Source organism: Melitaea cinxia, chromosome 6 (assembly GCF_905220565.1).
Source record: "Melitaea cinxia chromosome 6, ilMelCinx1.1, whole genome shotgun sequence".
Lineage (NCBI taxonomy): Eukaryota > Metazoa > Arthropoda > Insecta > Lepidoptera > Nymphalidae > Melitaea > Melitaea cinxia.
Genome location: NC_059399.1, coordinates 4,644,818 through 4,919,811, shown reverse-complemented (window position 1 = coordinate 4,919,811; position 274,994 = coordinate 4,644,818). Strand labels below are relative to the sequence as shown.

General features: G+C 32.6%; 8 protein-coding genes and 2 long non-coding RNA genes across 11 annotated transcripts; 5 read left to right on the top strand and 5 right to left on the bottom strand.

The window, feature by feature from the left end:
* Positions 1–2,995: 2,995 nt before the first annotated feature.
* On the bottom strand, positions 2,996–37,524 carry LOC123654226 (bifunctional 3'-phosphoadenosine 5'-phosphosulfate synthase). Of its 2 annotated transcripts, none has more exons than XM_045590142.1 (15): positions 37,248–37,524; positions 23,387–23,561; positions 18,382–18,554; positions 16,886–17,023; positions 16,584–16,703; positions 15,895–16,035; positions 15,000–15,062; positions 13,962–14,094; positions 13,562–13,668; positions 12,507–12,662; positions 10,196–10,301; positions 6,946–7,088; positions 5,891–6,052; positions 4,321–4,429; positions 2,996–3,804 (listed from the first exon to the last, which is right to left on the bottom strand). In XM_045590142.1, exons 1-15 carry the CDS (start codon positions 37,284–37,286, stop codon positions 3,695–3,697), a joined length of 1,875 nt encoding a protein of 624 aa, XP_045446098.1. In that variant the 5' UTR covers positions 37,287–37,524; the 3' UTR covers positions 2,996–3,694. The 2 variants fall into 2 exon arrangements, with proteins under 2 accessions (XP_045446098.1, XP_045446097.1); XM_045590141.1 differs by lacking the exon at positions 37,248–37,524 and adding an exon at positions 29,820–29,906.
* Positions 37,525–40,764: 3,240 nt separating this feature from the next.
* On the top strand, positions 40,765–60,350 carry LOC123654229 (putative uncharacterized protein DDB_G0291608). Its single transcript, XM_045590145.1, has 10 exons — positions 40,765–40,922; positions 41,036–41,174; positions 41,254–41,331; positions 42,008–42,146; positions 42,896–43,031; positions 53,816–53,978; positions 55,040–55,093; positions 56,713–57,014; positions 58,998–59,126; positions 59,603–60,350. The coding sequence occupies exons 1-10, from the start codon at positions 40,914–40,916 to the stop codon at positions 59,699–59,701; spliced, it is 1,248 nt and encodes a 415-aa protein (XP_045446101.1). The 5' UTR covers positions 40,765–40,913; the 3' UTR covers positions 59,702–60,350.
* Positions 60,351–84,719: 24,369 nt separating this feature from the next.
* Positions 84,720–87,266, bottom strand: LOC123654224. Its single transcript, XR_006743213.1, has 3 exons — positions 87,157–87,266; positions 86,744–86,903; positions 84,720–85,035 (listed from the first exon to the last, which is right to left on the bottom strand). It is a non-coding gene; the product is annotated as an uncharacterized LOC123654224 (long non-coding RNA).
* Positions 85,897–97,653, top strand: LOC123654223 (protein FAM13A-like). The gene is made up of 9 exons (XM_045590138.1): positions 85,897–85,920; positions 86,482–86,676; positions 86,813–86,993; positions 87,194–87,327; positions 89,346–89,627; positions 91,814–92,041; positions 95,520–95,636; positions 96,981–97,166; positions 97,392–97,653. The coding sequence occupies exons 1-9, from the start codon at positions 85,897–85,899 to the stop codon at positions 97,599–97,601; spliced, it is 1,557 nt and encodes a 518-aa protein (XP_045446094.1). The 3' UTR covers positions 97,602–97,653.
* Positions 97,654–112,128: 14,475 nt separating this feature from the next.
* LOC123654222 (27 kDa hemolymph protein-like) lies at positions 112,129–119,666 on the top strand. The gene is made up of 7 exons (XM_045590137.1): positions 112,129–112,198; positions 114,702–114,811; positions 116,203–116,315; positions 116,948–117,111; positions 117,737–117,858; positions 119,043–119,171; positions 119,559–119,666. Exons 1-7 carry the CDS (start codon positions 112,159–112,161, stop codon positions 119,562–119,564), a joined length of 684 nt encoding a protein of 227 aa, XP_045446093.1. The 5' UTR covers positions 112,129–112,158; the 3' UTR covers positions 119,565–119,666.
* Positions 119,667–120,609: 943 nt separating this feature from the next.
* On the bottom strand, positions 120,610–157,814 carry LOC123654219 (27 kDa hemolymph protein-like). The gene is made up of 8 exons (XM_045590136.1): positions 157,621–157,814; positions 157,080–157,255; positions 133,997–134,109; positions 133,196–133,359; positions 129,357–129,499; positions 124,800–124,940; positions 123,167–123,230; positions 120,610–120,827 (listed from the first exon to the last, which is right to left on the bottom strand). The coding sequence occupies exons 1-8, from the start codon at positions 157,655–157,657 to the stop codon at positions 120,739–120,741; spliced, it is 927 nt and encodes a 308-aa protein (XP_045446092.1). The 5' UTR covers positions 157,658–157,814; the 3' UTR covers positions 120,610–120,738.
* LOC123654220 lies at positions 141,947–144,435 on the top strand. Its single transcript, XR_006743212.1, has 6 exons — positions 141,947–142,331; positions 142,417–142,625; positions 142,720–142,926; positions 143,101–143,567; positions 143,793–144,055; positions 144,216–144,435. It is a non-coding gene; the product is annotated as an uncharacterized LOC123654220 (long non-coding RNA).
* An 11,537-nt stretch (positions 157,815–169,351) lies between the features above and the next one.
* Positions 169,352–170,074, bottom strand: LOC123654497. Its single transcript, XM_045590397.1, has one exon. It carries the CDS (start codon positions 170,072–170,074, stop codon positions 169,352–169,354), a length of 723 nt encoding a protein of 240 aa, XP_045446353.1.
* A 2,986-nt stretch (positions 170,075–173,060) lies between these two features.
* On the bottom strand, positions 173,061–238,551 carry LOC123654217 (calcyphosin-like protein). The gene is made up of 8 exons (XM_045590134.1): positions 238,476–238,551; positions 187,811–187,891; positions 181,998–182,151; positions 176,898–176,994; positions 175,520–175,600; positions 174,703–174,827; positions 174,081–174,165; positions 173,061–173,349 (listed from the first exon to the last, which is right to left on the bottom strand). Exons 1-8 carry the CDS (start codon positions 238,540–238,542, stop codon positions 173,248–173,250), a joined length of 792 nt encoding a protein of 263 aa, XP_045446090.1. The 5' UTR covers positions 238,543–238,551; the 3' UTR covers positions 173,061–173,247.
* Positions 197,413–198,217, top strand: LOC123654218 (18S rRNA aminocarboxypropyltransferase). Its single transcript, XM_045590135.1, has one exon. The coding sequence runs from the start codon at positions 197,449–197,451 to the stop codon at positions 198,178–198,180; it is 732 nt and encodes a 243-aa protein (XP_045446091.1). The 5' UTR covers positions 197,413–197,448; the 3' UTR covers positions 198,181–198,217.
* Positions 238,552–274,994: the final 36,443 nt, after the last annotated feature.

Genomic DNA, 274,994 nt, shown 5'->3' with positions numbered 1-274,994 from the left:
GAGAGCGTTACGAAAAGTGTGACCGGGCAAGGCGAACGGAAGTTGAGAAACAGATTTAAGTTAGTGAAGATAGAAAGTAGAGAGATTTAGGTTTCGTAGTTTAGTCGTGTGGTCTAAGCAGCACTCATTTTTTTTTCTTAATAAACATTTATTTTCTGTGCTTTTTATAATTGCAATTCTTGATTAATTCGACTTGGGTCTGTAATATATTACAGGAAATCATTAAATTTCTTGTACTCTAGAATACATGAATATATTATACACAATATGTACCTACCGTATATATTATACCTGTATGTAACACATTTCCAACAAAGCGCAGTTCGCAGTGTGGCGGATTAAGCTACCCTTTAACATGGAACAGGCCTATGCCCGGCAGTGGGTTGTTACAGGCTGAATTAATCAATCATATAATTATTTTCAGAAAAAAGCTAGATTCGTACGATTTATTATAGTGTTTGTGTTGTGTAAAAATCGACCGTTCCAGCGGGGATCGAACCTGCATCTCCGACTTACCGTGTCGGTGCTTTAGCCAATGAAGCTATGGAACGATGTACCACTAGATCGAAATTTTTGATATTGATGATTTTATATTCGGTCTAACGCCAAGTTGCACGAAAAGAAATTAAAATTTAAGTAGTGCTTAAACTAATTTAATCGCAAGAATTGTATGAAATTCTTGTGATTAAATTAGTTTAATCTCTACTTAAATTTTAATTTTGTTTCGTGCACTGCTTGGGATGAAGGATGGGAGAAAGATCAAAGCCAAATCCGCCACGCTGCTCCTCTGCGTGTTGGCGGATATATACTACGAGTAACGGTCACTATCAAGTGTCTACGATAACAGGCGGGACCGACAGCTTAACGTGCTCTCAGAGGCACGGTGGGAAGAGCCACAAAGACAGACTGCAAACACACATTTCTACCGAAACGAACCCGCGACTTCTATTTTTTAGATGTCTACATGCACCACTACACCAGAGCAATCGTCCTTAATACGAGGCCCAAAATAAATATTTGTATAAAAGTAGATATTAACATTAACTCCGAGACGATAAACGTGAAAAAAATTTTTGCACCACTACACGAGAATGAGCGTTAACTGAGGAGCTATCGTAAAAAGAAAATAATACATTGTAATCAATATTTAATCAACTGTGAAACTGTCGGAGTCAATTTCACTTTTTACCTGGGAATAAACACTTTTGCCTTGTAATCAGGTGTTTATAAATTAATACTTACTTTTACAATACTAGTACTACATATGGTTCGCAAATCTGTTCGCGTGGTAATTTTAATACTGTGCTGTGCGTTACGCTATTCTATAAAAACTTATTATAACAGATTTTCTTACTTACCTAAGACAAAAATAGTAGGTACAAATTTTAGTAATGCATGAAACAAAGTCGACGAACTGTCTTTTGTGAATAACAAGTCACGTAGGTATGTAAATTTTATCAAACGCTTTAAAAATTTAATTGTTGTTTCGCATTATTTAAACTTTCAGCCCAAGTGTAACTTCATGTTTATGAAAGAATTCCTTTGACTTAGAGATTAGGTAATAGACTTGTTTAACATTATACTCTGTGCCCGGCGGTTTCACCTCCAGTAGTTTGACAGTTCGATGTACTGTACCAAAACTTTTTTGTTCCTGTATCCATTATTTAGTAAAAAAAAAAACATTTGTTATTAATTACCCCTCCTCTGATAAGACCATACGTACTCCTAAAATGTGTCACACTTCCCCTAAAGTTCATCTGTCAATCTTAAATAGTCGCTAATACAGGCGAAGTACCAGCGAATGCACTGTAATTTACCAACCCAACGCTATGAGCGTCAAACATCTTATTAAGTTAATAGGTTAATTTAAACTGTACATTGTAGACATATAATACAGTAATATTTTATAGGGTAACTGTTTCAACTTCTCAATATTTCTGCCATTACCAATATAATTTTCACTAAATCCCAATGATACACTGTATACCCCAGTGGTACGCGTTTTGCAGGATGGAAATCGCTGTACAATAATATAGATATAACGATTGATAAAGCAATTGTAAACAAAGTACTCTTAAGGCAAATTACAGTTATTATTAGATTATTACCGAATCCCCACTGCTATTAACTTTATTACCCTGTAACAAACGTGCTAAGTTTCGTTAAACTCTGCGTAATGAGTCGAAGCATACCTCCTGTTTGAGATTTATTTTTAAAATGAAATGTCCACCATTGACATTAGTGTTCCTAGTTAGATATAATTATATCAAAGGTGCCATCTTTAAATTACGTCACACGTTAAGAGGGGAGTTTAGTGGGTCGACGAAGTATGACACTGACCTCCCCACCACTAGTCAAAACTAGTGGTGGGGAAGGATCCAAAATGTTGTGATATCACATTTCAAAAGATAATAAATCTAATTGTATTGTTACACACGATATTTCAACTACAGACCTATTCACAATTAACTTAAAGAATTAAAGCTTAAATTGTTTTGTTGATGAATGGACATTGATTAAAAAGGAAATGAAAGTATAATGCCGAAACTGATGTTCAAAATTGCAAAATATGTGAACGTCACACTAGGGTGGGGGAACTCATAAATGTGACCATCTGTGACTAGAGGGCCAAAATGTGACGTAATTTATGGACGGTCCCAAAGTTGTAACACGCATTAGTAAGAGGAAAAATATATTTGCAGATGCAAATACTAAATTATCTAATCGCGCGCATGTTTGTGAGGCTTCTTTTCAAATAATGCTTATATGATTATTCATTACACTTTATAATGCAGGAGTTTTCTATCAAAGAAAGCATGTCATTTCAATGTTACATACATTAATAAAAAGATATACGTAACTAACCAACTCTAAACAAATATTTGTGCAAGCTTATGACAACTCCTTTTTTATTTGAGTACACACAAAATAATTAAAACTATTAGCTAAAACTAAAGGTAAGCTGGTGGTAAGAAAGAAGTCCAAAACACGAAAGTTTTCAAACATTATTGTATATTAAATAAATATGATATAGCTTTAAAAGCACCACAATCGTTTCATTGAATTGCAACAATCAAATTTAATTAAATCTCTTATAAATTAACAATACCTGCCTCTACGGCTCAAATTAATACTATTAGATGAAGGTCCGCTTACGTCATTAGTGATTTTGATATAATTTTATTTATTTTATTTAATTGTATATATTATTTGTATACATGTAATTTATTTTGTGCAATTGTATTAAACATTAACTTATACATAACAAACATTTTAAGGGTCAACACTGTATCAAAGTACACGTAAAATGATACATACTTATATTCAAGTAGTTGTTAAAAGCAATTAACTTTTATTTAAACAATATAAATAAATATAGTATATTATATCAGACGTTACGTAAAAATTAAAAAGTATAATTTAACACCGAAACATTTTAAATTAAAAAAATGTAAATTCCTGTACAAAACTATGTACTTATATCCTAGAGATACAAACGGACCTCAAATTGCTAAAAATAAATAAAAAATGTCAAAATTTAAAATTAATAAATACATTACGTATTGTTAAAAATTGGAATGTGTACCTACACGAAATAATTCTGTTCATTATTTAGGAATGTACGCCATCATTGTGCCAAGTTAATGGAATTTTTTGCAAAAATATTTTGATTTATTTTCAACTTTTTTGATTATTAGTTTGTGTCCATTTTCGATTTCAACGATTGGTAGTATTCTGAAAGTACTTTCCAAGCGCTTGGAGCCATGAAGCCTTTGGGTGGCTCTTTCCCAGATCTCGCCAAACCTATAATAATAAGTAATAATATTAATAATTTCTTCTGACAAAGTAAACAAAGTGAATCGCTTTTAATTCTTGATTTATGTAATAAGTTATAAATTAAGTGAGTGTTAGATATAAAAGAATAAAAACATTTTTTTCTGTGCCCATTCACCCGTTTTTTTTTTGTGTTGTCATCTATGGCGACTAAAGATGTCTGATAACTGCTGTGCTACATATTTAAGTCCGCGTGTACAGAATAAAGAATAGGGATAAGAAGAAAAGCTAAAATATAAATCCCTATTATTTACCCAAACCCAATAGTGACGTCCAGCAGTGGAATGCAATAGGCTAAAGAAAGCGAAAAGTTACAAAATGTTTCTATCTTTATTTTACCAAACTTATCTCTGAATTTATACATAAAAGAGATTCCAGGCTACCCAAGTTGTGTTATGGGCTTACTTATTTCTTTGTTTTTTTTTTTATTATTATTTTTAATACGAACTGTTTATTTCCTTTGAATAGTTTTGATGTTATATTTACCTCTCATTCTTGTACCGGAAATAAAATCGAAGTCTTCCTTGCGAGTCGGATCGAAGAAAGCCATTTTGCCCACTGAAGCGTCGTAAGCTGCCACACGGAATGGAATTATCTGAAAGCAAATTATAAAATAAATAAAAAGTTTGTTACATTGCTAAACAGGTTAAAATTAATGTACCTTTACGACGTGACGTAATATGAAACGTTAGATAGTTACTAAACAGATTTTAATAATAATTAGACTTTTTATACCGCGATTCTAATGAAATCGGGACTTAGTCACTATCCTATTGGAACCTACTCATGTCTAGTGTAGTGTACAATTATTACAGTTTCATTCGCACTAACACTTAGATTTATTAATACTTTTAGTTACTGCCCTATTCCTAGATGTGTTAGCCTGAATATATACAGCCTGTAACATTCTATAACTAGCATATCTTTACGCAGAAAATATCTTATAAAAAATTTAGATATGTCCATCTCAAAATAAGTTCATTTTAAAAACACTATTTAACTTTTTAAATTTAATAAAAAATAATAACAGTACAATATGATATTAAATTATTAAAACAAGAAGAGGAAATTAATATTGCATTATTGAAGCAAGTATGTTGATTTCTTTTACTTTATTTTATTGACGAACGAACCATAACGATTTCGCTCCAATTCAATAGATGTCGACCTTATTTCAAATGCTGCTACTAACGCATAATTCGTTCGTTAACTCGTTCGTTTTCACCTAGTTACAGAATTATTTTCAATTTTCGTCTAAATTTTCATTTTAATACATAAAGTCTTTTTTTCTTCTTTTCTTTCGTGGATAGTGCCGTGTATGATAGAACGACACGCACGTGACACATCGCCAATGGAGTTTTAGTCAGAACCAAGTTTTACCTTTACGCTTGACTTGAGGAGTAATCTAACGAGAGCGTTACGAAAAGTGTGATGGGGAACGAACGGAAGTTGTGAGGGCGAAATAAGTTAGTGAAGATAGAAAGAAAAAGAGTTACGTTTCGTATATTGTTTTAGGGCCAACTAAAGAAATTTTACTTCAGTTGTGTGGTCTAAAGCAAACTCCTTTTTTGTTGTTTATAATATAATAATGACAAACAGGCGTACGGTCCGCCTGATAGTTAGGAAATACCGTAGCCTATGGTCGCCTGCAACACTAGAACCATCGCAAGCGCGTTGCCGACGACCACCCCAACACCACCACGCCACGACCCTCCCAAACAGCTCAGGCCACCACAGGAACACTATTCTGCTTGAGAACAGTATTTTTTATTGTGTTTTTCTGTAAGGTTGAGGTGCTTCCCTGTACGAGTTGCTCCAGATTTTGAGCAGTATAATTCTAGCTGAGCCTACCTTAGTACCTTCCGTGTTTTACCGCAGTGATAAAATACACACAATATGATAATAAACACAATAACCTCAAGGTCAGATAGGTAAGGAGCGGCAACCAGTACCATGGCCACGTGTCGTAAAGGACCCCAGTGCCAGCGGGGTCTGTATTGACTACATACAACATTTATCATTGCATAATAATTAAAATACCTCAATAACAAACTACCTCAAGGTCAGAAAGGCCGGGAGCAGCAGCCAGTACCATGGCCCCGTGTCTGGGGTCATAAAGGTCCCCAGAGCCAGCAGGGTGAGGCATGCCAGCGGGGTCTCTACCGACAATGTAGTGGTTGGCCCCTGCGTTCATACGACACTTAGCGTGCCATTGCACCTGTAAAGTAAAACATGTAACTAATAACATGTCCCTATTAAAGAGAAATATGTTGGAATTCGATTTATAATAAGCGACATACGTACATCTATACTAATATTAAAAAGTCAAAGAGTTTGTTTGAACGCGCTAATATCAAGAACTTCTAGTTGGAACTTTTGGGTAACGGTGATTTTTGTGTCTGGATAATCCATTTACCGAGGAGAGCTATAGGCTGTATAATATTTTAGTATATATATTTTTATTTCAGTTGTAGCCGCCGGGCACAGCTAGTGTATATTTTATTTTACAATTAAACACAACAAAACGCAGCGAATACGTGTCGCCCTGACGACATTTATAGCGTCACTGCTACAGAAGTCAAAACTTATATTTATACTAACTGACCCCGCAAACGTTGTTTTGCCACAAATGTTATTAACCCGCTTAATCCCCCCCCCCCCTTATAACTTAGGGGTATGAAAAATGGATGTTGGCCGATTCTCAGATCTACCCGATATGCCCACAAAATTTTATTACAATCGGTCGAGCCGTTTCGGAGGAGTTCAATGTTTAACACCATGACACGAGAATTTTATATATTAGAAGTAAACCAATACATACTACAAAATGTTTTAAAATGTTTACAATTGGAGTTCACTCCTTTAGAAACTATTTAAGGCCGCAATATGTCAAAAACATGAGAGTAGTGAATTCATGTGAAACAGTAAAGCTAGGCAGTAACGCCGAGATATTGACGTATTACCGCGTCTCTTGTGATGCGGTGTGTGCGGATTTTTAAGTATTACGGTATTTATACTAAAGGAGTAAACTCCAGTCGTGTGTTGGAACGGACGCACACTTTTTTTTTTCTATATCTAAGTACGTGTTACTACTACTTATTGTTTATATACCTCAGTAGGTCCAGCGTACATCATAGGCGATGGGAAAATGGCTAGAACTGTAGACTTTGGATCCAAGACACCCTCGTTTAAGACCGCCTTGTGTTGGTTGATCCTCACTTCTAACGGGACGTCGTCGTCTTTGGTCCAACCACCTGAATTTAAATAATAATTTGTTATTACATAGTGTATTTAGTAAACAATTATTTAATATAGTATCTTTATCTCTATCTACATATTTCGATATCGTTTCTTGATAACTCAGTTCAAATTATTTATGACAATTATGTATCTATACATATAATAAAAAGGTAGAAAAGTCAAAACTGTACATTGAATATTTTTTTAAAGAATACTTGGGGTGTGATCTACAATCGATACCGAAGCCAAAAATATAGTTTTTAGAATTTTTGTCTGTTTGTCTGTATGTATGTCCGGGATAAACTCAAAAAGTACTGCATGGATTTACTTCAAATTTGGCACGAATATTATTAAGAAGTCGGGTCAACATATAGGCTACATAATATCACGCTATCACCTACGGGGAACGAGCAGTGAACCTTTATTTCTTCAACGCATTCTGTAACAACGTGTAATCTAACGACAAATATTTGAATGTTGTTATTATGTTAATAACCATGCTATAAGCTAGCTTCATACTATAAATAAAGACATTCTGTAGTATATTTAGTATCAGCATTGCACCCGTGCGAAGCCGGGGCGGGTCGCTAGTATTACATATAGCGAGATTTTTTTCAGTTAAAATTACCTTATACGTAATGAATAACTAATATTGCAAGAATTATTTAGATCGCTACAATAGTTGAAGAGTATATAATTTTTTAAAAAATATACAAAATAATAAAAAAAAAATTACAATATCTGTCTCATTTTTACGGTAACCCTATTCTAATATTCTAATGGCCTGTTTAAAATTTCATGTTTAATTCAAGAGTCAGCTCTTATCTTTTTAGGTAAAAACACACACACACACACACACACACACACACACACACACACACACACACACACACACTCGCACTCGCACTCGCACTCGCACTCGCACTCGCACTCGCACTCGCACTCGCACACGCACACGCACACGCACACGCACACGCACACGCACTCGCACTCGCACTCGCACTCGCACACGCACACGCACACGCACACGCTCACGCACACGCACACGCACACACGCACACACACACACGCACGCACACACACGCACGCACACATACGCACGCACACACGCACACGCACGCACGCACGCACACACACGCACACACACGAACGCACACACGCAAGCGCACGCACACACGCACACACACGCGCACACACACACACACACACACACAGAGACAACAGAAAAAAAGTTTTCGTTGTTGTCCTTATTTATTTCTGTTTTCCTTATTTTTATGTCATATTGTCATGGTGCTAATAGGGGATCGAACAAATTTTTTGAAAACATTTTAAATTAATCTTTATGGATACTTATTTCCATAAAAAGTAAAATTTAATTTATTTATAGCTTTTTAGTAGGTAGTGAAAATCTTATGATTTAATATTGTTTGTTTAAAAATCCCGCCACAACGCCATGTTATGTCATCTGTGAGCAAGTGACGTCATTTGGAGTAATAACAATGGGCGCGTTACACCTAAGGCCCACAACGCCATCGATCACGACCGATAAATTAGCCGTTCCACGAGCGTAAAAAACGCCTCAGGCTTTGTGGACGAATTTTATAAGTGGAACGCATATTTGGGCGCTGTCAAGTGTCAGGCGCAAAGAAGTTATACCCAACATGTTGGTTAACAGATTGGGTATAAGTTCCTTGGTCAGGCGTCAGCTGTATGTACGCAATATGGCGGCATGGTGAAAATATGATGCGGGCGTTGCGGACGCTTAGTGGAACGCGGATAATGCTTGATTCTACAAATGACATCACGTACTGTAGTTGGTGTTTAAGTACAGATTAAAAATACTGTTAATTACAACATTTTATTTGTTCATTTAAAAAGAATGAAATGAACTATATTAAATTATTATTCGATAAATAACGCTAAAACAATATATTTATTTTATCACATTTTATGCATATTATAGATTTTAATCTGATTACTGTCCGATCCCCTATTGTGTGCAGTGGCGTGCATAAAGTTTTTAGACAGGGTAGGCAGACAAAAAAATATGAACAGACACACTGCACCTAGTTTCTCGCAATTTCTTCCTAATTTATTTCAATTTTGTTGGGAATTGAGGCTTTTAGATAATTTCAAGAACAGACAAGTAAATTATTGGACACGTTAAGTGCATTTATACTTATAATAATGCAGGCATACAAATACACGTACAGCAATCAACTGATACTTATCAAACAAATCAGTCACTGGATAGACTGGTACCTCATAAGGCCGACACTCTGATAATTTCGTTGGTGTCAAACATAGGAAATCATTGATAACACTATTAATTAGACGAAATTGTATGCTTAATGAAAGTACTTGTTTATTTATTAATAAATGAAAAATTATAACGTCATTGTTATTTATATGTTAAATCGATACGCCTGAATTTTTTTTAATTTATCCGTAAAATCGAACGTGTTGAATTTGGATGCACTATTTACTTTTATCAAACACACATCTCCATTACAAATTTCGCAAGTAAACTTATTCGTCACTAATATTAAATAAAGTATTAAATAAGTAAACTTATTTCACTAATAACGCGTGCGCACGCACAAACGAAAAATTCAAAGCGAATTACTACTATTACGAAATTACTCTGTGGAATGTTGCGATTATGCGACCGTGTCAAAAATCATAATTACTGGTAAAAACGGTATCGAATTCAAGACAATTTGATTTGACAGGTTATTCTTAGGCTGTGCCTACTGTCATTGTTAAAGCGACCAATGTTAAAAACACAATACTTTGTTCGTATTCCATATGACGCGCGACATTATAAAATTGTAGGATTATATAATGTCCGACTGTCATTGCTAACATTTTGTTAGCGATTGTAGGAAGAAGTTTCTTAAAAGGCCCGTCGTCGATTCGCGCGAACCGCTGATGTCGCATATATAACGGCAGATTTTTCAATTGAAGCGGATTTAAATTAAATTATGGTTTATATCTTTTTCAAAAATATGTAATGTTCATGTTTTATATATCATTTTTAGTAACATGACAAGGTGGGCAGTGCCTTTCTGCCTTTATGGAATGCACGCTAAATACATAATAAATACATAATGTAACTTACCCAATGGATGTAACAGAAGGACAGGTTTCTTGAAACCTCTTTCAACTAGCTGTCGTTGTGTGTCCTGCATCAAAAGCGCGTGACCGTTGTGGATTGGGTTGCGAAGCTGAGGACAATTGGTAAGGAAATAAATAAATAAAAGGTAAAAGATAGTAAAAAGGCGTACAAGTAAGAGAAAGTAAAAGACATGAGACCTATTTAAATGTCACAAGTGTACTCGTGACTGTTTGAAGCGGTAATTTTAGTTTAATCACTGGTGACGTTAGATAAAAAATTAATGCTATAAAAGTATTTAAAGACAAAAAGTCCATCATGTTTTGCCTAATACAATTAACTAATAAGGTGAGTTGAAAATTACCAACAACTTCAGGCGCACTATTACGCCATCTATTGTCGATTGCTTGAAAATAATAATTACCAACATCGAGAAGGTTTTTATTTTTTGGTACAAATATTATTTTCACGGGCATTTTTAAATCATTCACCTAGCATAATTTTGGTCTTACAAACCAGACCACTTATAACTATAATTATAAGCCATTTAGTTTTGCCGATAAGTTTACGTGGCATATAGGCACATCCCAACAAACATTTACGACGTTGAGTAGACGTTTTGGTGACAACTTAATGTTATTTAGTATAATCGTATAAACGACATTAGAACGTTTACTCGACGGCATTAGGGCCCATTTTATTGAACTTAAGGCGCTAAGAGTTTCGTGTAACAGTCATATAAATACCTATATAGTCGCATAGGAGTCATATACACGTTGGCGATTTGACTACATGTCATGTAATGATAGCTGTCGCGGCGTGTATTCGACTTCGTGTCGAGTAATAGCACACAATATGACGTTTATCTAATGTATTCGTTGTATTATTGTCATTTAAAGATGATACTTTTATATTAAACGAATGAAAAATTGTAACAGATTATAAACATAACACACACTAATTGAATTTGGCAGTTTTTTTGACAGCTGAGTTAAAATATTGTATTTTTTACTTTGTTGAGGTGATAAAACCATTTCATCAGTTACAAACCATTGTGCAATCAAATTTACTGATTAATGTGAGGTAACTTTATAACAAATTTTTCATGCGCTTTTAAAATTTTAATGTTTTCGTATATTTTTATTAATAATTTATTAAGTGACTGCGTTATATGACAACTATATAACTTCCCGACGTATATACTGCGTACACATTGTAAATGTGTACGCCATGACAGTTGATTTAGGGATCAATAATAAAATAATAAAACGCCTAGCTAACTTATTTCAAATAATTTATATTTTTAGAACAGAAGAATTTACGAGACATATAACTTAGTTAAGTCTGAATAATACTTTTTTTTTAGGTAAACCCCACAATTATGATCCATATTTATGCGGATGTTGATAAGTTTTTATCGAAGATGGACTTTATCGAATTAACTCATTCAAGAAGTTCAACTTCGGCAAATGAACTGCGGGGTATACTCGTAGTATTTTGGTTAAATTTGCATTTACCTGTGATACGGAACCCTTCTTATTTGCCTCAGTCACAGCTTGAGCTTGAGTTCTATTACTTTGTATGAAAGTACGTGCTTGAAGCGAATGATAGTTGTTTTTAACTTTTCTTTTGAATGCACCACTTCTTTTAGTACTTTTCCAATTTTTTCGATTCATGTTGTACGAAACAAGTAAATAAATTTTAATATGACTTTGATTTCAAAATGGTGGAAGTTGTTTACAAGGTTATTATAACCCTTTAATATGAGTATTAATTAAATAACGGTTGTATTATCATTTTTGTAGTACTTTAGGATGTATACAAGTTACACTAGTGCACTTATTCGACTTATATATAATGGTTACAAGTACTACGTGTAAACAATTACTATTCGTTTAGCAGATGTTTAAAAGGTTATTATATGACAAAATTAATAGTATTATGACGTTTACACTACGAAAACGTTTACACGACGAAAAGTTGTATATGCAAGTTTTATAGATGTCTTCATAGACGCTATTATATGACGATTGTAAAGAAATGTCGAAATAACGTCTATACGACAATGTTATACGACAAAAAATCTATACGTCTATTTGGACACATAATGCACCATAACATGACGTAGAGTTAAAAAAAATACTGTAATATAACTTTAATAAGACTGAAAGTCATATAATTGTTTGATTATATGACAAAAATGTTTGTTGGGATGTCATATAGATACTGAACATGAGGACTTTACCTAAAGTAATTAGAATATTAAAGTGACGTTATGATGTAAACAATACAGTACAATATTAAAATCAGATCTTACTTGGAAAGCAAACACAGCATCCGCATCCAAGTCTTTAAACTTCTGCCGCAGTTCATTCGGTGTCAAGCGATAGGAGTCCAAGCCGTCGTCCCAACGAATACGCTCGAAAACTTCCAAATTACCTCCCACTAGCCAATCCCCTGATTCCTCGATCATCTGAAAAATTATTGATTGATTCAGCCTGTAACATCTCACTGCTAGGCACAGTCCTCTTCCTCCATGTAGTAGAAGAATCGGAGCTTAATCCACCACGCTGCTCCAATGCGGGTTGGCGGATATATTCCCTACTATCAGTAACAACCGCTATCAAGTATATATAATAACAACCGGGACTGACAACATCCAGACCGGAAAGAAATATTTGTACAAATACATATCTACCCCCCGAAAAATGATTATCGAAAGTATTTTAGTGTTCACAAATAAATAGCTTCAATTTACAATTTTACAAGTAATATAATGCAAAGAAATTTATTTTTAAAATTAATTAAAACTGCATCTCAAATAACAGGGTTAAAAGAAGTTGAAGGAAATTAGGAACTATATTGTAACTAATAAGATTTTTATGGGCTATTATACGCCGATATGAAAATTAATCTCATATCGGCGTTCTTTTGAATCCTACTTGAATAAAATATTTTTGTTTTGATTTTCTCTACTAATATAAGTGCAAAAGTTTGAAAAGGTATTTGTCAGAAAAAATATAACTGGGTAAACTTTGGAACATTGTTCGATAACACACACATATTTTTTTCTTGAGTCTGTAGAAGGTTTTTACGGTTCTACAAGGTGAAAAGTTGAGAAAATTGCGCAGAAATATTGATAATTCCCGAAAACTAACATTTTTAAAACTCATGCGCTAAGTAACATGATAAGACAATGTCTGTTGGGTCACTTACGCCGAGTTGCACGAACCAAAATTAAAATTTAAGTAGAGATTAAACTAATTTAATCACAAGAATTTCATACAATTCTTGTAATTAAATTAGTTTAATCACTACTTAAATTTTAATTTTTTTTCGTGCAACTCGGCGTAAGTTGGTAATAGTTCTTACCTTAATATATGGGTGTCCGGTATGGTAAAGACCGAATTGACGCGAACATCTCTCTTGTTTCCTGTGAGGGTAAAACTCAGGGGCTCTTAGTATCGCGACGGCTTTACCTGTTGGAAATATGTGTATATATATAAATATATAGCATTTTAATTATAACAACTTTTTTTGTTAATAACTCATTAGTTAGTTCGTGTATTAATTTCATAGTTTAATATTTGTTCTAACACTAGTGATTAAAATATTTTTACTAATATTGTAAAAGTGTAAGAATATATTTCTGTCGAACAATAAAACTGATTGTAATGGTATTTATAACAAAAATAGTTTTAAAAAAAATTACGAAAACACATACTATATTAATTTACGGTCGATGATAGTATATTATAATAGTAATAATAACCCGCATAAACTAAAGCTATCGCCGCGGCTCCAGTCAATCTCTCCTTATCCACAGTTTGCACCGGCAGTACTACTGGAACCGATTGGTTCACTAGAGAACCGTCGGCCTGAGTTATGCAGTTCGAGTGGAGCGTCTGAAAATTAAATTATTTTGTAATTATCTATGAATAGAAAGGTTAATAAATTATACTTTCTTATATTTTAGATGCCTTTTCATCTTTGGAGAGGAGCTAAATTGAATGATGTATTTCAACTACATTTTTTTTAAATAAACAGAACATGAAACAGGTTATAAGTCTGAAATCTATGCTAATATTATAAAGCTGAAGAGTTTATTTGTTTGTTTGAACGCGCTAACCTCAGGAACTTCTAGTCCGATTCGAAAAATTCTTTCGTGTTAGATAGCCTATTTATCGAGGAAGGCTATAGGCTTTTTTTTTCAAGTTATCGCGTGTGAAATCGCGGGTCACAACTGGTTTAAATAATATATTAATAATTTTATTAAAATAAACATACATTTTAATTGTAAAGTCTGTTCAACGAGATGAGATACCAAACGTAAACAAAGCCCATCATTTTTTCGTAGCGACGACGGTACAAACAAAATATAGTCTATCTCTTTCTATCTTGTTTGTTTGCTATCTGCTGCACGTCTCTCTGCAAGGTCGAACGATATTTTAACTAGCTTTGAAAACATTCGGATCGCGGCCCTTTGATTTTGTATTATTTATTTTTATTTCATTCCGTGTCCTGAAGCGCTCGGAGTGATATTTATATTTTGATATTATTATTTAAGAAGTATCAAGTCTTATACAAATAATTGTATTTAATTAATTAAATTAAGTAATTATCAAAATATAAATATATTTTAAATTTTAAAAATTTGTGTAAGTAAAAAAGGTTACAAAACCCTGCATAGTTGAATGACCTCGCATTTGGTTTGTTTACGTTTGGTATCTATCTCTTCTTGTTGAACAGACTTTAAATGATTTGATTTTATATCTAAGAATACAAATACAATACAGTGTTTGAAACTCACTTGTAAATATTCAATTTCCCTCATAAAACCTTTAAGCGGGTAGGCCCAGCCTTCAGATAGCACCTGAAATACAGTTTATTTTACTTAAACATTTTATTTATGATTAAACAATAACAAAACAATATTTCTGTCAGCTCTGACACGCGGCTAAAATTTACGCCTCAAGATTGATAACCACGACATTAAAAAAAACGAGTGTGGTTTAGACCACACGACTGAAGTAAAACTTCTTTAGATCCAACTAACTTATATTCTTCTGTCGCCTTCGGTGCGACAAAGCCAGTACTGTCACCAACCCGCCTGCCCAGCGTGGTGACTATGGGCAAAACACATGAGTTCACGTCATTTTTGGCGTAAACTTGTGGAGGCCTATGTCCAGCAGTGGACTGGATAGGCTGTAATGATGAACTTATATTCTCCCTCTCAACTTCCGTCCGCCTTATCCGATCAAACTTTTCGTAACGCTCCCGTCACGTATTAACCAGCTTATGTTGGGCGTAAAGAAGTTTTACTTCAAAAAAGTTCTATTAAATAAATCAAATTGTAATTAAACTGCTGACCATAAATAATGCATATCAGCCTTTGGAAATAGACACTCGGCTAATTTAAACTTCGTAGCGCATTGTCTCTGACTGATTACATAATTATGTGCCTTATCGAAGTCGGAAAGGTCGATATGCATTATTTATGGCCGGGTACTGTAAATAAAACAATAACTATAAAATAAAAACAAATTAAAACATGCTTATCGTTTTGGTAAATGTATCAGTAATCAGTAAATGCTGGTAAACTAGATAAGCATTACACAAATTACGCCATATTATTTCATACGATTAGCTCTCTATATATTGCTTATATGGAAGTAATTTTCAATTAAATTAATTTTTTTACTCACCTGAACCCACTGTAGGTCAAGTTTTGTAATTTCGATCTGAGGAAGTATGGCCGCCTCTTCGATAGCACTGCTCAATCTGTTGCCGTATATGAACAATTCTTCGATTCCCGAACTGTTTACTTCGTAACGAGGTATTATACCCTATAAATAAATATATAATATAAAATCTTATAATAGTAAATTAGTATTATACTTTGAGTAAGCTACCTAATAAATTCTTAAATGCTTCCAAAATTTGATAAAATGTATTTCTCTCTATATTATTATATTAAACGAAACTATCAAGATTCTGTATGTGCTTCGAGATAATGAAAATACTTTTTTTGTGTCACACAAAAAGTAACGATTTTTTTCGAGAATGATTCTTAGATTTTAATTAGGCTTAATTTAGTCATGTGAATTTTTAGATTTTAAAACCCCTTTCCAAGTGATTTTATTTTTTCGTCGTCTGATTGGGAGCAGCATATTTCACAAGTTTATATACGAAAATATTAATTATTATTATTAAACTAAAGCAATACGTTACAGCTACGAAATTATTCACATACTTAAACTTTAAAATTGCAATTTTTATTCATAGCATATGACGTCACAAAAATTTTATCATATCTTGTCGCACTGTCACACTTGTCACTTGTGACACAATTTATGGGTGTCACTTTTTTAATTAATTATGATGGTAAACTTACTTGTGACTCAAGAAGACGAACAACTTCCATCGTTGACTCTTCAACGGATCTTCCAACCGTTTGGATAACAAGCTCTGGAGCTTCGGGACGCTCATACTCTTGAGTGATGCCAGTGAAACCCTGGATAATAACGTATGGTTAATAATAAATACTGCAAAGCAAAAGGGAAGGGTGTGCTTTTATAAAATTCTACGTTTTAATACTACGTTATTATGAATCAGTTTAAATAGATTACGATGCAGTACTAAATGTCTAATATCTCTATGTAAAGATACTAAAAAAAGCGACAAAAAATGGCAAACCTTGATTTGTCCTTCACGGGCCTTCTTGTATAGACCTTTAGTGTCCCTCTGTTCGCATACTTCTAACGGCGTGTCGATGAAGACTTCGAAGAAAGGAAGATCGGAATCCGTATGAATCCTGCGAGCTAATTCTCTGTCCTGCAAAAAAGTGTGTGTTAACTCCCAACAGGCGAACGGTAGTTTACTCTCTAAGAACGTTTACCGCGATATTTAAAATATACATATATTTATCTCTTTTTCGCACAATACGTTGAAATAAATAAAACTCTCTATCCCTCCCCCCCTCTTCCTTTCTTGCAGGTCTCACTGTCAGCGTTTTACACGATTTCACTCCCACAAATTTTTCGTACCACGGGACTTACGAGTATATCATTTCTTAGGAGTAAATTAAAAAAAAACGGATTTCTCTTACCATTGCATATTATTTAATAAATGACAATAATCGATATTTTTATAATAAAAGTGATGTCATTAATTTAATCCAATTTTATCCAATCTCTACTCACTGATTTCAAAAATTATTATTATGGTGTAAATTCGAAGTTCCTTAAGGTGAAACTTGAGGACAGCATAACAAAGTTCTCACTTTATCCACATAAAAAAATAGTTATAATCATTTAATTAATTTAATTCTTACAGTTTTCACAAACACGAATAGAACAATGAGATAACTTCACGTAGTTTTCTAGAAAATCGTGAGTAAATTTTTTATTATTTTAAATACATGTTCTTTACGATAAAATTGACCATTGTATGATTCATTTAGGTTAATTTATGTCATTATCTTTAAGATAAAAAAAAATGGAGATATTCGTGAAAACCATTAAAACGATGCCAAGGATGCTTTCTCCAAATTAACAATAGTTAATTTTATAGTAATAAAATTGCAGTGTAAACTCATGATGTCAATTGTCATTAATGTAATTTTACCCACCAAATACTAAGTAGATTTTATTCAGTTATAAACTAATATTTTGTATAATTGTTAACCGGTTTGAGAAGTAATAAAGACTATCAGTAGAGACAGTATGCCACTTACTTATGGATAGGCTCACTCGTGGACTTGTAAGTTCCACATTTTTTAGGGGAACGTATTTGAAGAAATTAAAAGAGAAAATTTAGCAAAAAAAATTAAAATATTATTGTTTGGAATGAAGGGTTAAGGACGACAGTTTTGGAGTAGTTTTACAGAAACTATCAACGACGAACGACAACGACAGTCGCATGTTGAATTTTCATTCGAAGCAGATTTTTTCATTTATCCTAATATTTTTTCCCGGCCTGATTATTTTTAAGTAAGGGATCTCATTAACGTGTCTCGGAAAGTACATAAAGTCGTTGCTCTTTGTTTTTATCATTAGCACTTAACAGCAATTGTAATTCTGCGAGAGAGGGAGAAAGACAAAATGTGAAAGAGAGAGAAACTGGTTATTAATAATTAAATTGTTTGATAGGAATCACAACACGAATCGTTACTTACTCTTCTGGAAACTTACTTCTGCAAACGGAGAGACAAAACTGCACAAACAAACGACTCCGCTGTCAGCGAAGAGCTTAGCCACTTCCGCAACTCGCCGTATGTTCTCCTCTCGGTCTTCCTTGCTGAAGCCGAGGTTCTTGTTGAGACCTGTGCGGACGTTGTCGCCATCGAGACCGTACGCTGGTATACCTGGATTAAAATTATATCATTTTACTAATTGTGTTTTCTCGCAAAGAAAAAAAAACCGACTTATATTACATCGACAAATAATACAACGTAGGTAGACAAAATAAGAGTCAAGTAAATACGCATTAATAGTGATAACTCAGACTCGACAGATCTCGATCAAGTATAAATGGGACTACGTGAAAAGCACCAGCTTTCGTTTAAAAAAACAAATACTTTTAAGTATAATTCATTTGAAAATTATCTTTGTTGTGAATTACTGACAACTGGACAATACAATGAACACAGCTCTAGACAAATAATTGTCTAGACCACACCAATATAAATTCATATCATACATATAAATGCAACTTTATGTGTATAAACGTAACACTATTAGCTTTGATGCTTAGTTCCTATAAGAGAAATAGTAATAATTTCTGTGGTTCCTTTATTAAAAAAAAAGGTTGGTTTCACTTACGAACAGAAAAAAAATATTCAATTTAGAGCATGTCTTCTTCTAAATTTAACAGTTCGTAAACAAAACGAACGGTTTCCTGAATATAATAACCAGGCGTAAATGAGCTTAATTTACAAATAGTAATAGCAATAGGTATATGGCCCAAAAATATTTATTATAATCGAACCCACACTTCCTAAAATAAGCTTGGCAATACAAACAAACTTAGTTTTATGCATTACTATATACTTCTATATATTAAATTTTATTCTATAGGTACAAATTTCGATAATCATATAAATTATACACACAGTCCTATAAGAGCCATTAATTAATACATAAAAAAAATATCAATACATATTTAACTATCACTGTTTGAAATAGTTAATATAATTTAACTATAATATCAATTTAATGAAGCACGGCCCATAAAGTAATTTTAAAGTTTTTGATATTGAATAATTTGAAGTAATATTATTTATATTGTACAACTAGCTGACCCCGCAAACGTTGCTTTGCCATATATCTTATTAATCCGCTCAATCCCCCCCCCCCCACTTATAACTTAGAGGTATGAAAATAGACGTTGGCCGATTCTCAGACCTACCCGATATGCACACAAAATTTTATGAGAATCGGTCAAGCCGTTTCGGAGGAGTTTAACTACAAACACCGCGACACGAGAATTTTATATATTAGATATATAATCTAAATCTCGGAAATGGCTCCAACGATTTTCATGAAATTTAGAATGCAGGGGATTTCGGGGGAGTTAAATAAATTCATTCATTTTTTGAAAATATCGTTTTATCCCAGTTTTTCGGCAAAGAAAAAATGGCTACAATATCGTTAGAATACGAAGGTAAATGTGCCGGTAAATGTGGGAAATGGGCCGGTCGCGATCAACCGAAAAGACCACGGTTCAAACCCTCACATTTCCATATCGATTTTTTTTTTTTTATATTGCACCCGTGATTTTGTATGTAAGTAACCAGTTCATATTTTTTTTATTATTGTGTTGGTAAGATCGAAAAATATTATTCATATTGCATTAGTATGTAATACGTATTCACATAAAATTACCAAAAAACACGATTTACAAAATTACAATCCAGGTACTAAATAATTATAAGGTGCCAAATATTTTTTTTTTTGTAGTAACTTTTTCTGACACGACAGGGTTTGTATAAAAAAAAAAAATAGCAAAATAAATTAGGCATTTGATGCAATCGTTCGGAAGTTAAGCGCGTACAGACATTTAGGCGTTTCATTTCTGTAAATAGAAGATAACAGTCGGTTTAATACGATCGCATTGCACACCGACAATACAAACAACGTAACATACATATTTAATTAAAACAATCGTTTCGACGTCAAAGCTAAAAATACGCGACATGCGAATGTTATGTAATACAACAATTGCAATGCACGTGGAAATGAAATCTCGACTCAAGTACGTTCACCTATTGCGAATTTTGTTTGTGAATAAAACTGACTATAACTCAGTTCCTATATTGAAAACGGTTCGTTTTACTAACGTAAGTAAAACTAATTATAAAACTAATCGTTTTTTAAAAATAGGAACGGGTTTTAGGTATTTGTTTGTTTATGAATCAAGTCGTTAAGCATTTATCAAATTCTGTTCCCTAATCAATATCGTCCTATTTATTATGTGTAAATAAAGTCATCTTTTACTTTCTTTTTAATTTGTGTTTCATTTTATTATAATCAATTATTTAATGATCACTGTCTTACTTCGTCACTGAAAAGTTTTTATTTTAAATTAAATGTATTCTACAAAACGTCATCTAAGCTTTATATTAGAGAAAAAAAGCAGGCATAACGCAGCTGCATTTTCCACTAGTCAGCCTGAGTTTAGTAAGAAAAATAAACCAAATAGTGTAGGTGTATCTGTATTGTATTTTTTTTTTGATTTAAAATTAACATCCACGGGCTCAAAATGCCCCCATGCCTTTTGTTAAACGTGCATTATAATACCACAGGCAATTTATAATTAATACTACAAATCGACAGTCCTGTGAATGCCTAGTAAAACTAGAATGTGGCCGGACGCTGACGGTATTTTTTTCTGTATCTGTATTGTATTATAGCATAATATAATAAAAATATATGATACAGTGCAAAATAATAAATTAAACATGACAACATTTATTTACTTATCTCCTAAATAGAAATCCTCAGAAATAAGAAGAATCAAATACTTATCATATTTTTACTTTTATATCAACTAATAAGACAAATCCATCAGGCAAAGAAAATAAAGCTAAAATTTAAAACCAATTCAAAAATCAAAGTATCGTACTAAATGTTCGTCGATTCGAAATATTACATTTGCATTAGGACTGCTTATTCAAGGAGGTTATAGGCCAGACTTATACGAGTAAGAATGATCATTATTAATCGTAATAAAAAAATGTGAGCAATTCTTACGATGTAATAAAACTCAAATCGAGTGAAGCAACACGGGTTGATTAGTGTATTTATGAACGAGTTGACGTGTTCTCGACAGAACCTGGATCTGAAGCTATATACAATACAATTCATTTAAATGTATATTATTATTACTATGCTTAAGTAGCATACAGTAGCTTTCCCGCGTTTACAGAAAAAGGCGATATTTTAGCAATATCTGTACTTTTTACTTATATATTAGAGACACCAATATTAACACAAAATCTATCAGAACAGTGAAATGACCGCTTAAGCAGCTACATAATATAGAGAAAGTATTGTAGTATGTTATAGGAAAATTAAAATCTTAACAATTAAGCTAACTTTCAAGCTCTAATGCCTGGTTCTTATATTTTGATTAGACATAATAAAGTGTCATCTTCACAATTTAACTTTATTCGTATAAAAAAATCATTTTTATAACATAGTATAGTTCCTGAGTCAGACTTAAGTCATCCCACCAGAGAGCATTAGAGCGCTCAGGCTTAGTGTTAAAGATAAAATAGGTACATGTATAAATTGTACATAGTATAGGAAAGATTACCTCTTCCTATACCGGTTTGTAACTGTGTGTTTACAACTTTCGCAACTTTCGATAGTGTTCGAATGATAGTATAACATGAATTTATCATCGATTTTATATAGTGTGTTTTTTTTGTGTGTCCATTTGCCAATCCGAAACGAATAGTTCCCGTATTCTACCTATTACAGAGTTTATCTCTATATATATTTAAGGTCACTACTAAAATGCTCTCATTAATTTTTACTATTATTGTTTGAAAATTTTAATTATTACAGTTATCTGTAGTATTATACACATTACGATACCATTAATATTTAAATTGGTTGAGTATTAAAAATAACTAGCCTTAAATAACGTCGCCCATCAATCGACTGAATCGATGATCGATATTCGACCATAACAAATTGAATTGATAAGTGTAAACATTATTAGGGTTCCGTTGTCAAAACTATACTTCTATAATAGTAAACAAAAGGATATGATGAATGTAAGATGCGTGTTGTGTCAAATACATAGTAGTGTGTAGATTTTTTTTTTTGAATTAATGTGTTTTTATGCATAATTTTAAAAAAATATTAGCATTCTGCACTCTTTCTCTATATAAACTATAAATGTGCGAAATTTCATACCCCTGCGTCCGCGCATTTTTCTTAAAAAGGGATACAGTTTTTCTTCACATACTAATATAGATACTAGCTAACCTTGCAAACGTTGTTTTGCGATATATGTTATTAACCTTTTACTTAGGGATATAAAAAATAGATGTTGGCCGATTCTCAGATCTACTCTATATGCACACAAAATTTCATAAAAATTGGTTCAGCCGTTTCGGAGAATTATGGTAACTAACATTGTGACATGAGAATTTTATATATAAGAAGATTAGAAATCATACCCGTCAAACTAGCGTCGCAATGATATAGGTACTTGCACGTTTCATTAAAAACATTAAAAAAATATATTTCTAATTACCATTACAAAAAAAAAAGAAATAATATCTTTGCATGTCAAGAGTCAGAAAAAAATAAATTGTATTAAACAACTAGTCTTTTGAGGTAGTTTATAAAAACGTGTTATATACAATCAAATATATGTAATAAACGAGTATGAATGACTATAGAAAACAAAACTGCTACTCATTAGACCGCAATTAATTAAAAACGGAAATGAATCAGTCAATATCTAAATGTCGATGAAACTGAGGCATGTTCAGATTTTTTTTATCACAGTAGTGGCCAACTAGCGTACGAACCACCTGGTGGTAAGCAGAAGCTCTTGCTAATGGACACCTGTGTCTCCTGGATACCGTCTCCAGGATTACCGGCACTAACTTTACTCACTAGCTCACTACGGGAAGACAACACTTGATTCCAGTATTCGGTCGATATTTATAGTTCTTACCTTTAGAAACGAGATAGGCTTCAAGCGCGAACGCTATGCTGGTTTTCCCGGCACCGCTTAGTCCGGTAAACCAGACCGTGCTGCCACGAAACGCTCGGCTACCGAGAGCTCTGCTCCTTTTAGCTCTGGACACCTGGTGCTTCTGTTCGACCACGTTCGTTGCTACTTGAGCACACTGCGAAAGAAATCATTAAAATATTAACCAAAAAAAATTTCGGAGCGTTTTGAAAACTATTTATACTAACTTTTAACTAACTGAATTTAAATTAAAAATAAAATGAAAGACATGTAACCGATTTGGAGGCTTTAATATCTCAAACTTAACTGTTACAGTCTCGGCCCAGCGGATGTCAGGGGGCCGACCAAACGCTGAGTTTGCGTCTCTTGCTTATTCTATGTATCTTAATCTATGGCAGATGGACGAGTCGTAATTATAACTACATGCAAACGTGTTCAAGTTATTTTTTAATTAAATTAATCGTACTTAACTTACTAATATGATAAATGGGAAAGGTTGTGAGGATGGATGGGTATTTGATCCTCTTTTACGGGAATGCTAGTTAATTAATTTAAATTTCACTTGGTAGAATAATACAGACTTCTTACACTGAATTGGAAGCTACGGGTGAAATCGTGCAGCACAGCTAGGAACGAGATATTAGGTACGTTTTGTAACGATTTTTTTTTTGTAAATATAAATACATTTTACAAATAGTTGTTAGTTTATGATTACCTGTTCGCGACTGTAACATCATTATAACTATTTCGTTCATACCTAATTGTATCACTCAGTTATTCAAATATACATTAATTATTATTTTTTTAGTAGGTATTTTATAATCTGCAATTTTATGTAGGTAATGATAATATATCATTAATATATCATTATTGTGGATAACATAAAGAGTAGCAAGGTGTCATTTTAAATTGTGACCTATCTCTATACATAACATTGTTGAATAAATAACAATAAATTTTAATACGTAACCCATTACGGAAGATTAAACCAGTGACGGTAATTATTGTTATTCCCGTTTAAATAAATAAAAAATAAACAACAAATGATAACGGTGAAATTGAACTTCCGGATTTTAAGAAGAATATATCGTGATGTGCCCTACCTCAAAGTAATGTAAGCTTGTCAATCTTTTTAATAATGTCCGAGACTTGTTTTCTATTTGCCTCGTCTATTAGATTTAATATAAATAAATATTTTATGCCATTCTATAAAATAAATTCTACAAACAAGAAGTCTCTATCTAATCTATCAATAAAATCAATCGCAGAATTGTGTAACATCCTTATGAAATAAAACATAGATGTGGTAAGGTAGTAGACTCCGTAGCTAGACTAGACACGAATGTTTTAAAATTAATTTCAAGGTATATAATAATAAAAGTCATAAACAAGTTGAACGCGGAAAACTCTTTACAGTTCATTTATTTTAAAGGTTGTATATTACAATAGATACGAATTGCATTTTTATTAACAATCAAATAGTAATTGGAAAAAACTGGTGAATATGCATTAGAACGATCGGAAGTATTTAACAGTCAATTACAATTAACCTTTAACAGAAGTCGAGTTAAAATTACGTCTGTTATTATTTCACGACTACATAACTATGCATGGGTAAATGGCGTTGGCATAGCATATTATATCGCATATCATCACGTTCATTGTGACTTGTAATTCTGAAGTCTAATGTTAAATATATAATAGATACCTAATGTGTGATAATAACAAGTAAATGAAAAGTTTAGAAAAAAATGTTTTATCAGGTGTCTGCGATAACATCTGGGACCGACAGCTTTGCATTTTCTTCGAGGCTCGGAGGAGGACATGGAAATAAAACTAGACCGGAAACGATTTCATATTCAAACATAACTTAAGTATTACGGTCGTTTAAGAAATGGTTTTAATTAAGATATATTACTTTATAGGATATTGAAAATCATATTTAGATACGAATTACATATTTATAAAATTAATATGAATCAGATTTTTTTACCGACAAAATAAAAAATCGAAAACGATAAAAATTATTAAAGAATAATAATGATAAAATATGAATAATATTTTTCGATTTTATCAACATAATAATAAAAAATAAGAATTAGAAAAAAATAATAATACTCGATCTGGAAATTTGAGGATTTGAACCATGGTCTATTGACAATTGCGAAATTTACCTTCGTATTATAACGATATTGTAGCCATTTTTTCATTGTCTAAAAACTCGGAAAAACGACATTCCCTAAAAATGAATCCTAGCTAGATTGATTTATCTCCCCTCAAATTCCTTGCATATTAAATTTCATGAAAATCGTTGGAGCCGTTTCCGAGATTCAGATTCTATAGATATATATAGATAGATAGATATACAAGAATTGCTCGTTTAATAGTATAAGATATCACTGTTAACTTTTAAGAAACACGTTAAGGATTACTGTCTTAAGATGGAGACGATATGGTGTAATTACTTTTCTTTTTTTTCTTTTTATTTATATGTATATTTATCTTCAATTTACGTTCATTGCTTACATACTTTATTACTTTATCATAGAATATATTTATGTTATATAATGATATATATGATACGTTCATATTAAGTTCAATTTACGTTCATTGCTTACATACTTTATTACTTTATCATAGAATATATTTATGTTATATAATGATATATATGATAGCGATAACATAAACAGATATTTATTATGACGCGGACAATTTCAATAAGCATCAATAAATGCGGAAAAATCACCCAATTGCGAATTAGATCGAAGGTTTAATACGGTACCAACAATATTATTACTATGACATAATTTTATTTTACATTCGGTTACACATTACGGTTACGGTTACGGGTACGGTCACGGATACGGTTTTACATTAGGATAAACACTATACATTACACATAGAATATTAACGAATATGCTGGCCGCTTCTAGAGGAAAACGCGTGTTTTCGGTTATGTAATAGGTTTTATATATATATAGTGTTTATCCTATGTGCGATTTGCATAATTTTACACTCAATCAGAGAAAGCACAATACATATATAAGAAAAGTTTGACATCGAAACGATGTTGACGAATCGTGAAAAAAAAAAATTATAAAAATAAGTAACAAAGTAAACAAGTAAGTAGACAAAATATCATGGTATCAAGTCGGATAAAAGTAAAGTCAGTAAGTGTCTATCAAGTATTAAATGTTAAATCAGCAAGATATATTTTATCTGACGGAATAGGATGAAAGGTGGAGAAAGTAGCCACTTTACGTAAACAAAACCGCTTACCTAGTAAACGCGTTTGAAACTGCAGTTACGGCATGCGTGCAAGCAAATAAAATTTGCAAAAGTAATAAATTAAAATAACTAAAATATAATATTGAATTTTAAATTATACATGAAAAACTTGTTAATCCAAATTAATTAAAAAAAAATTAAAGAAGTAGAAAATAATGTAACTTAACGAGGGTAGTTTTATAAAACTACAATTTTTAATTTAAAAAAACATTTTTTTTAAGAGTAACTGCAGAGTTCCCTTTCGCTTTTTCTCTGCAGAATCTACAGGCCGAATCAGCTGTAGCTTCACTTTTGACTATAATTATTTTATTAATTAAAACAAATATAATTTGTCAATATAGGAATTATTATTGACATAAATAAATTAGAAAATTTTTAATTGATATATGTACGTACATAGAGTTAGCTAGTATGCGAACCGAATCGTTGATGTGTGCCACGGTCGGCAGCACATTCACATAGTATCAAGACTACGAAGAATCTATAGCCTAGAGGACAGAGATGGCGAACTTATTTGTTTACGCGCCATCTGCACTATCTGCTTAAATTATAAATAAAATAAATGTTTCAATGAAAATTCGACAAATTGTTTACTGCTGAAACGATTTGAACAATTCTTTTAATCAATACTCGAATTTCTCTTTCGAGAGACAGTAGAGAATGTTTTTTCGGCATACTGCTGATTTTGTTATTTATCCTACTTTTCCTATAAATGTCTACGCTTTCGATATTTCCCGACAATATTTACCATCAGTGTTAAAAATAAAATAATTGGTTCGTCTTTATAAAAAAAAACCTATAATAAGCTTTACATTTGTCATAAGATTTATTTTGAATAACGTAAACATGTACCGAAAATAAATAATATTTAGGTTTTTTTCTTTTTTTACATTCTTAAATTGCAATCAATATATTAGCCAAAATTATGAGACTTCTCCGAAGAAAATTTATTTAAAAACTTACCTAAAAATTAATTAAAATATTACCACGAACTACCAATTAAATTGGCTTGCTTGATCTTAGTTTTAAAAATAAATATATAATTTTAAATTTAAAAAAGGAACACTGAAAAAAAACCGTTTCTGAGGAGTATTTTAACTAACATTGTGACACGAGAATTTTATATATAAGATTATGTATGTGTATTTTTATATCAAAATCATCAACAACTTTATTTAAATAGGCCCCATGAGCACTTTCGAATCGTCATTTTACATATTAAAACTTTAAAATGTAAAAGAGTACCGAGTTTTTTCCTCCGGCTTTTTTTTCTCAGCCTACACTAGGGACATGATTTTATTTATATCGTAATATTTAATAAAGCCGAGGATATAAAAAGAAGGTAATGTCTACCGGGACATTAGTGTGAATTTACTTTACGGCGAAATAAAATATTTTCATTTCACATTGATAAAGATCGACTATGAGCGCTATATGAAATAATCAAATATTTGAAAAAATATGCATGATTATAATTACTAGTGTTCGCCCAGTGGTCGATATTCGATCATAATTAATTTAATTTATAAGTTTAAACATTATTAAGGTTTGCTGTCAAAGACTACGCTTCTATAATAATAAACAAAAGAGTATATATGAGGGTGTGTCAAATACATGACAGTGTGTTTATTTATTTTTTAAATTAATTTAACGTATTTTTATGCATAATTAAAAAAAATATTAGCATTCTGCATTCCTTCTTTATATAAACTATAAGTTTGCGAAATTTCAATCTCCTCCGTCCGCGCAATTGTCTTAAAAAGGGGTACAGCATTTTTGCTTCAGTGCTTTTTTAATATTTTTTTTTTTATAATTTTTAATGAGATATATAGTGTTCGACTCCAAACCGCGGAGTTACTGATCACGTTCAACGTGAAAAAAATGCTAGGCCTTTTTAAAATTTTACTTTGTCTTAATATACGAGCTACTCTGGCAACGTACTTCTGCATAACCTTCCAATACTATTTTTCTTAGCCCTAAAAAACTTGGTAAAGTGAAATGTCAATACTAACTGCCGCATACAACTAAAGAACCGCATAGGGAAACGAATCCTTATTCTATTCTAGTAAATGTTTTTTTTATTGTAAATTATATCCGTGCTTCCGCGCTCACGGAAGGCATCATGCGGAACGAGTCTATCAAAGTGACTCGTCTATTTAAGCTAAGTGAAATTTTAAAAAGGCCTAGGAATTCTATTTACATGCAGAACGTGTTCTATCACACTTACAGAAAGAACTCTTCATTTCAAGTAACGCAGTTAGGAGTCGAAAACCTTATATTTAAGTAAATTATAATTTACTAATCCCCCCTTTTTTGCTGTTGGTATTTCATAAACATTTTAGCATTTGACTGAAAAACTTCCGAATGCGGATCCGAATTGTATTTTAGCAGTTTTTGTTTTTTTCTTGTACAGTACACCACAATAGTTTATTTACCTAATGACTAATGACTATACACGATTCAAAATGCTCATCTGTATAAATAAATAATTATGATATTACATCAAATAATTTCTTTCTATATACTTTAATGTACATAATTTAAGATAAAACAACTTGTTTAAAACGAATGCAAAAAAAAAAAATTAGTCAATTAATGTTTCAAGCTCGTCTGTCAATTTTAATAAAAATAAAAATAAAATGTAATGTTTACGCGAATTTAACTCATTAATTATAATGAAACAACTTTTTCGGATTTTATCGCGATTTATTAAGTTTTTTAAATGCCCGACGTTTCGGATACTTTACAAGTTTACAGCAACCGTGGTCACGGGAGGACAAATTAATAAACGGCAATAAAATCCGAAAAAGTTGTATCATTATAATAAAAAAAAATTGTTCGAATAAAAATTAAATGTACATTTTAAAAAAGAAGAATGTGTATACAATTGTATATGACAATTTATAGAATAATTAAATAATATTAAAAACAGTATGTTAGTAAAAAGGAAAGTATACGATTCCATTTAACGATCAACCGCTATTCTTAGTAAGGAAATATAAACAAGTGAAAGTGAAATCTTTGATATGTTCTACATCACTGATAAAGTCGTTATATCTATGTTTATGTAATATTATATTAGTTAAAAGTTCTTAGTAAAAAAAACATATCAAATAGTAAAACAAACCGTTCTATTTACACCGTTTCCCCATTGTCCAATTTTGTACTTCTCGAACGTTTCCGCGACTTTTTTATTTCTGTTGTCCAAACTCATTTTTAAATGTTAAAAATAACAGTTATGTGCAAAATATACTTCCCGCCACAGGATAAGTTCGATGTTTAAACTGGTTATGAGAACGCGGCAGCACGCGCGCTGTTTCGTGGATCACTGGCACCAATGCTCGTACTCGCAGCGTTGTTAACTCGAATGCAATTTAATTGATAAAATGGACTGTACTGTAGTAGTAGCAAACAGGTGTCATTCGCTTTACGGTACCAAAATTGTAGTATACTTTATCTATGAATTTTCGTAACAAGGTCGAGTAGACTAATGTCAAAAAATAAAAGCGTTCGTTCATTCGGAGATAAATTTGATAGTTTTCCTCCATATTATTGGTTAAAAAAAGACGAAGGATTAATTTATTAATAAAAAAAAAAAAATTGAATATTGATAAAGATCCGAGTAGAGATGATAGCAGTTGATAGTTTTCCGTGCAGAAGAAGAAACAGAGCTTGATCCACTAACTCACACTTAAGCACTGCTCCATTGTTATTTAATTTCTGGTTCCTTTACTCAAAAAACTATTTGTTTTACTCACTAACTGTTAAATTTTTCGTTAACCGGCATTTCTTCTATTACAGGAACTAACTACAGGCCACATCTAGCTACATTATATTAAGGGCAAAAATCAATAAAACATAATACGCGTAAAAATAACCAGAACCTAATTCATTTTATTTAAATCCTGTTTGTTGTTCAAATAAGAACCTACATGAGTTTATCGTTTGTTCTACTTACGAGTATCTAAGAAAGATGAAATCACCGGCACATTTGCTACCAGTATCTGTTATTGTTTTGTTTTAAAGTAAATACGTCTATTGTATAATAATATAAAGTAAGTTTTTAATGATATCCAAGAACAATGATGATAAATCGTATCAAGGTAAAGTACAACAAGAAATATCCTGCTCAAAATCTGGAGAAGCTTGACTGGGAAAGTACCTCAGTCCTACGGAAGATCACAGCAAAAACATGTTGCTTTGAAGTAGCGTTGTATTATTTTGGTGAGTGAGCGATTTCTTCCAGACAACCTTTGGGTATAGGACAGGGCATAGAAAAGCATATTAGCTTAGTTTCTATAAACAACTTAGTTGCCATTACCATTGACTATGAGTGTGAAGTTGCTTCGACTTGTTATCTCTACATTCGGGAACATGCATGAAATATTAAAACTTTGTATTAATTGCAACAAACCCTTGGGGTTCTAGCAGAAATGGAACGCGCGGCCTTGGTGTCACATTTTAAAAACTGCGCCAAATGGACGAATTCTTCTGCAAAGGTTTCTTCTAAATCAGAATATACGCGAGCGCTTGATATGACGGACGAACGACGTTTTCGAACGAGATAAGACAAATGAATGAAGCACGGCAAAGTATACTAACTAATAACAACACCGAGGAGTACCCGCACATGGTTGATGTGTTTCATTGCACGAGGCAAGTTGCGTTGGCCACTGAGTGCCTAGTGGAGTTGTCTTCACAGAAATCGAACCGAAAAAAAAACCGACTTCAATTACATCGACAAGTAATACAACGTAGGTAGACGAAAAAATTGTCAAGTATGTGTATACTGTATGTATGTGTATACAAAATGTGTATTACATTATCAAAAATTACTCCAAAAGTTGTAATCAGATCTCGATTAAATTTAAATGTGACCACATGATAAACACCAACTTTCGATTAAATTAAAAATAATCAAAATCGATACACCCAGTAAAAAGTTATTAAGGATTTTCGAGGGTTTTTTTCAATTTCTCTGGGATCCCATCATCAGATCCTGGTTTTCTTATCATGGTACTACACTTAGGATATCTCCTTTCCAACAAAAATAGTTATGAAAAAAAAAAATATTTTTCTTTTCATTTTTGTTGTATTCTCTTTATTTTGCAATGGGTTTAATTCTACTATAATTCTTTTTTTTTTTTTGTTTCAAAAGCTAGCATCACTAGTCTACGACGCATTTAATTTTAGTGTTTTGTCTCAGTCTAGTTGAAATATATATGTATATAGGGTATAATATAGTAGGGTAAATGCAATGATGCTAGATTGGTGCATACGAAAACACGATTTCAGCGCGCCCCCCTAATCGCCCTAGGCTGCAGCCTAATTAGCCTAAGGGTTAATCAGGCTCTAGGTAAGGTGGACAGAGTTTCTAGGGAGGGTCGAAGGTAGGGTCAGACAAGCATTCGCGATGTTGTGTGCTGGTGGGCTGTACGCTTGTTTGCCGTCCTATCCATATAAAAAATACCATACACTAATCTAATCTGTATTGGCGAACGTGTAGAGGATACCTACATAACGTTAACAGACTTGACATAATGAGCTGTGAGGAATTTAGTATGGTACTCGTAGATAACAATATCAAAATTGCTATAATATTAACAATATGTACATTACAAACTTAGGTAATGTAACCAGTGTTATGCAATAAATAAAAACATTTTTATTGTACACTAATCTCTAGTGCCTTGGTAGACATTGCCTATCAATAATGTAATTATTTTTATTAAATAATAGCGGACCCGGCAGACGTTGTCCTGCCCGGAAAACTTTGATAGCTTACATACCGATAGCAGCGCCACCTAACGGGCCCAATTGAGAAAAAACTAACATATCTTAAAAATTAAGGTCGTTGTACAAAAAAGAATTAGAAATGAGACTATCCGCGGGAGAACGAAAGTAACCGACATAGCCCACAGAATTCGCAAGTTGGAGTAGCAGTGGGCTGGTCATGTGTGTCGCAGGACCGGTGGCCGTTGTAGCAAACGTGTTCTGGAGAGGAGACCGCGTCTTGGCAAACGCAGTGTGGGACGCCCTCCGGCCCGCTGGACCGACGATCTCGTCAGATCGCCGGTGTAAGTGTAGGCTGGATGAGGATTGCATAAAACCGGGATGTCTGGTGCGAACTTGGCTCCCCAAGTCATATGGTGGCCTATGTCCAGCAGTAACAGTCTTAACTCTAGAAAACTTGGGGCAATGTGTCATTATTTTTGACTGTGGTTCTAGAAATGTTATTTACGGTTCCAAAATTTAAATGAACAAAAATAATAAAAATTAACCACAATAACTGAAAAAATGGTTACAGTTTGACCAAATTTCTAAGTTTTTCTTAAATGCCCATAATTTTCAAACTGCATGGGATAGATTTTTTTTTTCTGATTTTTCTCATGATGGTTACAATCAATCCTGTGACCCCGTTTCGACTTGACGTTGAATTCTGGGACACCTGTATATCAAAATAAACATTCCTATAAAGAAATGACTTTTTTCTAGACCGGCATTTCGGATAGCCACGTACTAGGCTATACTGCTTTCAAGTAGTGTTGTGTTTCTGTTCGAAAGAGGTAAGGTTGAAAACGCATTTGTGATTCAATTCATAATGTAAGCCTCCACGGGCTATGGTAACATCAGACGGACCGTACACTTGTTTGCTACCACAGTTTTGTCACAATACATGACAGACAATTTTTTTTGCCTAGTTTCAAAAGTTTACGACAAATCACTCAGTCAGAATATGTTACTTAATAAATAAATGAATAGCTAGTATGCCTTTGAAACACGGAATGCCACTGAGAAAAAGATTGACGGTTTTGTGCAATTTACACTTTAAAGAGGAAAGGGTACCTGAGAGACTTGAAAAATAGGTATTTGAATAAAATGTTCCTATCTCGCTGTATGCCGCCGCTGCGCTCCGAGACTAGAAATGGACAACTGCAGCTCAGACCGTTTCAGGTAGATAATTATTGACCAAAACAACATTTCGTACTATTTTCTCCCCAAAACATGCCATTTTTTTTATGTAACTAAAAAAATTCAGCTATGCCTATGTTCTCATTTTTTTGTAAATATGCGTAATTTTTTTATGTTACAAAAATAATTCATATAGTGTCATCATCCAGAGAGGAAACAGTCGACTAAGTTTGTATGGAGAAAGAGCCGGTATCCTTTCTTCTTAAGTAACGAAAAAGATCACCATAGTTTTCTATGGTGATGTTGTATAATTAAATACCTAAATACAGTCGACTCTCGTTAATTAAAACTTGCGATAATTCGAACCTCTTTATAATTCAAAGTCATCACGAGTTTCCTACAAAATCTCTTCCATACTTCCTACAAAATCGTTCCATAGCTTAATTGGCTAGAGCGCCGACACGGTCGGTCAGAGACGCGGGTTCGAATCCCGCTGGAGCGGTCAATTTTTGATATGATATTCAAAAAATGTTTAGAATCCCTAATGTGTGGGTAAACACAAAAATAAAATCGTACATATTCTACTCACAGCTGCAAGTAGTCTTGGCATAAAGTTATGAAAGGCCAATTAAAACAGTTCAGTGTTAAAACTAGAAATCTGTGAGAATAAGACTTGGGAAAAATTTAATAACATAATAATAAGACAACTTTGTATTATATTGTTAATTACAATAAAAAGTGAAAAAAAAAACTTGGAATTTAATTTCAAAATAATTCTCCACTTTTTTTTTTTTTTGGTTATTGTACACCATATTGGGCAGTGTATGGAGTGTATGATAAAAGTGGAAGGTCACACACTCATTCACTAAATCGAGGGAAACCCTTGAAACTCCTAGGGACGACTAGTGTGTTTGTTAATTTTATTCGTCTACTTACGTTGTATTACTTTTTTTTTTTTTTTTTAATTTATTTATCAAATAAACAATATTGTACATATTTAATATAAATAGCATTAAAAACCACGCAGGTTTATGACAATGCTATTTAGTAACCAATGAACTAAATATATATATATAAAATAATTACATAATTATCCACCCTCCTATTAGAAGCAAGCTGGCAAACTCAAATAAAAAGATGCACACCACTAAATATGTCAAGTCACAATAGTATCAAGAAAGTAATTTTTAAGTTTATTTTTTAAGTTAATTGGTGTAATACTTTCAATCAATTTTGATGGTAAGTCATTTATTAGTCTAGGCACTAAATAAGCGGTAGTTCGCTCACCATATGTATTGTGTATGCGCCTAGTAGTCCATAATCGGTTTTTTGCGATAGCACGGGTGTAAGTAGGGTGTTTAATATGTTGCCAGAATTTTTGATTTGAATAATTTTCCTTTAAGATTATATACTTAAATTGAATATTAACTGGTAAGATATTACAATGTTTAAAAAAATTTAGGTCATCATCACAGTGTTTATGTCTATCCTTAAAATTTAAAATAGCTTTAATTATTTTTATTTGAAGTTTCAAGATTCTTTCAGTGTATGTTTTATAAGTCCGTCCGTAGCTACTTAGACCGTATCTAATGTGAGATCCAGCAATTGCGTTGTACAATAAAATTTTGATTTTAAGCGGTATTCTTTTTTTTAGTATCAAAATATTAGCTAAAAACTGGCGGAGTTTGTTGCAGACGTATTCAATGTGCCACTTCCAATTAAAGCTGTTATCTATTATCAATCCGAGGTACTTATAAGTGCTCACCTCTTCAACATTTGGGCAGTTGCAGTAGCTTTGACATGTGGTAGAGCTAGAAATATGTAGGCAGCTATGGGTGTGAGCGATGATATGTTTTATGGGAACTGGACGCAAATATGGAGATTTTATATGTAATAGTTTTGTTTTATTTGGATTTATTATAATACCAGAATCATGACACCACTTTGTTAAACAGTCGAAGTCCGATTGCAGTAAGCTAAGGGCAGTCTGAGGGTTTTTATCAGCAGCAATTAGACAAGTATCATCCGCAAATTGATAACAAATACAATTTTTTATGCTCTTGTGCATACCATTAACGTAGGATAAAAAGTGGAGCGGCCCCAACACAGATCCCTGGGCTGTACCTTCTGTAATATTTATAGTATCACTCAGGTCATTTCCAATTTTCACGTTGAAAGTGCGGTTACTAAGGTAATTTTCACACCATTTAAGAATTGGCCCTCGAATACCGCAGCTGTTAAGCCTGCTTATTAGTTTATTGTGATTTAGGGTGTCAAAAGCGCGAGAAAAATCAATAAATAAAACTAAAACGTGATATTTTTTGTCTAAATAACTATTTACTTCATCAGCAAAATTACTTAAAAGACTTTCTGCGCTTTTACCTTTTTGAAATCCATATTGAAATTCGTATATTACATTATGTTTATTGTAAAAGTCATATATTAGGTTACTAATATATTTCTCCACTATTTTATCCACCGACGATAGTAAAGTTATAGGGCGGTAGTTACAATAATTATTTTGTTTACCTTTTTTGTAAACTGGTCTCACAAATCCATTCTTTAAACTGTCCGGGTATGTTCCAGAAATAATGCTAAAATTAATAAGGTTAGCTAGAGTACCTGCCATTTCTTTGCCTATCATTTTAATATTACATACTTTAATACCGTCAGGTCCAGGAGCTTTCTTTGGATTTAATTTATTTATAATCTCTAGAACTTTTTCGCTAGTCGCTTTTTGAAATCTAATACTACAATTAACACCCATATTAGATGTATCGGTTCCTGTTAACTTAGTATTACAACTTGTTAAAATTGATTTGGATGAGTTTTCAAATTCCTTGGCGAAATTTTGAGCGATTGTTTTTAAATTAATTGATTGAACATCAAATGCCTTCATTATGGCATCATCTATAGATACATTAATACGACCTAGCATTTGGTTTAGGATTTGGTACACTTTTCTAATATTATTGTAATTTTCTCTTATTAATTTAGTAAAAAACATGTTTTTCTTATATTCTAAAACTTTATGTAGTTTGTTCCTTGTTTTGTTATATTGGAGTCTTATTTGGGGGTCATTTGAGTTGTTTTTCCATGAACGGAATAAGGAATCACATTTCTTACGCAGCTGAATAATATTTTCATCAATCCAAGGTACATTATTTACTTGCCAATGTAATTGAAGTCGGTTTTTTTTGTTTGCGAGCAAACACAAAATATACTTAAATTATATTTTCATACATATTAAACATATGTTTAATAATTTAGATAATCTTTATAATAGTAAACCAGATTTTACTTCAAAGTAATAAGTTCGAATGAAACCTTGAATGAAAATATACAGGTGTCATAACATTGAAAAAAAATCATATCTCCTAAACTATAAGAAATCGGATTATATACATAGGCGTGATTCGGAATCTCCAGGGAGTGTTTTAGCTCTGGACTTCTGCTTGACAGTCTTTCCTGGGACATACTGTATTTATTTTCCGTTACAATCATGTGAGAAGAAACACAGATGATACTGCAAAGTTCATCTACTATGAGATATTCATATATCGTTTGATTTGCAAACGTTTTAACAAAACTATAATATATTTATATATAAAGTTTTATATGTAAATATTGAGGCTTTACTAACCACTTTTAGCTTCTTTCTAGGCCTTGAAGGTCCATCCATGGTATCGATATTAGAAGTAAGATGATATGTCACGTCAAGTCGTGAATTATTGGCCCACTTAACTATTGAAACGTGGAATTTTCACACGTCAAAGGAGAGGTGTCACATAAATTAATAGTAACATGCTTTCATTACATTGAAGGTCCGATATTATCTTATCAACATATAAAAGTAGAACATAACAACAAATATCTTGATTTTGATAAAAATATTTATGGATTGTTATGACAGTGACGTTATTGATAACCGACCTAGGCAGGCTAGGCATAGCGTTGGGCGTTATTTAACGTAATCGGTTCCAGTAACTAGTTACGAAGCTAATAACCATGTACGTCGTTTCGCCGATACGAATGTAACGATTATTTTACGTACGCAGTTTTTTTGCGTACGCAGTTTTATCAAAAACTTGACACAACGACCGGCGCATAAGCGTTTAACCTAATAACGTAACAGTACGCGTAGGATAAAAAGAGATGGCTATAAGTACTATAGAAGCATCTTTGTTTTCGAATATGCTCATGGAATTTTGTACGCAATTGACTATGAGCTTAAGTTTATTTTAATACGCACCGTTTTTTTAAAGAAATTTTAATTTCGGTCGTGTTTCTTTTTAAATATTCTCGAATTTACTATTTAGTATTAAGATGTTATTGTCTCGTGTTGAAGTATATACTAAAAAGTGTGGGTTTTTTGTTGTATTTTTAATTATATGTATTATGTATTTCGAAAAATAATTAAAAACTGTACATAAAATCAAACGAACTTCTAAATACGCCTGCAACGATTATTATGTCTATACAAAAATAAAAAAAGTAATTTAAATAACATGTTTTGCAGCCAGTCGTAAGCCTGGATAAAATATGAAGGGAAGTTAATTTAATTATACTATCAATCAATATTAACGTACATATATAACATATAACTACTTCATAACCATAATACAAACAAAAGTAATATAACGTCGCCGTCCCGTACTGATGCTCTATACAGAAATAACTAGTTTCGAAAAATAAGCAGTTTCGAAACTAGTTACGCGTATCCACGAAACTACGTATAACCGATTACACATAAAAGACGTTACAACCCACGACTAGCTAGGTATGACGATCTTAAATCGATTAATGCAAAAATCGATTCCTCGGTCCAAATAAATTTCGATTTTTTAAATCGATATGTTGTACTGAATCGATTCAGTGAATCGATATCTCACTCTTGAAAATTGACATTCGATTTTTTCTGTTTTGGTAAAAACCATAAAATAATTTACAATTAGCTGAATGAACTCGTAATATTACGATGTTGCCAATTACGGGGTAAATTACTCAAAAACTTGCGAAATAGTATTCCTTGTATCCACTTTCTCAGTTCATTCACTATCTACTTTTCATGTTTTCTCTTTCTATTTGCTATCACTCACTTATCTCTTTCTCTATACACCCTCATCTTTAATGACAATGTACTCTCAATAAATAAAAAAAACAGAAATAGGTACCAATCAAAATTGTATTCACAAAACAGTCGGTAATTACTGAACTAATGATTAATTTCAATCGGCAGAACCTTAAACCCTTTGACTTCCTCCTTTGTATCTTCAACCGGGACCGCTAAAGTAAATAACTTCAATTCTTTCTGTGCCCGACTGGTTGTTGTATCTTTATTGTATACTAGCTGACCCGGCGAACTTCGTATCGCCTAACAGTCGATTCTTTAATTTTTTTATATATTTTTTTTTTTTTAGAATTTTTCTCTCCGTAAGAACCATCCTCGTACTTCAAGGAATATTTTAAAAAAAGAATTAGCGAAATCGGTCCAACCGTTCTCGAGTTTTGCGCTTAGCAACACATTCAGCGACTCATTTTTATATTATAGATTTATTGTATATGGAGTCGATGTTTTTTACTGGCATTATTATTTCTAATTCTTGTAAATATTCGAATGCTTTGAGTATAACCGGCCTTGGTACTGTTTAGTTTAATGAGTTTGTGTTCGAGAATTTTATATATCTGTAGATGAAGAAAAGAAATTAACTTCAAGTAGTGTTTGTTTTTTGTTCCTGTGGTAAGGCCGACTACGCCCTTGTCATCCTAATGTTGAAAGTTTTCATAGCTATAATATAACCACTTATCATGAAGACTATAAACTTACGTAGTATTTACGCTTCAGCCTGTAATATCTCACTACTTGGCATAGGCCTCTTTCCCCATGTAGGAGAAGGATCAGAGCTTAATCTACTACGTTGCTCCAATGCGGGTTGGCGGATATATTCCCTACTATGAGTAACGATCGCTATCAGGCGTAGATGATAACAACCGGGACCGACGGCTTAACGTGCTCTCCGAGGCACGGTGGGGAGACCCACAAGGACTGCACAAACACCCAGACCACGGCAAACACTTGTATGGCCAATACAAATGTTTGTCATGTGCTGGGATCGAACCCGCAACCGCCAGCGCAACAGGCACAATCCATAGCTGTGACCGTTGCGCCAACGCGGCGTCAATTGTATATATCAATGCAGTATTTAAAAAATTAGTAATACTCTACTATACTATAGTCGTCACAAAATAAGAGGCCCGTTTGACCATAATTATGTCATCGGGACGTAAAAAGCAAAGTAACGATACAACTCGGTATTCAATACTCATGATGAATCGATTCAAGTTTGTATAAGTATTTAATCCATTTGATTATGTAATGTAAAGTGCATTTGTTTGAAATTTTGATCAGAAATTTAACTTACACTTTAATATTGTAGGTAATTTGAAATAATACAATAGTACAAAAGGTCACAGCAACACACACACACACACACACACACACACACACACACACACACACACTTCACACTTCACTTCTTGCTTGACACTTAACTGACGAGACGATGGTGACCGATGGTGGAATAACAATTCCACGTCTTGTGGTTCTTGCTAATTGGTAGCAGCTCCTCTCCTTTTTTAGGAAAGACTGGCCTTGGTGAAGCCGATCTTTCCATAACTTCTCTCCATAATTTTTTGTTCTTTATTTAATGGGGAAACCAATATCCCATTAGCACTCTCTCGGTGCCAAGTTCTTAACATCTATATCACCCTTTCCGCTACTTTTCGCGCTCACCGATCCGTTAGTAGCCGTAACCAATACTAACGTGACTAAGGTTACTGGATTTATTCACAAGGAGATTACCTTTTTAGCAACCCTTTTAGGTTCTGTGATACCGAAACTATCAAAAATGTTCCAAAATAGTTTTATTAAAAAAAGAAATTACTCTTTCACCTTAAAATTTTTAAATATAAATAAAGGTTAGGAAGTTAGATGCAGTGACTGATTTATTTCTTTTTAACATCGGTTCATACCTTAGAAATATACAAATAAGAACAATGCTGCTACCTAACGTAAGCTATTTAACCACGACTTGTCTGGTGCATAGAGTAAAATAAGTACATTAATAAAATCTATATATTATAGTTATCTACTGTTTATACCATAGTACTCTGTGCAAGAAGCCCGGAGTCTGTGTCATATATTAATGTATTTTGACTGTATTATCTATGGTGTCAAAGTTGTGGATGTGATTGTGATTATTTACGGCAATTTATGCTCGAAATATATTACGAAGAAATCTAATGGAAGATGTTTAAAGTTAGTAAATAATTATTAAAAAATAAAAAACTAATTGACTATTAGTAATGATAATTGAAAACTTAGTTTCTCTCTAGAGCTTAAGCGCAAAAGAAATATAAAATATTTTTTAGTATTACCTACCGTACTATCAAAATAACAAAATGCCTGCCGTAACGTCCACAACAGCTGAAGATCAAAATGATGCTGATCAAAAAATGTGGAGTGCTCTTAAGAAGTATATTATACGCGAAAGACAAAGAAAAAAAGAAGGTAACATTTTTAACTATTCAATGTCATCTTCATTTGTTTTGTACTAGTATCTATTTTTGTATGATGTTTTAATTTTTAGAATATGAAGCGGAGGTCGAAGAGGAAAGAGCGAGGAAAGAACGAGAAGCTAGAGAAAGACAAGATGTGATGACGCTAGGTAAACGAATTTATTTATTACTGCCTAACCTGTGACATCTTGGTCCAATTAGTAACGTAAACCACATAGAAATAATAAATATATGCATCACGTCAAATGTCTTGACGCATGATGATGACATGCTATGTTTGTAATGCAGACACACAACACTAACACTAATAGATCTAGATCATGACATCAGTATTTCCTACACAAACATTGCTGTGTTGAACCCTTAACTTTTAGGGCAACAGTCAATACTGTCAAAAAAGGCGGTAAATGTTGAAATTCAAAGAAATTTGGGAAAAAGTATTGAATTTGTTTTAATTAAATAAATGGAGGTTGTATTTAGAATCGTTTGGCAGAAATTTAAGGGTGAAAAGGGGTGTGGAGAGATGGGGAAGTTCCCTCAATCCTTCCCATACCACTCGCAATACAAGGTAATGCACTATTCTTGAAAAAAAAAGAAATACCATAGACCTAACCTCAAAAACCCTTAACCCTTCAACCCTTGTAAACAAAATTTAAAATATTATGTAGGTAAGCATAGTTCTGAATTCTAGTTTTATATTTGAGGCAAAACAGATAATATATGAAAGTCCGTAAGTAAATAGTGTCTATTAGTGTACAAGATTTGGTTCTGTAGCATTGTTTTTATTGTTTTTCATTTTACAATACATATTTGAAAAAATTGTAGAAGAAACAAAAGAGCAAATTGAGCAATTAGAACAGAAGCTAAAACAGTTAGAGAAGGAAAAGCAGCAATTGTTCATGCAACTTAAAAGAGTACTTAATGAAGATGAAATCAGAAAGAGACAGCAACAAAAAGAAACAAAGTGAGTAAAATCATTAGAATGAAATTTTCATACTTAAATACATAATAACAATAGTTTATTGAAACTGAATACAGTTTACAGTTACAGTTTGATATAGATGTGGTTAATGTAATTAACTTAGTTGTTGTAAATTTTTGTTAATTTTTGTAAAACTTGACACTGGACTGTAATTTAATCAACAACTATCCTCCATTTCTTAAAGTTTTAGAGCAAAAACTTGTTATTTAACTGAGGTAGGATACGGCAGGAAAATTTGTGCTCAAAATATGGAGCAGCTCGACTGGGGTTGTACATTGACCTTACAGAAAATCAGAGCTAAATAATACTGTTTTTAAGCAGTGTTGTGTTCCTGTTGGTAGTTAAGTGACCAGAGCTCCTGGGGGAATTGGGGATAGGATCGGCAATGTGCTTGTGATGCTTTTGGTGTTGAAGACTATAGTCTATAAGCTACGGTAATTGCTTACCATCAAGTGAGCCGTATGCTTGTTTGCCAACCTAGTTATATATTTAATAAAAATTAGTCATGCATGATACTTCACTACATATTAATATTTTGTCTAGTGTACAATATTTTCAAGTTTAAAATATGATTAAACAAATACATGTAGATGTTGTTCAGAATGTACATTGTGTCACTGTGTTTAAGTGCATGTGGGTGTGTGTGTGGTAAATGGTTCAAATAAACACTTGATAAAAGAATTGTGTGACTTTATAGCTAAAGTAAATATTAAATTTCTTTTATTTTTCAGTGAAATGCAACCAATGAAGATGCCAATGGGTAACATCCAGATTCCCATGTTTTCCGTTCCAACGTCAATGGGTCAAGGAGAGCCACCTCCCTCACAAGGCAGAGCTCAACCATTATCAACACACATAATGAACAAAGTAAGTGTTTATTTTATATAGTAATATTATAAAGCAGAAGAGTTTATTCTTTCCTTCTTTGCTAATTTTTGTTAATCTATTTACCGGGGCTATAAAGCTATAAGTTTTGAAATGTCCTAAAAATTAGACAGTAAGCAAAAAGTTTATGTGGATTCTCTAGCTTATATAAAGAGTAATATAAAACATTGAATTGTTAGACATTAATATAAGTTTATTTATGCTTGTTTTCAGTTTAATTTTGAATAGTTAAAGTAAATTTTATTAAAGTTATTGTAGTATGAGCCAATATTATTGGAATAATAATTAGCTTAACTGCCATCAGTAATCACTTTAAAAATTTAATTTCTTCAAAGATAAATTAAAGGTATAGATAATAATTATAGAAAAAAATTGGTGGTCTGTAAAATTGGTTAACGGACGATAGTTTAACGTGACAACGTCATAACATAACATTAATAAAATGATTGCATACTTTTTAACCGACTTCAAAAAAAGAAGGAGGTTACTCAATTCGACCGTATATATATATATATTTTTTTTATGTATGTTCGGAGATAACTTCTTCGTTTATGAACCGATTTTGATAATTCTTTTTTTGTTTGAAAGGAGATATTCATAGTTTGGTACCATGATAAGGAAACCAAGATCTGATGATGGGATCCCAGAGAAATCGAGGGAAACTTTCAAAAATCGTAAGGGTGACTAGTAAATTTAATCATGTTTTCATTAAGTACTATAAAGCACTACTATTTAATAAAGGTCTGGAGTTGATCTGATGATGGAGAAGAAAGATAGTCGAGGGAACTCTTCAACAATTTATAGCAATTACCTGCTGTTTGAACTTAATTCGTTTCTATTGATGAGAACTTTGCATATGTATGAGTTATAAGTGCCATTACAGTCTGATGATGGAGACAAAAGATAGCCGAGGGAACTCTTTAACGATTTATAGCAATTACCTGCTGTTTGAACTTAATTCGTTTCTATTGATGAGAACTTTGCATATGTATGAGTTATAAGTGCCATTTCAGTCTGATGATGGAGACGAAAGATAGTTGAGGGAACTCTTCAATGACTTATAGCAATTACCTGCTGTTTGAACTTAATTCGTTTCTATTAATGAGAACTTTGCACTTATATGAGTTACAAGTGCCATAACAGTCTGATGATGGAGACGAAAGATAGTCGAGGGAACTTTTCAACGATTTATAGCAATTACCTGCTGTGTGATCATCTGTGTCGCAGGACCAGGTTTGATGATAGAGCCCATAAACACTCGAGGGAATTTCTCAACAATTTACAACAGCTACCTTTTGCTGTTTGACGACCGCTTCGATATAATGGTGCATGTGCCGTGTCGGCGGCGCCTAAACACCGACGGTCGCGGGTTCTATTCCCGCTCGGAGTGGATATTTATGTTTATACAAATATTTATTTTCGGTCTAGTTGTTAATCCTTGTGGTTCTCCCAACCTAACCTCAGAGAACACGCTAGGCTGTCAGTCCCGGTTGTTATTACGTACACCTGATAGCGAACTTTACTCATAGTATGTCGACGCGTTAGCGCAGCGGTCACAGCACCGGCTGTTGCGCTGGCGTTAGTGGGTTCAATCTCCGCGCACGACAGACATTTGTATTGGCCATATAGATGTTTGTCATGATCTGGGTGTTTGTGCTTGTGTATTGTGTATGTTTCCGAACCCCAGACATAAGAGAAAAAGCATCCTTGTTAGGTCTACCCATCACTAAAAATTATAAAATAAAATAATTTTTAACAAAAAAGAAACCGACTTCAAAAAGGAAACTAAAAAGTGAAAAATAAATTTACTTAGTACAAAGTAATTCGTATTTTGATTTAGTTAATCAGAAATGATTAAATAAATATTTTATAATTTTGAAGTTGGTGCCAAGTAAATACTACAACAACCTGGCTACAATACAAATACAAACAACACACACACAACAAACAAGTACAAAAAATATTATTAGATATGTCAAAACAATAATAGAATAATAACAGTATTCAACCTAATAGTCAATGAAACAAATTATGAAAGAACAGTCTCGATGCGGCACTCGTACGAGAAGGTGGCGTTCATATTTTTTATGTGTTTACATCGTCGGACGACCGATCGGCCTATATTGTTTACCAAGTTGCGGCGGTCGAGGTCATCCTCGACCGCTTTGCTTATAAACATCATTAGTGAATAATATGTCGATTATTGAATATTTAAGTGACAGTGAGATGTTTGAGGAGCAAGGAGATGTAGATAAAACGCAGAAAAGAATGAGAGAAGAAAGTGAAAGTGAGTGGACAGCCGTAGGACAGGGAAAAGAGAAAAAATTAAAAGAAAGCGAAAAAATTGAAGTTTACATTTCAAGTAAAGAAAAATTACCTAAACAGTTTTCTTTGGCTAGAATTCTTAAAGAACAAAACATTTCGGATATTATTAGGGTAAAATATTTAAATCCATTTAAAGTCAGAATAGATATAATTAGCGAAATAAGCGCACAAAAAATCGAAGAATGTCAGTATTTCAAAGATAAAAATTGGCGAATCCAGAAGGCGTTAGAAAGGAATTTTTCTTATGGAATTATAAGAGATGTAGACTTAGATTTATCGAATGAAAAAATTTTTGAAAAAATTAGATGTGACTTACCAGCTCAATTAATTTCCGCTTATCGTCTTAGTCGAAGGAATCTGACAGAACCGGGGTGGATACCCAGCGAAACTGTAAGGTTGTGCTTTAAAGGGGCTTTCATCCCTGCATATGTATATGTTGAAGAATTGAGAGTCAAAGTAGAAAATTACGAATTTCCAGTGACACAGTGCTCTCGTTGTTGGAAATTTGGACATCGTAAAGTTAGATGTCCTTCTTTGAAGATAGTGTGCCCGAAATGTTCAAAAAATCACGAAAATTGTGAAAATACAATATTTAAATGTGTCAACTGTTTCGGTAATCACATGGCATTGTCAAAAGTATGCCCTAAATTCTTAAAAGAGAAGAAAATAAGAAGTTTAATGTCTGAATTTAATTGTACCTACCGAAAAGCTCTTGAAACTTATGTACCACCCGAGGTATATGATCAAGAAGAGGAAAGAAAAGAAAACGAAGAAAGAAACGAAGAACAAGAAAGAAGTCGAGAAGGCGAACCTCTACTATCTCAAACGGAAAACTTAAATTGTCAAGATTATCCAACCCAAAATAGTAGCACATCAACCTATGCAGGCGTCACCAAAAAGAAAAAAATAATCAAAACGTCAAAACAATCTAAAAATATATATTCAAAAGACATACACCCACAATTTGTTTTTAATAATAACGCTCAGTCAGATAACGAAAGTATGGAAGGTAATCTTTGTCATGAAAAAATATCCCCAACGAGAAATCCAAATGATCACACAGCAAATGATTTTAATATTGGAGAATTATTAAGAAGATTGAAAGAAATTATATTCTTAAGAAGAGCAACGATGCAATCTAAGGTTGTAGCGGTATTTAAGTGTTGTATTGAATGGATTATAATTACGGTAGTAGAAAATGTATCAGAGTGGCCAATATTAAAACTGTTACTTGATTATTTACAACGTGAAAATGACTGAAATAAAAAATAAAAAAATTAAAATTAATTTGATGCAGTGGAATTGTCAAAGTCTCAAACCTAAGTTAGTTTTGTTAGAAAATCTTTTAGTTCAAGAAAATATCCACGTTGCGGTGTTGAGTGAAACATGGTTGGAACCGGAGAGTGCTCTGAAAATAAGCCATTATAACATATATCGGAAAGACAGGTATGATTCATATGGTGGGGTTGCAATTTTAACGCACAAATCAATAAAATCACAAGTACGTAATATTCATAACCGTAATACAGGTATAGAAATTTTATTAGTTAAACTATTTAATTGCGATGTAATAGAAAACATAATATCTCTTTATTGTCCACCTTCGGTCAACACCTGCCAACTTGACTGGGAGCATTTATTCGCGTCTTCAAGGAGTAAAACATTATTGCTTGGTGACTTTAATGGTCACCACACAAACTGGTCTAATAAAATTGATGCTAGAGGGAAGCAAATTATGGATGCGTTAATGTCCGATAATAGTTTTGTTACACTTAATAACGGGGATATAACGAGAATTAAACTTGTAAATGGTGTGATACAACAGTCATCACCTGATATTTCGTTTGCTTCAACGGATATCGCTCTCAGATTCGATTGGAGGGTGTTGAATGAAACCTTAGGAAGTGATCATTGTGTTATAAAAATTAATGCACATGTAAAAGCAGAACCGAAATGTATAGCTCGCAGGAATTTTAAGAAAGCGGATTGGAATTCTTATACCGAGTTACTTCAAACCTTATATTCTGACTTCATTATATCCAACGATTTACAACACGATTACAATAATTTTATAGACTACATGAACATTGCTGCTGATATTCATATTCCATTTGTTAAAATTTGTACAAATCCTACAAGTAATTTCTTGCCTCGCCCTTATTGGAATCAAATTCTTTCAAAATGTGTAGCAGAACGCCGTTTAGCACTGTCGCAATTTCGCCGTAATCCAACTCCCAATAATTTGACTTACTTACGGACTAAAATACGTACTTCTCAAAAGTTAATGCGCAAATTCAGATCACAGTCATGGCAGGCTATGTGTTCTTCTTTAAATGAGTCATCAACTCAAACAGAGATTTATAATAAACTGAAGTGGATAAAGGGCTACAAAGCATACGGTAATTATATTGATGTAGGAAAGGCCAATGAATTGTTAAAAAATTTAGCACCAGATTACGTACCCACTCACAAACAATCATTTTCATCCAGTAATATCAAATTAGAATCAGTTATAACTCTACATGAATTAGAAAAAAGCATTAAAGTGAAGGACACCTCTCCTGGATGTGACAACATATCGTATTCAATGATTAAGAATTTGCCGTTGAATGGTAAAGTTTTGTTGCTTTCTCTCTACAACAAGTTCCTCATTAAGTCATTTGTACCCATCCAATGGCAAGATATCAGTATAATACCAATACCAAAACCCGGACGTGATACACAAAATATTTCCTCGCTGAGACCAATTTCAATGATCTCATGCGTTTGTAAGGTTTTTCACACCGTTCTACTTAATAGATTAGAATGGTTCATTGAGAGAAACCATATTTTACCTGAGACTATTACAGGTTTCAGAAAATGCCATTCAACTCAACATAATCTTGCTTCTTTAGTCTCCAGAATACAGTTAGGGTTTACAGAAAAATATAGTACGGTATGCTGTTTCATCGATATAGACAACGCGTATAATAACGTTGATGTAAATAGTTTATTACATACTTTGGATAGACTAGGGGTAGGCACAAAAATCTGCAAATATTTAGAAAACTTTCTGAGAGATAGAATCCTTAAAATTCAAACAAATGAAAAACAAGTTTGTAGAAGTACTAGTCGTGGATTAGCACAGGGTGACCCTCTTTCGCCATTACTATTCAATATTGTAACTGCCTGTATATCTAAAAGCGCAAATAACGTGCATATTTCTCAATATGCTGATGATTTCCTTTTCTATACATCGCATGAAAATGTATTACAAGCTGCTGAAAGAATACAAATATCTCTAAATCTAGTTTCAGATACTATGTCAAAAATAGGCCTAGAAATTTCACCAATTAAAAGCAAAGTTATCATTTTTAAAACTAGTAACAAATCTTGCAATATCGAATTAAAAGTTAATGGAATATCATTAGAAATAGTAGATCATTACAAATATCTAGGACTTTGGCTTGATAAATCTTTAAGGTGGTCCAAGCACATAAACGAAATAAGTAGTAAAACTGTAAAATATATTAATATTTTTAAAATTCTAGCAGGTTCACAATGGGGCATACATCCACGTCATTTAAGACGACTTTATACATCTTTGGTCCGTAGTAAGTTAGATTATTGTTGTTTCCTATATGATAACAGCGCGCAGATACATTTAAAAAAATTAAATTTAATACAAAATCAGTTTTTACGTATCATAGGAGGGTTTATCAAAAGTACGGCAGTCCATGTCATGGAGTCTGAACTACACATTGAACCACTTTTATTTCGTAGATATTATTTGGCAGGTAAATTTTGGCTAAAATGTAAATCAACTGCAAATAGTGAAAGTATTAGGCTAGTAGAAGAATTAAAATATGCTTGCCAAAGTCTTTATTGGAGAAATAAGAAAAAGCCTTTATTAATAACAATCCACGAATGTCTTAAAGAAAATTATGTTAAAGCTAGTAGTAATTTAGATATGTTTAATTTACAAACATGGATGACAAGTTTTGACCTATGTAAAATAATACAACCAACCATAGAACAAATTAAAAAACCAAAAAAAATATATGACTTTGAAATATTAAGAACTATTTGTAATGATTCAATACAGCAAAACTTTCCAAATCACTATTATTTGTTTACTGATGGATCTAAAAACCAAAGCGATGTTGGAGCAGCAGTGTTTGATCCACAAAACGCATCCTCCGTTAAATTTAAAATAGATTGTAATATTTCCATTATGCATGTCGAATTAATTGCCATTGCGGAGGCTGTGTCATATATTAAGAGTGTTGATTATAGAGATTTTGTAGTTTTCACCGATTCGAGGAGTGCGCTTCAACATATTTCTCACTGTGGTTATCCTGGTTTCCGGGGTGTCCCAATTGCTTATGACATTATAGAGACTATAACCGAGCTCCACACAAACAATAAAAATGTTACGTTGCAGTGGATACCTTCTCATATTGGCATTGCGGGAAACGAAAAGGTTGATAAATTGGCTAGGGAAGCAGGGATTGATGGTATACCTTATCAGTGTTTACCTCTCTATTCCGATATTTTAATTAAGTTGAAAGCAATTGTAATAAAATTTTGGCAGGAATACTTCGACGAAAGATCAAAAAGTAAAGGTATATGGTATAGAACCATACAGCCAACTTTATGCAACCATCCTTGGTTTCTTGGTGCCAATATGAGCAGATCCGAAACTGTAACTGCCTTCAGGCTGCGATCCGGACATATTCCGTTAAACAGCTTTGCTGCATTAATGGGCAAATCTACATCACCAACTTGTTTAGAATGCGATAAAATAGAAGATGTGCTGCACATAATGGCTGAATGCGTCCGGAACGAAGCAGAAAGGGCAGAATTTCTTGTAAGAATTAATGTAAATACTTTTGATACTGGCATATGGAATAGTATTCTTGCCTTTCCAACGTCTGGAGAGGCAAGGATGCTATACAGATTAGTATTAATAGGTTTAAGACGTCGATATTTGTAGATTACTTTAGAAATTAATTATATAGTAGCTCACATAGGGGTGACATGATCACTTCGTGATCAAACTCCTTAAAAAAAAATAATAAAGATTTAAAAAAAAAAAAAATTATGAAAGAAAACTGAATACAACATACGAGTAGATACTAGAGTAGTTATTATTTTACTTGGCACCGACTTCAAAATTATAAAATATTTATTTAATCATTTCTGATTAACTAAATCAAAATACGAATTACTTTGTACTAAGTAAATTTATTTTTCACTTTTTAGTTTCCTTTTTGAAGTCGGTTTCTTTTTTGTTAAAAATTATTTTATATGAATAAAATTAAATCATTTTTATTGAATTACCACTATTTTGTATCAATTCAGCCTATGGCATTCTACTGCTGGACATAAGCCTCCCCAAGTTCGCGCCAGACATCCCAGTTTTCCGCAATCCTCATCCAGCCTACACCGGTAATCTTACGTAGATCGTCGGTCCAACAGGCCGGAGGACGTCCCACACTGCGTTTGCCAAGACGCGGTCTCCACTCCAGGACCCGTCTACTCCAACGGCCATCCGTCCTGCGACACAGATGACCCCCACTGCCACTTCAACTTGCTAATTCTGTGGGCTACGTCGGTTACTTTCGTTCTCTCGCGGATAGTCTCATTTCTAATCCTATCTTCGAGAGAGACCCCAAGCATAGCCCGTTCCATTGCACGTTGCGCGACTTTAAGTTTGTGGCCCAGTCCCTTCGTCAGTGTCCACGTCTCGGCTGCGTATGTTAACACAGGCAGGACGCATTGCTCGAAGACTTTTGTCTTCAAGCATTGCGGAATCTTCGAAGTGAAGACTCGACGAAGCCTGCCAAACGCCCAGCCCAACCGAATCCTTCTGTCGGGCTCCTTCTGGAAGTTGTTGCAGCCTAGTTGGATAGTATGGCCTAGGTAAATATAATCCTGAACAACTTCGAGAAGAGTACTATCGACCGATACCAGTCTCGGTATTTTGTTTTACTTTTGTTTTGTCCAAGTTCATACAGAGATCGACACGCTGGGAGGACTCGTTTAGGCCTGCCAGTATGTGGCCTAACTCATTCAACGTCTCTGCAAAGATGACAATATCGTCGGCGAAACGAAAGCGAGAGATGAATTCACCGTTGACGTTAATGCCTCGTTCTCCCCAATTTAGGGTCTTAAAGACATCCTCCAGCGCAGTGGTAAACAGTTTCGGTGATATTACATCTCCCTGTCTTACCCCACGCCGTAGGGAAATGGGTTCTGTTCTCTGGTCCTGGACATGAACGGACAGACTATTTTGTATGGATACCTTTTATTTGCACTCATTAATTCAAATATCTTTAATTCTTTAACGAACAGATTATTTTAACTATAACTTTTATACATGTTTGCTATTTAACTTCTCCAAACTGTGTTATTCTGTTAAGGATAAGACAATGATAGGAAAAGTAGGAAACGAATGGGAGTGTTTCAAGTTTAATGTACCTCGAAAAAGTCAAATCGATGGTTGTTCCTCTCAGCGTTGTTGACTTATCAACATCTGATGCGCGATCACGAGCGACGGTCAACGTTTGCAAGTGTTGCAAACCAGTTCATATTCTTCTCTGCAAAGTTGTCGATTTTCTTTGATAAAGCAATGCTCATCATCATCAGATCATCTTCAACTTTGCCGCAGTTATGGGCTTGAGATCATTCTTTAACCACAGTCTGTTGTCGCAAACCGAGCAAGTGTAGCCGTAGTGGTTGTCCAGAAAAGTCGATGTAAATCTCATGATCAAAGATTTCCATTTAGTGTTCCAGGAAGATTGTGGCTGTTGTACTTCAATTCGATTTGAAGAAGTGCCTAGTGCAGTGATTTGTGCTGTTTCTGCTGCTAAAGATTGACGTTGTTGGTTTGTTAGCTGTCGTTCAGTACTATTTTGGACATCGTTTAACCTTCCTGCGGAACGAGAAGAGGATGCAGTAGTTTATTCTAATGAACCACTGACGAGAGCCACGTTAGCAACTTTGCGTAGCCTGTAGTTATGTTTTCTTCCGGTATCTGATATCTTCGAAGCTATCGACTGTGCAGGAGTTCTGGATGCTGCAATGCGCTGTCTGTACTCACTTTATCTCTGTGCACTTGATTTTGGAGTAGCGATTGTTGGTGGCTCAACGAATGGGGTTGCAGATGTTGAAGCGGCAGCATTTTGCGTCTCAACGGGTGTATTACTTCTCGAAGGTAGTGGCAGATTTGTGAGATCCATATGCTCGTCAGGTTTACCAGCCATTGGATAAATTGTAGGCGGTTCTGCAAAGAAAATGTTGATAATGTATTGTAAAAATTTGTAAGAAATATTTTAAAATTATTTTTATAAAGGTAATATACTTCTTAAGAGATTGTTAATCTAAATTCAATAACTTGTAATTAATTTAAAAAACTGGCTTTTGGCTATAAACATATACATAATTATGAACAAGTTTTCATTGAAATAAACTATAATCAAATATCTATCATCAATTATATGAATCACTTTAATTTTTTAGTCAATTGTAACATAACCTATTATTACTGCCCTCACCGACAGTTGCTACTTTTTTTTTAATAATAAAAGATTAAATACTTAAAATTATACTATTAATCAGATTTTTTATATGAAATAATTAACCTTTATTGCCGAAATTGTTGTTATAATAAGCAATGAAAATCACACTTTTCACTTCACTTTATAAATAGTCGACGAAACAGCTCACGTGTAGATGTAAGTTGTGTGCTGCTGCCATTGATCTATAAAAAACCTATAGATCAATGGCTGCCGCTGTCTTACTTCTCCTCGGACGCATAGGCCAGTCGGGTTGAAGAGAGATAGATGCGGCGCAAGCGTACAATGAGCGTAACGGGACATTATTAGACGTTGTCACGTCAAAATCATATATTAATACGCTAAGGTTAAGATGTTTGCCATATCATTTTATATATAGTTGTTTGCTCTACAGGCATTCACAACAAAAAATAAATAAATTATTATAGCCTTTGTTATTAATTATTAAAATTATATATATGACGGCTTTAATTTTGAAACAACGTCAACATCATTGACCGTTGGTAAATTTTTTACTTATTTAGAATGAATTATTTGCACGGGTGTTGTTAGTTAGAAATAATATTTTAATTGACGGTTCAATTTTTGCAAAAATGCTGCTTAATGTTTCTGCTTGTATATTTTTTTATTTAAGTACCATACCTTGTCAAAGTTATTTTGCGATTATTTTTAAAACAAAAGATCCATAAGTTAGCTTATGTTATGTTTAGTCTATTTTTTAGTGATTATATAAGGTGTGTACAAATAATTTAATTTTAATTTTGCAATATATATATTTATCAAGCATTTATTTGCTTTATATAACAATTACGCTTTTTATAATTATTCATTCAAGCGAATGTTGTGTACACCTCATATAATGTGTTTTTCTCTTTGTTCAAGAGTAAGCACTCAAACTACATGTTGTTTTCACAACAGCAGAGCTTAGTGAGGCCGATACAGTCGAATGTAAAACGACCTAGAAGTCCGTCACCAACGTATGCTCTGTACGCACATAGATTACATCAACCTCCAATGAAACATCAAGCTGTATATTCTGATCACAGTAAGTTGAAAACTTAATATATTTATTAATATTTTTTATGAAAAAATACGAATATGTCTATTTCAAATTAGGGACATTAAATTTGGATTCTAATTATTTGAAACTTTCAAAAAAAGAATTGTTAAAATTGGTCCCGGCGTTGTTGAGTTATGCGCTTACTAACACATTTTGCGATTCATTTTTTATATTATAGATACATATATACAACAATTGTTCGTTTAATAGTATTAGATTTAACAACGTGTTTTAAAATGAAGTTAAAGCCTACTTTTATTAGTACTAATATAATCTAGTGATACGATAGGAGACAACACATTGTTATCTCAACCAACATTTTCTTTTTTATATTTTTACATTTCGTTATTAGAATAATGGATGATTGGGAATATTTGGCAAACGAAAAAATAAAACACCTTGACAGGTACAAAGTTTATTACCAAAATGTCAAACTCAGTCATTTTTAGTACAGTGAAACATCGATATAACAAATCGGAGGGGAGCAAGAAAATATTCGTTATATAAAGTAATTCGTTGAACTGAGGTTTGTTATGTTGAGCTTAGGTTGGTCTAAAATTCGTTATAAAGAGGTAAAAAAAAATAGTTTTATTTACCTCAACATTATGTACTCATCTTGTTATAGTGAACAACTTCTACTAATACATACTTATTTATTGTGTAATTGTTTTAATGTATCTACTTAAACACTTATTGTCTCAAATATAAGTAGACAGACAATTCACTTTTAAACATTATCCTTTTTGAGGTAGGGCACAGCAGGAATTATCCTGCTCAAAATTTGGCTCAGCCTGTCTTGGGTAGTATCTCGACCTTACAGAAGATCACAACAAAATTATACTGCTCTCAAGCAGTCTTGTGATTCTATGGTGAGTAAGAGTAGTCAAGAGTTCCTGGGGAGGTAGGGTCGACTACACGTGATGCTTCTAGTGTTGCAGGCGTGTATAGCCTACTGTAATCGCTTACCACAGGTGGGCCGTACAATTTTATTTTACCCCAGTAGTATAAAAAATATATAGGATAAGTAAATTATGAATCTTTTGCAGAAGTAGAGGATGGTCGTATGGGCCGCCAAATGGCGCGCGCAGTTCTTTGGACCAGTGAGTGTCATTAACGCTAGGTGGCAACACTGTCGCTTCTCCTTCCACACTTAAAACATTTTGCCATATCATTTGACAGCGATTAATGTAGCATTATAGGATTTATGTTATCTACAAAATTATAGTAATTAATTCGATTAATTTTATATAGAGAAAGAGTAGAGAGAAATTTCTATAGCAAATTTTTTTTAAATACTTTTAATTCAGAAGGAATTTAGTGTGTGCAAAATATTTCAAAATATATAAATTTTATTAAAATAATAATACCTTTTAAGAAATTGTTGTCTAAAATTAAGAATTTCCGAAAAATACGTTACTTACGTATTAGTAAAATTACTAATCTCACAATTTTTTACTTTGCGAATAAGATTTTAATTTTTTTGTAAGCCATATAGGCTTAAAATATTAACATTTTTTTTTATGTGCGTAGTGTAGTCAATTTGATTAAATCACGTTTTTTTTTTTATATAATAAAGATTAGGTTAGAACAAACGAACTTTTATTTTTGCACACATGTCGTCATTGAACGTTCATAACCAAAATAATCGTTGAATATATGGGGCGTAATTCCTAACTCTTACTAAAATCGCTGTCAAAATTAATGGCAATATGGCTACATGTTTCACAAATTAACAATTTTTTCTATTGACATTCTTTTTGTCGCTTTTTGAGTTTTCTACTCGTGCAATTTTCTGTTATACTTCATTATTTAAAATTTTGACCTTATAAAAATAAACTTAATACCATCTCATTAATTTTTAATCTTCAACACCTTTTTCATTTGTCTTTTTTTAATCTTTTCTCCATGTTTATTTTATTTGTGGTAAGGTACAGTGTGAATGGTTCATTATTTGTAAACTTAAATGTTTAAACCTTCAATAAATAGTAGTTGCTCAGATGATTTAATTGTTTTTGTACCTATTGATATCTCTTGAATTCAAATAGAATCTTCATTTATCATTATAGTTTTTTTTTAAATCATCTTTGTAACATAATATTTATTTTCATGTGATGTACAAAATGTGATCATCATACAACTACTAAAACTAGTATTACTTCTTATAACATCATTGACTAACTAAATATGGATTATATGTAGTAATTTTAATTGTAATAGAATATAGAACGTAAACGTTATGAACGTAAGTATTTTAAATCTTGTATCTAAAATTAGAAATTTAATTAAGATGAAAAAATCTTACCCTGTTAAAAATGATACATAGATCAATCTTAAGACGTCTTAGTAGCATAAAAATTGGCATCGAAATTATTTTTTTAATGGTAAGGTAATTCTGTACTTATAGTATGGTATCGTTAGGTGCACTTAATTCGATAAGCCTTTGACAGTTTAACCCCTTTCACTAATTCTTCTATAATAATATTGTAAAATAAAAGTTTCTTTTTCATTTCCATAATCTCATAATCATCTACTGATCCGATTTAAAAAATATTCTTCTTTAGAAGTCTGTTTATCGAAACAATTTGTAATATTGTATATTAAACAATTGTAATATTATAGGCAAAATTATATCTGATAGAAGTAAAAATTGAGATATTTGCATCACAAATTAATGAACATAATGTAAAGATTAATTTAAACGTTTAATACTAATATACAGAGTCACCACAATACGCGTCAAACGTCAGCGGATCGGGGGTGTCGTCGGGGTACTACGCGATGCCGACATCTGGTGTAGTGGGGGTAGTCGCAGAACGCCCCCCACCCCTTCTATACGCACACCATGGACATACGCCACACGCACACACCCCCCATACGCCACATACGCCCCACCAACCCCATCAACCACATCAACCCCACCATACTAACCTTATGTATGCCCCTGCTCAACCACAACTATATCTCGACATGTTGAAAAACAGAGATGGCCAGCAACATCCTGAACCGAAGAAAGAGGCGCAGGTATGTCTTTTATTTAATATATATGTTAAATCTGTTATTTAATATAAATAGCTGAAATAGCTGGTGTCCAGTCATCTGAGTACTAGGAGACTAGTGGTGTACAAGAGAGCAGTAGTTAAGAGCAGAGTTAGAGAGAGCAGTAGTTATGCGAACGACAGCACCGGGGACGCCTTATACACAGGCCATCCAGTCTAAAATCGAGTCTCTTTTACCCAAAGTCTCGCAATGGGGGCGACTTATTCTAGTCCAGTTTAACCCCAATAAGACTCAAAATTGCGCGTTTACCGCTAAAAAAATCACCCTTTGTCGTTCCTCTCAAATTTGAAGGCACTCCCCTAATCGCCTCGGTCGGTATTGAAAAACTTGGCGTCGACATATCGAGCAATGTGCAATTTCGTGGTCATCTGGAGGAAAAGGCTAAACTAGCCTCGAAGAAACTTGGTGTGCTCAGTAGAGCGAAGCAGTATTTTATGCCTTCCCACCGCCTATAATTATATAAGGCGCAGATCCGGCCCCACATGGAATACTGCTCTCACTTGTGGGCTGGGGCGCCCTAATATCAGCTCCTACTGTTTAACCGTGTTCAGCGCCGAGCGGCTCGAATCGTTGACGACAAGATTCTCTCCGATCGGCTCGATTCTTTGGCGCTTCGTAGAGATGTCGGGTCACTCTGCATCTTATACTGTATCTACCACGCTCTGATGAATTTTTCGGACTAATACTTACAGCAGAATTCCACCACCGGACATCGCGTCAAAATTTCAAATTTCACCCACATCACCTCGATGTTCGGAGGTCTACGATAGCTCGATTTTTGCGCCATTTTCTGACGCGCACGACCACTATGGAACCAGCTGCCACCTACGGTGTTTGCGAACCGATACGATTTAGGGACCTTCAAAAGAAGAGCATATTCCTATTTGAAAGGCCGGCAACGCGCCCGCTAATCCTCTGATGTAGCGGTGAGTCAACTGTCCGTTTACCCCCGTCTTCTATAAAAAAATAAAAATAAAGTTAAGTGTCTCTATGAGGGTTCCCAGAACCGGTCTGTATTTGATAATCGGTTTTTTTTATTACTTTGTCTCACCGGAACCGGGATTTCTCAGTTATTTCGTTATTTTCGGTTCTTTTTAATTTTTATTATGTAAAATAAGTGTTATTCTACAATTCACACAGTTATACGAGGATAGTGTAGCTTCCCAACAGTGAAAGAATTTTTCAAATCGGTTCAGTAGTTTCGGAGCCTATTCAATGCAAATAAACCTTTCTTCTTTATAATATGATTTATAAATTATGTGCCCAAAGTTACACTAAACACGATGTGTCTAGTTTCTGGCTACAATGACACGGGTGTCCAACATGTATGATGTTCAGTCACCTGGGTATCAGGAGACTAGTTGTTATCAATAGAGTAGTAGTTAAGTGTCTCTATCAATATCATCAATAATTACAATTATGTGTACGACGTTATGCCAACATAATGTTTCAAGTTTTTGGCTATACTGACACTACAGTCCCATATGTATAGTGTCTCATCGTCTGGATACCAGGAGACTAGCAGTGCAAGCAAGTGGGAAGTAGTTGTCTATCAATGTCTTCAGTAATATGAATTATGTGAAAGTAGACTGACACTAGATGTGACTTCTGGCTAGACTGTCACTGGTGTCCTAAATCTACGGTATCCAGTCGTCTGGATACTAGGAGATTAGCAGTGAACTAGTGATCGGTTAGTTTAGTTATAGGTGTCTTTGGTGTTCAGCCAGTGATAGCGTTCGGTGACTAGTCATGTTTAGTGTCCATATCATCAATAATATTACTTGTGTTCTTGAATTTACTATTTGTAACTAATATTTATTTATCATGCCAACACGATGTGTTAAGCTTCTGGTTACATATCTCATTAATATGGTATCCAGTCAGCTAGTTACTAGGAGATTAGTGCTAAGCAATACAGCAATAGTTAAGTGTCTCTTCGGTGTTCAGCCACAGGTTTTAATCGGTCTGAGTGAGGGTCACCACCCAGTGGTCAGCAGTGGGGTCGCTTATGCCCAACCACCACCATCCAGTCGCCACCTCGCCATACATCCAGCGCCTCAGCACGGAAATATGCAGGTATGACTTTAGAAATTTTATTTAGGTGGGGCACATCAGGACATATTTTGCTCAAATATTGGAGCAGCCAGATTGAGGAAGTAACTCAACCTTACAGAATATCACAGCTAGATAACACTGCTCTGTGTGTTGTGTTCCATACAAGAAACTGGGATATTAAATTGTAGAGTTTTTAGATAAATTGGTTTTAGCCAACCCGTAGTGGAGCAGTGTGGTGGATTAATGTCCGATCCATCTCCTACGTGGCGAAAGAGGCGTATACTCAGTAGTAGGATGTCAAAGCTAAAACAATCAATCAAACAAATTTCTAAAAATGCCTAAAAATATGTAACATTAATTTCATTGTATCAAAAACTTTTTTTATATGCTATTTACAAGTTTTACTAGTGTAATAACTTAAACATCTAACTTAAATTTTTAGGCACTAATAATTTTAGATAAGCTTTAGTAAATAAAATAACATTAAATTGTTTCAGAATACGAAGCCAGGCAGTATCACCCAAGGTTACCCCGTGCAACAGTCAAACCCCAATGTACAAAATCCCAATATATACCCCAACAGACACCGCTATTAGCTAATGATCTTACGGCGACACACCAGCGTACAGTCTCATCAGTCAAATGTTATCACACATACTCGATTATATAAAGCTTAGTTACGCAGAGACGAATTTTGGGTATCTTTGGTGGAAAGACTGGCATTTAGTTGGGTAATCATGTGGTCGTACAATGATTGGTCAGTCGTACTTCTTACTGTAACTCTACCTCTAAAGAAAGGGTATATATTTGTTGAAAATATCCTCAAGATTATTCGACGCTGTTGAAAAAAATTCTTAGGGGTTTTCTATATATCGCTTAGTGTTTCAAAGCACTATCAGATACAGAAAAACCTTACATTATACCTACACCTTAAATTAGACATATTCCACTTACGGCTTCATATAACTTATTCATCGAATTATAAAAGCACTAGCAGAGCCCTGAAGTATAAACGAATTCAAATATTTTTAAACCATTACAAGTTGCACAACTTAGGCGACTCATACCTACGCGCCGTGCGACGTGGCGCCGTTGCATTTGATTTTACACTATTTCCTAAATTATTTGTCCAAATTAAAAGCTTTAAAAGATAAAGTTTATCTTCACAAAATTGTTTTTTTAATAAAGTATTTTTCATTCGCAACGATTTATATGCTTGGCTATACTGCTGCAATAAAACCCATCTTTTATTTCTTTGTAATCTTTTATTCGTTGCGAAGTTATTTTAAAACTATGATATCTTCTAAGATATTCATTGAAATCAGACGATGTCAAGAAGTTATTTAAAAAATATATTTGTGATTAATAACGTATTTATTTCAATAAGAATTATCATGACTACTACCATAAAAAAAAAACGTGAAAATGAGTTAATATTAAAAGATAGATATTTTTTTGAACTTTTAATGGCGATCAATTCTGTCATATATATATATATATATATATATATATATATATTGGATAGCAAGGGAAGCTCTCAAAAAATAAAAAATCCCGTTTTCGTAACACTTCTTCTTAGTGCTCTACTCCTATTGGTCGTAGCGTGATGCTATATATATAGCCTTCCTTGCTAAATGGACTGTTCAACATAAAAAGAAAATTTTCATTTCGAACCAGTAGATCAAGTGGAACCAGAACGCGACATTAGCGCGTTTAAACATATAAACAAACAAACTATGCCACTTTGTAATATTAGTATAGATATAGGTGTTGAATTTTTTTTATAATTTTAAATTCTGTTAAAATTATATTTAAATGTAGTTTTGTGATTACATAAGAAACCGCAGTGTCAGTGGCTTACTAATAAATATCATTAAACATAGTTTTATGTAAAATATAAAGAACCTACTTAAGATTACAATAAATAGCATATAATGTAATAAAGTTTTAATTACTAATCACGAATTTTTTTTTATAATTTTTTTATATTGTGTTAAGTTATTATAAAATACAAATGCCAAATTGTTATCAATCATAACAATATAATTAAAAAAAAAATGTAAATACGGTGACTTGTCGGACAGTAAACCTGTTGATAAAATAGTGAACCAGTTTAAGTCTTTAACGTTATACTGTGATTATGTAAACCAAGAAATGAAATTAAAAAATAAATCGCAATATGACTATATGTGATATTGCTTTTTTGTTGTCTTATTTCCTTGGTTCACTACAAGAAACACTCAGTGAACAATCTTGTATTAAAAAAGAAACAGTGATTCGATGATAAGTGAAGATTTTATATTTTAAAAATTTATATGCATATAATAAAAATATATGCACAATTTATGGTAAAAAATCTGATGCTACAACGAGTTTTCTTTAAGATTTTATTTTAGGATTAAATAATCTTCTAAATTAGTCTTTAAAAAAATAATAGTGGTTCGCTGTTTGGCAGCTCACCCCACTTCGCTCGCTCACTCGCCTTCACTCCTATATTCAGAAAACGGGCGTTTTGATCATGAACCGTTTTCTGAATATAGGAATTCGGCTTAAATGAAAAACCTAAAATTTTGTTCTAAATTTTTATAACTCGGGAAGGATCCTTTATAATCAGGATTTGCGGTACGCAAATATATATTTAGGAATTATGATTTATACGTAAGTATGCTATGTACATGAAAAGTAATTTAATTTATAAGACATACTTGTATTGATCTTTCTAATGCAGTGAATATAAATAATAATAAGTGTTATATAATAACAATGTAAATTTATAAATAACATTTCGCTATCGGTACATAAGAAATAAAAATATATTAACTAAAGTTGTTTTTTCTTACGTAATATTATTAAGTGCATCCCTTAAAATAACTTAGTGTGTCTCACGTCTTAGTTCGCAATGTATGTTAATTTGGCAAGTATATTTTTTATAATTTTAGAAAGTACGAAAAATGAACCGTGAGAAAAAATATAGGTCCCAATTAGGTAGCGTAAGGTGGGGTACAGTGTTACATGGGGTACAATGTTACAATGCACATATCTCCGTCCCTGTCCTTTACTTTTATGATGCTTGTATAGACGTTTGTCAAGCTCACAAGCAGCCATCTTTAAACAATTTTCATCGCGGCAGTTTGTACCGTATTTAAAAAATAATAAACAAAAAAGGTTTTTATGTGATAAAAAGACGAAAAAATAATTTCAAAGTTTTTAATTTCTTTCCGGAGGTATTGTATTTAGGTAAGTGATGGTAATTTTCTTTTATTTAATGTATATTTAGCTAAAAATTACTTGTAAGTAGTTTGTTGTAAACATAACCTAAAATACGCTACGAATTTTTTTATTTGGTTTACCTCTCTGGGGCACTGTGTTACGGGGAACTGTGTAACACTGTAACAATTAACATTTTTATACTATTTCAAGGTATCAAAAGAAAATAGTGCGAAATCGTAAGAGGAAGACGGATTACGGTCTTCATAGTGAAAAAGATATGGCAGAAGCGATTATGATGGTTGAAAGTGGCGTGAGTCTTCGAAAGTGGCGTGAGTCTTCGAAAAGCAGCAAATGCAAAGCATATCAGACAGATGTCTATAAGTTCCCAAAGGATATTTTAAAGAAATTTAATATTTGTTAGAACTTTTTCTTTTATTGTTAGTTTTTCTATTACTTTTTTAAATGTTGTAACATTGAGCCCCTGACCCTGTAACAGACTACCCCAGATACGGGGCTAAGTGGTACAATCGACCGATTTAATTAATGTGCAATTTAAATTAAGTAGTTGCTAATAATGTTAATGTTTGAGTTATTTTAATCAAAGAGAGATTGTTAAAGTTTATTTCCTTGCCAAAAATATTCTGATTAATACAATATTTTTGACACTATATTCTAGTTTATTTTTTTTGTAACACTGTACCCCACCTTACCCTATAGTGTCAGGAATTCTCGAATTAATTGCGCAATCATATAAATTATCATGATGTAAAAAAATTGTCATAAAAAACCGCCTGCACCGACATCTTTTAAATCGCAGTTGGATTAGTGGCGTATGTATTTACCAAATTACAATGCTAATGAGATAAATGTATCATTATTTACTATCGAGCATTTCATTGTATATTTAAATGATGAGTCAATATAAAAAGCATGAATTTCAGTAATTTCTTCGGAATCGTGGACATGGTTGGGTAGTAGATAATAACGACAGGTTAATTCAGTCGAACCTACTGGTATGGTAGCGGGTTCATTTCTCACTTATGAAAAATGCTTTGACAATCAATAAAATAAATTATTTTTTCTTTTTTTTTCATTTGTTTCAAGATTTCCGATACAAGATTTCTACTTATTATTATTGCATAAGAGGCGTTTATTTAAAAGTTGCTAAATACGAATGTTCGTCTTATATCGAATTACAAATCGAGAGGAGAGAATGAGATGATATGGACGATAGAGGATAAGTCATATTTCGATACAGGTGGGGTGGAAGATAATTTTTAAATTAAGAAACGTGAAAGTTTTATGAAGTAGGTATATCGTCACACCTGAACCGAATAATACAAATGTCAAAAAAGGGTGTACTCTACATACATTACAAATATATTGAATATATGTACCTACAAAATGTTCTTGCAATTCTCTGAACATCATAAAACATTTTATCTATACATATAATAAAATGGTAGAAAAGTCAAAACTGTACATTGAATATTTTTTTTAAAAGAATACTTGGGGTGTGATCTACAATCGATACCGAAGCCAAAAATATAGTTTTTAGAGTTTTTGTCTGTTTGTCTATATGTATGTCCGGGATAAACTCAAAAAGTACTGCATGGATTTAATTCAAATTTGGCACGAATATTATTAAGAAGTCGGGTCAACATATAGGCTACAAATTATCAAGCTATCACCTAGGGGGAACGAGCAGTGAACCTTTATTTCTTCAACGCATTCTGTAACAACGTGTAATCTAACGACGCATATTTGAATGTTGTTGTTATTACATTACTAACCATGCTATAAGCTAGCTTAATATAGCTACACTATAAATAAAGACATTCTGTAGTATATTTAGTATCAGCATTGTTCCTGTGCGAAGTCGGGGCGGGCCGCTAGTTAATTATATGAGCCTCAATAAATTTGGAATAAATAAGTATCATTTATATAATATTGCTTTAGAAAAATTACAGAAAATTGTATACGCCTACATCTTGGTCCAGGCTATATGGGAATAAAAAATTTAAAAACGTACAAGTAAAATATAAGAACATGTAACAGATAATAATTATGAATAACATTTGTTTCCTGCATCGGACGGCGTCCAAATTGTATTAGGCAGTCGCAGAACTGGCGATTTGTAGTCATTTATGTAATTAAATTTCCCGTGGTATAAGCGTAATAAAAAGGTTTTTTAAGGCGCTCGTAAATACAGCTTATTTTAATTTAAAAAAAAATGGGCATAAGTTAGCATCCTAAAGTTTAAAATACGATTATGTCTAAAATAGGTTTTGAAATCATAGGCTTAGGATGGGGTTGCACCTTTGCACGGGAGGCAGTTTGACCTGCAAGTAGGTCGCTACGATCGATGCACTGCATCTTGCCACGAGGCTTTGAACGTTCTAGATGAATTGATGTTTAATTAACTTTTGTTAAAGCTACTTTATTTCACGTTCGTAGCTGACAAGTGCGTAGAACTAGATATTTCAGTGTTTTAATTACTATACGACTATTTTGAATTTTAATAAATTAAATTCATTTTCATTATTACGTTTAGATAATATATTTAAGATTGATTAAGAAATCATTCGTGTTTAAAAATAATTGAATAAATTTACTTTCAATGTACCTCATATATACTCATCGCTCTTGCTGCTGTATATCGATGCGCACTACGCTTCTAATAACTGACCTTGCTCAACAATATTGCGTAGTTTCTTCCTAGCGTTATTTTTTAGATACATCCAATATTAATATTTTATAGCAGATGATTGAAGCGAACCTATTTAAGTAAATAAAAACTTTTATAATAATACTCTGTACTTTACACCTTCCTAATTTGTCACTTTCAAATTGAATGAAATAAATCTACAAAAGATGTTTTCATCAAATTCTTAACATGTTGGACGAGTGAACCGAGGATTAAACAATCTACTACTAAAAAAAGACATTTAGGATATCGTTAGGCTTTGGCAGCAGGACTTCAAATTTTTGGCATCGAGTCCAAAATTTCGCAACTCCTTGTATACATAAAAAGTTACGAGTACACAATATTCATTTATTATACTATGTAGACCCGAAAATAATAAAATTTTAGTAAAATGTTGGTATCCATTTCTGTACGTATGTTAGGTATTATAATATTAAAAAGGTGCAGGTTTTTGTTTGTGTGGGTAGATAAACCCAAAAATTACTGCCGCATTCCGCCTGTAAAATCCCACTGCTATAGGCCTCTTTCTCCATGTTGGAGAAGGATTGGAGCTTAATCCCCACCACGCTCCATTGTGGGTTGGCGGATATGTTCCCTACTGTGAGTAACGATCGTTATCAGGTCTTTATGATAACAACTGGGACTGATAGCTTAACGTGCTCTCCGAGGCACGGTGGAGAGACCCACACATAGAAACAGGACAGAAAAAAGACATCAAACCGGAAAGAAATATTTGTACAGATGATGTTTTAGGTGACTACTCGCACCACTACACCAAATCGGTTATTGGACACTGGACATATTACAATTCTTTCGCCAGAAAAATCCACGCGTGAGAAAGCGCTAGCGCAAAACTTATTTGTAATACTTTTTTTTTTTTTCATTTAACCGCTTTTATCTACACTTATGACTATTATTGTTAAGTTAGTAAAGCTTTAGCAAAAAAAAAAAAACTATATTGTAAAATGTATATGAAATAATATAAATTTTATTTAAAAAATAATATCTATAGACAAACTATATTTTTTTATTATTTTCAAACTAAAATAGAAAAATAGGAACCTATAGGTACAGTTGTATATAATAGGTATATAATATAGGTAAACAATTATATTTGAATGTCAAAATATTCATGAGAAACTTCATTTTTTTGCTTCTATTTACTTATGTTCATTTAGGTACATTATAACTAAACCTTTTTTTTCTTTTTTCATTGGCACATTCAGTTTATATCGGTCATAAAAATAGTTATCCAAATTTTACGCGGTTACGATTAAGCAATAATTTTATTTCCCTTTTTGATAGCTTTGATGATTATGAGCCAAAAGTTGGCGCTTGGTTTCTGCATTTTCAGTCTATCTGGCGCAATTCCAGTTGCAGCTGTCGATAAAATTGGCATTGATCTTCGCTTATGGAAAACATAAACTGAAACATGAGCTAGATATATTTGTCTTGTAATAAAATATTGCGTCATGGGTCAATAATATTGCATAACTACTGCGTAGCGAATGAAATCAAGCATTTAGTTCTTTATACATATGTAAGATGTGAACATACATTACTTTATAAATATAATAAAATGTAAGAATGGAAATTTTAAAACTTTTTACTGACAGATGCATTGTAGACGATTAGAGAGCAACATTTTTTAGTTTAACACTTAATGGGAACGAATGGGGTTGGAAAATACCATAAAGGTGACAAAAACGATTTGTTAAAAAAGTACTTTAACTTCTTTAAACAGAAATAAATGTAAATTTGTTTACAAGTGCGCATTACACCTTTTTAGAGTTTGCCAAGGGTTAACGGTGGCGAAAATCCACGTTTCTGTTAGTCAAAAGTTAATTTATTTTGTCTACATCTCTACATATTTTTAGCTCCTATGATATGTTTTAAATTACGTGTAATAATTTATTCATTACCAATGTAGTATTTAGGATTAAGACCTAATTAATTAATTTTACTTGTTATAAAGTAAAACATGAAAAAAGTAGAGATCTTCCAAAAAGTAATTACATATTAATTTCACAATGCATTAGAACGAAACGGTAAAAAGTCGGATAATAGGTAGTACAAAGTATTTAAACAATCAATAGTTCTCGGTATAAAGACTCGTAGAGAGTAAAAGCCGTAAAAGTAGGTAGTAATCAATTGGAAAATACTTTATAGATCGACGTAAAATCGGCTATAACACCCTTTTTTCCTAAACCTAGTGTTTATATCCTTTGTCTCCATATCCTTCAGATAATATGAGCTTTACGTTGATGTAATAAAGGTCTTGTTGTCGAGTGCGTAATTGTGTATTATCTCATCTGATAGTCGCGTCTAGACGAAAGTTGTACGCATGCGCGGAGCTATCGACTTCCCCCTCTTGCCCCTCAGAAATCTGAATAGTAGTACTTGCAGGACTCGACTAAACGCAGGGGTGGGTATAGGTGGTACGGCCTATGCGTATTTACATCTACATACATATATCAGGAGTCCTAAACTAAAACATAAAAATATACCTTATTCCTATGTGTTGTATTCAGAAATCATCAACTATTTATTTTAGAATTTTCTTTAATATAATTAGAAAGTTACATGTTTAAATATTTACTTAAGTTTACATACATATTACCAATATGTGTGTAGGTATATACCTAAGCTTAATATTAACTGCTGCGCAACGTGCTACGTGACCAAAGACGTGTTTCACTTTTGTAAACGATAATGGAATTAACCATTCTACCTTTTCGATATGAAAACAAACAAGTATCATATGATTAAAATAAAATTTATCAAACAAAACATTCCTAAGTATTTGGAGTACATTGTTATTTTGTCATTTTCCAGCAAAACAATAAATGTAATTGTGCTTACTGCAGGCATTGTATGTTTTATTTCAGATTTTTATTTCTAGTGTACAAAAATATTCAAAAATTCAGTTTTCCAAGTTAGTTAAAGTAGGTAAAATTTTAAACAAAAATTTCTTTTGCTTGAGTATTATTATGTTTAAAAATTTAAAACCAGAATAGAAGTTATTCTTCAGCCAGTGTTTAATACTTATCAATTTTTAGAAAGAAATTATAATATTTTACTTTATATTTTTACTAACAAACTAACCATACTTTTGTTTTAATATTAATAAAAAAAAAATTAAATTTAATAAAATTTAACTAAGAATAAAACAAAAAATTAAGTATACATATATGAAATTAAAAATGGAATGGTAATTAAAATGTTAGAACCATTTTATTATGTATTACTTTAATATTTATTTAAATACTAGCTGCCCGGACATAGTTCGTTCTGTCAAAAGTTAAAACTAAAAATAAAATAAAAATAAGCAATTTTTGTTTTTAATTTTTTTTATCTTGTATTAAAACTTTCCACGGGCCTTAAGGAACATACAAAAAAAAATAGCCGAATTAGTCGAGCCATTTTCGAGTTACGCGCTTAGCAACATTCATTTTTATTTATATATTTCATAATTTTTAAACAAAAAAAAAAATACTAATAGTATTTGTCGAAAATTTAAAAAACTGAACATCGAGTAGCGGCATAATATTATCTATATCTATACATATAATAAAATGGTAGGAAAGTCAAAACTGTACATTAAATATTTTTTTTTTAAGAATACTTGGGGTGTGATCTACAATCGATACCGAAGTCAAAAATATAGTTTTTAGAATTTTTGTCTGTTTGTCTGTATGTATGTCCGGGATAAACTCAAAAAGTACTGCATGGATTTACTTCAAATTTGGCACGAATATTATTAAGAAGTCGGGTCAACATATAGGCTACATATTATCACGCTATCACCTACGGGGAACGAGCAGTGAACCTTTATTTCTTCAACGCATTCTGTAACATCGCGTAATCTAACGACGCATATTTCAATGTTGTTGTTATTATGTTAATAATAACCATGCTATAAGCTAGCTTCACACTATAAATAAAGACATTCTGTGATATATTTAGTATCAGCATTGCACCCGTGCAAAGCCGGGGCGGGTCGCTAGTATCCTATATAGTGCAATATGTTAACGACGCGTTGGCGCAACGGTCAGAGCACTGGTTTGTGGCTGTGGCGCTGGCGGTTGTGGGTTCGATTTCCGCACATGATAAACATTTGCATTAGTCATACAGATGTTTACCGAGGTCTGGGTGTTTGTGCAGTCCGTGTGGGTCTCCCCACCGTACCTCGGAGAGCACGTTAAGCCGTTGATCCGGTTGTTATCATGTACACTTGATAGCGATTGTTATTCATAGTAGAGAATATATCTGCCAACCATCATTGGAGATTAAGCTCTGATCTTTCTCTTACACGGGGAAAGAGGCCTATGCCTAGCAGCGGGTGGATATTACAGGCTGAAGCGTACGTTTATAAGCAACTTACAAAAAGAAGTGAAATCCCACCAAAAACATTTTCATGTAAAATGTTACCAAGACGAGATCATATGGCTCGCACTGTCAAAAAGTTATCAGATCTCATGTAGAGCCAAGCTTCTAACTCTACACGCCCTAAGTCTACAAGCCCTAACTTCACAAACTTTACACCTTAGAAAAAATTACCAATAGAGCGAAAATAATACGAATTAATTTTCCTCTGTAATTCATAAATCACGTGGTCATTAATTATCGACGTTTTAGTAATATATTTTTTCTTAAATTAGGTCCTAAAAAGTCTTTGGTCTGCACAATCAGACTGACATTGAAGTAAAATGAATTTAGACTTTTGTACAAAAATAATAAATGTATAAAAATAGTAGCTAGCTATCAAATTGTACTTTTTCTTCTATTTATTTTATAGTTTTTTAAAAAATCTGATAATAAGATATAATGTTCAAGCACGTCTATAGAGACCTGATGAAATCTTAAACATTCGGATAATTATATTACAATAACTAAATCTTATTAAAACTAACCATGACCTCGTAAATCTCTTCTTAAGTGAAAATCTTACCCGCGTAAATCGGGAAGTTAGGCTAAAACAAGTCTATTTAAGTAGGTAATAAGTGTCTTAACTACCCATAAGCTGAAATTTATTTCAAACGACAAACTAGTTTTAAGGGGAAAAAATTATCATTATTTACAAGCTTTAACTTACAAAAGCTACAGGAATATAGTGCGAAGCTCTATAATTTGTCATCTAATCAAAAAAGCGTCTGAGCATCACATCAAATTATAGGTATTAAGTAAATCGCCCCCCCAGCGCACTGCCAAGGTCACATCGATCGTGCGAGGGAGAGAGATATAGATAGCGTCTCCCTATCTAATGGAATACCGTTGAATTTCCGCTAGACTGTTGGTAAACAAAAGAAAATGCGTGTTAATGCGATATACGTATTATTGTTGCATTGTAGATGCTGAAGTTTGAGATTTAGTTAATGAAAATAACGTTTTAATTGTACAATTATGTCTTAAGCGTCGTATGTAAATTTTACGTGTATAAAAATGATTCTATAAAAAACAAATAAAGAAAATAAAAAAGTCATGTTTTGTCAATGTGGGACGTCCTCCGGCCCGCTGGATGACGATCTACGTGACATTGCCCGTAGAGGCTGGATGACGGATGCGGAAAACCGGGATGTTTGGCGCGAACTTGGGAAGGCCCATGTCCAGCCGTGGATTGCGAGAGAGATATCAAGTTTTACGCTTCCGCCTGTTATATCCCACTACTGGGCATAGGCCTCATTCCCCATGTAGGAGAAGGATCAGAGCTTAATCCACCACGCTGCTCCAATGCGGGTTGGCGGATATATTCCCTACTATGAGTAACGATCGCTATCAGGTGTACACGATAACAACAGGGACCGACGGCTTAACGTGCTCTCCGAGGCACGGTGGGGAGACCCACAAGGACTGCACAAACACCCAGACCACGGCAAACACCCGTATGGCCAATATAAATGTTTGTCATGTGCGGGGATCGAACCCGCAACCGCCAGCGCAACAGGTACAATCCATGGCAGTGACCGTTGCGCCAACGCGGCGTCATATCAAGTTTATATAGTAATATCAAGTTTTAATGTTAAAAAAAAATGTTAATAGTAATAACCAAAAATGGAATTTGTGCGCGAAATAAAAAGAAGAATAAAATTTATTGTAATTTTCATCATGATTTTAAAGTACTTATAATCTAGAAATTTATTAAAAACATTTGCTTAAAATGAAACCTTTGTTTACGAATTAGATAAACAGTCATTATGTAAATCACGTAACTTACCTATTTTTAAAATGTTATGAAAGTGAACACACAAAAGCGGTGCGAACAATCTACTGTGTACTGTGTTCCAAAACTCATGTTGCCTTTGTCACAATTCATTTCAAAATAAAAGAAATATTCTTTTAGACAATGTTAAAATAGAATTGAGGAATAGAACTACTTAATTCATTTATGCAGTTTTTATCAGTTTCCAGGCGGCTGAATTCTATCTACTACCTATTATATTATAAGCCCCGCCGTCCGTGGGTAGTACTAATATTACACAATTGCCTTATCCAAACGTGGGGTCGGTGAAATTAAATTCATTTCAAAATAGAATAATCAATACTTGTGTACAAACACCCCGAGTAGAAATTTTTTCGTCTTCCTTAGAAGGACCGGACCAGGCATGCCTGATCAGGACTAGATAAGGCATGTAACGCAGATGATTTGTCTGGACCTGATCAGGATGAGATGAGATTTCCTGATCAGGTCCAGATCAGGAAATCTCATCTCATCCTGACCAGCCGGTTCGGTTCGGTCCTTTTAAAAAACACGAATGTATATTCTTGAAAAAATAATTTTTAACAAAAAAAAAACCGACTTCAAAAAGGAAACTAAAAAGTGAAAAATAAATTTAATTAGTACAAAGTAATTCGTATTTTGATTTAGTTAATCAGAAATGATTAAATAAATATTTTATAATTTTGAAGTCGGTGCCAAGTAAAACCATAACTACTCTAGTATCTACTCATAAGTTGTATTCAGTTTTCTTTCATAATTTGTTTCATTGACTATTAGGTTGAATATTGTTATTATTCTGTTATTGTTTTGACATATCTAATAATATTTTTTGTACTTGTTTGTTGTGTGAGTGTTGTTTGTATTTGTTTTTGTAGCCAGGTTGTTGTAGTATTTACTTGGCACCAACTTCAAAATTATAAAATATTTATTTAATCATTTCTGATTAACTAAATCAAAATACGAATTACTTTGTACTAATTAAATTTATTTTTCACTTTTTAGTTTCCTTTTTGAAGTCGGTTTTTTTTTTGTTAAAAATTATTTTATTTTACAATTTTTAGTGATGGGTAGACCTAATAAGGATGCTTTTTCTCTTATGTCGGGGGTTCGGAAACATACACAATACACAAGCACAAACACCCAGATCATGACAAACATCTATATGGCCAATACAAAGGTCTGTCGTGCGCGGGGATTGAACCCACTAACGCCAGCGCAACAGCCGGTGCTGTGACCGCTGCGCTAACGCGTCGACATACTATGAGTAAAGTTCGCTATCAGGTGTACGTAATAACAACCGGGACTGACAGCCTAGCGTGTTCTCCGAGGCTAGTTTGGGGGAACCACAAGGATTAACAACTAGACCGAAAATAAATATTTGAATAAACACAAATATCCACTCCGAGCTGGAATAGAACCCGCGACCGTCGGTGTTTAGGCGCCGCCGACACGGCACATGCACCATTATATCAAAGCGGTCGTCAAACATCAAAAGGTAACTGCTGTAAATTGTTGAGAAATTCCCTCGAGTGTGTATGGGCTCCATCATCAAACCTGGTCCTGCGACACAGACGATCACACAGCAGGTAATTGCTATAAATCGTTGAAAAGTTCCCTCGACTATCTTTCGTCTCCATCATCAGACTTTAATGGCACTTGTAACTCATATAGGTGCAAAGTTCTCATCAATAGAAACGAATTAAGTTCAAACACCAGGTAATTGCTATAAGTCGTTGAAGAGTTCCCTCGACTATCTTTCGTCTCCATCATCAGACTGAAATGGCACTTATAACTCATATATATGCAAAGTTCTCATCAATAGAAACGAATTAAGGTCAAACAGCTGGTAATTGCTATAAATCGTTAAAGAATTCCCTCGACTAACTTTTGTCTCCATCATCAGACTGTAATGGCACTTGTAACTCATATAGGTGCAAAGTTCTCATCAATAGAAACGAATTAAGTTCAAACAGCGGGTAATTGCTATAAATTGTTGAAGAGTTCCCTCGACTATCTTTCTTCTCCATCATCAGATCGACTCCAGACCTTTATTAAATAGTAGTGCTTTATAGTAATTAATGAAAACATGATGAAATTTACTAGTCACCCTTACGATTTTTGAAAGTTTCCCTCGATTTCTCTGGGATCCCATCATCAGATCCTGGTTTCCTTATCATGGTACCAAACTATGAATATCTCCTTTCCAACAAAAAAAGGATTATCAAAATCGGTTCATAAACGAAGAAGTTATCTCCGAACATACATAAAAAAAAAATATATATATATGGTCGAATTGAGTAACCTCCTCCTTTTTTTTGAAGTCGGTTAAAAAATTGTTTAACAAAAAAAAAGCGAATTTTATTAGAAATATGTTACTTAACATAATCATTATGATATTTATGTCCGTTTATTTTTTCCAATGTATTATTTATTTATGTTTTTACTGTAAATATTAATTATTTTTATTTATTTTTATGTTATTAATTAATTATTATTATTAATTAAATTGTATTTATTAACTTCTAATAATTAACTACTAATTAACTATTTCCTATTACTTACGACTGCTCCACTGTGTAGAAATGGACTCCCTGCTAGACTGTCCTGATAACTGTATATATACGAAGTGCGCGCGATTCAGGCTCAGTTTGCGTAATTTTTTTCAGGCTATCCTGATCTGGACCGGACCCGGTCCTGATCCAGTATGCCTTACCATACACATACATACATTACAGCCTATGCAGTCCACTGCTGGACATAGGCCTCCACAAGTTTACGCCAAAAATAACGTGAACTCGTGTGTTTTGCCCATAGTCACCACGCTGGGCAGGCGGGTTGGTGACCGCAGTACTGGCTTTGTCGCACCAAAGACGCTGCTGCCCGTCTTCGGCCTGTGTATTTCAAAGCCAGCAGTTGGATGGTTATCCCGCCATCGGTCGGCTTCTTAAGTTCCAAGATGGTTGTGGAACCTTGTTATCCCTTAGTCGCCTCTTACGACACCCACGGGAAGAGAGGGGGTGGCTAAATTCTTTAGTGCCGTAGCCACACAGCATGCCTTACCATACTTGATTATATTTTACATCAGGCTATCCTGATCTGGACCGGACCGGGTCCTGATCCAGTCTGCCTTACCATACTTGATTATACTTTACATCAGGCTATCCTGATCTAGACCGGACCGGGTCCTGATCCAGTATGCCTTACCATACTTGATTATATTTTCCTCAGGCTATCCTGATCTGGACCAGACCGGCTCCTGATCCAGTATGCCTTACCATACTTGATTATATTTTACATCAGGCTATCCTTGTCTGGACCGGACCGGGTCCTGATTCAGTATGCCTTACCATACTTGATTATATTTTACATTAGGCTATCCTTGTCTGGACCAGACCTGGTCCTGATAGAGCTTGCCGAATCTGGCATGCCTCATTCTATCTTGATCCTTTCCAGATACATGATCTGGTTGAGCCTGACCTTTTTTCTAGTTGGGCCTACCCGAGTAGAAATTTTTTCGACTTCCTGAGAAGGACCGGACCAGGCATGCCTGATCAGGATTAGATAAGGCATATAACGCAGATGATTGGTCTGGACCCGATCATCTCATCCTGATCAGGTCCAGATCAGGAAATCTCATCTCATCCTGATCAGCCGGTTCGGTCCGGTCCTTTTAAAAAACACGAAACTTGAAAAAATTGTTTAACAAAAAAAAAACGACGATATTATAAATGCTACTTAACATAATTATTATGATATTTATTTCCGTTTATTTTTTCCAATGTATTATTTATTTATGTTTTTACTTTAGATATTAATTATTTTTATTTATTTTTATGTTATTAATTAATTAGTATTAATTAAATTTTATTTCTTAACTTCTAATATTTAACTACTAATTAACTATTTCTATTACTTACGACTGCTCCACTGTGTAGAAATGGACTCCTTGCTAGACTGTCCTAATAAATGTATATATACTAAGTGCGCTTAAAAACTTTAATAGCGCGATTCAGGCTCAGTTCGCGTAATTTCTTTCAGGCTATCCTGATCTGGACCGGACCGGGTCCTGATCCAGTATGCCTTACCATACTTGATTATATTTTACATCAGGCTATCCTGATCTGGACCGGACCGGGTCCTGATCCAGTATGCCTTACCATACTTGATTATATTTTACATCAGGCTATCCTGATCTGGACCGGACCGGGTCCTGATCCAGAATGCCTTACCCTACTTGATTATATTTTACATCAGGCTATCCTTGTCTGGACCAGACCTGGTCCTGATAGAGCTTGCCGGATCCGGCATGCCTCATTGTATCCTGATCCGGTCCAGATACATGATCTGGTTGAGCCTGACCTTTTTTCTAGTCGGGTACCTGACCGGAACGGGTCCGGTCAGGCAGGCCCGACCGCACCGAGCAACGATGCAGGTATATATACTAGCTGACTGAAGGTTGAAAATTTAGGGTTGTATGTATTATTCAACGCCAAATCATAATAAAATAAAAAAAAAATAATTCATCTAAAAACTAAAAAAAAAATAGCGGTGGACTACCCTTAACATTTAGGGGGATAAAAAATAGATGTTGTTCGATTCTCAGAACCAACATACATATAAAGAATTACACTGTTAAACTTTAGGTGCCTAGTTTTTGATGGTTAGGATATATTCTTATTTATGTATATATTATACCTATACTATATCCTATTTTCTAAATAAAAAACTTGACGTCAATAATTAAATTAAAAATAATGAGAAAAAATAAATAAATCATAAACAAAATTTTTATTAGAACATTTATTTATAGAACAAATACGTATTTACATTTTGTAAACACGTGTAATTAAATTAGACCTGACTTACAGCTTAGTATCTACTTATAGAACGGTGAGTGACCTCAACTTAATCTTGTACCTAATGAGATAAGAAGGTAAACTGGCCACTCCACGCTCACACATCACGTCTGAATATATATACATATTTATATAATAATCTAATTTTACACATGTTAAACATAAGTACATTGACAACCTTTCTGATCCAGTTGGGATATAAATAGCACCAACGCCGATGTTTTTACTTTCGACATCCACAAAAAACAGATATTTTTGTGCGACTAGGTCGGCAAACAAGCGTACTGGTCATCTGATGTCAAGTTGTTACTGTAGCCTATAGACGCCTGCAACACCTAAAGCAGGGGTTCTCAAATTATTTTATCTCCTGCCCACTAAGAGGATAAATTAGTTTATAGTGTGTATAAATTAGTTTTGAGCAATCTTTTGATGAATATTAGTTGATGTTCACAAGTTGTAGTCGAGAGTCCTTATAGGTTGAATGACAAATCGCCCCCCAAGACTCTACACAACGCCACAATTTTTTTTCTAGGTCTCTTACTGTACCCTTTAGTACTGCAGCACCCATAAGGGAGCGTTATCGCCCACTTTAGGAAACACTGACCTAAAGCATTACAAGCGCGTCGCTGACGCTCCCCCTGACTCTCACCAGGAGTTCTGGCCACCTTACGCACCACAGGAACACAATACTACTTGAAAGTAGTATTACTTACCTACCGTCTTCTGTAAGATTGAGGTACGTCCCCAGACAGGCTGCCCCAAATTTTGAGCAGGAAATTTTCTGCTGTGTCTGTTCAATATACATATACTCGTATAGTACGTAAAGTCATGGGCACCATATATAAACACCTAATTGTGACTGTAACGTGGCGAATTACGTTACAATATTTTTTTAATATGAAATTGATTAGATGGCTTTTCTTTCAGTTAGCCATATTCATAATCTGAAACTGTCAAAAGATTGATTTCTAACCTAACCCAAGATTAGATCATTTGTTGTATATATATTCATAGGTGATCTTTTGTATAGTTAAAATATTTCCCTAGTCAGACTGATCCCGATTTTTTTTTTTTTTTTTATATAAATAAAGTTATGTCCACAGGCTTAAAGTGCCCATGCTTTTGTTATTCCGATTTTTTGTTTTATTACTGATCGTTTACTTGTTACACTACTGCAGCTTACACTAAGAGACCTAATTATTCTATCTTAGTATCCCTAATGCAGACGTGAGTCCACCGACCAAAATTATTTTAACATACATTAATAATGTATGTTAAATGTTAATGTATGTTAATGTAATATTACATGCAAAAAGACACAGAATTATATTGCGCCTTACTTTAATTATTGTTGTCACTATTATAATAATTATTATTATCTATGTTTATATATACACTTACTTGCTATCTATAATATATGTACACTTATTGTCTAGCTAACGTATATGTACACTTATGGCCTACTTGGCCTACTTACAATATACACTTAACCTATGTTATTATTAGTATATATATATATATATTTTTTTCTTACTCTTAAGTTTTTTCCTTATACAATTTATTCCTACAAATAAGGTGTGCTACAATTTTAACATTTCGAGCACACCCTTAATGACGGCGGCATCCCTGTAGTGAATCGCCATCCTGAGGCTGTGCTCGAGGATGTCTTTTTCAGAAGTTTCCGCTGCCTTCGCCACAAAGCGACCAATTGCGTCGTCACGGTCGTCGGTGTAATAGACACAGGTGTTGGTGTGCCTAGTCACCGCGACTACAGCGTGCGAGACGCTGTCGTGAATCTTGAGCCTCCTTGTCTTCATCTGGAGGACAACGACGTCCTCGATCCCGATTTTGAGCAGGATATATCCTGGTGTGCCCTACCTAAAACTACATAATAAGAAAGAAAACTTTGTACAAAAAAGTAAAAGGAGCAATCTTTTTGATTTCGATGTTACTTATTTATTTTTCGTTCACTGCACGATTGTGTTAAATATTCAATATTCTAAGAAATCGATAGTACAAATGAACTTTTAACTGTTCATATTTAATGACAAACAGAAAAAAATCATCATCGTTAGGTCGATGAAACTCTTTTAATCACCTTTATAAAGTAGAGGTGCTTATTACAACGTAGTAGACGAAAAAATAGTCAAGTAAATATGCATTATCAAAGATTACTCCAAACGTTGTAATCAGATCTCGATGAAATTTAAATGTGACCACATGATAAACATCGGCTTTCGATTAAATTAAAAATCATTAAAATCGTACACCCAGTAAAAAGTTATGCGGGTTTTTGAGGGATTCCCTCGATTTCTCTAGGACCCCATCACCAGTTTTTTGAAGTCGGTTAAAATTACAATAAAAAGTTTATTTAATTTTTTAAAGATATTTTACTATCGCGGATTAACTCACAGATTGTTCTAAAGACAAAAGAAAAAGAACGGTTTTTATCTGCAGCTTCTGATAAAAACTAATAATAGAGCTTGTGATAACTATATCAAAACTTATGTCAGTATTTTTATTTCAGACTGCCTGTACTATATGTACTCGAATGTTCTATAAACAAGAACAATTATAATATACGAATAAATTAAATATATGCCTATAAAAGGTATACTGGATCAGAAATAAAAAGGTTCTTCTATAGTTAATGTTAAGTAAAAGTTAAGCTGTCTATGAGGCATATTAATACTGGAACACTACTATAGAGACTTCCCGAAGAGTACGCTCACTTTAGGTAGACAGTATGCTGTACTTTAGGTAGAGTTATTTCTTAGAGCAAAATATTCAGAGTATGTATATTAGTAGACCTTTAATTTTTCGACATAAATAAGAATAAGAATAATTTTTTTCAACATTACAGCATATATATACAGTCCACTGCTGGACATAGGCCTCCACAAGTTAACGCCAAAAATAACGTGAACTCATGTGTTTTGCTCATAGTCACCACGCTGGGCAGGCGGGTTTGGTGACCGCAGTACTGGCTTTGTCGCACCGAAGACGCTGCTGCCCGTCTTCGGCCTGTGTATTTCAAAACCAGCAGTTGGATGGTTATCCCGCCACCGGTCGGCTTTTTAAGTTCCAAGGTGGTAGCGGAACTGTGTTATCCCTTAGTCGCCTCTTACGACACCCACGGCCAGAGAGGGGGTGGCTATATTCTTCAATACTAGCCACACAGTACAATAATAATAAGAATAATAATAAATATAATTTATAACTTAATTTAATAATAATAATAATAAGTTAATTTAATAATAAGTTATTTTCGCTATATAATGTTTCATTAACATTGAACACGATATATATTATATATATATATATATATATAGGTTTTTAAAATCTTAATTGTGGCTCCGTGGGCGCTTTAATTCGGGAATATAGGTTAGCCTTAACATATCCAAAAGCAATCTCGGCTGGTAAAATATTACTTTAGACAACTTTTTACTATATTTTCACAGTGCTATAATTATTTATAACCGATAAAGAGGTTCTCAATTCAAATGTTTTTTATTTAATAAATATCAAGTTTTATAACTCAATATATAAAATGTGACGTAGGAGACGAATATGTTCATAAACTAGTGCCAATGTATAAAAATAACACATGACTATGTAAATAATTAAATACCAAAGCTATTTTCATATACGGTTAGTCTAGAATGCTGCATTCGTCAACTGCTACATAAAATTTAATATGTTTGGTAGATACTGATATGTATAAATAATGATTTGCTTCAGCCTGTAATATCCCACTACTGGACATAGGCCTCTTTCCCCACGTAGGAGAAGGATCAGAGCTTAATCTACCACGCTGCTCCAATGCGGGTTGGCGGATATATTATGAGTAACGATCGCTATCAGGTGTACATGATAACAACCAGGGGTGAATGTAAGTTTGTTTGTTACGCTTTAATGCAAAAACGACTTAACCGATCACGTAATAAGGTATTAGAAGTAACATAGAATACTTTTTATTTAAAAAAAATCAATGAGGGTGAAGCCGCGGGTAAAAGCTAGTTTTAAATAAATAAACAAGAGACACCGGTGTGATAAATCAGTATCATATATTATATGCAAGATTAAAATAATAATAAAATAAACAATATTTAAATTAACTGTCCGTAATGAAGTACCTAAACGTTTGAAAATATAATTTTGAAGGTAGAGATAAAAGAATTTATGATTAAATCAGTCTCCAATTCTTAGAGAAACCTTGAATAACCGTACAAGTAAGATTTAAATAAAGATTTCAGTTCACGACTCCATTTTTGTTTATTTTTAACACTATTCAAATATAAGACGATTTTGTAAATATCGGTCTGAACAATACATGAAAGAAGTCTGTACATCATGCTCTTTACTCAAGTTTTGGATCGCGCCGCACCGGCCGGCTCTCTGTGGGTTTACTTGGGTATACTTATCTACATTAGACCTGGTATTTGTACTTTATCGATATCGACAAAATTTTACTTTAAATGGCGTAATAGAAAGAACTTAAAATCATGCATATTTTTCTTAGAAATATACAATAAATTAGGGAATAAAACGGAATTAAAATACTTAAAAATATCGATATTTTTGCTAGGTCCGTGTCAGTATTTAAACAGTAATATATATACGACAGCTTGTGCTGTAGAGCAAGCTATAATTTTGTACGTGTATGCTTAAGTGCTTGCTGAGCAATCTTGATTTTGTGGCTCATCCTTACGTAAATGTCCATGTTTATAGGTAGTTGTTATATAGGTAGAACATTAAAACGTACGTAAGACGTATAACGACCAATTCCTTTTGGCCTTGTTTTTAGGTACAAAATATGCTTCTCATAAGTCGCCACTTCCAAACATGTTTAACGAGACGACTATTATTTCCACTAATTACATATTCAAGGCCTCCATAAAGTTGACGTTTCTCTGAAAGTGCGTTCAACCGAAATAATCTGTCGAACTCTCATAACTCTACGATGGGATAACACCACACTTCCTACTAGACTTTAAGTAAAGATCTAAGCATTATACATATAATTGCGACAAAAATTCCTGTACGTGTCGTCATCGTATTAGTTAAATTTAATTTATTAATAATACAAATAAAAAAATATATACTTCGAGAGGTTATCGATAATTTGCTCTTCCCTATCACACCCGCCCCAACCCAACCTCCCTTCAGTCACACTCGCCGACTGCTACCGTACGGACATTTCAGCGGTTTCAATTTTACGGCGCCATTTAAACTAATTTCACTTCCTTGTTTATTTTCTTGTGATTACACAACTATTCTTCTAGACTGTTTGATAAGGTAAGCCAATATTTTTTTTTACTTAATAATAATGTGGTACATGAGAATGCTGTTACGTTCAAGGACGTTATTCTCCTTGTGTACTAGTAATGTACGCATGTACATATATATACCGGCTTCCTCGTCGATTAATCTGATATATTCTTTTTTTGGTTATTTTAAAATTAATAAATAATTTTCTATAAACTATTATGCGTATGAATAAAATTTATTGTCTCAAATCATATCATTTTGTCAAAATAATCTTTTATTTTACCATTACATAATATTTATCCCACTTTAAGCATTATTTTTCAGAAGCTTGAGTATTTTTTTGCTGTACTGATTTACATAATGGCGTTAATCACTGTATTTTTTTTAATTAAGATGCGCTGCATTGTGACAAGACAAGCGAAGGCAAACAATGGTGTTTTAGATTTTTAATTTTTTTTTATAAACAAAAATGAATATGGCATTAATTTTAATACTAACATCGCCATGATTATTAAATTAAGATTCATATATTTATTGTGGAGCTTTTTATTTTTTTAAACTCTTTTGGTTTTCAATTAAATATAAATTGGAAAAAAATTAACTTTTTATACCAAAAACTATTATTTTCTGGTAAATTAGTAGTCATTGCAATTTTTTTTTAAATAATTTAAAAATATAATGAAACTTTCTTTCAAGAACGTACGGTTTATTATTATTTATTCGTAACATTTTGATAATTATCACGTTATTATTTTGATGTCAATAATGATAGGTACAATATCAGATAATTATTCTGTAATAATGTAAAGCCTCCATTGATGAAATAAGGCGTTTCGTCACTGACACGCCCACTCGCGATCATCGAACTCCGCTTAAATAGGTCACTCTTGCTGTTTATATTACTCTTAAAAAACAGTAAATAAGATAAGAAGTACTTCTTTTATTTTGATGTATCTATCATAAATTTACTCTACAGTAAAATTACGTTACAATTTTTGTGTTCCAGAATTCTACCCACAATGAATTGTTACAGATCCGCATCTATGTTTTACTAACATTTACCTGCGGCTTCGCTCGCGCCGAAGTAAATTGCAAAAATCATAGAACTATGTTACTTATTTGTTTATTAAATTTTTTTTTAAGTTACACTTTAGCTGTACAGTTTAAATAATTTGTATTAAAGACGTAGTAGTTACACAACATTTACAAATTGTCTTTTATAAAAGATACAACTTTTGTTTTTGTTTTATAAAACAAAAACTGTTTTTAAGCATATCGAACCAGTAAAAAAAAATAAAGCAATCATTTAAAATAAATTATTTCGATTTATTCAGCCAGTAACATCCCACTGCATAGGCATCTTTCTCCGTGTAGGAGAAAAGTCGGAGGTTAATCCACCATGCTGCTCCATTGCGGGCTGGCGGATGTATACTATAGTAACGATCTATCAGATGTCTATGATAACAATCGGGATCGACTGCCTAACGTGCTCTTCGAGGTACAGTGGGTCTTCCCACAAGGACAGACAACCAGATCAGGAAAAAATATTTATACAAATACAAATATCCATCAAGAGCGTGAATCAAAACCGTAATCGCCGATGTGCACCTACACGGTACACACACCACTACACAAGAGTGATGTTCTACAAAAGTACTTTATTAAAATAAAATATTTAATATTATCGCTAACAGTGCTCATGAAATTAATTTGTTCAAATAAAGTAAATTAAAACTTCCATTAATTTGAAACATTAAAAATTTTAGCCGCAGCCTTGGTTTGCTTCTAGGTACGGTTTCATTAAATTTAAAAATATTTTTAGAATTTTGAATTTAATCTAATCGAGCGCAATGTAAGGTTTCCCATCTTAAAAAAGACTTAACTTTCTTCTCATACTTAACTAATTTTTGAGCTTTTAACAAATTCATATAAAAATTCAAAAAAAATAAATAAATAATCAAGAACTAGAAAATATATATAAAATTCAACATCTTTTTTTTTCAAATTGTGCTGCTTCTATACTATACGAAGGCACTTCGTTCCTACCTGGTGTCCCATGACACCACATAATTTTCATTTTTTTTTTAATTTAATACTCAATAAACTGTAAATATATAAAAATAAAATATCTTTTTTTTTTTTCATATATACAAATGAATGTTTATCTGTATGTCCTTTATAGAATCGTAAACTATGCATTTGATCATGTCATGATCTTCAACAAAGTGTTGTGCATGAGCCCACAAAGGTTTCTGAGTTGGTACGACCAATAATTGTGTTTGCTCGCAAACGAAAAAAAAACCGACTTCAATTACATCGACAAGTAATACAACGCAGATCGACGAAAAAATAGTCAAGGAACTACGCGTTATCAAAGATTACTCAAAAAGTAGTTATCAGATCTTGATAAAATTTATATGTGACCACACGATAAACATCAGCTTTCGATTAAATTAAAAATTATCAAAATCGGTACACAGAGTAAAAAGTTAATGCGGATTTTCGAGAGTTTCGCTCGATTTCTCTGGGATCCCATCATCAGATCCTGGTTTCCTTATCACGGTACCAAACTAGGGATATCCCGTTTCCAACAAAAAAAGAATTATCAAAATCGGTACATCCAGTAGAAAGTTATGTGGTATAATACAACGTAGGTCGACGAAAAAAGCGTCGAGTAAAAACGCATTATTGGATATAACTCGAAAAGTAGTTGTTAGATCTCAAATAAATTTAAATGGGACCAATTGGCACACACCACCTTTCGATTAAAACAAAATTTGTCGAAATCGGTCTACCCGGTCAAAAGTTCTGATGTAACATACATAAAAAAAAAAAAAAAAAAAAAAAAAAAAAAAAAAAAAAAAAAATACAGTTGAATTGAGAACCTCCTCCTTTTTTGGAAGTCGGTTAAATAAATAAAGAATAAATAAAGAATTATTTGATTTAGTGACTGTATGTCGGAAGTTATAAGTGATTCATTTTTATTTTTATTTATAACGAGATATAGAATAAAAGTAAAGTATGATTCCTTTTTTTTGTCAAGTGTTAAAATACAGCTAGTTTTACTTACCCGTAAAATCGTAGTTCCGATTCGCGCAAAAAAATACCCAGCTCTTCTATCATTATTTGAGGCAATGAGACGAGGAATAATTTTCTAGATCCTTTGTACTGTCGTTGTGCTATAATTGTCTATGTTATATGTAACTGTAATACATATACATACAGACTTCCACCTCAATTGTATTTTTCTTTTTTTATTTAATTATTAAATGTAACTAGAGTTCTATGTTTATTGAAAACTTACACTTATTAAAAGCTAGTGTCACCCCTGTAGTGTATAAAAAAGCATGAAATTATACGTAACTTTTTTATTTAGTAGATAAATTATCTTACAACGTAGCATAAAGCCTAACAAGTTAGAGACAAAAATAAATAAATAACGTCAACCTAATTAGATTTGTTCATTCTTACTATTAGCGTCACAAATTCTATGCTATTAAAGTCAAGTAAAGACGATACATATTATTACAAGTATTAAAGCTATAAATATATTTTATAACCACTATTTTATACCTACGCTTTAATTATGAATAAAAGTATTGTTTTCTTGTTACAGGAGCACTACAGTTACGAATCAGCCCTTTCCTTTATCGGCCGCATTGTTGTGTTCTGTAAAAGTGACAAGATAAAATGATAGACGATAATTGAAATAATTTTTTAAAATCACAATTAATATAAAACTAAAATGTTTACGGACACAGAAATAAAAATTGCGCGTAAGCGTTGCTAGGAGCTAAAAGGCTCTAAACTTTAATTCTCAAATTTCAATGCTAAATTACAGACTCGTGTCAACGCATTTTTTGAAGCAACCGTGAATTTTCTACGGACAGTTGAATATATAAAGACTGTTTGTGTCGTACCAATATGTGCCGGGATCGAGATATGTCGGTGCAAAGGAGCGACATCATCAAATAAACATTTTTCGGCAACGTCGAGCGGCCTAGTGTAGTGTATAGTTCTCCGGCAAAACGGCGTTCGAATTCGCCATACCGTTTCGTTTTGTTTCTTTCATTTTGTTTTACATCAAAGGATAAGCAATAGCCCGGTTATTGGTGGTTGGTATTTGATTATCGGAGAGGGTCTCGGCCTGAATCGGGACCCAACGCGACCCTGGCCAGTCAGAGCCGGCACAACATTTCCAGGATATTTGACTCGATAGTGGGCGCTGCTAGATATTGCATCGTAAGTGTAACCAACTTATTTACTTATAAAAAATATCAGACTCCACGGAGCCAAGTCTTGACCTATATGTTTAATGTTATATTCTTGACTTAATTTCATATAATTCATTTGGAACACAGCCAACTGACTAATAAACAAAGGTAAACTTGTATCCATATATAAATACACATTGTATAATGAAGTGCTTGAGTGTCGGAAATAATTTAATTTCAGAACCACGTAACGGCCGATCCCTTTTGGAAATTCGGGAATTTAATTTCGAATTAAAGTTTATAATCTGAAGCGAACATGGTTCTATTGGAAATTCATCAGGTACAGGTCAAAAGCAGTGGGGTTTCATTTATTAGATTTTTTTTATAAAACGTAGTGTCCTTAACAATATATCGCCCCATCAAAATTTACTGTACAGTATTGTTATAGCTTTCCATTCGCTTCGCAATAATCAATTATTATGAGGTTACTGAAAAAAGTAGTCGAGAGTTTTTCTGATGAGATGTGATCTCGGTTTAGATTCGATATTTCAGTAGCCTTGCTTAATGTGTAGGTCGTTTTGTGAAATATGGGAAAAAGCTTAATATAACATAAAATAGATGGGCCACTTAGAAGTTTCGCTTTAGGCAAAGTTTACTGAATATGTACACTTGTACATTTAACATTAGAGCTATTACACTACCATCAAACCACATTCACAATTGGACATTCCATTAACCGCAAGGGGCTTTACAATCCACGTGTCGTGAATATCCGAAGGTGCCTTATTTGACCACACTAATACTTTCATCAATCACATCCACACGTTAGGGTTACGGGCACGATTCAGAGTGCGCAAGCGAACACCGGATTGTAATATCTGGGCTCGGGTGGCGTGCGCAGTGCTGCCAGCGGAACGAGGGAGAGAAGGAGAAGGAAGATATGGCTGCGCCGGAGTGCGAGCGAGAGGCGCGCAAGCGACGCGAGCGCCGTGACTCCGGTTGCGCACACGAGCGAAAAGAGCGCAGACCACACAGCGAGGAGCGAACACCACCGCCACCGCCTCCTCCCCCACTGCATGACTATAACCGACTTGAGGTGAGATTTTTATAGATTCTGTTTATGGAAAATTTTTATCAACAATTGTATTTCTTCTGTTATTAACCTAATTTGACAATTAGACGCATAGGTCTATTAGTGAGTAGTATTCTTATCCGTTTGAAATTGTTTGCAGTCGGAACGTCGAGCGGAACGCCTCTCCCGCGCTCGACGTCCACAGTATGGCGGCAAGCGACGCCGTGCACCAGCGCGCTTGCCACGACAGCCTAAGGAAAACGACTGCCTGAATCACTCAGAGGAGATTAGAAGTGGCACACCACCACATTTTGAATATGTTGTACAGCAAAAACCAGAAGGTAAGAAATATCTCTTTCAAAATTGATTAATAAACTTTACCTTGTGTACGCTGTGATAGATTTTTTTAGATTTCTGATATGCTAATTTAACTGGTGTTAGTCACAATGATAAATTTGTCGAAATCATAGGTAGTTTTTAATACAGTCCAATAAAAAAAATTACCAATAAATTTTTCCCAATGTAGTTCAATATGGTACAGTTTGTGAAGATAATGAGCGGTCGTACGTAACGGCTGGAGACGCAGTTGAGCATACACGGCGTGATGAACGCAGTGAAATGCCTCGTCGCGTGCAACCCAGTCCTGACAGACGCATCGAAAAGATCAGCAAGAAGGTAGATTTTGATCAATATCTGCTAACAAATTTAAAGTATAGTGTGTGGTAGAGTCAATTTGGGGGAAGTAATTACACCTGGATAAAACCAGATATTACCCCGTTTATAATGATATCATTTGCAAGATCGTGGGAACTAAGATCATATATTTCCTCTACAGTCTAGATCTTTCTGGTTTATTCTTCTTTTTAATTTTCGTTAGATCATTTTTGTGGCTCTTACTTAACCCTTTCACGCACATAAGGTTTAGAGATATAAAACAAAAATGTTTACTAGTCATAATGGTTTATTAGGAGCTAATTAAACATAAAATAATGAAAAAAATAATAGTTTATTATTTTTCATGTCTTTTTCAGGCTGGGACATATGTGTCCCAGTGTGCGTCAACGGTTGCAAAATGTACCAATTTCACACACGTTTTTCATATCGTTATTTCGCAAAAAAATTCACTAATAGAGTAGATATTAATGTTTTTATTATATCAACAGAAAATTATAAACTAAAACAAAAAAATGTTTAGTGGTATTCTGCAAAACCATTTCTTTCAGAAGTAAAACATAAATGTACATTGCACGTTGAACATGTATTGTTTGTTCAATTCTCAACATGAAATTTGGCACACTGGACACATCTCTTCCTTATATTTGCCTTCATCACTTCCTCACCTTCTCACTTCACCGTGAAGTGAGAAGGCGTTTCCCTTTTTGGCGTATGACTTATCCGCTTATTTGTGTTTACTGAAGATGGAAAACTTCTCTGACGAGACGAAAAATCAGCAATTAGGGAACATGGCATTATATTTGCAATATAAGAAACTCCTATATCAGGCTCTGTGGACCAATAAGAGCGAAAAGAAGATAAAATATGATATCCCATTACGTAGTCCATTCCGATATAAGCCTTGGCCTCAGCACTAGAGAGAGTTAAAGACCTTCCATTTTGCAATGCGTATTGTTCCGATTCAGGTACAATAATGTCGTCAATTAATTGATCGAAATTTGTAAATGTGTTGAAAATATTTATAGGAGAGAAATTTGAACTAGTAAGATTATCCAAAATATTTACTTCGCCATATTTGTAGCCTTCTTGATCATGAAATTGATGCGGTATGTAGGAGTTTTTTCTCCAGTTGAACAAGGGTACAGCTTCTGTGCTTGTTTGTGAAATTTCTTGTTGCAATTGGCTATTTTCTTCATTTTGTATTTTTTCGCTAATACTCGGAGGAATACTAAGTTCAATCAATGTCTTGCGCCAGAAATTGTTGATCTTCTTCGTCCAAAAGAAGTTCATCCTCATCGCCACTATTATCAGCTACTATATATTCCAAAATCTCACTGTCCGTTAACGCAAACTCCCTAGTCCTTCTAGTAGACATGTTTTCGAACTACTGAATCAAAATTTGCATTGACTTAGAAGAATAATGATTTAAATATAGTAAATTTAGAGGGTAGTCAAACATATGACAAAAGGCTCCGTTGACGCACACTGGGACACCCGTGTCCCTTTTCGATTTTTCGTAAAAAAACCATATTTAGTAATGAAAACATTAGAAAAACAGATAAAACTTGCAAAATACTAACCACAGAATAGAATTATTAAAAAAATAGCAACATAAAACTGAAGAAATATTATAAAAATTAAAATCTAAAACACAACTTCAGCTGACGAAAAACTCACAACTTTGGGCCTATTTATTTCTTTTCTAATCCGTCTTGTTCAGTGATCTCGGCTAAAATATCGTTAAACGTACTTTTAAATTTATAAATGCAAACTTTTTAATTCGATTTAAACTAATACGTAGTGCAGGAAACTGAAAAAACGTACGGGGACAAATGTGTCCCATATGCGTTAAAGGGTTAAGACTTTTATAGATTTAGCTACATTTAAGTAGATAGTTATTACATTACGTAGGTAAATTTTTCCATAATGAATATTAGGTTTATCGAGATATTCTATTACATAATATACAGACGTAAATTAGATTTATATTTTTATGCATCTAGAAACTATAATTTCAGATCAACTCCTTGAAGAAAAACATTGCTAAATATGAGAGCGATTTTGAGGCACGAAATGGCTACGTCATGACTCAGAGTGACCGTATGACCGATGTCCAACTGACTCGCATGTATGAAACATTAAGAAATTTGCAAGCAGAAAAGCGCTGTATCAAAACAGATCCCGTGGAATATGCGCTGAAAGTTCAGGCTGCAAAGTTGCAGAAAGAAAGGGACGATAAACTCGATGCAGCGCTTAAAAGCGATAAGCCTATGGCTGAAGTGGTACGAGATATTGAAGAGGTATGTACAAGTTTTCTCCTGAATCTATCTAAAGCTTATCTTTACTGAAATTTAAATATTTGACACTTCGTAATGATAATAACGAACACAGCTATGTATAAAGACTTTTTTTGGTAGTAGAAACGAAAACGTTGACGCTTATGAGTTATGTTAGGTTCTTCTTCGAAGTAGATTTTTGTACTGTATTAATATGTATCCTTTCTGCTATTTGTCATCGGTTCTCTTCGGGAATTCGAATCCAGTTGATCCTGATTGTTATCATAAGAAATCCTTTGACGATCCTTCCTTCCTCTTTCCTTATCATCAATATTCATAAAACGTACACACTTGCGCCTCTACACCCTACTTCGAATAACGTTTCATATACGTCTTCAGGCAGATTGGTAATAGTGCAAAAGGCGGGCTTTGAGTCCGCATTTTGCACAACGTTATTCTGTGCAGTTTACACAGCTGTAATAAAGTTAAATAACTATTTTTTTTATACAACTAGGTCGGCAAACAAGCATATGGTTCACCTGATGGTAAGCGATTACCGTAGCTTATAGACATCTGCAACACCAGAAGCATCGCAAGCGCGTTGCCGACCCTATCCCCAATACCCCCAGGTGCTCTGGTCACTTTACTCACCAACAGGAACACAACACTGCTTGAAAACAGTATTATTTTTAGTACAGATTATATAGTTAGTATTTAGTACAGATTATATATACCACAAGAAATATAAATTAGACATTATTGAGTAAATTTTAAAATATTGAAGAGGTTAGAAACATGTTTTATTTGATCAGCTTTTTAGTTCTGTGTTATATTTTCGCGTATTAACATGTGACTTACGAGTACATTGATTAGATTTATTTGATCAAAGGAGAAAATAAAATTTTCCGTAAATACGTTTTTTATCTTCGTTTATTCAGATTAACTTTTATACTTCTAAGTATATTTTTGTATTATAATAAGTACCTGGGTGACCGAGCTCAGCTTGGTATTTTTAGTAAATCGTGAAGGATTAGTAGAAGAGAGAGTTAAAATGATGCGCTGCCGGTTTGGATGTCCGGCCGGTTTGGAAGTCTTTTTTAACGGACTTCAAAAAAGGAGGAGGTTACTCAATTCGACCATATATATATTAATGTATGTTCGGGGATAACTTCGTTGTTTATGAAAAGATTTTGATAATTCTTTTTTTTGTTGGAAAGGAGATAGTGTGGTACCATGATAATGGTACCATGATAAGGAAACCAATTATTAATTATATTCAACACAATTATTAATAATGAATTAACGCACGATGTGTAACAAAGGCAATGTATAAAATAAAATAAAAATGACGATAAATTAAAAATTGATGCAAATCACACAATTACAAGATTGAGAGTAATTGCTCCTCAAAAACTGATAGGCGCTCCAACAAATCGTGTTTTTTGGAAATCATATTTAAATACAATTTATATATTTATAAAACATGAATAGTTTTTTTAACGACAGTAAAAAAAATATATAAATATAAAAAAATCAAAAATAAAAAATAATTAAAAAATAATAATGATAAAATATGAATAATATTTTTCGATTTTACCGACATAATAATAAAAAATAAGAACTGCTTATTTCAATAAAAAATAACGAGTGCAATTAGAAAAAAAAGGAAAAAAAACTTGATCAGGGACATGGGGATTTGAACCATGATCTTCTCAGTTTATCCCGACCAGCCGATTGCCCACCGAGCTATTACAACTTTTTTGACAATTGCAAAACTTACCTTCATATTCTAACGATATTTTTTCATTCCCTAAAAACAGGGATAAAACGACATTTTCTAAAAATGAACCCTAGATGAATTTATTTCCCCCAAAACCTCCTATACTAAATTTTATGAAAATCGTTGGAGCCGTTTCTGAGATTCAGATTCTATATAATATACATATATATATATATACAAGAATTGCTCGTTTAATAGTATTAGATACACCTCTAATGTTGCACAATACGTCAGCTGTATAAAATATACTAGTATAAGCATGTCGGTGACGCGAACGCACGAGATTTCACCCATCCAAAAAGCGTCTAACAGGCACAGCACACGGCCGTTGCACGTGCGCCAGTCACGCGAACCCATCAGATTTCCCCTAACAAAAAGTGCCCAACGCGGCTTAAAGAAGTTTTCACTTCAATAAGTGATGTCCTCGCAGTGGGTGGAATTCTGTCGCAAAGCGTCTGGACGCGCAAGCGTACCGGAGGCGAACTGGAGCCCAACACAACTGGCAGCGGAGAAGTCTTGCGTGCAGCGAGCGCTGCTCCGTCTAGAGGCGGCGCGCGGCCGGCCGCCCGCGCACTCGGCGGAGCGAGGCGCCGCGAGACACCTCTACGAGCGTTACCGCGCAGTCAAGCGGGCGCTTGCCGCTTTCCGACCCGATGCCGTGAGTACTCGCTACTTACATATCTACATTTTCTTTGAAGTGATACTTCTCATGGGAGGGTAAAACGTAAAGCGTTACGGCGCGAGTCTGTCCATCTTCCCTTTCTCTCACGCATACGGCAGCGATAGGCAGGCTCCTTCACTCTAACGGACAGTATTCGGATGGTAACGATATTTCAGAATATTTCAGAATTAAATATTTCAACTTAGATTCGTTTAAATTATCAATCTGTCGGGCGTCTTGTACATAGTTTAGTTAGTTCTGAAAGAGTATAAGCTAAAATTGAACTAGAACTTCTAAGTTCTTTAAAATTTTAGGTTATCTGCAGCATATTATTTCTAGTATCTTCATTTCGGACACATTTCACTATAATGTGAACTGCATCTTAAATGATGCCGCATTCGGTACACAACGGAGATGGTACCTTTTTCAACAGGTAACCAAACTTATTAAGTGGAATGTGACCGGAACGGATTCTAAATGCGTATTAACGTATTTCACTCAGTTTACATTCATCAAACCATGGTATCCTCCAAGGATCATTCTGCATAGTTCTGTACCATATGCCCTTCTCCATTGGTCGCTCATATAATTTTCCACATAATCAAAAATAACATATCAAAACAGCATATTCTTATGTTTATAAGAGACTATATGTACGCATTTTTATTGGTATCCTCCAAGGATCATTCTGCATAGTTCTGTACCATATGCCCTTCTCCATTGGTCGCTCATATAATTTTCCACATAATCAAAAATAACATATCAAAACATAGTCTCTTATGTTTATAAGAGACTATATGTACGCATTTTTATATTACAAGATTACACGTACGCTTAACTAACCCTTATGCACATTAATTTACGATAAGGTTACTTTTACGTTGTCTTTTATGGCTACCGTATGGAACATGATGTGTTTTTTGTATTAAAAACAGGGATTATAACAGAAAAAAAATTTAAATCTGTTTTATGTACTTCAGAACAGGTACAACTATATATTAAGCAACCGCAGTATTACTTTAAAATCTTCACCTAGAACATAAGATCAATAAAATGTAACTTCTTAATTTTGCAAACAGTACTTTAACGAATTCCATTAACTGTAATGTTATTGTTTTAACGGGATGCTGGTTATCGTGTACCAGTTATACTAAAATGCCTTTTTTAACAAATTATTCAGCAAATTGTACCAAAAATAATTATAATAATTGAATCAGAGTGATGGTGTAATCGTGTATATCAAAGACAACCTTGATGTCATGTACGGAGGTAGATTTGTGGCGCTATGGAACTACTACTGGAATTTCGGTTAATATTGGGACAGATATAGCTATACTATGCCCTTATCGATCACCTGCGATTGACAATATAGACCTATTTATCTCTACACTAACTAACATAAGATTTTAGATTAACATGGTTACTTCTATTACTAAAACTATTCATAAACGGGATATTTACCATGTTTTTTATTTTCACTTTGCGGAGCTCGATATTACGACATAAACTGCGAATATCTTGTTCACGAGACTTAAGTCTCGTGTTCAGTCGCTAAATATCCCGTTTATGAACAGTATTACTAACGAACATATTACCAATCTTCGCTAAGTTCAATTCAGTCGTTTTAACTGGTGACATAAATTTGGATATAAAGCCACATACCTTAACACACGCGCTCATGACTATCTCAACGCTTTGGCATTTCATGGCTTCATGCCCGCTCATACCATCCCCACTAGAGGTTTCGACTGTCTTGATCATTTCAGTTTAAACACTAAAATTCCTGCAATTTCTCTAATTCTTGAAACCACAGTAATCATTGACATAACATTTTTTTTCAATTTTGTGCATCTTTTGTAAAAAAAAATTAAATTCGAAACAACCTCTAATAATATTACAAAAGTAGATTTTTCAAAACTGTATAAAAAAATTAAAGAAATGGATTTTACCCCCATTTATTCTATTAAGGAATATTGCTGCTGAGACCCTGGTGAATATTCTAAATAGTACTATTTCTAATAGTGCCAATGTTATTAAATTACCTGCTAGGAAAAAAATCATAAAACCCTGGGTTACACCTAAGCTGATGCGGTGTATATGACACATTCACTACATAAAAAAATAAAAAAGTCGCCCAACAATAGTATTCTCAAAATTAGTTATTTAAACGGATATAGAAACTTTTGCCATAAAAGATCCTCTGGGACAAATTGAAAAAGAATACAAATACATCAAAATCAAAACATTCACCCAATCACCTACTATCTACCTAAACTCACAAACAATTTTTTTGTTGATATACCAAAAAATCTAGCTGATAAAATCACCTGCAAAGACCCATCGTCTCAACCTGTGTTTTAAATGAAAAGGAACCTAAAATAATCATAGCTGTAATTAACTCTCTAAGAACAAATGCAGCAACAGGATAGGATGGAATATCATCAGCCACTTTAAAGAGACACTCTTTATTACTTTCACCAGTATTATGTTATATTTTCAACTTGTGCTTTCAAACTGCTATTTTTCCGACAGCCTTCAAAAAGGCAATTATTCATCCAATTTTTAAGGGAGATGATGTTTACAAGTTATGATGTTTAATTTTTTTTTAATTTAATGACTAGTTTTTTCATAATTATCGCCCTATAGCGCCCTATTCTTACCTCTCTCTCGAAAGTTTTCGAACATTAAATAAATAATAGATTAGTAGAGTTCTTTGAAAAGTTTAATTTGATTTCTCCACAATAATTCGGTTTTAGAAGTAAGCAAATTAAATAACCGCAACTAAGTGACCATATTCCTTGACCTTGCTAAGGCTTTTGACACCATTCCTACGTCCAAACTGTTAATAAAACTAGACACCTTGGGAGTAAGAGGCTTACAATTGGACTTATTCCAATGGTACTTAACAAATCGGATACAACTGGTTAAACTCGGTAACTGGTTAAACTGGGTAACAAATGGTTAAACTGGATTATATTAGTAATGAAATTCCAATTACCTATGAAGTGCCACAGGGCAGTATTCTTGGACCTAAATTGTTTTTAGCCTACATAAATTATTTATGCAACTTATATACATCCCTATTTCAAAAACAGTATATTTTGCTGATGACAAAGCACTATGTTTTTATGGAAACTCGTGAGCTGAACTCCAGATTTTTGCTCAAAACGGTCTTAACTCTACGTTGGATTTGCTTCTTCCGCATACTCTAAAATTAAGTCCATCGAAAACAAAATTTATAACTTTCACTACTAATAGGGTCAGAAAACTTATTTATATTTTTAAAAATACCACTAACCAACCAACACTTAAATCCATTTTATGTAGCGAAGTTGATAATAACAGTATATACTATGCGAATTAAAATTTTGTTGGCAACATTTAAAGCCATTAAACGAAATGAATAAATAGTTTCATTTATTAAAGTAATATTAACAAATCTGACAATCGCAATCGCTAGTTACGAAATTTTCAGATCATCGGTACAACGAATGGCGAGTTGGCTACGATCCACGAACACGAGACTATGCTCTTCAACACCAGCGTGGACAGCTCGAGTGATTCACAGGAAAAGCCATCTGATTCATCTCAGGTTTGTGATATCAAATACAAAATGTTACAATACATCACATTATCGATCAATAGACTCACGCGACAGCTTATGAATTTTGAATAAAAATAAAACGGAAAAATATTATTTACCTGGTTTTTAAATAAAAATCATCTTCATAAATGTTTCCAAATAGTGTTGACATCTTATAAATGTATATATTCTTACTATATTTTTGCCCGGCTTGCAAAATAATGACCAATTTGAAACTTTTAATAATGGTCGACGGTTTTAATAAGTTCTTTTTAACCGACTTCAAAAAAGGGGGAAGGTTACTCAATTCAACCATATATGTATGTTCGGGGATAACTTCGTCGTTTATGAACCGATTTTAATAATTCATTTTTTGTTGGAAAGGAAATATCCCAAGAGTGGTACCATGATAAGGAAACCAGGATCTGATGATGGAATCCCAGAGAAATCGAGGGAAACCCTCGAAAATCGTAGTGAGAGTAACGTAAGAAAAGTGTAGTAGTGACGACTAGTGCGTTTGTTAATATGCAGTTACCTGCTTGATATTTTCTTTAATTTTAATCTACCTTCTTGTCAAAAGTGATTCTACTATTAATAGATCACAATAAAACATATGTATGTGTATTTATCTTCTCATATTTAGTATTTTATGCGGTTACGAGTAATAGTAAACTTTTTGTAAACTTTGATAGGTGATTGTTAGCCTCATAAAGCGTATGTAACGGTGATTTAAATGTTTGAGTTATATTGTTATACATTTATTGTGCTATTTTTTCGTTAAATAAAATAAATAAATTAAAAATAAATAACTTGTCGGTGTGATTAGTCGTTTTTTTTTTTTCATTTGCGAGCAAACACAATTAATTATAATGGGAAAAACATACGACTCGTAAAAATAAAACGTGTTTAAGAACTCAATTTTTTTCTTAATTATTCATTTAAATAGTGTGCTGTGTGGCTACGGCACTAAAGAATTTAGCCACCCCCTCTCTTCCCGTGGGTGTCGTAAGAGGCGACTAAGGGATAACAAGGTTCCACAACCACCTTGGAACTTAAGAAGCCGACCGATGGCGGGATAACCATCCAACTGCTGGCTTTGAAATACACAGGCCGAAGACGGGCAGCAGCGTCTTCGGTGCGACAAAGCCAGTACTGCGGTCACCAACCCGCCTGCCCAGCGTGGTGACTATGGGCAAAACACATGAGTTCACGTTATTTTTAGCGTAAACTTGTGGAGGCCTATGTCCAGCAGTGGACTGTATAGGCTGTAATGATGATTCATTTAAATAAATGTTATATTTAAGGCTCAATTTTTGTAAAGTTATTTTGACATTTTTCTCATATTTTTTTCAGGAAACTGTAGAAACACCACTCCAATCGCCCCCAACTCGTGAAACTGCAGAAGAGATGCCGTCGTCTACATCATCAGCCCAGTCAGCCACCACCAGCGAAGAGGCAACTCCATCCAACGAAGGACTGCATTGCCTTGGATTAGAGGATTTAGCCAGAGCCCTTGGTGAAGCTAAACTTCTTAAATTAGTGAGTACAAAATTTCAAAAGCAGCAGTTGGAAGAGTTAAATTATTATACGAATTATTTATATTTTTTTTTCCTTCTGAAAGTCTCAACAAATATTTTTCTGAGAAAGTAACGAATAAAAGGGAGTAAACCTTAAACATCGAAATATTGCATAGTCGTAGGAATATTCAAAAGTTGCTTTTGTAGAATTATGTAAATTTTGTAACATAAAATTATTTATGTTTAGGTACTCCGCCGAAGCATCAAAGAATACGAAGTTAACTTTGAAATTCAGAACAGCAGGAAAGTTCAAAATGACGATAGGAAGATTCGCGAAGGAGAATATCAACGGTACAGAGCTGTAAAGGCTAGGATAAAGTTACTCAATGCGCTGATAACTAAACAGAAAACTGCTGCTGGAAACAGTAATGAGGAGCTGGTTAGCAAAAAGAGGTAAATGCATTTTGTGTATTTCACGGTTAAAATCGAAAAAACTAAAATACTACGCTCTTGTAAGCGCTCTAGCTCTAGCTTTGAAATTAATGAAAAAGTAAAGTTCACCTTTTTGTTCATCAGCTTCAAAATTACACCAGGTATCCAGTGAAATTGCATAATCTTTTGAACTTTGAGTAAAGTATACCGTTAAGGTGTGCACTTTGTAACGTTTGCGTTTAGAAGTACATTTATACAGCTTTAGTCTAGGATTTAAAGGATTTTTAAAAGCAAAATCTTGCTTTAAACGTAAATATTTCAAGAATTGTGCTATGAAAGCTGTATTTATGAGAAGACAATACATATACTCTAAGGATTTAGAAAATTAACAAGAATTTCAAGAAATCATTTGGGCTGATGATAAATTTAATTCACAAAGTCGTAAATCTACGACTTTTTTATATATTAAACAAACAAGAAACGGTGGACAAACAAAGATTATAAATGTATTTTTGTCATATCCTGAATGTGGCAAAAATATTTTTGCTAAAGAGATTTAATGACTTTTAAAAACTATGTGCAAAACGCAGTGCAAAATCGCATAGTTTACAAAAGCTAGAAAACAAAACCTGAATTCGAAAACGCTCTAAAATTAATCTAATCTAAGTAAAAAGTGGTTAAAAGAACCGGTAAAAAAATAATACAAATACTTTAAATTTCGTGCAACGAAATCGTAAAAACAATCTAAGAACAGTTTTTTAATTAGTACCTATATTGAATAGGTTAATTATTCGTACTGAAGTTTCTAATAGCTTTTTAAGTAGTTCACATTGTCACACAAAAATCATTTTCTGTAAGTATATAAATTCGATTAAACTTGTTTAACTGGTTTCCACGAATATCTCTCGATTCAGCAGATTGTAGATAATTAATTAAATCGGGTTCTAACAACAAGGCTGAGATATCGCCATGACACTTATTATGTCGTGAAGTATAGTAATCAAATTATGGCATGCAGTATAGTATGAGTATAGTAGAATAAGTGACACTTGACATACTACCTATATGTTGTCGTAGAACACTTGGCACGACACATTCATAACATTCAACATTCGCTGTTTTCATTTGTGTCGTTTGCGTATTGTCTTACGCTTGGCCTAAGTGTTACTATTTTAACAACATATGCAAGAATAAAAATGGACTAAAATGATTTAAGACCCTGAGAGAAAAGAGCTGGTCTACTGGTATTTAAACACAAACGTTTTCGATGGTAAGCTGCCAAAGGGTCTTCAATAAATGCAGATTATATGTCAGTAATGGCAGCATCGTTTAGTATAAATAAAGTGTACAGTACGAAATATTATCATTTTGGTCCTAACAGCGTATTTGAAAATTGTATATTGCTAAATTATATGCTATACGAGTATGCCTACATTACCGAAAATCTGTTTCAATTCGGTATTATTTGGTAAAACTTGTATATTATATTATTAAAAATTTGTTGTGGATTTCATTTTTAAATACATATATCTATACTACACACAACCAAACATTATAGAGATAAGCTTAGATAACATTATACTTCATAAGTATTGCTTTAAAATGTACCTAAGGAAGGAAGCGATGCGAATTTTTAATGACGTGAAATCCGTAAAATATAAATGTTATAAAATATCTCTATACACTTTGTATGATAAGTTATTGTTAGCTTTGTACTTGTTAAGGATAACAAGAGAAAAAACTTAAATATTCATACGACATGTTATTATTTGGATCTGACAGATTTCTAATTAATCTTTAAGGGCTTGCTGTAGGGAAAATACTATCCCTTGATTTGAAATCAAGTCAGTGATGTCATGAAAAGCATGTGTATTGAGTGGCATACACAAATATAAAATGAATGTTTTTTGCCAGTTTGTGATTGATTGTGAATATATTATTAATTATCTAAAATTGATAAATTTGACACTGTTGGTTCAACTAATGTTCAATGTGCTATACGAACACCTATTTAGTATGAAAATGTGTTAAGATGCACATACTTGACGGATATTAGAACTTCAAATAGAAATTAATCTGTAAAATTTTACAGATGCATATATGATAATGTTATAACATTGAGAATGGAGTCTCTTCGAATAAATCTGCTGACCGCCTAAAGTGTATTTATAATATATATTTTCTAATGAACAAATTACTAGCATAAGACAATTGTAATTACTGATGATAGTCTGTCAAGAATCTATCATGTTTCTAGAGATATCTTTACTGTTGTCAAAGAATGAGTCCGGACTCAAGGAAATTGCCTCCTACAACGTCACTTTCGAACCTTAAAATGATTTGTCTAGATAGACGATTGCCAACAAAGGGGGAACTTGTTACCTGGTAAGATACTTTGTTGATTCCTCTAATATTCTACCGTGACGTTATCTAAGCCTCGAAATAATGTTACAAAAAAGAGTGGTATTTTAAATAATTTAAATAATAAATAAATAAATAATAATTTGACAAATGTCTAAATTGTGGAACATGATTGTAGGCGCAGTTGCTTACCTGACTTAAACATAAGAAGTACCAGTTTAATGATGTCCCATCAACCTCTTAAGGACTTTGTCCTGAAAACGTTGTGCACCTTTCTAAAGTAAGGAACATTATAATCATTATTCCTAGTATTTATTATGTTACTTTAAATGTATTTTTCCTTTGAATTTCATTAAATAAAACATTTATTTTTCTCTGAAAGAGAATGTAAATTTTAAATTTTTCTAGAAATAAGTAATTACCTGTGATTTATATTATCGTAATAAATCTTGTACGACAAGAATTTGTTTTTATTGATGTTGTAGTGAGATTTAATTATTTTAAAAATATTAATTTATTATACTTAAGTTTGTGATTATTATTAATACATATATTATTACATTATATTAACTGTTTAATATGTAACAGTATTTGTCTCTTATAAATCTTTAAAAGTTGATTTTAAATAAAAATTTTACCTTATTAAGTAAGCCGAACTTTCCAGTGTTTTGTAATTTAACCACACAATGTACTGTTTGTTGAAATTTTAAATACGACAAATACTTTTGTTGTTATATTCAAACGTTTCAATTAAGATATTTTTGTTACATTTATGTAAATTACTATACATTATTTATATTACGTTTACTAGATACTAATAAAAATATAATTTTTTTATAGCCTGGAATTGTAAAATAAATACGACAAATGAAAATGATGAAAATGAGTTTGTGTCTCAATTTAAAAACAAAAGTGTAAATACGTAGCGATTTTCATTTCACTCGCTTTTCAATAAAGTTATTATTAAGTAATAGTTGCATTAGAAATAAATAAATAAAAAATAGTATAAATAAATAATATCTTGTATTATTTTGCTTAGTTCGCTTAGATATATGAATTAGAACAAACGTTTCTAAGTATCTTCTACTACATTATTTTTTCACTTAATATACTATTTAGGATAAAAAAAAAAATCTATGATACTTATCAAGCGAATCGAAATGATAATCGTTACGTAGACTCACCTTACATTTTGGTCCATACTTTATATTATAAGAGAAATGAAAGTCAACTGTTTAGATAATGTTCGTTGAAATTGAACATATTGTAAAATTGTGTACCTTAATATATATTGCAATATAGTATATATAAATGGCATGTAGCGTTCCATCAATTTTATTATTGGATGTTCAAAATAAAACATTACAATGATATCGTATTTTTATATTTTTATTAAATTAATAAGTAATTTAACTATAGATATTTTATCTTATAAACAAATTATGATCGCTTATATATTATGTTATGATATAAAATCTAAGTGTCATTGATTGGATGGTTAGTCAAATTAGGACAATGCCGTCAATGACACTTTGTTTCATTCGTTTTCGGGCAATGCGTCATATATATGTCTGTACAGTTAAGTTTATATTGATACTTATTGATGATATTTGGTAGAAAGTCAGAACTTATTACAGTGTGTATTGTTATTGTAAAATATTCTAAATATTAATCCAAATACATACTAAATAATATCAAACTCATAGAAAGTACTTGTACAAAAAACAATGTTTCGTACTTATTTGAGTACTATGAAATTATGATTTGGACTCTCAATTTACGAAAAATCTACTGAAACAGTTTAAGTTTGAATGAAAATGTTCCTCTTAAGTCCTTAGACATTTTTTAACTATTCCCAATACTTTCGATTTGGACATTTACATACATTTGAAAGATTTTTTTTTCTATTGATACGTATTGACTTATTAGCAAAAATGTGTAATTGTGATAGAGTAACCATGATAGCTATCACTCCTCTAATAGATACTTTTTGTTATACATCACAAAACAATATTAATAAAATATTTTATGGTTTAATAGTCTTGCACAGTGCAGTTATTTTAGATCTGACGAAAAACAGGCAGAGTTTAGGTCTGTGCTAGTAAACTCTGCTATTAATATTTTCAATTTACGTCAATAATAATAATAATAGCTGTCATGTCAAACACAGAATTTTGCGTCTTAGATTAGCTTACTATATTAAGTACACGTTTGACATAAAATTATCTCATGATTATTGATCAGAATATTACTACTTAGAATGAATAAAACTAAAATTTTCCATCAAACATAAAATTATTTATTAGAAAATAAATAAAAATATTATTTTCCTTATTCCTTGATCGTTTAGTATTCCGGTGGAGGCGGAGGAGGTGATGACTTTAACTTGTCTATTAAGTATTCAGAAGGCAAGAGGAGTTGTTCGTACGCTGTGTGGATAGATTTTACTATAATCCTTTTTTCTATACCATTATTCTTAGTTATTTTTAAATTAACTTTATTCCTGTCATCATTGTTTAGATTTGAAATATTCGTTACCACATCTTCTTTTAACTCCTCGTGACTTGTAGGTCGGCCGTTGACGACGTAAAAGATCAGCACAATGACAGTCAGACAATACATCACTTTGTTGTATTTAAAAATATTTAAACTATTCAAAAACACAATTAATATTATATTAATCATTACAAGTGTGTTCTCGTCGGTTATTTTGCCACTTATCGCAGTTTTGTTGAAATTAATATTGGTCTTCGATTTGTATGTTAGTATGACCAATAAAACGTCGAAACTATATGTTGAATTGTTCTAATAGCGGGGATTGGTGGAAACGCAATGCAGTGTATGCCTTATCTATCTGTGGCGGCTATTTAATGATACATTAAGTCTAAACAATACGTTTCGTTTATTAAATACTTAATTGTTAAATAAAGTTTTATAATAAGTTTACTAATATATCAAGAATTTTTTGTCTACTCTCGATCAACGCGAATGAATCCTAATCTTCGTTTTTCTTATATATATTAATGTTATGACTATATACAAGTTAAACCCGCTACTAGACCCGCGCATCAGCGTTATTTTCATGTAAAATTAAGCGCTACCAAAGTCGTATAACTATCAAACAAACACACTTGTGAAGTAATAGTATTTCTCTTTATTGCGTTTTGAAAATAAGCAACGTAAGAAAAAAAAAAAGAAGAAAAAAACTCGAAATATAATAAAATAGACATTTGTGGTAGGTATACCTCTATATAATTAACATTTGTATCTCAGTTTTAAAAAGCGAACATAGCATAGTAAGTGAAACTTTGATTTAATTTGACATCATACACTACAATTCTTCTATCCGTACAATTTCGGCTTCAAAGCCGGTTTTCGAAAACAAAAAGAGATTTTTTTTAATACGTACAACTAGGTAGGCACACAAGCGTACGGCTCACCTGATGGTAAGCGAACACGTAACTTATAGACGCCTGCAACACCAGAAGCACCGCAAGCGCGTACCATATCCCCAATTCCCCCCAAGGAAGACAACACTGCTTGAAAACCTATTATTCTAACCTGTGATTTTCAGTAAGTCTGACTGCTCCAGATTTTGAGCTTGGAAGGATATATCTTGCTGTGCCATAACTCAGTTTAATTTTTCTATCCGTACAATTTTGGCTGTAAAGCGTACCTATTTCCTAAACCAAAAAATAATAATAATAATAATGTCTATTTTTAATACAGAGGTGAGATGTTTATTAAAATGAACAAACTAACTTTTTTCCTTTACGATATCAATTTAGATTTATAAGTAGACGATATGTTATGATAGGAAAAACCGTTATATCACAACCCGAGTTCGCGGTAAACGGTCAAAGATTATCACGACGTACACAAACTGCGTTATAATTTTAGTTGAGTTTATTCTACTGATTCAAACAATGAAATTTCTTTAAAATATCAAATTATTAGTTTGCCGCGAAAGAAACATATTTTTTTTAAGTCAAGGAAACTAAACTGAACGGAACTAAAACAGTAAAAAGATTTCCCACTGTTAAGTTTTTTTTTTTTCGCAAAGGTCTTTTCTACTACTCGTATTTAATGAAAGAAATTATATTGCCTACGATGAAAACTAGGATCGACGACTTGACCAATTTATTTTCTCCAAGGCACAGGGTGGAATCTGACCCATTTGCATAAAAATCTAAACAATATATTAGTAGGATATACATATAAACTTACATGTGAGCAGTTGCATGTTTCAAAATGAACACTAACATAGCATCTATGTCCGCGGCCATCTTGTAGAGGGCGGTTCCAGTGGGATCTGAAGCGAGTAAGAGCTAAGAGAAGTTACGCTAGTAACAACAAAACGTAGCTAGTTACTTATGAAAATTTTCACTTTCATTGCTAGAGGACAAGTCGTATCAATATTTGTATTCTTTTTGCAGATCCCCCAAGAGATAATAAAAACTACTGCAAAAACACTTCCTAGTAGTTATAAGTTACCAAAATTTACTAACCAAGGAAAATGGCTTGTTTATTACGGGCTATGCGTGTTGAAAAAATAATTAAAATAAATTTTTAAAGCGATATAATATTATAGGTATAATCCTACTAAAATTATAAACGCGAAAGTTTATATGTATGGATGTATCGATGTTTATTCCTCTTTCACACAAAAACTACTGAATGGATTTTAATGAAAGTTTACAATAATATAGCTTATATATCAGAATAACACATGGGCTATAATTTTTAAAGATAGTGTGTGAATTGTCCAAAATATAACGATAATTGTCAAGTAAGTCGGAAAAAAAAATCTGCGATGGAGTTTACGTGTATATAATGTATAGGAGAAATGCTTATCTTAATTAGTCCTACAAGTCCGCGACAGCATATATCTATCTTTTATGAGTAAGCCATTATCGCCAAAACAGTGAACCATAAATAAATTAAAAATTGATAATTCATTTCTAATGCACATTTGGTAGTAACAAATTGATTTTTATGTCACAGAACTAATTTTGATGAATTTTAGTATAAAGAAAGATATTGAGAAGATACCTAATAAGCTACTCGAAGTCCTTATTAATCCTGCGCAGACGAAGTCACAGGTACCAGCTAGTATAATATAGCTTCAAATATCTTTTTCATCCTCTTGGAACATTCTCAATGTTTACATGAAATCGTTTTCGATACAGATTAGGATAGTCGTATACAGTCCACTGTTAGAAAAGACCTCCACAAGTTCATGCCAAAAATGGCGTGAACTCATATGTGTTGCCCAAAGTCACTACGCTGGGAAGGCGGGTTGGTGACCGCAGTGCTGGCTTTGTCGCACGGAAGACGCTGCTGCCCGTCTTCAGCCTGTGTATTTCAAAGCCAACAGTTGGATGGTTGGATAATAACCATTGAAGGGATCTCCATCGGTCGGATTTTTAAGTTCCAAGGTGGTAGTGGAACTGTGGTATCCCTTAGTCGCCTCTTACGATACCCACGGCGGTGTGGCTATATTCTTTATTATTATTCGTAACCACACAGAACACATTTACACTACATTTACTATTTTCCTATAATCTCTTTTCATCTCTAAGTATTCACGAATTATGAAGTTTATATTTCGAAATGTTATAGGTACTTGTGTTGTAGCATTTTTGAACAATTATATTTTCAACATTGTAACTCAAATGAAAAAAAACCTATTAGTCGATGATAATAGGTTGTGGTTTCGATTCCCACCCCGAGTCTGGGTTTAATATATATATTTATTTATATGTGTATTATTTGTATGTAAGTTTATCGAAAAAAATAATAATAATATGTAGCTATACCAGTCGGCTGTTACCTGCAACACAAGCATTAACTTGCTTACCGTAGGAAAAAACTAAACTTTTTCTTAATTAAAGTTACAGCAAAAGAAGTGCTAATTGCTCTGGTGATAGAATATAGGAATGGAGTTTTTATGTTTATAATTACTCGTATGTTAGACTATATACTTTTAATATAGGTAGATCTTTATCTAGTTATAATAATATTTTAGAAACTAAGAAGATAACAGAAGTAACATTTAGTATCTTATAATGAAGTAGGTCTTTAATAAAATAAAAAAAAACTTACAAAACGTAACTCTCTCTCTCTTTTTAATTTCACTAACTTATATCTCCCTCTCAAATTCCGATCGCCTCGCTCGATCACACTATTTGTAACGCTCTCGTCACCCATAAACCAGCTTACTCCCCAAGTAAAACGTGCGTAAGGGAGTTTTACTTCAAAAATATTCACTTTACTAAAACATAACACATCGTTAACATGGATAACAAAAACATTTTATTTAATAAACGTTTGCGTTTAAATAAAGATACATAACTAATTGAGATCTAATACAATAAAAAGGTCGCGATAGGTCGTAGAATCTTATTGACATTCTTTAGTCCTTGAATTTATCAAACTTCTTTTTGTTTTTTTTTTAACTTATTTTATATACTTTTTACAAAAATCTTTACATAAATATAAAAAACGGGTTGAATGTAGGTTCAATTGCTATGTAGGGTATTTGTTGTTAAGTTGACTGGAAAGGAGTAAAACATTAATTATTCATTTTATCCTACTATAAAAACAAGTATTTTAAATAATTAAATAGATTTTGAATGAAATTTGCCTCTAATTTCGCCTATAATATATCGTATCGTAGTAATAAATATTAAAAGATTTCAATTATTTTTAAATCAAAGTAAACATCATCCACGGGCTATGAATTGTCTGTACCTTTTGTTCTAATTCTAACATGATGCAATGTTCTTATCCTATAGGCGATTAAATAAATAAATGACTCCTGTTCGACAGTCTAGTAACCGCCAATAGCTGTAATGTATTTTCTCATGTGTCTCTCTTTGTTTTGTTAGTTTTCATTGTCAAGTTTTTATTAGTCGTTGTATTATGAATGCAGTGTTGCTTGGAATGAGAGCAGCAATTACTCATGAACCAAATGTAAGTCTCTATATTATTGGATAATTTTTATTGCATGCTTTGTTATTTAATACTATTTAATTAAATAAACTTTATTGTAAAAATCTTCAGATCCTTAAAAAAATGAGTCGATTTTGGACCTAAAACATAGACGGCCGTCATCTTTAAAAAAAATCAACAGAATATACATATTATGCGGATCTATCGTAAAAAAAAAGATATACAGATAATAAAATATACAGATTTATTTATTTATTTGCTAATAGGACCAACTCGAGGTTAAGATTTTATTATATAGTAAAGTTGAAATGTCTGTTTGTAATATTAAAATAACCGCTTTTAACTAAATTAATATGGACGTATACAGGATTGAATATACCAAAATAATATTTTTTACAATTTTTGTCTGTCTGTCTGTCAGTTTGTTCTTGCTAATCTCTAAAACAGCTGGACCGATTTTGATGGGACTTTCACTGGCAGATAGCTGATGTAGTAAGGAGTAACTTAGGCTACTTTTATTTTAGAAATGTATTTATTTTATAGCACTTCGAACTAAAAAATAACTTTTTTATTAAATTCCACGCGGTTGAAGTCGCGGCCACAGCTAGTCTTAATATAAAATTTGAGAATTTTGACCAAGATCCTTTTTTATTTCTTTTTTTATGATTGGGTATCTTAGACTAATGGTTTTATCAACCTTTTTATAATATGGCTTGTATTCAGACTAGTGTTGCCCAAATTCAGTCTTGGTCTTGCAGTCTTGGTCTTGTTCTTGCGTTTTTGCAAGACCAAGACCAAGAACAAGACCGCGTATTTTTAGCAAGACCAAGACCAAGACTGACCGTGCAAGACTTGAGCAAGAACAAGACATAGCCTGCAAGACTCTTGCGTCTTGCAGCTAGGACTTAGCGCTATTTCACTGAGTAGTTAGGTGTAACAGTTCGGTGTATAGGTAGGTACGCTTAGGAATTCTATGAGACGCAAAAAACTGTATCAAAGAATATGAAAAACTGGACCTATGCGCATTACGACTAATACCATAAACATAGCGAATAAAAAAATATCTATTAAAATCAAACTGAGTGCATGCATAGTTATGTTTTAACCATCGGCACTTTGATAATGCGGCATCAAAGGTTTTGTACTTACTTCTCAAAGAAATTTGCCGCTTTTCGGAAGTACATGGTTATGATACACGCGCCGGCGGCTTCTTTTGAAATCTAAAACAATCGTTGCCGCCACGCAGAAATCATAACATTTGACACTATTTGATTGCCGCCATAGGGCGTAGGTATACTCATGCAAAATAATTTCGAATTTTAAGAGTACCTACAGGTGTTCCAAAGAATAAATAAGTTTCAGAGTGCTTAGAATGAAAATGAATACATTATACTGATCACGCAAGTAGTATTATGATTAGGATAAAATGGTAAGGATAGGTAGTAGATGTCATATTAATTCATTCTAGTAAGTATATATTATAATATTGATTACTTATATGGTTTTAAACTAATTACTTAGGTACTATTATTGTACATTTAGTCATTATATTTCTTAAGTTTTTACAAGAAAAAATAGCAAAAAGTGTTCAAATATCACCCGTTTAATAAATATTGTAGCCACTTTTAAATATACTTGAAACGTGTAAAAAAATTCTACAAAACTAATAAAATAATATAAAAAGCGTAGGTACTTACCTACTAATAAAATAAAAAGCCTGCGATAAGAGTTTTGTATTACTTACCAGCCCGAATATCTCTGAGAGAGATGATGAGAGTAAGTATTTACTAGCTGTGCAGTCAAGTTATTGTAATTAATTTGTTTTTTTACATGTTTTAGCAAATGTAAGCTTATAAATCATAAATATTTATTAAGAAACAGTTACTTCCATGGAAAACGACATATAGGTCAGTTGATTTTTCGAATTTCTTATCAAATCTTCAGTTATTTATTAATCTGCTTGATCTTTACTATGGCTATGTTAATTCAAGCTCACAATGTTCCAATTCTAATACGTTTTTCTAAGATTTAAAGTAAACTTTAATAAATAGTATTAGACTAATAGGTAATTGCAAGACTTGCAAGACTCTTGCTGCAAGACCAAGACCAAGACCAAGACTGGGAGCGCAAGACCAAGACCAAGACCAAGACCAGGTGTATTGGCGCAAGACCAAGACCAAGACTGGCTAAGTCTCGTCTTGTTCTTGCATTTGGGCAACACTAATTCAGACTCACAGGTAATATGTACTTGTACCATAAATGTTAAATAATCTATAGATATCTATACATATAATAAAATGGTAGGAAACTCAAAATTGTACATTGAATATTTTTTTAAAAGCATACTTGGGGTGTGGTGTGCAATCGATACCGAAGCCAAAAATATAGTTTTTAGAATTTTTGTCTGTTTGTCTGTATGTATGTCCGGGATAAACTCAAAAAGTACTGCATAGATTTACTTCAAATTTGGCACGAATATTATTAAGAAGTCGGGTCAACATATAGGCTACAAATTATCACGCTATCACCTACGGGGAACGAGCAGTGAACCTTTATTTCTTCAACGTATTCTGTAACAACGTGTAATCTAACGACGCATATTTGAATGTTGTTGTTATTATGTTAATAACCATACTATAAGCTAGCTTCACACTATAAATAAAGACATTCTGTAGTATATTTAGTATCAGCATTGTACCCGTGCGGAGCCGGGGCGAGTCGCTAGTTCTGATTAAAATTAAGTTTATTATTTAAACCAAATATTTTTGTAGGAAAATTGAAACACGTACAAGGGAATTCTATCATTAGTTTATTTTTGTCAAAAACATATTTTTTACTAAGTTTTGTCTGATAATTATACTTACGTATTGTTATGATTTGTGTTCTCGGAAATACAAAACAGTAAACAAAATAATATGTCCACTTCCCTGATAACTCCAATAATATAAATAAGTATATAACGAATGGACGCAATGACAAACAATATAAACAAAATATTTTTTTGGAGTTGTTAAATATAATTTCATATATCTCGTAAGCAACTTGTTTTAAATTTAAATTTTAAATATTAATAATTATACCAGAGTAACGTATGTAAAGTATAATTACTATTTCTTTTTCTTCTATTTTGCAATATGAGCAGTCATAGGAAAGGGCATGATTCCTACAATTAACGCTTCGCACTCAATGACCCCCAGTAGGTCAATATAGACAAGCATAAACGCCCAGACCACGAAAAACATCTATATGGCAATTACATATGTTTGTAGCAATCAATTATTTGATACAAAATATTATAAAAGTATCTACCAGTCTCCGACAAAACCGAAAAGATGATTAAAAGTATATTAATTAATTATTTCATTCGTTAAAAAAGATTAATCAGTGCAAGAAAAAAAAACATCCTGCAAGTTTGAGTCGAACCCGCGCACCAAGGGTTCCGTACAAACAGGCAGGCTTGACATATGGCTGGGCGACCAAACTGAAAAAAATATGATACTAAAACCGTAAGAAAAATATATAACGGAAGTGACGTTATATCAGTCACACGACTGTATAATATGACGTTTGTTTATTTATTTTACGGTATTTGTTATTTTCTATACCTAATACTAAATTTCCTAAATACTTTTATGTATTTAATTAAAACCCAATCAACAAAATTAAAAAAAAAACAATAACTAGAAAATATATGTAAAATCCAACATTTTTTTTCAAATTGTGTTGCTTCTATACTATCCGAAGCAACTTCGTTCCTACCTGGTTTCCCATGACACCACATAATTTTTAAAAATATTTTTATCATAGGATATAACTAGAAATTTATGCTTTTCACAATGTTTCCTTTATATGCTTTAAGACGTTGCTTCGTACCAAATTTCAAGATTCTGAGTTCACGGGAAGTCCTCTGTAGGTTTTGATTCCCTTGCGAATGTTGAAAATTTGCAGCATAAACGGCTGTATCTTTTGACTGTGTCGGCTAAGAAGTTTGACATTTTCACAGTTCCAAGGGACAGTAGACCTGAATATCTGATATGAATTTCAGCTTGATGCCTCCACATGTTCCTGAGAAAAGGGGTCTTGACAGACAGACGGACGTCGAAGTGATCCTATTAGGGTTCCCTTTTATCCTTTTGAGGTATGGAACCCTAAAAATACACATTTCTCTTATTTTGTTTGATACTTTTTTATCGATACATGATATAATTTTTAATCCTTTAGGCACGCTCTTGGCGCCAAATACCATTTAAGTTTTGACTTGTGTTACCAGGCTCACTAATATTTAATGGAGCTCGGAACTGACTACTAATGTTCAAGTATTTTGCTTATATTGATGTTATGATTTTTTTTTAAAACTGTTAACAGTTTATTGAGCACACTAAAATTTGGAAAATTCAGTAAGCTGTGTTTTATTCTTAAGGCTGAAATGTCTTGCGAGTACACAAAATTTAATAATTACTGTAATATCTATTACTTAACTAAAATATCTTACCCAAAACTACTAACTTAACTAAAGCTAGCAAAAACAGTCAAATATCTTTAAGTATTTGCTTTCAGTTGAATTTCATTTAACACTAGTAATGCAAGTAATATTATTCATAAATCGGTTCTGTGAGTGCAAAATACTGTGAAAGTGATAACCTGCAGATATATCGCTGCAGACATAACGCTGGGGGTCAACCCGCTCTACAATACAGTCGTTAATTCGTCATTTGTCGGTATGTATTCTGAAGTATACGATAAATAAAAAATACATAAATTTTTATTCATAATGTATAAATAGATACCATTTTTTTTTTTTAATTTGTATATAATCACAAATCCGTTTGTCGTAATGTACTCCTAATACAAGTTTAGCATTGTTGCTATTTTAAGCATCTTGTTAATGATTAAACTTCTGGTTCAATAATATGTTCGTTCAAACATTTGAGTACCTTACCTACGGACGAGTAAATTTTTAAATTTAAGCACGTGTTTAATTGTTTCTGAGTAAAAACTTAGATATATCGTTCGTTAAATGTTCACTATTTTTAGTAATAAAATATACAAATATAGTTAAAACTTATGTGTTTAATAAAGTGTCTGTTAAAATCATTTAAAATTATGAGTCTTTACTCAAGTCGCTCGATAACATATCGCACGAGTTAAGAATAGTGGTAGTTTATGTGTCAACTACTTGTTATTATTATATATTACGACTTAGGAGACATAGAGCTTCAGTTGAAGTACGACTTCAGGGCTGATTGGAGTTGGGAATAAAAATTAAAATGATCTGGAAAACAATTTTGCTGACCTTCCTCGCCGTCGGTAAGTTATATTTATATTGTAATCTTTTTATATAAACTTTGAGTAGTCATTTAATGTAACAAACTGTTATATTTATTTTATGAATCTCACGATTTAAAACGGTAGGTACCTACTTAGTTTAATTATTTTGGATTCCGACAAAATGTATCAAAAATGGATCAAATTTTAAAAATGATTATTTTTGGTTTACTTTGAATTTTATTTTATAAACAATTAAAGATAAAAACAGCTACCTCGGTATTTTTTAATAAATTAAGATGTTTTGTTATTAGATTATTTATTATAACACTAAATTTTAGTACTTTACGTACGTATAAATGTTAAAGAAATATAGATTTTTATGTGTTTTATCGCCTTATGTCTGGTGAAATTAAATTAAAATTAGCAATGAACATCGAATAAAAGATTTATGTTTAATAATTAAAGATTTGCACCATTTACATTTATTTTGAATAATTTTATATACAAAAGTAAAAAAAAAAAGTTTTACAGACTTTTTAATTGACTATAAGATAACTTGAAGCTAATAGACCTAATAGTTAGTTGTTTACTCTATTTGATAGGATAAGTCGTCGTTTTATCGTTATGAGGAAGTTTACTAATGTATGGCTTTGGGGTTAATGATCAATTAATTAAATGATTATAGATAACATAAATAACATCTTTTAATTTCCATGTATTGAAGGAAAGCATGTAAAAAGCATTAAATCGGTGTCTAATGGATATGTTAGCAAATTATTTAGTAAAATACTTTCTACCTATATTACGTACACATATATTGAATTGATTTTTACACGTTGTGATTTGAGTGATTTTCATCTTATATTTCACAGTAAATGGGTTAGATACATAGAAAAGCACTTGAACGTAAATACAGGTAGGTTAAATTAAGGTCGCTTTGTTCATTTATTAGGTACTGATAAATTAATTCAATAATCAGTTCAAATTTCAATAAAATAAATATACGTGAGTTAAATATCCTCTGCAGTATGAAAAGTAATAGACGTTGTAACTAAGCATTAATATTACGCGAAGACTTAGTGGTTATAGTCATAACAAAGTACATAAATCTGAAATAATCCTATAAAAAAGTCTGGATATATTTACGTTCAAGTTTACCTCGAACATGAACAATATTCGACTTTTTTGTATTGTATTAAAAAGGTAGTAAAGTCCCACACAGTAGGAAATTTCCTTCTCAAAATCTGGAGCAGCCCGACCGGAGTAGTACCTCTACCTTACAGATGATCAAAGCTAAATAATACTGCTTTCAAGCAGTAATTTGTTCCTGTTGGTGAGTAAGGTAACCAGAGCTCTTGGGTAGAATAGGGAATAGGATCAGCGACGCGCTTGCGACGCTTCTGGTATTGCAGGCGTCTATAAGCTACAGTAATTGCTTACCATCAGGTGCGCCGTACGCTTGTATGCCGACCTAGATTATAATAAAAAAGTCTTTAAGAGAAAAAATTTGTACCTATGCCACGTTTTTTAGTAACGTAGCAGATGAAAGCCCTAGTTTTTATTCATTATATAATAAGATGTAACATTAGAATAGATCAGAAGTTAGTAAACAAACCAAATTAGTAGCTCGTTTCGTCGGCTAAGCGACAGAACGTCTCTCACGGTGCATGTGGCCCGTCCCCTCTTCCTGTGCAATACATCATTCTATTTACCAATTCACCTCGTCAAAACGACCGCTAATAAGCTTCGAATAGGTTAAACGGGTACTTTTACGACTATTTCCTTGAGCATCTGTTCATTAACCTTTGTTGATCGTAACGTTGTTTTATACTGAAAATTTTAACATTATAGATATATTGTGTAAAGCAACCGAATCTACGGATAACGAATTTCATATACTTAGATTTAGGAAAACGTTAAAATCGAACGCAAAATATATTTTTAAAAATACATACTTTTGTAATTATATGCAGAATTTACAAAAGAGAGAGAGCTAATTGGCTCAACATGATTAGTGAAATTAACGAACAAATATTTTATTGATCGAGGAATGAAGCTTGTTTGTATTAGATAGTTCTAATTAAGGTTATAAGGTTATTATTGTTGTAATACACATACTTATAAATCATTGTTGCTACAAAGAATTATCGATAAGTGTCAAACGCGTATAGAAAGTTATCTGGTTGTGGTATATATGCATTGCGTAACAAAACGAAGATAATTATGTGAACATTCTTTTATTATAAGTAACTTACATCAAAATGATTTATACATATACTGTAATTGTCATAGTTGTTAATCTTTTTATGTATTACTTTAAATAACTAAATATTTATAACATACACACGCGATCATCTCCTACAAAGGTAAACAACTTAACAATACACATATTACACCCAGACTCGAGGTTGGGAATCGAACCCACAACCCCCGGAACAGAAAACAGGATAACTGCAAATTGTACCAACGAGCTAGTTAGAAGCGTAATTATTAATTAATTATTTTTATTTTAATAAGTGTTATTACTTTATTTTAATTATAGGTGTGTTAGCCGAATATCAGATAACAGATGAACAACGCGAACAGGTCAAAAATGCAATAAAGCACATGTGCAAAAAGAACGGCGCTGAGGACCAAGCAGATGCGGTAGAGGTATATATATTATACTAACATTTTTTACTAATTTTACCTGCGCGTTTTAATTTTATAGGAATAGTAGGTAGATTGTGTGCTAGCTGAGAGGACGCATTGTTAACTGTGAAACGCCTTATGTTGATAGATGTTTGGCGCCAGATATTCTTTTTACTATAGAACTTTCTAAATCATATTAGATAACTTAAATAAATATAAGTCAAATTGATCCATTCAACTTGACGTGACTGCAAATTCATCGTGGCGGCGATGTATGCGTTTTTCTCCGCAGCAGTATCCCTGCTATTGTTGTTTGTTACTCATCTTCACTTCTTCTCTTTGTCAGGTTCTCTCAAATATCTTTTTTTAGAAATTGCCATAAACCTTATTTCCAACTCTCTATTATTCCCCTATCAATCTGGTTTCCGTTTCTCCCATAGCACGGTTGGGGCGCTATTGAATGTAACGAAGGACATTCGGTGGGCTATGGATAACACCAAGCTCACTGCAATGATTTTGCTGTATTTTAGTAGCGCTTTCAACTCTGTAGACTATAACTTACTTCTTAGCACTCTTCGTGCAGTTAACATCTCACCTACTTGCATTGACTAGTTTCACTCATATCTTTTCAGTCAGTAACGACTGATAATAACTCATCGAATTGTTTGAGTCTTACTGCTGGTGTCCTACAAGGCGGCGTACTTTCTTCGCTACTTTCTTCTATTTCTACTTACAATATTTCAAACGCTATTATTGTATATTTCCCTTTCACCTGTATGCAGACGATTTAGAAGTGTACCGGCATTTAGGGCTGACTGAGTTGCATGAGACTACGATCACCTTAACAAAGACCTTGCTGCAATTTATCTATGGGCCAAATCGTTTGTAAGTACTCAATATAAATCCCATGAAATTTCAGGCAATAAGTATCGGTAGCAGCCGTCTAAGAAATCGTGTTGCCGAATCGTATTGAAGCAATACCTAGTATCTTGTACTGTGGCACACCGATATCCTATTGCGATAAAATTAAACACTTTGGCTTGATTTCGGATACAAACTTATCATGGATAGCTCATATCAGCGAAGTCAGCAAAAGGATACGACCGACAGTACAGGACCGAGAATTTGTACTCCATTAAATGTTTCGCTTTGCAAGGATTATTACACATTCCGAATGTTAGTCTAATTGATTAAATGTTTATTAAACATAAAAAAAAGGGCGTTGAACTTTGAAACGATCTTCGCTTAGTTTTGATACAATATTTAATTATCCTTTTGAATATAATAGTAAATTTCTTGGGTATACAGTTTTTTTTGTCTACCAAATACGATGTGATTAAAATGTACTTTACTTGTTTAAAATTTCTTACTTTATCTGAGCAAATTAATTAAGCTCTCCACTTCATTTTCAGACAGCGGGCAAGAACTTCGTAGAGTGCATGAAAGGTCTGTTCAATATCGACACTATTAAGAAAGAAATTGAAGAAGCTAAGCCCAATGGTGCTCTTGACGAAGTATTTAAGAAGTAAGTAAATTATTGAAAAAAAAATCACAAACAAAAATACTTGACTCAATTTTTTTTAACTAGAATTACATTTTTTTTTTGTAAGCGAACCCCTTTCAATTTTCTTTTTGTTTATATTATTACAAATAGTTACAGCTACACAAGTACCTACACACCTAATATACATAGATTTTCTATAAAAAAATTATCGTGTCAGTCGAACCAACACTGACTAACGGTCCAAGTGATTTAATGTAATTGTTATCTAATATTCATTGTGTTGTATTGCAGTGTGTTTCGCAAATAAAGCGCTTATTATTATTATTGTTATTAGGTGGTCGGAACTGTTATAAGTACGTTTTTTCCATGGTAGCTTAAAACCATTTGATAGGATAAAACTGTCGCAGACTGTTCGTTGGACTTTAAAGATCGACAATTCTTTAATCTGATACTTTAAAGTCCTTTCGGTGGTCATTGAGGAATTCCTGTTCTATTTTATATTTGTTTAAATTAATTCTACGTTTACTACTTACTTTGTATTATATATATCTGGGTTCTCCGTTTCTAAAATGTCCAACACCAAAATATCTCATGTACGAGTAACTTATTGCATTATTATAATTTTAAAAATATTGGGGTAAATTAATTTTCAGGTACTGCGCAAAGACTCCGGAACTGAAGACGTGTCTTCATACTTTCGTAACCGGCATGACTCCTTGCCTTGATGCCACTATTCGCGAACACATTAATACTGTCAGCAATGGAACCGACAAACTGATTGATTTCGTGTGCCACAAGGACGGTGACAGGATAGCTCGTGAGTATTAACATGCGTTTGGAACATGTATATGTATATAGTAATTCCTACCTAATTTCGCTTTTTCGAGTTATACGCTACGCTGAAAGTGTTCAATGTAAACTAACAATTCCTGTTTGAATCACTTAATTATCTCGGTTTTACACTCATTATGATAATAATAATAAATAAATATTTACAACACACACACGGTCATCTGTTCCTGAAGTAAGCAACTTAATGCTTGTGTTATAGGTAACAGCCGACTGGTATAGCTACATTTTTTTTCGATAAACATACACATAAATGATACGTATATAAATCAATATATATATTATACCCAGACTCAGGGTGGGAATCGAACCCACCACCCAAGGAGCAGAAAGCAGGGCGACTACAAACTGCGCCGACGGGCTAGTCAAGTGATAAAAAAATCGTAGTCTAGAAAGAATATTATCGTCTATTAAAATTTGATGGACATTATTTTTTATCATATAAAATGGTATAACTATGAAATTTTTGTTATCTCAAATTAACATCATTTTTGAATAATTTTCTTATATTACGAAAGTCGAAATCAATATTCCTATTAATAGCGGATATAACTATTACTTAACGAATAAATTATTTTTGTCATTTTATTTAGTGTTCATCGCAGAGAAAGGTCCTGAATGTTTTCAAGAGAAGGTCACCGAAATTCGCCAGTGCGCAGAACATAGCAGAGAAGGTATTAGCAGTGCTGATGATTTTAAGAAGTTGTCTGAAGATGTAAGTCAAAAAGTTATTACTTTATTTAATTTTACTCATTTGTAACTATATATAAGTAACAAAATTACACTACCACCTTGGAATTTATAAAGCCGACCGACGGCGGATAACCATCCAACTACTGGCTTTGAAATACACAGGCCGAAGACGGGCAGCAGCGTCTTCGGTGCAACAAAATGCCGCTGCGATCCCGCCTGCCGCCTGCGTGGTGACTATGGGCAAAACATATGAGTTCGCACTATAATGAGAGGCCTATGTCCAGCAATGCACTGCGATAGGCTTAAGTGATCCATTAGTAGCTAACCCCTATAATTTCGTCGGCAATTTGTGCCATAGTTCATAAATTTAGCTATATTAAGTAGTGATATGAGTCACATTAGAGCGCATTAGTGGACGAAACAGCTAGGGCCACAATTGGTGTGACACGTCACACGGCTGTTCAAGTAAACTGAGTGCTTGGTGCGAGTTTTATTCACAGAAACGCATTTATACGTGAAGATTATTTTGTATGGGAATTTAAACCAAGCAGGCTAGACGATAAAGAATAGAATACGACAGGCACTATGTTTTCGAAGTCGATATCTGCTAGCAGGCTAATAGTATTAGTAATGAGAATATCGAAACCTTCAGATTTAAAATCTCCTTTCCATTCCAGCCTATTGCAGTCCAATGCTGGATATAGGCCTCCACAAGTTCGCGCCAAAAATGCGTGAACTCATGTGTGTTTTGCCCATAGTCACCACGCTGGGCAGGCGGGTTGGTGACCGCAAGGCTGGCTTTGTCGCACCGAAAACGCTGCTGCCCGTCTTCGGCCTGTGTATTTCAAAGCCAGCAATTGGATGGTTATCCCGCCATCGGTCGGCTTTGTTAGTTCCAAGGTGGTAGTGGAACTGTGTTATCCCTTAGTCGCCTCTTACGACACTCACGGGAAGAGAGGGGGTGGCTATATTCTTTGGTGCCGTAGCCACACAGCACAAATCTCCTTTACAAAATTAAATTAAATGTAACATTTCACTCTATCAGGTTTTAGTTCATCCTTTCGGAAACTGAGGGCTTATTAAAGGTCCAATTTTATGTAGGTATATATTAGGTAATTAAAATTTAAGCTAAAAGTATATGATAAGTTACTAATAAGTATGATAGTGCCTAAGAATGATTTTTACATGTAAAATATTTCGTTTCAGCAAATGTGCAGTAAATTCGACGAGTTGTCTGCTTGTATTGTGAAGGCTTTGGAGGGATGCAACACACCTACCCCCGGCAACATGGCTGAGTCGTTGTTCAGATTCCTCCGCAAGAGCTCGACTTGCAAGGTACCTATCTATCTATGGTTATCGTTATATACCAAAATATTTATACGTATAAACATTTATAAATCATTTGGTCCACGTCATAAAAAGCATCATTTGAGACTGGCTCGATATTTGACTAGAATTATTCATATAGAATACGGTTGAAAAAAAAAATACAAAAAAACTCTTGAAAATCTCCTGAACTGCTCTTCAAGTAGTTTTGTATTACTGTGATAAATAAGGTAGTCAGAGCCCCTCGGTAGAGTCGAAGTTAGGATCGGTGTAAAATTAATACAAAACACGTAGTTTTTTAAAATGAAAAGATGCGATTATTGGTTACGTGTGACGCATTTAATAAAATGACTGTAGAATGTTTTATGCTGTATTATGTTTAATGTTTTTTTTCAGGAGTGATCATCCAGTTATTTATGGAATAGTTGAGAAGAATCCAGAACTGTCATTTATTAAGTGCCATTTAGATATCATGTATTAAATGAAAATGAAATAAGAAACTAAGATGTTTTTTTTTTATAAATCCATTATGTTAAGTAAGTTATTTTTATTCTGATTAATTAAGACCAGAGGCGACTCGTCTTAAAGAGCGCTGGTGCAATGCACTTCCACTCCAAATATAGGATTTTAAAATTATACAGGTAATTTTAAATCCTATATTTCTTTATATCAAATACTATACTACATTGAATTATTTCTATTCGACTATGCCTATATAATAGTATATATACATATATACAATAGTATATAATTATATTACGTACATTTAGCATTAAGATGTATGAGTGGAGCGCCAGTGATCCAATGAAACAAAGTTTAGTACGATTCCTAGCACAGCATTCAATGAGTGCGAAAGAGATGGGACGACGAGAAGTAAAAGATTTCATACGAGAAATTAGCCCAATCTGGTTTTTTTTAACGTGGGGAAACTCCATCCTGGATACCATAACCCTCCAGCGCGGGGGCGCCAGAGGGTTATGTCAGACTCCTACTGACTAAAAACCACCACGTGTGAGCAGTCATCCGCCTGGGTGGCGCGAGATGGGGTCGCGCTAGCATTCGCCACCTCGCCCCGGCGACGTTTCTATACCTACCGCAGGTTCTGCTATGCGGCGTGTGCCATAATTTGCCTAAAATGCGCTGTTGCCGTTGATATGTATACAAACAAACGTGTTGACTTCATCAGTTATTTAGCAGTTTTTCTTTTGAATAAGTAATAAGAATAGTTTGTGTGCGACATTTTTTGTTAAAAGTGGAAGAATACAGTGTATCATCATTATCATTACAGCCTAAACAGTCCACTGCTGGACATAGGCCTCCACAAGTTTACGCCATAAATAACGTGAACTCATGTGTTTTGCCCATAGTCACCACGCTGGGCAGGCGGGTTGGTGACCGCAGTACTGGCTTTGTCGCACCGAAGACGCTGCTGCCCGTCTTCGGCCTGTACAGTGTATATTTTATTAAAAAGTGTGAAAAGACTGTCAAAATGTGTCTCGAACTGAAATTGTACTTACTTAAAAATGTAGTACATAAACTAAATCTTTTACGCGTGTTTTTAAATCTGAACAATATTTCAAAATCCCTTGGTTGTGTGGATGTGAAGAAAGCAGTAAATGATTTTGATTTCCGTGTATGGGGCTGGCGCCTGCAGTGGTGTTGAATCTGAATGGACGGATGGATTTACTATACAAATAAATAAATGGTACGCTATAGCTTTTCATTTACTTTTTTGTGAACCCCCATCAGAACATGTCACGAGCCGCATCTGATCAAAACTTATTTTGTAGAAAGAAATAAGCTACTACGACTTATTACAACTTTTAAATTACTTTTATTTAAATGTCATTAGTAGAAATCATTTAAAAAAATACTGTTAAAAATTTACTGATTAAATAAACCACGTATAAGTTAGGTAATAGTATCATAAAACTTAAATCCTCTCTATCATAATACCTTAATAATACTTACTCGGGTGTAATTTATTAATAAATTAGTCATAATAATTCATAAAATAAAAATACAAATAACATTAAACCACCGTTTTAATGAAGCAACATACAGTATTCATCACAATGTCGCTAAAACTACACTGATTTCATACCTCGCTACTTTAGCACAGAACAGGAATTACGGGAAGTGGCTAGACACAATAGTAAAATATTACGGATCTATTTTTAATATTCCAAGTGAAAAATATTTTGAAATGGTATGTTTTTTTTTAGTCGCTCGTTGCCACTTCTAATATTTCTTGCGTTTAGTCTCACTATTAAAAAAAATCTAATTAATTAAAATTGTAAAAATTCATCAAAAATAATTGTAAGCAAATTTCATGTCCAATTAATTGTTGGAATGTATATAAAATTAGTTTATTTTTAAAATGTAAATTAAAACAATAAAAAACTATACACTCAGGCGAAATCTATAGGCCGGCTAATTTTACAACTTCGAAATATTTGTGAATTAATTAAAAATACCACATAATAGTGAAATCTTTAACTTAACTACACATTATTGGTTTTTCTACTCAATTCTAAGTCTTCTATGTTGATTACATAATTATAAGGAAACACAAAATGTAACTAGGAAAATAATTATAAGCCTTTTAGCCACTTTAACTCAACCCAAGAGCTGCCCGCGCCGTTAAGTTAAAATTGAAAGGAAGTGGCCCTTTTTAACTTATACTAATAAAACCTTAAAATGTACGTCCAAAAGGTTAAATTACATATGACTTAAAGTCTAAGATATATATAATGTTATAAAAATGCACCAAATTTGAGATAGCGATAACAGAGTAAACCACAAAATTGATAATTGAATGGTAACGGTTTTTTCTCTTTCATTTTGCGACCATTATGTTAACGGCCCATAATTACCATCCAGACACCCTATTACACATAGCTTCTATAAGTGACGAGATTCGAGTACAATTTTTAACGAATCGAATCGGTATACTACATGAATTTTAGTCGATATAATTATTACAAAGTATTGCGATTTAAATTTAGAAAAGTATTTATAGTGATGTCATTTTTGTCGATATTTATCGGTACAGCGCAGCGGTTTGACGATATTCCGGGTGAACTTGAATATTAATTTAATCGATTTATTAAAATTTTTTGAATTACACTCAAGTCTCATCACGCTTATATAAGTAAATAGCTAAAGTACTTATCTAATTCGGATGGAAGCGAAAATTTGGCGATTGTTGGCATATGAAAATAGAACATCTATTATGTATATAAATGTATTTTGGATATGTAATTTATAAACGCTTAAGCATTCTAATATAATTTAAGGTACGCGTCATATTACAATATTTGGTTTCGATTGAAACGAAAATAGCTACAAAAATAGTAATATTCTTAATTACTTTGTGGTATTAAGCTAACAGTTCATGCGGTTATTGAAGAATTTTGCCAAACATTGTTATTCACGTCGTGGAACTTTATGATACATAGACCACATCGAATACAATTTACAATTAGTCCTCAAAAATATTATAAAATAGTAACATTATGAAATTAAATATAATATCAAACGAAATTTTGTGTTATATAAAAATAAAATAAATATAATCTAACATTTTAACTGTACTTTACGCACATAATAAATCGAAAGTACTAGGACACCAGAGATGCAAAGCGGCAAAATAAAAAAATACAATAAAGAACTAACATAATTTACGTAATGGCAACAATCCACTGTTTTGTTTATGGTGTGTCGTGACCACACATGACCGGATTAACACCAGACTGAGATCAGACTGTAATCAAGTCTAAGACAAAATTATAATATAAATCGAGACTAGATCCCGATTCAATTGTATCAAATATGTGATCAAAATGTATAAAATATGTATATATTTTATCTGTAAGATTAGTTTTAGCAAAATCCTTCAATCAGACTTTGCCAATATGTAAATGATAAACTCAAGTACCAGGGCATCATATATTACAAGGCGGTTGCGTGTATTTAGAAAAGTAGGGCGAATATTAGTATACCCAAAGCTAAAGAGTTGAAAGTGATTCGGTCGGCCGAGTTCGGATTGTTCTTTTGTGTAGAGTCCTGAAATAACAACAATATAGTTATTTTAACAAGGAGTAAATGCACATATAAAATATAAAAAGGCACAAGAAAAAGTATTAAAAAAATGATTTAAATAGTTTTTAACACAAAAAAAAATGATTTGCTTAACAACGAACAAGAAACTATACTAAGCGATATTATAATAAGCTTACAACGAAATGATTTATAAAATATAAACTATATATGTATATAAGTAAACGAACACTATGACCATGCTATGCATTAGAAGATCAATATAAAATAGATAAGCAAAGCAGAAGTAAAAAAAAAAACGAAACTAAATTAGAAGAACGAATATCAGTTGTTGACGTTGTGCGCTCGTTGTTATTTTTCAATTATTTTGCCAATAAGTTGGATCCTTTTTGGCTACAAAGACACCGTGTGGACGCTTTAAGCTATGCCACCTACTTTTATGTCTATTATTATGGAATTCTTAATCACATAATAAAAGCGAAAATCCAGCAGTTGATCTGTGGGTCCGGAGGATCGAGTGTTTACTTAGTCCACGCATCTAAACTGTTGAATATAGACCAATACAATAATATTGATCTTTAATGAAGATACAAAACGTACACAAGCAAGCACTAAATTAACAAAAAAACAAAAAAAAAAGAATAGCTACAATACGATAGCTACTAAACTACGTATAACTGGTAAAACTGAAACAAAATCATACTACGAATTTTTTACAATATTTAGAACTCTAAAACGTAACTGTAGTAATAATGACAATTTATATAAATTATATATTTATAAATAAAATAAAAAATATTTTATGCAAAATATTGTTTACAAAGATCAGATAAATAACAGTAGTATGCTTGTATATAAAGCTTTGCCAAACAAATTATAAGAGTAAGCATATAGGAACAATACAAAATGCATCAAGGAACGTAGAGGCACATAAAAAAATAAACATAAGCAAGAAGAAATAATTGTCACAAAGAACATTCACGAAAGAAAACGACGACACTGAACACTAAACTTACTCCATTTTGATTGCTTCTGCCTTCCGCTTTTTCCTAATACAAATAATCATAAATCAATAACATACCTAATCATTATATTAGTCATTCGGACTCTTTTTATCAAAGTTAAGGAGAATTCAGAAATATTAGTACTCCGATTTCATATTCATTCTTGAATTAAGTAAGCATTTACCAAATAGAAGCATTAATTTTTTTATGTACAGATCAGTGTTTGTAATCCACAATTTTGCCAGCTTTACTTTCTCTCTTCATTTCTATTCTATTTAATGAGAATTCAAGGTTATTTGCTGGGATTTTTTACTATCAACATACACAGTTTTTTAGTACATGGCAAAATTGTTGTAACATAAAAATTTACTATCAATTAATTATCCTTACAAACAACCACATTCAAAAAAGTTAAAAATCATAATACCACGATATAACAATTTTTACGCTACATACCAAACAAATTAGTTGTTTGTTTTATTTACGCAAAACCATTTGTGGTATAATTTAATTCATCTCGCTTCCATTCATCCTGTACGGAGTATAAATATAAATATATAAAGAAACTTACGGGTAATTCCTTGCAAGGAGTAGATTTTCTGGCGAATTTGAACAGTGACTCTACAATGTTAGCCGAAGTAGGTGTAGAGCATGTTTCTAAGGCGCTCACAATGCAGATTTGTAGATCAGCAAACTTATCGCATTCCTTATCCTATAATATGACATGACATAGTATGAAAAAAAAATATTCTATTTGTTACTAAATTTTCAAAATAAAGAAAACAAGGACGATTTGTGCAGAACTACCTTGTCGGTGTAGCTCGTATATTAAGGACACAATAAAATTTAAAAAAAGGGCTAGAAATGTTTTTTCACGTGAAACGTGATCTATAACACCCCATAAAGGATCCTTTATTTGTAGGACGCAGATAGCAGTCGAACACCTATATATATGTCACCTATAATTATGTCAGTATAACACAACTACTACATATTACTAAAACAGCACGGGCTATCAATTGCCTACTTTAGGAACAGTCGATTAAGAGTATTTTTTTGCACATATTAATCGTGTTTGCTCGCAAACGAAAAAAAAAACCGATTTCAATTACATCGACAAGTAATACAACGTAGGTAGACGAAAAATTGTTAAGTAAATAAGCGTTATCAAAGATTACTTAAAAATAAGTCATCAGATCTGGAACAAATTTAAATGGGACCACAAGACAAGCATCAGTTTTCGATTAAAAAAAGTCATCGAAATCAGTCCACCCAGTCAAAAGTTCTGAGGTAACATAAAAAAAATGCATAACATTCTTATAAAAAAAGTGGTACCTAACATACATGAAAAAAAAATTTAGTCTAACTTCGACTATCATAAATTCATAATTATCCTTTTGGCAGCCGTATATTACGCCCCACTTTCACAGAAAATAGGCAAAATGTAGTGAAATAGTAGGAACCCGTTAGGGTACCATTAACCTTTTCCTCAGCCCTAAGTTTATTTTATTCCCCTTCATCTTTTATTTAGCGTCAAATGACCTGCATACATTCTTGTTTACTAGTTTCCATAAGGTAAAATTGTATAACATACCTACTGCATATATTTATTTCTAAATGTGACCTTTAGTTAAACATGTTTGACGTAAATAATAACGTCATCGCAAGTGGCAACAAACTATTTGAATTGAAACGTTCAAAAGCAATTATACGCATTGAGACTTAAAATAAGTTTTTAAAATTTTCTGCTATGGTCCAGTATATTACTTTCATTTTTGGTGTTAATTTATGAGCCCAAATATTTCTAAAGGAATGCTTACAGTGAATCGACTCGATATTTAATATTTGATATAAAAAATGCAAGAAATTTGAGAAAGCGGTAATACAAAATAACAAAAGTGAATGGTAACTTGTTATTTTTTTGCGACCATTATGTTGACGGCCTAAAAACTACCCATACCATATATATTACCATCCAGACACACCCTATTACACACAGCTTGTATCAGTGATGGACTCGAGTAAGATTTTTAACAAATCGGATTGGTATACTACATGAATTGTAGGCGAATTATTATTACAAAGTATTGCGATTTAAATTTAGAAAATTATTTTAGTGATGTAATCTTTATCGATATTTATCGCGACCGCGATTTCACGATATTCCGGGTGGACTTAAATGTGAAATCGATCGATTCATTGGAATTTTTCGAATCACGCTCGGGTCTCATCGCGCTCATATAAGTAAATAGCTAAAGTACTTATCTAATTTGGATGGAAGCAAAAATTTGATGATTGTTGGCATAGGAAAACAGAACATCTATTATGTACTAGTTGTGCCAATTAAAAAAATCATAAAATATCATAGAGCCTATAAACCTTCCTCGGTAAATAGACTATGCAACACATAAATTTCATTCGAAATTTCTCAATCCAAACCAGCAGTTCCTGAGATTAGCGCGTTCAAACGAACAAACAAACAAACTTTTCAGCTTTATAATATTAGTATAGTAGGCGTGCGAGTTCATGTCCATCGGGGCTTGAGGGGACGCGCGGGGGCAACGCGCCCCGCCTTCACCTAACTCGCCGCATTCGTCCGCAGTCAAATGTTGTCCTTGACGGTGACGCACGCTTGTCGATATTGTCGATACTAAAAACTATTGACCGCTATTTTATTGTTTGTTTTTGTGTATTAAGCCATGAGTACTTCGCCTTCAAGAAGTTCAGGTAGAAAAAAACCTTTTATAATGCATAAACAAGCACGAGAAATGGCGAGAAATGTCCTATGGATGTGCGTTGAAGAAAAAAAAGATAACAAATTGGCGTATCCCGTTATTAATGCTTTAGATCGAGCGGCCCGTTATACTGGGCTTACTAAAAGAACATTGAGTAGAATTCAGATAGAAGCAAAGATGGGGCCCTCTTTGTTCGCCTTCTAAAAAAGGAAAAATGTGTAATAAAAAGATGAACTTAAATGTGGATGATTTCGATAGAAGTGTAATACACAGATGTATTGAAGAATTTTATTTAACGAAAAAAATTGTTCCCACTTGCCCTAAACTCCTAACGGCCATCAGAGATAAAATAGATTTTCCATGGGAAGTTACAAGTTTACGAAAATTACTGAAGGCAATGGGCTATAAATGGCAAAAATGTCACAACAAGCGAAAAATTTTAGTAGAAAGACCAGCTGTTGTATTTGCGCGGTCAAATTATTTACGAAAAATTCGTCAATATAGAGAAAACGATTGCAATATTTTCTTTTTAGACGAAACATGGATCGATAATAACCTCACATTTAAAAAGTGTTGGAGAAATGATTACATAGACGCAGTATTAATCGACACCAGCTCCTCGAACAGACTGATTCTCGTCCATGCCGGATCCAGACGTGGTTTTTTGGATGGAGCGAAGTTGCTTTTTAAATCTGGGACTGCTACTGGCGATTACCACGGGCAAATGAACAGCACGAACTTTGAGAAATGGGCGACTGAAATGTTTATTCCCAATTTGCCACAAGCTAGCGTTGTTGTTATGGACAACGCACCATATCATAGTGTTCAAGAAAATAAAGTTCGTATAAAATCAAGCACTAAAACGGTTATGTTAGACTGGCTTAGCAGAAACAATATAGAGGTTTCGCTAAGTATGAGAAAAGTTGAGCTTTTTGAGCTGATAAAATTACATGCGCCTCAAGAGAAAAAATTTAAAATGGACCAGCTTATCCGTAGTCACGGACATGAGGTTTTAAGGTTACCGCCGTACATGTGTGACTTAAACCCAATTGAGTTGGCATGGGCAAAAATCAGGAAAGATGTGAGAGAGCATAACGTTAACTCTGATTTATTGCTGAAAAGATTGAAAGAAGTAACGGAGATGGCTATAAACCAGGTGACAGAGGAAGATTGGTCTGGATACGACGATCACGTCATAATTTTGGAAGAGCACTACTGGCAAAAAGATGGATTAATTGAAAATGCGATCGACAAATTCATAATTGAAGTCAGCGACGGCGAAGATGACTCCGATTCTGCTCTATCAGTTATCTTTGCATCTGATAGTGACTAATGCGTGTTTAGGGTTTTTGCATTTTATAAATTGTTTTTCTATTTTTGTAATAAAAAATTAACATGTATTGGGTGCATTTATTTCATAAGTTGCATAGTTATAGGTAACAGCCGGCTGACATAGCTAATTTTTTTTTTGGTACATGGAAATAATAAATATATAAATAGAAATATTACCCCCAGACTCAGGCGGGAATCGAACCCACAGCCCGCAGAGCAAAAAGCAGGGCAATTACAATCTACGTTAATGGGCTAGTCTATTTAAATTATAATTAGTTACTTACTTAAAGTTGCAATAAATATGGGATAGATATTATGGTTGACCAAATGAGATTATCGATATCGCCATTACCATAGGTCACAGAACTACCGCATTCCTCGCGATGGACATGAACTCGCGCGCTTACTGTATATATCTTGGATAAGTATTAAACGCTTAAGCCTTCGATGACATCGATTTGGTGTAGTGGTGCGTGCACCGTACTCGCCCACGCACATGCAATTGCAGGTTCGATTCCCGCTCAGGGTGGATATTTGTATTTGTATAAAAAAAAATCGGTCTGGTTATGTGTCTTTGTGGGTCTCCCCAGCGTGCCCTTGAGAGCACGTTAAGCTGTCAGTCCCGCTTGCTATCATAGACACCTGATAGCGATTGTTACTCATAGTAGGGAATATATCCGCCAACCCGCAGTGGATTAGCGTGGTGGATTAAGCTCCAATACTTCTCCCACACGGAGAAAACGGCCTATGCACAGCATTGGGTTGTTAAGGCTGTATCGTTTACAGAGAATATTTTTTTTATTAGTTATAATGAATTATAAGCCTGTAAATGAACCTAAGATTGATTGGCAAAGTCTGGTCGCCTATTAATATGATGCTTATTTAAGATTGAGGCTCAATTCTACACTTCAATTTAGATTAGCGGATTTACGTTGCAAATAATTTCAAATTTTTTGTATTTCAAATTTTGAACATTAAATTATATACAAGATCCACTTGATAACATTTCACTGTAGTTAATAACATAGTAATATTCATTATTATTTTATTTTAGACCTTACCCCAAACTTGACTTCTGGAATGTTTTCTATAGAGAAATTGTTCTGATCGTATTTGAAATCCGAACCGAGGGTTTTATTCAAACAAGCTTCGATCTCATTCTTTTTCTCGTTGAAGCATTCTGGACCATTTTCGGCGATGAAAACTGAAAACATAATGTAATTGTTTAGTAATTTTTAAGTTACCATGGACGTGTTAAGTACTGAAACGTACTGTTTATCATCACTTCATCATCATCATCACTTCAGCCTATTGCAGTCCACTGTTGGACATAGGCTTCCACAAGTTAGTTACTCTCTATCATACGGTGCCCTAATCTCACTCATAATAATGTCGACCAAGCATTTAACATCTATTGCAGAAAGCCGATGCAGCTCATGTCCCAACATCCGTCCAGCCACGAGCCGTCAACGCGACGCAGTGATTTCGTCAATTTTTAATTTAATTTTTTTATTATAATAATTATTATTATTTTGTATAAAATTTGTCATTCCTAACTCTCGCATCGAATAGGTTTCACATCATTTAATTGTAATTTCAATTTAGGCAATTAAAGTATTTTATAAGTCATTCTGGTTTTCTTTTTCGATCCTTCGGCTGCTGTAACGTAATTGGCGCGCAGAGTAATACAATCGTGTCATATTTGTATTATGCGTTATTACTTTACTTGCTCCACTAAATTATCATTTGTTCATCATATGTTTCATTCATCATATGTTTTTATTATTATCAATGTAAAAAGTTGATATAGATAGTGTTATATCGAGGTTGTGAATGCTAGCGCGACTCCATCTCGCCCCACCCTGGCGGACGACTGCTCACACATGGTGCTTTTTTTAGTCAGTAGGAGTCTCACATAACCCTCTGGCGCCCCCGCGCTGGATTTGGCGCTGGATTTTCCCCACGTAAAAAAAAGATAGTGTTATATAAACTGTTTCGTTACTAAAATAAACTTAAATAATATCTTATCAATGAAGATACAATTTAATTAATTCTGTTATTACGTAAGTATTACTCATTTATTCAGATCAAGAAGCTAAAGCAATGTCAGAATATTTTTTATGGTATCGATATGACATATTAATATGAATCTATACTAATATTATAAAGAGGTAAAGTTTATAACTTTGTTTATATGTAGGGGATAATCTTCGCAAATACTGATCCGATCATGAAAATTCTTTCACTAACAGAAAGCTACATTATTCAGGAGTGACATAGGCTATATTTTATTGTAATTGAACAAAAAATTCAATAAATAAGAAAAAGATTAAAATATAATATCAAAATGGTAAATAAACTAGCGCCATCTATCGCCACTTAGAAAACAATTTATTAGTCTTTCGACGTTATTAATTTAGTCTTATTTTAGTCTATCGACGACGTTTTCTCGATTTTTGATAGATGGCGTTGGAGCAACATATTATTTATTTAAGTGCTATAAAATTTGTTCTTTAAAGTATGTTATTTGGTTAATATAATAATAATAATTAACGCCCAACGAAGTGGGCACGGGTCGGCTAGTAGTAGATATATTGTTAAGTATCGTTCAGTAATAGAAATTAAAATGTGTATCAGAAATTGATCCAATGTATGTAACAACCTCTTTATTTTAATGGTTTATGGTAATCACTAACGATTACGAGCCGTAGCGCGTTATTTTATGACGCTTTCTCGATAAATATTTTTTACAAAAACATTATTATTAATTTGAACAGTAAATCCTGAGATTATTTATTTATTTGATGTAAACTCAACTAAGTGAAACAGTGAACTTTTAATTATGAGATTAGTTATGAATCAATGACAGAAAAAAAAACATTATTTCAAACTATTGTTATTTTTAAAGAATACATCGTAACATCGACTTTAGTCGTTTCTATTTAGGTGACCTCGTCTGACTTTTGCATGAACATGACACATAAAGGCAGAATAAGGGTAATGTGTAAATTGTAGTTCAGAGTAGGGTAGAGTCTATCCATATAATTCAATTCTATTTCCAGAACAGTCGATAGGGCTTACATTGTGGGTTTATCTACAAAATCAATTTGCATTATCCACGTAAAACAGTTTTTTTTTTTCTATGGATATTTTATGCATTTCTTACTCTTTTTGAATTTTTAATATAATGATGATAAAATAAAACTTGAAAGCAATTTAACTCCAGAGACATTATATTAATTACTCTCGTGTTTGGTGCAAGTAATTATCCGATTATTCTTTACTACTACTCACTTCTTAATATATTACAAATGCGGTTTTTATAAGAGTTCCAAGTATTTTTTTAACCGACTTTAAAAAACTTTTACCCGTGAGGTACTTTTTACTGGGTTTATCGATATTGATGGGTCTGAACCACGAATGGTTCGAAAGCTGATGCTGGTATTTTTTGGGACATATTTAATAATACGTATTTGATTGTCAATGTAAATTTTTTTTTTTTTATCTTTTGCGACCAAATACAAATAATTTTTACTTCTTCGCGTAAAAACCTACTAAACTAATTCTTATGCAAGTTGCTATATAGATAGATGGAGAATCTCAAAATTTCTAAGGGATTGGAAGTTTTTCTAAAGTTAGTTGGTTGGTTAGTCGATAGGGCTTTACATCGTGGGTTTATCTACAAAATGAATTTGCATTATTCACGTAAAATAGTTTTTTTTTTTTCTATAAATATTTTATGCATTTCGTACTCTTTTTGAATTTTTAATATAATGTTGATAAAATAAAAGTCTTAGTTAGTTAGTCTAGTCTTAGTTAATTGTTTATTATACTTCCCAGGGGTATTTATAGGTTTAATATGAAGTTTCTTTTTTTTTTGTTTTTCCTTTTTTTTCACGTTTGTTAATTTAAATTTTAAACGGATGGATGGTCGTAATAGGCCTTTTTGATTATATTTCATTCTCGTTTATTTTATAATTTTCTGTGCAGTGTACCATCCCTTATAAGTAAATAAGCACTAAAATTTAAGTTCAACAATCAAATCAAGATTTTACTTCGCTTTTTACACGAATATTCTAGTAAGTCATATTAATGAAAAACGGTTTAAGTTTCATTTGCAATTAAATATACGTCGATAATATCGTATCTCTGAATCTATCAACAAAATTGAATACTGCAACAAGTACGCGGTTATAAACGCGCTGACTAATATACTCAAAGACATTAAAATAATGTCTTTGAATATATGTATGCTGTTTATTTGATTATATTGATTTAATAACAACACATTTAATATTTTTAAGTGGTTATTATGTGTTAACTAATCAATGATGTTTTTTTTTTCTTTGGATAAAGAAATATTATTTTAGTACTGTCTCAATTACAAGCGTACGATCCGCCTTATAGTAAGCGGTTATAGTTATGATCACCGATATTGAGAGCAGCTTTAATATTTTATATTTGTATCTACAGAGATAGATATTTAATGGGCACTAATACTTTCATATTTTATTTATTTTTATTCTGAAAAAAATTATTTTGTTTGCGGCCCCTGATCGATACGCCAGGCTATCCCCAATTTGCTGCCGAACTCAACGAACCAAAGTTAAATAAATTACTAAAACTTACCGTTAAAAGATATATAACAAGCAAACAATAAGCGAAATTTAATGTGGCAGAAACCGTAGTTGACGTTAGTGGTTATGTATTACTTACTCAAGAAGTAAGGCGAAATATAATTTGCGGTCTACGAAATTCTATTGAGATTGTAGCCTCGACAACACCCATAAACCCCTTTGTGTCTTCTCCATTTTACGTGACATTGACGCGATTATCGGTGTTATCTTGGCAACCATAATTGTAATGAATGTATGATATCAATAGGGACTTTGGAACTTACGTGCGATTCTATCTCCTTCCTTGAAGCAGACGAACTCAGCTAGTTGTTCTGATATGTTGTAGACGGTTTTTAGGTTCTTTTGCTCCTCGACGGTAAAGCAAGGTTTTATCGACTCGGTCATGTTACGGAAGCATTTTTTGAAAGATGGTGTCTTCTCGCAATATCTGAAAAAGTTTTATTATTATTACTAAATACCTATATAATTATCAAGAGTACTATTTGTTTTTGTTTTTGATTCCGAAAGAATGCACCACTGTTTTTTTTTTGTGTATGTTATTGCCAGGAGTAGGTTTATATAAAAAGAAATTTAAAAAAAATACAATATATTCGCAACAAAAAAAAAAACAATATGGCGGTTAGGTCAAAAGCAGTAAAGTATTAATATCAAAATATGAGTTCAAAGTTTTGTATTTGTTTGAACTTACTAAATGGTATTATAATATTTATATAGGTTTAATAAAGCAGTTAAGTTGGTTAAGTGATACACTTTACACTTGAAAAAAGAAATGTAAAGTCGTCAAAATTTTCAAAAATAGTAAAAAACGATTACTGCCTTTTACCTAAGCATTAGTATTTAGCCCGCATTGGCGCAGCGTGGTGAATTAAGCTCTGATCCTTCTCCTACATGGGGAAAGAGGCCTATGCCCAGCAGTGGAATGTTACTTATTGTAGCTTATACAGTGATGTAAATAAACTTACACGTAAAATGCTTAAAAGATGTTTGTAATGCTTAAAAATGATCGTATTTTTTAGTATTTATAAAGCAGTACTATATAAAATTAATGAAACTGGTTTACTCACTTCTTGAAGACTTCGTCTACTTGACCGGTCGGTTTCGCATCTTCGATCTCTTGTTGTAACTTTGCAGGATCCACCAGCTCCTTCAGACATTCGGCGAAACCTAAAAATGCTTTCTGGAAAATAAATAAACATACAAACATCACATATTCATTTTTTTTTAAAAAGTGTGTGTATCGCCTTTGACACGTTACCGGGCTTTACTTCTTAAGACCATGTAATAAAAAATTAAATTGTTCGATGAAATAAATAAAATTATATTTAATTAATAGGTATATATACTATTATACCTATATCTTACACAAACTGCTTAAGTATTGTGTATTTTATTAAATTTCTCAATGGGGTTTGAACCTACTGCTTTGTTTTAGCTAATATATCGATTTATACATAAATATCAAATGTCGTCGATCGAATCGAAGAGATTGTTGTCAAGTGCAGCTTATAATAACAAACTGGGAACGGCTTTACGACTTATCTGTTTGTCTACAAAATTTATACCAAAACGAATTATGTAGCATGGGCAACATGTGCACCAGATTAAAGCATTCTCCATTAGAAGATAGAAGAATTGTTAATACTTGCATTATATTTTAAAATATATTCTTGAACTAAACGTAAAATATTTGTCATATTTTTTTTTCTGTCATGTCATTATTTTGGGTTTCCCCACTGTGCCTCAGAGAGCACGTAAAGCTGTCGGCCCCGGTTGTTATCATGTACACCTAATAGCGAACGTTCTTCATTGTAGGGAATATATCCACCAACCCGCACCGAGCAGCGTGGTAGATTAGGCTCTGATCCTTATCCTACTCGTCGTTTATGAACTGATTTTGATAATTTGTTTTTTGTTGGGAAGGAGATATCCCAGGGGTGGTACCGTGATAAAGAAACCAGGAACTGATGAGGGAATCCTCGGGAACCCTCGAAAATCGTAGTGAAGACTAGTGCGTTTGTTAAATTTTTCGACAAATTACGTTGTATTACTTTTCTATATAATTGTAGTCGGTTTTTTTTTCTTTTGCGAGCAAATACAATTATTTATTTACCGGAAGGGCTCTTAATGTTTTTATTGATTAGTCTGATAAATCAATAGTAAGTTAAACACAATTTAATAACAACATTACAACAAATAGTTTAAGAAAACTCCTTATATAAATATAGTTATAATAAAATTATTTACAAAGAGATAAACTAAGATAATGTGTGTGATAAGTATGTTTTTACGAAACAGTCAATAATGAGACATTTTTATTAATGGACGTTAAAAGCATTCACTAGTGGCGAGATATCATACAGGATTTGGCTAAAAGTAATGTTTTCAATTAGTAGTCGACATAACAATAGCAACTCTAGTGACGTACGACATATTAATTTTGGATTTAAGAATCACGTATCAAAAAACTAGTAGAATTAGTGGAACCGGCCTCTTGAGAGCCCTGTAAAAACACGGTTGTAATTCAGATCTGCAGGCTTACTCTTGAAACTCAATCCTATTTGAAATTTAGGATTGGGATCGAGATAACTTGTCAATCGGTACTCTTGAATACTACACTAGCGCACGATTTGACTCAATTACAGAGGAATTTTATGAAACTAATAGAAATTGAGATTTCTCGATCTTATACATTTTTTTCACTCTTGACAATATTTTGACGTTGAATATCGACTTGGAAATCGTGTTTGGGATCGAATTTACTCATTTCAATGTTAACTTTTTAACGTTCGATTGTTATCTTAAAAGGGTTTTTTATTAAGATAATGGCGCCACTGGCGCTTATTTTTAACATATTCGCTTAATTTTAACATATTAACTATGTATATTTTTATGTTATCAACAATATCACAATCACAGTATTTATTAAAATAGAACTAAATACTTAACAATTAGCCTTTTATCCTCTTTTAACCTAAGGTAGCAATTTTTAAATATAAATCACAGTATTTACCTATATCTCTAATATTTAAATATAAATCACAGTATTTATGTTTCTAATATTTAAATAAAAATCACAGTATTGAAGTCTCTAATATCTCTTGTTTTAACTATTATTAATAAACTTTTGTATTCACTAAATTAAGCCTAACCCTTAACTGGTACCGCGGGGGCCACGCGGACCCCACGCATGACATTTTCTTGGCTTTCTAATAAACTAAGCGTCGTGAGCAGCCGCCACTTTAAGTATTCTATTCGCGTTGAGTGCCAGATGTTCAGCGCTGTATCACTGGGACCAGGTACGTGTTGGGAGCCGCGCGGCCCCCACGATGCCAGTTACGTAAGTTTTTTTACATAGCAATTTTTAAATTTTTCTTATTATTGACTATTATTAATCCAAGATGTCGCAGCCTTTCAGTGATACAATTATAAAAGAACTCTTACACAAAGATTCTGATTCCGAATCAGTGATTGGTAGCAGGCCAGAAGAAGAATGTTGAAGTGATAGTCAAGTTATAAGTAATTGTGAAAATCCAGTAACGCTTTATTTGTTGAACACTAATAATCAGGACTTGGATTCTGATACGGAAGTGTCTTCTTCAGGAAGTGAAAATGAAAATGTTTCAGGACCTAGTCAGTTCAGCAGCTTATATGGGGAAAATAAATGCAAGTAAAGAAGTGATTTAATTCATTTCGTCAAATTTTAATTAGAGATTATAAAACGTTACTTGTTTTTTATTTTACGTATTATAGATTAAGTCAAATAATGTTAATTGTGATTTTAACTTTTTAAACTATAATTTTCTTGATATATATAATGTAGAAAAAAATATTACCAAAATGTTGATACTATTTTGTGATCTTTTCTAGTATTGAAGATTTATATTAATAAAAACTACTTGATTACATAAAACAAGCCTCTTATTTATTATTTATGACCATTTATTCAAGCACATAGTTGAAATTTACTTGCTAGGAGCAAACATACTATGGGGGCCGCACGGCCCCCACGATACCAGTAACGTATGTCAAATTTACGATACCAGTAGAAGTAAATACAGAAAGAAGATAAAAAAAATTTTTATTCGAACCAGCAGTTCCTGAGATTAGCGCGTTTAAATAAACAAACCAACTTTATAGGTTTTTAACGTTAGTATAGATTTATATTCGCAAAAATGAATCTAAAAGTTCTAGTTTTTTAATTGAGGCGAAACAAGACCTTATATGCTTCTACCCCCTGCTGTTATATTCTATTCGTAACTTATATACAGGATAAGTTCTATCCACAACCGGTTTGCAGGCCCTAATTATACTACCATGTTTCTGTCGCTAATAATAAGTAATACTGACTTTAGGTAACAATTTGTAGGGAAGTTTTAATAATTTCGTTAAAGACGATTACAAAGTCGAAACAGCTAATGGACGAAACGTGTGAATTTTAATCGGTCTCGGTTTAATATTTACATCTTGTTCGTTAACGGAAGACTGATACATTTGAGAAAATTCCTGCATATGTAGGAAGAACAGACAATGAAACATTTACATATTATTCGTATTTTTAGATGTAGCGAATTAACTTGGTAATTTCCTCTTTGAAATTCTCAATTTAAAAAAAAACCTCCTCGTGTAATGAATTTTTATTTTTCAAGTTTTTTTTTTTGTTGTCTAAGGTCTGCTTAATTCGATGATGTTTCTATGTTATTGCAGAAGTTGGTCGTAACCGTGACCCGTTTCAGGGTTCAATCCGCTGTCTCGAGCGTGCTTGAATGTTATATTTATATATGTATTTATTATGTAATTATTTAGCAAAACATATATCATAAATATCATAGTAGAGAATATATCCGCCAACCCACATTGGAGCAGTGTGGTGTATTAAGCTTTGACCCTTCTGACAGGCTGAAGAGTAAGAGTATAAGATAAATTTGTGTGTTAGTCTTTAACTTAATTACCTAAGTTGGACGTGTGAGTGGGTTAAAACACATTTTATTTTACAAGTTCTCTGTGAAACTTCTAATGATATAATATGTCACCAGCCTAAAACAAATGGTTAAAATTAAACTGAATATGAGTAATAACTAAAATGAGCACAATACTACATACACACAAAGAAACGTCGGAGCTTTACATATGACCTACATTACCTACTACAGATAAAAGCTATCAGTATTTACTGTGACTACCCAGGCCACATTTGCGCCAATTTCCCTCTTTTATGGACAAAAATACGCCACAATCACAGAATAATAAATTATTATTGCACGTATTGTTAGAAATTTCCTTTTTGGTTTTTTTAGGCAACATTTCCGTCCCAATTTTAATGGCTTGCAAAGGCAGTTCCGATGAGAGCATCTGGAATGATGCCAAGGTTCCATTGCACTAGGTTATCTAAGAACTACTTCCCGAACGCTGAAAACGTTACAAAACTTTTGTGCCTTCCCGTTGATATTCATACATGTTCCAATTACCTAGCACATACTCGAAAACAATAAATTTTACATATCAAAATTACTTTTTAACGTGAGCTTAATCAAATTACTAGCGATATAAGAACCTATACTAATATTATAATGAGGAAAGATTTGATATTTTTGTTTTGTTTTTAAATAATAAACTCAAAAACTTCTGATTCGTATGATTTATTTTTGTGTTACCCCATTTACCCACACATGAGAAAATTCTAAACAATTTTTATCATATTAAAAACACGTTCATCGTTCCATAGCTTAATTGGCTAAAGCACCGACACGGTAAGTCGGAGATGCAGGTTCGATCCCCGCTGGAACGGTCGATTTTTGATATGATAAAAATTGTTCAAAAACTACTGGACCGACATTGAGTAACATGTGTTATATTTTATAATTTTTAAAATGACACACGCAAGTGATCTGACAATGTCAAACGTGATTTCATATACATTTTGCAGCATCTATTTAAATGCATTAATAATCATTAATAATAATCTTATGGATCGAAGCATTTGTGTCTATATAAATTGTAAATATTTTTATATTTTTTTATATTGCATCCATTGAATAGGTATATTGTCCAAGGTACTATTAAAAAAAAATAATAATAATAAGGAGAGCAATTTTCTGTTTAACCCTTATGGCTTATCAGTCAGTTCAAATATTATACTGATTTTCTTTAATATTTATCTTTTGAAACTGTCGCAAAGTTATCTCGGTCATCGCTACTTTAAACAGACAATAGGTACTACAAATGTAAAGCCGTATTGTGTAAACTTGTAAATTAATATTACCTACTATTACACATTATCTATACATATTAATAAAATTGAAGTGTCTGTCTGTGATTGCAAAATAATTTTTTTTTCAAGTGTATATAGTTATTTACACATTGTGAAACACAAATAACGATTTTATAATTTGTCTCTCTGTCAGTCTGTCATTCTGTCATTCTGTTTGTCCGGGCTAGTCTTCGAAACAGCTGAATCGATTTTTATTGGGCCTATTACTAAAAGATAATCAAGGTTGTGGAGCAACATATAGGTCACTTTTTATTACAGAATTCCAGCGAAATAAGGATTTACACTGGAAAAATCGTATTTAACGTACCGTACCTACCGCCCAGATAAATATGAAATAACAAAATATTTTCTATCAAATACGACCATTTGTGAGCAAATCTACATCTTTACTACTAATATAATCTGAAAAGTTTGTTTGTTTATTTAAACGGGCTATTCTCAGGAACTACTGGTTCGGATTGAAAAATTGTTTTTGTGTTGTATATAGCCCTCAATTTACCGGGGAAGGCTTATAGACTATTTTCACCCCTCAAATTCTCGTGGTTGAAGCCGCGGGGCACAGCTAGTTTTATGTAAATTTGCTAAGATTATAAGTAATATTACTCATTTAAAAGTCATTGACCTCAACATCGTTCTATGAAATAAGATCAATAATAATTAATATTTAACATAAACAATTTAAACAACAAACGATAAAATAACAAGTTCATTGGCACAATTTGCAGTGAGCCTGTTTTTTGTTGCGACGGTTGTGAGTTCGACTCCCGCCTTCAGTCTAGGCGTAATAGTTATTTTTTATATATCTATAATTTATCGGCTATTATTTGTAATACAAGCATTAAGTTATTTATCTCATTAGCAAGCGTGTGTATCCCGAGTAGAAAAAAGGTCAGGCTCAACCAGATCATGTATCTGGACCGGATCAGGATAGGATAAGGTACGCCTGATCCGGCAAGCTCTATCAGGACCGGGTCCGGTCCAGACAAAGATAGCCTGATGTAAAATATAATCAAGTATGGTAAGGCATACTGGATCAGGACCAGGTCCGGTCCAGACAAGGATAGCCTGATGTAAAATATAATCAAGTATGGTAAGGCATACTGGATCAGGACCAGGTCCGGTCCAGACAAGGATAGACTGATGTAAAATATAACCAAGTATGGTAAGGCATACTTCATCAGGACCAGGTCCGGTCCAGACAAGGGTAGCCTGATGTAAAATATAACCAAGTATGGTAAGGCATACTGCATCAGGACCAGGTCTAGATCAAATAAGAACAGCCTAGGTAGTAAAGAATAAAGCCACTCCCTCTCTTCCCGTGGGTGTCGTAAGAGGCGACTAAGGGATAACACAGTTCCACTACCACCTTGGAACTTAAGAAGCCGACCGATGGCGGGATAACCATCTAACCGCTGGCTTTGAAACACACAGGCCGAAGATGGGCAGCAGCGTCTTCGGTGCTACAAAGCCAGCCCTGCGGTCACCAACCTGCCTGCCCAGCGTGGTGACTATGGACAAAACACACGAGTTTACGCCATTTTTGGCGTGAACTTATGGATGCCTATGTCCAGCAGTGGATCTGTGGTCGGCTGAAATGATGATGATGATTTAAGTTGTATTTGCATCAAATCAGATTAATCTGGTGTTAATTTTTTTCAAGTGAACTCAGCTAGCATAAAATTTATTTGTCAACAATGGAATAAATAACAATTTAATTCAATTCAAGATATTTTTGACCAAAAATTTTAATGAATCTAATCGTTTAATATTATTAGTCTAGTAAATACCATATAGCTGAGTACATAATAATAACTATTATAATCGTAATCTTCCACCCGCTTATATTTATATATTTAAGTATATCTAAATTTATTATATTTTTATATAAGTATTTATTATATTACTAGCTGGGGGCGCAACTTCGACCCCGTCAAAATCTGTCCAGCCAATTCAATTTTAAATAATAATCAGAAGAAATTTCCATCGATTTAATGAAATATTTTTAGATTAAAAATATTAATTATTTATTCGTTTATTACTTGTTTTGTTTCATTTGCATACCCAATTTCGTACCTAATTTGTTAACTCAGAATACAGAAAAAAACTGTCTTTGTTCTGTATTCTAAATTTGTTAGATAAATAAGTAGGTAGGTATGTGATTTTCCAAGTATTTTTGCTCCATAACTCTTGATTAGCCAGATTTAGACCTAGCCACATAATTAGGTATATACTAATCTGTTATTTAGACTTTATTAAATTTCACTAACGCGTGCATAGTTAAATTTTAAGATAGCCGTCAAAAAATAAATAAATCAATGAACAGAGTTATTTTTCTTTACTCTTGATTTGAAATTCAATTCCAAGATTTCGACTTAATTAGATACTATTTTTATTTCCGTTTTTCATTAAATTTATAGAAACAATAATTACATGACGTAAATTTATTTTTATCATTATTATGATCGATTTATTCATTTATTGTATTACAAGCACAATTTGATAGTCTTTAGTTGTTTGTTAATTTGTTATTCATAGGTCACTTCACTTCCAGTCAATTGAGTATATTATATATAAAAAACTGCCTTTAATTTCTATTAAATAACATGAATATAATAACGAATATAACATAATATAATCTTGTATTGAATTATATACAATAAATAAAAATTAACGAAAATATTAATATAAATACAACATATTAAGGAACGAAATAATAAGCGACAACGCGTGACGTCACGAAGCAACATGTCGAATCTTGTTAACAGTGTTCTTCGTTAAGACGCACATCACTCACATCAGTGTTTCAGTGTATTAATCTTTGTGTCTAATATAGTGTAATATATCTAATATAGTGTATATCAGTGTATAATTATATTTTTATATAACTTAAAAGTTATTTGTCGATTAGCATATTAATGTAAATAATATCAAGATTAAATAAGTTCAATACAAAAACTGAACCATATTAATATTGTGTTAAACAAAAAAAAAGTGTACTATAAACTTCTCTCTAGACGTTTACTCAGTGTGTATTGTGTACAAAATACGAACTTGTGGACTAATTTAGCTAGATAAAAATTTGTGTTGTGTGTAAAGCTTCGTTTTATGTTTAATTACGTAAAACATTTAAGGTTAGTAAAAATCATTGAAAAAATACATTACAATTCTTTACTATTTTTAAAATAATTTTTTATTTCAATAATCTGTTTTTTTCAGATGGCTTTTATGTATGCATTAGTTTTATTTTTAAATGATTCGTCCAATAAAGAAATTGATATATTGAATATCGTGGTACCGGATGTAAATAGCCTGAATCATTGTTAAAAAGTACTAAGTATTGTAAATTATTACAAACGATAGTTAAACATTGTGAAGGGTCTGACCGACATGGCCAACGTTTTATGTTCAAATAAGTGTCACAGCAGGTAAATTATTATTTAAATTATAGATTTTTAAGAATTGCTATTTCATTGTCATAATAATAAGAAAGTAATTCATAATTACAATTAATATTATCAGAAACAATGGAAGAGGCAGAGGAAAAATTAATAAGATTAAAAAGAACCCCTATTCTTCTCTACCAATAATGAGTAGTCTGGTAAAGCAAAAGCGGCTGCTGTTGAAAAACTTTCAAATTAAAAGCATTAGCAAAGGATTGATTAAAAATAGATAATATATTTAGCCAAATAGCTTTAGAGTTAACTGACGAACCCACTGAAATTGCAGGTAATATTTATTATTTAAAATGTAAATATTGTTGATTAATTTCTAATAGTTTTTTTACTAATGTTTTTTTTTACAAGGGATATATATTAATTGATATAAATTTATTTTTAATCGTTAATTTTTATACTAAGTTATAATACTGAAATTTTATTTCAAATTTTTTCATTCCACTAGAACCTAAGAAATAAAAGCCATAAAAATGTAACCAAAAAATTGTGAAGAAACAAGCCTAAAAACATAGTCTCGAATGGTCATCTACATCAATAGTGTCTTCGATATCTTCATCACCACCGTCATTGTTATGTAAACCTACGAAAATAAATAATGAAACTAAAAAAAACGTATTAATGACAGTACTAACTACATAGTTGGCTCAAAAAAAAGGAAAAAAATTAGTTCATAATCTACACCATACTACCTTGATCATCTTCATCATCACCATCAACTAAACGTAGAAAAATAAGAAAAATCAACTCAAATTTGAAGGACATAAATATGCGTATGGAAATAGCACATGAAGACAGTACATTAGCAACAATTGCTGATAATCCCTTTTCATCATCATCATAAATCTGAAACAGAAGCTGAAATGAATATATTAGCAGCTAGATCATCATCAACAAAAAATACTGTATCCAGTGGTAAGAAAAAAATATACATATATTGTTTTTAATTTATTAGGATATATCTATACTTATTATAATTATTTACAAAATCATAATATAGATTCCATTCTGAAATTGTGGAGTGTTGTAATCGTGATAATATTTATCTATCAATATTTATATTTACATCAGTGTCACAATTTTGAAATTTAAATCATTGTGTTAGTTAAAAAAAAATAATATATAATTTATTTTCAACAGATTCTTTGCTGGAATGTATCAAACATAATTATAACGGTCTATCAAAACAATTAGCAAATTTAAAAGGCCATATCTGCTGACGTTCCCAAATCCTATCTGAAATAAAAAAATAACAGTACTCAGCTGTTAGATTTCAGTTTATTAACAGATCCTGAAGGAAATCCAGTGGTCCAAAAATTAGAATTTCCGCTATCAACAATGGAAGATATTATTTTGATAAATTCAATGAAAAATTAAAAGGCCAAAAATATAAAAATAAAATGGTAATTTTTTAATAAACTATATTCTTATATATGTACAAATATATGAAAGATCTAATATAGTTGCTCTATCTGACAATATTGAAATTGTCATATTTGATATAATGCTAATCTTAATAATTAATTAATCATACAAATAATTATAATAAATTTTCTTTTCCAGAATAAACGTATATACTTTTCTCTTGATGGAAAAAATACTTTTACCCGTAATATGGGAAATATTACTCGTGTTTATATAACAAGAGATGACATATGTAGCAGTTAAAGCAACTTCAAAAAAAAGTTTTCAAAGATACGACTTTTTCACTTCTATAAAAAGTATGTTAATCATTATATAGTGCAGAATTACTATCATTGATACCTAATTAATTATTTCTTAATTATGTGTTATTATTTTATACCCAATAATAATTATTTTTTACTATTACTAATTTAATTACGTACATGATTAATTTAAATTTTGATTCGAAAAGAATCAAGAAAGTATTTTCGATAATAAATTCCATCAAGCATTGTCTGTAGTATTAAATAATGCTAATATAATAATAAAGATTGGGATGGGTACAGGGTATCCAGGATCAAAAACTACCATCTAATGAAGATAAATAAAAACAACTATTTTTTTTTGCTGTGTAAAATATTTTGCCAAGCAAACAAAAAGAAAAATTAATTCATAATATTTAATAACAATCATTATTATTTTTAACTATAACATAAAAATAATTGATATTTAAAGTAAAAACAAAAATAAATAATACATTTGAAAAAATTAATGGAAATAAATATGTTTTTTTTTCAATCGGATAAGTTTTATTTCTGTTTAATGGCCAGTTTCAATACTTTATCTATCTCTAAATTTGCTTACTAGCGATAGATTTTTGACACAATTTATATGGAGTTAACGTCAAAATTCTATCTCTAGTAAGCAAATTTAGAGATAGATAGAGTATTGAAACTGGCCATAAGTGCACAATAAAGTGTATTGTTATGTTATGTTAAGTTAAATATATATAATATGTTATTTTAAATATACATAGTATGTTAAGTAACATAATATCATTTCTTTTTTTTTTTTTTTTGACGTGACGTCTAATAAATCGATTAACGCCGGCTTCGTTATGATCATATGTATGCTTGTGCCGCATCTATCTGATCGGCCTATGCATCCGAGGAGATGTTTTGTTATGACGGTTGTCACGTTTAACTATCGTCTGTAAACCAACTTTGCAGACAACCAAGTTTTTTAATAAACAATTTTGTCAAGACTGTACATTCGTGTTTTATTTAAAAGGACCGCACTTTTTTTTTTTTTGATATCGCAGGGTAACCCATTTACGGGTGATATCCAGGATGCCAGGGTAGGCATTCCTAGACCGTATGTCGGCTTAGTACTTGGGGGTGCACTACCGACCGAAACCCCTGCGGGGGAGCCTTCAGCCGCTTTAATTGGAGGGTCCCGGATCTGCAGGCAACAGGATCCCTCCAGCGACAGGCTGGCCTCGGCGAAAAGACCAGACTTCTCCTCCATGGGACTGTCCGGCTCACCTCTGAACAATCCCGTCGACGCCATGTCTAGCAGGACCGGGTTCCCATCCCGGCCCGACATGGGCACAGGGGCGTTACTGGAAACGCATTAAGTAGCGCCTCCTACGCACCCCCGTTCGTCGCCTGCGGACGGAGGCCTCGTCGGCGGCCCCCTCTCATCCGCTCGTCGTTCTCCTTCTAGGACATTATTGTCTCGCAGAAGGGGAGACCATCGCCTTCCAAGACTCGTCGTCGCCGAGCATCGCGGTAAAAGGACCGCACTGGGCATACTCGATTTGGATCAAGCAACCAAGGACCGGACCGTGCATGCCTGATCAGGACTAGATAAGGCATGTAACGCAGATGATGTATCTGGACCTGACCAGGGAAACCTGATCAGGTCCAGATCAGGTATGACCTGAGATCAGGAAAACCTGATCAGGTCCAGATCAGGTGGTCCTGATCAGGTCCAGATACATCATCTGCGTTACATGCCTTATCTAGTCCTGATCAGGCATGCACGGTCCGGTCCTGATTAGGAAGACGAAAAAATTTCTACTCGGGATACTGTGTAGGTACTTTAAAGAAATTAAAACAATGGTCATATATTTGTAGAATACTGTATAATATTGAAACACAATTAGCCTTTGTTTTAATACACTACACATATCACAATTCTGAAAACCAAACCATTAAAAGATTTGAAACTACAATTGATTGAAAGAACACATAAACATGTCAAACTTGAAAAACACTCATTGTTTAGCAACTAAATATAAAAGTTTTGTAAAAGGGTCAAAGGCAATGCTTAGTTTTTATACGAGAACATTAACTAGTGGTTTCAAAGTTCAAGTGCCATAATGTAAGAATAACTCAATAAAGCGATTACGTTCGAAGACGCAGAGTATTTGTTATATTCAAATACGTACAAAAATAATTTATTCTCGATTGTTGTGATTACAATGTACATGTCTTAGGAGGAGGAGCTGTCTCGTTATTGTGGGCATACACTTGTTTAAATGGGTAAAACTACAAGTGTTACTAATAATAATTAGCCTTATTAGCTTTGCATAATCATTATATGTGTCATATAAAATTATAATCAATATATCTTGAATATTAGTAGAAATTGATAAAATAAGCAACCTTAACATTAATCTTTTATGTCAAATTGATAATAATAATAATCGTGGTTCGTTTAAAATGATTTACACAAAACTGGGTCGTGATTTTAAAATAAAATACTGAATTAAACTAAATCGGACAAAATAAGTAAGGCCCAAAGCGTATATGATGTATATAGAATCAATGACGATTGGATAACTGCTGTATCAAAATATATTATGCGTCACGTTGCAGTCGAGTGTTATCAGATGTTTATGATAACAACCGGAACCGTCTGCTATGTGTTCGAGGAACTCTGTGGAGACCCAAATATTTGTACAAAATATAAACATCAATGTATATAAATAAAAATCAATCGCTGAAATGTATGTAAGCAGTAAGCACATAAGTTCCGAACGATTGTAACTGATAATTATGTTTGTATGGTCGTTATTATCGGGATAAGATTTAGTTTAAAAGAGTACAAAAATTCGTTAAAAAAATATATAAAAAGATATTGACATATTTTAGATATATATTTAGGTGATCCTATGTTACATCATGACTTATGTAAATATGTACATGTAGGAGCTCCGCTAGGCATTACTAAAAGAAGAAATGCTTTTTCATAACATGTCGTTATTATATAATTAAGGTCATCAATCTGATTTATTTCTTTGATAGTTAGCAAATTTATCAAGGATATGATAACAATGGAAATATTTTATAATCGTTAAGATACAGAGATATATTACAAAATGAATACGTTTTGTACCTAAATGTCAATAGATTTATAATACTACACTAGTATTGAGTATTAAATAAAATATCTATACAAATAAATAAAATAGTAGTTTCTGTTTGTAATATTGAAATAACAGCTTTTTACTAAATGTATATGGATGTATACACGGTACATATAGCAAAATAACATTTTTTAATTTTTGTATGTCTGTATGTCTGTTTATTCCAGCCAATCTCTGAAACGGCTGGGCCGATTTTGACGGGACTTTCACTGGCAGATAGCCGATGTAATAAGGTGTAACTTAGACTACTTTATTTTTGAAATTTATTTATTTTATAATTCTGCGAACTGAACAATAACTTTTTTAAATTCCACGCGGACGAAGTCGCGGGCACAGCTAGTATAATAATATTTATAATCATAAATAGCGAAATACAATGTACAAGCCATAAGGATCAAAATGATTTTAAAAGCTCACAGGATCGACTAATTCTGAGGTGGACAACTTAAAAAGCCCATGTTTTAGTTAACGTCCGAGGTATGTACATATATTTAGTATTTACACCTAATATTATAAAGATGTATATAATATTAAGTAACCGACATAGCCCACAGAATTAGCAAGTTGAAGTAGCAGTGGGCTGGTCATCTGTGTCGCAGAACCCAATTTCCGTTGGAGCAGACGGGTCCTGGAGTGGAGACCGCGTCTTGGCAAACTCAGTGTGGGACGTCCTCCGGCCCGTTGGACCGACGATTTAGGTAAGATTGCCGGTGTAGGCTGGATGAGGATTGCGGAAAACCGGGATGTCTGGCGCGAACTTCTCTTCTTGGCTTCGAACGGGGAGGTCTTTGTGAGTGACTGACTATTATAAAGATGAAAAATGTATTCTAAGTCTTGATTTAAGCCACACTACATCGCTATTCGCTACAGATACTTTGACATTAATGTCTAAACTTTACAAATTTTCACCTTTTGACGAGCGTGTTCAACTTTTGTGTCATTGCAAATATCACAATACACGACACACATTTGCACGCACAGACATCGTACAGTGTAGTTGTAAAACGAGTGTGTGTCGTAGGACTACAGTTTCTCATATAAAGCTCAAGGCCAGAATTTTCTTACCAAATATTCAGTTTCAAAATTATGTTAAAGTAAACAACGCACGTTTTACGTAATACAATACTGTCTGTCGAGTCAAGATTTCTTACAAAACCGAAGCTTATAAGTATAACAAAATAGTATAAGTTGGTTTGTCCATTTATTAAACACATTAATATCAATTTACTAGTACTATTAAAAATAAAACCATTTAATTTGGTAGCACGACAGTTGAAGGTTTTATATGTACATTTACCTATTCTTTACCTTCCTTCGACCTATTTTAAAAACACTTCCACCAGGAGAATGCTACGTTACTGAGTGGCATGTGTTATATTATAAATGAAAACATCATAATCTTATAATCGACACAATTGAAACCGCAAGCGGAAAACTAGTTATAGTATAAGTTAATACGAAACAGAGTAATATGAGTTTAGTTTAACTCATAGAGTTCCGTAGGATTGCATTTTTATAATGCGAATGTTTGGTTAATTTTACTGTACAACAATGTACCAATGTACGTTGTTAATATTCGAAAAATCAGTGACAGTTTTACACCATTATTATAAGATGTAATAAATTGTAAAGAACTTTACTATTATCTACAACTAGCTTCTGCCCGCGACTTCGTCCGCGTGGAATAGGAACAAAAACTGCAGCGCACGAAGCGGAAGCTCTCAAAAGGAAAAAAAACCCATTTTGAAACATTCTACATTGCTGCTCCGCTTGTATTGGCCTTAGCGTGATGTTATATAGCCTAAAGGCTTTCTCGATAAATGGGGTATCAAAAACTGAAATAATTATTCAAATCGGACCAGTAGATCCTGAGATTAGCACGAACAAACAAACAAACAAACAAACTCTTCAGCTTAATAATATTAGTATAGATTGTAAGACTGATTTCAACGGCAGAATAAGTACTCTTATTTTCATAAATGCAAGTGAAACTGAGGGGGTAGTCTATATTAGCATACGTTACACAATTAGCTAACCCTAATTGCTTAGGTATGATAAATTGTAGCTGATGTGCAAATTTACATAATGGTTATAATTAATGTTCTAAATATAATTTGCATAAAAAGCCTAAAAATATTTAAAAGGATTTTAAGCGTTAATTAAATGGCTTTAGAAGAAAAATATGTAATTTATGTAAATACTAGCTGACTCCGCAAACGTTGTTTTGCCATATATGTTATTAACACCACTTAATCCCCTCCACAACCCCTCATAAATTAGGGGGATGAAAAATAGATATTGTTCGATTCTCAGCCCTACCCAATATGCAGACAAAATTTTATGAGAATCGGTCAAGCCGTTTCGGAGGAGTTAAACTACAAACAAAGCGACATGAGAATTTTATATATTAGATGACTTTTGGAGTGAAATCTATACCAATATTAGCTAACAACTTTGTTTGTTTGTTTATACGCGCTAGTCTTAGGAACTACTGGTTCTAATTGAATAATTCTAATGAATATTTTTGTTATAGATAGTCCATGCATTGAGGAAGGCATAAGCTATATAAAATTTAAGTACATTGTTTACTCAAATTAACGCGAGTAAACCGCGGAGACCACCTAGTACTAAATATATGCAGGCCTTTTAGAACATACTTATTAATTACATTAGAATATGTTAAAAACATTATTATTTAAATATAACAAGTTTTGAATATTAAAATATCGTCGACTTAAAACAATTAACGACACTTCTTTCAGGTGATAATGAGAGTATAAACAAATATAAAACATAATGTATGGACCATTTTCACAGCTTTCTGATAAAGTTTATCTTACAAATAAATTACTGATATACTATCAGAGAGCAGGAAGTAAAACTGACCCTTAAGACCCCAAGAGATAAACTACAACTTCTGGTTTCATAGATTGCGACTAGAAATACCTATATGGCTGATAAAGAGAAGTTTCGTGGTGAAATGGAAAATACCGTTATAAGCTAAAACACTAATGGCCGGTTTCAATACACTATGTACCTATATCAATAGAATTGACGTAAACTCCATACAAATTGTGCGAAAAACCTAGTGCTAGTAAGCAAAACCAGAGATAGATAAATTATCAAAGCAGGCCGTAAGTCTTGTTCTTAGATTAAATGTCAATATTATGTTTTGTTAACAAATTATATTTTGTATCTCTCTATCTGCTACAGAAATAAAACTATTCGATCATAACTTCCTAAGACATCAAGCGTCACAATCGTATTATATCATATACTTTGTTTAAAAGGGGACAGTCATTGAAATAGACACGTCTTTTCCTGTGACATCAGTCGGCATGACTTGTTCTCAGGGTTCGAGTATACCGAGTTTAATGGCTTGCGGTATGTATTTTGGAAGTGCTAATGTCAGAATTTGCAAATGATGATCATGATGATGAATAATCAATTGCTCTAATGAGTAACCGTTTCAGTTTAAGAGAGTTATCAATATATATACAAAAGCGAAAGGTCTTTTTTTTTATGTAACTAGGTCGACAAACAAGCGTACGGCTCACCTGATGGTAAGCGATTACCGTAGCTTATAGACACCTGCAACACCAGAAGCATCGCAAGCGCGTTGCCGACCCAATCCCCAATCCCCCAGGAGCTCTGCTCACCTTACTCACCAACAGGAACACAATACTGCTTGAAAACAGTATTATTTTGCTGTGATCTTCTGTAAGGTCGAGGTACTACCCCAGTCGGACTGCTCCATATTTTGAGCAGGAAATTCCTGCTGTGCCCTACCTCAGTTAAACTCACTCATCACGTAATCTCCGAAAATATAACACTTATAAACTTCAAATTTAGCAGGTAGGCTCGTTATAAGACGTAGACATCCGCTAAGAACGGATTTTACGAAACTCGACCCCTTAGGGGGTAAAACGGGGGTTGAAAGTTTGTATGAAAGTCCTATGTTTTTGAAGTATGAGACTTGAAATTTAAAATGTAGGCTCTATAGATAATGAAAAGGTGTCCAAATAATGTATCTTTAGAAATCAACTCCTTTTTGGGGTTAAAACGGAGCATCGTAGGTTGACTCACTGATCACGAAATCTCCGAAACTATAACACCTACAAACTTAAAATTTAGCAGGTAGGCTCCTTATAGGGCGTAAACTACCAACTAAGAATGGATTTTACGAAACTCAACCCCTAAGGGGGTAAAACAGGGGTTGGAAGTTTGTAAGAAAGTCCTATGTTTTTTAAGTAAGAGACTTGAAATTTGAAATGTGTGCTCTATAGATGGTGAGGAGGTGCCCAAATAATGTATCTTTAGAAACCGACTCCTTTTTGGGGTTAAAACGGGGGATGATAAGTTGACTCACTCATCACGAAATCTCCGAAACTATAAGAGCTACAAACTTGAAATTTGGCAGGTAGGTTTCTTATATGGCGTAGACATCTGCTAAGAACTGATTTTACGAAACGCGACCCCTAAAGGGATACAATGGGGGTTGGAAGTTTGTATGAAAGTTCTATGTTTTTGAGGTAAGAGACTTGAAATTTAAAACGTATGCTCTATAAATGGTGAGGAGCTGTCTAAATAATGCACCGTAATCTATATATATAAGAGAAAGGTCACTGACTCACTCATCACGAGAACTTAAAAACCGCTGGATGGTCCATCCATCCAGGATGGACAAGGATGAAATTTGGCAGGGAGGTAGATTATAGTTAGTCGACGTCCGCTAAGAACGGATTTTACGATATTCCACCGCTAAGGGGGTTTAATTAGGGTTGATAGTTTATATGAAACATATACAGTAGCTATAAGTTCGCCTGATAGGCTATTTATACTGCAGCAAGAAAATAAAACTAAAAATGTGGTGTATAGGGAGGTTTTATAAAAATAACTACTAAATTGTACTAAATTGTGCCTTTTAAAAAGTTACTCAGTGTGATAAGCATTTCAAGTGACTGAAATAAAAAAAATAATGTGCGTTAAATATCTTAATAGTAATGCATAATATCTTCATAACCACGCGGACGTAGTCGCGGTCAACAGTTAGTGTATTATGAAACAAAGTCCCCAAAAGTGTATGTGATCCATTCCCTCAAAATCTACTGAACGGATTTTCATGCGGTTTCATTATTGGAGAGACCACCACTGGCAAGAGGAAGGTTTACGGAAAGGCTAAGCCAATTTTGATGAGAGTTTCACTGGCAGTTTGCCGGGAAAACTTTGTGACACACTAATTTCAACGCGGGCGACGCCGCGGGCACAGCTAGTAACAATATAATTTTACAGCACATTAAATTAAAACATAATTAATTATATACAATATGAAACCTCCAAGAAATACTGCGTGGACTGAATATTATGTAGTTTTTTAAAGAGAAAATCACTCAAAAACGTCTCAATAAATTGTTACCAAAATTTAATTTAAAAATTGAGAAACAAACAATTTTTTTAATTAATAACGCCAAATGAATGTACTTCTAAAAATCGTGCGAAGTGTATATCGCTAATTAGGGTTATTTTTAAAACCTACGATTTACTTTTGGTCTAATATTCCATTGAATTATTATCGATGTAAAGATTATTGAATCGTGGCTTGCAGAAATTTCGTTACATATATCGCATAGGTACAGCAAATGCCGTGACATTTTGACCGTGAGCATGTTACGTTTTTAAAATTATAACGTATTTTAAAATATCATATTACCGTTTCCTGATGCGAACCGAGGTACAATTACACGCACAATTTCGCTGTACATCGAACACATGCTCTTAAAAGGCGAAGGTTCATGAAAACCAGTCCAATGACCTTTATGACTTTGTATAATAACTGTGAGAAGCAATGACTATTTTAATTCTTTAGTTTACGAAATTATATACCAACAATCGAATAATACAAAAAAAAACTACTTGTTAAAATTTATTTATTTTTGTTTTATATCTTGATACCTAACGGATTTTATAATACTTTTATTATTACCGTTATAAAGGTTATTATCTCGAAACAATATAGGATATAAAATATCATACTATGACCCACAGTAGTGGAGCTACATGTCAATGTTTATTACCTTCAGCCACCTAGGAAAATGATCACCAAGTTGAGATAAGGTTTTTTCTTACATTTTGTTACAAGTTAGTATTTAGTTTAGTATTACAAGTTAGTGAAGTACCTCAGTGGATTTCGATGCCATAGGTGAAAACTAAAACCTATGGTTATCACCAAAATGTATAGTAATATATATATATATATATATATATATATATATATATATATATATATATATATATATATATATATATATATAGCACATTCAGTCGTATTTCAACTGAGATAGGGAACAGCAGGAAATGTTCTGATCAACATCTGGAACAACCCGAGGAGGTAAGTACCTCGACCTTACCACTATGTGACCAGGGCTCCTGGGGGGGATTGAGGTCTACAACGCGCTTGCGATGCTTCTGGTGTTGTAAGCATCTTCTGGTGGTATAAGCTTCGATAATCTTTTAACTTCAGGTGAATCGTACGCTTGTCGCAACCAAGTTGTATGTTTTACTATTGTTTTTGATACATCTTGCGAGATTAGTAAATACAACTAATGAATGGATGTATAAGTGGTTAGTTTGGTACCCAAGTAGATAATTGGAGATTAGGAGTAATATAGAGGTTAGTGTTTATGGTCTGATTCCCACGAGATCAAAAGTTACCCACGCAAAACCGCTAGTACACATTTTATTTATCTCTTGAATATAATCTACAAATTATTTATAATATCGCATTATTAAGGATCTAATTATAAAAAACACCCATCATCATAATTATATATGTCATGAATAATAAAGCTTATTTCGCAAATTCTCGGCGATCATATCTATAGTAATCATATGTGTATATGTATGTATATGAGCGGAAAGAACTACTAAGAACTCAGCCTTTATTACAATAACAATCGTTTCTTTGAAAGCCGTTAACGGGGACTCCCCAAATATTTCTATATAGACATATCACATTTATTAATCATATTATCATAATTATGATATTAATGTGCAGTTTAAGAGTATATTATTCTTTCGTCGAATGCATTTTTATAGCTAGCTAAACAGATTTTGTACTAGGGGTTCATCCGGTGGAGCCGAAGTAATCATAATAATTTAAAGACTACCGTAACGGTGTTTACTCGTTATAAACCACACTCGTTATAAGCACCAGCGTTCGATAAAGAAAGTATCATCAAAATCGGTACATCCAGTAAAAAGTTATGAGGTATAAGATAACGTCGGTCGAAGAGAAAATAATCAAGTAAGTTGGTCATATACGCAATATTTGAGATAACTTAAAAAATACTTGTTAGATCTCGACCAAAATTAGAAGGGACACGACAAGCATCAGGTTTTGATTAAAAAATGACCATAAAAATGGGTAAATCTCTAAAGGGTCTCATTTCATACATAAATTAAAAAATGTAAAACATTATAACTACATTGAACCATTAATTTAAATAATTATTCTAGTAATTTAATAATTATGTTAGTAAATGTCATAAAACATTACAACATTATAATGTGAGTTATTAATATTTATTATATGCTAATAAGACAATAAATATAATTAAAACACAAACAGATTCTTGAAAATACGAAATCGATATTAATGCTACATTTGTCTTTATTTCTTTTGGACATGTAAGCAATACACTTTTTTATATTTAGCTAAGCCTACAAATAATTCACTACAAGTAATATTAAATTATCACGGAAAATTGTTAATCTGCTATTATTATATACTAGCGAACGGACCTGGCTTCGCACTGGTGCACTACAGAATGTCTTTGTTTATAATGTGAAGCTAGCTTATGACATGGTTATTAACATAATAACAACAACATTCAAATATGCGTCGTTAGATTACACGTTGTTACAGAATGCGTTGAAGAAATAAAGGTTCACTCTGCTCGTTCCCTGTAGGTGATAGCGTGATAATATGTAGCCTATATGTTGACCTGACTTTTTAATAATATTCGTGCCAAATTTGAAGTAAATCCATGCAGTACTTTTTGAGTTTATCCCGGACATAGATACAGACAAACAGACAAAAATTCTAAAAACTATATTTTTGGCTTCAGTATCGATTGTTGATCACATCCCAAGTATTCTTTTAAAAAAATATTCAATGTACAGTTTTGACTTTGCTACCATTTTATTATATGTATAGATTTTAACTACAAATCATAAAGTATGAGTACTGGAATACTGTATGTGTATAATGGTATTTACAATTTAAAGTAGTTAAAAATTATGTTGAACTAACAACCTACCCTGGCTTTGCACGGGTGCAAAAATTATCAGTGTTTTTCTACTATATTATTCATGTATTATACATATAAAACTTCCTCTGGAATCACTCTATGTACTAAAGAAAACCGCGTCAAAATCCGTTGCGTAGTTTTAAAGATCTAAGCATACAAACAGCGGGAAGTGACTTTGTTTTATACTATGTAATGATGTACAATTTAAACCAACACCATTTCTTATAGATGTTGTTTTTAATTCCATTTACACATAAAACTGTAACTTGTGGTTTAAACTGTTTATATTAATACCAAGAATTAACACTATTACATTAGTATGTTGAAAAGTTTAAACAAATATTTTTTATATACATACACTATTGTTTGTTCCTAAGATAGGCAACTTAACGCCTGTGTTATAGGTAACTGTCAACTTAACATACTTAGCTATATATTTTTCTTAAATACAATTGCACCTAAATAAATATGTAATGAGGATAAAGACACACGTTTCTTCTAATAACTTAGAAGAAACGTGTGTCTTTCATGGCCATTAGTTTTTTCTTAACAGAATAATATAACTACTTTAATACATCAAGTTGTTTACTAAACACTAGCTAGATAGACACAAGGATGTACAACTGAATTAGCTATTATGTTAATTTCTGTTTTTTTTTTCTTTTTGCCAGTACAAAAACAAAGTATTGTAATTATTTATAAATAATATCGACTAAAATCTTTTTTCAGTCAAATAATTAAATATATATTTATAAACAGAATTTTAAAATATTGTTGCAATTACAACCTTGGAGGTAGTGACTATTTGAACTTTGTACCTAGTCAACTTGTTAATGATTACATACCTAAGCAATGTTTTTATATTACTTTTTACTAAATACTTATTGTTATGTTCATTCCATACTATTAAATTAATTTAAGTTTGCATATACAGTTTATTTTTTCTTTTTTTAATAACAGCTGTAAGCAAGAAATTTTGTTTTAATTTGGGAGTTTAATTACAATTTAAAAAACTTTTTTTTTTTAAATATTTTACATTAATTTATATTACTAGTTTTTAGAATATATTTTTTTTTGCATTTAGTTATAATTCCAATAACTACTTTGCAAGATCTGAAATAGGAACTTTTTAAAAGTTAATATGTACAAACGTAGCACGCAAAAAGCCTTGAAATTTGTTTATATAAATCATTTTGAAAATAATTACTTGTATTAGAAATATTAGGAGAAAATGTTAATAGGAATTTACAGTAACAGTAATGTAAATATTTATATTCTTACCTCGCTTTGTGGGTAAGCATTGGGCCCTCCATTATCTTCACATTTTTTCTTAAAAGCTTGCATTGACTTGTTTTTTAGTTCATCAACTTGCTTCTCATCCACCTTTCCTTGTAATTCAGGAGGAAGTTTGTTGATAGCGTCAGAGATCGATGGTTCTGATTGGGCCCATACCGTACCTTAGAGAAAATAAAATTTGTTGAAACTAAGCTGTTTTATTCAAACTAAATAAGGTAAATTGTTGAAGGTACATTATAATTAAATAACTTAGGTAGTTCAATAATGATTTACACGTCAAATTAATCTATCATTAGATACGATGCATTAATTATAACTTTCAATCAGTTATAGGAAATTAAGTACCTACCTATATCGTTTTTTGAACTATGAACCTATGATAAAACCTCATCGAACCATTCCGTAGCAAAAAGTCTTAATAATATTTACAGGTTTTTATTATTTGTGGGAAAATATACAAGAATGTAACAAGACTAACAAATAGAAGATCATGCTAAAATCTAATCAGTAAAAATATAAAACTTACCGAGGCAAATTACGAATATTACATATTTCAATGCCATTTTAATAACTATAATTTACTTAAAATATATTTGATATAAACGGAAAAATCCCAATAAAGTCAATGTGCGATGAAATTAAACCGGTTTCTTTAAATTAATTTATCACATAAAGGAGTATACACGTCACACAAACTACCTAAACCGCACTTGGAACAAAACTGACATAAAATAAAAGTTAAAACTGAGCTAGCTGCTAGCCTGTGTTGCCAGCCACAAGAAACTAAAAAACAGCAGCTCACCAATAAAAAAACAGAAGAAAACAGAAGTAAAGTAAAAAAGACAGATTTCATACTTTCCTCGTATAATTCAAAGAAATACCCACTTTTATTAGTTATCTGGACTCACATACATTGTTAAAGTTACATTATTTTCCACTTTCATCCTCAATTGCCTCATCTTTAGTATTTTCAGACTCACCTTTCACACTTTCCTTCTTAAAATCATACATATTGTTGTTAAATCTCTTTATGTGCCTTTTTGTGCCTTCAAATGAGTAGCAATCAGTTATTTCGGATTTAACCGTTTGCTACTCATTTGAAGATTTAATGTGTATGTGTACGATAATATTTATAGCAGAAAATAATCCTTACATGGTGGCGCTGCAAGTAAGCACAAAAGTTTCTTCAGCAATTCACACAATACAGACAAAGGTTTAACATTTGTGAATGCTTGAAATGTTTTAAAATTAACGAAAAATACGTTTTGGAGAATTTTGTACGCGGTTAATTTTGTACAAAGTTTGTACATGATTTTCACGTGTATAAAATATGAATGTAAATCACATAAGACTGATCGGGGAATTCCCTCGAATCCCAACAAGAGTAATTACTGCCATCAGCAGGCCTAGCATGCGCGCCACGACAAAATTTTGTCTACCCCTTTTCTCGTATTATCTCTCTATGTCTACAGTAGCTAACATGCGTGCACGCGATACTCTTCTCGTTACGTCAATGAAGAGATAATCATTAAATTTTAGTGATCTGTGATATTTATCTCTACGGAAGCTAACATGACATCGTAATTTTGTCGAATTTTGTCGTTTTAGGAAGAGAAACTTCTCGTTTTCAATGTTATCGACGAGAAAGACGATAAATAAAAAATAAATAAAACCGGGTGCCTATTTTTTGTATACCATGGCGTTTCCCTATTATAATTATATAATTTCGGTATACGAAGAGCGGGAAATGCGAAAAGTCGAGTGAAGTGTGCCATATAATGACACAAAAAACGTATTTGCGCCCTGTTGCTTCTTATTCTAAATAATAATAATAATAATAATACTTTATTTCAGACCAAAGTATAAGTCCATATTGGGTTAGTACAACAAGACAAGACAACATTCAGAATAAAAAACAAAACAAAATTATATCAAAAAAATCAATAAGTAAAAATAAAATTAAATAGAATAAAAGTATAATCAATAATCAAAAAAAAAATTCAAAAATTCAAAAAATTTTAAAAATTAAAAAAAAAAAAAAACAATGCGTGATAGAATTACAATTATCTAATGTGCGACAAGATATAAATAAAGCACAACACGAGCATATTGTTTTACATATATAATTAAATTCATTTACTTACGCCGTTTTATTTTCCATATTAGATTTTTTAAATTAGATATACACTTTTTATCTTAGCCAAAAGGCCGAGAACATTGTTAAATAAAACATGTGTCACTCGTTTGAAATTATACAAACGTTGGCTCATCCCGGTTTGGCACGATTGTTCAATAACCTTGTAAATTCAACTTTACGACATAAGAAATAAGAATGATATTCAGTTGTGATTATGGTTGATAATGTTTCTCTACTCGACAAGGCGAAGTCTTCGGAAGAGAATTTTGTCTCTCGTAGTGCGCATGTTAGGGTAATCGAGAAAATACTCGATGTAGACATTATCTCTCTCTCTCGTCAAGAGATATCTCGTTGTATGCATGCTAGGCCGGCTGGTATCATTGTGTATTAGTATTTAGTGGTCATTAAAACATATTACATAGTATAATAAACAACGCTGAACACTAATTGAAAAAAAAGTAAAAATTAGGAATGAAACAGAAAACATCAATGCAAAAACAGCAAATCTACTGTTAGCTGTATTGTACAATACTATAACGTATATTTTTATTCATCGTTCATTCTCTTAACAATTATTTCGTTTCGTCGAATTGCTATTCTTCATTGCTGGGCGTTTCGCTATTAGCGTATTTCGTGTGACGTAGGGCTGCGATAGCAACCATTGGTGGGGTTCGTGGTGTACATTAGGCTCAGCCCTGTATAAGCGCTGGTGCTGTGTGGCTCCTTCCTTTTCCTTTGTCTTCAGCCTCGGTCAGGTTCAGGGTGCAATTTTGTTGTGGTCCTTGGCGTGGCGGACACGTGCGGTGCCGTTGTTACCACGTGGCAGGATTTTGTGGGTTGGCTGCTAGGACCCCAACATCTACGATAAAGAACTCTTCCACCTTTTCGATCCTTCTTGTGGCTCGTGCTGTGCTTGAACACGGATCAGCATCGGGATTCTTCCCTCTGGTCGAGCAAATATTTTTTACCCCGGCTGACATCGTAATGGAGATGGAGTTGTGGAGTTTGGACAACTGAACTCGAGAGACTGGCGGGCGATCATCCAGGGAGTTTCTGCGGAGCCACATGTCACGGAGATCCGCTATGACAAGTGACCACAGTTAACCTCCACCCACGTGTCAGAAATAATTCGAACCCTCAGTGTAGTTTTAATTAATATTGGATTAATCAAAAATATATTTCGGTTCATAGTGTAGATTTAAAATAATTTCGGGTTATGTTAAACTCGTTCGTTTAATCCATAAAAGGAAGATAAAGTTGTTTGTTCATTCAAATTTGTATTAAGCTTAAAATTGTGTTTCTTTGTAATAAATTACTTTCTACATTAGTCTAATTTAATTTTGTTCTCCCATCCAATCTGATCGCTAACTTTTTTTGAAATATATATTTACCTCTCCGTGATTTAGTTCGTCGCGTTAAGAAAAAAATAATATTCTCTTATTCTATGCTCTTTTAATTTAATTACATTTACATATATGTATTTATTGCATTTTTTTTTAACGCGCGACACTTAAAAGAGTATATAAAAATATCATTGAATTAATGAATGAATTTAGAAGAAATGGCTTTCACTAGTAATAATAATAATAAATAATAATAATATTAATAATAATTCTTTATTTCAGGTAACAATTTGACCCATAAAACAATTTGACTTTCTTCAATTCTTATAATACAATAAAACTAAAAAAAAAATTAATAAATGTTACGACAATTTGAAAAATACAATTACAATAATACAATACAACTAATTACAATCACACAATGTCCACAATGTGACACTGGCGGAATCAACCGTGCTTCTCTGGCACAATTGAAAGACATTACATCAATCAATCACACAATTTCCAATATGAATAATAATAATATTTTATACAGTAATACCCCGACTTACGCTACCTCGACTTACGCGAATTCGGAGTTACGCGATTTAATTTTCTCGTCTATTCGTTTTTTGTTTGACTCCCCCCACCCGCATTATTATTCGTTCAGTTTACAACAGGCACAGACGTGTAGTGCGGAATCGGCGCGTAGGTACATAAGTTACGATTTTGTGTTTTTTTGGGAATCGATAGTCAGATCAATTACGAAAAGTACCCCGCAAAACTGTACCCCGACTTACGCGAATTCGACTTACGCGGATAGCGCTCAGTCCCACCTATCGCGTAAGTCCGGGGTATTACTGTATTTAAAGCTTTCGCTCCGGCATTTGTATCGCAAGATGTCTATCGCAGCAATGCCGGAGGTAGAAGCAGTCAAAACGCTCCGCGATCATCTTCAGCACACTGTTTTGGCTGCTCCTTACTCTACGCACAAAAGATGCGCATCGCTTACGCATGGTGGTGTGGAAGCAGTCGGTTCTTGCGTCTGCAAACATGCCTGAGACACTGCAGCATCGGGGCAGCCCCAACGGTATCCTGAATGCATTATTGTAGAGCACACGGAGGTCACTGTATCTTTTCTTTGTGTAGTCAGACCATAAGCTACACGTATAAAACAAGGTACAATATGCTCTAAATAGTGTTATCTTTACTTGGGCTGAGCAACGAGCAAGCCTTCGAGCTAACATCTTCGCTCTAACTGACAGTGCCCTCCGCTCTCTCTCAATATCTGCATCATCCTTGAGACAAGTAGTAACTATATGCCCTAAATACTTAAATTGCTCCACCATTTTTAAGGGTACACCAGAGAGGAGCACGGGTGGGTAGCCATTCGGGGAGCATTTTGTTCCGATAGCCTCAAAGACCATGCATTGGCTTTTTAAAACGTTATATTTTAAGCCATGATAACACTCGTAATCCTCACATGTCTGTACCAGCTGTCTCATTCCACTGATTGACGCACTCAGCAGTACCATGTCGTCCGCATAACTTATATTATTTACGCATACTCCATCAACATAACAACCGACATGCTGTCTGCTGTGCGCGACGATCAGGTCATCCATGTAGAGGTTAAAAAGTATTGGAGATGCTAACCCCCTCTGCCTGACTCCACATTCGAGTCGATACGGATCGGACGTTGTCCCCGCCCATCGAACGCTATTGGTCTGGTTCGCGTACCAATATCGAAATATATTTATAATTCCCTGCGGTAACCCAACTCGCTCGAGTTTCTTCCAAAGTAAATCATATACCACCAAGTCAAAAGCTTTAGATAAATCGAGGAAGCACGCGTACACAAGTGTCTTGCGATTTGTGTAGTATTTGACGGTGTGCTTAAGGCACAGTATAGCACTCTCTGTAGACAGGTGAGGGCGAAAACAGAATTGATTATCGTGCAGCTTTATGTGTTTTCTCAACTGCGCGTTAAGCAATCCGTCAAACACCTTGGCCATGATAGTGGCAAGCGATATAGGCCTGTAGTTATGTTTGTCAGCAAGGTTACCAGTTTTATTTTTCACGACAGGAACTATTACTGTTTTCATGAGATCATCCGGCAAGTAGGAATGACTCACGCAGAGTGAATAAAACAGAGCCAATAGCTTAAAAATAAGAGGTCCAGTGTGCTGGAGATGCTCAATACTTAGTCCATCGTGGCCTGGAGACTTACCTCTGTCCATTTGCCGTATAAATTTATATGTATATCTTCGGGAAGGAATGAGATCTTATCACCTTTCTCATTCATGTCAGCGTTGTGCACCTCCATCATAGGACCTAGGTGTAGACTAGAGACCAGACTAGTGCCGAATAGCACAGATGATTTCGCCAATGTCGTGTAAGATGGAGAAGACACGACGGATATTGGTCGGTGAATTAGAGGTAACAACTTCAGTAGAATTTTGAAGACTGCCAAAATAGTAGGTAGTATAGATCAAACTATGAACCTAAAACAACACAAGCACTAAATATACTATATAGATAAACAAGAATCATCATTATCATCATTACAGCCTACACAGTCCACAGCTGGACATAGGCCTCCACAAGTTTACGCCAAAAATAATGTGAACTCATGTGTTACTCATGTAACAAGAATATTATTAATAATTTATTTACAACTACACTATGCTAGAACGATCACCTAATATATTTACAATTTAATTCTATTACGTTTATTATATCTACAAAAGAATGTACAATGAGGACTAAATACAAGCATTAATAAGCAAGCAATATTTACAGGACGGGGGATTTCAGGGGGAAGAACATCATAGATTGGGTAAGGAAGTTTGGGACAGTTGAACAGGACATGGGATGCTGAACCTTCGTCGAGGCCACATTCGCACAGTGAGTGATCACGCACCCTATAAATGCACTGGAGTACATGAGTGAACAAGGCGCAAGCGACAAATTGTTGATGTTACCCAGCGGTCGGCATGTCTATGAAGGAAAAACCAAGGGCGCCTTGGAATATTAGGCTGAATGTCAGAATAGTGTTTGCCATTAATCGATGTTGACTCAACTCGTGATGAAGCCCAGGATTTGTCCAGATGAGTTTTCGCCAGCGCTCGCAGGTCTTGACTTGAGTTAAAAAATTGTTCCGATGAGCCAAGTTAAACCGCTAACTGAGTCTGCAGTCTCATTACCTGGAATATCAGAATGGCCAGAAATCCATACCAGTATAACTTCTAAGCCTTTATGATAGCATGAAAGTAAAGCCTCCCTTATCTTTAAAATGATAGAAATTCTTAATTTACTACGAAACGGGTAAAAATATTATTGATAAAAGTGGTAAGTACCTAAGGTATCTAAACTTGCTTGTCGCGGTTGTCGCTACAGAGTATAATAAAAAGTTTAAAAATATTAGTAAAGTAGTATTTAATGTCAAAAGTGCTCCGTTATTGAACAAAAGTGAATGATTATTCGACTGCTGAATGACCATTATTTAGATTTTAAAACATCTGTTGGACTTTGAACACATCTTAAAAGTTCATTTTTAAACACAGATTGTTGGCAGCATCAAATTTTTAGCGGAAATTAAATGTTTTATTATAGTTTTTTTCCGATATTTGTTTCAAATCATCTCATTAGATGTTTCTTGATGTTTTTTGTAATTTGAACATTGCAGATTATAATTCATCATCTAGCGCTCTGATTAATTATTTTAGATGTATAACTTCTTAAATCTTATTTTGGTACCACCGATCTTAATTTGCATGATAATATTTTATTGTAATAGTTATGTGTAATTATTTAAAAAATAAACAATATTTTTAACTAATATTTAAATTAATTTTTATTTTGATGTTAACGATTTTTATTATCTTTATAGCATAGTAATGACATTTATTTAATAAATGAATTTTTATTCTCTCCGTGTAACTGTTGAAAATGTTATTTAAAATTACTAGTGATTGATTTATTATATTATGTTTACTACGATAATGTAAGACCAACAGGCCAAAAGTAATGTATTCCTCATTAGAGTCCAAATTTAAGGTTACTTTTAAAATAAAGTAACTAAAATTACACTTTTAATATTTATTTTGTTAAATAAATTTTCTTGAATATGGCAAAGAAAATAAAGAATCAGGGTACGCAAAAGGTAGTAAAACTCGTTGAAGCAAGTAATTTTTCGCCCCCATGTGAATTTGTATCAAGTATGTCTAATACAAATTATACTAAGAATAAAAAGAGACATAACATAATCGATCCTCATGTTTGCAAGTGTAATGATAAAACTCAAACCCCTAAACCAATAACTTGGGAATCTATCACTAAAATGTATGGCAGCACAGATACCACAGTAGTGTGGGATGGTCAAGTCCAGGACCAAAAGAGATTCTTGAATTCTAGAACACTAAAGAAAGAAAAACATAAATTAAGGCAATTACCTAAACAGTGTGATAAAGAGGGTGATAAAGATAAAAATCACACACAAATTACAGGAACAAAGTACACTGAAAAACAGAAATCAGCTAAAAAATCTGTTATAAGTTTCTATCATAAGCAAAATAAACACACTAAACCAAAGAATCAGAAATTAAATAAAGGTGAAGTGGAAAATATGAAGAAAGAATCTCCAATAATACGATTTGAAGTAAATAGAAAGCCAGCTAATCCGCACAATGGAACTGGTGATTCTTGTATAGATGGACCATGTACAAGAGGTCTTCAAAATATGAATAATCAACAGAGAAAAAATTATACTAGTAGGGACAAGCGTAAAGATAGTAACATTAGTCACAAAAATCAAGTTCTTAAAAAGGAAAATAGAACTAAAAATATTTTCTCAAAAAATAGTGGAACAATAATAAGAAACTTTCTAAGTAAATGTAGCTTCATTGGAAATTTTTCTAAACAATCTTGTCTAAATAAACGACAAATTATTGACGATAAAGCAAAAGGGGAGCCAATGTTTGAAATGAAGGTTGATTCTGTCGACATGCGCGTTTTAAATACCTCAGAAATTGAAGAAAAAGTTAAAACCCTTGGAAAAATTGATCAAAATCGTTCATGCATTTGCCCATCGCGACTTAAATCTATAAAAAACGGCAGACACAATGTATGTCCCAAAGGAGTCTGTGAAAGAGCCTTAGGAAATAAACAGTTACGCTTCAATTGTAAGTGTAAGGGAAAAAGTAATTTGGTTGTGTGTAAAGATACAACATGTGGCATGAGAGTTAAAAAGAATAAAAAGAGAAAGAAATGCAAATTATGTAAATCATCCAAGCGTTTAAGCGATTTCAACAAGGTAGCATTTGAGGTTATCCTGGATCGTACTAGTATGAATATTTTAAACACTCAAGAAGTTGGGAAAGTGCTTAGAAAGGAATCTAGCAATCAAATATGTCCTACCGGTATATGTAATGTTGCTTCAAGAGACCCAAATGTTCAACTAAGATGTAGTTGTATAGGAAAGAAAATTTTTCCTAGAACAACTGAATGTACTGACAAAACGTGCGCTAGAACAATGAAAAAACGTAAATTATCCGATATATGTTCACGACTTTTTTTTAGATCTGAAAACACGATTGACTCAAATAGAAAATATGAATGTGACCGCAAAAAGCAATATATTCACAATCAAAAACATAATAACCAAGACACAAAAAGACGAAATTTAAAAGCTAGGTCTGATACTTATAACAAGAGAGGTCGCGTACCAGAGAATACGATTGTAACGCAGCGAATTAAACGGCAAGGAGGTAAAATGTATTCTTCTATATGTTTTAATTTGATTATAACATTTAGGTAGACTCTTTCAATATAAAAAGTTTATACTCACAGTAACACAGACAATTAAAAGCTACATATATATGGCTTTAGTAGATAAAAGAAGAAATCTTTCTACAATATTTACTTGGTATGTAATATAATACATACGTATAAGTAAAGTATAGGATTTTAGATTTAGTAGTTTAAAACATTAAGTAGAGAATGTAATGGCTTTAAGTAATTAATAATTTGAATTCGTTAATAATTCCCTAATTATTATTTTTTATTTCATGAACATGACATTAATCTTTGAATTGCGTAGACGAATGGCATGAAACATTTTGTGAATGCGATGCAAATAGCAATAAAAAAAGAGAACTGAAAAAAGATATGAAAAAAACGAGTAACAAAAGTAGACGAAAGGGTAAAAGTATCATATCATCAAAAAGAAAATTCAAACGTAACAGACCATCTAATTTGAAAGAGTATATTATAATGTGCCTACAACGAAAACGTGTACGTTGTAAGAAGCAGTTGAAGAAAAAAGAAAAAGAATTTAAGAAAAATGAAAAAAAGGCGCAAAAAGGAAATTTAAAATTACGAAAAGTGATCGAAAAAAATAATAAAATCGAAGAACCACACTGGAATTGCTTGACAAAATTTATTTCTGGTATATTGAATCTTAGCATTAATTTAATAAAAGGAATATTCTCGGCGATTTTTACTTTAATAACCAATCCTATTGGAAGTTTTGTATATGTAAGGGAAAGAGCAAGAGACCCCCCTGGAACATTGAAGAAAATTAGTGACTGGTTCTATAGAACGTGGTCAAATAAGACTACCAACTTATCACAATCTGTAAAAGAATCAGATACTATGAATATAATTGCAGATCAAATTGAAGATTCAGCTTTTTACGATTCAATTTTTGCTAATAAAGGTAGAACTAAAGATGAAAAATTATTATATGAGAAGAAAAAAAGGATAAGAAAGCGGAGGATCAGGAAACGACATGACGAAGCTCTATATGGTTGCCGTCACATGCTTTTAACAACGATGCGTAAAACACCTCATTTGTGGTTTTATCATATTTGTCCCGATCTATACCCACAATGTCTTAGTTTGGCAACTTTCATGACAAATTTCTTTCACATAATAATTTATCTTCTTGCTTTCGTTTGTTGGACGCCATGTATTGTGTCTTTTGAACTATGTCGAGCGTTTTTGTGTTGTTTTTTGTGCACTGGTTAGTTTTTGTAAGCGTTCGTGAAAATAATATGAATGTAAAAAAAAATGTAATATGAAAAACAGTTCGTATTTTTAATAATATTTATTTAATATAAATAATTATAAAAAAGCAATCTAAACACATAAAAAAATTACATTGAGTATTAGTTTAAACTATTCGTTTATCTACTTTTGGTAAAATCAACTTCGTCTTTCTTCTAAGTATATTACCAGATTATTCATTTATATAATGCAAACAAACGCACGGTTCACCTGATGGTAAGTGATTACCGTAGCTTATAGACATCTGCAACATCAGAAGCAACGCAAGAGTGTTGCCCTATTTCCATTAACCCTACTTCCGATTTCCTCCAGGAACTCTGGTTACCTTACTCACAGACAGGAACGCAACACTGTTTGAAAGCAATATTATTTAGCTCAGTTCATTGGTTAGGTACTCAATTAAAGTAGATTATACAGTTGTTTTGAGAAATATAAAGTGTGTTTAGATATAATACAAATTAACATCCTTAATTGGCAACTGGTAGAGAGAAAGAGTTTTGAAGAAAACACTGTATCACTTTATAATCATAGTATTATTGATTAAATCAACCCCGGTTTCTTCTATATTTTCTAAGGGAACATTTTCAACTTGATGCGAATATATATTTGCATTTAAAAATCGTTCGGTTCCGTCATCATACATTGCACCAATATCTACTTCACTTTTATCTTTATTTATTTCTTTTAAATTGATGTCAAAATAGTCATCAAATTGTCTCGTATCTTTAGTACTATTTGTTGCATTTACATTTAAATGATCGTAAATATCATATTCGTTACCAGCTCTTTTTAGAGTTTTATTAGAAAATGAAATGCATGTATCAAATTTGAACTTATTTCGTAAATTATAAATCCCCTTTTTTAAATTATAATAAATGTTACAAGGAAATTTTATTCCGATAATTGGCAGGAAATCTTGTATTAAGTAAAAGTACAAAACTATAAGAAAAACAATAAAAATTGCAATAATTAAAAATGTGCAGCCACAAGAGTTGTAACCCATTTTTGGATAACAACCAGTGCTGCAAATATTTTTCTGATAGCATTGTTTTACACAGCAAAAAGCAAAACACATCGGAAGAATAGCAAGGCAATTAAAAATTATAGAAACATAACTATGAACGGTCTTTACGAATAGGCGTATTAGGTCTTCCACAGCAAGGAGTATCATGATGACTGTTCTGGAAATCATCTGTAAGGTGCAAATTATCGGAGTATATAACGTATAACACATTTTTTTAACTTTCACACTTTTTTATTTTTTATTTACATTTTTTTATTTTACAATTTTTATTCGGTTACATCAAGTCCAATTTTTATTTAATTTTATTTTTATAAATTATCGTATTTCACATTTTAATTTTGACATTAAGTCATAGAGTAAAGTAAATGGATATTGTCGAACCATACAAGACAGATTATAACAACTTGTATGGAGATAAATTGACTGTTTTTCTAGGACTCATATTTTCGTATATATTTTTTGGAATTATTGCACAACTACAACAATTTTCACTTTTTGTCTTATGATATGAATCATTACTTTGCCAAGTATAATAATCATAGTACATATTGCATTTGATTTTGTTTCAGATGGATGTATAAAAATAATGCACTGCGAAAGTTTACAAAGGTCGCTGACTTAAAATACAAAACAATGAAACAGCGACTTTCCTATTCATAACCTAAAATCATAACGCTTAAAATCGTTCATTGTTGTAACAAAAACATTAATACATATTATAAGACATTAGATTTGCTATTTTTTTCTTGTTTCGCAGTATATCAAATAGTCTTCGCCCCCCTCCACTTTCTGTCTCAGTTTTTACAATTTCAGTAGTATCATCAAGCTTACTATCAGTAGGACTTACTTTTTCAGTGATTAACTCAGAAGTTACTTTTTCAGTGACGGTATCATCGAGTTTTGCGGTAGAAGTTTCGAGGTAGGTCGATGAAGGTACGTAATCTGTAACGTAGTCGGTAAATCGATTGGCGTCGTTTAAGGTTGTTGATTCATCTGTATAGTCGGAGTCGTTTCTAGAACATTCGGTGATATCACCAGGCGTCGGGACGAATCTATATGTCGGTGCTCTTGCTTTAGCGTAACCTAAGCTGTAGAAGATCTTATCTAACACACCTGTCGCACGGAATATGAAAAATAGTATAATAATGGCTAGGCCTGACATGACGCAATCACAAGCTCCTCCTCTATTAACGGGACAAGGGCCTCCACCTCCACACATGAAACATTTCAGTCTCGCCGTCAGCAGAAATACTACACATATTGGTATTAAAGATAGCATTTGAAGAACGAACGACACGAAATTGTATAACGTTTGTAATATCATTCGTATAAGATTCTCTATCATGAGAATTATGGTCATAAACACTCGAACTAACATTTGTATACCACATATTGCAGTTTGAAGCACAGCGTGTAACGTTCTACACATGTTGGATTCTTATTTATGAGTTGCGTCCCAAATAAAGATAGTTCAAATAATAGATTCACTTGTATCGTAATTTGTATAATCGTACAACCACCGATTTGCACTTTTCATTTAAGTAAAATATAACAAAAATAATAAATTAGTCAGAAAAAATAATATATTAAGCAATCATGACGTTCATAGCTTTAACAACTATAGAGATGATATTTTTTTACTATAGATTAAATAAAAAAACTACGTTTAATAATCCGACTTCAAGAACTAAAAATCAAATAATAACTTAATAAAGATTTATTTTTAAACACGTATTCGGTTTACTGCCGTAGTAAGTATACTACCTTTAATTAAATACTTTTATTTGTATGTAATATCTACTGATAGGTTTGAAGTCGGTGTCAAATGGCAACTATTTCGCATCGAACAAAAAAAGAATCACGCAAATCGGATCAGAAATGTTTAAATAATCGTTGTACATACATTTAAAAAAAAATACCAATCGAATTCATAATCTCCGCTCTTTTGAAGTCTATTAAAAATTGCAATAAATATTTACTATCTGGGGCCCACGGTTTCACCCGCGTTTATTTAAGGAACAAATAGCTTGAAATTGAACAAAAAATTTGACGACCGTCCAACATCTTGACGTTGTTCCAAAATTAAAGCCGTCATATATATAATTTTAATAATTAATTTATTTACAGAAACAAAAGCAATAATAAATTTATTAGTCGTGGGTGCTGGTAGTTGGAGTAGACGGGTCCTGTAGTGGAGACCGCGTCTTGGCAAACGCAGTGTGGGACATCCTCCGGCCCGTTGGACCGACAATCTACGTAAGATTGCCGGTGTAGGCTGGATGAGGATTGTGGCAAACCGGGATATCTGGCGCGAACTTGGGGAGGCCTTTGTCCAGCAGTGGGCTGCCATAGGCTGATGTGATAATGATGATGATGGGTGCTAGTAGAGCAATCAATTAACTATAAAATGATACATAATTTATGTGGAGTAATTGTGAGGTTTTTACTAAAAAAGGAGGCAAACATCTTGATCTTAGCGTATTTATATATATTATAGACTAGCTGACCCCGCAAACGTTGTTTTGCCATGTATGTTATTAACCCCCTTAACCCCCCCCCCCCCCTATAACTAATGCGCATGAGAAAATAGATGTTGGTCGATTCTCCGAGAGAAATTTCATAAAAATCGGTTCAACCGTTTCGGAGGAGTATTGCACCTAATATTGTGACACGAGAATCTTATATATTACTAGCTGACCCCGCAAACGTTGTTTTGCCATATATGCTGTTAACCGCCCCCCCCCCCCCCCATAACTTAGGGGTATAAAAATAGATGTTGTTCGATTCTCAGACCTACCCAATATGCACGCAAAATTTCATGAGAATCGGTCAAGCCGTTTCGGAGGAGTTTAACTACAAACACCGCGACACGAGAATTTTATATCTTAATATATATAAATCTCGTGTCACAATGTTTGTCCTCAATGGACTCCTAAACCACTTAACCGATTATAATAAAATTCGCACACCATATGCAGTTCGATCCAACTTGAGAGATAGGATAGTTTAAATCTCAAATTATAGTCGCAATTTTAATTTATTGCTAATTATTTGTCTGTTATTATTTGACAGTCACAATTATCTGTTAACTCCAAATGATTCTAACAGATGTCGATACCTTTCGACTGGGTTGAGTAAGTAATCAATAGATGGCGCTGCTATGGTAAATCTACGAACGTGTCATATAAGCTACATTTTAACAGCATAATTACCACGTGTTGTTGACGTATTTTTTAACTAAACGAACAACATTTATTTTACCAACATTTATTTCAACATTCATTTATATTAACAGAACGAACAGCTACGACGAACGAACAGAACGGGCAGCTAGTATTAGATAAGATTATAGGCATGTGCCTACACTTACCGAAGGCAGTTAATTACAGCTATTTACAATTATTAAAAATTAAGTTAATTAATGGAAAGGCGAAAAATGTTACTAAGATAACAAAAAAAAAAAAACGATTTAGTTATCAATTATATTTTTTTATACGACTAGGTCGGCAAACAATCGTACAGCTCTCCTGATGGTAAGCGATTACCGTAGCATAAGCTTAGTGACATCTTTGTCTGCAACACCAGAAGCATTGCAAGCGCGTGGTCGACCCTACCCCCAATTTCCCCCCAGGAGCTCTGGTCACCTTACTCACCAATAGCCTCACCTGCTTGAAAACAGTATTATTTAGTCGTGATCTTCTGTAAGGTCGAGGTACGACACCAGTCGGACTGCTGCATATTTTGAGCAGGAAATTTCCTTCTGTGCCCTACTTCAGTTAAAAATATATCTTATCTTAAATAAGTTATAAGTTATAACATTCACACAGTCGTCTGTTCCTACGGTAAACAACTTAATGCTTGTGTCGCCGGCTGATATATCTATTTTTTCTATAAATAGACATGGAAATAATACATATATATATCCAAATCTTACACCAAAACTCAGTCGGGAATCGAACCCACAACCCGCAGAGCAGAAAGCAGAGCAGCATAATAAGTATTATAAAATGCACTAGAAGGAAGACAAGAATAAACTAAAACAGTTATATGGTTTAATACTATTAGTTTATTTAGGCAATATTTATAAACATTTCTCCATATCCGAAACAGCGAAGTCGTGAATAACTTTGTAGTTATACAATACAATTATAGACTTCCTTTTTGTGCCTTTATTTATTTTATTTATTTATACTTCTGCACACCAATACAAAAGCAAAACAAGTTCAATGAGGCAAAAAGAATAATAATAATAAATTTGCATTATATGCCATTATGGTTGCCTTGTTAATAAATAACAACATAAATGCCGGATTTTTCTAGACTTCTAGAGGCCTATGAGTAAATTTAAGTTTTTTTAAGGTTGTGATGTTGTTACTTTAAGAATGTGGAGAAAAAATAAAAAATCAAAACCCAAGTTAAAATAAGTTTTTATTAGATATAATAGTTGTCACACGATAATTTAAATAATATTATTAGTAATATTTATAACATCGATATTAGTAAAGTAAACACGGAATTGGTGCACTTGATATATATACTATCTTTTCGCTCTGTACGTATGTAATGTGTAAGAGAGCGAGAAAGAATGATATACACGTTGCCTTACAGCTTATAAGCCTTACGCATCATCAGGTCGAAATAGCAGTCATTGTCGATGGAAACGCTTATACCGCTGTAGTAATTCATAAACTCTTCGAGTGTTATCTGGAAAGAAAATATTTATTATATAGTATCTATCATTTTTTTTTAAGAAATAAGTGAAGCAGTGACCACCTGGTACTCTAGTCTTTTCTAAAACACTAATAAAAGCTACTTTTTAACTTAAAATAATCAAAGACATGATAAATATTCTTTAACTGATAAATATTTTACGTCTTGATAAACTAACACTTATTATTGACCATCGAAGCTTAATAGCTTTCGTTTAAGATTTGGCGTAATTAACTTATAATCAAGCAACCGTTGGTAACCCTGTAGTGGTACTAGATAACTGCTCGTGTTATATCTGTATCAAGATCATATATATATCCGGTTTAGATGCTATCCTCAGGGTCACGTAAAGGTGGAGCTGATAGCGTTACGGTTGCCATCAGAAACACCTGTAGCGATCTTGTAGAGCAGTAGAGACCTTTGCCCAACAGTAAAGTGCTTACAAAGTAATTTAGTTCAGTTAATAACTAACGTCAGACACGGAAAGATTGTATAAAAATATAGAATTACTTTATTGTTTTGTTCGTATGTTGTTGTGTATTGTTGCAAAGAAAAAAAAATTACAAGTATATATATACCGACACAAGACGCAGAGGAAGATACTACAGGGCAAGGCATAGGGCAAGGGCATAAGTCTGTAAGTGGTATGTATATTTTCCTTTTACCCAGCCGTGCTGCTGTCAGCGATTGTGTGGTAGGTGCTTATTTATTATTTATTTGTATACCTTTCCGTCGATGGACCCTTCAGTTTCAAAGTTAGCGAGGAACTTGTTCAGGATTGTATCAGCTGAATCCTCACCACTCATGTATCTATATGAAACAAATATACATTACTAGCTGACTCGGCAAACGTTGTCTGGCCACTAAACGCTATTTAAAAATAGGGATTGGTGGTAGAAGGGTGAAAATTTAGGGTTGTATCTATTTTTCAACGACAAATCATAGTAAAATAAAAAAATAATAATACATCTAAAAATTAAAAAAAAAATATATATTAAAGGGTGGACGTTTAGGGGGATGAAAAATAGATGTTGTTTGATTCTCAGACCTACCCAATATGCACACAAAATTTTATGAGAATCGCTCAAGCCGTTTCGGAGAAGTTAATTTGATAGATTTAACTTATAAGATTAAGGTGATACTGTACTATAGAAAATAGATCAAGGACGTAAGTTTGCATTTACTTTCTTTGTAATTATTTATTTTTCTATAAAACAAGTACATAAATGTATCAAAAAATCGAGAATTCCAAAAATTTGCCTTCGAAGTAATATATTCTGAACATAAGTACAATTAGAAGTTAGGATTTGATTGATAAACAATTTATATTCGTAACAGGTTTCTCACCTAGGATGTGCAGTAACAGAGTAAACTCCGCGGACGTCGTCGATGGTGATGACGCCGTCGCCTGACTTGTCGAGTTTCTTGAACGCTTGCTCGACGATAGCGCGACGAGATTCTGACATTGGTGGCTGGAAATTATATAAATACACGCATTTATTTATTGGTAGATTTTTGACTCTCGAATTTAAGGTCAGTTTACTCTATCTCTCCCCTTTGCACAATTAGAAACGTTCTATATTTTCTAAGTCCTAATTTTGGCTGGTAGAGAATGCTCTAAGCATTAGGCCCTCATTTTGTACAGTTTGTGTAAAATCTAACAAGGAGTTTGAATTAAACGAATAAATGTCAATTTTAAATCTATAATAATTTTGATTTTCTGGTTCGTTTGTTTTGAAAGTATTAATTTTAGAGCCTTCTCGGCTGGTGGGCTCATGTTCACTCGTTTTGTTCTCACTTTTTTCTTTCCACGCAATTCTCTTCCCGTCCTTTACCCAAAAATTGTCTGGAAGATAATCTTTTAACGTTTTAGTTTTCTTTCTTTTTTATGTATCATTTAGCGAACAACCAAAATATCTCTGTTTGTGTTTATATAAGTAGTGCTTAATTTTCAAATTAATTTCAAAACGACGTAAAGACGTCCTAGAAGTCCTATGACAACTAACTCCCGGTTCCTAAATTAAAATAATACGTTTTGTTTTGCTTACAACAGTTTCATTTCAAACATGTCATGCAAAACCAACCGTACTTTGATAAGAGGAACCAAGGTTAAGAGATCGTTTAAATAAAAGTCGATGAATAGTGTAAAGAAAAAAAAACTTACTCGTATCTGAATGAGAAACTCGTCGAGACTGATTGAGCCGCTCTTATCCGTGTCGAATTTTGCGAATAGTTCTTCAGCTTCCTGAAATTTTTTAACAATATAACAATTCTTTTAATTATCTATGCCCTAAAATAAAATATTTTGCTTTCATTTTTAACCGACTTCAAAAAAGGAGGAGGTTCTCAATTCGATTGTATTTTTTTATATGTATAATAGTGTCTTAATACTGCGTATTTAATTGACTATTATTTCGTCTACCAACGTTGTGTTACTTGTCGATGTAAATTGAAGTCTGAAGTTTGTTTGCGAGCAAACACATTATAACTACTTATATGAAATTACCTCGAAGACCACATATTACCATAATTATGTATATGTATATAGTAATTGTATTATTTTACATAAACTAGCTAGCATGGCGAACATACTTACCACCATATATTTTTTTCGCGAATATATTAAGTTATTTTAATATTCTTTTTTAAGGACCTCAACCTGACAGTAACAAACACAAAAAATAAGATATATCGAATTTGATAGTGTTTTTGAGTAATGTTATGAGGTTCATTTTTATTTATATAGGTTATAGAGTGACAAAACGTTAAATTAAATATTACGGTACGATTGCAATCATAACAAGTTTGAAATTGTTATTTACTTTTATGTATAGATTTTTATTTAAATAAAAGTATTAAATTTTAACTTGTTTTAAAAATGGTACTTAATTTTATTACACTTCACTTAACATAATTTCTTGTGTTTTAGAATAAGATCTTTGTATTTTATTACTAAAGATAACAAGAAAAGTATCTATGCAGAAAGCATTAATTAAATTTGCAATAATTTATGGCACAGGTGATTCTTTTATCCTGTAGATTTTTACGATTTTTACTTTGTCAATTGTGATATTTGGCATTAAAATTATTTCATTTTAATCTTCCTATCTTACATCAACATATTATTTTAATTTTATTTTTTCTCATCTACCAACGTTGATGTTGATCAATGTTGATCTAATAAATCAAAAATTATGCGAGTTTATATAGGATCTTAAAATTTTAAATTTATAATAATATAATGTATCCATGCACGGCTTCGTTTCGAAAGCTTCGAAATTAAAGTTAATTTAAAACCAAGCTAAAATACATTATGGAATAATAAACACACCACTAACGTGAAACAATAATGTGTTTGATAATTGGTGGTTTAATTTTCTAATTTTATATAATCTTTATTGTTAGTTGTTAAAAATACTAACAATAATGTGTATTTTGGAATTTAATTTAATTGCCTTCATATTTTGTGTCAAAGACATGAATTCGGAGAGCGGAATATAATCCTCCTAATCAAGAAACTCTATTAATAATGCAATATTTACCTCTTTGCTTATTTCCAATCCAGTTTCCTTGATGCCGTTGAGGAACTCCTCTTTGTTGAGTTGCTTGCTTCCATCATCGTCCATTCGTCGGAAAATTCTAAAATGAACATTAAAACTTTATTAATTATGGAAAAATCCATACAAAACTTAAAATATATGCAAATTTATAAAAGTGAATAAACATATTGTTAGTATTGAATATGATTATTCTTGATAAGGTTTACCACATTTTATCTAATATGTTATCATAAATATCATAGAACCTAAAACCTTTATTTAACAAACTTAGTAAATAGGTAATTCCAGTTAAATCTAGAAAGAAAACAAACCAAACTTTTACGTTTTACAAACCAAATACATAATTAGTTGTTCGGGAACAAAAGATTTGTCAGTAGGTACTTCATAACGTTTCCATAGCTTCATCTAACACTCGTATCAAAGAACTACTCTTTACAGTTTCTAAGAATAAATATTCTTAGAAACTGTAAAGAGTGTGAAGTTACGTCTTGACCTAATTAAATACCTAGAGCGTTAATGATATGTCTAAATGAACTGAACTGTTATTGACTAGAAGTTCAGTGAACACCAATAAAGATCCTAAGTCTAAGATTGTTACTTCAGAAAATTAATGAGAATTAAAAGAACAATCTTGTAGAGTCGGTACACATCCAGCCGTAGGGAAATACGTTTCTTAAATTTATATCATTAATCTATGTAAGTACTGTTGATATGTATTGTGTATTACGATAGTATTTCTTAATAGGTTTCTATCAAATAATCAGGACATACAACTCCTACAATTGGTTATTATTTGAAAATGACATCGATTGCGATTTGCAAGACAACTTAGTATGGAGGTTGTTGAAAACTTGAGACAAAACCAGCCCTGCTGTCACCAACCCGCCTGCCCAGCATGGTGACTATGGGCAAAACATATGAGTTCACGCCATTTTTAGCTCGAACTTGTGGAGGACTATGTCCAGTAGTGGACTGCGTTAGGCTGATGTGACTCTCAACGTTGGTAGCCTAAAACTTGATTAATTTGAGTTTAATAGTTATTTTTGCATTTTAAACAGTCAAAGGTATTTATAAGAGACACTAAAACGTAACATTTTTATTCATTGCAAGAACTAAATATGTGTGTAACGTAAAAAATAGGAAATCGATATTTATGAAAATGTGCCGCACTTCTGTACTGAATATATAAAATTTTCAACCAACTAAGTAAGATGTTTTACAATTAAATGTGAATTATGGGCGTAGCTAGCTACCAAGGGACACTGTAGATACATCTATCATTAGTCTATTAACCCCATTCAAATATTACAAACTTAATTTAAAAAAATTGCGTATAATTAACCTAACCTTTTTTTTTTTGTAATTTAACGTACATACGAGTAAATTAACTAAAAACTGTAAAACTTATGCTACATATTGCGCACACTATCCGTGTTAACCTATGTAAGAAAACAGATTCCACATCACTGACAGTCCTTCGTGCGTCTGCGACCCGAATTGTGAGGAGACAGTTCTGCATATTATACTGAGCTGCCCGAGGTTCAGTAAGGAAAGGCTGGATCTGGAATTCAAACTCCAGATTAAATTAGACCAGCCATCGCTCCATACCATCCTGGAGAGCGAGACTAGCAGAACGTCCTTCCTCACATTCGCGAGAAAGGCCGTCAATACAGCCGCAAAGAGGAACAACACGCTTTCTCCACCACTGGCTTTAACACCTACGCAGAATGCCAACACCGTCGTTCTTACAACACACACTCAGACACACAACACACAAACACAAATAGAACAAAACCGTGTCCAACAAGTAACTCAGCAGGACAACATCACGGCTCCGCGGATGTCTCCTGGCCGCAACCTTCTGGGCCAAATAACTAGGACCATGTCTTCCTCACTGCAGAACCTGTTCAGGAATAGAGCCAACCAAAACGCACCTCTGCAACCGACTCAGAGCAGGATGACACAATCCTCGCCCAGTGAAGTGAACGGAAGTGGAGAAGTTGGTATTAGGACCAGATGCGTGGCTCTATTCATGGACAGCGAAACGGAGAGGATGGGGATAAGCTTCTGTCGCTCTGAAGAACGCAATCAGCTGGCGATTTCGCCGGGGCTCGCTTTACTGATAAACGGTAGCACCCAAAAGACAAGCATAAAGCGCACAAAAATCACAGCGCTAGCGCAAGAGCAGGAGGGCGACCCGACCTATCGTTTATTGCGGTTGAAAAACAAAGAGATCGCACTTTTCGAATGGGGAGAGACGTCCGCCTTCGCGCAGTCCAGCTTGTGGCTACAGCGCATGGGCGAGATCCCCGGGGGAATCCCCGGAAGAATCAGTGTCGATTCGATGAGAGTCGGTTATGATAGAGGCAACGTATCGGATAGGTACGGTTGCCTAATGGCTTCTAAGAACAGTGAGGTCATTGTTTACGAAGACAGGGGGGAGGATCTTGGTTACTTAAGACCGAAATCCAAAACACCTTCATCCCCTGCATTGCCGACTGTCAGCGAACCCGCACCTAGTGGCTCGGAGCGCCTACAACAAAAGATCGAGAGCCAGAAGGTTGAACAACGCAAAGCAAGTGCCGCACCTGAGTCTAAGCCGAGGTCGATGTCATTGGCGACCTTTATCCAGGCAACCATCTCCCCGAAACAAGGTAAGCTCCCGCATCACCCCTCTCCCAAAAAGGCTGGACAGGGAGAGCGACTATCCGGGGCGCTGAGCGGGTTCACCAAAGACGACAGTCCGAGGCACCCGGAGGCGTCACTCGCCGCTCGAACTAGGGCCGATATGGGACAAGTAGAACCACCAAGACTTCGACCTGCGTCCACACCGTTTCAACATGCGGAGAACGCCCTAATCGAGTTCCTGGCCATAATAAAGGCAAACCGCGAGGTAAGCCTGGCCACCTGCAAAAAGATCATGCAGGCCTACCAGTACGATTACCAAAGGCTACTGGAGGTGGAACTCGAGGAAGCCGAAGCAGCCATATACAACAGCAAAACCCGACAAATACTCAAGGGCAAGATGTCGGGTAGGTATATGGCTGCATATAACATCACAGCAGGTTTCGTGAGCGCGGTCGAGTCTGAGGGGAGTGACGAGGAGTCTCAAACCTTCGACACACCTGAAGGGGACCCGGTGGTGGTAGTGGCCAGATGCACGAAAGTAATGCTGGGGGACCGATGCTGCGGATGGCGAAAACCATCTCGGGCGACCGGGAAGCCGGTTTACCGTCCGTGACCTGGGGGCTACCATCGCTGGAGTGGATAAACGGTGTACCGGGATGCGGTAAGACAACTCGCATAGTCAGGGACTTCGATGAGGACACGGAGGTCGTAATTACGACCACAGTCGAGGCGGCCAAAGACCTAAAGGAAAAACTGGCGCACCGCTATGGCAACAAGGCCAAGCAAAAGGTGCGCACTATGGCATCCGTGCTGGTAAATGGTTTCCGTGAGGGCTCAAAAATCAAACACCTAACGGTGGACGAAGCCCTCATGAACCATTTCGGAGCCATAATAATGGCCGCCCGACTATCGGGAGCAGAGAAGGTAGTCCTCATTGGAGATATAAATCAGCTGCCGTACATCGACAGGGACAACCTGTTCGAAATGCGATACCACAGACCAACCCTGTTAACAACCATCTCATGTGAGTTGTCATGCACGCATCGTAACCCCAAAGACGTCGCCTTTGCCATCAGTGAGGTTTACAAGACCGTGTACAGCTCAAGCACAAAGATCCGATCTTTGCGAGTGGAGAGCCTCACGGGCGCGCGCATTCCTGTAGGAAGGGACCGGACCTTGTACCTGGTCTTTACGCAAGAGGAGAAGAGATTGCTGACTGACCAGGGATACGGGTCCGGTGAGGGATCGCGCGTCTTAACCATCCATGAGGCGCAGGGCCAGACCTATGAGGACGTCATTGTCCTCCAGACGAAGACAAGGAGGCTCAAGATTCACGACAGCGTCTCGCACGCTGTAGTCGCGGTGACTAGGCACACCAACACCTGTGTCTATTACACCGACGATCGTGACGACGCAATTGGTCGCTTTGTGGCGAAGGCAGCGGAAACTTCTGAAAAAGACATCCTCGAGCACAGCCTCAGGATGGCGATTCACCACAGGGATGCCGCCGTCATTGAGGGTGTGCTCGAAATGTTAAAATTGTAGCACACCTTATTTGTAGGAATAAATTGTAATTTAATGTAAGGAAAAAACTTAGGAGTAAGTAAAAAAAAAAAAATACTAATAATAACATAGGTTAAGTGTTATTGTAAGTAGGCCAAGTAGGCCATAAGTGTACATATACGTTAGCTAGACAATAAGTGTACATATATTATAGATAGCAAGTAAGTGTATATATAAACATAGATAATAATAATTATTATAATAGTGACAACAATAATTAAAGTAAGGCGCAATATAATTCTATGTCTTTTTGCATGTAAGATATCAATTAAGTTTAGCATAATTTTGGTCGGTGGACTCACGTCTGCATTAGGGATACTAAGATAGAATAATTAGGTCTCTTAATGTAAGCTGCAGTAGTGTAACAAGTAAACGATCAGTAATAAAACTAAAAATCGGAATAACAAAAGCATGGGCACTATAAGCCTGTGGACATAACTTTATTTATAAAAAAAAAAACCTATGTAAGAAATGAAACTCAAATAAAAATTATACTTAAGTATACGAGAAAATTAAAACCGTCCCTCCGCGACATGTAAAATTTAAAAATATTTTAATATTTCCTAATATTAGTTTCATATTTGGAGTATACGTGATTTTAAATTCTATCATAGGAATCATCTTGGGGAGAGGAGGTTTTAATCGTGAATTTACTAAGTATAATTTTTCAAAAAAACTAACTCTCTATATAAAGATTCTTTATTAAATGAGGTTTCTATTAAGTTTACTTTGTTTTTATTATTTGTCACTACAGCGGGCGCACTAGTAGAAATCTTACGAGAATTAAAAGCGTTTTAAATACTGTATTACGATAGACGTATGGGCCAGTAAGTTAGTAAAGCTAGCTATAGTCTAGTAATAATCAACTTTTAAATATGTGATTCTACAAACCTTCCAAGACCAACGATGCCAGAAGCGCCGCGTGAGAGACAAAGCAGACGCAGCTTCTCCAACGGATCAGTTGTGTTGGCGAGAGCACGCGTACTCTTCTGGATCAATTCCTCTTCTTGACGGGAGGAAGCTGACTGAGGACGGTGCAACGCTACTGTGAAAGGTAATGGAGAAAAATGTATAACAGCCGCAGTAGGTATACATACTGTTGGACAAAAGCCTTTTCTCGTTTGAATCGAAAATATGAGAGTTATATCGGAAATAAAACTTTTAGGATGATTTATTTTATTGGGGTTCTGTGAATATACAGAATGTGATCTGGTTTTAGATATCTGTCAGATATTTCATTTATGAAAAACTATAAACTATCTACAGCCTGAACTATTGCTATATAAATACTTTTGTATATATATATCTTAGATATTACCATTTCTATTATTCGTATTTATTTCGCTTATGTAATGCCTGTTACTTGTATCAACCCCGCTGGAGCGGTCAATTTTTGATCTGATATTCAAAAATGTTTAGAATTCCTAATGTGTGGGTAAACACAAAGATAAAATCGTACATATTAAAAATAGCATGGTTTATAATAATAATAATAATAAATACTCTTTATTGTACACCACAAAGAAATTACAAAAAAGTGATACATGAAAAGAAAGATGTACAAAGGCGGTCTTATCGCTAAGAGCGATTTCTTCCAGACAACCTTTGGGCATAGGACATAGCGAAGAAAAAGAGAAGCGGGAGGGAAGTGTACAAACAGTTGATAAAGAATTGGCGTATAGTTAACAAACAGTATGATATTAACAGAAGTAAATATACATATACACATACATATACAAACAATACACATACACATACATATATACAAATAAATATATACATATATACTACATAAACAAATACTACATAATATATATATTTATGAAGCTGATAATGATATTTATGAGGTTTTTAGTGACAAAAAATGCGCCTTTAGATATTTTTTAAAACAAGCAAGAGATTGAGCTTTTCTTATAGAGAGAGGAAGAGAGTTCCAAAGTTGTTCAGCTTTAACAGAAAAGGAGTTTGAATAAAAGGAAGTAGTATGAGAAGGAGTTTTGAGTGTTAAGGTTGAAGATGACCTGAGGGAACGTTCATGAGTGTCACAGAGAAACTCAAAGCGATTTTTTAGATAACGCGGTGTATCTGGATGGAAAAGTACACAATATAGTAAAGAAAGGATGTGAGTATTCCTGCGAAGGCGGATAGGGAGCCACTTGAGTTGATTGCGAAAATCGGAGACATGGTCATATTTGCGAAGACCAAATATGAACCGTATGCAGAGATTCTGGAGGCGCTCAAGCTTATTTAACTGCTCCTCTTTAAGATCTAGGTAACAAATATCAGCATAGTCAAGAATCGGTAGTAGAAGTGACTGTGCTAACGCAATTTTGGTAGGGATAGGAAGAAAATATTGAAGCTGGCGGAGGGATCCGATAGCTGCGAATAACGGTATATGTTTCGGTATAATGGTTTCGTCTCCTGTCAAAGATTTTCATTGTAATATGAAACTTTGAATAGTTACGGGTCTATGTAAAGAACTCACTATAGACGGCGCCACAGTTCGCTTAAACCGAAAATAAAAATCATCATATCAAAAATTTCGATCTAGCGGGTACATCGTTCCATAGCTTAATTGGCTAGAGCGCCGACGCGGTCAGTCAGAGACGCGGGTTCGAACCCCGCTGGAGCGGTCAATTTTTGACATGATATTCAAAAATGTTTAGAATTCCTAATGTGTGGGTAACACAAAAATAAAATCATACATATTAACTCTACATTTCCCATTAATAACCCCTGAAAGTTCCTACGTGGGTTTTTCAAACTAAGTTTTCCTTCAGAATCTGAACAAAATTCTTAACATTCGGAAAATATCAATTGTTAACTTAGCCTTTTTCTATATAATAAGGTTTTTAAATTAGTAATCTCGTCAAATTTCTAGGCTTTATTACAACGGCCCACGTCAAAGATCTACACGCCTTATATATCCTAGCGATACGTATGAACACACTACGCTTCTCCAATGTGACTTATGAGCTAAAAATCATCCCATTAAGAATAACAACGAGTTGTAATATCCACTTCGAGCAACTGTCGAACCCGCAAAGGTTTGCATTAATGGAGCTTTCGTCACCACTACGCCACAACGGTCGTCAAAGAATACCATAATCGTTATAAGTATACTTATGAAGTTACATATACGTGTAAGTTTACGTATAAATAAGTATAATGTCTACTCGTAATTGGTGTCTAGCATCGTTAACCTTCAGATTGATTGTTAAGGAATCGATATTAGGACTTACGACATGTGGCGAAATTTTCTCGTTTATATCGATCAGTTGAAGAATATACAGTACAGTCGAAAGATTTGCCACTTTTTTATATGTAATCTGACAATAATAAATGAATGAGTTATTAATTAATCGCGTTCACAGTTCGAAAAAAACGTTCGAATTAGGATCGAATTGCTAAATTTATATATCAGTATATATCGTATCAATTTACTCGTATATCCCCAACTTTTAACTAAAATTCTAATTAAATTTTAAAAACTATTAATTTTTTTAAGCTACAAATAAAATTTAATTATTATGAAAAACTTTATAAAATGGATTAATTCTTGAAGCATGAAATATTCAAATAGGCTTCAAATAGGCAATAGTTAATTCTAATTGCCTATTCTCAACTGACTTCATTAATTATTATAGATTCGCGGAAATCAATAAATATTTTACATTATTGAAGTAAAAAATGATGGGAGACTAGATCATATATAAGAAATTAAGCAATCTTCGAAATACTACGCGATACTAGAAATAATTTAGAACATAGATCAAATCACCCGTTCAATATAGAATAACATTGTAACTTACTATTAGATTTCATTATAGATTTTCCGCGATACATTCTTGAACAGTTCTCACGCACATAAATAACAAAACAAGTCAGTATAATGGAGTTATACGAAAACACGACTTCATCGTAGAAGGTGCTACGAAAGACTGACACAACATTTATAGTTTCGTAGCGGAGTCAGTGACCCGTTGAAAAGTACGTAACAATACTTCACAAGAATAATAATTAGGAAAGAAAGACAAACTTCCAAATGTTTGAGTTAGTAAGTTTCATTGAGTAATAATAAGGTATATTATTTATTTTAATAGACTTTTTACATCTTACAGATTTAAGTTACATTGTACGTGAAATTTAATATCAAGTTATTAAGGTAGGACATACAAATTATTTCAGGCTAACTATATATACTATAACTATTCAAAGAAAATACGTTTTGTTGAATGATTTACACCTTTTTTGTATTCATAATTAGAAATTACTTATATTTTTTATTAAATAATGGATGAAGGTCAAGTATGTTTCTTTATTAAAGGTATCAAGGTCGTACGAATAAAAGATTCTTAGAAAGTAAACCAAAGAAAATTGTAAACAGGTGATATGAGTTTTTTATATAATAGAACTTATAATATTCGACTTTTGCAATTTTTTTCGTCAAATTTTTTTTATGACTGAAATGAGATTAACCATATGCCTTATATTGTTAGGTCATTCACAGCTTAATAAACTATCCCTAGTTTGATATTAAATAAATAATAGGCCTTTATTTTTCTAAAAAAATAATTTTCTTATATTATAATCCAGACATACATAAGATTCATTAACGATAAAGTAATAGTACACCTATATATTTCTATAGACAAGTGAACTTCAAAATTACCATAAATCATTAAAATCAAAAAACCTTACAAATTTGTTATAGTTATTAAGTAATTTGTTCTTATTTTTTATTTTAATTTTTCTTTTCCGTTAATCTTATAATTAGTTATTTTTCTATATGTATTTTTAAGTGCAATAAAATATATGACATCTTGTAAATAAACTATAGGATAAAACCGGAGTAGATGCCTAATTTTCAAAAATCAAACTTCCCAAATTTGGGACTAAGAATTAATAGTACAAATAGGAGCAGCAGTCATCCCGCACACCTTAGCCCACGGGGACGTCTTACTGTGAGGACTCGTTTAGCTCGTATGGGTAACCATCTCCGCGGTGAACTTTACGAACACGTAAAAGTTTCGGTAAATATTTACCATCAGGTGAGCCGTACGCTTGTTTGCTGACATGGTTATATAAAAAAATTAAAAAATACTGGAAAGGATGATTAATGGATCCGAATATATTATTATTTATTTTTATACATAATATTAATAAATCTCTCTGTAATAGACACAATTAAACACAAAACATTTCTTTCAAATTGGTCCGCCCTTTACTAATTCATAGGACAAAATTATCAAAAAGACTTTATAAATGAAAGTAATGAGCTAACTCTTTAAACACTAAAATATCCTAGTTTCATTTTATGGGACGTAAAAGGACTGCTATAGTTGCGTGTGGAGTAACAACTTGAATATTATTATCGACATGCGAGCGATAATGTTACAGTCAACACTAGCGAACGGCTTTAACAATCAAGAAATGTTCATTTTTAATTTTCCCGCTTTTAGTTTTAGGCATACATATTCATTTTTAATTGTTTGGGTAAACAATTCAGATGACCAGTTACGTTTAAGTAAGCTACTTTTTAATTAACTAGTATATATACGAGTATCATAGTTTTAGGAGTTTGATAAAAAAATAATAGTATTTTTAATATTTAAATAAATATTTTTTTTATATATCACTTATCGCTTTTCTCACCCTAGAGCCAGTTCTAGATCCAAGTCTACAAAAAATGTAGAGGATGAAACTGTACAGATAATGTATTTACACCTAATGTCAAAATTACTATACACCAGCAAAAAGGTACGATCCGCCTGATAATAAGCAGTTATTGATCGACCCTCATCTTTTATTAAATAAAAAAAATATAAGTCTACGTTTCATATAACTCAAATATTTTTCAGGTTTCATGTCAAATGAAATTTTTTGTCTCTAAAGTTTGGTGTCATTCTGCATTTTCCTCTTACTGCATGTAGTGTGTCTTGTATAATGTGTAAAGAACTACAGGCCCGCATCGAATTTATGTCTTGCGGTACTTGTTGATAATACCAACAGTTGTTTTAATTTATGTATATCTATAGAAATATGTCAAACTTTATTTGCTGCATTTATTTAATGTACTTTCTCTTCATGAAATAATTTTTTCGATAAAAAAACGCCTTCATTATACTATAAATAGCATTTTAAATAGTTGTTTCTATTTTTACTTCCGATGAATTAGAGTAAAAAAGGTTCTATTATACATACACATTACCTGTGAGTCATTGCCTTAACTATTTGTTTAGATAAATTTATTAATTTATTTAGATTTCAATTCTAGATAGCTATAAATCAGTAGATTATGAACATTTTAAAAATTATTTTTTAAATCGTTGTTCACGTCAAGTCAAGCTAAAAAGACAATGCATGCTTTATGATAAATTTTAGCAAATACATATTTGAATACATAACATTAACTTAAAATTTTCATTCATTCAATTGTTCATTAATTTTTCTAATGACTTCCAATAGTGTCACACACTTGTCAAAATTGCAATCATTTGATTGGAAATTGAGAACTTCAGAAATTGATTGGTAACTTCAGATGTATCCACTTTCCAAATACGCAGGACATTGAAAGTCCGGCCACGGATAAACATAAAATTTGACACTTATCAGCAGAGATTAGATATACGAGTTAATAAACGTTTTTTTTTGTATATTTTTATGCCTATAAGAATTTAAAAAAAAGCTGTAAAAGTACTCACATCCGGCGTCCATTATGTTCAAATTGGTGTCTTTTTTGTCACCTCTGCTGGAATTAGGCGCGTCCCCGTAGTTAAAGCAGGCTGTGAAAACAAAACAAAATTCGTTTTAAAAATATATTTTATTTAAATTATAATTATTTTATACTTATAAGTAGTCTTTCTGTTATTTTGATGTTTAAAGTAAAATTGTTTCTTGTGTTAATTTGTTTGATTTTACGTTAACAAACAGAGATTGTCATTAGATAAAAACTAATGAATAGTACTGATTTAAAAAATAAAAGTATTCGTAAAAAAATAATAGTGATAAAGTAATTAAGAGTATTACAACGGATTGATATGGAATTCGTTGAGTATAATACTGCGACTTCGAGTATATTTTGTTTTAATGCCTGACTATAAATTAAAGAAATCAATAAAAATAATGTAACACATTGTGTCACATTATGTAATGTAACATCGACTTCAAATTATGCAATTTTATTCACCAAATGGAGCTTAAAGTCGTGTCTTGGAAAATTAAAATAATTTCTACGAGAATTTCTGGGGAATCGTAAACAACATTAAAATATCCTAAGTGAATACTTTAGTATCAATAAACCAAATTTTTATAACTTATGACTTAAAATGTATAATTAAAGTTAAACTGCTTTCTGATCTAAACTTATAATGAAATCTTAGCTAGTCGTATTGTCAAAATTAAAAATATTTTGTACGTGAAAAAAATAAAGATCGAAGAATAAAATAAATTTTTCATACACGTTTAATTTCATAAAAATAAAAAAATATGTAGAGTATTGTTTAGTGCAAATAACATCTTTTGTTTAACTCCTTTTCTCTCAACTATGAATACGAGTATATTATAAGCATTTTAACAATAACGAGTTATGGAAATAATTAAATTAAATATGAATTAACATATCTAGAAACTCATAAAGTATGTTAAATATAAGTAAGTCTACCAAACGCCTAAGCCTGACTAAGACTAAGACTACTACTCATAATAATTTTTAATATAGCGGTGATAGAGTATACTTGTTGTACGAATTATGTACAAAAATGGAACACTTCAATTATTTAATTGGGTTCCATTACTCTTATATATAAAATTCTCATGTCACAATGTTAGTCACCATACTCCTCCGAAACGGCTGAACCTATTTTTATGAAATTTTGTGTGCATATCGGGTAGGTCTGAGAATCGGCCAATATCTATTTTTTATATCCCTAAATTATAAGGGGGAGGGGGATTAAGGGATTAATAACATATATAGTAAAACAACGTTTGCGGGGTCAGCTAGTAAATTAAAAAAAACCTTACTACATTCATTTGTATCAACGTCCTGCGAAAAGTAAAATATCTTTGCGTGTCTTGTAACAAGTTTGTTTGTTCTAATGTTGACTCATATCACAACAAAAATAAGGTTACAATAATGTAGTCTGGCTGAATGTATTCTACAAAGTACCGTTTTAATTACTACATACGATAGTTACCGTTTTAGAAAATCAATAACACCGTAACCGACATTCCGCTCTTTCATGAAATTTTTATGACATTTTGAATTGAGTAATTGCCGTAGCTTCGTCACTCATCACTTGTCAATCATCAATAAAATAATAAATTTATATATAGCATGCATGTCAATATAATTATATATAGCATGTCAATCCGTAAAATCATTATAAATGAGACACTTAAATAAAATGCATGTTTTTTTATTTAGTATAAAACTTACAAATTATCAAATAATATATAAAAAAAATTAATATATCAATAAAATATAAAATTTGTATTTTTCTTAAAAAAAAGGAGGAGTTATACTTGAATATATTTCGATTCAGCCTATAACATCCCACAGCTGGGCATAGGCCTCTTTCTCCATGTCGGAGAAGGGTTGAGGCTTGATCTATAACGCTACTACACTGCGGATTGGCGGATATGTTCCCTACTATGAGTAACGATCGCTATTAGGTATTTATGATAACAACCGTTAACGACAGCTTAACATTCTCTCCTAGGTTCGGTGGGTACCCACAAGGACGTCTGTCCTTGGAATATTTTTTGTGAAATATTTTTTGTGCAAATATTTTTTACAAATATCCATCCCGAGCGGAACCGAACCCGCAAACCGTCGGTGTTTTAAGCGACTACTCGCACCTCTACAATACAGAGCGGTTGTTAATAATATTTTATTACATACGTACTTTAAAATGACTTTCTTGTATGAACCTAACAGGTACGTATTTATAACTGCAATAGGTACTAACCTTTTTCAAACAGAGACAAACAAAGCAATCATAGCTAATTCAATACAAACTGAGGCGTAGGCGATCTTGAAATCTTCTGGAAGAATTAGTAGATAAAAATAAAAGATCTATTGTTCGAGTTGAGCATTATTTGATTCGAAGGAGTCATGGTCTAGTAAATCTCTACACGAATCAGACGAGCCCACGTTATAAAATTCTAAGTAGATCATATCGAATAGTCGAAACTTACTCATGCTTATCGAATTTTTTCAATGACAAATTGTCAATTTCCTTTAGTAATCGCTTATGACATCTACAAGACTTTTTAGCATTGTCGTAACAAGACTATATACATACATAAAAAATAAATTGCCGCAATGTATGTAAGTACATAACTTCCCAACGACTGCAACAAATTAGTTATTACATTTTTTGTTTTCTGGACGAGGTTTTATTTAAAAGAAAAACGATGTATTTACGAAAAAACAAAACGGCGGTAAGAAGTTAGCCGGGTCAATTAGTTTATATTAATTTTCTCTTTAGATTTTAACAAACTGAAAGTTCATTCAACTTTTGTCCTGTTTTTATATTTTTCTGTTTTACTGTCATGTTTTAATACTGTTGTAGAGTTATCAAAGAAGGTTTTAGTCGATATATGTATGTTCAATAATAAATTAAGTTTCTTATAGTTTTTCCAGGGTTACCTATACTTAAAGAGCTCTTGATTAAAAATATAGGTTGAATATTAGTGTTTTCACTCGTATCGTTTTTTACTATGTTTTGCGTTACGTTCATATTATATTAATTTGTTTGAAATTAACCAATATTCTGGTATAGTGAACCGTTATTTGCGGTCGAGGTTTCAATCTTCGTTTGCAAATTTTTCTTTATTTTATTTATGTAGTCTGAGTAATATACGTTTCTGAGAACACGTAAAGGCGTTAGTCCTAGTTATTACCCTCTAAGAGTAGTTTTTATCAATGGTAGGAAATTATTCGTCAACTCACAGTAGAGTTTTAGCCTTTAGGTTTACTTTTACCTACTACTTCATTCTTAAGTTGCAACGTGATGAGCATATTTGATTCGCTTTCTTGTTATTTTGAAACTTTGTGTTTGTTATCAATTGTGGTAAGTCCCGTAGGATCAAAAGTGCTCATACTGACTGGAAATTTACAAACTTGTATCGTAACGTGATGACTGATTAAACAATTTAAAAATGTGCTCGGCCTGTTAATAATAATTTGCTGGACGAAATTCTCTTCTATAGCAGCTTGGCTGTGTAAGTAAAATTTTAAGAATTTCTTACGAGACATGCAGATTGTCACAATAATCTCGTACCAAACAGTAAGATGAATTTTAAGCAGATATTTAGCATTACGTAACTTAGCAGTTCTAACTTAGGCCTAAATTTATGACTATCGTTTTAAATCCCCTGGGACATATTAGTTTTAGGTACAGCAAAAACGTTTTATAAATTACTGACAGTTATCCGCAGAAGTATATTTAAAACACATTAAAAAAAAAATCCAAGTTAGAAAAGATATTAACGTAATCTTATGCTATACACTATAGCTTTAACATTTCTCATATTTACTATGCACTAATTTTGTCGCTAATTGCCCATAATTATGTCTTAAAATTAATAAATTCAATTTATATTAACCACAAACTCGAATTATAAATCCTAACAAAATTACATACAAGGTAATATTTAAGGTCACGATTAAAATTTTCGTATGAAATTATAATTTAATATCAAATATTAATAATATTAACATATTTCAATTTTTAAATGATATGTTTATTCATAATGTAGAATAAACAAATCTATTTAAAGAAAATTTTAAATTCTTTTAATCAAAACATATTAAAAATTTAATAGCTTTAATATTCTCACCAAAATTATCACCGATGGTGAAATTTTTTAAACACAAAGCGACGGCGGCTTTCAACTGCGAGTCTCTTGTCAATAATGATACGAGTATGATAGTGACACACCGTGGTGACACACTATAAAGTTTTATTGTGAATCCACGAAGGGTGAATCGATCGACCTGTGTGTAAATTATAAATGACTGTCTATTATCTGGATCAGATTAAGCCATATTATGTTACAATAACAATAAAAGATACCAATCACGACACTAATATGAAAAATTGTATGTAATTTCCTCTGTTTGTATTATGTATTATTTATTTTCTTGTTAGTTACGTTTAGTGTCCGGTTAAAGAAACTTAGTATGTTTTTTTTTTTTTTTTTTTTTATGTCACTAGGTCGGCAAACAAGCGTACGGCTCACCTGATGGTAAGCGATTACCGTAGCTTATAGACGCCTGCAACACCAGAAGCATCGCAAGCGCGTTGCCGACCCAATCCCCAATCCCCCCAGGAGCTCTGGTCACCTTACTCACCAACAGGAACACAATACTGCTTGAAAACAGTATTATTTAGCTGTGGTCTTCTGTAAGGTCGAGGTACTACCCCAGTCGGGCTGCTCCATATTTTGAGCAGGGAATTCCTGCTGTGCCCTACCTCAGTTATGTACACAAAAATGCAATATGATTATAATGAGATAATTATAATATCGTAATGAAAATTTCAAAGCCAGCAATTGGATGTTTATCCTGCCATCGGTCGGCTTTTTAAGTTCCAAAGTGATAGTGGAACTGTGTTATTCCGTCGGCAGCGTCTTCGGTGCGACAAAGCCAGCCTTGCGGTCACCAATCCGCCTGCCCTGCGTGGTGACTATGGGCAAACTTGTGGAGTCCTATGTCCAGTAGTGGATTGCGATAGGCTGTGATGATGATGTGACGTGATGAATGAAAATTTGACGCTTGACTTAAATTTGTTTTCGCCTCAAAATTAAATACATAATATTAATTTTATTTTAAGCTATTATATTTTTACACGGAAAAAATATTTTTACACGAACCGTTAAACATCACTTAGTTGTAAGAAAATAATAATTTAAGTTCGAATGTCCATACAATTTTTAATCAGATGTTTTGCTTAATTTTATGCATTTAATAAAATCACTTGAATAAATTACACTTACGCAGCTAGCACTCGCGTTAAAAAAAAATGTAAAAACATTAAAAAACAAAATAAATATACGGTACTTTTTGTATTCTTTTTAGTGAAATAATTAACACAAGATTTATAAATAAACGTTAGTGTTGTAAACCTTATTGCACAATTTAAGGTAAATACATAATGCGTCGTTTTACCGACACCGCGTGACGCATAGTAAGAGGCTAGGCGGGGATATTGTCTAGCCTTGCTCTCTATTTGGCTCGAGATTAGGTCTGACGCAAAAAAAGTAAGAAAATATAGTATAGTAAAGTTATGAGCATAAACTAAAATCGATTGATAAAACTTACAAAGCATTTCATTTTGTTATGTACTTATAAGTTTTAAAATAAAACATCGAGTATAGGTAGATCTTTCAAAAAGTGTATCTAACTAGTTAAAACTAGTAACTAACCTTTGGTAAATTTGTTTTTTGTATTTTCAACATACCGGTGCTTGGTAGCCCAGGTATGTTGAAAATACTAAAATAATAAGCAAAATTGCCAAGTAAATTTTTGAAGTGAAAGGTAAAATTTTTACGGATAAAGACAACGTTTTGATGAAACGGCAACGTTTATGTCAATGGCACTGGAACGGAAAGCTATAGCTTTTGATTTGTATAAATATAAACGAGACTTAAAAATTGTTTGCCAAAGAAGTTTTACTTCTGACATGTGAACTTTGTACACAAGCCTTTTTTTTTATTCTAAATCGTAATCGTGGAGTAGCGGTCCTCTGGCCCTTACGCTTGCGGTCGCAGGTTCAATCACCGCTTCTAGCAATTATTTATATAAGCTATACGGATGTTTGCCGTAGTCTGGTCTTCGTATTTGTGTATTGTGTGTCTCTCTGCATCCCTTACATAGAAGAAGATCCTAGTTAGTTATAATTCTTAAAACATATACCCTCTAATAATCTACTATATTCATACTTTTCTATAGAAATAATTACGCCCATAGACTGAATAAAAATTTCGTAAAAATATGACACAATACACACATTTTTTAAAATAATATTTTGCCATCGATTGCTTGTCGATTGAATAAAGCGTATATCTTAACTAGGCAATTGTATTGTTGATCTGTAAACAAATAATAAAAAATTGCCCGTACCGTAAGAAAATCTATGAATGATATTTTAAAATAGTCACGAAAAATTAAGAGCCCGCGTTGTCATTAATATAATATTAAAAAAACCTACTCAGCTTAAAAAAAAAATTGTCACTATTACTTAGAATAAAATTGGTCTACCTAATGACCTAAAAATATAATAAAATGGAAAGTTTCGTGCGCTCAGATACATAACTCTTATCAAGACAACGATCAGTCTATCACCATGTTCAACAGTTATGACTAATTGTTAATACAGTAACTTATATAGGTATATATATATCTAATAATATTCTAGTCTTCAAGGTAATTCCATATAGTTATAAAAAACGACTTCAATTAGATCGAAGAAAGTAATACAATGTAGGTAGACGAAAAAATAGTCTAGTAAATAAAAATTATTAGAGATAACTTCAATAATACTTGTGACATATAGTCACCACGCTGGGCAGGCGGGTTGGTGACCGCAGGGCTGGCTTTGTCGCACCGAAGACGCTGCTACCCGTTTTCGGCCTGTGTATTTCAAAGCCAGCAGTTGGATGGTTATCCCGCCATCGGTCGGCTTTTAAAGTTCCAAGGTGGTAAGTAGAACTGTCTTATCCCTTAATCACCTCTTACGACACCCACGGGAAGAGAGGGGGTGGCTGATAGCAAGCTCACAATTTTATTTCAAGAACATGTTTAAAATGTTTGTACTATACTAGGTCCCCAAACAAAATATTATACTATTATATTTATACATCGTTTAATGTTCAATTATTGTACTTTACAGTTTATACCTAAATGAAATGATACTTTAAAACTTCTTGCATCATAACTTTAACATTTAATTCAATAATATATAGAAGCAATATATTTAAATTATTCTTTCATTACTTATGTATTTCAATAGTAATATATATCTAGTTCTTAGACATAATTTAAAAGAAAATCTTCTTTGTTTGTAATAGATAAACTATTTGAAATAATGTACGAATACATTCTATATTTATTTGATATAATAAAAAAGCATAATTACCCGCCATTGAGGCGCTGCTCATTCTGCCGCGTGTGAAATCAATCTTGAAATATTTAAAATTACTATTTAACAAATATCTTTTCACAATTGAAGTTTAAAATTTTTGTAAAAATCAATGTCAGTAAAGATTTGTCACTTTATATTCTAATATTTTTCTTTTAAGTTTTGATTAAAACGTCCATCGATGAAAAATAAGTACCCACGAAAATGTTATAAATTAAATTGTAAAAAATTATATCAAGTTTTAAATTATTTTTTATGAATGTGTTGATTATAAAGTAATACTTAATACATTTAGGTGTAACATTTTTTTTATATCTATAACATTTTCGTATGTTCCTAAGGTAAGCAACTTTATGCTTGTGTTGTATGTAACAGCCAGCTGATATAGCTATATTTTTTTTTCGATAAACACACATACAAATATTATATATATATATATATATATATATATATATATATATATATATATATATATATATATATATATATATATATATATACATTATTTAATGACACCTATTGAGAAGATAGCACAAGCTGACATTAAAAATTAACCTGAACACAATTAACAATTGGAGTCAGTCTTTTGTCTTCTGTCTATCTGTCAAAGCCAGCAGTCTCAGCTTTTAAATATAGGAACATGTAAGCAGCTGTCTAAAATTACTACTAACCTATCGAATGCTATGTTCAACGTGTACTTGTAGGCTATACCAACGTCGCCAAAGATCTAGGTGTCATTGTTGACTTTCGTGTTGAGTTCTCTTTCGTGGCGTCCTCAGATCGCTGAGATAAGACTTAAGTAAATGAATTCTCGCTACCTTCCACTCGCTTAAAAGGTGGATGAATTTCTTACCGATTAAGACCAAGATATCGCTTGACAATAGTTTAATGCATCCAATATTGGATTCATCGGACGAGTTAATATACTTGACCGCCTACAAAATTTCAGCGTTAGATTTATACTTGGACTTGAAAATTCGCTAATGTCTCGTAGTACCGCTCAAAGTTCGAATAGCTCCCAATAAAGTATCGTCGTAACTTCCATTATTCCATTATTTTTCGTCCCTTCCCTTCCGTTACTTCTCCGCTCTACCTTAAAGAACGCTTTTCTTTATTTGGTAACCCTACTCTTCACCTAAAGGTTCGTTTTCTAAATTACAACTGTAGCACGAACTCATATTCTAGGTCTGGCTGATAAAAGCTGTAAGACTATGGAATGTACTTCCATCTAAAATACGTTTATCTCCTATCATATTATCTATCTTCAATAATCGTGTTACTTTTACAGAACTTTGAGTTATTGTACGCGTAAAGAATCTCTTAAAACCACTTAATTTGTACCTAATTAATCATTTTTTATATTATATATTTATTATATATGTGTGCATGTTTATGCATATATAATAAATATAGGATTATATATTGTATATACGCTACGCTTCAGCCTATAGTATCCCACTGCTGGGCAGAGGCCGCTTTCCACATGAAAGAGAAGAATCAGAGCTAAATCCACCACGCTGCTCCAATGCGGGTTTGAGTATATATTTCCTACTATGAGTAACGATCGCTACGAGGTGTACATTATAACAACCGGGACCGACGGCTTAACTTGCTCTCCGAGGCACGGTGGGGAGACCCACAAGGACTGCACAAAAACGCACACAAACACCCAGACCACGGCAAACATCTGATAGCCAATACAAATGTTTGTCATTTGCGGGGATCGAACCCGAAACCGCCAAGACAACAGACAAAAACTAGTGCTGTGACCGTTGCGCAAACGCGTCGTATTTTTAATAGTTATATATTATTATGTTGCACAAGCCCGTTACATTGCAAGCTTCTTTCTAGTAAGTAGTCTTGAAGCGATTACTATTTAGCGATAAAACCGCTTGTTGCACGCTCTGTAATTAATTTTTAAGATTTCTTTTTTCATAATTGTTTTATTGTAACTGTGTAATTAGTACTGTCAAAACTCCGCTTAAATGTACAAAGTTTTACATTTTGGCAACCCACTGAAAATGACAAAAATGTCAATTGTAACTGACAGTGACATTTGATGTATTGATGTAAACAATGCAGCATTTTTGGCCTTTTTATTGTTGTTTTGTTATTATTTGTGAAATAATTAAAGTTGAATAACATTAAATATATATTTAAAAATATTTATTCTATTCAAGTTCAAAATAATAATTATGGCGTCGAGTAAAAAAGGCGCAGTACGCGGTAAACGTTCTAACCAACACGTTCAACGCAACTATGCAGAAAGATTAAACGATTTAAGTATAGATTCCTCTGAAGACATTAATGATAACACAGATGATTCCGATGATGAAGGCACAGAAGCGACGTTCGCTGTAAGTATGTGGGATTTGAACCATTGCGATCCTAAGAAGTGTTCGGGACGAAAACTCCTACGGCATAACCTTATCAAAAATTTAAAACTCGGACATAGATTTCAAGGACTCGTTTTATCACCAGTTGGTACTCAATGTGTTAGTCCAAGTGATAAAGATATAATAGAAAAGTTTGGTTTGGCCGTTATTGATTGTTCGTGGGCGAAAATCGATGAAACGCCATTCCAACGAATGAAATCCCCACATCCCAGGTTATTGCCATTTCTAGTTGCTGCCAATCCGATAAACTATGGAAAGCCATATCAACTCAGTTGTGTTGAGGCTCTTGCAGCAGCTATGTATATAACAGGACATAAAAAGGAAGCAAACTTTTATTTATCAAAGTTTTCTTGGGGACATTCATTTCTAGAATTGAATTCTGAAGCTTTAGATATGTATTCAAAATGTACAGATAGTAAAAGTGTAATTGAGGCCCAAAATAAATATCTGGAATCAGCCGGAAATGAAAAAGATACAAGAAAAATGTGGCCGTCCAGCGATTCGGATGTTGAAAGTGAGAAAAGTGAATAAAAATGCAATTATATCTGAAATTATATAATTAATTAAACTAAATTGTTTTATTATATGTTTCTTTCTTCTTGATATTATTATTATAAATAGTGATTTCTAGAACAACAAAATAAAACACACCATTTAAAGTTATTTATAACTCTGCTACTGTGAATAGTAGGCTAATTTAATAATGCTTGTGGTTGTTTGTATCATACTTTTTTACAAATTTCTGTAAGCAACCATTTTAATGTTGAAAGGATTATTTGGATTTGGCTTATTAACTCAAATTGTGATCAATAGTTTAAGATTTCTGACATTGTAGACTTGATAATAAAATTTAATTTGGAATATAAGGACAAATTATATTTAACCGAGGTAGGCTAGGGCATAGCAGGAATTTTCTGCTCAAAATATGGAGCACCCCGACTGGGGTAGCCATACCTTTACCTTACAGAAGATCACAGCTAAAGGTAATCGCTTACCATTAGGTGAGCCATACGCTTGTTTGTCGCTCTAGTTACAATAAAATAATTGTGTTTGCTCACAAACGAAAAAAAAACCGACTTCAATTACATCGACGAGTAATACAACGTAGATAGACTAAAAAATAGTCAAGTAACTACGCGTTATAAAAGATTACTCAAAAAATAGTTATCGGATCACGATAAAATTTATATGTGACCACATGATAAACATTACCTTTCGATTAAATAAAAAATTAACAAAATCGGTACACCCAGTAAAAAGTTATTGCGGATTTTCGAGAGTTTCCCTCGATTGCTCTGGGATCCCATCATCAGATCTGGCTAGCCCCTTTCCAACAAAAAAAGAATTATCAAAATCGGTACATCCAGTAGAAAGTTATGCGGTATAATACAACGTCGACGAAAAAAGCGGCAAGTAAAAACGCATTATTACATATAACTCGACAAGTAGTTGTTAGATCTTAAATAAATTTAAATGGAACCAATTGACACACACCACCTTTCGATTAAAAAAAATTTTGTCGAAATCGGTCCACCCGGTCAAAAGTTCCGATGTAACATACATTAAAAAAAAATACAGCTGAATTCTCACGTCCTCCTTTCCTCGACTTCCAAAAGTCGGTTAAAAAAAACAAGTAGATATAGATTAGATTACAGTAAATTTTATTATTTTTTTATTTCATTCTTTAAAATTTTACTCTGACGATAATGTTCATTACAGCGCCATCTATTTTTTATCGTGAAGATCATTTCAAAGTTAATTTTGCTTTAAAATGGTCTGTCTATGTATCACTAGGTGGCGTTTTAATGTACTGTTTCGATTAGTGGGTTATCGTATAGATGGCGCTATAAGAATTAAAACTAAAAAATAAATCGCTTTACGAACGGTGCAACGTGTTTGCCTCTTGCGTCCGTTAGTTTAGTTTCATAGAACTGCTCGAGTGTGGGAGTTGGTTCGTGACGCGCGGAGTTTTGTTTTAAACTCGCGGAATAACTAATTTATCACTTACTTTTAAAGTGTACTTGTAGTGAAATTGTAGTGTTGTGCTTGTTGTGTTTGTTCTCTAAGAAAATATTGTTTGGATATAAGTTACAAACTTTATACAAGGTAAGATTGTTTCGGGACCCAACTTTTGTGCAACCTGTCACGCAGGTGTCTCACAAGTCACTAACCTCCTTGATGAATAAATCTACTACAACTTTCAAGATACTTACGATATCTACAAAAGAGTTTTTTATTAATCTCCAATTAAACGATTCTGTCGCAAATTGCAAAAAGTTTAATTTTTATTAAAAAACTATTTTTTTATGATTTATTAAATACTAATTTATATATATTACTGGGTTTTTACTCTTTTTAAATATAACTGGCAGTTAGCGAACTTTTAACTTTAACTGTCAATAATATTTGAAATTGTCATTAATTGGTAGTTTCAAATTTCGCGGCTTGTCGTTTTTTCCTTGTATAAACATACATTTTTGTTATCTATTTCGTCTTCTCTTGAAGACGATGTCTAAAATGTTGAAAAGCTGACGATAACTTTATGTATTGTACTTCTGACGAAAAATGTCGAAGTATTTTGTATCCGTTTTTGTTTAGTAAGCCTTTTAAAACTTAGTAATCAAACAATTTATTATCACTCTAATAAACGTATAATATAATTATTAAGATTTAGGAGTTTTTAAAATGAAAATCTTCGTTCAAATAAACCTATGCATAGATCTGATAATTTATTATTTTTGTTTTATTTTCAAATAAAAATTTCTTTTACAGTATTTTAATTTTGTATACAGTATTTAAGTTATAACGTCTAATAATTAAATGTCTGTAATAATAATTAAATTTTCAGGTGTAAGAAAATGTTATATGTCTTGCGCTAAACGGTGATTTGGAAATTATGTTCAGTGGATCAGATTTAAAATCGTTGTTATTGTAGTATTCGTAATTAGAAAAAGCAACACAACATGAAGACAACCGACATTAGTGATTTCGGTGATCAAAGCTGCTCCTGCACATCGTGTGTGTACAGAAGTGAGTCAGATCGTTCGTCTTTGAGACAAATCATATCAGAGGGGTCTCGAATCGATCGCCTTTATTATGGAAAGTATATTCCACTCCGTGAAAGTAAGCTTCTCGAAAAACTCGTCAGAACAAGAGCTGTTTACGATGATATTAAGGCACAACTACTGTCTAGTAGTACAATTAGCCTTGATATTAAGTCGGGGTCTAAGCCTCATAGAAAACAATCTACGAACAAATTAAGACACCAAGAACATTCTGATGCAATTTTGGAATTAGTAAATTTAGTAGATAAAGGCAAAAAAATTGAATCAAAAGAATTAAGTATTTGCTGTAGTTGTTGTAGTTGTTCTTCCAAATTAAGTTTAGGGTATAAATCTAGAGATAAACATGGACTTAAACGTACCTATCCCGGTGCATATAGGGGTATCCATACAAGAGAAAGAATTGGGCATAGCAGAAAAAGAGGAGTAAGGTTTAAAGCAAAACACATAAAATCTGATCCATGCACGTGTACGTTTAAATTTAGCGGTTTGCTTTCGTCCAATATAAAGCCAAAAAAACTGAGCACATTACATCCCATATCTCATGCGGATTTTATGCCGACTACTGATGGAGAAATAAACCAGAGGCCGAAAAAGATTAGCACATTAGCGCGTTCATCGATCGAAAACTTAAAACAATCTAAAACGCAGTTAAAAAATAAAATGATGGAAGCTGTCAAAAAAGTAAGTGAAGCAAATGTAAAATTACAAGAAAAAATACATCTAAAATCTAAAAGGTCGCCGGAAAAAGTAACTAAAACTAAAAATAGGATAAAGTCAAAAAAAGCCCAAACGAAATTACGAGAAAACCCAAAAACTATTAGTAAACAAGCATGTGAATGTTCGAAACAAGACTTGATATCGCAGATAAAAAAAGACTCTTTAAGTAAATTTAAAGAAGATCTGGAGAGAAAAAAAATTTTAAAAGATTGGAATTGTGACCCTGACTGTTTTGAAGATTTCTGTATCCCAGAAGATTGTTATTATAAGTTAAAGCAAATAGGCTCTCGCCATTTGAAACCGAAACTTGATATCGTTAAGAAAAGTAGCATTATTACGAAAGACAAAGAAATAGGAGTACCATTTATTAATCCCAGTATTAAAATACAATCAAAGGAATTAAATACGTTTAGGCCTTCTGTAAACAAACAAAAGCCTATATTACGTGCAAAGCAAACTCGTGAAATTTCTGGTACGTTGCAAAATCGCGACGTTCATAAAGATAAAAAATCATCGAAAAAAGAACAAAAGTTAAGAATTAAAGAAGACAAGAAAAAAAAATATTATCTTTGTAAATGTAAAACAAAATCGAAACATAAAAGTCAAAATGTAAAATCAGATACCTTTAAACCTGTTCCTGCTGTGAAAAATAAAACAAAGATCAAGAAATCTAATATACTTCTACATCGTCCACGTAAACAAGGACTGCATATTTATTCAAAAGCAAAAACGGAAAACGTTACACCTGAGAGTCGCAAACAAGTTGTTCGAATAGGATCTTCTTTTTCGTTTAATATAGAATTTTATAAAAATGTAAGTGAACCATCTCAAAGTATGTCTCGAGTCAGTTTACATGGGACACCTAATAACTCAAAAGGATCAGACATTAAAAATAATAATAAAAATGTACGCAAACGTCAACGTCGGTCACAAATAAGATTAGAACCTCTAAAGAAGAACACGATAGTAGGTGAAGATAATTCAAAGCGGTGCATTTGTCCTATAAAATTAAAATTTAAAAGAAATAAGAATAAGGCAGATACAATAGTGAAGAAAGAAATTATGACTACTGAAAAATCTATAATGACTTTAAATTCTGTAAGTACTCCTCTATGTGAACCTGTGGACTGTAAAGTAAATAACAGATGTAATATGACTGAATCTAAGAGAAGAAATCTAAAGAATTTTGAAACGAGTACTTATTACAATACTCCAAAAATCGTTCAATTCGAAAAAACACGACAAAATAAATCAAAAGAAAAGCGGTTATTGCTTCCGTATGAATGTGAACCTGGCGTGTGTGAACCAGAAATATGCGACCCTTATGAATGTATAAAGTTAATAACTAAAAGAAAAGTAAAGACTAAACAACACTCGGTACAGTGTGATTGTCCTTCTAAAATATCTTATATTGGAAAAAAAAAGTTTGTTTCCAGTTCAACTTCAATCAAACCACCATCTTTAAAACCCAATTTAGTAAAAGTTAAGAAATCTACAATTTCTAAAAAAAGTAAAAGACTTAAAAACAGATTGAAAGAATTAAAAAATATGAAAGCAAAAACTATAAGCAGCACCCTTACAGATAAAAGTGACCGCCAAGTTGTTCGAGTTGGATCAACTTTTAGTTTTAATTTGGAATTTCACCGAACCAAATATCCATATTCGTTAAGCCCTGTTAATATAAATAAGTCGCCACAAGCGGTTCGTTCGACATCACGTGAAAAAGTAATTAAACAAAAGTATGTAAAAACTACACCTCGAAATAAATATTTGCGAAAAAATTCTGGAATTGGTACTACTCTCAAAAGATGTTTTTGTACACTCAAATTACAAGAAAAAAAGAATATTAAAACTAAAAGAAAAACAGTTCATACAACTGGAACTGATGTTGGTAGTAATATGCATTCAAACGTTGTCTTAATGTCTACTAAAAGCACTAAAACGAAGAATGATAAGCCTTTAAAAGCATTTGAATGCGAACCTTTTGTTTGTATACCTGGAGCATGTGATCCTTATAAATGCTTAGGACATATAAATAAACGTTACAAACATTTAAAAGAAACTGGTTCGATTACAGAATCTGCACAAAAAGTAACTGTTTCAAGTACTACAAATTCTAGAATAGCTATTAAAACTGTTAATACCCAATTCAAACCTCATTCAAAAGATCGTAAGGCTTTAGTAAATACTAATAAATTTGTAAGTAAATTTAGAAAACATACATCTGATAGAAATCAAGCTGTTAAAATTGGTTCTACATTTAGTTTTAATATTGAATTCGTTAAAAAAAACGCACCGAGTAAGGAAGTTAATATTAAAGCAAATTTCGAACCGAAAACGAAACAAAGGTTTAGTGCAGATCAGAAAAATAAGACAAGAAAAATGAATAAATTAAACGTTGCAAATGTAAATACACAAATAAAAGAAGAAAAGAAATTGCCTAAAAAAACTATGACTGGTCACTTAGTAAAAAGATGCTTTTGCACATTAAATTTGCAAAAACATCGTAAGGAACAAATATTATCTAAGTTAGAACATCCTTCTACATTTTCTAGAGAATATACAATAAATACAGCGATAACAGAAGTTAGTCCATTTTTGAGTTACAAAACGACATTCAGTAGAAATAAAATCGGCTGGAACGCTGAACCAATATTTTTAGGTAATAAAATGCTTAAGAATAAGTTAAGCCAAAATTACCTGCAGCCAAATACATTCCAAGAATGTTTTTCGGTTACAAGAAAGCACACACAAACTTGTATTTTTGATTCTGTAAGTGCTGATAAACGGATGTCAACGTCTAGTTTTGTTGACGACAAAGTTATGTGCTTAAGACAAATGGAAGTATCAAAATTAAGTCAATATTTTAAACACTGTTTTTGCACAATGAATTTACAATTAGACAATAAAAATATTTCTAAAAAACAAACAAAAAGTTTTTTAAAAAGTACTAAAGATCTGTCTAAATATGATAAATCATCTGCTAAAGTAGGTTCTAGCTTCAGTTTTAATATAGAGTTCAGTAAAACTACGTCGTCATCAATAAAAAGTGGAAAACACAAAAATAATTTATTTGAGTCACAAAATTTATTTGAAACTGAACTGGTCAAACAGCGCAAAAATAAACCAAAAAAGTTAAAGAATATAGGGACAGGACGTAATAGATATAATAATCGGCAATCACACTTGACAATCAACGAAGTAGCCCACAAATCTTCAGAAACTGTACCCGTGATAAAAAGATGTTTTTGCACATTGAAATTGCAAAAAAAAGGCAGACTGTCCTTAAAGAACAAGAATTTGCAGAATAAAGTGCCCAATTCTGTGAATCCAAGCTTAAAGACAGCGACTACTATAAACAGAGCACAAAATACTACATTCAAACTTGTTAATAAGGCACATTCTTTAAAACCATATGAATGTGAACCATATATATGTAATCCAGGCTACTGTGACCCATACCAATGTTTAGAAATAATGAAAAGAAGAAAGTTTCATAAACATACTAAAGAATCTGGTGTAGATACAATACTAGCAAGAAGGTCTGCATCGAGTCTAACTGTTGGAAATATTTCTAAAGGAACGCAAAAAAGTTACTTGATGAAGGTGAAACCAATACATAGTCAACTCATGTTTTCCAGGGAACCTTTTGATTATAACACCTTGAAACCCTCAAGACAAGTAGTACGAGTGGGTTCGAGTTTTAGTTTTAACATAGAGTTTTTTAAAAATGGAAAAGAATCTTCAGGAGTAACACCTGTGCCTAAGTATTTAAAAGAAATCACACATTCTGATAAAATGGCAACAGCTGTAGAAAGAAACATAAATAAAAAAGTATTGCCTGATTCTATATTAATGAGAAATAAAGATACAGGAGTTATTAAGTCCTCAGAAACTGCTTCGACTATGACAAGGTCTTCCACAAAAAGATGTTTTTGTGTGACGCAACTTAAGGATTTTAAAATGGAAAATGTCAACACGCATTTAAATAATAAATCTACATTTTTAAACAAATGCCTATGTTTTTTTAAATCTATGAAACCTTTTGCTACACAAAAAGAGGGCATCCATATCCATAAAGCACCGCTTGTACACAAGAAAATGAATACTCAAAATGTTATCAAGCTAGATGATCATCGGCATTATCCTTACGAATGTGAACTTGGAATGTGCACACCAGGGGAATGTAATCCATATAAATGTTACGAAGTATTAAAAAGAAAAAAATATAACAAAATGTCAAAAGCATCTGTCACAGATAAAACAAATTATATGCGATCTATTTCAAACAATAGTGCTCCGATTGCAACAAGAAACATGAAAACGCAATTGAAAAACAGAAAAAATATTAGAGATATAAAAAAGAAAAGTTTTTCTCAATCGTCGATTCTAAATGCCAATCGACAAGTTGTAAAGATTGGCTCCAATTTTAGTTTTAATATAGAATTTTATAAAGATAAGTTGCCTAAATATAAAATGTTTCCGTCTCGTCAACAAATACACTTAAAATCGAAGGAAAGTAAGCACAAAGAAAGAAATAACAAGAAGTTATCTAAAAATGACGCAATAGTAACTCTTTCACAAAAATCTCAGGTAAATCAGATTCGTAAAAAAAATCGTTTCGCTGAAGACAAACACTTTTTAAAGCGTTGCTTTTGTACACTACAACTGCGTAATCAACATTCAAGTGTTTCAAAAGTACAAATAAAGGAAAAGAAGAAAAATCAAGGGAATAACTTAAGTACTAAAAGCGTAATGACAGAAAAAGAAAAACCCCAATTAAATAACCTGAAGTTGTATGAATGTGAGCCTAATATTTGTATTCCATACCAGTGTGACCCCTACCAGTGTGAAAAGATTATGAAAATACGAAGAAAACAACGGGATTACAAAGAAGTTGCAAGTTTGACTAAAAGTCCTAAAAAATATTCTGTAAGTAGTGCAACTAGGCCACAAAAAAAAAGAAAACATAAAACGCAAGTAACATTCGATAAAAATTACAATATAAATGCATATAATAATGACAATAAGGAATCACATTCTGTGCAAAAAGTAAAAATAGGCTCCAGTTTTGAATTTAATATTGAATTTTACAAAAATAAAAATGATGTTGGGCTTGATATCAATAAACAACCAAAATGTAAAGACATTAAATTCAAACAATTAAAACAAGAAAAGGATACTAATTGTAAAGAACAAAATCGGAAACATAAACAGGTTCAGTTTAAAGAAAGACCTATAAAAGTTACATCTCTATCAACAATGGTGAATAATAATTCACGTTTAAAACGATGCTTTTGTACTTTAGGCTTAAAGAAAATTGAACGAAAATCTAAAGAAGAAAAACAAATAGCATTAAAGAAAAATACCTCAACTATTGGGATAGAAACTCAAAGACCGCGCATAAGAACTATTTTATTACCTTACGAATGTGAGCCACAGACATGTGTACCAGGTGAATGTAATCCTGTTGAATGCGTACAAAGAATTATGCAAAGACGGCATAAAGATTTTGGAAGCACTAACTTTTTAGAAAACAAAAGTAGTGCTGGTACAATGACAAAGGCAAAACCAAAAACTAAGACGAAACTAAATCAATCAAAATATCTCAATAAAGTTGAACCTAGAAAGAGAGTACCAGCAAAACTAGGGAAACGGGCTGTTAGAATAGGATCTAATGTTAATTTTAATATCGAGTTCTATAAACACAATATTTCTGAAAGACTGAGTAATCGTAAGAACCATCACACCTTCAATAGAGATAAGGCGACAAAATTCGAAGTTAGACAGCAAGCCAAGTTTTTAAAAACTAAATCTCAACTGACAAGGACCGATTCTTCAATTATAAAACGATGTTTCTGTATATTAAAAAATAAAAAGTTTCAAAAACAAGCATGTGTGGAATCGAATTGTCCAGAATTCAGAGAACATAGCATACAAAAAAGAAAACCTACACAAATAGATGAAAAGAAAAACAAAAATACAAATGATAAGAAAATGAAGACACCTACTTTTTTGAATAAATGTTTATGTGTTTTCAAAATACGTAAAGTAGACAAACAAAAAAATAAAATGCAGATAGTAAATAAACATTGTACAACTATTGAACCTGAAATGATACCATGTCGAGTTAATCAAAATATTTCAATGCCAAAAGAATTATTACCTTATGAGTGTGAGCCAAATGTATGCGTACCTGGAAAATGTGATCCCTACGAATGTGAGAAGCGTATTAAAAAAAGAAATTTGAGTAAACAGGTACAGATGTCTAAACTATCTGCTACTGATAAAGTCAAATCAAAATCAAAAAAGTTACAAGGTCCAAAAACTAAATCTCAAGAACATAAGAAAACTTATACGAACAAAAATCAAAGACTTACAGACATTTCTACGAAACATGGCAATAAAAGTTTAATAACAACATTTCCAGAACAAATTTCTGAACAACATAATCGATTACTAGAATATAACCTAAATTTAGATAAGCAAGCTGTTAAAATTGGATCTAATATAAGTTTCAACATAGAATTTTACAAACAAAATGCTCCAAAAGTAAATACCTTTTCATCTAAAGTCAGCGATCATAAAAAACTAAAACTACCTGAAAGTGTAACAGTAAATAGGTATAATGATTATATCAATCATAAAAATATAAGTACCAGGTCGGCTTATATTCGTAATCGTGGATCTCAAGCAAAGATAATTAAAACTGAAGATAAAACATCAGAAGTTCAGAATAAACTAAATAGGTGTTTCTGCACATTTAAGTTACAAAAGAATGCACACTCAAAGTACGGGAGGAAAAATTTTAATTACCTCGGTCAACCTCTGCAATACCCTCAAATGTTTGAAGTAAGAATGGTAACTGTTCAACATAAAGCGAAGAAAGAAATAAAAAACTCTAATTCTACAGTCAGATCTGTGAGGACCCAAATAAAGAAGAAATATTTAAAAGGAAATAAAAACTCCAATTTACCACACGAAATGTGTCTATGTAAGCAAGATATTATAAACTTAACCGAAATGGAGACGTTACTTCCATATGCACCTTCTAAATTTAAAAAGACTAGTAGTAAAACAATAGTGCCAGTGCAAGATATTCTTTTTAATAAAAATAAAATAGAGCATGATCAGAAGATAAGTCGTGGTAAAAAATTACATAAGAAAAAGAGTAAAAGAAACATAAATTTCAATAAAAGTCTCTTGAATGACAATGAGATACAACATAAAATTAGCCTCTATAAAAGAATTTTATGCAAATGTGCTTCTCTATTTTTCAAAAAACCAAAAGATAATGACTTAATAAATACTAATAATAAAGAAATTGTAAATTCTAACAATGAGAATGAGACTGACATTAAAAAACATAAAACAACCTGTAATTTATGCTGTGAACATCTTATCAGAAGTTCTAATAGTGACCGAAGACCCATAAAACAGCAACTTGTTAATCGAAATATAAAAATGAAGAAATCAAAAAGTCTCAAATTAGGTAATAAATGTGACAGTAAGTGCAATTTATATTCTTCAATTGAAAAACATAAAATATATCCAACTGTTGCATTGCGACTTGAGCAAAAAAGAAATTCGAAAAAGAATAATCATTTTAAGCAAGGTTCAAAATCTGCAAAACAAATGCCCGATACTAAGATTTTTGGTGCTTCTCAGCAACATGCAATAAAAAAAATGGGTAAGAAAGGTGAAAATTTATGTACATACTGTCAAGAAAAAGTACAAAAAATCAAAACAAAAAAATTAACTACACCTCCTCTGAGAGTTCATTTTGTTGATACAATACCTAATTATAATTTTGCCACCGAGACTTCAAAATATAACAAATCTAAAAAGGCTTTAAATGATAAAAAACACAGTAAATGGCAGAAGTACTGTGATTATTGCGACTCTTGTGGTATAAAATTAAATAAAGTAGAGTTACTTAAAGCGGCAGGTGATCGTTCAATTCCTCAACGAGAAAATAATATCCTCTTATCACTTGAAAAGAAACATCTCACGAATAGGATTAGAGATATGTTTAACTTTCATAAGGATATTGACAACGTGTGTAGCGGAGACGAAAAGAGAAAACCTCTTTTTGAAATGCAATTAAACTCTGATGACTACAATATTATAAATAAAAAGGAAGTTGTTGACAATGTTACAAAATTAAGTACGAAAAAATCAAATGCAAAAACTAAACTACCCAAATCTTATAAGGAAACATGTCAATGTCGTATATGTCATTGTAAAAAACATAAAACTGGTGCTCATATAAAAGTAGAAGCGAAGGGATCAAAAGTCGGGAAAACTTTAGGCAAGTTATTAGGTAGTTCTAAACCTAAGACTTCAACTGTGAAAAGTCCCTGTACGTGTGGCAGTTTAATTTGTTCTGAAAAGAGTCGAAATATAAACAAAGTAGCGTCGACAAAAAATCAAAACATAATTAAGAAGCCCTTTAAACCGTGTCATTGTGGCGTTCCGATATGTGACCGTGAATCTGCATTAATGAATCGCTCAACCAAATCAGGCAAAGCAAAATGTATCTGTAAGCCAGAATATGAAAAAACGAGACGAAAAATGCAAATCAAAGACGCCAAACTTAGTGCGATTATATTGAAAAAATTTAATAAAGAATATCGTGAACGCAGAAAAAAAAGACTGAGAGAAGAAAAAAAAATTGAAAAGAAAATTAACCGTGATTCTAGTGATTTCATGTTAGCAGCTGAATCGGCAATAGATATCGGCAAACTAGGAATAACTGCTGGTATTGGTGTATTAAGTTCAGTTGCGAAAATTGCTTCCGATCCTAAACAAGCTTATAACACTCTCAAAGCTATGAAAAATAATCCCAACCTGCTGGCTCGTCATTTAAAATCAGCTATAGAAAACAGTGGTGCGTCTGCTACAGCGAGACGTGTAAGACTAAGGTGCATGTCAATGAGAGGAGTAAAAAAGATTAAAACTATATTAGAAAAATATGCAATTACAAACTATTTGTTACATATTGCTGATAAAGATCCTAAAAAGCGATTACCTAAAAAGATTAAACCAAGGCGTGTTCGTGAACGGCTTGATTTTGGGTGTAGTCTGTACATGGCTTCTCTAAGAAAAAGGCCATATTTATCTATTTATGATAGATGCCCATGGTTCTATCCCCACTTTTTGTCTCTTGTCAATGTTTGGAAACAATTTACGGACATAACGTTATTTTTACTAGCGGTTGTTGTGTGGAGTCCCTGTATTTTATGTATGGAACTTTGTAGAGCGATGATGTGTTGCTTTTTCTGCACAGGATAAATTTCATTATTTAATAAATTATTGTTTCGTGAATTTTTGTGCATTTATTTTTTATTATTATAACTTTTATTTTTGTTAACTAAATTAAGAATCAAATTACAAATTTGACCTAACATTACTTTCATATTGCATTGAGTGTGTAAGTAACCATTGATCACCATAATGCACCCCTAGGTTCAACGACCGAAGTCATAAAATTTGGGGGTGGTACTACAAATTTTATTACTTCTTGTGGTTCAAAAGGTTTCTCGAATATTTTGATATTGTTTTATGTTCAAAAAATTTAAATAACAAGCTAATAAAATATACAGAATGGAATCTTCATTAATGTCGTTTTTTTTGGCTAGTAGAATAAGTTAATCTGATGTAATAAAATCTTGGTATACAGTAAGAGATGCAAAAGAAACCGGTATAGACAACTACATTTCGGCTTAAGAAACATCTCAATAGGTTATTTATACAAATACAAAAACCTTATTGCATTCAAAGCTTTTAATAAATTTTCCTTGGTGTCATACAGTTTATTATTAACATATTATTATTATATTTTATATAGATATAATTATATTTACTATAAAGCCCTATTCGAATATATTCATTAATAGTAAACCTTTTGCACCAGATACAATTCATTAGAAAATTTACTTTATAAAAAAGAGGTTCAGTTTACCATTTAGAACTTTTAAGAGAAATAGTAACAACTATCTAAAAATCAAGTTAGAACGAGACACTATGAATTTGAAGTGCGAAAACAAAAGAGAGCTATATATCGACCAAACCCTCAAAAGTGAGAGGGAGCTGCCACCCTCTTTATGAGTCAGAGGGGAGGACCCTTGCACGTACTGTACCCTTAGTGTACCGTACACCGTACCGCATGCACTCAATATTGATCTGGGCATTTTGGGCCCGTCTAATATTGCTTTTGACCTATCGGCCATTTTCATTTTTGGGTTATTCTAACTTTTTATTTGAATACTAGCGACCCGCACCGGCTTCACCTGGTTGCAATGCTTATCAGCATGATTTCATAGTATAAAAAATGTAACATACTATGTAATGTAGTATACTATGTAATTGCTTAATATAAAAAAATGTAATGATTACATAGTATAAAACAAGTCGCTTCCTGTTGTCCGTATGCTTAGATCTTTAAAACTACGCAACGAATTTTGATGCGGTTTTCTTTAGTAAATGTGATTCCAGAGAAAGGTTTATATGTATAATACATGCATAATATAGTAGAGAAACACTGATAGTTTTAGAGGTTTCTAATGTGATGTCGTAAATAAACACATTTTTTTGCGCTTACATTTCAAATACTTATATATTTTATATTTAGTATCAGCATTGCACCCCTGCGAAGCAGGTGCGGGTCGCTAGTGATATAATAACCCGATAGAGAACAAGATAGCATATTATTATTCTATTCTTTTCGCATAATTGTTTTGATTATATGTAAGTAGATATAAAAAAAAATACATTTTTAAATTTATTCTTAAATTAACCTGTCTTAAAAATTAAAAATAATCCGTTTAGCTAGTAGAGTTCTTTAAGCACTTTCTCATACTTTGAAGGGTTATAGAATTGACCAATTCGATGTAGGTACATGTTTCGCAATTACGCAGCAAAATTTACGGATTTGTTCAAATTAGCATATTCTCTGTTGCCTTGTAACATTGGGTCTTAGTGACATGTAACTAAATAGAAAGCTGTTGTGCTTTCCATAATACATAACTAAACACATAAAAAAAAATTAGAATTGTATATTTTTAAACAAATTATAATTAGGCATTAAATTTAAAAACTAACATTAAACAAACTAATGTTTCTTACCGAGTAAAAAGTCCACTAAGATAGTCGTTTAAAACTTGATGTTACATCTATGTAAAATATTTTATGTATACTATAAAATGAAAAGTTTGTTTGTTTGATCGTCGCTCTATTACGGGATCTAGTGGTCCGATTTTAAAAATTCCTTTTACTTCAGAAAGCTCAATCAAACAACGTTTTATTTTAAACATGGCCGCAACGATCGACGTACATAAAAAAAGGAAATGCTGGTGAAATGTAGCCTAGTCATGTTTAAAAGAGGAAAGCTTTTAGATTATTGCCAATCTAAGATAACTAAAAAGTAATTCATTGAGTTTAATTGTGGGTGTAGATACTCTATATTTTATGCAGCATACGTAACATTTAAATATAAAAAGTGTAACTGTAGAGTTTTAAAAGACGAAAATGTTATTTTTTCACTTTTAAAAAGCTTTATGGAGAAGAAGGAATAGATATAATATACTACTCCTCCACGTTTGTCATGAACCATAAACCCAGATACTGAGGTAGGGCACATCAGGAAATATACTGCTCAAAATCCTGAGCAGCACGACTTGGGTAGTACATCGACTTTACTGAAGATATTATTTAAATAATAATATTTTCAAGGAGTGTTGTGAACTGTGATGGTGATCAGAGCTCTTGGTTTGTTTTTGGGTAGGGTTGGTAACACGCTTGTGATGCTGCTAGTGTTGCAGGCGTCTATAAGCTACGGTAATCGCTTACCATCAGGTGAGCCGTACACTTGTTTGTCGATATAGTTGTAAAAAAATGTATTAATGGTTTTAAGATTTTTTATTTATTTAAAATTAATATCCATGAGTTCTAAAATAGTCACGCTTTTATTAAAAATCATGCATTACACTTATGCTGATCTTACAGGCGATTTATTACTTAAGACTGCAGATCGACAGTCCTATGACTGCCTAGTAAAGCTAGGACATGGTCCGACGCTGACAGAATTTGTGTGTTTCAATATCTTAAAAGAAATCACTGTAAATTTCTCTTTTTTTTGTGTATAGCCTAAGCACTACGGGCATATACTGTTTTTGATAGCTTGTTTTTTTATATAAATACACATTACACACATACACTCTTCAAACAAGACTTATTTAGTCTACAATTTTATTACAACTTATCATTTGTTTTCAATATATTTTTAAATAATATATGATTATGTATTAAACAAAAGTTCTTCGATATAATAATTTTGCTTTTGTCTATTTTCAGATATTTGTTTAAGAGGATATCTTACGACGTTTCTTCTATTGCTGAAGAGGTTTGTTATATTTACATTACTTACTGTTAGCTATTAATATTGCTTCTGTATATTAAAATGTTTAATAACATTTTATATAACTTGATAAATTTTTAGTTTAGTAGTTTGATAAATTTGTGAACAAGTGTTTTCATTTGCGTGAATTATCATTAGAATTTTATCTTGTTTGCTTTGAAATTTTACTTGACCTTTGCAACCGTAAATTGTAAACAGATAGATTGTAAAACGAAAAGTAATCTGATCGATACAGATTAATCAAAACCTAGAAATAATCCGGTAAACAACTCCTAGAAGCCGATATCCATCCATATCCAATTTTACCAGTTTGTTATCATGTTTGTAAAGATATTCGTATTCTTCTCATACAAATGTATAAGTTTAACGTAAATTGCAACAATATATTTTTGCAGCCTCTACCCTAATCAGCATTTATGCTTTATATCTTCCCCTTCTGATGAAGTTTGTCAAACTTTTTTCGGCGTGATTTGTTCAAACCGACAGCACATTGTCAAGACATGTCATGAAGCTAGGGGATTCTAAAAGTTTGGTAAAACGACGCAAAATTTATTATATTTCATACCTGTTACTGATTACCAAATTTTGTATACATATAAAATAATTTGAATTTTTTTTTACATTAAATTTCATGCTCTGAAGTAATTATGGGCCCATCCATTTAATAAGTGCCTTTGTTTAATTAGTTGGTATTAGTCTTCCAATTTTAAATTGATATTTTTTTACTACTATTTTCTCTCTCTAGAGAAAAAAACAAATAGCTGTTACACCAAAGAAACTGGTTTCAAGATAATACGTACCAAAGTAAATTGTTAGTAAAAAGGCGGACAATATTCTATTATTATTTTGTTATAGATTCCGAAGACGCTCTAAAACAATATTCTTAAGAGACAGATTCTAAAGTTAATGTTCGGAATTTTCGATGCAAAGAAAGTTCAAAATTACATACTGAATTTTCACTTGCTTCTTAACAATTCGGCCGTGTTTTATTTAATACTAGCTGTGCCCGCGTGCAATTTAGCAATAAAGTTCAGTTCAGTTCGCAGAGTTATAAAAATAAATAAATTTTTAAAACAAAAGTTGCCTAAGTTACTCCTTACTATATCAGCTATCTACCAGTGAAAGTCCCGTTAAAATCGGTCCAGCTTTTTCAGAGATTAGCCGGAACAAACAGACAGACAGACAGACAAACATTGTAATAAATTCAATTTTGTTATATGTACTACGTATACATCTATATGCATTTAGTAAAAAGTGGTTATTTTAATATAACAAACAGACACTCCAATTTGCTGGATGCTGGTTAATCTTTAATACTACCCTGAAAAAAATTAATTGCCACCACCTGTCTAATATGGCCTAAATAGGCTTAAAGATGGTATGCTCTGATTTTTTTTAAAACAATTTGGTCGACAAATAAGCGTTCGGTTCACCTGATGGTAAGCGATAACCTCAGCTTATAGACACCTGCAAAAGGAAGCATACCAAGCGCGTTGTCGACCCTACCCCCAACCGATCATGTTAAAAAAGGAGTCTGATTCTTTTTAAATTACCGATAAACTTGCGGTAACTAATGAAATTAAATTACAGTATAATTATCATTATGTCATTCGATATTTACCAATATTTTCGAATATTCCGTTTCCGTGTTTTCTTAACAAAACCTTTACAATAATCGCAATTAAAATAATCTGTTAAACGTAACAAAACCAGAATTTTGGCTACTACTTAGGAACAAATTATTATATTATTATTTTTAAATAGTCTTACTGCTTCGTTGATGAAATTTGAAATTTGAGTAATTATGTTTGATATATTGTTAATGTTGTAGTCAGACTTTTTTTTACATTCACACACGGTCGTCTGTCCCTACGGTAAGTAACTTAACGCTTGTGTTATAGGTAACAGCTGTTTAGCTATTTTTTTGAGAAATAAACACAGAAATAATATATATAGATATATAAATACAAATATTACACCCAAACTCAGGCGGGAATCGAACCCGCGACCCGCGGTACAGAAAGTAGGGCCACTACAAACTGCGCCAACGGGCTAGTCACGTCAGTCAATATGACTAGTGGTTATAGGTGACAGAATCGCCTTGAAAAATGTTTTTCTACTCTAACTAAATAGTCCTGTGACAACAAAACATAATCAAACATCTACGTATGGCTAGCACAGATAGTTTTTAAATTGAATTCAGTCTGCAACTTGTCGCTCAAATCTCATTTAAGTGTCTATAATATACCAAAAAGTTACAGAGAAATAAAGGTAATTAGAAAAAAAATGATATTGTAAAATGCCTGCCTTTTTGTGGTCGTTTCAAAAATATTCCAATTAAATGTTTCACGATTTTATAAATGTTTTAATCTCGTTAAATCGTTCGAAATGGTTGCGGTCGAGATACCATGCACCAACATGTGTGTAATTACGCCGTATCGCAAGATATTATTCCTATATCTCAATTAAAATATTTTTTAATAAAATCGGAATGTCATTTGTTTTTGGGTATAAGATTGTGATTGGTTATGTATGTTAATACATTTTTAATCTTATGTTATTATAACGTATTTTTCTCTTTAATAATAATAAATAATGATAAATATTTACAATATACACACACGGTCATCTGTTCCTAAAGTAAGGTTACAGCCGACTGGTAAAGCTACTCTCATTCGGTCTCATTAGGTAGTTTTATTTTCTCTTCATAAAAATAAGCACTTAACAAGAATTAGAAACATAAATGTTTAGATTAATTAAAATTAGTAAATCATAATTGTGTAATAATAAATTTTATAAAAGCCGTTATCTTCCTGTCCACTCTTATAGATATGAAGTAAACATTACTCTATATGGTAATACGCTGTGACCACGCGTCCAACGTACGACATGCCCATTTTGCGTCATGTTCCTTGCCATCAAAATGTAATTTGAATAATTTCTTCGGGGAATATTAATGTGTTCGGAGCTCAATCCTTGTGAAAATTTAGTGAGGGGATGATTAGTGACATTTCGCTGCATCGCAAAATTAATGGATTTATTGCACTGAAAATTCCAGTCGTACATTTTCGCTGCACATGGGAATACTTGTTTTTGACTAAGTGGTAACATTATTCACATAGTAAAGTTAATTAATTAAAGTTATTAAATTTTTTACCCTTAAAAAGATTGTTCGGGATGTAATGGTTCTAAAGTAACTGTAAACGTATCGTGTATGCTATTTAAGAGGACTTTTAATCTATTCGTCTAATGATAAATTTTTGATAGTAATCTTTTATTTGTTTTTATTGTATTTTATAACCAAAAATAAAAACAAAATATTAAATTTCCTTTATTAACATATTAAAGGCCAAATTGCAAGTAAATTACCTAAAGGTATTACTAGTTTATTCTTTAGCATATTTACTTTAGTTTACAATTTATGTCGGTATTATGTTGTTTGTATATCTTTAAGTTCTGTATTTTATGGCATTAATATTCTCTGACTCCATGACATATATTTAAATTAATATTGTAGTTCATATTTCCTATTAATTATTTTTTTTCATATTCTATACTATATAGAAGTTTGTTTTATTTCTTCCAGTTTAATGTTATCAAAAATATACAAAGAAAATATTTCAAAATCCGCAAGAATCCAGATAAAAGTTCTAAGAAAATTAAGTGAAAAGTTTCAGCTCGTAAAAAAGAATAACATTAACGCTTTCCCGCTAAAACATCCGACGTGGAAGACACCGCGTCTTTTTACGACATTCATGAAAATTATGGCCTTGTACGTACGTTAAACTTTTACGCCTCCCGTGGGATTCATATGGGGTGCTAAAATTATATTATTATTGCTAAATTACGTTTCTAATATTTTAGATAACTCTTCCTAAACTTGCCGTGGGAGGCCAAAACTACAACAATTCAAGTAAATTTAGGAAAAAAATCTCCTACAAATATCGGATATAACTTTTATCCGAACATGCCCCGAGGTTATTAAAGTCTAGAACCGTGCGATAAACGGTTCTAGCAACTTGTAAGTTCTGGGCAAACATTTATAAAAATGGTTTAGGTGGATAGATAAGAGAATTTCCATTTTAAATCTAGTTTTAAATTTTTGATCTGATGAACTGTCTTATAGGCTTTACAAAGCCTTTTGTTTCTTTGAAAAAGTGGTTGTTACTAATGATTATCTTATGGGATAATAATCATTAATAAATAAATAAATAAATAAATATCTACACAAAAAGTTCCTAAAGTAAGCAACTTAATGCTTGTGTTATAGGCCGACTGGTATAGCTACATTTTGTTTTTCGATAAACATACTTATAAAATAAAACATATATAAAGAAATATATAACAAACTACGCCAATGGGCACTCAATAAACAAACATTATTTTTTAAAACAATAAAATGTCGTAACTGTTTTTAAGTCAGTCATGGTAGCATAAACTAGTAATTATGAAATCTAAAATCTACGGTAGCTTTTAATCATATGTTAATATTTCATCGTAAGGTAATTTATCTTTTCTATCGTATATACGTATCTTACTCTAGTTCAAATGTTAATCGGAAAGTACGTGACCATTAGACGGGAAAAGTAAAAGATTTACGCACCAAGTTTGTTTACTCGCTGCCGGCAACATCGATTCAGTGATTCATTCGCGGCGTAGGTACTCGTACTTGTGCCAACTTTCTCAGTTTTCACAAATTGGATTCTGTTTTTTTAAACATTCCGATTGGTTTTCTATCGATTTTTTAAAGTCGGGTTTTTCATGTTGCTTAATATTGATCTTTATATGAACTGCTGTTCTATACATCTTTGCATTTTCATTACATCATGTACTAAGTTAATTAGAATCAAGCTTATTTTTTATTATGTGTCATAGTGTTTGGCGGTTTTAGGTGATCCTTGAAGTCCAAATAATGGGATAAATTTTACTCCTAAATTGTTTTTTCATATTATAGCCTATAGGTAACGTAAAGGTTATTTATTTAATTCTTTTGTGCCTTTGTTGGGAAATAATAGCGGTAAAACTTTTGTGCGTGGTAATTGATGTACTGAGAGTCCATGTGTGCAAATTTATTATCTCAAGTTTTAACATGTAGTAGTATGGTCTACAAAATTAGGTATACCTATAAAATTGACCCTTTAAAAATATAGATATATTTAGCAAACAGATGTTGGGACTGATGACTACTTTGCATCAACGTCGAAAATAAGCAAGAAAATGTACATCATGTAGAACACACTTAAAAACACTCAACGAAACATACACACTCTTAACTACATTGAATAAGTTATTGCACTAATCACTTATACGCCAGTTATCGAGTAGCAACGTTAGCCGCACATTCTTATATATAAAATTCTCGTGTCAGCATGTTAGTTAACATACTCCTCCGAAACAGCTGGACAGATTTTTATGAAGTTTTGTGTGCATATCGGGTGGTTCTGAGAATCGGCCAACATCTATTTTTCATACCCGTAAGTTCTAAGGGGGGGGGGGGGGGGTTAGGGGGGTAAACAATATATATGGCAAAACAACGTTTGCAGGGTCAGCTAGTAATTAAGAAATGACTGCATCTTCACTTACAAATTATCATATTTATAGGACAACAATCCCGCCAATACATGACAAAGATGGCTACTGACAAATCAGAAAATTAGTACCTATTAAATATTCGAAAGATGATGTCTCCATCTTTATGCTCTTCATCACAGTGAGATCACTACAATTTAATGAAATTACAATTAATACAATCTTATAAAATTATTAGAAGCATCAATTTGAATGTTAACAGTATTTATTGGGTAACCACCCTCCAAATTATATAATAAAAATGGCGAATGACTACTCTTAATTCATTTTAACCATTCGGAAGATGGTGTCGACATCTTTGTACTGTTCCGGTATTAAACGACTAAACAATAAGAGTAATATACTAAATCCAATATTTTAATAATTGTTAAAAATACAAATTTAAATTCTAACAATCATATACTTCTGAACATCGATTGTACTAAATAAAGTATTTCGGACTAAAATAAACATAGATGATACTCAAATATGATGATCTCAAGTAGTCTGAAAATTGATGACCGCTTTAGCGCATCATAGCCGAAATTTATTAGCCAGAAAATATATTCTGTATAATACTGTGTTATGGACAATAGTAAATGGTCGGAGGAAATGGATAGCCCGTCAGCGTACCAGTTCGTTTTGACGTTGAAAGCTTGACTAACGACTCCTGGGCACAAATGTGTGAATGACGGCTTTTTGAACACTATTGAATAACAACTATACAATTACCTGAAATTGTTTCAAGTAACCCTGGCAATATATCGCTTATATATTTTACATATCAATTTAAATTGTGGTAATAAAATCCAGATAACTACATTTTTTTTTGCATTTTGAAAAAATACTTGTCTTTTCTTTTACATAATTAATGTGTTAAATTGTATGTTGGTTTAATTCTTTGCAAAGAAAAGAAGCGAATGAAGGAACTACGAAGTCGCGATAAGACGGTAGCTGTAAATCTGAGTCTACTTGGTAACAGCAATAAAAGTGAAGGGTTTTTTTTGAATATTTGATTAATTACCTCAGTTCGACGATTCGATGAGAAGGAGGAGGGATTTAAGGGAATCGTAAATATATATTTTTTCTTTATGCTGAGATTTAAAATTGCGTTTGTTTGATATATTTTGGTGAAAGAAGTATAACGACATTTCAACGTAGATTTTAGGTATGAAAGGAAATAAAACTAGATTTATGCACTTTTTTACCTAACAGGTGGAAAAGACCGTATACGCATGCAAATCTATATATATAGCTCTTATTATTAAAGTAAAATGAATAAAGACAAAACACAATAATATACTACCTATATCACATGCATATATTATGCACTAGGTATTTTCTTATAAAAATCATTTAATAGAGATTTTTTTTTTTTGTTTTGGCGACTTCCTATGTGAAGTATACCAAGGCCACCAAACGCTCGAACCTTTAATCCTTTACTTTTTAAAAGGTGAAAAATTTCTGAAAAATTAAGACATTGATGTTATAAAATTGAAACTTTTATTTTTTACGATTGTCCATATTAACGGAATCAATTTTAATACTTTTCTGTCCTAAATGACTAATAAAATTGCAATAACATTGATTATTGGAAAATTTGTAGGAGTGATACCAACCACAACGTCTAATTTATATGAATAAATAATAAATAATACTAATATAGAAACGAATAACATTTGCAATAAAACAGTAATGGCCGGCATTAATCAGATGAATCGTTATTTCACACGTGACTGAGAACATTATAACGACGAAAAGAGGAATAAAAGTAATTAATGCGTGACCCTCGTCCATATCCATTTATGATTTTGTTATGGTTATGCTATTAAATATTAAGGTTCAAGGCCTAACGGTGCTTATAATATTTTTGAAATTTTATTTAATTAAAGTTTGTGTGATTTCTCTGTTATAATAACTATTAATGTTATCAAGTTATTGTTAGTTACTATCGTCATTATAACGAAAAGTATTTGTTATTCAAATAATTTACTGTTATTAGATACTTAATATTTACTTGTGATGATCGAGTACGTTTTGTATCTCTTCGGCATTTTGTAATAAATCAGTAAAAAAAATTAAAACCTTAGTTTTCTTTTTTTCAAAATTTGCAATAAACATGTTTTACGTATGTTAATATTCGTACATCTCAATTTTATCTAAATGTTTTAAAATGTTACTCCAAATAAATGCAGCACTTTAGTGATGAAAAATTCATGCAAGCAGTTGTAGAGCTCTCTATATAGGGTCTGTTTGTAAATGGATTTTAAATTAAAAATTGTACGCGGCGGATTGTCTAGCATTTGATTACAAGGGGTTTGTCCGTGATCATTGAAATCGAATATTACTGCGGTGATCACTGGCGGTAGAGCTGCCATTTGTTTATAATATATTTTAATTCTGATTTCTGTCTTTTCTTCATTATAAATTTTTTACATTAAAAGTTAATTATATATTTAACTTTTAAACATAATGGTTTTATTGACGGAGTAAATGGACAATTTAAAAATATACTCCTTGTAAAGCTACTTATAGCTATTTTATATTACAAAATATATTTTAGGCGTAATTACAACTTGTTTTCATTTTTAAGAATGTTAAAAAATTCAAAGGAAATATTAATTACCTTCGAAGTAAGTGTTATTTTAGTCTATATTAGCGACCCGCCCCGACTTCGCACGGTTGCAAAAACTATCAGTGTTTCTCTACTATATTATGCATGTATTATACCTACATATTAACCTTCCTCTGGAATCACTCTATTTACTAAAGAAAACCGCATCAAAATCCGTTGCGTAGTTTTAAAGATCTAAGCATATAGACTGCGGGAAGCCACTTTGTTTTATACTATGTAATGATAGTAAATTGTCATTACAGAAGTCCTAGTCGAAATCGTGACTTGAATAATAAAACAGACGACGCATTTGTTATTAACAACAGTTTTACTGCTCTAGACTTCTCCTCGATGATCGAATCCTTGCTGTAGCCAATATAATTATCTCTAGACTATTTTACTTCGTATTAATAATGAATGATATAAGACGAATTATTAGGATGCGTTTTACTATTATATAAATAATAATTGTAATAAATATACTATTTATATTAATAAAAAAATTGCTACATCAAAACAATTTTTCGTTTTCCTTGGGTATATGGTAAATATTAGGAGGATTAGTTCAAACAATTCTTAAAAACTCATTAATTCTTTAGTCATAGAATAAATTAAGATGCCTTTATATAAGCATTACACGCCTTCAGAAAGGCATTTTCAACCTCAATAACTGAGGGACACAGCAGGAAATATCCTGCATCAAAATCTGGAGCAGCTCGGGGAAGTACATCGACTTTACAGAAGATCACAGCTAAATAATACTGATTCCAGCAATATTGTGTTCCTTTGGTGAGTGAGGTGAGGAGAACTCCTGGAAAGGATTAGTGTTCAATAAGCTACCGTAATCGCTTCTCATCAGGTGAGCCGTACGCTTGTTTGCCGACCTAGTTGTGTTTAAAAAAAATCTAGATAAATTAGACATTTAACAAATTTGTAAATAGGCACGTGCTAATTTAAGACTGTGGATAGAGACGCTCGTATAATTTATTCAAATTTTTATTTTATTTTATTAAAGAAAGTTAACTAATTTAGTACCTTTACAGTTCCTTAGGCAAGTAGTACACTTTTCATAAAATATATATTATTGTAATTAACGATATAGGTATAATTTTATTTTATTGTCATCACGCGAGGACCAAAAATTAGTTTTATAAGAATAAAATCTACACAAACTTTTATGACTTTTCTTTGTAAACGTGACACTGAATATATAGGGGAAGTTAAAATTGTTAACAAACCTAGTTGATCTTAGATATATTAAAGTGAATCCTTAGTAACGCTAAAAGAAACCATTCTTTTTTATTTAATTTAATTAAAACCAAAAATTCTTTATCATTTAAATGAAACCCTAATTTTCGATAAAATTATACAAAGTAATAAAACCCATACGGTAATAAATAATTATGTGAATAATATATAATTAACGTGAAGAAATATTTAACTTGGTGTAAATTTAAAAGATAAAGTTTTCAACTTCAACACGTGTAACTTAACAGTTCAACTTTCAACTTCTGTGGAACTGAAAAGTTCTTGAGTATTTTAATTTCTTGACATGTTTCATGAAGTCACAATATCTATTATTCAAGAAATTGTTTTGAAGAGTTTTCGTTCTAAGTATAGCACATTTTGCATTCGACTTTACATTCACGTCTATGATGTTAAGTTATGCTACATGCTACCAATATTTTTCTTATAGATAATTGTTGTCTATAAGAAATTCCTTTTAGTTATAAAATCGCCTTTGCACCCTGGTGTCATACAATATTATTTCTATTACAGCTATACTGCCACACAAATAGACTTCAATTTGCTACAAATAACTACGAGTATAACTCCAAGCTAAAGATGACAAATAATTTAATAACAGTCGAATATTTAAATTTTGTTTTTATGAAGAGACTTTGAGAGAGACACGGCTTCGCTACGTAGATAAGGTACACAATTTTGCTGTTCCTTTTTTCTCCTGTTAATATTTGATAACGTAGCATTTTCATAGGTAAAGAATTTTTGAAATCGATCTAGTAATTTTGAGTTTATCCATTACAAACAAACACATAATCAATTTTTTTTTCTCTTTACAATATTAGTATAACTAGATAAGATTTATAAATTGTTTTTTATCTGGTAAGCCTCTTTTGACGAAGTCAGTTTATCTTATAAATGCTTAAAATTGGCTTACACACGATCTCGACTTGTAATAAACGTTTTATGAGCGAACTTGTTAAAATATTAAATGCTCCGAGCCTACTTTACGATTTATCTTTCTAGTAAAATATTAATATTCTCCGTTCGGATAAGTCCCTATAGTCACTAGTATTTTTTATATTCCCTTAAGCTATAACTAGGTTATAAATATTCAATTTCATAAAAGTAATTTTGTATACTGTAGGTTACCTACTAATATTATTAATTCTTATACTTTCAGTTCTTGTTAAAGTAAATTTTGTTTTATAACTCGACTTTGTGATGCTGCTTTTTCAATATTTCAAGCCATAGTTCGATGTTTTATAGTCTACTCGTATGTTTTTCCAGGTTTTTTGTATTGAACTTGATTGAGTAGAGTTAGAGTTTTACATTAATGAATGTTCTGTTATTGTTAGCATTAAATTAGCGCTACTTGAGATTTCATTTGTGTAGAATGTAATATGCTTAGCTGGCAACACTTTGTTAAAAACAAAATTAGCTTCAGTTTTGCTTCATAACATTACCTAGCGTCAGTAAAATCCTTATATGAATATTACCCAGGATAAAAAAACCAACAGATTATACGTAAGTCCTACTAATTTACATGCGCTCTGTCCATCAGCTATTACGACGTTACGTACGGACATACGAGTACATGTGTTATTCTGGTCTCCAGTTGTCAATGTACCAATTTTTTTTACAATCATTTGTTATCTAAAAGCATAACAAACGTCCAGCCAACTTCGCAACTTTCTCATTTATAGTTTTAGTAAAATTATTAGTTCTGATTATTTAACTCTTTCACATAACAAAGACTATTTTGTAAGAACGTTATGAAATATACTAAAACATTTCTAGTTTCGTGTTATAATTTCTCACGCACAAATGTAATAAATTTTTATGTAAATGTTAACGAACCGTGCTTAGAGATGTACTGGCCGCAGATACAAAATATATTCTGAGAAAATGACGGCAGACAGAAAAAAAAATCCTATTTAATTGTTTTATGCGTAACTCAATATCAAATATAAATTTTATTGGTCGTTGAGTCCTACATTTTTTTTGTCAAAAAGACATTTTTACCTCATGAAAATTACCATTTAAAATAAAAGATAAATTTTGTACCTTTTGTTAAAAATGCAATAAAACTAGCAAATATAATGCAATTCTACTAACCTACCTAAATTGTTAGTAAAATTTCTATACTAATTGTATTGGCGTTCGTTATACTCCTCTGTCTCTTTTCCACATATGATTAAAACAATGAAAGAAAGAGACAGATGTATGTTATAGTATTTACAAAGTGCGGATGAGCCATATAGACATAGTAACGACCAAACAAAACATCCACCGCGTTAATTGCAGTCATGACTTCGTTGTTCAGAGTTTTGTCCACTGAATAACAAATAACCCAAATTAGTTTCTATTGCGTTAGCATAGTGGTTATTTTTGCGTGTAATATAAACGTCCCTTGTGTAATTGCATGCAGTTATTTGTTACGGGTAATGTGTGACGCGAAACCACGGGTTAACTCATATTTCGATCGGCTGATGTGATTTTAGTAAAATGTTAAAGTTTGTTATTTAGAAGACAGTAAACGATGGATCAAAAATATCTCCTTTTTTTATCATCGTAATTACGAGTAGCATGTTACTTTAGAATTGTTCATTTTGCACTATAAACAAGTAAATAAACATCTCAAACAGATACGACACCCTGCAGGTAAATGTTAACGTGACCACTACACCAACCCGAATAAAGTCGATCCCTGACATAAAAAAAATAATCTGGCGAGCGTCAGACCTTAAAGAGCAATTTCTAAGTGTACATAGTTTGGAACGATATGTTTTGACAAATTTCTCTCACATTGTGCTCGAGGTTAAATCATCATATTTACTTAAAATCTCGTGTTATTACATAAAGTCACAGCAAGAGCAGCTGCTTCCAGCCCCACCCTCATCAGGTTAAACGAGGGTTCTCCAGTTCCGCTTGGATAATCACAACCCTACGCTTAGTCTGTGTCGTATTTAAATAATTAGAAAAAACGTTTTCTGTAATTATTTTTGCAGTGAAAACAAACCGCAGACATCCTCAAACGTATCACTTGATTTAAGTAAAAATAACAAACAGAATCACTACAATTTTTTTTTTCAATTTCATTAAAAAAATATAATCTTTTAAACAAGAAAGTTCACGTATTTTTATATTAATTTGCTTAAAAGTCCAACATTATTTGGTAACAAAAAAAAAATTACATACATCAATGAATAATTCACAATTTACAATTTTTTTAAAGTATGCACTATTGTATTAGCTTATTAGAATGCAAAATATTAATGAAGAAACAAAAGAAAATAAAACATTAATAATATTCATTACAATACTAGTAAAACAAGATATTCATGTTTATGATTTATCGTTATCATTAACAGTCATTTTGTTTAACTAACATAGTATACTTCTGTTATGACGTAATTTACCATATTTGTCATACTGAGATCCCAATATCATAGTCAATCAATCATCAAAAATTTTGAAAATTTTTTAAACTCCCGACACTTATCTCGACAATAAACGTGCATAAATTAACACATTTCACGCATTATCCTAATCCTGATAGAACGTTTAAATCTCCATAACGCGGAGCATGAGTCCTTAATCCGTCGCGAGTCTTGTTCAAATGAACAAAGGGCAGAATGGTCCGCTCCGATAAAGGGATTAAAATTAACGAAATATATTGCTTTAGTGAATTTATATTGAATTTGTCGATTTGTATTATGTAATCAAGTGTTACTTGGTGCTAAAACTTTGTAGTTTTAATAATAGTATAATAAATATTTATTATAATATTAAATGTAATAGTTCAACTCTATTAACAGTAATAACTTGGTTAAAAATATTATTTAACACGCAACTGCCGAAATTAAAAGAAAAACATGTTATTTATTATATTATATTTTTCGGTTTTCGAAAGCTGTAATAAAATCTACTTAAAAGTAACAAAAAATATAAGGCTTTCTACTTTTCTAAAATATTTCTAAAGATCGCTTAGAGGCTATCACGTGCCAGGGAATGGGCTTGTCCTAAAAAAATATGATCTATGGTTGCTAACTATGGGCTTCATAAAGAAGTTCAAAGGCACTGCGGGCGATAGAAAGAATGAGTTACGCTCAGTATATCTACGGGATCGAATTATAAATATTAAACTGTTGCGTTATGCTGATGATAGGAATTGAAGGAAATAGGTGGAACTAAACTCCTTAAGTGACTACTTTGTGTTAGCAGGTAAAGGTATCTAAGATGTTTTACCAAAAAATGTTGACGCTATCTTTTACGATTGATCATATCAATTAATGGAGGGGGGGGGGATTGAGGATTGGGTCGGCAACGCGCTTTCGATGCTTCTGGTATTGTAGGCGTCTATAAGCTACGGTAATCTCTTACCATCAGGTGAACCGTACGCCTGTTTGCCGACCTAGTGATATAAAAAAAAATTAATAGATATATTTTGTCTGCCAAGAATTTAAACCTGCCTGTCCGTTGACGATGAGGTAATCTGTGATTCACATTTCTATGCAGATATAGGTTGAAACAAGCGATATATTCAAGCAAAAAAAAAAACTATCTTGTGCCTTGACTATGGCTCCTATTTGTCTGCTTTTTTTCTATAGGTATGTCTCAGAAATGGTATGTAGTATGTTTGCTTTAATTTACAGCTTTTATATATGTAAACAATTTTAGAAGCAATATAACAAAATTTGTGTAAATTAGTTCATGTAATTAAAATAATATAATTGAAAGCGTAATTTAGTGACACATTACGGTTCGTTTTGTAGGGCTTAAATATAAATCAGAACATTCTGTCCCTCGGAATCACCCTTCCGTGGTAGACCCTACTAATTTCCTTTGAAACCTAGGCTTTCCGTATTATACGCATTTGGAAATGGACCCAACCTTGGATCCGGTTAAATGGATTTTGTTTCGTAACATATGTAATATAATAAGATAATTAATTATCTTTTGTATGTGTTTGAGGCAGCTTTATTGATTTGATTTTAAAATGAGTAAATTTTACACCACTATACGTTACTTTGTACCTTTCCTTGAACAGATTTCTTTCTTTCTAATTTTAACAATGCTACCAACTTTGGGTTGTTGTCGTGTTGATTACAATTTTTCAAATATTATATATCCTAATAAAGTCAATATCAATACCTAAAATTATTTCGTTTCTTTTTATTATTACGACCTATGTTTTTATTTATTTTTTTCCAGTTTTGACTTTAAACACCATTTTTAAAGACTTTTTTAGTCTAGATAGTATAGAAAAACATGCAATAATCATATTTTGCTGTAATAAAAACCAATATATTTGCAAATCTTTAAGCAAATGAAATAATAACAAGATTAACAAACCGTATCCACGCAGTTTGACTGTCTGGTGTTAAAGATAAATTGCTTCAAAGGCATTGCATACAGTGGAAACTGTATGTCTAAATAATATAGCCCTAATAACTACCCAACTAGAAAAAAACTCGGGCTCAACCAGATCATATAATAAACCATATTTGACAGTTGATATTAGACTAAAAGCCTTATCTTCTTGTTCAGGTTTTAAAGTCAAGTTTTTTTTTTTTTATAGATACTGTACTGTCATCCTTTACATTGTTTTTTTTCTCATTCAAGCAGTTTTCATTTACTTTAATATAACATTAGATCGTATCCTGTGGAAATGACCTTAAAAGTCGATGTAATAAATTATTTCGATGTGTGCGTCTTTCTTCGTAGTCTTGGGATGTCTAGTAATGGGGGTTTTTCTTGGATTACTTGATGTATTGCTGAAAATTTCTTAAATAGCTTGGTGTTTTTTATTTTTATATATTATAATTAATAATAATTATAAACTTTTATGTGAATATACTATTATATCACTGTATGTACGAGTATAATACAAGTTCAGTCTGTAATGTTAAAGTTTAATACAGACAATTCATTTAACCTCAGTAGGGAATAAATTGACAAGGAAATCTTTCACAGAGGCGCTCTCTAATCATATATTAGACAAATAGTGTTTAATTTTATTAATTAACTAGCTGTAGCCCGTGGTTTCACTCGCGTTTAATTGAGGAAAAATTGTCTATAGCCTTGTTTTGGTAGGTGGACTAGAGGTAGGTTCCTGAGATAAAAACAAAAAAAAAACAAACTTCGTAGCTTTATAATATTAGTATAAATGATTTTGTTTGCAAAAATTGTCCTATTTAATAGAAAACGTTTAGTTATTTCATATAGATATGAATCTGGTGATAGGAACTTGCGCGCGGTAAACTCGATTTTCCCGTGTATTTACACGGGATTTCCCGATTTCGCGGGAATTCCGGGATGAAAAGTAGCCTATATGATTCCTTTACAATCTCTTCTAACTTGTTATAGAAGACCCATAAAAAACGGCTCAACCGTTCTGAAGATTATCCAGACGAACAGAAAGACAGACAGACGGACAAAATTTTTCCAGTCGTTTGTTTGTGTTTTAGGATCGTGTAAATAACTGCATGCACTTGACAAAACACAGGTTCTTAAAAATTAAAAATCACAGAAAGACACTTATATTTTATTTATGCGTATAGGTATATAGATGCCATGAATATATATTGTAAGTAGTATTTCAGGATTTCGAATTTGCAAGGATTATATTGTCATGCTTCAAAGGAAACGCTTCGAACATCCTGTTTAAGTACTGAATAATTCCAAAGACATAATCTAGTTAATTTAGCGATCACCTCCAAAGTCTTTGACGTGGTTAGGTTCTAAGAGGTGTCTAGCATTCTTAATTAGTGTTAACGAGAGTCAGTGGGTCCCTTTATGAATTTTGAATAGATTACATCGAGAGTTTCCTACTAACTTGTCCTTTACAATCTCAATTTGTTTCGAGTTCGGTCATTGTAAGATCAAAGTTAGCTTCGGTTCCAAATTGGGATGTCTTATATTTAGAATATTATCAAACGCGAATGCTAAATTATTTGATTTATGTTAATCGCTGTTATTAAATTGTCATAAGCACTGGTGAGATTTTGTAAGAATATTTACTCTAATTGTATTCAATTGTCAAAGAAAACATTGTAGGTACGTTTTGATATCTGTATTGTATACAAGTGAGTACGCGTATAACATTCAAATCAAGGCCGCTTGTTTTCTACAACAACTTTATATTTATATTAATAATTTTAATTATACAATAAATAAATATTTTTAAAAGTACCTTTACACATTATTAAACTGAGTACAGTCTCAAGTTAATATATAACAAAATATTGCTTACCTTTATTGCATTAAAACTCTCTGTAATTATTTGGTCTTTTAAACAAAAATTTAAAAAAAAGGGATATTACTGGTGTGTTATTTAGTGGTCTCAGTATACCTGGCGCATCTCTTGAAATGAGCCCAGTTATTAAGGTTCACAGTAAATTACGACAGTCGCCTACAAAAAACGCTCTGCACCTTTTAATTTGAAGGGAGTGGTTTTCCTTAGAACCCATTTTTAATAACATGATATTGTTTTTATAGTATTTTTTTACGAACCAATAATCAATTTTGAAATCAAAATATATGTATTTTTTGTAAAAATATAAAATGAAAAAGAACGGCTCTTACCCTTTTAAATATTTGGGATAGGATGTGATTTATCGCGAAACTTATTTTTAATCTAATAAGTTGTATTTGCTTCATAGAAAATAGAACAAAAATTGATTTTTAATTGATCGATAATATCGATATGCGGGTTCGATCCCCGCACATGACAAACATTTATAGTGGTCACATAGATGTTAGCCGTCTGGTGTATTCAGTCTGGGTGTTTGTGCTGTCCTTGTGGGTCTCCCCACCCTGCCTCGGAGAGCACGTTAAGCCGTTGGTCCCGGTTGTTATCATGTACAGCTGATAGCGATCGTTACTTATAATATATCCGCCAACCCGCATTGGAGCAGCGTGGCAGCATACAGACAAACATTCATTTTAATACATATAGATTATTATGATAATAAAAGCTTTCAGCAGTTTTTATAAATAATATTAAAAAATATATATATCCGATATAAATATTATATGTTATATTATGAATATTATTGTTATAATTGAGAAATTATTTAATAAACATCATTAATTATAAATTGCTAATTAATTGTGCATTTAAAAGTTATAATAATACTCGTGTGACATACGAGTATAACTAGCGCAGTAGTTCAAGAGGTAACATTATATGCATAATGCAAAACAATGCTTATTTGAGATTTTAATGAGTTTATTTTGTGCCCCAGTTTCTAGATTTTGTTGGTGTGGTTTTAGCTTATATAATTTTTACTTGAAAAGACTTATTCGATGCATTTGTATCATAGAGATGTTAACTTTTTAATGGAATATTCATGATATTCGTATCTATTTACTCTTTTATATAAAAAGAATGAATCGCTAAATATGTTGCTGAGCGCAAAACTCAAAAACCTTGCTATTTTCAAAAGAAAAAAAACTTCGAAATTTTGTTTTTTGCTAAGAATAATCTGTTACGACTCAAGACACAATATTAGTCATAAAATAACTAATCAGGTGTACTTTCCTTGTAAATGAAAAAGACTTACGCTTTCTGCTTTTACGATTCAATTTCAAGCAAATGATCGTAAAATTTCGCTCATAAAGAGACATACAAGTTCCACATAGACAGTTTTCAAAAACATATTCTGAACGAGTTAAACCGCGTACAAAAACTGATTAATTATTATTGTACGGCGATCTGGATCAGGATAATTAGAGCTTCGTTGCACTCCAATCAACTCTGTATTTTACCGAAGGCTGCTATAATTCATTTATTTGCTTTTTTATATATAGGTACTTGTATTTTTAATACTATTTTCTGTCTGCAACTTATATCTACTACTATTAACAAACTAGCTACTAGTGCATTGTTATCCATTTAAAAAATTTCTCTATATTTAAGCGATGAATTTTAATACACGATGAAATAATCAAAACACTTTAAAAATATTTTCATTCTTTAATATTAGCTCAGAGAAACTTTACAACTAATTCCATATTAGAATATGACATTATTAATCTATAATCTATAATCTATAATCTATCTATAATCTATAACATATATAAAAGCGAAAGGTCACTCACTCATCACGAAATCTCCGAAACTATAACACCTACAAACTTGAAATTTGGCAGGTAGGCTCCTTATAAGACGTAGGCATCCGCTAAGAACGGATTTTACGAAACTCGACCCCTAAGGGGGTAAAACGGGGGTTGCAAGTTTGTATGAAAATCCTATGTGTTTGAAGTAAGAGACTTGAAATTTCAAATGTAAGCTCTATAGATAGTGAAAAGGTGTCCAAATAATGTATCTTTAGAAATCGACCCCTTTTTGGGGTTAAAACGGGGGATCGTAGGTTGACTCACTGATCACGAAATCTCCAAAACTGTAACACCTACAAACTTGAAATTTAGCAGGTAGGCTCCTTATAAGGCGTAAACTACCGGTAAGAATGGATTTTACGAAACTCGACCCCTAAGGGGGTAAAACGGGGTTGGAAGTTTGTATGAAAGTCCTATGTTTTAGAAGAAAGAGACTTGAAATTTAAAATGTATGCTCTATAAATGATGAGAAGGTGTCTAAACAACGTATCTTTAGAAATCAACTCCCTTTTGGGGTTAAAACGGGGGATGGTAGGTTGACTTACTCATCACGAAATCTTCGAAATTATAACAGTTATAACCTTAAAATAAGTCAAGTAGGTTTTTATAGGGTGTAGACATCCGCTAAGAACGAATTTTATGAAACTCGACCCCTAAGGGGATGAAACGGGGTTTGGAAGTTTCTATGAAAGTCCTATGTTTTTGAAGTAAGAGACTTGAAATTTAAAATGTATGCTCTATAGATGGTGAGGAGGTATCCAAATAATGCATCGTAATCTATATATATAAAAGAGAAAGGTCACTGACTCACTCATCACGAGAACTCAAAAACTGCTGGATGGTCCATTCATCCAGGATGGATAAAGATGAAATTTGGCCGGGAGGTAGATTATAATTAGTAGACGTCCGCTAAGAACGGATTTTGCGATATTCCAACGCCAAGGTGGTTTAATTGGGGTTGATAGTTTGTATGAAACATATACAGTAGGGTCGGTTTAAAGCAAAATAACTGCGTTGCAAACCTTTGTGTTCAAGAAAAATTTATATTGATCACTTAGAAGTAGTACAAGAAAATATATTTATTATAATATCTAACCTTTACGTTACTAGAATACTTTTTATTTACCCCTGTCGTCATGGAGTCACGGAGGAGCGTGCGTTTCGCTATTCCCTGGCATATAGTTACGTAGAACCATATTAAAAACTAAATTGCAGGCAGTAATTTTAAACATATTTACTCTACAATACTATATTATTACTACATTATTTCATACCACAATTCTGACGAATTCAACAAACCATTTTGTTAAACGCGACGCACGCTTCACGCGGACGTAGTCGCGGGCAACAGTTAGTGTATTATAAAAAAAAGTCCCCAAAAGTGTATGTGATCGATTCCCTCAAAATCTACGGAACGGATTTTCATACGGTTTCACCAATTTAGAGAGGGCTTCAAGAGGAAGGCTTACGGAACGGCTAAGCCGATTATGATGAGAGTTTCACTGGAAGTTTCCCGAGAAAACTTTGTGTCATACTGATTTCAACGCGGGCGAAGCCGCGGGCACAGCTAGTAATATTATAAAGAGGTAAAGTTTCTAACTTTGTTTGTTTGTACTTTAACTTTGTTGGTAATTTTCGCAAATACTGATCTGATCATGAAAATTCTTTCACTAACAGAAAGCTACACTAGTCAGAAGTGACATAGGCTATATTTTACTGTGATTTAATTAAAAAGTCAGCGGAAAATCTTATATATAAAATTCTCGTGTCACAATGTTAATTATAATACTCCTCCGAGACGGCTGGACTGATTTTTATGAAATTTTATGAGCATATCAGATAGGTTTGAGAATCGGTCAACATCTATTTTTTATACAGGGGATCACATAAGGGGATCAAGGGTGATTAATAACATATATGCCAAAGCAACGTTTGCGGGATCAGCTAGTACATAATATAGGCAATTCAACATCACACTGAATCTCATTGTTGTAGAATAAAAAAGTTTAAAATGTCGACGTTACTAATACAACGACAGCCTTGTGATTATACTATCGACTTGTAAAAATAACAAAACAAAAAGTTCTATGTGTCAGTTATATTTTCGACTAAGTAAGAAAGTGAGACTTATTTTTTGTTGATTAAATAACAAGCAAGCGGCCTAAAGTCGGCTTGAAGTGCTTTTCTTGAAACTGCGTAGGTTCATAATGGGTTAAGAACTGCATAAGTAATAAAAACACTAAGCCAAATGGCTTAGTTTGTATTTAACTTAATTATAGAGCAATAGTAGCTGTAGCTAATGATCCAGTACGTGGCTTCATCGCTGCTGTTTTCAAAATGTTATCTGTTTCATCATTACATCATCATTACAGCCTATACAGTCCACTGCTGGACATAGGCCTCCACAAGTTTACGCCAAAAATAACGTGAACTCATGTGTTTTGCCCATAGTCACCACGCTGGGCAGGCGGGTTGGTGACCGCAGTACTGGCTTTGTCGCACCGAAGACGCTGCTGCCCGTCTTCGGCCTGTGTATTTCAAAGCCAGCAGTTGGATGGTTATACCGCCATCGGTCGGCTTCTTAAGTTCAAAGGTGGTTGTGGAACCTTGTAATCCCTTAGTCGCCTCTTACGACACCCACGGGAAGAGAGGGGGTGGCTAAATTCTTTAGTGCCGTAGCCACACAGCACATCTTTATATTATCTGTATCAGCTTCATATTATCTGTTTCAATCGTACGTTATTTGAATGTTATTCCTAATTTTATCAGAAATAAAATTTCTATTAAAATGGCCTTTTTAGCTCGTAAAACATTGAGGTCCAATGGAGGGCAATATACATAGAGTTGAACCTACTTTAATGTACTTTTTATGGGTAGGTCTTACGACGTCGGAAATAAGGTTTAAAATGTCGTAAATATATTTAAAGTTAGTTGGGATGTGCCCCGAGGCTAGCGTATCCCTTTTCACGGGACAGGATTGTAGTGTTTACGGCGGAAATGTCGATAGCTTTATCGTGCGGGCACGCAAAGTGCAGTATTTTTAGAGTATTTTACATACCATCAGTTCGAATGAATTTATGTATATAATTTATATGTGGTAGTATTAGACACAAAAATCTTGCCATAAAGCTAAGCGGACCATGCCAAGAATTATGTATCTTATAAAAAAGGAAAATCACAAGAATTCAATAATAAACATTTCTAATAAACATTTTACTTCCTAATAGTTTTAAATTGGAATAGTGTTAGTCACATTTTTTTCTTAATAAGATTTTATACCAAAGTTGTACTTAAAAACTTAACAATTACCAGCTAATATTTCTTTTTTTTTAATTTACTTGTGTAATATAACTGGAAAGATAGAGCTGATCTCAAAAAAAAAAAAAAAACACTTAGCAATGTCTTTTACATACAAAGAAGCTGCCATCTGTAGGTAAAAGTACAGGCCTTCAGTTTACGCTTCAGCCTTAATATCCCACTGCTTGACATAGGTCTTTTTCCCCACGTAGGAGAAGGATCAGAGCTTAATCCACCACGCTGCTCCAATGCGGGTTGGCGGATATACCTATTCTCTACTATGAGTAACGATCGCTATCAGATGTACATAATAACAACCGGGACCGACTGTTTAACGTGCTCTCCAAGGCAGGGTGGTGAGATCCGTAAGGACTGCACAAACACCCAGACCATGGGAAACATCTTATCCACTACAAATGTTTGTCATGTGTGGGGATCGAAACCGCAACGGCCAGCGCAACAGCCACAATCCATTGCTGTGACCGTTGCGCCACGTCGGCGTCAGTATACAGGTATGGTAAATGGAATACGCTGTAACGGAATAACTAATGTAAATATTAATAATGTCTGTCTATGTTAAAATAATTTCATTTAAAAAACGGACCGATTTTTAAAATACACGTGTACTTGTTGTAAAATGAAGTTAAAAAAGTTAATTAGTGTTACCAGTTGAGATTAATAATTTAAAGTTACATTATATATAAATATAATATACTAAGTTATGTATCACGCAAAACGAATTTCACTGTTTTATTCATCTCGGTCTTGAGATGAAGTACACATCTTCAAGCTTGAATGAATAATGAGTCCTGAAAGTTTTGAGATACACAGTTTTATATAATACAAGTTTACACAGGAAATGTATATTTCAAAACACGTACAGAGAGATTGATTCTTTTATAGGTTTATATGAATTTTTAGGTGAGCTTCTCTGGAGTTACTTTTCGAGAATCTCAATTATATTACATAGCACGTTTTTTACCATTAATTAAATATCAAATTAAATATGAAATATAGACAACATATTAAACATATTATTTTATTGTTGTACGTACCGACAAGAATACCGGTAATTATTGAAATATCAAATTAATAATAATATCATATAACTGTATGGTAATTAATAAACTAGACAGGGTTGTCTACTAGTAGCACGGCAGTACTAGTTCGGATCCATTTTACGCATTTGAAGTTACTGCTTAAAGCAGAGACCTTCATCGCTTATGAGTCATAACATTAATTCCTTAGGCCTGGCATAAAGTTCCGCAATTTCATTAAATTAATAAAGATAGAAAGTAATTCTAGTGTTTGTTTGTTCGATATATATTGTCTCACAATTCTCAATAGACCACTTGGACCGGTCTAAGCAATTAGAATTTTTTATCAAAGCATCTCTGTGATGGGATCGAAACCTGTTCCGCATCAAATATGTAGGAGCATCAACACAGTAAGGGGTTCTGGACAAACATTCACTAATAAAGCACTTGCATAAGTGATTCTTCACTTGTATATCAACGTCGGCCTTACATTACAATATTAAAATTCTATGCTCTCAAATGTTTATCTACAAATGAAGTTATATAAATTAAAATTGTACTGAGAACTGTTTTGTAATTTTTTTTACAATAACAAAGACTCATATTAACGAGTCGGATTATCGCGATAATCATTTAAAAATTACAATTAGAAAAGGTCCTTTTCTAAAACACATAAATATTCTACCATATAGCATAACATATAAATATTTTATTCAGTTGGGTATAGTGTAATCTAGCAAAAATTATTTTTAAGTGAGATCCGTCTTGCTTTAAATTCAAGCAAACAAACACACTCTTTATTTTATAATATACATTTAGAAATAAATTACTTATTAAACAAATCATGTACATTAAAAGACTGTTAGTAGAATTTGTCTTTTGTTAAAATGATAAAAATCAATTTTGATTAAAATATATAGTTCACGAATTTCAAAATTAATAAGTCTATAAATAAGTATTAAATAATAAATGTCATATATCTTGTCTGACAATATTTAGAAAAGTTGTTGTGATAACTTAGTGAAAAAAAAAACCGGTCGATTGGGTCTGACTCCCACACGAACGATATATAAATAATTGATATAAACACTAGCGCTTAATATCTACTAACATTAGTCGCGTCAAAAACGTAAACATTAGTATTGTTCTATGGAAATTCTCTTTAAATTTTTGTTCTATTAATTGTGCTTATAATGGTATATATTATATGACAACTTGCACCTAACATATGAAAATATCTGCAGCTCTAGATGGACGGACGACTGAGTATTTGTAGATAGTTTCTCAGCCAATATTTTGCTACAAAACTCTAGAAAACGTGACTATTATTGTCCGTCTATAATTCAAAGATACTTTCTTTTATTAGCTAACATGAGCGTAGCGAAGTGTAAAAACGAACAAGTCAAGTTATGAAACAGGGCAAAAAGAAAACTTGAGATGTTTTTGTTTGTTTTTTAATATTTGGTTTGGTTTTTGATTGTAGTTTGGAAAATTATTTCTTTTATTAATGATTTTTTTTGCAGCATCTAGGTTTACTTAAGGTTTTGTTTCCTAGGCCTTAATAAAATCCTGGCTATGCTTAATCATACATAACGCGACGCCATACAATATTGTATAGAGTTTTCTCTGCTCTGTTATCAACCATTCCAGACAAATCGATATAAACACTTATGAACAGTGTGTATTTACTTGTGTTTGTTTTGTGTTGATGCATATAGTAATAATAATCATTATCAACTCACGATCACTCGGCGCCGCAGCACACATTGCGAACACCGCGAACACAACTAAAATTTCTGGAAATGCCATTGTTACTGGTTGTTTTAACTCAATCTGCTTTATATATAACGACCGTGACTGCCCACGGCACTCATTAGATGCGAATCGACCTTGGCAAGTGGATAACCGCACATCATTGTTACTTATTGTTTATCATTAGTTCTACAAGTATTTGACCTTTTAAACAAATGCTGTCGCGGTACATACAAAATGGATCACTTTTTAAGTATAGGAATTTTCCTGTGTGCACAACACTTGCTCTAAAAAAGGATGTATTAAATATTTCAAGGGAACTTTGAATGAATAAATAAATCCCTAAAGGAACTAGCTCATTTGTGACACAATAAAGATCATTTACATTTTATGGACCGTTTGTCTGTTTGTCTGCATTAAAAAAAATGTTGGTATATTAACTACTTAGGTCGTTAGATGAAATACTATCCGGTCAACTTTGGCCTAGGACGACTAATTCTTTTAACTGAGTTAACGTTTACAACTGTACTTTTTATCTCGCTTAAAAGTCGTAATAGACGGAAAAGTCTTCTATATTCAATTGTACCCACAACGACTTAACAGATCTTATTTTGATTTAATCTCTACATATTTATTTATAGAGAAAAATTAATATTTGCATGTTACTTATCTATTAAGTACAAACATGGAAACGTAATTTCGAGTAGGTACGGTATGTTTTATATAATATATAAAAATAAAACAAAATCTATAATCACTACATCACATATAAAAAGGTTTATTAATCATTATTTATGAACTAGCTGTGCCCACGACATCGTCCGCGTTATTGTTCGGTTCGCAGAATTATAAAAAAATAAATTTCTAAAATAAAAGTATCCTAAGTTACTACTTATTATATCAGCTATCTGCCAGTGAAAGTCCCATCAACATCGGTCCAGACGTTTCAGAGATTAGCCGGAACAAACAGACAGACAAAGTCAAGACAGAGTCAAAAATTGTAAAAAATGATATTTTGGTATATTTACCGTATGCATTTAGTAAAAAGCCGTTATTTTAATATTACAAACAGACACTCTAATTTTATTTATTTGTATAGAGTATAGATAAACGCTACGTCTCACGACATTACTCGCGTAACTTTCGAACCCACAAGAATTCTTGACAAATAATTGTGTTTGCAGGTAAACAAAGAAAAACCGACTTCAATTATATCGACAAGTAATACAACGTAGATAGACGAAAAAATAATCAAGTTAATACGCATTATCAAAGATTACTCCAAAAGTTCTAATCAGATCTCGATGAAATTTAAATGTAACCACATGATAAACATCGGCTTTCGATTAAATTAAAAATCTTTAAAATCGGTACACCCAGTAAAAGTTATGCGGATTGTCGAGAGTTCCCCTCAATTTCTCTGGGATCCCATCATCAAATTCTAGTTTCCTTATCATGGTGCCAATCTAGGGATATCTCCTTTCCAACAAAAAAAGAATTATCAAAATCGGTTCATAAACGACGGAGTTATCCCCAAACATACATTAAAAAAAAAAGAAATATAATATATGGTCGAGTTGATTAACCTCCTCTTTTTTTTAAATCGGTTGAAAAGTGAGCAAAGTAGCAACCTATGTTTTTATTCTGAATAAACAACAGACAATGTATGTAAAATTTTTATTGAAACGAATGTTATCATATCGTATCATCTACACATACAACCTCACAAACCTGTCTTTATGGTATTAGTAGGGAAATAAAGATATTAATTTTGTTCTATACGTTATTGGAATAAAACCTAGGTGTTGGTAATTCACCTTGACTGCGTTAGTACTGTGCATAAAAGAGTAAAATCCTCAAGTATCTCGATTCCTTAAGCTATAGCGATGTATTTGTGATTACTTCACCACTGCAAGTGTTTATAAGCAAAAATGCTCATTGCATTTCTATCTATATAAGTAAAAATTAATCGCCAATGTGTTAGATTTGTATAATCGAAAATTAGAAAAAAAAACGACATATTTACAACAAAAAAAAAAAAAAAATTCAGCACTTACGCACTCCATCTGCTCAGTTAGAAGATTACAATTTTCATATGTTATTAATTTTTTGTCATATTTCCTAACTGATGCATAAATTAAAAAAATGAGTCCAAATTCGAAACAACCGCAGCGTCCGAGTTGTTCGTTTATTAACAAAATTTAACAGAGGGGGTGGTGAATCGATATGCGTTGCTAACATCTTTTGTTATAGGGATCATCCCCTGCTCGCCACCCTAATGCGTACGAAGGGCTGTACAGTCCTGGGTTCATGCCGCTGAATTATACATCTATTATGCATTTATGTATGTGTATAAGAAGAATACATCTCTTAAGTACAACTATGTATTAAAAGTTAAACAAAAAAATATAAAATGGCTATTACCTATTATATTTTTTCAAATGTTTTACTATTTTTCTGCTATGCAACGGTTAATTTAAAATAATTGTGTTTGCTCGCAAACGAAAAAAAAACCGACTTCAATTACATCAACAAGTAATACAACGTAGATCGACGAAAAAATAGTCAAGCAACTACGCGTTATCAAAGATTACTCAAAAAGTAGTTATCAGATCTCGATAAAATTTATATGTGACCACATGATAAACATCAGCTTTCGATTAAATTAAAAATTATCAAAATTAGTACACCCAGTAAAAAGTTATTACGGATTTTCGAGAGTTTCCCTCGATTTCTCTGAGATCCTATCATCAGATCCTGGTTTCCTTATCACGGTACTAAACTAGAGATATCCCCTTTCTAACAAAAAAAGAATTATCAAAATCGGTACATCCAGTAGAAAGTTATGCGGTATAATACAACGTAGGTCGACGAAAAAAGCGTCAAGTAAAAACGCATTATTAGATATAACTCGAAAATAAGTAGTTAGATCTCAAATAAATTTAAATGGGACCAATTGGCACACACCACCTTTCGATTAAAACAAAATTCGTCGAAATCGGTCTACCCGGTCAAAAGTTCTGATGTAACATACATAAAAAAAAAAAAAATACAGTCGAATTGAGAACCTCCTCCTTTTTTGGAAGTCGGTTAAAAATAGTTTTTTTTTTAAATATAAAAATCGAGAAATAATTCATTTTTTCATTTTTAGCAGTAATTTAGCAGTTGTTTTGTTCAGTAGTTAAATATATAGTGTACTGGTACTGTTTACTTAACAATACGTTACTCAAATATTTATGTTATAAAAACAGTATTTAACTGGTGTAGTGATTATATCCTATAAATAATATTTTAAGAATATTTTAAGCAGCATGGTAGATTAAGCTCTGATCCTTCCCCAACATGGGGAAAGAGACATATGCTGCCCAGCTGTGGGATATTACAGGCTGAAGCGACATGTTGTATTGGTGCAGTAATATATTTCGTAGTGATAAAACTATTTAACCCGATAGATGTTGTCTTTTCTTGTGACTTGCTTACTACGTGCAATGTAAATTATCTTTTTATGAATTTCAATTTTCTAAATATTTTTTCCGATAAAAAAAAATTTAAACAAAAAAAAACCCAATCGGTCACACCGTTCTCGAGTTTTGCGCTTAGGAACAAATTTAGCGATTCATTTTTATTTGTATCGAAAATTTTAATACAATTATTTTTTTACAAATAATATACAATTGGGTACATGTGTATCTATCTATACTGATAATAAAGACGATCTTTTTGTTCGGTTATACTGCGAAAACTACTGAGCCGATCGGAATAATTCTTATACGATAAGATGCAGCGTGTTTCGGAGAAGGTTTTAGTATATATGACATGTTGCTGATTATTTATCGTGTAAATTTAATTTTATTAATTAAATACGGACGGACAGAAGTTGTTAGTATGTATATACGTCAGCAAAAGAAAATCGACTGTCGCTTAAATTACATGTTTACTAACAAGGAAAGTAGACAACATTGTTCTTTGCGAATGCGTCGAGGTTGTAAGATCGATGACCTCATGTCTCTGCTACTACAAGCAAGTACGGAATGTTGGTTGTACGTCGGTCGTAAGTTTGTAGACATCGGAAACACATTGCTTGATGGCTTTTGTCGTTAAAGGAAACTAAAAAACTTGCGATTTTATCGGAATGTTTGTGCGACAAGCCGATGTTTCGTTTACTTTCATATTTTTATAGTAAATAGCTTTATAAGTTAACACATCGTATTATGGCGTTGAGGTGAATACAAGAGAGGCATACAATTAAAACAAAAATACTACCTACTAATTTTAAGCCACAACAAATCAAACAAATAGAAGTGGTATAAGTTCCGTAGTAAATCTGTTTTAAACTAAGCTTAAATAATAGATTTTAAATTTATTTTAGTAGGAGTATATATATTGTAATTGGAATTAAATTCCTACAGTATATTGGTGAAATCGTTTAGGGTATTTTGACTCTAGTAATTGAAGCAAACGAATGAATACAAAAGAGAATGAATGAATGAATGATTAGAATTAAATGAATATGTGTATTTGTGTTTTCGGAATTCCATTGTTATCAAACGAAAGAGATATGTTATATTGTTACATTGAAGCTCATTTTTTTTTTGTAGGTTATCGAATTAATAAAAAGTTTTTAAAATGTTTATATGTATATAAGACAAAATTGCATCGTTCTAAACTTCCAAAAGATTTACAGACATGTGCTTTAAATTACTTAGATTATTTTGCACATAAATATATGCTTATAATAAATAAGTAGCCAGGAGGCTATAAAAGTTCAAGCTTCGTTGTACAGAATGGATACTGCAAGGAGGAAATGTGGATGTTCATTAGTCTGTAAAAAAATTAGTATTCAATTTAATAATTCTGCTGACACAAATTATCATACAATAATAAATTTGACAGGACTGACAAGACCGCGTAGCTTCAACCACACAGTCAGATTGGTTATAGAAAAATGCAACAATTTTTTTTTTCTGTAAGTGTTAAGCTGGGGCTAGTTGATCACGATGCTTCGTACGCTAAAATTCAAGACTTAGTTTTTTATTCAAATGTTTTTGTATCATTACAAGTATATTACATCATGGTACATATTCTTCAGTTGAAAAGAATAACGTTGATTATAAATATGTATTAAGCTCTGAATTTATACGGAAGAAGCATTGATATAGTCTAAGATCCGCACTAGCTCGGCTCTAGTCGGATCTCCCACAAATAGATGTACCTATATTTAGATTTAAATTAAAAAATAAATAAATAGAACTAGCTATAAAAAGTTTTTAATAGCGAGAAGTGAATTCATGCAAAGAACTCGGTTGAAGGAAGCAACGAGTATTTCAGTTAATAAAAGAGACTTCAAGCTCCGTCACTTTGACATGGAAGCTTATGAATAGGTTCTCTTCCTTTGATCTCAACTTCAGGTCTTGCGAGTTACCTAGATATTTGTTTTCAGATATATTTACAACGAGATTTAAGATAAATATAAGTGTGTGTAACTTTTATTTAGTGCTTATTAATCCAATTAGAGCTGATTTTTATTTCTATAATATACGAAATATTTAATCTGAAGATACCAGATTAGTGTACAAATTCTATATATCGAATTTATTTAAATGTGCATTTTATTGAAAATGCATGTAAAAATGATATTTTTTATGTATAATGTTATATAATACTTTTTTTATTAAAAAATGAGTGTAGTGGTAAAAGACTTTAGCAATACAATATAGTTAGCCCATATTATGACAATGTTGCATATAAGATAGACAATATTTACCTGCTAAACATTGAAGATATACAAAGTATCAGGTTCTACGCTCTTTAAAGTATAAATTTCATATTTCAAACTGCGCAAGTGTATTACCAGAAGTAGGACATTTCAGGGAAAAACCATACTGGGGAAATGTTCGACCTACCTTTGTTACAGTTTAATTTGTTAGAGCTTTCATAAAAACGCTATAAAAATTGTCGATAATATAGAAGAATTTTGTCCCATATAATTTGTATAATCTCGCTTATCGAATTGGTAAAAAGGTTGACTATTAAAAATAAGGCTAACAATTTTGTATATTTATTACTTTCCTTTTTGAATAGTTATTTAAATACGAAATAGAACACAACTAAATACTTATTCTTGAATACTACTTCTTGAAGGTAGGCGTAGGGCGCAGCAGGAAATTTCCTGCTCATAATCTGGAGCAGTCCGAAGCAGAGCATTAAGAGCTCAAAGAGAGCTAAATAATACTCTGTGTTCCTGTGATGAGTAAGGTGACCAGAGCTCTGGGGGGTTGTAGCTACCTAGGTATTACTAACCCTTAAGCTACAAGAATCGCTTACGGTTACCTACGTAGTTTTATAGAAAAACTATTTCTGAAAAAAATTAAGTACTGAATGTAAGATTTTAAATTAACATTGTTATTTTTATTGCTTCTACTTTCAATAGCTCTAAAAAGTTTACGAGTAACAAGACAGTAATAGCTAATGTCGAAATATCAAGCTCTGCAAAATGAAAATAAAAATCATGGTAAATATCCCGTTTTTGAATAATTTTAGCAAAATTAACTCTTATATAAAATATAACTTAAGTGTTAGTATTCGGTTAGAGAAAATCATTGATAAACAAGTTAAGTTTTCTCTTTCGGAGAAAAGTGGGCATTAAATTCTACTTTGATAATTTTTCATTCCGTATAGTTGTTGTGTAATATATAAAAATATTACTCGATCTCTATTTTCTCCACGTTTCTAATAGAGTAAGTTTATCACTTCACCTTAGGGAAATGACTTACAAAAGCGCGAAAGTACTGTTTTATGAGAGCCCTGCGGCTAGAAGTTACGAGCGAAACATTTTATTCTCATTTTCACACTGAAAAATGGTCAGCTATTAAAATGGCTTACAACTAACTAATTATAAAGTAAAGAGGATGGATTCTATAAAAGGATAGTGTAACTGCTTAGTTATCTTGGCTTAATGGCAGTACTTAGCTACTTAAGCGCTAAGTGAAGTGTTTTTGCATGTGTTTATGTCAAAAATGTTTATGTTCTCAGTGTGTAATATTATCTCTGCAGTTGATGAATACCTCTTAAAAGGTGGCAAGATAACTATCGTCCTATTTTCGACGACATTTTGGCGCTTGGTCGATCGGTCAGTTTTACTATCGCACATGTAAAGTGTTTGGATTTTTGTGATTATGTATGTGTTGTGGAACCCTCGACATATGATTTTAATTACACTGCAGGAATTTGGTGCCAAATATTAAAACCAACAAAGGCTTTTGTATTGGGAATCGTTACATAAGTTGTTTAAAAAAAAGTAGCGAAGGCAAAAATTTGTCACAATAAATTCTTGATAAAATCTTCCCTATATGCAAACTGAGTGAATGAATTTTGACGGAGATTTATGAAGAGAAACTCACCGTTAAAAAAGTTCCTGATTGCCTTTAAATTTACGAGAGTTATAAATATTTTGTTTCCCCCATTCGAAGTTAGCGAGTCAACTTGCCTCATATTTCTGTCGTACACCGAAAAACTTCACAAGTTAAACTCGACGTTTTCATCGAAGTTACATCGAGTTTTTATAAGGTGTATCTCTCACTTAGTACTTTACGCTAAGTAGCTTTAATTTAAAGTAACATTGCTATGTCAGAAAGGTCACTAGAATTTAAAAAGTCTACCCAAAATAGTTAGCTAATATCTCCTCATAAGACGAGTTAACAAGGACGATAAATCGTGATCCAGTACTGTTATCCACTTTAAATAATAAAAAAATTACCCTTTAAAATTACCCTTATATTAAAATTCACTTGTCTAATTTAATTGTAAATACGTAATCATTTAAAATTCCTGATGTTTGGAAAATGTTATAGGCCGTAAAATATCATACTGCAACTTATAAGAGTGGATCAATTACTCTTAATGCTAATTAATACGATTTAAACTGAAAGATGGTTCTAACATTTCGGAATACAATATAGATAGCAATAAATAATCGTATCAAGATAAAATATTATGATATATGTTTTAGTTATATCTTTGTATCGCATTATTTCAAGTGGATGACAAACTTGAAGAGGACTTTTCCAGAAGGGGATGATTCATTTATCGAATGGAGAGATAATGGAATGAAACATATTTGTACATAAAGTTATCTCGCTAATATTAGGATTAATTTCTTTATGATACCATTCTTATTTACTTATCTATATCTATATAAATAAAAACGAATCACCGTAATGAATGTACGCGTATATTCTGAACGACTACAACATATTGAATAATTCTTTCTTTTGTGTTCGTAGTTATCAAGACAAAGGTGTGTTAAACATAATTTAAAAGAATCGATATAAGCACAAAAAAATATTCGTACGAAGTTCGTTGGGTCAGTTAGTATTTGATAGGCTGTAATTTGATACTGACATTATATTATTAGTAGTGGTTCTTTTGCCTCCTAAAAGTCTATTCAACTGTAACGATACAATCTGTGTGATTTTTCTTTGCTTTTTTCTTATTAGTTGTCATAGTTGTGTTAATATTACGGTTCACTGAACTCTTCGTATGATTCATAGAAAATTGTAGCTTTAAAGGCGTTGTATAACGGTACCAATTTTTTTCAAATTCGTCTCATGATCTATTTTAATTTTCTTCTTTGTTATTTTAAAAGTTACATGGATAATAGTAAATTCATTTGTACTATTTAGACATTTTCTTCTTTCTTCTTCTTCTTTAGGGTTAATGGCTTTCAATAGTGCCAAATAAGCACAAATGTTTTCGCCAATGTGACGTAAATTCCGACATTTTTATTTGGATTCTTTTAGATTTCATAACAAATATCACTGCTCGACAAAGTAAAAAAAAATATATTTTTTTCAAACATTACCTACATTTATATTACATATGCGTAATCTTGCATTACGCCATCGTTTATGATCTTAAGTGTGATGTCGAGTAATGCAACATTACACATCGCCAGTATTTCACGAGTAAAATCGAGTAATGTGATATTACATTTTAACAAAATGCTCTGAGTTATTTTGTGTAATGCTACAGTGCACATCATCCAAAGGTTTCGGGTAATGCTAAGGATTTCGAGAGAAAACTTTTTCTTATAATATTTTATGCTTATATTGTATTGAAAGGGTAATATTTTAAGAAACGGTTATTTCTATTGAGATAAACGACTTACGATTTTCAAGTAAACAATAATATTCGTCGTAATTAAAAGTATTTAAACACTGTCCTCTCCTGTCTCCAGGGGAAACTAGGGATGGGGTCGGCAACGCGCTTGCAAAACTTTTGCTGGTGTTGCAGGCGTGTATAAGCTACGGTAACCGCATACCATCAGTTGAGCCGTACGCTTGTTTGTCGATCACTCACATAAAAAAGTGTAGTATAAATATTAAATACGTAGCGTTCTTTAGTAGAAATACATATCGACGCTTGAAAGGCAATAATTACTAAGCGACATGTTGGCAACTTTACACTAGAGCATTTCAAAGCTTTTTTTGTTTTTAAATTCCTTAAAAATCGCCTATTAGTCATTGTTACTCGATTCTAACGGATTTTAAATGCAGTTTGAAAGCTTTGTAAGCTGATATTTAAGGATTATTAATTTTCTCAATATTTTAAGAAATAGTGTCAATATCGCCCAAAATGTCGCTTGGTAATTATTGCCTTTCAAGCGTCGATATGAATAGTACAGATGCAGATTCCATCGCCGAAAAAGGGCATAGCCTGCCTGTCTCTCATAGCTCACAAGTTCCAGGAATCTTACCGAGCTATGAATATTCTAGTTTGACTAGAACCCAAATACTCGAACTTAAAGCAGCTTGCCTTCGTGAAATATTTAATTTGCTCGAGTAATACAAGGTTAAAACATTATTATCAATGTATATGAAATGTTACATGAATGAATATCATGATAAAGTATTATGAATATTAAACAATTAACGAGTTGGTAAGGTTAAGGTATTATAGTTAAGAATAATAGAATACGCGTATGAAAAATCAAAATAAATCTAGGAGTGAAAAATTAGTCAATAATTTAATATTAATTACAAAAAATGCTCTAAATAAAATGATTGAAGATTATAGAACCGTTTATATGGAAAAAAGTAATATTAAAAACAAAAACGAAAAACTGGTTAAGCTGTTCGAATATTTGCCAGTTCCAACTAACAACTATAAAAATTTAAACGCATGAACAGTTTTCGAGCAATATAACGGACCAATGGACGCTGACATTTCGTTTATACGGTTACGCTGATATTGGTCTTTTTTTGCTTAAAAGACTTTTTTAATGTTTTTTGTAAAAAATAATGACCTAAAAACAATTTAATATTATTATTATTTAAAAAGTAAATGCAAAACTGAGTATCTTAATAAAATGTAAAAGCTCTATCGAAAATATTTCTATACTAGCTGTGCCTCGCGGATTCCCACGCGTTAATTTGAAAAAATAGCTTTTAGCCTTCCCCGAAAAACGGGCTATCAAATATTGAAAGAATTTTTCAAATTAGAACAATATTTCCTGAAATTAGCGCATTCAAACAAACAAACAAAAAGCTCTTTAGCTTTATAATATCAGTATATATATAATTATTTTTTTGAAATACTTTATTTTCAATCACATCTTTTTATTACCTTCGTGATTTCACTATCGTTTATAAGTTACTAAGCCTTAGTGTGACGATTTACAGCCTATGAAATTTTTTTACTAAAGTATTCTAACGGATAAGATTTTTGAAATCTTCTGAAATTAGTCCGATTTATAAACTAACAAAAAAAAATTTAATTTACTTTTTTATTAAATCCTCTAAAAATAATAACTTCATTAAAAACAAAAACTTAATCACAATTTCTCATATTTATTAATTAAATAATAAATGCTCGATTAAAATGGTGAAGTATAACGAGTTGAACAAAAATCACGCGTCGAGTGTCATTAAAATCCACTGCGCCATGGGTTCGTTAATAACCGATTTAATGGAGCCGCGTGCACTCGTCGTGGCGGGGATGCTGTGAACTTGACAATGGTAGCTGCAGTTTATTCCATGTATGATGTTGATGAAGCTGATTTTTATTCACTGCAGTTTACAAGGTTGATCGCATACTAAGGTTATGAGAGGACCAAACATTTAATCTGCTTTATGGCTTAAAAAGTGCCAATATAATGTCATAATTGATATCACGAATGTCATGTCAAATGTCTCGGATTGGTAATACAAAGATGACCTGTAGTAATAGACCATAGCTTGCTATGACTCATAATCGAAAGTGGACACGAATGACGTCATATTAAATTGTAAACAAAATAAGATTCATTTTCTAACTGCCAGTATATACATATAGTAGCATATATTGTGTTGTATTTAAAAAAGGTGCATTTTAAAGAACTCTTATATGTAGTAATCCAAACCTTCAAGTCTAGAAGGAGCGATTGTGCGAAGTGCAAGCGGTTATACTCTCATTTGGGATATGTCAATTAGGGCTGGCGCATAGTATTTTTCAAATTCAGTGGAAAATTTAAAAATAGTTTATAATTTTGGGCTAGTAAGTATTATTAGGGGAAAAGTTTCTTCGTTTTTTATATAGAAATGCAAATGAAAGGGTCTGATTTTACAACATTAATTATAATCCCATTTTCTTAATAAAAAAATGAAAAACAAGTCAAAAGTGGCGGGAAATAGAATAGAACCAGCCAGTTACAAACAATACAACCATAAAGATTTTATTACAACTTTTTACTAAAATATACGAAAAAGCTTTTCCCCCACCTATTATGAATTAATCGACTTCAAAAAAAAGAGGTTGCTCTCTATTCGAATGTATGTTTTATATGTCTGTTACAGTATTCTTTAATGGATGTACCGATATTAATGTCTTTTTTTTTAAATAAAAAGTGCTTGTCAGGTATGGTAAAACCGGGAGAGATGCCGCAGTGGGATAGATGCCTCATGTTCTAAAAACCTAACATCCCGAACTCACAAATAAAAATTAATCGCATAAGTAGGAGTCGAAGACACCCCGTACCTCGGGTATCCACAGATATTCGTGTGGCAAGGACGCGTTTGGATCCTGTGTGTAATTTTCTCCGTGGCGAAATTTAAAAACACGTCAAAGTTTTAAAGGTTAGTATTTAAGGTTGTATAATTTTATAAATAGTAATAAATTCCGTTATATTTTTTATCACATCTATATACTGGGTCATTGAGTCTGCATATAGTTGTAAATAGATGCTATTTTGTTTATAATTTATTTAAAAAATACGTGGGCATCTATCCCAATCACAAAGGATAGTTGCCCTGATTTTTTGAGGTATAGGTTACCATATACAGAGTAAGTTTATATGTATAATTTTTTTTGTGTCTGTTATGTTTTTTATGTATTTAGGTATATTTATGTTTGGATGTTTTACTGATTCTAGCAGAACTATGCCACGAAAATATAAAAGAAAGGAAGAAATGCGAGCTCGAGTATGTTCTTGGACTATAGAAAACCTACAGTCAGCTTTCGATGAGAAAGTATGATTGTGCAATGTGCATGTTGACACTTGATATGAATATTTTAGACCAACAATTAAGAATTTATACTTTTGTTGAATAAATGCTTGTAAAATTTAATTAAATTAATATATATAGTATAATTTGTGTGATATAAAAATTATATTCTAATTATAACAATTAAAAGATATAAAAAAAACACAAAAAAAAATTTCATTGCTATGGCCCATGTTTCTTGGAGACAATCGATGTTTTAGGAGTAGCCTAACCTAACATTTGGTTTGGTTTTTCGTTTACACGGTTTAAAGGGCATCTATCCTACTCACTATTTTCATGGTGAGGCAACTATCCATACAGGTAGGCATCTATCCTCAAAAAAAGGGTTCACGAAAAGCTAATTTCTGCTTAATCTGCATTGGCTAGGTTGAAAAAAAATAGTCATAATTCAACATAAAGGATTGAGCTAGCTATATTAATAAAAATTATTCGTATAAAAATAATATTTTTAAAATTAGGTGGCTATTTCAAAAAGTGAGGCATCTATCCCGGTTTTACCCTACCATTTAAATTTGATTCAGATCTGATTACTAATTTTTGATTTCTAATAATGTGTATTTACTTGTCTATATTTTCGCCTACCTACGTTGTATTTAAGTCTGTTTTTTACAATTATTTGTCAAATATTATCGACATAGAAACACTTTTCAAATTGTTAACATTTAAAGTTTACAGTAAATAACGTTCCTAGTATATTCTGTACTCACAATGCCTCGGTCGTCTTTAATAAATGATATGTCATTTGATTCAACCTATTCTCTTTTCTTTATTCTTAGCACCTCACTATTTTCGATCTCAGACACGTCTATTTTCGAACCCTTTTAAGCCACGAGCTTAACGCTTACTTGAAAGGGGAAAAATCGGAACAGAATTAACTTATTTACTTAAGAATATATATGTATTCTTCTAATTATTGTTCATTTCATTTCATATTCTTTTGATTTGAATACAATTTAAATTGGCCATTATTTTGTCTAAATACAAACATAGAAACGTGGCTACAACTTTTTTTTTTGGTATGAAATCAAACGATACCTTTGATCACCAGTGGGAATAGGGAGACTGTTACACTGTAGTGATAACAAACTACATAGTAACTGTACATTAATACAACGTCATAGGGTCGTAGAAGCAGACGCTAGTAATATTTAAGACTTAACAAACGTAACATCAGCTTAATGTAAACATAATTAAAATTATATCTTTATTATATATGTCTTTATTTCGAGTTTTTTTCAACTCCTTCAACTTTAACTTATTTTAGTTTAATTGCTCCAGTTCTTAGTTTCAACATTACAAATGATTATTATAAGCATTAATGTACATTGACTAATGGTTCTACATAATATATAATATTTTTCAAAATATTAAACGAAGTTAGTACTAAATGTAGCAGCAATTTATAGATACTACTTTTTTCAGTTTTTGTCGTCGCCTGTCAGTATTATTATTGTATTTAAACGCTATAATAGTTTATAGGATCGATTGTTATTGAATATCTGGTCTCTTTATCGGATTCCTTTCATATACTTAATAGAGGTATTGTTATAACTTAACAAATTAAAAACCGATTTGACAGTATAACCTCAATGTAAAGAGTATACCATGAACATTTTTTGTTCATTGTTAAGTTTTTTTTTCATATTTTATTATTGTATATATTGTGTTATGGATAGCTGTGTATTTGTTATATAAAGTATTTCTAATATAAATATTATATTGCAATGTACTATTCATGTTTCTTTTCTTTTGCAGATCATTGATATCCTGAACAGCAAAAAGGTATGTTTAATATAATTTATATATATCATATAATTTGTAAAAAATAAAATTTATATATATCATATAATTTGTGAAAAATAAAATTTTGAGTACTACCTACTTTCTTTCGTGTATAAAATATTCGGAGAAAGTATAAAGTGTAATTTCATGACTGCTAAGAGAATATGTTAGATACCAAACCCGTGTTCAGAGCAGAAAAACTAAAACTACCTACATCAAAAGAGATATATATATATATATATATATATATATATATATATATATATATATAAACCTGTCGACGGTGGTCGACGGACGTAACATTAAAATTAAGGTGAGATTAAAAGTTTACGTGACATGTTAAAACTCACCGAAAACATTCACAAAGTAACTATTTAATCTCCGACATGTACTCGAAAACAAAAAACTTTTCCCAGAATTAACACGAGCTAAGTTTAATGAAACGAACACCGAAAAACTACATAGCGTGATTTCTATAGAAGTACGTGTCCTTAGACATATCGTGAGGGTTAGCGGTGACTCAGCGATAAGGCGGCGACCAGACGAATAACAGACAGTATTTTCAAGTTATTTAATTTTTTCCAAAATATAAAATCGCCATAAGCAAATATATATTTTTTTTTCTGGACGTCTACACTAAATTATATAATTTTAGTTTTTCGTGTTCATTATGTATTTATTATATGCTGTTTAGTTACGGCATCAAAGAATATAACCACCCCCTCTCTTACCGTGGGTGTCGTAAGAAGCGACTAAGGGATAACACAGTTCCACTACTACCTTGGAACTTAAAAAGCCGACCGATATTGGGATAACCTTCCAACTGCTGGCTTTGAAATACACAGGCCGAAGACGGGCAGCAGCGTCTTCGGTGCGACAAAGCCAGCCCTGCGGTCACCAACCCGCCTGCCCACTGGTGACTATGGGCAAAACACATGAGTTCACGCCATTTTTGGCATAAACTTGTGGAGGCATATGTCCAGTAGTGGACTGCAAAAGGCTGCTGTGATGTGATGAGATGTGTTCATTATTGTCATTACAAGGTTATAGGTAGGAAAAAATTGATAAAAATCTAATTTGCACGAAACGTACGCAGCTCGTTAATTCAGCTGATAGCGTATAAAAATGCAGTTTTTACTTCAATAAGCAAATTCAATTTAAATTCATAAGGAAATTTGGACTTCACGCTGAAATCATTTCTTAAAGTCTTTTGACTTTTTACAAATTTTGGGTGATTGTGCTTTAGTATTTTTATTTTTCAAATAGTTTCTATTTATAAATTAAGTTTTATAACTTACTCTAACTTGTATATAAAAAGCACCATATGATACCCATTATATAGTAAACGCGTCGTCAAACCGTATTATTTATTAAATTGTTAAGGTGTAAACCATACTCCAAGCGATCTAAGCTTAACCAAAGCCTTATCGATAAAGAGTGTGAGAGGTGACTGTCCGTAATTGAAATTAAAATTCACATCAAGATTACTAACAACGAATTCCACTACGCTAAATGTTACAAATTGATTTTCGTTGTTCGAAATCGTGGAGTACTAGAATTTTATTATGTTGCGATGTAAAAAATAAAATATTCATATTTTTAACAATACCACTGTATTATGTTATAATTTGTAATATTAAACACTAGAATAATTCGTGCTTAAAAGTTGTAATCTTTCAAATATATCTCTCTATCATTGTATTTTAATAAGAATTTCCAAACGATTTAAAAAGATTATAAATTACGAAAAAAAAATATAGCAGATAGAAGATCCTCGTTTTTATTATTTAAAATCAGAAATAAATAATGTTTGATTTAAATTGTTAAATTATTTTGAATGAAAAATCTAATACCGTTTTTCAACAAAGAAAAAAAGACAATCTATTACTCATACCTGTTTACATTTTGTACTTTGCAGTCATGCATAGGGCTTGTACAATTAATAATACTAAAATCTTGTATATTTGTTATGTTTTCAAAACTATACAATTTTTGTAAAGAAATAAAAGGAGAATGCGACTTTTGGGCCAAAATGTAATGAGTAGAGATATTGTTTAAAAAATTGGTCATATTTTTTTATTTTAAAATATTAAATATCAGCTCAATTCTGAATCTAGAAGCGGAGAAAATTGAGAAAGATAGTTTTCATCAAATTATTTGGGTATCGATTCCACTATAATCGATTACAGAATTCAAAAAGAAAATGTTTGCACTAGTTAATTAGCTCAAGATATTTAGATGCATAATTAAAGCTGTAAACAATAACGTGTATTTAAATAAAGTTACATTAATATTGTACGGTTCAGCCGCACATACCTATCGCCCGATCAGCAGTTTACGTTAGTTGCACGATTCATTAGCTACATACATCAGTTCACGTTCACATATCATCATCGTACAGCGCGTTCGTGAGCTCATTCCTAGCAATTAAATATTAGCAAATATATTTATATTTTAACTTTTATTTTTATATCTTTTATCTACCATAATCAGCAGCAGCAAGTCAGGTGTAACATACATCTTTTTGGTCCTTCGAGCTTATCGTGAGCGGGACTTATATCGCGAGTGATTTTTTTACGAGCGCAGTAAGGGCCGCCACGTAAGTCAACCAGCAGCAGCTTTGGTGAGTCTACAGCTCTCTTTTATCAGCAGTATCAGTATTTGTATCATTTTATAAAAATGGAAGACCTTCTAGCTAGCCAAACCCAGATCATGGAGGCTATGAATCAATTTTTAATCAATTTTAAGAAAGACGGTGCCGAACGCAAGACACCGGCTCATATTAAAAAGCGTCTCAGCACTTTAGAGAGTTATTGGCAGGAGTTTCAAAACAATCATTTGAGGCTTTGCGATTCTAGCGACAAATCAAACGAATATTTCACTAGTAATTACTATAAGAAAACATCCGATTTTTACAATGACACACGCAGCTATTTACTCACATTTTTACCCAGTGAGTCTAAAGAAAAAAGCGTACTAAAGCCAGCCACCCCGTTGCAAATGCCAGGCTTTACAGCTATACCGTCGTCTGGCAGCGTGTCACGTCCGGTGACATCATCCGATAAAGAAACTTCGCGAACCCAAGGTAATAGCAGCAAATTAGAAGAAATGTTGAGACGGCAAAGAAGCAATTTTAAAGCATTTCAGCGTACAATTAGCAGCATCGATCTCGACATTGTCTCAGAAAAATGGGAATACGAAGATATTTTGAAGTCGGTACAATCACGCTGGACCATCATTGACGCGTTGCACTGGGAGATAGACAGCGAATTATACGAAGACGATCAAGAATATGAAGAGATGTTTAGCAGCTATGAATCCAAATTTAACGAAATTAAAAAAAGTATCAACAGCAAGATGTGGTCTGATCTGTATCGGGAGAAAACCACCCCGAAAATGGATATCCCTGTGTTTAGTGGGAGCTACCACCAGTGGTTATCCTTTAAAGACTTGTTTGTCGAAACCATCCACACGAATCGAGCCTTATCAAATAGTCAAAAAATGCAGTTTTTAAAAAGTAAATTAAAGGGCGAAGCAGAAAAGCTAGTGCAACATCTACACATTACCACAGATAACTATCAAGTATGTTGGGATTTGTTAAACAACCGATACAGTAACACAAAACTTATTTTTAATTCTCACATGAGTGTCCTACTCAACCAGCCTATTATGCAGCAACAGTCCGCAATTTCAATAAAAAGGATTCACGACACCACCAACGAATGCCTTAATGCTATCAAAAACTTGGGAGTCAGCATAGAGAACTGGGACCCTATCATCGTATATATAATCACGCAGAAATTAGATGCGGACACTCACAACGACTACATCGAGTCACTCAAGCATCCGAGAGATTTACCAGTTTTAAAAGATTTATTACAATTTTTAGAAGCCAAATTTACCGCTCTAGAGTCCTCTAAACGAAAACAAGATCCCTCAAAATCTATCCCGCATCCGCAACATATTTCTCAGCCCTCAAATTTAAAAAAACCATATACATTTAAATCATATGTAAGCAATGAAAATCAATTATTTAAATCAAATAATTTTAATAGCAAAAGTAGGTTAACGTCAACAGCGAAGACAAAATGCCCCGTTTGCAATAAAGATCACGCCATTCCATATTGCGAAACGTTTTTAGCGTATCAACCAAATATCAAGCGACAAACAATTCAAAAGCTATCGTTATGCCAAAATTGCCTTTATAATCATAACGGTAATGAATGTTTTTCAAGAAAAAGATGTCATAAGTGCCAATTAAATCATCATACTTTGGTTCATGAAGCCTTTGCCGCATCAGCAAACACTGCAACGTCGAATACAAAGTCCAACAGCACCGTTTCGAAATCTAACGCGTCACTAGATGACACTCAGGAGATTTTATTAGCAACCGCTCTGATCAACGTCCAAGCTGTTGATGGTTCTCTTCATACCATGCGAGCGCTTATCGACCAGGGATCTCAAACGTCGATTATCACCGAGAATGGCGCTCAACGGTTGGGACTACCTCGTAAGCACTGCAAGGGAGTTATCTTAGGAGTAGGAGCGAAAGAAAATAATTGCAAAGGTACTATGAACATCACCCTATCATCTTGTCATGACTCGTACCAGCTTAATCTAGATGTATTTATCATGCGCCACGCTGTAAACAATCTTCCTAACAAATCATTCTCAAAACCATCATGGGAATATATTAAAAACATTCAACTTGCAGACCCTGAATTTTATCGTAGCAGAACAATAGATTTATTACTAGGCGCTGATGTTTATTCTTCTATAATTATGGGAGGAATCATCAAAGAAAATGACAACATGCCTATTGCGCAACAGACGCGGCTAGGCTGGATTTTGTGCGGAAGTGTAAAATCCTACAGCTGTAATGTCATCATGGTGGACTTAGATAGCATTCACAAATTTTGGTCCATTGAAGATATTAACGAAAATGAGGAAATGTCGTTCGAAGATTATCAATGTCTACAAAAATACAAGGAAACTACTTTTCGCCAATCCGATGGAAAGTACGTGGTACGTCTTCCACTTCACTCTGACGCTGATGAGAAGTTAGGATTATCTGAACCCACAGCCTGCGCACAATTTTATCAGCTTGAGCGTAAATTCGACAAAAATAAAAATTTAGCTTATAATTATAAGCAGTTTATTAATGAGTATATCAATTTAGGTCACATGCACTTAATAACAAAGGCGAATATGACACCATTATATTATATGCCGCACCACGCTATTGAAAGACCCGACTCTATTACTACTTCGCTTAGAGTTGTATTTAATGCATCGGGTAAAACGACATCGGGTGTAAGTCTGAACGATGTTTTATACAGAGGCCCAAATTTACAACAAGAACTTTTGATTTTGGTTTTGAAATGGAGACAATATAAATACGCCTTTACAGCTGACCTAGAAAAAATGTTCAGACAAATTATTTTGCATCCCGATGACCAACGTTATCAATGCATAGTTTGGCGAGATAATTCAAATCAACCTTTAAATAGATATCAGCTTAGCACAGTGACATATGGCACTAAATCAGCCCCATTTTTAGCAATGATGACGCTTAAGCAGCTAGCTATTGATGAGCGTCATCGTTTTCCTACAGCAGCAAAAGCGTTAGAACAGCATTTTTACATGGATGACGCTTTATGTGGTAGTTATGACGTCATCTCAGCCAAAACATTACAGCATGACTTAATCGAATTGCTCAAAGAGGGAGGATTTAACCTTCGCAAATTTTCATCGAATGAGAAGTCGCTACTCGAGGGTGTTGATGTAGCACCCAGCTCCCCAAATGTCTATGACTTCAAACATCAGGAATCAACGAAAGCACTCGGACTTACCTGGATCGCTAAGGACGATAATTTTACCTTTCAGTGCAAGATGACAACGCCAATTACAGTCAAGCCTTCTAAAAGGGTTCTACTAGCAGAAATATCAAAAATATTTGACCCTTGTGGATTCTTGGCGCCAGTCGTACTCCAGCTTAAGCTATTGTTCCAGAGTGTTTGGTTAGAAAATCTGAAATGGGATGATGTCATATCCGATAACATTTATGCAAAATGGTTAATATTGAGAGCAGACATTGAAAAGATTAATGAAGTAAAAGTTCCTCGATGGATCGGTAGCGGTAAAGAAAGCATAGTTCAATTACACGGGTTTTGCGACTCTTCAACTAAAGCTTACGCATGCGTAATATACGCCTGTATTAAACATCAAAACGCAGCCTCTGTAACAATATTAGCAGCGAAAACGAGACTTGTACCGGCTAATAAAACTTCAAACTCCAGTCATGTTTCGTTACCCAGGCTGGAGTTAAGCAGTGCACTTTTACTTTCGAAACTAATGAGTAAAATTAAACAGAGCCTATCAGCACTAACTCTAGAGGTTTACGGTTGGTGTGATTCCACAGCAGCACTAGGATGGATTCATGGAGACCCCAACCGGTGGAAGCCTTTCGTTGCCAACAGAGTTAAGAAAATCACTGACGTCATGCCCCCCGTATGCTGGCGTTATGTAAAAAGCACAGAGAACCCAGCTGACTGTGCTAGCCGTGGCATGAAAGTCGAGCAATTACAGCAGCACAATTTATGGTGGAACGGACCTACGTGGTTGTCATCATTTTCTGATCCCCATGAAAATAAAATAACTTATCAAACCGACTTAGAAACTAAAGTAAAATTAATTAATACTTTACAAACAAACAGCAGTAACAATAACGAAATTGATATTATTAATTTAATAATTCACAAGCAAAGCAGTTTTACGCGAGCGACGCGCGTACTTGCATGGATATTGCGAGCGTTTTCAAACAAAAGCATTAAATTACAATATTTAACATCGACCGAATTAAGCAACGCAAAACAGAAAATTATAATGTACGTTCAAAAATCTGAATTTGAGCAAGAAATGAATGATCTTTCTAAACAAGGAAAAATTAATTCTAAGAGTAAGCTTCTCTGCCTAAATCCGTATTTAGATCAAAACGGATTACTGCGCGTTGGAGGCAGACTCAAAAATAGCAACATCCCTTACGATATGAAGCATCCCTACATCATTCCACACAGAAGTCATCTTACTAATCTCCTGATCGATCTAGCTCACAAATCTACTTTTCTAAAAAATCGGAAATATGCGCGTAATACAAGATCAATGGAAGTTAGTGGCATACTACGATATGGAACCTTATCTGTACGGCACAAGGATACTTAACAATTATATTAATCACTTGCAAGGTTTATGTAAAAACTCGACTAAAAGTATACATTGTAACATAATATTACAACAGCTGATCCACGAAATCAACGAGCTCAAGTACAACGACCGCATATTACTAAGTCAGCATTTTGATAATCGTAAGCGCAAGCGCCGAGGCCTTGTCAATGGTGTCGGTTACATCGCGAATACATTGTTCGGCGTCTTAGACGAGCGTTTTGCGTCTCAGTATGAAAAAGACATTAATTTAATTCGAATCAATCAAAACCATCTAGCACAGCTGTGGAAAAATCAAACATCGATTATAGAAGCGGAAAATAACGTTTTAAAAAGGATAGAATCCACAATGGAAAGACAGTACAAGACTTTTAATCAACACCTTAACAACTTAGAAAAGGAGTCATATGATATTAAGATTAAAATGTCGGACATAGAAAATACTAATGACTTCATCATGTCCAGCATCATAGCTAACAATGTCCTGGCAAATTTGCGTAATATTCAAGATACTCTTCTAGATACCATTACTAACCTTCAACATTTTAATGTGCATCTTTTGTCACCTATTCAGATGGAAAACGAGCTAAGTATCATATCCAGCCAGATAACAAAGGATTTGTCATTGCCGTTAGATAATCTCCGAAATAATTTATCCAACCTATACAGGATTTTAAAGGTCAAAGCTAGAATGACGAAACAATATTTCATTTTTGAGATCCAAATACCTCTTACAAGTAGAGACGACTACGAAATCTACAATGCCATACCTCTCTATCACCAAATCGCTAACTCATCACGTACTATGGTTAATCTTCTTCCAATATCTGATCACATAGCAATAAATTTAAAGAAAGATACCTTCATACCGGTAACTGAGAATGACGTTAAGAACTGTATAGAATACAGCGATAATATTTTATCAAATTATCTTTGCCAAATTCAAACGCCCGTCTACGAGAGACAGACGGACGAAAACCTTTGTATAAAAAGTAAACAAACGAACAGCTGTGAAATCATAACTAGCGCGTGTCAAACTACATGGAAAAAGCTTACTAAGTTAAACACATATCTAATTAATTGTTGCGGGCAATGTACCTTTCGTTTCATATGTCGAGATCGGGTTACCGTCGAACAGGTGACGGGTATTAATATTATAATTCTCGGTACCGACTGCATCATTCGGGGAAATACGCTAGTGATAACGCCTCATAAAATAATGACTAATGAGTTAAATATCGAGCCGGTAATCTTTGCACCAGAGATCGCACCCGTCAATAGCATCATCAATATATCCATCCCTATCCACACGATGAATATATCAGACGGTTTCGGACAAGATATCGATAACATCGAAAACAATATAAAGCAGCTAAAGTCGGCTTCGGACAGCCTAGAAAATGAATCCAATAGCCTGAGCTATCATGACGTCCATCACTACGTCGCCATCTACTGCCTGGCGGCCGCAGGGCTGGCGGCTGCGGGCGGCGCGTGGGTGCGCGCGACCTGCAGACGCGCACGAGCCGCGCGCCCGTCTCCGAGCTGTGGTCAGCAGGACACTACTGTACATTGTGTGTGTTCGGAAAATTTTAAGTGTACAAGTGTGAGTGAAAAAGCAGAGCAAAGTGATTACAGTGTCAGTGTTCTCGGTCAAGACATTTTAAATCAGACTAATCGATCGGTTCATAAAAACACTTCACCTATTTTATTAAAATGTAATTTTAGACGTAGTCGCTAACTAAAAATTGTCGGGTCCATTTGTAAATTAGCCGTTAAGATTTTATGTCGGTTTCATCCTTGTTTTAGTTTAGCTCACATCATCCATACCTCACTCATCTTCTCGCCCGGGAGCATGTACGGTTCAGCCGCACATACCTATCGCCCGATCAGCAGTTTACGTTAGTTGCACGATTCATTAGCTACATACATCAGTTCACGTTCACATATCATCATCGTACAGCGCGTTCGTGAGCTCATTCCTAGCAATTAAATATTAGCAAATATATTTATATTTTAACTTTTATTTTTATATCTTTTATCTACCATAATCAGCAGCAGCAAGTCAGGTGTAACATACAAATATCGAAAATATCAATTAATATTTGATAAACCAAAATGATTATCGATTTCGTATCGATTTAAAATAAATCATATTTTTAATGACAGCTTACTAACAGTAATACTGTGTCCGTCACTCGTTTCGTGTTTACTGTTTTCCGATGCATTCTGAGTCCATTTCTGATATTTATTTATGGTTTCAAGTGTATATCAATATTTGTAATGAGTTTTCAAACAGTCTTTACTAAATATAACAAACATTAATGCTACAAGAACTTAGTGATCGGGTTTTTTATAGACATTGTAACATAACCTCACTTTTACAAAAAGTATAATAACTCCACTCTCAGATAGCCAAAATATAGATAATTTTTAGCGAGGGATCAATAAGCCTAAATACATTAATTTATACCATTTTCATTTCATTACATTTTGGCCCAAGAATGTATGGAATCGTATCCATCTCCTTTAAAATCTAAATAATAACTTAGAAAAACCAGTCGGAAGTTATAGCTATATATATCATTAAAATAGAGACCTAAACAAAACGAAGTAAATGGTAGCTCTCGATAATTAATTATTTCACAATTAAATCAAAATGTATGGTCATTTAATTAAATATATAATCAAAACGGACGAAATAACTGGCACGAGTAAATAATTATTTCACAGTAAAATCCTTTTTAACCTTAATTATGATAATTTCATTAATTAAATGTCAACATGTCAAAATCTACATTTCTTTGATGTGACAACCTTGATGGGGTCCGCGAAGGGGGAAAACAACGCATAATTGCAACGATTCATGGCTTGCAGACGACTTATCGATTAGCTTTTAGTAGACTGCGTGAAAATATTTAGTTACATACTTTTATGTAGATTAGTTTTTCCTAACTTCTCTTGTTTTTTTTTTTTGTTTTTTTTTTTTTATTATGGAGGTGACGAGCACCTGATTGTAAGCGAATACCGTAGCCTATAGAGTCATAGACGCTTGCGTCGCCAGGAGTTGCCGACCCTATCCCCGACCCTCCGTAGGAGCTCGTGCTACCTTACAGAAACACAACACTACTTGAAAGCTAGAATACTAGAATATTATTTAGCTGTGATCTGTGAGACCTGTAAGGATGAAGAGCTCTACCTCAATAAAAAATAAAATACTAGAACTGGTAATCCTCCAAGCCGCATTGGAACAGAGTGGTGGATTAAGCTCTGATCCTTCTCCTACATGGGGAAAGAGGTCTATGCCCAGCAGTGGGATATTACAGGCTGAAGCGCACTAGAACTAATACACCCATTATAAAATCCCACTTAAACTTACAGGAGTGGAGTAGTTAGCATAAATGTCAGACGTTAAGATATTAAAACTGATGCACAGATGTAACCATAATGTTTCTTGTACTTAACATTTCGAAAATTTTCTAATTTTCTGCGCATTTTTTATTTTTAATTTTCCTTCCTTAAGAACCCTGTCCAAAGTATCAGAAAATGTAAAAAAATAACAGTATCAGTCCAGCCGCTCTGGAGTATAGTGCTTACCAATATAATTAGTAATTCGTTTTTATTTAATTGGTATTAATTAATATCGAACTTGGGGAGGCTATGTCCAGCAGTGGACTGCAATAGGCTGATCTGACTGACTGAATTAATATCGAATATGGTATTTCAATTTTCGTTATAATCCACGTTATTATTTCTATATTAAATGTATACTCTTTGTCCTTTTCCTAGTTCAAAACTCTCTATATTAAATTGTATCACAAGCATTTGGCTGTGAGCTTAACAGGCACATACATGATTTTCCTTTTGTCTGTAAATGTCTCCTTCTTGCTCTATTGCTGCCAGGCACACGCGTCTTTTGTTAAATAATATAAGAAAAATACAATTTAATCCACGTTTGAATTTTTAAATGTCTTAGAATTGTGTATGGCGCATACAGGTTTCGGCACCGTTGTATTCACTAAGACATCTGAGGAATTAAAAACAAGAATGATTAGTAATATACTAGATTTATACAAACGACTATCAGTTAATACGCTTTTATATAGTGAGACCTTTAGGCTTTAATTGACAAAAAGTTGTATAAAGTCTATTTTAAGCGTATTAAAGTATCTGACTCTACCAAAAGCGTAGACCAAGAAACAATTTTAATTCTTTTGATTCAATAAAACACAGTTTTTATATTGTTTAAAGATTGACGTCAATTTCAGATTGATAATACTCACATAAACAAGTGTTTAACTTTTTAGATAATTTTGTTTAGTTATTTAAAGATACTCCTAGTTTTCTAGCAGAATACAAAAAGCATACTCCTAACTTTTTAAAAAATATATTTCTATAAAAATACATTTTTTTTTTTATTTACGAAAAGTAGTAAAACTTTAAAGACCTTAGTAAAAACTTCCTTACGGGATTCAAACAAAAAGCATCATCTAGAAAGAAGCTTTCTCCTCGAGGAACTAATAGCAAGAAATACTCAGCTTGATATAACATTTTATAATAAAGTTCCCGCCTAAACGATATCAAGTATCGGATTCCAGTAAGACTCATAACCATTGAATGGCGCAGACGTCGCACTCGCACACTCGACGTTCGTGAGACGCATCCAAATACACTCGATTCGTTAGGGCTGTACCTTTGCAACTATTTTAGGTCTTATATGGTCACCGATTTGATTCATAGATTTAATTCAGCCTGTAACGTCCCACGGCTTAAAAAGAGCTCCTCTCTAAAATATCTAGAAATATCTTGCTTTAAATCTGAAACAGTCCAACTAGGAAAGTAATATAACTTTACAGAAGATAACAGACAAATAATACTGTGCCCAATAATGTGTTGAATTTCTGTGATGTGCATGGTGATCTATTTTCATCACAGAAACTCAATACCATACCCTGGTCGGCGGCGCGCTTTCGATGCTTCTAGTTTTGCAGGCATCCATAGGTTTCGGTCACAATTTACAATCACACGGTTCGTATCTTTGCTACTTTAGAGATATAGAAAACCGTTTACTAAATTTCATTAATTATAATTGATATTTTTTTCTTTCTTTCTTAATAATTTCCATTTATTTTAGTGTCTAGTGCTCGAATAAACTCGTTTAGTATTATTTCTTCTTCACAAACAAATAGTTTTGTCAGCCCTGTGTCATTAAAGAATCTCAGTTCGTTACTTTGAGCGTCTCGCATCGGAACGACAAGGCAAGAATTACGATTTGTCGAACACTATTGCTATAAGCCAAGTTATCATCGTTTGGCTATAAAACAATCGAATTCGTTTTCTAGACCCTTTGTACAAGATGCTAATATATATGTTATAATGAGGGTAGAAAACGTAATGGATAGATTTTAAGTTTTCTAAATTTTATTTCTAACTTAAAAGCCCCTATTTAAAAAAATATTTTAAGATTTTTAGAAATAGCCATTTATAAGTACCGCCTATGGTTTTTATATTTGTCTATATGATATTTAGTTTCTATAAGCCATATCGAATTTTTCAAGATTTATGCTTTTTACATAAAATACATTGGTGTCATAATCAAGGCATAAAAGTTGCGAATGGTTAGCTGGTACGTAAACTAAAAAAATATTGTATGTTAATTATATTTATACGCATCTTATACTTAACTATGCCATCATCAAGACATATTACTTGTGGTGAACAAAATTTAGCTCTGTATTAAACAGCCCATAGCCAAGAGACAAATAGCGTAAAATAGTTTCCAAGACAAATCTCTCCTCAGAGACATATTCATATGCAATCCTTTGCGTGTTTGTTGCCACTGTGACAGAAATGTAAATGTAGTTTTTGTCTTATGATGTATCGTTGGAATAAAATTACGACGAAAAAATAATACCGACTCTTTGTCTAATAATTTATGTTTCTTCGAAATAAAATGAACTTTTAGTTATTTAAAAAAAGTAATTATGTCATGTATGATAACATCGATATATGTATTTAAATACAAGTACAACAAAATCCTTAGTAAAACTTGTTTTGTACGGCTTGACTAAGATCCACCATCATTTTATGGATCTTCAGTATGTTAACGTTATTTCAGCTTAAATATTTGGGGCTTTTTTCATGAAATCATAATATGAGTAGACATAAGTTAGGTACTGACTTTATCAGCAGGAGATTATAAACCTAAATTTATAAACAATAACGTCTGAGTCCGCAGATTGCATATAAAAATATCTGTAAGAAAAAGTGGTGCTAGATTCTATAAAAGAGAAATATATCATTATATCGATTCATTCGTATCATCATTTTTATCGATTGGATAACGTTATATACCATATACCGGTATTAAAATAAGTAAAACCGGCTCAAAGACTACTAACTCACTGTAAAATTGCATTTGAACTTGCAACCGTCCTCTCCGTCCGTCTCTGCATAATCTGTCCACAGATCCTATCCAGTAATTAGAAGGTAAATCTAATATTCAATACGTAAACGTGTTAACGTAGAACGAATGGCGAGGGAGAGAGAGTAATTACATAGACAAGATACGTAATTAGGAGCCATGAATGGTTTGGCAATGTATGTCTAATGACCCTTCCAGTTTCAAAGCTTATGGGGAGATTACGTACTGTTCTGCACTGTATGCTCTGATGCCTTTTTCTGTTCATACAAAAATCCCCTTTACCTTTTGTCTGTAAAAGCTGAATTTTATATTTCATTTTGTGGTGAAAATGTAATTAAAATGCTGTTTTACTAATTAAAAAATTGTTAGTTTACTCATTATTGAATTTTTAATAAAATCATTTGATGTCCAAAACGGCAAATAGTAAGTACCTACAACATTATTTTAACTTTTTTTTTTTTTTTTTTTATGACACTAGGTCGGCAAACAAGCGTACGGCTCACCTGATGGTAAGCGATTACCGTAGCTTATAGAAACCTGCAACACCAGAAGCATCGCAAGCGCGTTGCCGACCCAATCCCCAATCCCCCCCCAGGAGCTCTGGTCACCTTACTCACCAACAGGAACACAATACTACTTGAAAACAGTATTATTTTGCTGTGATCTTCTGTAAGGTCGAGGTACTACCCCAGTCGGGCTGCTCCATATTTTGAGCAGGAAATTCCTGCTGTGCCCTACCTCAGTGAAAAAATTATTTTTATATGTAATTTAATTTTAATCTATAGAAATAAATAAAATTGGAGTGTCTGTTTGTATTAAAATAACCGCTTTTTACTAAATGCGTATAATGCGCAATGCGGTACATATACCAAAATACCAATTTTTACAATTTTTGTCTGTCTGTCTGTTTGATTGTTCCGGCTAATCTCTGAAACGGCTGGGGCATTTTTGACGGGACTTTCACTGGCAGCTAGCTGATGTAGTAAGGAGAAACTTAATACTACTTGTATTCTAGAAATTTATTTATTATATAACTCTGCGAACTGAGCAATAACTTTTTTGTTAAATTCCATGCGGACGAAATCGCAGGCACAGCTAGTAAAAAATAATAAATATTTCAAAAGTTATACGTAAAAATGAGTTTTTATTTTGAATTTATTTTTATTAATTTTCAAGAGTATAAAAGTATCTAAATTTCTTATGAATCAAGCTAATTACGAACTATATTTAAAACAAAAAATATAAGTATTAAAACTGTACGTATTTAAAAGGTGAGAATAGTTTCCTTAAAACAAAATAGTTATAAATAATGCTCGAATACAAAGAATCATGCGTATAAATAAGCGGTAATTATAGTTCACAGAGCGTTCCCACTTCCCGTTCGTTCCCATGCACCGAACCGCAACCTGGCGTCACTTGTCTATTGTATATATCATGAACATATATTAATATTAAAACCTGCACACCAGTGTCTTAATATTCTGTTGTGAAGATGTCGATATGAATGTATCGCTTAGGCTTCGTGCCTTACAATAGATCCATCTCTTTATATAACTTTAAGTATTTGAAAAGAAGTTAATTATTATTCTCTGATTTCCTTTAAATGTTTAAAAAAAAATTGTATATTACACTAATTCGCACAAATTATTTCGTTAACATGGCACTTCTTTGGCAACGATTTCGCTAATTTCACTTCTAAACATTTTATCATTGTTATTTTTTTACACTTCTACAAAACGGTAAAATGAAAAATTAGGAGAAAAGTATGCACTTAAGTGATGAAGATCCAAAAACACATGTACAAATACTCAACGACAAACATTTGTATCGTCCAAACAAGTCTTTATCATGAGGAACTACTAATACTGTACAGTACATACAACGATTTAATCCTTACAGACTAACCTACGTCCCGAATGTAATAAATTTTACAATAAACCTAACTTAGGGATCAAATTGACTAATGGATCGGAATGATAAAAAGGTTTTGCTAAATTGCTGCCCTTGTTTAGGGGAAGATGTGATCAAGCGAAATCCTCGTTAAATTGATCGAATCAAACACAAACGTTGTTCCTAAGAGCTTCAAATCATTGATATATATAAAGTAAATATATAATTTATCTTATTAAATTTTTAATTTATTACATCAAAATGTATTTAAATATAGGATCGAATCATTTTAAATCATCACCATCTGCCATTTTGTTCACAAATCATAATGAAACTTTTTTTAGATTTAAAGTAAAAACTTAATCTGTCGTCTTCGAATAATTAAAAAAAAAATATTTCAAATAATATAATGTAACTATTCTTTTCTTGTAATTTTTTTAGTAGGTATATATAAAATTATGATTCGTTAGGTAAATTTAGGTTTTGCATCAAGCGAATTCGAAGCGAAGTTCGATATTGTCAGCGGCATTCCTTCGTTCATTATATGCACTGCCGTCTGCGTCCCTCACTCCCTGGAATACAAATGATTTTGATAATCTGACGTCCGCGTTGCTATTTTGTATTGCATAAAATGACTGAAACATTTTATTTCAACTTTTTCTTACGCTTTTTTATGTTTTTGAATTATTTTGAATGTCCTACGAATAATAATACGAAAGTTTGTATGGATGAATGGATGGATGGATAGATAGATGTTTTTTGCACTTTCACGCAAAAAAATATCAAACTGATTTTGATAAAACTTGGTCTCTAGATAGCTTGAGGCTCAGAGTAATACATAGGCTATATTTTCCCCGATATAATAATATGACCGGAAATCACACAGCTGAAACCGTGGGGTGCCGCTACCAGTACTACAATAATATTTTCCTTTAGTTTTTGGTATGTACCTATTACTTCATTCTATTTAATAAAAGACATTATTTGCGGCTTCATCCAGGTTTTAATTGAACATCTTAAAATAGGAGGAGGTACTCAATTCAGTCGGTATTTTTTTATGTATGTACACCAATAACGCCGAGATTTATGATCCAATTTATGTAATTTTTTTTTTTTCGATACGGAATAGTTTCCATTGGTTTCATAATATTTTAATTCAGTTTTGCTTACTTGTTTTTATTTTATGAGCATTTATGTTCACTTGGACGAGGTCATTTTCACGATACTTTGTGTACGGCATTTTTTAGGGAAAAAGAACTAAACCTACTATAGTATACCTGATCTAGAAAAGTCCTGATGTAGTTTACAAAACAACGTATTATAGACACTAAAAAGTAAAAAAACAACTATATCTATTGATTAGCGCGCTGGCTATTTGATTTGATAGTTCGTGTCGTGTGCTTTTTAATGTTAGTGAAGTGTATTTCCTTTGCGAGAAGGAAACATACACTACTTAAAACATCTGCAATTGGTGTAAAGGCCATAGATAGATAGAGATAGAAGCGTATTTGCTGATGGGGCGTTGTTCAATATTTTACCCTACAACTACTAAAAATACATAAAAAACTGATTATATATGACGTGCTTGTAAATATATACTAGAATGTGTAACGGAAAAAAGTCTGATTCAAATAGTTCGTGTGACATTAGTGTAAAAGGTAAAACTTTGAGTCTGAGTGTAGTTTTATTTTAATGATGTCTGCACTCGCTAAGAAAATCATTTTTAGAAGTCAAATTACTTAAGGAATGTAAAAACTTTAAAACTTGAATGAAATTTAAATAACTAAAAGATTTCATTTAAATTATTATTCACAAAATAAAAGTACACTTATAAAGTTTCATTTCAATATTTACATAGCTGGAGTTTCTTTATATATATAATAAAGAATTGAGTATGTCAGAGCATTGTTTAATTTTTTTTTTTCTTAATACATGCCAGTATTTTACACCATCAAAACTCAATTAATAATTTTATTAATTGACGTCCACACGTCCTGAAACGCGACTCAAATTTAACCCACTTAATAATTCACAGACAATATTTTCTTTTTTAATTACTAACCTCGCATGTAGGCTTCACGTTTTTAAGTAAATAATAAATAAGAGGCTTTTTTCATTTTATATTTTCAATACAATTAATGGAGGAAATAAAATCGATTTTTAGGATACACGATAATTAACAATTACTCAAATAAATTTTAACCATCAAAGTAATTGTGAACTTTAATTAAGACTTAATAACCATAGAATTACTGTTTATGATTTAGTTGCCGTTATTTGTATCTGTAGGTAATTATAATCAACACTAATTATAATAGGGTTACCGAAACAGTATATACATGTTTCGTTACAAATTTTACGTCGATATCTACTAAATTTTATTCGATAATTTGATTTTAGGTGATATTATCTACTATATTTTGTACTAACGACCCGCCCCGGCTTCGCACGGGTGCAATGCTGATACTAAATATACTACAGAATGTCTTTATTTATAGTATGAAGCTAGCTTATAGCATGGTTATGAACATAATAACAACATTCAAATATGCGTCGTTAGATTACACGTTGTTACAGAATGCGTTGAAGAAATAAAGGTTCACTGCTCGTTCCCCGTAGGTGATAGCGTGATAATTTGCAGTCTATATGTTGACCCGACTTCTTAATAATATTCTTGCCAAATTTGAAGTAAATCCATGCAGTACTTTTTGAGTTTATCCCGGACATACACACAGACAAACAGACAAAAATTCTAAAAACTATATTTTTGGCTTCGGTATCGATTGTAGATCGTACACCCCAAGTATTCTTTTAAAAAAATATTCAATGTACAGTTTTGACTTTCCTACCATTTTATTATATGTATAGATTGTAGTCATGTTGAAGTGAAAATATATTTGTGTTATAACAAGAAATACTTTAAAACTGTTTTACGTATAGAAAAGTTAAACGCTAAAAGACAATTCGCGACAACTCATCAAAATGGATAAATTACAAAGAAAACCAATCGAAACAAAAATTGAAAGCTTAAATACATGTTTACAATAATGCACCAGGTGTAAATTCACCAGGAATCATTCTTCAAATATTCTTCCTCACTGAGCGACACAAGGCTATTTAACGGTGGAATACAAAACAACTAAAATTGCGTAATCCACAAGGGCGAAGACGCAAAAAGAAAGCAGTATATTATAAAGAGTATGCTTAGCTTATTAATTTTTATTTGAATATATATGGGATCTGAAGCCGGTTTATTTAAAGCTATCGGCTAAATAATAAACCGTGTTACATCTTTGAAAATATTACACTATTTTTTTTTTTCATTAAACCAAAATTCCTAATTATGAAGGAACTGAAGAAAGTAACAACAATAGATAAATTTGCGTAAAAACATTTTGTTCTAACAGTAATCAGTCAGTTCAGCCTAAATAAATAAAAAAATAAAATAAAATACTGCAGTCCACTGCTGGACAAAGGCCTTCCCAAGTTCGCACCAGATACAGCCTACACCGCCAATCTTACGTAAATCGTTGGTCCAGCGGGCCGAAGGACGTCTAAAACTGCGTTTGCTAAGACGCGGTCTCCACTCCGGGACACGACTGTTTGTTTTAATACTACTAACTAATTCAAAATAGGTATATTAAAAACTATTACTGAACCCGGACCCAAATAAAATATTTTCTTCCATTAATATACAAGTAACGCCAGTAGCGAGAACAAACCAAACTAATTAAATACATTTTGATTAGTTTAATTTAACGCCTGAACATACGAATATTCATATGTCTGTATTTCGTATAACGCGAAAGCTATTAGACATGTTCTGATTTACTATTCAGGTTAAGCTATCGTTGATATGAAGATTAAAACTATTTGTGGTCTATGAAGAGTCCGGCTTGGGATTAACATACACGTGTATTAAGGGAAAGTATTACATTTCCGTTCTCTTTGACTTGCATAAAAACAAAAATGTTAGGACTTGAAAATATCGTAGAGCCAGTCCTATTTAGAATCCCAATCTTTTGATTAAAATCCTAGTGATCTTTCCACTACACTACATTGGTTTGTCAGTGACTTGTTATTTATCTTGTACTAACTTTAACTTACCTTTTTTATCATTAGTCTAAACGTATATAAAAAGTTAACATCGTATCATTGCGGGAGTAATTTAACCTAAACGAACTTTGTCATTTCAAAGCCATTTAAAGTAGATGAGCAAACGAGGAACTAGAACAGTTTCACATCCAGACGCACGCGGTAGATTAATGTTTTGAGAAGTAATAAAACTTTAACATATGATGCACGTCTTGGTTGTATTACTTTAAATTTCATTTTAAACTTTAGTGACAACTCGCGACTTAATATTATTGAATATTTTATTACTTTTTTTTTTAACAACAGACTATTTGAACACTTTGAAAGATATTCCGTGAAGTAGTTATTTCTTTAAACCTATGAAAACGAGAAGACAGCACTATCTGATATTCAGTGGTTACTGCCTCCAATGAGTACTTGCAATGTTAGAATAGCTGTAGGCGCGTTGCCAGCCTAGTTCTATACGTCTTCTTTCAAAGTAAGGCTGTGCGAATTATGAACTTAAAGTACAGTACGACTCCTGTACTATAAACCACAACCAGAAGTAGCTTAAAAAATTTTTGCATAGAAAGAGTTAGCGTAGAGGAAGAAGTGTGATATGGAGTCTTAAGAACCATATTTGAGTTAGATCGAAGAGAACGATAATGGGTGTCGCAAATAAACTAAAAGCGTTCTTTGAGGTTGCGAGGTCTGTCAGGACGAAACAGTACACAATATAGCAGCAACAGGATGTGAGTATTCCTCCAAAGAGGGGTCGGGACTTGAGTTGTTTACGAAACTTACAGACATCTTTGCTGAGATCAAATATAAACCGTATGCAAAGATTCTAGAGGCGCCCAAGCTTATTTAATTGCTCCTCTTTGAGGTCAATATAATAAGTATAAATGCTTACTTTACTTCATCTGTTTTCTAATGTTGATTATAAAACATTATAAAACTTTTTGTATTTTATATTGTGTGAATTACTGCATGAAAACCTTGGTTTAGAAATAAAAAATGATAGAAAAAAACGAGTTTTACAGGGTAAGATGCTGAATTAGGATTTTTTTTTTGTAACTTAATGCCATTCAAACTTTAATTTTATGAATGGGGACAAAGTAACAATATTCGGCACTACATTTCTAATGTTGTCTAATTTGTAATATCCGTTTAAACTTAAATGTACTAATTCATATAAATACATTAATTACGAGGATATAATCATATCATCGCTCGATAGCTCGTACATAAATCACAAGTATTAGAACTAAGGTATTTATACGTAGGTTTACTGTTTTAAAATTGAATTTCAAGAAACAAGAATAGAAAAGTTTTATCAAAGAAGAGACTAACTTTTAGATACAAATAGACAAAATTTATCTAAACAATAGGATAACGGTAAAGTTAAATAACTATCACATAGTTTCTCTAAGTCTCAAACTTGTCGGGTACAGCTGAATGTCTCAATACTCTGTCGTCACTACTCTACGTTCGAACTCCACAAATTATTAACTCTATTGAACTTTCGATTTGATTCGACATTGAAAATCAACTTCAAATCATTTTAAACTGTTAAATTGAAAACAAATATAAAAATAAATAAATAACAATAAAAATAATAAAACGAATATAGAATAAACATAAATAATTGCTTTACAATTAACGCCCCCGAGTTCCGAGTGGGGGTGTGTGTGTTTGATTGTACATACAATACAATTACAAACAATCAGACCTTAACAAAAGTCTGTCGACGTCACACAAATGTCCCATCACCTAGAAAAAGATTTGTTGTGTACAAGATTAGAACCCGCCACTGCTAACATATAAGCTCGTAGTTGAGAGCATTGTCCTAGCGTGTCATCAATGTAAGCTTTTATTGCATGCATGTATGTATTCAGCCTGTAAATCCCACTGCTGGGTATAGACTTCTTTCTCCGTGTACAAGAAGGATTAGAGCTTAATCCACCACGCTGCTCTACTACGGGTTAACGGATATATTCCCTACTATGAGTAACGATCGCTATCACGTATAGGCTTTTATTACAATTGATTCAAGCCCTTTAAAATTGCCATTTTATAGATTAAATCCCATTAACACTTTCAATAATACGGGATTTGCCGCGATGGCCATTTTAAAACATCCGCTATATCGGTAATATTCGGTAGGTATGGTTGTACCACCGAATACAATGTCGCTGAGTAATTCCGGAATTAGAATGTAAAACTTGTATATATTATTAGGAATACGATTTAAAATTAAAAGCCGAAAAATAAATGAATTACAAAACAAAATGTTCTAAAATATCTTTAATTCAATAATTTCGTAACACATTAAAACATTTTTTAGACATTTTTCTAGAAATTGTAAGATTTATTATTCCGTAGGCAGATACCAATAAATCTATCAGGCAAGTTACGGCTCAATGCTCTCTAAACCCTACCCTTGTCACACCTGCCTTCGATCCGTCGATAATTTATTTAATAGTTACTGAGTTAAATTAAAACATATATATGTGTGTGTGTGTGTATATTAACTTTTTTACACAATCAACATTTTAAAAAAGTATGTTAATAAGCACCAA

What these genes read in the sequence shown, in the direction of transcription:
- LOC123654226 (XM_045590141.1), bottom strand. Translation starts at nt 29,906, where the DNA reads ATGAGTTTGGACAACAGAAATAAAAAAGTCGCGGAAACGTTCGAGAAG. An exon ending in GAAACGGTGTAAATAGAACG is followed by an intron (nt 23,562 to 29,819) that starts GTTTGTTTTACT and finishes TTTCTTTCGCAG; the next exon opens with TGTGCTCAAGTAGCAACGAA. An exon ending in TGTACGCTGGACCTACTGAG is followed by an intron (nt 6,053 to 6,945) that starts GTATATAAACAA and finishes TTTACTTTACAG; the next exon opens with GTGCAATGGCACGCTAAGTG.
- LOC123654229 (XM_045590145.1), top strand. An exon ending in CAGCAACAAAAAGAAACAAA is followed by an intron (nt 42,147 to 42,895) that starts GTGAGTAAAATC and finishes TTTATTTTTCAG; the next exon opens with TGAAATGCAACCAATGAAGA. An exon ending in AACCGAAGAAAGAGGCGCAG is followed by an intron (nt 57,015 to 58,997) that starts GTATGTCTTTTA and finishes TTCGGTGTTCAG; the next exon opens with CCACAGGTTTTAATCGGTCT.
- LOC123654223 (XM_045590138.1), top strand. Translation starts at nt 85,897, where the DNA reads ATGGTTCTATTGGAAATTCATCAG. An exon ending in TGTACAGCAAAAACCAGAAG is followed by an intron (nt 86,994 to 87,193) that starts GTAAGAAATATC and finishes AATATGGTACAG; the next exon opens with TTTGTGAAGATAATGAGCGG. An exon ending in CCGCTTTCCGACCCGATGCC is followed by an intron (nt 92,042 to 95,519) that starts GTGAGTACTCGC and finishes CGAAATTTTCAG; the next exon opens with ATCATCGGTACAACGAATGG.
- LOC123654222 (XM_045590137.1), top strand. Translation starts at nt 112,159, where the DNA reads ATGATCTGGAAAACAATTTTGCTGACCTTCCTCGCCGTCG. An exon ending in ACCAAGCAGATGCGGTAGAG is followed by an intron (nt 114,812 to 116,202) that starts GTATATATATTA and finishes CTTCATTTTCAG; the next exon opens with ACAGCGGGCAAGAACTTCGT. An exon ending in TTAAGAAGTTGTCTGAAGAT is followed by an intron (nt 117,859 to 119,042) that starts GTAAGTCAAAAA and finishes ATTTCGTTTCAG; the next exon opens with CAAATGTGCAGTAAATTCGA.
- LOC123654219 (XM_045590136.1), bottom strand. Translation starts at nt 157,657, where the DNA reads ATGGCATTGAAATATGTAATATTCGTAATTTGCCTCG. An exon ending in ATGCTTACCCACAAAGCGAG is followed by an intron (nt 134,110 to 157,079) that starts GTAAGAATATAA and finishes TTTATTTTCCAG; the next exon opens with AAAGCATTTTTAGGTTTCGC. An exon ending in GGAAGGAGATAGAATCGCAC is followed by an intron (nt 129,500 to 133,195) that starts GTAAGTTCCAAA and finishes TTATGTTTTCAG; the next exon opens with TTTTCATCGCCGAAAATGGT.
- LOC123654497 (XM_045590397.1), bottom strand. Translation starts at nt 170,074, where the DNA reads ATGTGTAGAACGTTACACGCTGTGCTTCAAACTGCAATATGTGGTATA.
- LOC123654218 (XM_045590135.1), top strand. Translation starts at nt 197,449, where the DNA reads ATGGCGTCGAGTAAAAAAGGCGCAGTACGCGGTAAACGTTCTAACCAA.
- LOC123654217 (XM_045590134.1), bottom strand. Translation starts at nt 238,542, where the DNA reads ATGGCATTTCCAGAAATTTTAGTTGTGTTCGCGGTGTTCGCAATGTGT. An exon ending in GAACATAATGGACGCCGGAT is followed by an intron (nt 182,152 to 187,810) that starts GTGAGTACTTTT and finishes TACCTTTCACAG; the next exon opens with TAGCGTTGCACCGTCCTCAG. An exon ending in TCTGTTACTGCACATCCTAG is followed by an intron (nt 174,166 to 174,702) that starts GTGAGAAACCTG and finishes TGTTTCATATAG; the next exon opens with ATACATGAGTGGTGAGGATT.